Raw genomic sequence first — 233348 nt, 5'->3', positions numbered from 1 at the left:
GTTATTTTAAAGACAGTCTAGCAAGCTTGACACCTACAAAAGTCTTTGTAGCTCCTTGCAGTGCTCTCATTGCTGTGGGAAATGTGATCCCTGCCTTTTCCAAAACCTGACTTCCACTCTACCCAACATGGTGTCTGTGGTGACGGTAATAACGCATGTCCCTCTGTCTGCTGACGCTCAATCTAGCAAACCATTGTGAGCCAACAGCCCTGTAAAGCACCAACATGGAAGGCAAGTGGTCATGGGCAGATACCTACACCTTTGATGCAGATGACACGTTATGACTTAGGGTCCCTTGAGCATCTGCTCAGTTATCACCTGATTTAACATCCCATGACTGCAGACACGAGCGCAGAGCCACTGTTCAGCCTACTTCCCAAAGGCTTTTCCAGATTTCATGCCATCCCTGAAATGCCACTGTTGATGCACAAGCCTTTTCTCAGTCAGGGCTAACCAAAAGAAGAAGGGGTGCCCCCAGGCAATTAGGAGACAGGGGAATTTGTAATGATTCTTTCTGTCTATCATTTTGTTTAGCCACATTCCTATAATTTATGGAGTCAATATTATTAGCTCTTCCAGTGTACTTCCCTTCCAGGACTTAACATTCCGGAGTTGCTCACACAACTTTCTGTGACAGAGCTCTGTATTATTTTAATTTATAGATGTGCAAATGAGGAAGCAGAAGAGAACTCCCACAAGCCCATGGAGGTGGAAGGGAAAGCAGATGTTATGCTTTATCTTGTTTTCTGATGTGTGGCTCTATCGCACTCTCTCACAGCAGTTATGCAAGCACATTTATCAAGCACGGCATGCATACTCCACTATGTTTCTAGTTCAAAATACTGCATCCTCACACAGTACAATTGATCTAAGGCAACAATTTTCATCTCTTCAGTTCCCACTTTTCTAAAAACACTATTTTATTGATTATTTATTACTAAAGCAAGAGCAGCACCAAAGCACCTAAATCAAGGGTGATGGTCTGCTGTGTGCGATGCTGTAAGGAGTAATATTATTGATCATGAGTCTAAGAGAGTCATCGTCTAAGCTAGTGGTAGGCATTGGGCACACACCGACAAAACTGTATCCCAAAGAAGCACAGTTTGCACACAAAGCAGCAGTTTTGGCTTATTACCAGCTGTTGTCCATGGAAACTAGGTGAAAACACGGCAACTGCAAGGGGGAAACAAAATTCTCCTTATTTGAATAGGTAGCATTCACCCAGGTGCTTCTTCACTTCAGCGTGCAATAAACAGCATGTATGCCCCATGCTGTGTCCCCAAGACATGTGTGAATTTCATTCTCTTTAACAGGGCTAACGCACCAAAATCCTTACAAATGGGATTTTGAAAACTGTTCATAATATTAGAAATAGCAAAATAAAGTGACAGCCAGATTTGACCGTGCTGCCAATGCATCTTCTTTTATGCACAGCATATTGTGTTGTGTCCTGAAACACACTCAGAAAGCGGGGAGGACATCTGCAGTTCTTATCAATTCATATTTCTGCAGCATATCTACCTACACCACGCTGTGCATGTGCAAAATGGTCCAAAAAAACGAGTGTATACCAACAAATGATCTCTAATGATCTAATTCAGTCCAGACTGTTCTGCCCCTTCAGCCTTGCTGTGGCTCCTCACGTAGCTGCTGTCAGCTTTCACTCCCTTACCCTGGCTTGGGTGGCAGCAATGGGATCATGCCCTTTTGAGAAGGAGGAAACTCTAGGAAGTTGTCTCCCCTTCATCCCCCACATCATGCCGGGGAGATGGGAAATGGAGAACAAGACACCTGCGCTGGTTGGAGGAAAGCAGACCATGGGAGCAGCTCAGAAATGCTCGATTGTTTTTACAGCATGCACCCACCCGGTGATCCCATGCCTGGGATGTACCCTGCCCGCTGCCCACACCAAGCTTGGTGGGCTGCTCTGCCCCATCCTGGGAGGAGTTCCAGCACAGCATGGCGTGTAACAGCCTCTCTGGGTGTTCTCAGCCAGAACCTGGAATGCCATGAGCACAGGTCAGCCAGTCCCTGCTTCCAGCATAGTTGTGAACAGAGAAGTTTGGGGTCTCTTTTTTTTTTTTTTTTTTTTTTTTTTTGGTCACTAATCAAGGGACCTACTATAGATTCAGCCATTACAAAATTGTACATTTTTCACAGCTTGGAGAGGATCACTCAAATCTTGGACCCTGTCCCCAATGCCTGTGACAGGCCAGAGGAACTGGCTGGCACCTGTCAGTGGAGATTCCCGCTCCTTGGGGCAGGCTGAGGTGGTGGCACCGGGCTGGCGCTGCCGGAGTGAATCACCACCTCCCACAGGAGTGGTGCTCCCCACACAATGAGAGGCCTGGGAACTCTGTGCAGCCACTCCTTACGCTAGGCAAACTTTGAAAGGAAAAGCAAACTAAAAGCAGTTTAGTCAAATAAACTGCTTAACAAATTGGCACCTGTATCTTGGAGGAAGAAAGGGGGATTGGATTAACATGCCTGATAGTTTTGAGACAAAATGACTTTTACCACTTCAACAGACCTTCACGACCGTTTCGGGGCTCCCTCCAGGCAGCAAGCCCCCCTCTCCAGTCAGCCCTAAAGACAACTTCCACAACTGTCTGGAAGTGGGGTGCAGTCTTCTAGATAAACTTCAACCTTTGGCTTTGCTTTGTTTGAGGTGAGCGTGGACTTGCAGTGAAGTTCTCCTTTTTATCCTGTGCCCTGAACAGAGTTCTGCTTGGTGTCATTCCACCTTTATTGCTTCCTGAACCTCCATCCTCAGGTCTCAAGTTTTGATCCACCTATAGCCATGCTTGTCGAGGAACAGCCCTGGAGTGGTTCTCCTGGTTGGGCAAACCCAATCAGGCATAATACTGGGTCAGCTGCAGATAAATATCACAGCATAATGCAAATGCAAATGCCTCTCCTCTTGCCAAAAGTTAAGGAAAGTTTCATCACCTCCGTGGATATACGACCTTGCATTCATGCGGGTTTAATAATACCTCACTTCAGAGGTATCTGTTACACAAGCTGTAAGTGAAGGCAATGAATGAAGCTCACTAGCAGTTTGACACAGGCTAGATACGATGGCAGGCAAACAGCCACGGGGACAAAAGCGCATTTGAAGTAAATGACTACTAAACTCAGCATGCCAGGATGATGGGCGGGCCACCCTGGCCACGCTGGCGTTCTTGGTTGTTGCACGTTTGTTCCCTGCTGCTAAGCACGGCAAAGGAAAGGTTTCCCGTGTCTCTAGCTGACACTTCCTTAAAGCCTGCTCAGCCCCAGGTGCACAAAGCAACCTCTGCTCCCAGGCTGCCAGATGGCTAGCTGCAATCCAGTCACTCTTTAATTAACTTTGGGGTTTTTTTTTCCCTCTGTGGGTTGTGTCTGGGAGAAAGAGCGCTGACAGCATGTTTGTTTACATGAGGTTGATTTGGCCTGGCAGCTCCCCGGGTCTATACTAAGAAATCTGAAGTGTCTTTGGGTTTTGTTATCACCACAAGCGGAGCAGAAGCTAAGTATCCAAAGGGATTGCATCCAAAGAAGTTACGTAAGTATGCAGGTTTACTGCAAGTCATACGCAGATGGGCAACACACAGAACAAACTGATGGGGGCAAACTAATCTGAGGCCTTGGTTACTGTGCACAGTTGAGCTGCTGCGGTGTATAATTAACTTTAAATGCAACTACAACACACACTGACCTGTAAGCAGCAATTCTAAACCCAGTGGAGCTGCTTGTGTGCATAAAGTTACACAACACAGACAAAGCAACCATTGGATGGAAGGTTCAAGATGTATCTCTCTGCACAGAGGAAAATGCCAACCTGCAGTATCACCTAATCTAGATTAAAAAGGAGAAGAGCATAAAAGATTCTGCATTAGCAACTAAAATGCCCAGGTGTAAAACTAACTGGTAGAAAAATATTTAAGTAACAGATCAAAAGTAAGTTTAGCCTGCAATCCAGAGAGGTGAAACAGCTTTCACACTTGTTAACTAGCTGCCCCTGGCAATCAAGCTGTGGCAGCATTTATGTCGTACTCTATCAAGACCCCAGCTAAATGCCAAGCAGGCTAGCAGGTGCCAAGCTCCATCTTGCTGCAGAGGACAAAAGCATAATCTAGAAAAAAGCAAGTAGAAGGGAGGGTGGGGAACCTGTACCAGCTCACCATGTCTGAATATAGAGGGTAGGAAGAATTAGAGAGAAAGGAGGCAGGCAGATAACAAAGTAAAAAGGATCACGGAGTATTTTTTTCCTTTGGAAGTAGCAAGTCTGGAAGGCATAAAGTGCTGAAGGAAAGGAGATGCATGATAGAAGAGGTGAGGGAGAGTAAATTTTTGAGGATGGTCGCGCATTGCCCACATCCGTCACTGAAGGGAGATGTCTGTAGATGAAGAACTTTTAAAAAATTACTTTGAGGCTGTGTTGCTTCTGACATCAGAGCGTTTTGCAAAGAAAGGGACAAACAATGTACATCTTACAGGCTGTAATTTCACTGCAAAGACAAAGGCAGAGCTGCTGCAAAAGCGTGCCTGGGAAGTCACAGAGATGCACTCTGCTATTTGGCATGAGAGATTTTTTTTTTTTAATTATTTGTTGAATCATATCCCAAATGAACAAGCAGAGTCCTCCCCCTGGTGGCAAGTAAAAAAGAGACACAGCAATGATTTTTTATAGTCGTGTCAATCTGAGGTTATAAATGAAATAAGAAGCATCAGACAGGACCTAATTTTTATTAAGTCAAGTGATACAGCTGGGGAAAAAAAAGACAGTTTTGCAAAACACAAATCCTTTTTCAGGACTTACATAGAATTATTTCCTTTGAAGGCTGATACAACTTGAGAATAGTCGCCGAGTTCAATTTCATTGTTAATTTTGCAAGAGAAGCCGAGGATAAAACCTGTAGATAACATTTAGTAGCTGAGCAGGGTAATAGTAATGTGCAATAATTCCATTATTTCCACTGAGTCCTTGTCTTTTAGTGCCCAACTGAGTTTTGGTGTCAAAAATCCCGTAAAGGCAGACTGGTCTGGAAAGTAAAATTTATAATGCTATTGAACAGTAAAAACAGACTCAGTAGACAAGTTGGGTTTATTGCACACAACAATTTTCCCTACCTAATGTCCTCAGATAGCTCCTCAAAAATTATCTGTAGAAAATGATCTCTGTGTTGGTTATGGGAAGTTATGACAAGTGCCTTTGGACAGGATTTTTTTGCTTTAAATGACTAGTTTGGTGGACAAGGGGAGAGCAGTAGGTGATGTTTGTTTTGGCTTTACTAAGGCTTTCAACACTATCTCCCATAGCATCCTCATAGACAAACTGATGAAATACAACTTAAATAAATGGGCAGTGAGGTGGATGGAAAACTGACAGAACTGCTGGGCTGAAAAGGGCTCATCGCTAGTGGAGAACCCTTGGGGTTGATAATTCAACATCTTCATTAACAGCCTGGATGAACGGACAAGACTCCACCCTCAGCAAACTGGCAGATGATACAAAACTGGGGAGAGCAGATTATAACCAGACAGTTGTCCTGCCATTCAGAAGGACCTCAACAGGCTGGAGAAATGGGGAGAGAGGGTTGTCAGGAAGTTCAGGAAAGGGAAATGCAGAGTCTTTCACCTGGGGAGGAATAACCTGTGCACCCGTACAGGCTGGTGGCTGACAGTCTGGAAAGCAGCTTTGCAGAGGACAGTGTTGGAGTTTGTGGAGAACAAGTTGACCATGAACCAGCAATGCACCCTTGTGGCAAAGGCGCCAAACAGCTCCCTGGGCTGCATTAGGAAAAGCGTTTCCAGCAGGTCACAAGAGGTGATTTTTTTCCTCCTCTATTTTTCTTTTCAGTTCCAGTAGATAAACACTAGGTATTACCCTGCCCTCAACTGTATAGGTAGTATAAAAATGGCTGAATTTTAATTACAGGGAAAACCAGCTGTTGTCTTTTTAATTATAAAAAGGAGAAAAACCTTCTTCAGCTGTGACATTCAATATTAATAACCACTGCAACATAAACAAAAATATATTCCCCCCATCCTTAAGAATGGGAAGCTATGCCCTTTACCAAAAAACACTGTCTGCATGCTTATGTTTAAAAAGGTTTAATTTTTCACCCTGGTACAAAAATACAGTACAATGTGATGGCAAGGCATTCGCCAAAAAACATTCAAAGAATACAAGGGGAATCCCCGTAAAGCTTCAACATAACCCACCCTCACTTGATAAAACAATCAAAAGGTGAGTGCGTAAGGAAAAAGTTAAATTGCTGCCCAAAGGCAAATGAAGATGAATCACACACAGTTTTACACAAAAATATGTTTGCAGAGCTAATAATTTCACATGCTACTTGGACATTCATGAAATTTATCCTACTTGGCTTAGTGACTGAATTCATGGTTTGGGATGTCTAGAAAACACCTGGCCCAGGAACATGCCCCATTCATAGGAATCCCCAGTAAAAACAATGGGATCACATAATACTAGTGAGAAAAGAGGAATCCAACCCTGATTAAGCATCAAAATGTTGGCTACTTCTAGTTATTCCAATCACACTGTTTGTCCTCAAATGTTTTGCCCTACACACCTCCCTTTTAACACCAAATATTAGTGGTTGCTCAAACACACAGTGTGATGTGTTTTCACATTACCTAGTTGCAAATAACCATCACAGTACACACTGCCAGGCAGAGGAGGAGATAACACTAACTGATGCATGTGTGCGAACTCCAAACAGGGTTTAACCTAACATTGTTGACAGGACAATTATGTCCCCTCAGTGCATCTACATTCTCGGTCTGTTTAATCATTTCCTTTTAGAGTTTTGAAGTCATGGAAAAGCATCATTCAGTGTATTCATTATAGTTCGTCTCCCAGGTGCTTTTGTTTGAAAGCATCACCCGTTAGCTTCTCCTGGGCCTCCTTCATCCCTTGGACAACTGAAAGATTAGACAGAGAGATATCAAATATTAATCTTAAGATGAAAACATCATGATGAACTGGTGATGAAAGTGTTTTAAAACAATACAGTTACAGCATGTAGATCAACAAATTAACCTGTGGGGAAAAGAAACCAGTCCTGTACCCTTTTCCCAACTATCTGTAGCTGGATCATGCAAATTGCATGATTTTCCATGCCACAGCTGGAGACAAAGTTTAGGTCCTATAGACATTATAGTAGGTATTGAGGTGAATCATGATTCTGAATATGGTTCCTCAAGGCATAAAAGAACCTCTCACTCACATTGTATCTAACAGCCCTCAGTTATGCTGTAAAGTATCAGAGTTTCATCTCACTAAAAATGCACTTCAAACTACTTTGCATGTACCTTGATCAGCATTGGTATAGAAATACTTGTAGCTGGGGTTTCCCTTCTCATTTATGATTTCTGGGTGGACTTTTCCACTGGGGTCTACAAAACAAGAAAACAAATAGGATATTTAGGTGGCAACAACAGCAACACAGCCCTGTGAGTGAATACAACAGCTGTGGATCCCTTACCCATGAAAAGGATTCTGGGAATGTAACCTCCATCAGGACTAAAGGCTTCATCCTTTGGCTCTTCATCATCCTACCAAACCAAGGCAGAAGAGAGGGGACATACTAGCAAGATATCACAGCACTCGTTTTAAAGAAACAAGCTATTGCCTTTAGATTCCATTTACCCTGAGCAATTTACATCTTGAAGAGATGCTAGGTAATTGCAGCATCTTCCCCTCTCAAAGGAAAGAAAATTATTTTTACCTAAGCAAGCATCATTTGTGAAAATAACAGTATTTTTTTCTGTTCTGTCGATTTGCATTAAATGCTCCACTTTGGTGTAGGAATGTCTGATAAGTTATCAGAGCATGAATATAAATTCCTTTATTGTGGCAACAGAATGACACAAGGTACAAACTGTTAAAGAGACAATGGCAAAGAGCCAGGTTTATAAACACAATTAAAATAAACAGACTAAAGAAAATTCTTTTTAAAACAATCAGCTATATCAATCAATCCTGACTACCTATGCAGGAATGCAGGATTTCGGATGTACACAAAACAGGATGCAACCAGTTAAGTAAGACTCCAAATGTTTAATGGCTAGGCAGTAACATAGATACAAATCACAGGGCAGCCTACCTCCAGGTTGACCATAATGAAATTATGGGCAAGTTCAGAGATCTCCTTGGATTCAGCAAACTTCGGCTTTAAAGCTAAATAGGGGGGCGGGGAGAAAAAAAAGAGGTGTGTAAAGACAGTGGAAAAGATTTCAGGTTTTCAGGTCATCATCAAAATCTCAACTTCTTTCCTCCCTCTGGAGAGCTGGTACTTTTTGATAAGCAGTGAGTAAATGGAATATATGTACCAAACTGTTCAAGCCAAGCTCAGAACATTAAAGAACTGAAGCAATCCTTGCTGGGCAGCCATGATGAAGCCTGGCCAAGGCACATGCAGTCACATTTGAACAGAAGCAAAAAGCTTGCTGCAAACCACTGTTCTCACCCAAGTAACTCATCCTTGCAGCTTAACCCTTACCCCAGCTTGTTTGTTTGCAATACTGAAAGAGACAAAGCCTCACCTTCAAAGAACCACCAGCTGAAAGTAAGGCAATTTACACTTAATTCTCAAAGACCATTCATTCTGTTCCATGTTTTATAGCCAAGCATCACAGCTGTTATTTTGCCATCATTTAGGCATGGCTGGCTTTTGGCATGGTTACATGATTTGTATACAAAAGTTCATTAGAAATTTCAGCAAGCTCTAGTATTAAATACACTTACCTTTGCAAGCTCCACACCAAGACTTGTGGATGATAACCATAAGAGGCAAACCACTAAAAAGAGAAAGAAAATTGTCAAAGAAAGCTTACACTTCAGTCTCTAAACCTAGTTCTATCACATGTACGTTTTAACAGTCAAAACTTCTACAAAGGCTAAATGCAACAGCAAATGAGAGATGTAAAGAGATTCTGCTGTGTTCTAAGGTTGTCTTGCAAAAAGTTTTCCCGATTTTAAAATATGTATAATAATAATTTATTATAACTGTTTGTGTAGAAGATACTTTCTCTTTGGAAGATTTGCTCTCACTAGTTTAGATTTGCTCAGATACGCAACCGGTTATGTGCTTTTTTACTGGAAATGCTTAGAGACACCAGCTGCTTGAGAGATCTCAGGATGGATTTTTGTGGCTGCTACAGGCAATCCAGTGAATGACAATCATGTAACTGCCCCTCTCCCCATTACAGTCTGTACGCATCGGTCACCTCCTGTGATAAGACCCTCTACTGAGCAATAATCGAACACAGTACCCTAGCAAACCCTCTAGCTGCCCAGCTAGCTTCCTACACGTTGGTATGCTTGTACAGATCTGTGACAAATGGGACAAGTGCCAGGATGAAGAAGGAGCAGGGGGCCTGCGTGGAACTGTAGCCTAAATAAATGCAAAAGGACCAAATTTATTTTTTATTATTCTCTCTCTCTTCCCAAATAATTCACTTGACCTTTACTACCTACGCTACCCAAAGGTTGTTTCCATTGCCCTGATTTGTTTCATTTAACTCTGTTCTTCAAAAATCCCTTTAGCATTTCACCTTCTGACAAAGTCAAGCTTACCAGGTTCAGTAGCTCGACGTCTCTTTATAATCTATTCAGGCTGCACTATGCAACAAGACAAAGGGGCCTTGAAGACACTATAAATTTCATGTATTTCCTGTTGTTAGCGCTGCTGATGCAATTAATCCACCACTTCACTGCTCCTGACTTTTCCACCAATTTCACCTTTCTAACAAGAAAAGTGATACAACTACGGGTGAGTTTTGTTGCTATTGAGCAAACCCAGGTAGTACAATGCTTACCTCCACACTTCCCTCACCCCAAAGTCCTTACTAACACTTTCATTGTTTCTACCATCCAGCAGCTGAACTGGTGAATGCTGACTAAGGCAATAAACTAAGAAAAAGCAATCAGGAATCTCATCTCTTTTCTCTTCCTAATAAATAATATCCAAGGGAAGCTGGTAATAATGCTATAGCTTCCAGAACAGAAAGAACAGCCTCCAAGCAGGTGAAGGAAAGGAAGGAACCCAGAGAGAACATACTATATGGATACTTTTTTCAGGATATGCCAAGCAAAGCAAACCGTAAACTTTCTGCTATTGTATAAACTGTTACCATACTAGTGGTTAAAGTACAATTCTCACACACAGAAATTACAAACGCCTACGCACATAGCAGCAACTAAATCAATTACTAGCAGAACTGATGTACCGAGTTTTTCTTTAACTGTAGATAGATATGAAAGGAAATCTCTCCGTAGCAGCATTCAGTTATGGCCTTCAGAGCCAGGAAAGGGTGGAGAGGAAGCCATTAACAACATACAGTAGTTCTTAACCACTACCATCTTTACATAGGATTCTGTTTGCAGTGAGGAGGAAGAATACACATTTCCCTAGCAAAGCTTGTATTGCATCAGTGTCCTCTCCCTGATGATGAAAACACACTTTTTTTATATAGTTTCCATATGGTCCAACATGATTTTGCCTCTTTCTTGAGGAGAGGCTGATTTAAGGCTGGAAAATACATTGTTCCTATCATGAAGGGTCAGTGTTTCAGTCAGAAAAGTTCACATGTCTGGTAATGGATACTGCAATACAATTTTTTTTAAAGTTAAGATAAATTTTCAAAGCAGGTTTTAAATGGAAGCACTCAGAGACTTGAAATACCAACTCTTAGGGAGAACTCACAGAAGTTTAAGATACTGAATGTGTTTTCTCAGCTTTATTCTCTTCACTTTGACTGGCAAAGGAAACTTACTTACATCAAAACATTTTTGTAGTAATTTCTCAGTTCTGCAATGCGTAAGTCCACCTAGCAGCTGGTATGTCAGATGAACAGCCACCGTAACCGAAGTAACCCTTCCTGCCCCACTTCACCCGGGGGGCATGACACATACAAAAAGCCACCGTTTAGTAAAATGAGGGATGAAGAACCCACCAGAAAGTGAAAAGTTTATATAAGCTATACATGGGGTATAGCAAAGACTGAAATTCTTTGAAACTAAGCGCAAAACTAAGTTACCCTTCACAGCTGGTACAAACTTATGGGAGAGTTCCACCCAGAACAGACACTGTCATTTTAGCTCATTTTTCCTATGAGAACACTCATTCTTATACAATTGGTGGTTTTAAAGGTGTTTAATGATGAACTTGTAGAGAAAAGACATAGCAAATTATCTCAATAAAATAGTCCTGCAGGTAAGTTAAGACTTTACTCCATTTAAGGCACACACTTTATTATTAAACTTGAAACAGAGAAACTTAAGTTTGCTAAGCCAGCACCCTTCTTAGTACAGAGTTTGCAAATCTATCTCTTGGCTTCAGTTTGAGTTCCTGAAACGGTTGCATCCCAAAAATACAGCCTGTTCCAGTTCTGGACTTGAAGTCTCTTCTGCAGTTTGACATGATCTGGAGACAGCCTTGGAAAAAATCTTCTTGTTCGAGACATACACATGCCTTTTCCCTGCAGTCACCACCCTCTGGGCTTTCATGTTCAGACACCATTTGATTACTGGGAATTATGCCTCCATAGGAGGCTTGACTTGCTTGGGGATGCAACGGCAGCCTACTCCTTTCTGAAAGATGCAAGTGGGCAGAACGTTGGGGTGGGGAAACAGCATCACTACAGGCCCTCTTAGCACTGCAGCTCGCTCAGCTGCTGCAGGGACACGGCATCCATCTTCCCAGAGCTGCTGCTGCCACATGGTCCGACACGCAGGATGCCGGATGTCCACGCTGTGGCTGGAAGGGATGTCCTTGCTGGTGCGAGTACTTTGGTAGCGGACCAGGGCCACTGCTGTGCGTGGCACAGGTGACAGCTCACTGGATGCTGCGGCTCAGGTACTGCAGGAACATGCTGGCCAGCTGGGGCAAGTTTTCGTCGCTGGGCTGCATCTTGGTGTAGCTGATGAACTGCCTCCGCAGGCGGCTCAGCTCGGCCACGCTCACCGGCCGGCTCAGCACCAGCCCCTCGGTGACGCCGGGGACCCGGATCACCTCCCCGGGCTGCGCCCCGCTCCGCTGGGCGGCCACGACGGCGGCCAGCACCTCCTGGGTGGCTCGGTCGAGCTGGTGGAGGAAGCCGCTGGACTGGAGGGGCTGCGGGCGGGTGGCGCGGTGCGGCGGCGGCGGGGCGCTCTCGAACAGGGCGGCGCGGATGTCGGCCAGCGGCAGCGGCTCCTCCCCGTGCACCGTGAAGAGCGGCCGGTCCCAGCGGTTGCGCGGGTCGGGGGCCTCGAAGGGCGGCTGGCCGTGCCCGCCCGGGCCGCCGGCGCAGTGCAGCAGGCAGCGCGCCGTGCCCGCCTGCCGCGCCGCGCAGTACAGCTCGTAGCGGATGCTCCGCAGCTCGTTGCCCGCGTCCACGATCACCACGTCCCGCCGGCTCAGCCGCCGCTCTACCTCGGCCCGCAGCGCCGCCCGGCCGCCCTCCGCCTCGGCCACGACGTGCGCCGGCCGCTCCGGGCCGCCCAGCGCCGCCTGCAGCTCCGCGGCCCGCCGGCTCTTGCCGCTGCCCGGCCGCCCGCACAGCACCACCAGCGGCATCCTCCGGCCCGCCGCCGCCCTGACCCGGATGGGGACGGCGACTGCTTCCGCTCGGGTCACACAGACACACACACAGACACAGACAGACAGACGGAGACACACACACACACGGGGTCGCCGGGCAACCGCGGTCTGCGCCGGAGCCGCCGCGGGGCCGCGGGCTGGCGTGGGGAGCCCCTCGGTGATGCCAGAAAATATAGTGAAAAGCCTAAAACTGTGCAGGCAGGAGCTGCACCGAAAACGGGAACCATCAGCAGGCAGGAGCCGTGCTGCGAGAGATGGTCTGGGGCTCGGCCCACTGCCCTCCAAAAGGGACAATTAGCACAGATGCAGATGCGCTCCACAGGAATGTAAATCAGTAGCCTTCTGACTAGGACGTGCTAATTGCTAAAAGAAATACTACCGAAGTGATGAGATTCAAGGGCACTAGGATAAAATAATTGTGGTAATGGGAGATCACGACCTCCTACTCAAATAGCTCCCCCCCTCCCGAGAGTGAATCTCCCGCTCCGGGAGCATGCGCGTCGTCGGATCCCCACCGGGAACAGATGAACGAGGTGTCTCCAGCATCTCCCACACACCCAGGCTGTACAGAACAGAAACCTACATCTTAAGACTTCCCAGACCACTAGCTCTGATGCATCTCACTTGATGCAGAACCGCTCATTTTGTGCAATTTTTCATCTCCTGACCTCAGGTCAGACTTCGAACCAAAATTCACTTTAGGTTTAGCTTTCCTTCACTCCTGGCGGTTTCTCCTAATCCTTCAACTCAGTAATGCTCCAGTGAGTGCTGCCGAGCTCACAGCATGGAGCAGGTCTGTGCTTCCCGCAGGGAAAGGAGCAGGCACACGTGACGCCCAGCCTTGCTGCAGCGCCTTTCTGAGCAGAAGCACTCATCCTTGCCTAACCCCAGAGCTCGCCATCTAAAATACCCAGTTATGAAAACCTGGAAGACTTCTGAACTGTACCATCTGGGTTCATTCGGTGTCTACACCAGAGCACAGAACTCGCCAGATGGATCAGTCTGAGAGCAGAATTCAAACAGCAAACCTGGAAGGCATAATGAATTTCCACTCATGTCTGCATTGTCAGATCTAGGTTATAAATTTAAAAGTACAAGTAGAACTTACAAGCATATAATTTTCCTTCTGACATTTTAACAAGAAACAGAAGAAATTCTGAGGAAATAAATGTGTCCAAATGTAGTTTTTTCACCTTTTCATCGAGACAGCATTCTTAACCCAGAAAAGGTTCTACTAAACAACTTAGCAGTCCACCAGAGTTTGAAACTTTGACGCTTTTTCTGCAGAGGGTAACAAAATAACTCTCATCTCACACTGAGGCGTCATCTGAATTTTGATGGCACATTGAATTTTACCAAAGGTATTAGCACTGAGCTCAAGGGGATCAAGTACTCCTTAAACATGCATTTGTGGGTTTGAGAACCACATCTTTCTTTGCTGTGATAAATATTATTTTCTTCTCATTTCAAAGACGTGCTAGGACTTCAGTCATTTAATTAGACTGCAGTGGTGCCTCAGCAAAGTTAACAAAACACTGTTTTCTCTCCAATAAGCGACAGGGATCAACAGTCTCCTAAACCACCCTCATGTTTGTTAATAATTACTATTTTCTGTGGTGAAATTCAGGATTGATGCAGTTTTTGTGAACGTTTTTAAAGACGTTTTTCTGTATTTATAACTGGCTAACATACCTGGCTGCTGCCTCTTTCTTCCCATCTTCTAGCGTTCGCCAATGAATATGATCTCCAAAACCTGCCAGAGAGAAGGGTTTATAAACGCTGTGTGTTTTAACATGTCATTAACAGACGAGAACGGTCCAACCCTTAAGAATATTTTCAACTCATTTTATGTTCTTTTTTTAAAGCCAACTATAATCCCCAGTCCTGGAAAGACTTCTGCAAATACTTACAACCTACAGAGTCTTATGAGGAATCCCACTGAAATTAATTAACAAAAAACATACCACAATCATGAATATTTTACATATATGGTAATGACACCAAAATCCCCCAAGCAGAGATTAAAATTGATGGGCCTTCTGATTACTCCCTATTCTTTTTTAATCTGTGAACATTTACCAACAGATTAATGACCAACATGTCAGCATTTGGCTTCCTAAATCCCACTGTATGTGAACTGAAGTGAAACTTAAAAATTCCTAGGCCAACATACGATCATTAATTGCTCTACAACTATGATGCTAAGTATTACTGCTGATGATAATAACATCAAAGAGTGAGAAAGAATGCCACTACAGATTTCTGAATGTTACAGTGACTGAACAACAGAGGCAATATTTTATCCCACGTCCAGACAACAAGTCTTGTTATGTCAGTTGCGAGCATAGGTTTATCAGCTGCAAAGCAGGGGCTGCCAGGTTTTTTGACCCTGTGGCCAACACAGCACATGGCCGAAAGGCACACGGAGAGCTGAGACACAGGGGATCCAGGAATTGTTTGTAGGGGAGCACCCCTGCAAGAGCTCCTCAGAGGTCTCATGGCTCCAGTAACGCCGGGATGACCAAACAGCAGCCTCAGCTTGCCCCTTCCCATCACTGAGGGTTTGAATTAGTCAGCAACCCCCAGTACCCAGGGTGCTGAGGGGGGCAGATGTTGGGGGCTACACGGGGGTCAGGAGCCACAGATTTCCGACTGCTGACACAGGGGAAAGTGGACACTGTCCCCAGCAGACAGCTATGGCAAAGCAGCCAGAGAAAGCCAAAAAACATGGTCAGCAAAACCTTGTGGCATCTTAGACCAGCATCTGAGAGGTTTGAACAGTTGGCACAGTATTTTTATTACCTTATCTTCCGTCCTGATACTAACAACTGTGAACACAGACGATGTAATACATCAAATACTTAGTTGTGCTAGCGGTAAGATGGGAATGCCCCATCCATGTGCAATCTCACACACGTACCCGCTGCAGAGGCAGCGTCAGACAGGGCTGCGTGTGTACCGGCTGCATGTAGCAGAGCAAAAAAACAGTTGGGTTAGCATAAACCACGTTTACTCAGAATTATTGACAGGTCAGCTATTCCATTTGAAGCCCAACACGTTGAAACAGCTGTTCTAGCGAGGAAACACCTTCTGAAAGCTTGTTTTCAAACCGAAACCCACTTTGTGACAAGCTTCAGTTTTAAAAGCTTTACAGGATGCATTACGGAGTGTTTCCTTTGAATGAAAGTCATCTGAGGAACTAACTGTTAAGACAAAAGGGGGGTGACGGAGGTCCCCACCACGAAGCTTTGCTGTCATTGCCCGCACGGCGTTACCACCAGCCCTGCAGGGAGATGTCTCCCTAAGGCAGGCTACAGCCGCCCCCGGGGCCGGACCAGGATGCCAGGCACGGCATCACCCGGGGAGGCCCGGGCCAGCCCGGGAGAGCCGGGGAGCGGCGCTGAGGGAGCGGGAGGCCGAGGCGGGCGGGAAGGGGAGCGGGAAGCGCCATCCGCCGCCTGCCCGGGCTGCCCGGGCCCCGCAGCACCTGCCGGGCGGGGGGGCACCGAAGCGCTGCGCCCTCCCGCCCGGGCCTTCGCCACGTAAAGGCGGGGTCCCTCGCAAGGGGAACTCTCGGGGTTCGGCCGGGACGGCAAAGGCTGCTCACAGCCCCCTCGTCTTTACAGTCAGACGCAGCCGGCGGCCCCCCGAAGCGCGGCGGCAGGGCCCGGTCCCCCGCCCCGCGCCCCCCCGGCCCCACCGCGGCGGTGACCGAAGCCGAGAGGAGAAGCCCGAGGAAACGCTTTCCTGACCCTTTCCGAGCCCCTCGGCGGCGCAGGCGGCGCGGCCCGCCAGCACCAGGCACAGGCAGAAGACGGAGGCTGCCGCGGGCTGAGCCTTCATGGTGTCGGCGCGGGCAGCGGCGGCGCCCCGGCTGCGGCCCCCAAACCTCCGAGACGGGACCGGACCCGCTCCGGTGAGCTTTTTTTTTTTTTTTTTTTTTCCTTTCTTTCTTTTTCTTTTCCTTCTTTTTTTTTTTTTTTTAAAGCCCAGGAAGTGATGTGCGGCGGATGTGGGCGGTGCGCCGCCCTCGCCGCTCGGGTGCCGGGGGAGGGAGCGGGCTGCGGGGCCGCCCCGTGCCCCGCCGCGGGCCCCGCTCGTTCCCTCCCGGCCAGCGGAGCACAGTCACGGCGGGCCCCGGCACTCTGCGTACAGAGTCAGGGGTTACCCGGCCGGGAGCAGTGGGTTCCGGGCTTATTTTCTCCTCCCAAATAAATCCCTTTCGTCCTGCTGCCCTCAAGAGTTGTCCAGTGTGGGAGAGGAGGATAGAGAATGTCTGAAGAGAGATGTGTGAGAGGAGTACGGAGAGTGTCTGACCATTACTGATGGGAGATAAGAGGCAGGAGGATAGAGAATGTCTGAAGAGAGATACGAGAGGAGGATGGATCTCTGACCTGGAGGAGATGAGAGAACAGCTTGGGTATTGTGAAGGAGAGTAACATAAACATGGTTATCTAGTAGCAAATAGGTGTCTGCATGCTTGTAGTGATATGTAACTATGTAACTTCATGAATGGCTTCTGCCCTGAGCCTGGTGGTACATACAGATGGAATTTGTACCCGGCCTCAGAGATACAAATATGAGCTTCTCTGTACAATGAAGCATCTCTGGTTGCACCACAACCGGAGTGGGTGCCTTTGTATGCCACAGCCCAGCTGGTTGGGAAGGTAGAACCGACCGTAAGCACTCATGTATGAAGGAGGGCTCACCAAGTGGGACAGCGTGCCAAAGCGTGCGTAGTGACATGTTTGGAACCGCTGTGTCCCAGGTCTGGATTACCAGGCCCTGGCCCCTGACCGCCCTGGGGCACCAGTCCCTGCCCCGGGACAGCAGTCCCTGCCTGCCCTGGGGCACCGGTGCCTGCCCTGGGGTATCTGCCACTGCCCTGGGTCACCGGCCCTGGTCTGGGACATCGGTCCCTGCCACTGCCCTGGGGCACTGGCCCTTCCCTGGGACATCTGCCACTGCCCTGGGACGTCGGTCCCTGCGCGCCCTGGGGCACTGGCCCTTCCCTGGGACATCTGCCACTGCCCTGGGACATCGGTCCCTGCGCGCCCTGGGGCACTGGCCCTTCCCTGGGACATCTGCCACTGCCCTGGGACGTCGGTCCCTGCCACTGCCCTGGGGCACTGGCCCTTCCCTGGGACATCTGCCACTGCCCTGGGACATCGGTCCCTGCCCGCCCTGGGGCACTGGCCCTTCCCTGGGACATCTGCCACTGCCCTGGGACATCGGTCCCTGCCCGCCCTGGGGCACTGGCCCTTCCCTGGGACATCTGCCACTGCCCTGGGACATCGGTCCCTGCCAATCCCCGCAGACTACAGCTCCCGGGGGGCCTCGCGCGCCGCGCGCACGCCTCCCCGCGCCCCGCCCCTGCTGCTATGCTAATGTGCCCCCGCGGCGCCGCCAATCCACGGGCGGGCTGGCGCCGTCACGTGGCGCGAAGCTTCCTTTCTCTGTGCGCCTCTCTTTCCTTCCTTGGCCGCCATCTTGTTCTCACCGCGTGTTGGGCTGCGGAGGATCCGCCGGACGCAGGTGAGACTTTCCCCCGCCCGCCGGCACCGCTCCGCCGGCGCGGCCCTCCCTTCCCCTGCCGCCTACCGGCGCGGGGCGGGCGGGGCGCCGCGGCGGCTCGGACCCGTCCCGCCTCCGTCCGCCGCGCTGGGCCGTGGCGGGGCCGCGGGCGCCGGCCCTTCCCTGAGGAGAGGACGGGGGAGCGAGGCCTTGTGCCGAGGCGCGGGTGAGGCGGCGTCTGCCCTGGCTTGGCTGGCCCGTGACTCGGCCGCGGCCGGGCGGGGTTGCTCTGGCTCCCGGGGGATGGGACCTTGATTCCCTCCCGCTCCCCATGCTTTGAGGGCGGCCAGCGAGCCGCCCTGCCGGCTGAGCCCCTCGTCACGCCTCGCCGGCGGAGGCCCTGTTCGTGTGGCGACCCCCCGGCGGTGCCGGTGCCTCGCGGGCAGCCCCGTCTCCGCCTCGTCGCTTCCCCGGCACAATGCAAATGCCGAGGGGGTTCCCCGTTCATTCAGGGAATCACTAAAGACTCACTAGGGCAGAGGAGCGAAGTTCCTTCCTTGTGTTGGAAGGTTTGGGGTGTTCTTCCCTCCATTAGATTTTCAGGTCTTCCTTTAAAGCCCTTCCTTTAAAGGGCCCACCTGACCCGTCGGGGAGTCCAATTGACTTAATTTCCCAGTCATTCAATTGGATTAATAGCTGCCAGAGGCTCATATGAGAAATCTATCAAGATGTGAACCTCACTGAGTTCAGACCTGGCTTACTAGTTAAAAGTATCAGAGATTCGTTATTTGGCAGTAGTCTTCAAAGTAAGGTAGCCCTGAGTCTCTCCCTGGGCTCTCTTAAAGGTAATGGTGTTTTCCTAGAAGCAGTTAGTGCGGTACATGTACATTTGGGTCTGTTCTGAATCAGTAGCTCTGTCAAATGGTGCCAACGGTAAACTGGCATGCTTGGAAATTTGCAGTTAGTACCTCAGACGGATGCAAAATGCAATGTGCTTTTGATTAGCTTCTTCATGGTATGAGCGCTTCAGCTAAACAGGCTGCTACTGGACCATTTTGTGTTATTTAGGTGGTCTATCTGTAAAGCTTTTTGTTACATGTATTTGCTTGATGCGCTGTTTTTGTGAATTTACTGTAAGTTTAAAAAACCACTGCAATTTTAAGAGTACTTTTAAAATGGACTGAGAAATTTTTGTTGATATTTTGATGGTTAACTTGTGCTTGTGTCACATTCTTATTCTTTAGACGCAGCACTATGAACCAGGAAAAATTGGCCAAGCTTCAAGCGCAGGTCCGAATAGGAGGAAAGGTAAGAAAAGCATCAGAGATTTACTGTTTTCTGTGACTTGAAGGAGAAATATCTCTGAAATTTTTCAAAATTTAGGCTTTAGTTCATAGGAGGGGAAAAAAATACACTTCTGGGGCTTGAAATACACAGTTTTTGTGTGATTGGGATTGTAGTAGTGCTACCTGAAATGCAATTTTCTTTCAGTTCATAACTGCTAGATGAGCAGTTTCCAATGTGTAAGCTTTCTCTTTAATTCAGTGACTTGTTGCGACCTGTGAGAGCTCAAGCTAAGCTTACCTGTTGGTTGTTCCAGTTCTGCCTTTCTCTTCTCCCTGTTGGGAAGTTCCTCCCTTTGTGCCTGCTCCAGGGCTTACCTGACTCTGCACTGAGCTGTTTTCTTTTTTGTGAGCCAGCAGGTAGCTAATATGACCAAAAAAAAAAAAAAAGCCTGTAGTCTGTTCAGTACTGTGGGTGGGGTTGTGCAGAAGTTTGCAGAGTAGAAATTCCAATATTGCTGTCTGTGGAATAGTTTAAAAATGTTAATTACTTGGTTACAGAAGTGACCTTTTAAAATCACTGTATTTGTGCCTCATTTTGGGAAAATAAAGTTCTTGGTGGAAGTTTCTTATATATGGTTTAGAGTAAATAGTATTTTTATAATCTGGCTTGTAGGAAGGGAAAATACTGCTGCTGTTTTGTGTCCTTTTGGTCTTTTGCACTTAAGAAACTTAAAATTGAGACTGACAGCTAAAACTGTGAGGGGGAATAAGTTGAGAAGCATTTTCGACTACTGAGCTTTCTCATACTTTGAGAGATAGGTTGCTAAGAGCGCGATAGGACTTCCAAAATTACAGTGTTGTGAGATTTTGAGCTTAACTGACTGTTGTCTCTTGGTTCTTTTGTAGGGAACAGCTCGCAGAAAGAAGAAGGTAGTGCACAGAACAGCTACAGCTGATGACAAAAAACTTCAGAGTTCCCTCAAAAAACTGGCAGTAAATAACATTGCTGGCATTGAAGAGGTATAGTGATAAAGTGTTTCCTGTTTGAAAGTAAATTCACTGTATCCTTTTGTTGTCAGTGTAGGGTTTTTTTAACAACAGCTTTCCCTGCAAAAACTTTGGTCTGGGTACTGACTGGTAAAGTTATGTGATTATTGCCTCATTCACATTAATGCATACATACCTAAAGAAAGGAGAAAGTTCTGCTGGCCAGGCAGTGGTTACAGGAGCTAGTAAGCTGTTTGTCACATATGTGTCTTGCATTCATTGCAGAACAAAACTTGATTCTTGACTTTAGAGTAGGTCATTACGTTCATAAAGAGAACAGTGAACACACACATCAGTAAACAGGCATGTCTAAAGCAGAGTTGTGTGGTACATAATATAAAAAAACCCTTAAAAATACCTGGAGTAAGAACTTGCCAGTCTTACTGAAATTAGGTCCTTTCACTGCATGAAAATTGCCAGAATTGTTTGTGGTAGTCACAGGAGGTGACATTTCTTACAGCACAGCAAAAACTGTGCAGAACCAGCTTCTGTGTTAAGTAGGAATATAAAGGTTTCAGATGTTCCTTGATTACTTGTATTTGACATGGATGAAATACAAACTGATACACTTACGTTTTCCAGAACACTGTAGAGAGTGATGCTTGTGTGGGAGGAGGTGTTCCTTCATCATGAGCTTGATGTTACTGTAGTACTTGGTTAAAGAAGCACAGTATTTAATCTGTGATTAATTTACGCAGGGTTGCAGGGTGCCTTCAGAGGTCACTTGGTGCATACCTCTCTTGCAAAGGCAAATACAGCTTCGGTGTAGAAGCCTGGTTTGCCTCTTTAAGTTTTCATACCTCTGCTACAGAAACACTTCAGTTGCTCTGTTTTCTTAAGCTTGATATGTATACACTGAACTATATGAACTGAAAGGAAGACACGGTTCTTCTGGGTGGTTGGTTTGTTGTTTGTTTTTTTTTTTACACAAAGCATAAGATCTGTATTCAGACATGGTTCGTAAGGATTTTAAATGTTTTGATACAAAGCAAGATAATGTTACATGCTTCTGCCTTGATAGCTAGGTACATAATTGCAGTATGTTGCTGTATTCAGGTTGCCACAAGTTGACTTTGGTAAACTTTGTGTAGACAGAAGAGTCTGGGGAGGCTATTCATGCTGAGTCAAATATTAGTAACTCATCTGTGATTTTTAAGAGGTTTCTAAGAGGACAGCTGTGCTCGAAGCCTTCACCATTTCCCTGTGTGCATAGGATAGGACAGCCTTTAGTTTTGCAGGAAAGCAACACACTTGGTTTTGATCTCTGCTGCTGTGTGAAGATTGAGAATTTATGTGTGTTTGTATTTTATATTCTTCAGTTCCTAAATTCCTGTTTTCTCCCTGTAACTTCTACTAAAAATAATGCTTAGGAGTTTTGTCACATAAGTTTATTACTACTGTTTGGATGGGTAGAACAGTCTTCCTCTTCAGACAAAATTGTTTTCTGCATAACTGTAGTTTAGCCATGCTCAGAAGAAAAACCTTTTTAACTTTCCATTCTGTCTCACTTTAAGTTAAAAAAACATGATAAACCCGTACAAAAATGCCAGTATAAACTTTGACAGTAGGAGCAAAGCAGGCTGGTGTACTGGCTGTAAAACTTAATTCTTGGTGATTCAGAACACCAGGGAAGAGGAAGACAGCAGGATCACTCTGATGTCCTTAGTCTTAGAAGAGTCATCATTAAATTACTGGGAAGGCATAAAAGCCTGTTCTAGTGCAGCTGGTACATAAACCTCCAGTTCTGTGTGTATATGTATGTGCAGGAAGCATCCTTGCCTTGGGCAGCTTTGGCAAGTGGGCCAGATTGTAAATCTTGTGCCTTTGCCAATTCTGCTGCAGAAACAGAAACATTTTCCTGATCTTTCACATCTATCCGCATGAACTGTGATGTCTTAAACTGATGTGGCATGGCTTTTCTATTAGAGCTTTTAGTTTGTAAAGAGTTACCACAAAGCTGAGAGGTTTGGGTTTTGGCTTTGGTTTTTTTTTTTTCCCCCCTAGACATTCTTGACATTAACTCATTTCTGCCTTGCAGTCTAATAACCTATGTATGTTTTCTGGCTTTGTTAAAAATATACATGAACTGTAGAACATATAATCCTTGCACTTTTATTACTTAGCATTTAGATAAGGGTGTTTCGTGAAGCGCTACAGCTCTTAAATTCTACATTTTCATACACTATGTATGAAGCCGTATCTTATAATTAACTCACATTTTACTTCCAGTTTAGGTGGTGGTAGTTCCAGATGCTCTTACCATGGTTATATTATTCTCTAGGAGGAATGCTAGTTTTGTAATTTTAAAAATTTTAATATTCTAAATTAGATTTGAATTAATTTATCATGGTGGTTCAACAAGATGCTGCAACATTTTGGTAAATGTTATTAATATATTTAAACAGGTGAACATGATAAAAGATGATGGAACAGTTATTCACTTCAACAACCCCAAGGTTCAAGCTTCCCTCTCTGCTAACACTTTTGCAATTACTGGTCATGCAGAGGCTAAACCGATCACAGAAATGCTTCCAGGCATTTTAAGCCAGCTTGGTGCTGACAGCTTAACAAGTCTCCGGAAGTTAGCTGAACAATTCCCAAGACAAGGTAGGTCTTCTTGGAATCTTTCATTGCTGATTTAAGGATCATACGAAGTATAAAAAGTTTTAACCAGAGGTTAACAACAGGTGCGTTACTTAAAAAGTGACCAAAAGCATATGTACTTTTATTTATTGGCTGCTGCTGTGGAAATGGGAGCAAGGGAGGAGGAGCGCAGGACAACAGGTTTTTTTTGTTGTTCCAAGATTCTATATAGGGAGACCTGGATGGAAAAAAAAATTATCAGACATGCTGTGATTCCAGGTGCGTATGACAATATACTTAAAGTGAGTTGACATTCTTACTTGGAAAAATTCAACAGGTTCTTTTTGTCACAGAATTGATTCAGTTTTCTTCATACAAATCATATTTCTATTGTGGATATGGAGAAAGAAACCTGTTCTTTATCTTCTGTTCTATAATTCCCTTTGGAATTCAACAGTGACTACAATGACTTTAAAAAATGAACTCAAAATCAAGGATTTGATTCAAAATTTAAAAAAAACGGTTATTTTCTACTTAATATAAAACCATTGGAGCTTGGGGAGTGTGTATATATTTATGTGGTATAATACTGTAATTTTACAGTTAAAAGTTGAGTCTGGGGACAGTTCAGTTTAGACTTAGGGCCATTAAAACTACTGTAACTGGACATGTTGCCATTGTCTGTATTTGGAACTGAAAAATACATCACCTGTGATGTTTTCAACGAATAGTTATTCTTTCTAAATCAGTCATTTCAATTTCTTCTGTATTTCATGTTCAGAGTTTAATTGAAGGGGTTTTTTTCCTCCTTTACTAATACGTAAAATATCATTTAAAATTTACGGCGATGGATTGTCATCAGCATGTTTGTTTGACACAACCTTGGTACCAATAGATACTTACTGTGCTTTCTTTAGATAGTACAGGAAGTCTGGCCAATGAGAAGTACTCTCTTATTTTTTTTAAGTTCTTGTATTTCTCTAGATTACTTGTAGCATGTTCCATGACTTACAGAAGCCTAGGTTTGATGCAGGAGCCTTGATACAGAAGTACTTTTTCCTACGGTTGTGGCCTTTTGATAGTTGAGTTATATGATATGTTGGTCCCTGACTGGTACCACATTATTGTTGCATTGAAACACATGACTTCAGTTTGAAGATTTAGTCACACTGCATTTTTTCTGTATCATTTGGTCTCTTGCTAGCTCTGCATTAATACCTTGTAGCGTTTGAAAATGGCTGTGCTGGTACTTTGGTATAGGAATGTTCACAAGTAGGCCATGTGGTCAGGCTGCTTGCTTACTGTTGATATCCAATCATTTCTGTGTTTGTCACTGCTGGGGGTTGGGGAAATGAATTTCTTTCACCCGTCTGTTTTTTATTTTGTTGTGTGATTGTCCCTAATTCTGTATAATGAGAACTTTGCACCAAATTTATCTTTATAGTGTTGGATAGTAAAGCACCAAAATCTGAAGATATTGATGAAGAAGATGATGATGTCCCAGGTAGGCACATACACACTTATATTTAAATGCATGAATCTAAATGTTTAGCTCTTGATGTGATTATACTTCTCACGTGCTAAGGGAAGCTTCATATACTAGGCAGCATTAAAATACAATTTTGGATTCCAGCTTTTGAAAAAAAAATGTACTTTGTGCAAATTGCTTGATTCTTAGTTGAAAATAGATTAAAATACTCTCAGGGAGGTTGAACAGGTGAACTAAATATCCAGATAGGGTTTTAGGGCTGCAGAATGACATGATTGGCATAGTCATCAGGTTGACTTTGTCTTTAAATCAAGAGTCTGGAGTTGTGGTTTTTTTTTTTTTTATTTCTTTAGTAGAAGAAACAAGGCTTATGTAAGTGTCTGAAAGTTTCTCAATAAAAAATATTTCAAGTTCTTAATTTGTGAAACTAATAACCACCTTGTCGATCACCACATTCTACTATATCCATCAGTATGGTATATTAGCTAAAACAACAAACTGATGGACCCTGAGGTTCAATTCCTCGTGCTCTGGCATTGGTTTATTTCTTTGTGATATTGCAGAAAACTTCAGATCTCTAAAATTTGTTGTTTCCAGGAGTACAGCAGTTAATGGGTGCCTAACTTCAGGCATTCTTTAAAGAATGCTGGTGGCTCAAGACTGAACTGCAGCTAGTGTAGCACCTCTGAAAATCAGATCTTAATCACTTTGTGTTCGAACTTCTGCTCTTCTGAGTGTTCCTGCATTTCTGGTTCTTTGTGTATGTTCAAACAAACTGTATTTTCTAAAAGCCCTTCGAAATCTGCCCATAAGAAATGGTGTACGTGAATATAGTTAAGAACTACTTAACCTTTCCTATAATATATGCTTTTTCATTAAATTTACGAAGATAATGTTACTGGGCATTACTGTATTAACTATCTTAATCTCTTTCAGATCTCGTAGAAAACTTTGATGAAGCATCAAAGAATGAAGCTAACTAAAACATTAATAGTTCTGGAAGCTGGCATGGACTAGATTTAAGAAATCAGCTATGTGGTTCCAAAGTTTTAAAGAAACAGAGAACATCATCTGTTAATAGTTCAGTAATATAAATATTTTGTATTTTTATGATGCTGTTTGTTCAGCATTTTCTGTCAGTTGATTTTGCATTTTGCACTTACTCCCAGGATCTACTCTTTTGGTCAAAAGGAAATGTCAGTGCAGTTCAGAGGGGTGTGTGCATGTGCGTGTGTGTATGTGTGTGGGTGTACATATAGTGGAGAACAAATTGGAGAACACTTATTTAACCTTTTCCCCTTTTCCTTTGGAAGTAGAAATAAAATGAATCTTCAGCGTTGTTACTTTTGATTATCACCAAATAGTGCACAGAAGGTAGTTAAGATGAAAATTTTGTCCACATTTTGTGACCTGAAGGCATTACACCATTAAAACTTGGGTTTAATTTGCTGTTAACTATTGTATTTGCAGATGTGTTTCTCATCCCTGTTGAAATGTACACGTGATACTTGTTAATCAACCCTGTGTTGATCCCAGATGATACCATAGACAAGCTGTTGTGCCTGCTTGTTTTGGTACGTTAACTTTTTGAATAAGAAAACTTGGTCTCAGAAGAGTGTGCTTTTTTTTAACCTTTCTTAACTTTTTTTCTTTTTATTTTTTTTTTCTTCTTGTCTCTTAACCTTTTGAGACAAGCTGATGTTTGACTCCTTCCATGTAGGCTTAGCAGTATGTTCTCCTGTTAATTAAGTAGAGTATTTCCCATGTCAAAAGGAAAACAGACACCTTGGTTCTCTACCATCAGGTCACTTCCTGAACTTGGAGGTCTCATTGGTAACAGTCCAGTGCACCAGTTTTGCACAGTAACAGATTTTTGCTTGAATAACTTCAAGCTGTTCTCTTGGCATGACTGCATTTACAGGCAGCTGATGATCCGTTGTCATTCTTATGGCACTAGGAATTAAATGCACCGTGTGAGCAATGTTTAAGGTGGGAGGAGAGAGTTGTTGACACTTTGCCTTGCCTTCTGCGGGGCAGTTTGTGCAATGACTAGCTCTAAAGGGATAATTTTTTTTTTTGCCTGTAACTTACCTTTGCCTATAACCTACCTCTAGGTTTGGTGTCATCTATGTAGTAGCTTCTTAAAAACCACAAATGCGCCTTAGGCGTAAGGAGGATATTGGGAGGTACTGTTGGTACAGTGCAGTATTTATGACCTTTCTTTAAAATGCTTAATGTGAATCCATTTTCTCAGAGGCTTTTTAAAGGTTCTTGATGTAGTGTGCATTATGGTATAGCTAGACATCATTGCAACCTGTGTCAGGGGCAGCTGTGGCTTAAGAAAGCCATTTTTTCCTCTACATCTGTCACTTAACTATGGCTTAATTGGAACATATCAGCTTTTTATGTAGGTTCATATGCTAGAGAACTGTAGAAGTACAAGGTAAACAGTACATGAGTTCTGGTAACATCATAAAACCACGAAAGCAGAGCTGTAGTGGTTTGTCATCTGAGCTCAGTTTATTTTATAGGCTTTGTTCACTTTTTCCTGTTATATTTTATATACTACATGGATCTTACTACAAAAATAAAATAACAGTACAAAAGAGGAAATGCTCCCTCTTGTGTGTTGTCTCTCCTCCCACCAGCACTAGCTGGGGAACAACAGATGGATGCAGCAGCTGTTTGCAATGGCACTACGTCCTTGCTGACACTGAGGCAGATACAGGTAGCCCTAGCGAGGGTCCTGTTAGGGCTTTAGGATTTTACACTCCCGTATACACACAATCTTATTTTTCCCTGCAGTGAATGAGTGAGTTCCCTGCAGAATGAAACTTTGGTTTGTTATGTGGCTAATCTCAAGTTGGCTGCAGATGTGTTTGGTTTGGTTATAAGGAAGAGGTGTCTTCATTCATGTGCACACAGGTACACTGAACAGCCTTTTGCTGCCTCCGCGTGCTCAAAGAGCAAACGAAGGATACTAGGAAACAGGTATTTGCAGTGTTCTTCCGTTTGCTTAAGGGGCATGAATGAAGAACGTTTTGAAGTAGCAACTGTATTGAGTTTATGTATAGGACATCCCCTCCCCCTAAATACTAACCAGATACTGAAAATCTGTGCTCATGGATTTCTGATGTAGGAAGTACAGCAGAGGTATTACGTGAGAGATGAAGAGTAAGCATTGGAAACAATGATTCCGTGAGTTTATATAGCTGAACTTTCAGGTTCCTACAGAATACTTGTTTAATTTTTGCTCTTGGTCATGACAATTGACATGCTAAACTCAGTCTTTCCTATGTTTGACAACCAGTAAACTAACTATGCTAGCTTATGTAGTTATATTATCTTCAGTTTTTTCACTGTATCTGGAAACAGTCAACCACTTATCATTTGCTGCTGGAAATACTAGAGCTTATCAATCATTAAACTGATTTTAATTAAAAGTAACCCATCAAGGCTGTTGTGGGAAAAGCTCTTTTTCTTCGTATTTATTCATGATGCAACTGGAAACTGTTTGTACATGCTGATGGAATTGCAAAGTTACTAAAAGTAGTTTTGGGGAGCATTGGTACAATAAAAACTCCCCATGTAAAGGTGAATGTTAAAATGTTCTTTGCTTGGCTTGAAGCATGGTAACCACGGTACTTGTGAAGCCCTTGAGCTTATCACTTCGTGCTGAAACACTGTTGACATGTTAAAGAACTTGGCAGTGCTTTGCAAATTAGGAAGATAGAGCAGAAGGCGAATTGAAACATCTCTTGGGTTGTATGTGGGAGAATGAAAGCTGAATCAGTGAAGACCAAAGAATTGAGAACTTGGCAAATGTGGAAGACTGAAAATGCTAGCCTTCCTGCCTGGACTCCTGGGAGTTCTGTGTGGTTCCCATCCTAATGGATGGGAGCCTTGGGACTGGCTGGCTTCTCTCGGGCGAGAGCATCTGTGAAAACGTGCAGTTGTGGTGCGCTTGCTCTGTGGAAAAAAAACCAACCAAAAACCAACAAACCAACCTCATGTATGATGGGTGGCAGGGATTACAGTACAGTCAGTAACGCTGGAGGCTTGGTGCTGAGCCCCAGTAAGGGTACAGACCTGGAAAAAAAAATAGGGTTTAGGTGAATTTTTAACTTTATGTAGGAATATGGGAAGAGTGCATAAGGATAATAAGCGTGAATTTAGAACTGCTTCTGAAATTTTACTGAAATATGTTGATAATTCACTAGTATTTGTCAACTTCCCATAGGATCTAGGTGTTGCTATGAACTCCCTTCTGCCAGGATCACAAATGTTTTGGATTCGGTGTGTACAGGATGAGCACTGGAGGTCTTACAGGTGATTTAATTACTGAGCAGTGCATTGATTGACCAGTGTATTGCTGTTAACAGGAAGGAACTGAGGAAGTTAGAGCAGTAAATTTGTGCCATATATAAGAGATGAATTCATGCCTTCACTGAGGAATGCCCCAGGAAGGATCCTCATAAGTTTCCCTGGAATCAGACTGTGTTGCTCCAGACAGTGGGGACGTACAGAGGGGCTGAGCAAACTGCCCCAGCTGTGAAGGTGAGTGAGTGAATTCTTCCACCGGCACTTAAGATTAGTCTCCTTATTATTATTTGAAGACAATGCTTGTTTGTTTAACAAAGTGAACAGACAGATTGTTCTGGAGATCAAGATTAATTAAATGATCCATGTTTTGTACTTGATCAAATGAAGTGATGTGGAACATAAGCAAATCACAACAATAGCTGTAACAACTTGATAGAAGTGACAGCAGAAGTATAGGGAGTGGTTATTCATGTTCAACTGTTTGCTTTCCCGTCAAGTCATTTTTATTTTTTTTATCCCCTCGCTTTCAAAGACCGGTTTACAGGCACTGAAGAGCTTTGTGGATTTATTCAGAAACATGAGGGCTGCGGCGTCAATCAAGGAGTCGGGTAGCCAAGCAAGTGAAGAGACTAACTCAGAAATCAGTGGTCTCGGTATGTTTGTGTGCGAGCTTGGGTTGATATCGAGAGCAGTGTGTTGGGAACTGGGCTTTCATTTCAGACTCTCGCACTGTGTATTTGGCAAGAAAAACCAAACTCATACGTCTTCCAGTGCCTTGGTTTGCCTTTATTTCAGGAGTACTGCTTTAACTCTTGTGTGAAGTAAATTAATGAGCACAAAACCTGGATGCGTCTTGAGAGAAACGAGCTAAATCTGTGCAAGTGGTATAAAGAGCTACTTACTTCCACATGATAAATGCGTTCTGTTTGGTGGGCTGTCAGTACTATTAAACACCCTCTCACTAAACAACAGGCCCACAGCTTGCTCAGACTCGTTACTTTTGCTTGGCAACCTGAGATCTGTCAGATTCTCAAATACTAGGTGGCATTTCCTCGAGTTTTGCATTGCAGATGGATTTTCTAACTATGCTAAATTAGTTGTCTCCTTGGAGTAAAGGAGATTATCTGCTCGTTTTGGAGGAGTTTTTAATGTTTTTGATAAAAAGTATCAATGCTAAGGCAAACGTTGACCTTTCAGTGGGGATATCCCAGATAAGTTATGCAACCTCTTGCTCTTTCTTGCAACATCCTTGCAGCAGCTATAGTAACTGCTTGTGTTAAAAAGTAACATTAGAAAGTATTTAATGTATTTTTAGATTGTCTAATACAACTTAGCTGACAAAGAAGAGCCAGTGCCATGTCACCAGCTCTCTACAGACATAGGGAAATGTGGCACGAACTACATTTTGAGAACATCAGGTCTGATTTTGAGGCCATGAATTGTATGAAGCTGGAAACTTCTAAGTGAAGCAAGTTATTATCAGATGCAGGTAAGTGAAGACTTAAAATCTCAGCAGATTGTCATCAGGATACCAGACCTTTGCACACCAAGAGTGAAGTTCCCTGAAAGGCCTTCACTAATCTCAGGCTTCCCTGCCACAGAGAGAGAAAATCTTCCCCTTCTTTCGCTTTCCTAAGCACCAGCAGTAGTAGCTGATATCTGAGGTCAGCTGGATCAGCTTGCTCATCTGGTTGTAAATTATTTTTTGTGAAGTTAGTTTTCAGCTGGTTTTCAGCTCACCTTGCTGTTAAAGCTGCTGACCAGGCAGTTGGACTAAGAGCTCGACTGTTCCTCCTCCTGGTGCTTGCTTCAGATGGCTCAGCCAGCTTGTGAAACTGTATTCTGAGCTGTGATGGCAGTGTTTGAACCCTCAGGTACTGCAGGCATGAGCAGATGCCTGCAGAGAAAACGAGCTTCAGGGCCTGTCTTGGTTGGCTTTGCCTTGCCACCTGCTAGGTAGGTTTAAATATCTGTGAAATAAATGGTAACCTCCCTTTAAAAGGAGAGCGTTTGCACGCAGTCCTTTTGGGCAGGCTTGGTAGAGATGACCATCACACAAACCAGCTCCGCAGACTGGACTAGCCTTTTAACCCTGCTGCTTGTTTGCACTGCTTCAGAGGGCTGTCCTGGCACAACAGCGTGGGCGACCCTGCGGTGCTGCTGCCAGGGTCATACTGAGCTTGGGAAGAAGGGAAGGATTTGCCATATTGATGCCTTGGGAGACCAGTCTGATCAGATACTGGAACTTGCAGTTTGTTCTTAAACTTTTAATTGTGAAATAGCGGGTCGGTACGGTTCACTCTGCCTTGTGAGGGACAGGCATTGCCTGCACTGTGGGCTGATAAGCCGCAGCATGTGACCCCAGCGTGCTGTTACCGCAGCCACCCTCTGCCCCAGCCATCCCATGGCTCTCGAGCTGCATGGCACCTGAACGCAGCCCTCCCCTGTGAGCCCATCTCGCCTGTTGCTTTTTAGGTGAGCAGTGATATCTTGGAGGGCAAGCTGCTGAAGTTTTGATTCATGCTGTAGGTTTCTTGTTCACTGAAAAATTGCTTTTTATTTACTGGATCTTTAATAAGGCATTTCCCTTTTCGTGACAAGATCTGGTTTCGAATGGTTTCTGACACATGGTTTTCAATTGAAAATAGCTGTAACTTGCTTACAGCATTTTCACAGTCTCCAGGGAGTAATGATGCAACTAAAATTTCTGCTCTGTTCATTTTGAAACGCTTGCTCTGTTGCTGGAGACTGTGGTCTGCTTTGTGATTGGCAGTTATAATTAGTGATGGCTTGCACTTTTGCATGTTTATGAAAGAAAGCAAATAGGGCCTAAAATATTTTTACTTGAATAAGGATTTATTTCCCTGTCTGAAGTTTCTCACAGCCTGCTTCCTCAGCTTGACTGTGTCGTGGTTTAACCCCAGCTGGCAACCAAGCACCATGCAGCCAGTTGCTCACTCCCCCTCACTCAGAGGGATGGAGAGGAGAAGCAGAAAAGGAATGTATAAGTCAAGGGTTGAGATAAGAACAATGTAATAGTTTAAACAGAATAAAGAGGTAAGAACAACAATAATACTAACAATAATAATAATAGCAAATGGAAAGGTGGGGGGAAAAGGGTAAAGCAAAAGGTGCACACGCAAGCAAAGCAAAGAATTCATTCACTACTTCCTATGGGCAGGCAGGTGTTTGGCCATCCCCAGGACAGCAGGGCTCCATCACGCGTAAGGGTTACTCGGGAAGGCAAACGCCATAATGCAGGATGTCCCCACATTCCCTCTTCTTCCCCCAGTTCATATACTGAGCATGCCGTTCCATGGTATGGAATACCTCTTTGGCTAGCTTGGGTCAGCTGTCCTGGCTCTGTCCCCTCCCAGTTTCCTGTGCCCCTCCAGCCCTCTCGCTGGCTGGGCCCAAGAAACTGAAGAGTCCTTGATTTAGTATGAACATGGCCCAGCAACAATTAAAAACATCAGTGTCCTATCAACATTGTTCTCACATCATAGCCAAAAGACAGCACTGTACTAACCACTAAGAAGACCACTAACTCTGTCCCAGCTGAAACCAGGACAGACTGAAAGGCACCAGGTTTTCTCATAATCTCCTGCTGGATGTTTTGCTGAGCTTCCTATTTTGACACAAAAGTGATGTCAGTTTTCTGAAAAACAGGGAATGTGTTAATGTTTTCTAGTCTTTTTCTCTATCGCCTATCTCTCAGCTGCATGATTTATGTTGTAAACTATTAACTTTTGAGTACAAAGATATTATTACCTCTATCTCTTCTGCCCTTTGAGTTGCAGTTTCTTTTATTGGAGTGCACACTGAGAAATCACGCTGGCCACTTCCAGCCCTGAAAGCGTAGTAGTTTATCCCATTACACGGTGATTTTTCCACCTCAGTTCTCCTGAGAACCTTGAAATGGGTTTTCCGTAAAAATATTCCATTCGCTCTTTTTCTCTCAAAGACTGTAGTCAAATTTGAAGGGATAATCTAGCTATTGTTTTGTGTGTTCTGATGATTTTCTTGAATTATAGAGGATTTTTATAGTGCAGTCGGGGTCACTGAGAACTTGGTGGCTTCTTTAAACAAGATTGCTTGTTCTTTGAGAACAAGAAGACATACATCATTAGCATCTTAACTGATGGAAACCTGCATGAAAAATGCACATGCTTCTTATGGTTTTAATCTGCACAAGCACTCCGTGAGTTTGCAGTAAGCTGTAATAAAAGGTTTAGATGTCTTAAACCTGCGTTTCTTCCACAGCTCACAGTACTGTCACCTGGAATGTACGCTAAGTGCATTTTCCTTTGTGACTGCTAGTTTTGTCCTCTTCCTTTATAGCTGTTGAATTTGTCTGCCTGACATCACAGTATGCTAACGCTTCCAAACTGCCTGGGCCCTCAGGTTCACTATGGTTTGGGATGACCAGTATTTGTCAGGAAAGAACAAATGAACTGGTAACTCTTTGGAACGAGACCTCACTTGCACTGAATAAACATGGTGAGAAATTCTTTTTATTAGTTTCTCTGCTGAGACATTAATCTGTTTAGAATTTGTATGAGATGTACCTTGGTTCAATTTTTTCCATTCTGTGTGAACTCTTAGACAAGCCAAGATGAGAGAGAGGTGATTAAATACTTGTCTTCAATTAGTCTTACCCTCATGATCAGTCCCATAAAAAATTGCTGTGGGAGGTATTACATGCGTTGTCTACTTGCACAATAAAAACAAGCTTTAACAGTTGTTCCTACCACAGTTAAGTAATCCTGTTAAAGCAAAAATGTTTGCAAGTTTTATACTCCAAATAAATCTCTGATTTGGTAAAAGCAAGATAAAGGGCAGATGGCAAAGATGCTGAAAAGCTTCTTTCCCCCCCCCCCCCCCCAACCCCCAAAAGCAGTTTCCTACTGTAACGTACTATTATTTACTGTGCCCTGTTGTATTGGCTAACATTGTGCTTAATCCTGTATCATAGTAAAAAAAGTTTTGCAAGGGTTTTGGCAGTTGGAAATGGGGTATGTACCAACCTTTTTTAGCAAACTTAAAACATTCAGCTCACTGACTTCTGAGTTACAAACCTGAGCAACTTACAGACATCCCTCACTGAGGTGTTGAGGAAATAGCCAGACCGGGTTTCCCCAAGTGCTCTGACTCGCAGTACTCCACAAAATCTCAATCATGTGATTTAGCAAGACATAAATAAGCTGGGGGGTTTTATAGGCTTAATTACAGCCAGTGAAGCAATGCCCTTTGGCTTGAGCAGGGAGTTGCTACCCTGTTGTGAAGTCAAAACACTGCTAGGAGGACGGGAAGGTTCAAGCAGAGCCATCAAGTTCACAGGACGGGCAGAAAGTGTGTGTACTCATGACCTGTTATCTACGTGTGTACACCTCCATGGGCGTCTGGTGGTGGAATTTGGCTGTGACAGTAAGACTGAATGATTCCTTGTTTGCCATCACTGCTGACTTAACAAATTATGTGATCACGATGAGCATGTATCTCACTTCCCACCCCCCATGTACTAGTGAAAGAGAAACGAACTGATGGGGAAGAGGGCACAACGTGCCTGGACTAATTAGTGACTTGTATTCAGCAAGGAGATCTTTACAAAACACTAGTGATGATATTGCTCCTTTCACTCAACTTTTTTTGTGACTTAGTGTCGATATGCCAATGCCTGTGGGATTCCAGACTCATCCAGTCCAAGTTCAATGCCACGCCTGGCAAATGGGAATTTTAGGCATGTTTTCATGAATATCAGCACAGGCTGATATCCAAAGCATTTGCTGAGCCAGTGCAGCTGCAACAGAGGGGATATTTTTCACCATTAGTGTAAATGGGTGTATCCAGTGCCATTCCAGCAACTGTTGGGCTAATGCTTAGATCTCAAGAATTGTCTGTTAAACACTGAAGGTAAGCACTCGGGGGGAGAACACAGTGTGCAACTAATATTGCATAATCATACTGTTTAATGGGCCTTGTTGTATAATAAATTCTTGTTAGACTGTTTTCTGTAAAAACACAGAATAAAATATAACCCTTTTCCTTAAATGATAATCACCATAAGGATGGTCAAACTAATGACAACTGGGTTTCAGTAATTGTAAATGGCAGTAAAGTCCCTTTACAGGGCTCAGGGCTTCTTCCTTATGGAAATAGTGGTAGTGGCCTAGCACAAGAGGACTTGGATAACAGGATCCATCCAACACATACTCCCTTTGAAATAGACATAAAATTGTTGAACGATCACCATTTTATGAAAATTGCATGGAGGTATTTATCATCCTGGCAAAGTGAACTATTCTTGTTTATGTTTACTGGTCAGCTTTCACTTTCATAGCTGGCATTTTTACAAAGCTCAAATATTTTCTTTATCAAAATCTTTAGTAATAAAGAACACTTTGAACTCAGTTTAGAAAGTGCATTCACTTCATTCTAGTATTTGAAGTTTGCAATTTTGCCTATTGCATGAATTACAGGCCTAATGAACTCCCACACTTAAATTATGGTGATGTTCAGTCTGTCGTCTTCTCCAACCCCTAATTTGTTAATCACCCGGACACTGCCACAGTCAGGAAGCCATGAGATTCACAGTTCTGCTGAATTCTCAGATTACTTTCTTGTAGCCTTATCCCTTTTTTTATTCAAGCGCTCTCTTTGAGGTATATATTTCCATGTTGCCGTACCACATAAAGTTCTGGCTTATTTTTAGCTTGGTTCGTTTACTCAGCCAAGAGACAGGATTTTCTTCATTATTAAGGTGCTCAGCTTTTTGCAAACTGCAAACTATAGGGGGAGATGTTTGCTCATCAGGTTTTTTCTTTTTCCAGTGTGAAGCACTCATTTTCCTTGGGCGGGGGGCGGGAGAAGAACAGGGAAAACCCGAAAGCCAAACAAAACTTTATTTTTCCTTTCTGGCTGTCCAATGAAAGGATCACCTCATTAGCAAAGAGAAAATGAGGGAAGGGGACTGTACTGCTTTCATTTTGGTTTCAGGATGTTCAGCTTAATTCTGCATTTGGGCACTGTCCTTCGGTGGTTGGCTCAGGCATGAGTTTTCTATCCAGTCTGCTTTCCGCTGTGGTGGTCTTTTGCTTTGCTACAATACATATGACTGTTATCTTACGTCATTTATACAAAATTACTTATTTAAAAAGATGGTCCTATAAAGAGAATAAGGGATTTGGTGCCAGGTATAATAAATGGGTAAAACAATTCCATCATTTTTCAGGTTTATTCAAACACCATTCCCTCTACACAGAGTTTTCTCTAGTGTTGTATGTGTTACTTGAGAACTGGTGAAGGTGACTTCTTTTTTTTTTTTTTTTCTGAAGAAAAAAACCCCAAACCGCACCTTTCTTTTAAGCTTTTTCCCGCTTTACAGATGCGTGTATCGTAGCAGTCTGGAGGGACAGGGACAGTGCCTTGGGCATAGCTGACAGACCACAGTCACTTAGGGCTCCTGTTTTGTAACGCTTTCAAAATTATATACATTTCAGAAAAATAGTTTGAACACGAATTGTCAGGTGAATATGATCTTCAGAGAGCAAATTAAATGGTTACAACTTCCCCAGTGAATGTAGGGTGTGGGGAATTTCATGTCATTTCAGCTGACTGCCTCATTTTTCAAAGTGTTTCACTATGGGTTTTACACTTTCAGTTAAGCTGTTGCTATTTAAAAAGATGACTTCCATGTCATTTGCAAAGCATGTGGAAGCTGGAGGCATTTCACCATTTTGACACTCTTAATTAACTGACGGCCTGTCATGAAAGTAGGTTGTAATTAAATGATACGGTAATTTTGGCCATGCTGCTTCTTAAACTATTTTTATATCCCAGGATAGTAATTCAGGTGGTGACATCATGTCAGTACATGTGCTTCTCCTTCCTCAATATCTACTCAGGAATTGTTGCTCATGGTTCAAAATAGCTTTAAGAAAATAAATCCCAACCAGTTCTTGGTGAAAGAGGAAATAGAAATTTAAAAAATTTCCTGTCACAGACTGTGGCCTGTCATCCTGTTGGGGTCTGTGAAGATGACATGTAATATGTGACAACTTGCATGTCTTGGAAGAGATATTCACGTGTTTGGAGATCTGCAGGGTTTCTGGGGCAGTCCAGTTGGGTTTGTGAAAAATGACTGAAGAAAACAAAGATAACTTTGGTGGCTACAGAGCCTGTGCCATGTTTGCTCTGGGATATTGCTAATGACTTGAGTAAGATTGTATCTGGAGTTGGCCCAAAATATTTTTGATTAATGAAGATTATGCTGTCTTTAGCTAGAGGGGGTGGGTGTTGAAATGAGAGTGCTTTTACTGGATAAGCAAACATAGTTTTAGGGAGGTATTCTAGGATGGATGTGTCCCTAATGCAGCCTGACAGTGTTACTGTTCAGAAATAAGTGAAATTTGCCAGAAGCTGGTAATACCCGCTGCATTTTGAGCCAGGTTCTTTTGATGTCCGTTTTCTGATGTGCTGCCCTGGGGAAATCTGCCATCTATTCATCTCTTCAATCCTTTAATAACATCCCTTGTGCCAGGAACATCATAATGCTGAATGCCATGACTGAGACGTTACTATGAATATGCTGAAGATCCTTGCTTGGTGTGTGATGAAACGATCTTTGGGGAATAAGTGAAACAAAAGCGCGTGTAGGATATCCTTTAATTCAATGAAGAATGTGGGTGGAGAAGCAATTGAAATGAACAAGATGCTTTGGATTTTCATTAATGCCTTGAATACTTTAGGGTGTACTTAAACAAATCTTTGTGTGTGTGAACAAGAACTAATGAAAGCAGGGGGAGCCCATGGTTTTTAACAGTCTCCTTCTCTACCTGCCTTCCATCACACCTTTTCCCTGAGGTATGGGCACTGTATTCCCCGTGGTAGTTCTGTTAGGAAAGGAATAACCATACAAAGTGTAGACTTACATGTGGATGACTGACAAGCCACCTGCTGCTAACAGCTACCACACTGGCTGCCTTCCTTCTGCTGTGCCTTCAATAGTGGCAGTCATTTGCGACTTTCTCCTACAGCGGTCACCAGCTGTCTCTTTTAAGTGTGGTTGAACTTGAGCAACCTGAATTGTTTAAGGGGAAGGGAAGATGTATCTGTATCCGCCGCACAGATGTGTGAGCCTTTCTTCCGTAGAAGACTTAGCTTAGAAAAATTGTATGCACAAAGGATGGTGGTTTTGATGCCCGCCACACCCACTGTCAATTAAGGAGAAGTAGGGTGGGAAAGATCAGCATGCCAACAGCAGATAACCCAAGACTGTGTTGCTGAAGTGGTGCCTGCCAGATTCCATCAAGAATAAAATGCCTTTTGCTGGAGTTGGACTCTATCATGCATTGAATGATTTAATTGTAAAAAGTCAGGAAACAGAGCTTCAGTGTCATGTATGTCCATGCATAGCAGCTATTCATTTATCTCCAGCACAACAAAGAAGGGAAATGCTTAAGGTAACAATGAGCCAACTTATATCTACCACTTCCTTTCAAGTAAGTTTCAGTTCTTTCCCTTTCTAAAGAAAACCCAGTTCTTCCTTTGTATCCAGAAAGACCTAAAGGATAAATACATATATACATATTAGATCAAACGCTTCAAATAAACATTGAAAGAGGAAAAGATATTCTAGGTTAAGGTTTATACTTCTGTTTACTTACATCCTTAAAAAAAAGCCCCTCAAACAACAAAACCAACCGTACTGGAAACATGTAATACATGCTCATAGACATGTTCACAGCTCTACAATTGGACTGAAGGCTTCTTTGGAAGACAAGAAAAGTATTTCCTACTTCAAGCAGAAGCTATGAGCTTCATGCAAGATGTGTGCCCTCACTGCTCCTGCTGTCCCTTATTTTCTACCTTCCTGTGCCCCAGGACTCACTGGGCTTCTTCCCTCTGTGTCCTCCCCTCTCCTTCTGAGACCAGCAGCTTCCTCTCTTCTCCCTCAGGTTCACAGACCTGCAAATCTGGAGGAACTGGTGATGAAGGAAGGTACTGAGGAAAAAAATTACTGTAGCGCTCCCTCTCCAGGGCCCCAGTGCTCCACACTAAAGTCTGTAAGGCACGCGGAGATGGGGTGCATTGCTGTTTGCTGCTGCTCTTACACGTCTGCTATACAAGAAGTCAGAAGCAGTAGTTTCTGACCTTAATCTGTTTACTTTGTTTGTGTTCCCACCGTGGTCTTTGATTTATATTTAGATGCCTTTCACATAATCACAGAATGGTAGAGGTGGGAAGGGACCTCTGGAGGTCTCTAACCCTCTGCTCAAGCAGGGTGGCCACAGCCCTCAGCCTCTCAGTAAGGATATAACTGAGGATCTAAAAGCTGAAAATGGCACCATATAAAGATGCAGAGAAACTCATGATTTAAAGATAAATTGAAAGTGTCATCATTTTTGCAGAACACAGGTGAATCAGAAGGAACACGGTGGAAATAAACAGAATAGAAGATTATATAGAGAAAGTAAACCTGATTGTTCCTATATGAGGAAAAAAAGGGTATTTAGTTATATTGTGCAGCAGAGCATTTATATTTGATGGAAGAAAATACTTTTAAAGTACCACAACTAGTGTGTGGAACTCACTGTTACAAGACATCACAGATTAAAACAGTATTTTAAAAGGATTAGATATTTTTCTGTATAAAATGTGTCCATTTATATTAGGCAAGTACCACAATGAACTGATTTATTTAGTTTGTATACTGAATCTGTAAAAAAAATCTGACACCTTTTTTGGTCATAGAATATAGTTATGTTGGAAGAAACAAAAGAAAAGATTCTCACATCAAAAGATATCACATCGACATTCTTAATAGTGGGTTATTTAATAATACCTATGTTGAAATAATTTTTCAGTTTGAAATTATTTTTTACTTTATATAATTAAAATTGAGTTGTAGCGTTTTGATTTCTCTAAAATTGTTTTGTTCTTAGAATTTTCCTTGCATCTGAAGTGTCAATGCCCGAGGGAGTGGGTTCTGTTCATAAAAACTGTCATTCAAAAATCCTCCACAAAACATCCTCTGTCTTACTGTTAGCTGATGGAATTCCTTTCTGAAGTGTCTGATGTGGTTTGTTCTCAGCCAGCACATTGAGTAAGTCTTGCCTCTGTGAGCGAGTGCATCATGCACTGAGTACGTTCACTGAAGCCCACACAAATGCCACAAGATTATTTATGTAGACTTACTTTATGAGCTGGTGAGCTCTCTTGTAGGCCCATATCTGGTCTAGTTTTGGAGATTCTCAGTTTAAAAATCACCTGTTCTTCACCATTGTGTTTCCTGTTGGTCATGAAGTGTTGGTGGCATGCATGGAAAAGCACATACGGCTTTTTAGAAAGGGCTCTCAACAGCTCAGAAACTTCCTAGAAGCTGAGAGATATGCTGGTCCTTCCCTCCTTAAGGCAGATTTTTTAGGCCAGACTGGCATGAATTATGACTTCTATCCAAACAAGGAGAGTCTCGGTTCTCCTACCTTCCAGCATCCTCTGGCACAGCTCCAACATTATTCCTGGAGTACTATCATCTTTGAAAGATGGAAAGGTTTATATGATTGAGCAGATTAAATAATATCACAGCCAAGTGATAGCCCAATATACATGGGGTAGGATGTAAAACTGGGGGTCCTATGATTCTAATTCAAACTCTTAAATGCCTTTTTTGAGCGATACAGAGCAAGTTACTTAATCCTCACGGGGGGCTAACAGGTTTCAACTATTTGTAAAGTACTTTTAGATCTTCAGATGGAAAATGCATTATTTCTCAGCATTTTGGGAAGATGAAGTTCTGTAGATGGAGCTGATTTTTCATTCCTATTCATTTTTGAATCTCAAAGGTCTTTTGTTTCAGTGAACCAGAAAGCACATATTTAGGTGATGATTTCATATCTTCCAAATGATAGTTTTTCATGTAATCATCCTAATAACATTTTTCATAGGAGACTTTCAAAGTGGTTTGACAGACCTTCATAAGGTCTCATGCAACTTACTCATGCTGTAAATATAACTACTTCTACTGTACCTACAAGAAGAGAGGATCAGATGGGTTAAAATGTCACTCAGCAAGTCAGCTAAAGAGTTGAACAAGAACCTGTTTCTCCCGGTTCCAGATCCTGGGAGGTTTTTTGTTACTGAGCACAGACATGCTCATCTGGAACACCTTCACAAATACTCACACCCTGTGGCTATTCACTAAAGGCATTTCAAGCTTCTGGCCAGGCCAGGAACATAGTCAGAAAGGTACTTAAGCATTTCCAGGGCTTCCAAATACAGATGAATAGCAAAATAATGAGAACGAAACCATCCAAATGTTTATTGTTCTCTTGTTAACAGGGACTACTAAATCCTGTAATTTGACTCCCTGCTTAGCAGAGGCTTTCAAATTATCCAAGTATTACATCTCAGTCTCAAATACCAAGTCCCAATAACAACCCTTGAAAAGTTGTCCCACAAGTATTGGAAAAATAGCCCTTGTTTGCACATGGCTTTGTGTCTTCACCCTCTGATCTCTTCCTTGCCATAACCCTAGCCTCGCCACAACCGTGTTGACCCTCCTACCACAATGACCTCAGATTCCTCTGCAATGCTCGAGGGCCAAAACAGCGTCTGCTGGGAGTAACACGGTGATGCAGGTATACCGACTGCCTAAGTGCTGATTAGCAAACTGGCTGCTGCCACACTGAATATGTACCAGCTGAGCTGGATTTGCTTTGGCTTGCCTCCTCTGTGTCTGGCCATGGGTTGCCACAAAACTTGTAAGAACTTAATTTCCTTTGAGACTTACACTTTTTCAGCTGTGGCAGAAATTGGCCAAGAGATCCTAAAGATGTGGGAAGGAGGGAGGGGAAGAGAAAGACAAACAATTTAATTGCGTAAGTGTTGTTTCCTTATGAATCTTGAGCTAATAAGCTAAAATGGGTGCCAGAGGGAGAGAAAAAGAAAAAATCAAGATGTAATTAAAGTCCAAAGCCCTTGTTCAAGCTCACACAGAAATTTAGAACAGATACAGACACAGATCTTTTAGACCCTCTAGGCCAGTGTCTGGAATATGGGGAGAAATTGATGGATGTTTCAAGATTTAGCCAGCATAGACAGTAAAGAAGTTATGCCCCCTTTTAAATGCATAGTCTGTGTGAATTTACTGTTGGAAAGGATTAAAATACCATCTTTTTTTTTAGTCCTAATAGTACATAGCATGTTTAAAATTTAAACTGGACAAAATAAGAACAGGTATTCAGCACGGAATTACTCTGAATTGTCCCATGCAACAGGTGATCTAGCAGGTCTTTTTCTTTTCTAGAGATTAAGTCATATCTGGTGGAAAATGCATCATAGATTAATTAAGTGCCCATGTATTAGTGGCTTTATTGTATGACTCACTAATACTGAGTTAACCTTAACATAGGATTCTGAGGATGTTTAGCCAAGCGTTTTTATTGATTCAGATTGTTCTGGTGGAGGTAGCACTTGAGTATAATGGATGAGGCCTGCACAAAATTTAGAAAAATCAAAGATTCGAGGCTGATGAGGTGATAAAGATGTATTAAGACACGACACCCCAGGAACTGGACTAGTCGCTCAGCCACTAGAGGGCAAAATCACGATGTCTTAATCCTCATTGCTGGTCTCTTGGTGTCCTTCTAAGGGCATAATCAGCCGGTTGGTTTTTTACAACAGAAACTGGTTAAATGGTCACTAAGCATTCCACTAGCAGTGGTGGTAGTAATGAATATTTAGAGTATTGTTTCTGTCAGTGTGGTATGCAAGCACTATACTAGCAACTATATGGAAAAGCCCCAACATTTTATTCCATGGAACTGTGAATGAAAGCTTCAGTTCAGTCACCCAAGAGGTTTGGATGCTTAGGTTCACAGCACAGGTCTTTTCCACTCGAGATCTTGCATATCAGTAGAAGACTGAGTGTTTGTATGAGGAACTACACTGGGAAAGTAATTAACATTTTGCTGCAAGGTTTCTTAATTGTTTAATGATACCAGATCAGACCGGGAGGCTCCTGAATGTTTCTATCAAGGCCAGATTCTGGGGAGTCCAGAGCCTCACGTACAATCCCCTACCAGCCTTTGATCTCATGTTAAGTGTTCCTGTTCTTCTTTCCCCTGGTTCTTGCCCTCCTGCGCCTATGCCCATTTATTATCAAGACCTGTTCTCTGCTCCTGCTAAAACTCCCACTCCACTGTTCAGAGATCAGGGGTGAGTCAGCTTTGAGGTGGACCTGAGGGACTGCTTGGCATGAGAAAGGTCAGTATCCCAACTGTGACAGTGGCCAGAAGGAGAGGCCAGAGGAAGAGTTTAGTAGCAGGATAATCACATAGTTACACTTGCCAGAAGTAACCTCCCAGCTTCCAGCAATGCATGTCTCAAACTCTTGAGTGAGGAAAGTTATCTTTGTATGCAATATGCTTCAAAAGATTTGCCTTCTGTGAAGGAGTCCACCCATCCCTTCAACCAACACAAACATTCCACACGGCTGCTCCCGTCATGTGCTCAAGAACACATGATCTGTGTCAGATGATGTTGAAATGGATGACAAGTTGTTACTTCTTACTGCCCAAGGAAATCAACTTCTGCATAGACTAGTAACCAGAATCCACAGCTGTGGTCACATAGTTGTATTTCATGGGTAACAGACTTACAGCACTGAACTCCTGCTTGTGTTAAAATAGAGGTTTTAGAAGCACCTCATTTTTGGCACTTCCAGTGCTGGGAAATCTAACTTGTTCCTCCCAAAAGTGTCTCAGTGATTAATTACCATCACTGGTAGAAGACTTCATCAGGAAGCTGAATGCATCTGCCTTCAGCATACAGTCACTGAATTTTAGAAGTACTTAAAACCTGTGATAGAGTCACTCCTGCACCTTCTTTTTTGACACTGAAATAGGTTGAACATTTTCACTTTCAGTTTAAATCATTCTTATGGGTCTTCTCTGAACCATCGTCTTTTTCAGCTTCTGTTAGGAATTAGGGAATTTGGATACCAGGAGCAGTTGGACTAGTACCAGAAAAATAAATAAGGAAATCTTTCTATATACTCCTCTTTATAAAACCAAGGACTTCATCAGCTTGTTGGCCACAGCACCACACCACCTGCTCATTTTCTTCTCATTATATGTGATGACTCTCGAGGTTTTTGAGCATTAACTTCTTAGAGCACAAATTCTCTCATCCTATAATCCCTGTCTTAATTCTTCGGTGCATGTTTTTACATTTGGCTGTACAGAAATGCATATTACTTTTTACTGAGCTGTCTGGGATACTTTACATCATGACTTGTTATTTATGGCTCCCTATTGCTTACATCACTTGCAGACTTTGTGATGATTTTATGCTTCCCTTAGAGCCATTAATATCAATACAATATCATGTAGAACTAATTGCTACAGGACCCAGAAACACATTCCTTGATGATGACTTCTCATTTCCCCGTTTTGTAACTGTTAGCTAGAGTTTGAACAGTTTAATATGTGCTGTGATGAGTCTGTATCATTCTGGCTTCTTAATTAAAATGCTGCAAGTTACCAAAACAAATATTTTGCAGACCTACTTACCTTGATCAACTAAACTTGTACTGCTATTAAAAAATCAAATTATTTTGGCAAGATTTATTTTCCACATTGATTTGCATTTATTGTGTTTCTATCCTTTAATTCTTTTTTAATCAAGTAAAGTAGATAATGTCCCATTATATTACCCAGAATTCTTGTGAGGCTGGCAGGTCGTAATTACCCTGGTCACCTTGTTTACCCTTTCAAAATATTGGTACAACATTTCATCCAGTCCACTGGAACTTTAACAGTGTTCCAAGATTTATTGAAAATCAACATTAATGGTCTAAAGATACTCTGTGCCAATGCTTTTAAAACTTTTGGATGCAAGTTACCTAGACCTGCTGATGCCAAACTTTACTAGCTTCTGTTTAACATCCTCCTCAGTGCCTGTTGTAATGCAATGTATTTCATCATCATCATCATCATATGATTTTTGTATTTCATCTGGCTCTTCCCCAAATAAAGACCAGAAATAGTTACCAAGCTTTTCTGCCTTTCCTACATTATTGTTAACTGTTCTGCTATTTCCACCTAGAAACAGACTGAAGCCATTACTAAGCTTCCTCTTCCCCAAGTTTCTGCAGGTTTCCTGAAGTAGCTAAAAAATCCTCTTATTTGTCCTTAACTCTGTTGTTCATAGATTACTCTTGCATCATTTTGAACCCTGTATCAATTGCCTGTAACTCCTACGTGCTCTCCTTCATGCCTCTTCCTTGGTAGCTTCTCATAAAGACCTGGGGAAAGATGGTGAAAAACTTGGGAAAAGAGGTGGCAATCTCAATACCAAATGCCCGTGCTATCATGTGGTGTACTATGAGGCACAATTTCTTACCATGATCCTGTAGAGGCTCACTGACGTGAGGCTGATGTACATGGAAGAGCTGATGATATTTTTTGGAGAATTTGTAACTCCTGACGCTTGCACTGAATATGGCAAGTGGAAAGCCATAGTCTGTGTCTTACAGCCTTGCTGGGGCTTGGAATCAAAATTATTGATTGGTTTCTATATAGTTTCTGACCATCCGTACATTTCCTGTTTGGACACTAGCAGAGGGAGCACACTGAGAACAGGGGGTGGGCAATCTCCCTGCCTTAAGCACAGGTGTCTGGCACCACAACTGCCTGGCGCAGCAACCTGAGTTTTGCTGAGTTCCTGCTTCTCTAGATACATCTTCTTAGGGATATTCTTAGATACTTAGGGAACAAGTCATGCGGCACCCCAGATACATGCAGGTACTGAGAAGGGATGGGGCATGAGACCATGTCCCATCACTCGAACTCATAGGGATGTTTCCCATTGCTGCTAACTCGGTTTTTGCATGCTTTCATGAGATGCCCTTCTTGCAGAACAGCCAATTATGATATCCTTCAGGCAAAAACTCTCCAGTGTTTGGTAAGAAAACATTCCAATGAATGGCTGTGTGCAGAGGGATTAAAGTAGAACAAAATTATGGTAGCGATATGCCTCTGCAAGGCATTTGGCCATAGGGTATGAAGTGTTATCTTGCTCACCCTTTAATTTATTTCCTTTTTTGTTTGTCAGGCACGTTGTGTGTTTAGCAGTCTGAGGTGTTTCACAAGAATTGTTTTGAGGACAGTAGTTGTGTCTTGGACCAGCCTGAACTCCCCCTCTGTGCTTGACCAGCACGACACCACTAATTGCTAAAGAAACAGAAAGTCAGGCTTAACTGGGAACGCTTCATGGGAGAAAATAAATTCCATATCCATTACCATGCTACTACCGGCTATGATGGATTAGCGTTTTTTATCTCCTCAGCTCTTTGCCCATGGATTGATGACTCATGATTGGGAGTATCTTGTATTTTCCACTTGACAAGCACACAGTTCTACCAGAATCGATGAATAAGCATGAAGTGCTTCCCTTTCATTTCACCTGGGAAGGGCTGACGCTGGGCGGGAGAAGGCCTGGACTCACCGCCGGGGCTCGGCACGCCGTGTTCGCCGCCACACTAGCGGGGAAGCCTGACCCGCTGCAGGGCCACAGCTGCGGGTGCAAAGGCCCGAGGGGCGGGAACAGCAGCGCCGCTGCGAGCGCGGCGCCTCACCAGCCTTTCCCCCTCACCGGGGCGGCATGGCGCTCCGCGGCGGCGGGGCGAGGCCGGAGCACCGGCTGGAGCCGGCGGCCCTTGCCCCTTCCCCCGGCGGGGGCGAGCGTGTCCCCGGGGGCAGCCAAGGTGGGTCGTGCTGAGGCGCTCGCGCGCTCCCGAGGCGCGGGCTCCTGAGGCGAGGCGGAGCGCGGGAAGGGTGAGGCCGCCGGCGGGGCGAGGCGTGAGGCGGCGGCAAGGGGCTGCGCCGTACCCGGCGCTGGCCGCCCCCTCCCCACCGAAGAGCAAGTCACTGGCGGGACAGCGACGTTCGCGGCGTGCCCGGGTGCCGGCAGCCAGCCGGGATTGCCGTCCCGCTCCCGGCATGGGTGCCGCGGCCGCCCCTCAGACAGCGAACCGGTGAGGCGGCGGGCGCGTGGTTACGGTTCGGCGTAACGTGTTACTTTTCCATCGCAGTTCTGAGGCTGTTTCTGTGAGGAACAAGCGTGGTTTGGATTTTTTTTATCATCATCCCCCCCCCCCGTTTTTTTGCCATGTCGCCCCCCCCCCCCGCCCGCCCAGGAATCCTGCTTTGCTGAAGAGCTAGCGTGTCTTTGAGCAGGTGGCTCCGTGCCTGCGCACCCTCGCACCCCTCAGGGCAGCCGCGGCCGGGCGGCTGTGGGTGTCCCACGGGCGTTCCCCGTGCCCCTCTCCCATTCTGAAGGCACTCGGTACGAAATGGCGAAATAAACCAGGAACAGCTCCCCGCCGCGAATCCTTCTGCCTACAGCGCGTAGGTGCAGCCGCAGCGGGCGGCGGGGAGCGCCTCCCGGCCGAGGGCGCAGCCGTGCGGGGCGCGGGGAGCCCGCGGGCCGCGCCTCACGCAGCCCCTCTGCCTGCGGCTGGTCTGCCGCGCCCCGCCGGTGCCGCCCTCCGCGCCCGGGGGTGTGTGTGCGTGCGCGGGCGGGAGGCCCCGGCTGCGGGGCTGGCGGGCTCGGCGGGACCCCGCGGGGGGTGAGCGAGCCGGGCTCCCTCCGCGGCGCGGTGCGGCCCCCTGCGCCCGGTGACTCCTCCCGCTCCCCGCCCGTGACGCCCGGCGGTAGGCGGCCGGGCCGGAGGTGGCGGCGCGGCCCGCCCGGCCCCCCGCGCCGCGGGGCGGGAGTGCGGCAGGCTCCGCACTGCCTCCCCGGCGGTGCCGCAGTGCCGTGCGCTGCCGCTGGGGGCGGCCAGGGGGCGCTGGCAGCCGGTAGCTGCGGCGGCCTTGGCCGCGGAGCCAGCGAGCGAGCCCGGCTGGCAGGCGGCGAGGGCGGGCGCCGGCCTCTCCAGCGCTCGCGGGGTCTGCGGGGCCCGCCCGGGAGCGGACGGCGGCGGCGGAGCGCGGCCCCGGGGGATCCCCCTCGCCATGCAGACCCGGCGGCTCCTGCTGCCTCCCGAGGTGAGTGAGCGGCGCCCAGCCCTCCGCCCCCGGGCCCGGGAGGCCGGGGTATCCCGCTCCCCAGGCCCCCCGCCGCCCGGAGCGAGGCCCCGCGGGCGGGCGGGCGCGGAGGGCTCCGGCGCCTCAGCGGAGCCGCCGTATCGCCGACACAGCCCCAGCCCAGGGCCCGGGTGCCCCCTCACCCCGCCGCCCTTGTCCCCCTGCACGCCGCCAAGGGGAGAGGCGTCTCGGCGCCGAGGGGGATGGCGGCGATCCCCCCTCAGCCCTCACCGGCGGCGACGCTGGTCCTCCGAGCCCCCTCCCCGCCATTCCCCTCCGTTCCCGGGTGCCGCTCGCCGGGTGCCCGGGACTGGGTGACCCCCTCACCCGGCGCGGCCGGGGCACCTTTCTCCCCAGCCGGCGGTCCTGGAGGAGGGGAGGGAGCTCCTGCTGCCCTCCGCCATCGGGGCTCCCCCCGGCCCCCCCGTGTGCCGCCGGTGCCGGGCCAGGCGGGGCAGTTCCCGGGCCGCGCCGTGCGCAGGGCAGCCAGCGGGCAGGCTCGGCTGCCGGCCCGGCCAGGGGAGGATCCCTGCCGGCATCTCGTGCCCTTTCCATGGCCTGGTCTCCGCGCTCTCCCCGGGCAGGGAATGCGACTTGCTCATCGCGATGTGTAACAAGTCACTCCTGCAATGGTGGTAGTGGGGGAGGGGGAGGGGACGAGCGGGCGGGATGCGTTTTATAACATCTCTAATTACGTGAAACAGTGGTCATGTCTCGCGCTAAGAATAACTGGCACTCTTGGCATGTCAGACTTTCTGCAGAGGTGGGTTAGTTACTTGCTCATGAACGTTATGGTTAAGTAGGTACATATGATGGAGGGTGGCTGGAGAACTGTTTTTATCTCGTTAACCAGACTGAGAAACAAGTAGCAGATGGGAATTGAAAGACTTTATGTTTTCGTGTTAACTATTTTGTTTATTTATAGACTAGATATTGCTGATTATTTTGTGACAGAGGTTTTTCAGGGAGTTTAATTTTTATGCCTGTTTTCTTTCAGTTCAAATATTAGAAGTTGACTGAATTCCAGCAATCTTTTTATTAAGTATGGTTGTATCAGGTTAGAATTTCTGAGTAACACTGCCCTCAGTGTTTTGGTCCAGGCTTAATCCAAAACTGGAAGGAACCCTTTATAAACAAATATAATAATAATAACAACAAAAACAACAAAAAAAGAACTCTACTTGAATAAAAGCTTTTATTTTCTTTGGACAGCATTTTACTGACTCGGCAGCGTTGTAAAACATCGTAATTAACTTCTATTAGCAAATAGTTTTTGATTACATGGAACAAATCCAGATTTTACATACACCTTCAGTAGTAGAAACGACATCAAAATCCTTTGTTAGTTCCTGAACCCAGTAGTGAGCTTCTTTTTATAAAGTTATGGCATGTGATACAGAATAAGAAGAGCAGTCTCCTTGACCCAAGAGAGGCAAAATTAAAAATCTCTTCAGAGGTTTGGGGAATCAGAAATGGAAGCTGAAAAGGGGCCTAAAACCTGAAACAAGCCTCCCTCTATCTCAAGCCCTGATAAACACGTAACAAGTTAGCACATTGTGATCTATTCTTATTGCTTAATGGTGCCTTTTTTAGTGTGTGAAAAAGGAAGAAAACCACCCCAAAACTGCAGTGCTGAGCCCTGATACTGGGTGTTATTTTTGTGTGTTAGCTTTGAGTCAGTTATTAGGCTGGGGATTAAATACTTTCAAACGCACATTTCAGGATCTGAGGCCCGGGGCTAAGACTGAGTTGAAATACAGTTTTTTTTTTAGTTTGGCATAAAGTCTGACTGTGATTGTCTCAGGGAACAAAGGTAGAGACTGAACAAAGATGCAGTATTAAAACTTGTGGCCAAAGAATGATAAGCTTTTAATGTCTGTTGTTGCCTGTCCACTAGCTGTGCCAACTTTAGCAGAAAATAGCTTGCTATTTTTCAGGTTTACAGGCTGTCTAAAAAAAAATTACCTGGCAATTATTTTGCAAAAGGATTAGAGTGGAGTTTTGCTTTTGAATAAAAGCTGGCCAAAAAGAAAGAGATTTTGGGAAGAAGTGGTGTATTCATGTTTTGTTGGTCGGGAAAATCTTTTGATGCACTAAGCTGAGAATCTTCCAAATAAAAGTGAGTTCCTTGACAGAAAATCAGGTGAGGGATAATAGTTCCAGTGCACGGTTAGTCTGTGTGCTGATTAATTGGAGATCTTTTCCAGAACATTGTTAGAAGACAGCAGTATATTCGTAGACTACTTTGAAAGTTTTATATGAAGGCTAGTCTTTTTTATTTTTTTTGTGATTGGGATTAAAGTTTCTAAAGAAATTGAAAGGTGGCCTCTTCTAGAGCTCTATTTGTGATTCTTTATGAGACTTGAACTTTGAAATGAACAGAAATGCAAACTAAAATGCTCGGTTTTCCCTGCTGTTTATGTGAAGCATTAAAAAACATGTCTGTACAATGACACTTAAAAATTTACAAAGCTTTTTGTATTGATGAGAAATAGATCATCAAGAGTAAGTGGCTGAAAGTAAGAGAAAGTACTGAGGTTTAGGTGATAGAAACAGCTTTTACTTCTGTGTTGGCTACATCTTGCAACACTGGGAAAATTACATCAATTAATGTAAATGGATAGGAAGTTTTAAAAGATACATCAAGGATCCTTCATTGACACAGTAGTTTCTACTTAAATTAGAACTTTGGATACATATTTGTACAAATTTGGCTAGTGACTAGAGCAAAACACTATATACAGTTATCAAAAGAATAGCACACTGAAAAATCAGCATGATGCAAGTAATATAATACATACTATAGATATTACATGTAAATAATATATAGAATTAATATATAAATAAAAACCATTATTTATTTTATAGATGTAAATTATTCTATTTTTACAGACAAAGTACTTTCCTACTTATTGTTTGGTTGACTGGGTTTCACTTAATTGCAACTAAAGTGTAACATCATTATTTTTTTTTTAATCTAGCTGTTAAGGTTCTTTTTAAACATTGAACATTTGAAGATTTTAAGGTGCCCTGTTAAATTTTAATGAGTGTAATCCTCAGCTAGTGTTTATGGGAAGGAATGAATGTGAGTGTCATACCTAGGGTATTAAACTATGTCATTCCTTTAAATGTTATTTTCTAGAGAAAATGACAAGATGTTGCAGGTCCCAGGACCTTTTAATTGGGATTAATGGAATACTGCACTCAGTACTTTGGTCTTTGTCAGATATTTGTTTCCTGAATGTGCTTTATAATGACTTCTCCCTTTTGCACTGTATACACGTAGAGTTAGGAATATTTAGGAATGCTACTATTCAGATTGCCGTAGCAGGCAGGTGAAATAGGGAAAATACTTTAAAGGTGAATTTATATGTACTCTTTCACTGAATCTTTCCAGTATCGTTTATTACTGGAGTATTACAACGGTAGTTATATGACTGTTGTACTGCTAGAAGCGATAAGTAGAAATGTGTAACACTGATACCTGTTTTTCAGAAATAACAGCCCTCCAACTAGTACATCAGCATCGTATAGGGTGAAGGTGAATGGTAGAAGAGATCCGTAAAGGATCACTTAAACTATTTTAAAGGTTATTACTAAAGAAATCTAACTAATTTAAAAACATAGGTTAAAGACAAACAGTGCATGGCCAGGAACATATGGGTAACAACACTAGGTAAATTGTTCCCTTTGTATTCTTCCATCCTGATCTGCTTGAGTAGGAGTTGACTTAAAGAAGCAAGTCCAGACAGTTGACAAAAAAAGAAGGGGGGGGCAGGGAGGAGAAAGAAGAAAGATGATGAAAGTATGTGAAAAACAGGTGTGGAGTCACAATCTGTGGATTTTCAGTGTTTTGTAAAGTGTGGAGCTCCGAATAACCTGAGTGATGTCTTCAGTCCATGTATAAACTAAGGCAATGGTTGTCTTGGTTATGAAGGCCAGTGAGGAGAGAGCTTAAAGAAACTTTAATGTTGTTTTGCTTCCATGTAAAACTTGATGATTTGGAAATGTCAGTATGTGGCAGTCTGACCATATGTTATGTTTTGAGGGTTTGGTGTCCATATATTAAATGTTTCACATACTTTTTCCCCAGTGTCCACTGTATGTTGGGCAAATGAAAACATGGGCTTCAATCTTGGATTTCAGCTTGCGTTGTTGTTTGTTTTTTGTTTAGCAATTTAGCAAACCTTCATACTGAATTATTTGCAGATAACGCTAATGGCTGTACCTTCTTTCTTCAGTCTCTATGTTGTATATAGAATATCTTTGTCTTGTTTGTTATATTTGTTAATGTTACTTAGATCTCTGATATATTAATGGCAACTGAAGCTTCAACTCTACCTTATGAGTTGGTGGGGTCACCGTAGTATCAGTTCTTTAAGGCAAGAGTCTTCACTGAAGGTCCAGGAGCATTCTAGTATGCTCTGCTAGGATTGTCTAGGTTTTTCTGTCAGGAGTTGTATTGCAATGCTACTAGTGTATATTTTGCTTCTGTTTTCTATACTTCTCCCCCCTCCTTTTAATAACAATAGGGAGATTGATGAATTTTTAAAAAGAGATTAATTGCATAATGACATTGAGTAGGACTTTACAACTGGAAATGGTATTAACAGTTAATAAGTTTTCTTAAAATTGTTCTGTTGGATTTCTGTTACTGGTTTGGTTCCAACATTGTAATAAAGGTGGAAAGCCTTCTAGTGGAGGCTTGAGGCATCAACTGATACTTTAGATGCTGATGCTGTTTAGGGTATGGCTTTGTATATAAAATAATGCAGTAATGTGAATATTTTGAACCTTTGCTTGTGTTGAGTCCAGTTAAGAGTTAGAAAAGAAATGTTATCTACCAAATTATGACTATACTTACTGGTAATGTTTCATTGTGACCCTTACTGACTTCTTGTACTTCAGTTTGGCCAAAGAGCAGTTGTGGGCCTGCATAAAAAGGCAAAATAGTTAGTATATGTCTTTACTTCAGTGCCCTTTTTTTTTTAATTATTTTTTTTCCCCTTAGTGAAGTGGTAGCTGGGAGGAACCTGTCCTTCCCTCTTCCCAGCACACAAAGAACACAGAGGTCATTTCCTATCAGGTGATAATTTGAAATTAGGCCATACTTATGTCAGAAATTCATGTGTGCTCTATCAATTATGGAAGTGCCGTAGCTGTCCTAGTAACACCAGCCTTACTTCTGGATTCTTGCAATTTTAAAAATTACTATAATAGGAAAGTTTTTGTTTACTTATATGATATACTGAAGCCCTTTTCTATAAATAATAATAAATAAAACTCTTTATACACGTGCTCTGACTACAACATTTATATTTCAGTCTAAGTTTAATATTTTGCTTGGGGAAGTAATATGGGTGAAATGCATTAAAAAATTCATAGAAGATGATCAATGGAGAAACATGAATGGGTACTTTTTTAAAAAAAGTAGTATGATGAACTTAAAAGGAGTTGGTAATGTTCAGTGTACGAAGCAGATCAAAGAGCTTTCTAAATCGCATAATAGCTTCTTTATCTGTGAATGTCACTGACTATTAGAGGAGCTCTTCTATTTCCAGATCCAGTTTTGTAGTGTCAAAATTCTGCTTTGAACTCAGTGTACATGTTGACTTACCTGTTAGTACTCCAAGTGTGATCTAGAAAGTTGATTTAGGATCACTAACATAAAGGCCAAGCCATTTGAAACTGAATTTATCGTGTATATAGTTGTTATATATTCAAGAAGAATTGGCAAATCATGTGAATATGCATAAAGTTTATTGCTTGATCTGTTGGCCAGTCAGATTATTGGAAGTTTGGGAGATACTATAGGACAAAAATTACAGGTGTTTTCAGATCTGTGATTTTTTTGTTTCTTAGTTATTATTTACTGTATTTATCTTATATTTCTTTTAATACAGACAATGAAACTGTTCTGTCATCTTTTCCTTTTCTTCTTCAGCAGCTTTGATTCCTCCCCCATTTTTTTTAATTGTTGGATTTTAGGAGAAAGTTTTAAGAATGGTGTCATAAGCAGTAAAATATGGGGCCCAGTTTCTGGTGATCTAGATCCCTCTGGTCTGTGTTGTGCTCAGCCCTCATTCTGATCTTGGGTGTGCTGCACACCCAGTATCTCTGAGGTAGACTTTGGTGATCTGTGTGGGGGTGACATGGGTAATCCCTGCCCCAGTCATCTGCTGAAGATGCCAGGCAGAATTAAATTTGTATTCTGTCTTCAAGTTCTGCAGCTCTCAGCTTTGCATATCAATTCAAACAAAATCAAATTAGTTTTGTTTCTGCACTAGCTAGGGCAGTGCAGTGACTGAAAAGTAGCATTTGCTTTTTCTGCAGGTGTTGTAGAGAAGGAAAGGCAAGTGGGACTCAGTAATGTATTGTGGAAAAGGGGTGGCTGTCTGGTGCTGGTGATTTCTTAAATAAGCATGCTATGAAAGAGAAGAGCATGTATCTTGGATCTCCGTGTGTGTCACTTCTACTAACTGTTGAATAGGGATAATGCTTACCTGTCTTTTTAGGACATCACAGATCCAAGGAGCATGTTGCCTGATGTCATGCAAGACCGAGGACTGAGAACTGGGCTTGGTTAAGCTGATGTTTAAAAGAGCAGAGTGATTCTTGGATTGAGTCAGTGCAGTGCGCTGGTCCAGTGATAAAGGAGCTCCCATCATTCTAGTTCAAACAGTGGGAATCTAAATCCAGATTAATTTCTGATGGCTTGGATTTATTTTCCACCCATACTTCCTTAGAATTTGTGAAAGATTTTGTAAGTAGTGGGGAAAGACTTACAAGATCTGAAGATGAAGATAACTATGTTTTGTTTTGAATTAGAGGATGTGTTTGAATGCGTTTTGTAGTGTGAACAGAATCTGATGTTACATGTACCAAAGTCCTTTGAGATACCTTATTGGTAAGCATATTGTTCTACCATCAGTGGAATGAAAGAAACTTTTTTTTGGTGTAGACTTAAATACTTTTTGCTCCTTAGTGCCTCTTCCCTTCCTTCCCCCTCTGCAGTAACCCCAGCTTTCTCACATAACACCATAATTCTCTCTTTTTTCCAGAGCTGTGTGGGTATTGATTGCCCAGCAGATTGCTGCCAAAAATACATATAGCAGCTTGCTTTTCCCTCAGAAGACAGTCATTTGGATTTGGTTTTACTGTGCAGATACTAATTTTCAGGAACTATTTTTTTTTTTTTTTTTAAAGATGAGCATAAAGAATAGTAAGTGAACAATGTGATCCCATAATCTTCATTTCTGTAGGAAATTAGATTTAAGATACAACACTTGAATAGTGATAGTAACTGAACATTTACCAGTACACAAGTCCTCTTCTTATTTGTGTTACTGAGACTGTGAATACAGAGTTTTCTTGGTAGGGTAGAGGAGACGCAAAAGTTAAATGATTAAAATATATTCAGCAAACCAATCATGTCAATATAACTTTTTTTATTTCCTATCTGCACTGTAATACAGATAAATGAACATTTAGTATGAATTGGGATTGCATAAGAGGAATGTTCCCTTTTTGCCTATTTTTTATTTTTTTTCATTTATCTGGCAGCCTTTTTGAAATTGCGTGTCCTTCTACAATCCTGTAGAAACACATGCTATTGCTTGCTTCTGAGGGGTGTTTCAGAGGGGGAGGCACAGGTATCTGATTTACACCCTTTTGGGGGTTTATACTTCAGAACACGGCTACTGCTTCTGTTTGATGGATTAGCAGAGCATATTGGTTGTCATGATGTTACAAAGTTACATTGTGAGTGCTATATTGGTTAATTCAAAATGAGTATTTTAATGAGCTCTTATTTGGTGAAGCTGAAAGTATGTGCAAAGCCCACTTCTTAGGTTATATTATTAACAGATTGCTTTGAATAGAATATATATAGAAACAGCCTCTTAACTGAAACATCAAATTGCAATTGGCTGTGGGAATTTCATACTGTGTTTTTGTACAAATGATGAAGGCTGAATAAAACTCCAGGATACTTCATGTATTTCACAGTTCTTGTTTCTTTTATAAATACAGCTTTAAAAGGTCATTACTTTAAGCATTGGTCTACTTACATACTTTTGTGCTTTCAAGTAATTGTATTAGTATACTGGCCTAATAGCTTCTGTATTGTATATACCTTAGTTTTAGTTAACAAGTCACCTGTAAAATGCATTTTAACCTATCGTTGGAATTTGTACATAGATTTTTATTTTTTTCTATATTCCTGTAGAATGAACATGGGTTTTATTATGATGAGAATTAGAAATAACTTCTTGAGACTCCTGGGCAATAGATACATGTATATGTAGTGGTTTTGTTGCCTCATTCTTTTCCTATAATGCCCTTTGTGGTTATATTTTATCTTTTTTAAATATTTTTTTCTTATTATTGCCATTAACCTTAATTTCTGTACAGATGGCTTGTAGATGCAGTTGTACCTTCTACTTTGAGGAAATGTATAATAGTAGCTCCTCTGTAGTTAATAAAACTTCTCTTAACTAGAGGTGTGAAATACTTAGATGCCTGAGGAAAGAAGGTAGCTGTGCTGATCCTGGATGTTGAGTACCCAGTGTGGGTACATGTCAAAAATTTTATTTCACAAGCTAAAAGGTGAAGGGTTTAAATGAATTTGTGAAGGAGCCATGCTGACAGTAAATAACAATGAGGATAGAAGGCAGCTTTACAGTTACAATGTTGCCTTATGATTTGACTGTTATTTTGGCCACTACTCCTCCTGCCCCATAGCTGTTTTGTCTAAAGACTTTCATTTATGTTTGTGAAATGGATGCATCACCATTGCTATTGGGTTTGTTCCCACCATTCCTAGAAGTGAGGAATGATATCATGTGGTTAATAGGGTTATTTACAACTGGTTTATACCAGTAGATCTGAATAGTGATGTTGAAATGTGTCGGGTTTCTCTCTCTCTTTTTTTTTTTTTTCATTCTTTTATTTTATTGGTCAGAGAAGGAAGGAAACATGGGTAGGGAGAAAAAAAAAGGATGCAGGAAGAAGTGATTGACGAAGGAATGTGCGTATACTACAGTCTTAGAAGGAGCTGTAAAGCAGAAGTAGGGATTCATGGCTGAGCAGAATCAACTGCCATATCAGTGGACAAAAGAAGTGGCAGAGATTTCTGAGTTTTGGACTATCTGAGAAATGCATCTGAGCTTACGAGGATTTGGTGTTCCTAGAGCTTTGTAAGAGTTCTGAAAACTATATTTTGACTCAATAATAATGAATTATTTCAATTTTAGATGTTTTTTTTTTAATCTGTTAAGCCTTTATTTCCTGGGACTGCCAACAATGATACAGAACTATGGGCACTTAGTTTTATAATTAAAACTTCTCTGAGTCTTACATAAATTTTAAGTAAAAGTCATGATTGGTATATTGCACCACTGGAGCAATGAAATACAAAAAGCTTTACAGCGAATCTGAATGCAAGTTACTCACCATTTCTGTTGGTTATGCTTAGTCCCTTCAGCACTGTTAAAAGCATGTTAATGGACCTCAGCATAAATGAGAATGATACTCAAAAATAGCAGTTTCAGTACACACTGTTGCCATGGATGTATTGAGTTGTATTGAGTGAGTTACTAGTTACAGATGACTTGAGATGTAATGCACTGTGAGCATCAGCAATGTAGTTATTAGATCATGATCACAAATGTGGGAGTGAACTTTGCTACATTTGACAAGACAGCAATGTTTTATATTGTGTTAGTATCGTGTGCGCACGTGTATATATATGTTTGATCTTGGCATGATATGAATAGAAAGGTCAACACAAAATAGAAATTAGAAGTTCCTTTGAGGTAATTTCAGGTTGAAGGGAATATGAAAGAAAAAAAAAATCATTGATCTCTGAATTTATTTTCAGGGATGCACAGTAATCCAGCTCTACCTAACAGGATTTGAGAAATAGTAACTGTTTGCTGTCTATAATTGTATTTGTTTAAAATATGTATGTGGAAGATTTTAGAACACAGTAATGTTACATAGCTATCAAATGAGTAAAAATGACCACAGCAGTGTTGGAAGAAGGGTGTATCCATGTGTGTTGATAAAGGCAGCTTTGGGAGCTGATTGACTGCTCTTCAGTAGAGAGTGACTGTAGACTTTCAGACTTTTTTTCTGTACCGATTGTCAGATTGTCCTTTCTCTAAAGAGCAGCTGAGTGTATAAATTGTATCACTTCTAGCAGCTTCTTTCCCCAGTGGGTACAACACAGAATTGATGGGCTAGTAAATGGTAGCAAAGCAGTTTCCCTCTTTGCCTGTTGTCCTTTTCATCTGTCCCATTCTGGTTGTGTGTCAATTCTGGCTTTATGGTCAGGTACGGATTTTGCTCACAGTACCTGCAAGTGTTGGCCCCTCGTGGGTTTTATAAAAAGCACAGTTCCTTGGCAGTTGTAGGCATTATTTAGTGATTCTAGAGGACCTTAGTTTTTCCCTTATTTCCCAAATCTAAAAAAACATCTGAAACAATGATCAGTATATCTGGGATTCATTCTTGTTTCTACCCTACATTAGAAAGAAGAAAAACTTCTACTGAAGTATTAGAATACAGGGTTAATCCACTCTGAGATACATAGTGTGTGACTTCAAACAATTTTATTCTTCAAATCTGTTAAATGTTAACTTCTAATAGTCAAACCCTTGTTTCTTAAATAGAGAAACATAAAAAGTAATCTCATAAGCCCATTTATTCTATATGTTTTACTTCAGTTTGTATTTGAACAAAGTTATATAACAGTTTCAGTTTGGTATGTTAAAGGTATCATTTTTTTAAAAAACCACATTGTTACATTGGTGACATTACATGGAATCCATGCACAGATGCAGAAACATGATTTCATATTAAATTTATATTTAATACACTGCATTTTTTTAATGTGGTTTACAATATTTTGAACTTGGAAATTGTATCAAGCAAGTATTACAAAACATTAGATTTATAAAACACTAAATTTTGAAGTGAGCTCTATGAGCGTTTGAGTAAGCTCAGGAAAGGATTTTCTCTTTTTTTCCAACTGCGTTCCTCTGGAAAAACTTGCATGGAAGGCAGCACTGCAGTGTAAACCTATCTATTTGTTCTTCCATAGAGCTGGGGATGGATACTTTTCAAGGCAGTCGAAAATAGTTATGTAAGAAGGACGCATAGTTCCCGTCTCCAGGTGCTGAGGGTCCTGCCTCTGCAGTGTGCCGAGGGAAGTACCGGCTTTTTGGCAAGGCTGGGTTTTGAGTCAAGAAATAAATCAATTTCTTTCTCCTTGAAATAGTAAAAAGGGTAGGCAATGGAATTTATTTTCTACTGTAAACTGTTACAAAGCAGGTATCCTTTTCAGTTTGGCTGCTCACTCTTATTTACTGGAGGACAAAGGTTGATAACACTGCTATAATTTTTCTTGTCTCCCTGTTACTTTTGACTGTGATACTTTCTATGATGCTTCTTTGAAGTTGCTGCTCTTTTCACTGCTTTACTACTGCTCTGGCATGTGTGAATGTCTCCTTATGGAAACTTGGCTGGAGACAAAAGTGAAAATAATAGCTTTAAAATGGCATGGGGAAAAGTCAAGGGGAAAGATGCAAATATGAGCAGAATAATTCAGGAGACTGTCTTCTGCTTTAGATACTGTCCATCTCTGTTCAGTTGATTGGAAAAAAAGACAAACCAATGCAACACTGAAATAGTTCATCTTTTGTCAGCATTCATGGGTAGTGAGCTGGTACAAGTGTTGTATTACACAGAAATAGCCTGCCATGCCCCAGTCTACTCTTTGGTTAATTTACATTGATGAGTGGTAGGAACATCAGCAAATTATGGGAAATAAAACTGAAGGTTACTTGGTCATCTTGACCTTTTGGTGTAGGAAAAGGATTAGCAGCGGCTGTACCTTGTTTATATTTGTTACATTTAATCTCTTGCTGCTGTTTTTAGTATTTTGTATACTAAATGGATTTATGGTGAGTTTTAATGGGATTTTCTAATCCTGAACTGTTTCCTAGACAAGGTATTTTTGAAAAATCTGTTATTATTTGAGTCTCTAATAGATTAGAATTTTAAAATACTTTTTTTTTTTTCTGGTTGCATTGCATGGCTGCTAGTTTAATTTATTAATAGAGCAATTCATGTTAACAGGTTTAATTTGGGGCCTAATCCGAAGTCCTTGCTGTTGCAGGCATTTTCAAGCGTGTGACACAGACGTTGCTACTGCTGTGTCACAAAATTTTATAATGCCTGCCCTTCCTTTTATTTAGCACACACTAGGTAGAAAGAGCCGCATACTTTGTCTTTGGACAGAATGAATAGCTGTTTGAGAGTCAATGGAGTGCTCAGGAATGGAGAGTGAAGCCTGCTTTCGTTCAGTCAGTATGGACATACTCTGTCCATGTAGATTGCAGGTGCTGCTGTTAAAGTGTGTCCTGAGACAGGTCTGGAGGACTGCCTTTGTGGAAGGATTGTGCCAGTGCAGGATTTAGTCTTTTTACTTACATTAATTCTTAAAAAATAATACAAACACCTGTTAGTGTGAAACTTGACTGAAAGTTGCCGCTTAATTTGATTCGCCAAGGAGGAGCCATTACGAAGTGACAGAATTGTTGGGTGCCTGGTAAATTACCATTATTCCAAGCATTTAATTACTTGAGTGAAGAAACCCCACTCTTCTCCCTTGTGAATATTTAGCTGATCAGATAAGATAATTCATATTGTATAACTGATGTGTGTCCTGAAACTTTCTACCTGTTTCCCTTCTTGTTTAATTATACTGCTTCCTGTTACTGTAACGCCCTGCTGTAGTATTTTTTGTTGTAGTTTTTATTCTTGCCAAGTTGGGACCTGAATACATCCCCTGTCTGTAGTCTCTCTGAATCTCCCATCTGATAGTTCCAGAGTGTAGACAAGATAGGAAGTTAAGATACCAGCAGTGAAATCTGGGTTTGCATTGAAGATAATGCCTAGTTCAACTAATCTAGCAATAATAAAGTGCCTTAAAATGGCTGCAAATGTATTCCTGCCTACTCAAAGACATCTCGCTGGTAGCACATTATAGAGTATCTGTAGTGTAGTTAAGAGCTGGATCCTTGCCAGTAGATGGAAGCATTTTTTAACATCTCTTTATGCTTTGAGCTTTTTCCACATTTTTTTAACATAGTATCAAAATTGCTTCTTTTTCAGTCTCTTTCCTTTTATTATAGGCTATTCCAGTTTGTGCTAGTTCAGATTACTTCCATTTGATGTTGTAAACATTTTTACGTTCTTTTTAGTGGAAGATATTTCTAATTTTATATTTTTAGAGCTCTTTTCTTCTCTTCTTCATCCTCTCTTTATTCTGGGCACGTCTCTGCGTGTCAAATTTCTCTTCAACTTCTGTTTTACGTTTGCAGTAATTGGCAGTCGCCCTCTTGGAGCTCCTGAGGGAAACCATACACGTAGGGTATAACCAAAGCAGCACCTGAGTGATACCACTGTAGGGCAGGAGACGGAAGAGTTCAGCCAACCATCAGCAGAAGAGATAAGAAACTGTGAAATGCTCAAAGCAGGCAAGCTGGAACATCAGAGTCACTGGGCTGCCTTCATTTGTAGTGATCTTAGGTCTCAGTAGGCACATAATTTTTAGGTGGTAGTGTATGTGTTTTTTCAAGTGTGACAGAACCTTTTTTTAGCAGTGTGTATGATTTGTGGAAAACCTAATAATCACCATGTTATAGCTCATTGTGAATATTTTTGGGTCTCCTTTGTAGCTTTCTTTTTGTACCTGATTTTTATTTTAATATGGTTCTCTTACATTAGCTTCTTATTGGAAAAAGAATTTGACTCTGTTGTGAACCTGATAATTTTTTCAGGAAACCCAAACCTTATAATTTACTTTCTAAAATTGCTTTTTGTTTAATTATATTACTTCCATATCTTTAAGCATGCTTTGATTTTTACATTGGTCTTTGCGAGAGTAAATGTTGAACTGTAAACAGAAAGCTCTAGGACCTCCAGGTAATATCTCTTCAAAGCCTTCTTTAGAAACTGGTAGCAATTGATTGGATCTGTGTTCTTCTATGTTGAATGGTAACAGACAAAAAAGTTATTACCTGGGAGGAATGGAACAAGGAAGGTGGATCAGAATAAAAACAATGAATAATAAAGCTGTACTGTTGCCCTGAACACTTACCTAGAAGGTTTGTTGGCTTAGAGCACTGGTAACAGCACAGCACGTTTCAGCTGTAGGTTGCTAGGTCTGATCCATTTCTGATCAGTAAAGACTGAACTTTGTGGTTAATGTATGACTGACTGGTTTATGTGAAATGTGTTTGATGTTCATGATGCAGTTGTCAGGCCTTATCATAAATCACAAACAGAATTGTCATTGATTTATCTGTCTTTTCAAAGGGGTCATGAAAACTGAATCATTTTCCTCCACTTGCAGGCCAGGAGGGGACATGGTGGTGGTGTAGATAACCTTGCCCCACTGCCACGTGTACTTCACATCCTTTGAAAAAGCTTATCATTCTGATGCCTTCAGTGGAATTAAGTTTCCCTCACCTCCATTTCTGCATGCAAATGAAGCCTCTCTGAAAAACTTTGTAATGTAGTAATTTCTATTTCCCAAATATCCAAACCTTATCTTAGCTTATAGAGGTAGAAGTATCTTACTTGGATACAGGAACAGTTCTGTTGGCATACAAAGCTGTGGGGTTTTATTCTGACTTTGGAAATAGTACTACTAAGAGTGCTACTGTCCAGTTCATTAGTTTCCTGGAATTATTACTGTAGCTTATTTCTGAAAAGAATAATAAACAACCCTGGGAAAATTTTAGTATAACACTGCATATTGCTTTCATGCATGGAGAACTGTTTGGTGTTTTGATTTTTTGTTTTATGTTTTTTTGTTGTTGTTGTTGCGGGGGTTTTTTTGGCTCATAATTTTGCTGGAGTTTTAAGATATTTTTTTTTCCTAACATATGCTGCTGCTTCATCAGAGCACCAATAAATATTTCAACTATCTAACAGGTCAAATACTGGCACCAGCAAACCTTAAAACATGAATTTAACTTTTCTCACTCCCTGTTCTTGTTGCACTGTTTGTCATAAACTAGTCTCTTTCTTTTGCTCATGACTCTGGTGGATTTCTAAGCTATGTTGACTGTTAAGATGCAGCCTGTGAAAATGAGCGCCTGACCTGTAGAAATGCTGTTGTTGGGAGAACAAGACAGTTTCTTCTGAAGAGAGAGAGAGAAGATGCCTTTAGGAAGTGAAGGGAGCCTAAGACTATAGGGGGAATAATTTGAAGACAAAACCAGTTGTATAGTGGTAACAAGATCAGTGGGAAGCTGATGAATACAGTTTACAGAATTCAGAGGGCCATGAATTTTTGTTGAGTATCAAAGCTACTAGCTCTTTAATTGTAGTGTAATATAATTAACTTCAGAGGCTCGTTTTATAGATTAAGCATACAGTCAAGGTCATCAGGAATACAAGGACATTTGGACTTGCTGCATCACTTTGTGGGTTTACAGTTAGATGAAGAATAATAGTAGGTAGGTAGCAGTGTGGGGTTTATTAGCAGCTTTTTTCATGAAAATATTGGAGTGCAATAGTGGCATAGTGCATAGACCCCTGAATTTAAAGCTCTAAGTGTTACCCAAATAATTTGAAGGCTTGCAGCATTTGCCAAATGTGCCTGTGCTAGCTGCAGTCATACGTTGAAAAAACATGGTTTGTGGCAGAATTACCAATCATAAAATACATGTTTATTTTTTCTTTCTAGGATCAAGTAGAACACACTGATTCAGCAGAACTGGCTGGTTGTGCTGCAGTCATCATGAGTAGGCACAGGGTCATTCGTTTCTTAACATATGTATAAAAGGAAAAGGTAAGAGACAAGTTCTGTTTTAGAATATAATGATTCAGGGGTATGTACTTGTAATGCATGTATTTTATGGATGCTTATGGATATATATTTATATTCATATACCTCTATATAGAAGTGTATAGAGATATATATAGAAGATGATGGAGGATTTTTAGCATTTTGTTGTTTTGGTTTTTATTGAGAGTAATTGCCTTGTTTTAGAGCAAAGATGTGTCTTATTTTGTTTGGGGGAGTGTAGAAGCACGCAAAGTCTTTCTTCCTCAGTCTGTGCTGTAGGCAGAGCTCAGCAGTTAAAAACACAGCTATGGCTGAACTCTGAACAAGCTGTTCATTACAGCAAAGTTGCTTGACTTCTTCCGCCCAGGGGCAAATAATACAAAGATCATCAAAGGGAGCTGGAACAGTGTATGTGGACTTGACCATTGTTTCTCAGAGTTGAAGCAAGTCCTCAAAAGCGCTAGATCTAATAAATTAATTTGTCCAGTTGATATGTAATTAAATTTTGTCATGCTATGGGAAAATGACATATTCTGGACATCTGATTATCAGGATGAATGAGCAATGTTTCGTTTCAGTTTGATTGTGCCCCTTGTGACTTTCATCTTAGGAGGCTTTCATATATATTTTTGGTGAGGACTATAATAAACTACTTGAGTATTTTGTTTAGTAAGAGTTTACTGAAATGCATATGTTCAGGTTCATATTGAAAGTGTAGTCTACATGGGACAGCACGATATAAAGTCCTGGAATCTTATATTCTGGTTCTTTACATACTCTCTGATTTTTTAGGCATTTCCTATGAGGCTAGTTGTATGCTGGTATTATTTCCTTTGGTACATTTTTTATTATAGCTTTTTAATGTGATTGTGTGCTGGTCATCTACCGTTTGAGTCACGGATATTTGAAAGACTTAAGACTGTCGGTTCCAGTGGTGAAAAAATCTTGAGGTTAATTTAGGATGTGCAGTGCAGAAGATCATGGGTTACATAATTCCTTATTGTAGAGACCAAAACAAGTAAGAGGCTTGCTGCTTTGCAGGTATAATGCAAGGCCTATCTCTTTGTACAGTTCATTTCCCAAGAGGAAGCTGGCACGTGGGATATCTGAGCTGTCTTGAGAGGCAGTATCCAAGGTTCAGACTATCATCTAATTTTAAGGAAGGATTTTCTGTCCTCTACTTCTGTCTCCTTCCATCCTCACTAATCAGTTAAAGTTTGTCTTATGTCTAAATACTACGATGACTAGGATAGTAATTCTGGATACGTATGACACAGACATTCTGGTACATGCACCTTTATGTTTAGATGTTAGGGGAGAAAAGAGCACGTAAGCTTGGTAAAAAGTAAGTTCTTATGTTTTAGAGATGAAGATGTTGGTAAGTCCATGTTGTTGTAGAAGAAATTGATAAGTAAACCACAGAGTTTCTGAATTACGTGTGATTTGAGATCCAACAGGAGCTTGAAGATAATCCGATTGACAGGCAGCATATTTTTATTGGCTTTTTGCCATGAAACACAGAAGATGACTCTGCAATAGGTAACAAGTGACCTTGGGTTCTGGACTTCCTGTACCAGTGGATGGTAGCCATTGTATTCTTTTTGGGTTTGGATACAGAATTAAAACAAATAATAATTTTGCTATTTAATTATTTTGTCCCCCCTAAAATTAGTCTTTTCTGCCAAATCTTTGCATGGAGGACTGCATTTTTGAAAAAAAATCTTATGCTTTTCACTCACTGGTGATTCACATCTCCTTTTCCTTGCACTGCCACAATATCTTCTTTAGATTGTTCATCCTAATATATATACTGCTTTAGAAATTGTCTTCTTTTTGGCAGCATACAACTGGAATTGCCATTGAAATTTCTTCCTGATTTGCTCTTATTTTTATTCTCATTTTTCCAGATAAGTTGTGTGTTTGCTCGTCAGCTTCTCTGCATGCCATGGCTTAGAATAGTTGAGCAATACTAAAGAGTTTCACGACTATCAAGGATCCTTTAAAAATGTAATTTCAACCTTTATACTAGAAGGAAGTTTGGGACTAGAATAATTCTAAAGCTTTTATAGCGGTACCTGTGAGTTACAATCAAAGTTCCCAAAGACCTGTAAAGGAATATGTTTATTTTTATTTATGTTGGATATTTCATAGGAATATTCAGAACAAAATTAAATTTTAAACCATGGGGAAAACATACCTTATTATTATAGCATGCTGTAAGTTAGAGCATTTTGTGTTTCTGTTTTGATCTTGAGTTGCTGTCTGTGCAGAGTTGAGGTATTAGTTCTTCAAATGGCAAAAATACGAGTTGCTGACAATGTATTGGTCAAGAAGCATTGTGGGTATCTGTTAGGAACATGAGTTCTCATCCTTCTTTTCTGTCAGGAAGAAGGCAATAAGGACTTCTGTGGGTTTGGCAGAGTGTTTTGCCCTTGGACAGAAACTTCTGGAGAAGTTTGGGAGGGTTGTTGTGTTCTTTTATATTATAAAAATAATGAAAATAATGATTATTTTAGATACTGGGCCTGAAGATTTGCAGCTGACCTTTTCTGAGAAATACCTACTTGCATAGACAATGAGATCTCATTTAGAATGGCTGTCAGCTTAGCAATTGTGAGTTTAAAAATAAAAAATTCTCCATATATCCTGGTACATCAGTAAGTGAAATAACAATAATGATATAAAAGGTATTTTCTCTTTTCAGTTTGGACTATGAGCATCCATCAGTCTGGATTTTGGCCCATTGCACATTTGTGTGCCAGTACTTGAGCTTCAGAATTCATATGGTTACGTGTATTTGTATACACATAGTTCTCACTACTTAGAATTTTTAAAAATATAGAAAAAAAATCCCTGTCATATTAGGCCAAATTTAAACTTACAAATATTAGATATTCAATATTAGATAATACTGATGTTAATAAAGTAATATTTGCACAGAGACGATATGAAGTATTAACGACATAGGGATTGTAAGGGAGTGGGAACAAAATTCTAAGTCTTCTTTATATGACTTTGTTATTATTAAATTTGTGGTCTCCTAAGTCTGAATATTTGTCTTTTTCTACTGTTATAAAAGCACACTTAATACAAAATTTAAAAGCCAAACCCTGACTAAAGTCAATAAAAATGGTTGTATTTATTATGAATTTCTAACACTGCTTTCTTTGGTTAGGCATTTCTTGTTCCTGATTTGTATGACAATGAAAAGCTAGCTAATACAGGGCTACATTTAGGAAATGTTACAGGCAAATGTGACTTCTACTTACTCCAATGTCCATAACTTTGAGTTAGTTCTGAAGTAATTTTATCAGACTTTCAGTCGGGTTTTGAATTTTTATGAATGGTCAGGTCTGAATTTTTCTAAACATTTTTAAGTTACACAGAATTAAAATGCAGTCATCCAAAGAGTTACTTAAAAACATGTTTTCAGCAACTATATAATCAGCATAGTATTTCTTCCCCATCAACTTGCTTGTCAGTAATAATTATCTTCTCTAAAATAAGCAAAGCAAACAAAAATATCAGTGCTTGTAGCCTGTTTCTTTGGGGCCACCTGTATTGCGGAATTTGTGTCCATGTCCTAGTGAATGCCTTGACTGGGTGCCCTTTTTCACTGTGGTGGTGCATGGAAATCTGAGTCCGGCGGCTTCAGACAGCGTCACAGTTTAACTCCTGAACACAAAAATTTTGTATGCTACTTTTCAGTCTTGCAGTGCTTCACTGACAAATACTCTTTGCATCATTGACCTTAGTAGTAGGACTTTGCCTAGGAATAATTATTCACATCTTCATCAGTTGTTTGCTAGACTGGAACGTTACTATTATCATGTAAATTAAATACATTATAAATGGATGTGAAATAATATTATGGTATTTTGTACAAAAGAGTTTTCCTTTAGTGAGTTAATTTTGGTTGACGTTTAGAACTCTGAACAGAGGAAAAATTCAAGGGACATATTCATTGGGACAGATTCTAATTCACTTTTCAATATTTGATACTTACTGAGCTGGTAAAGATGTTTCCTATTAGGGAGTTGAAATGAGGTGAAGAGAACCTCCACACTCTCACAGTTTGGATGTAATTTGAATTTATTTAGTATTTGTATGCCTAAGGAGAAGAATCTGGTTTTTAAAACCATTTTGGTTTAACTGAAATGTGTGAACTAAATTTAGTTGTTTTGGTTAAAATGGTATGAAAGATTTTTAATACAGTGACTTGGTGGACAGATTGGATAAGTCAGGAAGACCTTACAGTAGGTATCTAAGGGATCAAAGCATATGGTCTGTCACAGTTAGAGGTCAGAACCTCACTTTTGGTAGAGAATGTAATGTACTGAGCTTTTTAGACTTCTGAAATGCAACCTTTGATCAACGTGGCCAGCTTTTCCATTGCTCGTGTTATGAACGGTGCATCTGTGTACAGTAAATGATATGGCCAGTCATCTGTTTTCCTTGCAGAAGGAGTTAACCTAAAATCCCAGAACAGAGGACAAATCTGGGAGTCTGTAAGGTGACAAGTCTAGTTTAATCTCTGGATTCCTTTGCAAAGTGGTCTTTTTTTTGGGTGACGCTTATTGAAATTTTGAAGTTGCTGTTACACTAATTTTCTTTTGTATCTATTTGGCTTTTGTACATATCTTTAAAACATGATTTAATCTGATTATATTTAATTGCAATGTATTTATTTGTAACATGATCATATTTTAAAAACACCACGTGTCAAATTTGAGGTCAACCTTAAAAACTTGGACATTTTATGGTATTTTAATGCACTGTCTTTTTGTACCAATAACCTAATTCTAGCTGTTGCTCACAATAAATACAAAACTGTATTTAATGTTGTAGTAATTGAAATAAAACTTGTTGATGTTTTCCTCAAATCTAGATACTATGTTGGTAATGTTAAAGTATATTTTTAAATTGGAAACTTCCTCTGATGTGTTTCTTGTGTCTGTTGTATCTCTAGTGTAAAAGAGCAGGTTTTTAATTGAGCTGGAGTCTGGCTGTCAGGTCTAACACTGTTTCTTACTGCAAAACAAGGTTCTCACTCTCTCCTCCTCCATTTCCTTATTTCACAACATTGAAAGCCAACTCTGAAGAGAACAAGGCTGTTCTGGATGATGTTCAGAGAACAGATCAAATCAAGGTCTCTCTTTATGGTATATAGGTTATGGCACACATTTCTCAGTGAAAATGTCTTCACTGGGAGTGAATGTTTTTAAAAAATTAATCAGGGTGTCTTGTTGATATAAGCCTTTGGTTGCAAGAAGACCATATTCCTACTGTTAGGGCAAAAATGTTATTTATTACGTGAAGTTGTAGCAAGTTATTTCATGACTTAGGGTTGTTTGTTGGGTTTGTTTTTTTTTAATTTCTCCCTTGTCACCTTCCTTGCTAGCCTGAAAGAACTATCTTTTGATGAGACTGTTTACTTCTGTGCGTTTTGCTAGAGTTTCAGTGCCTTCCTTGCAGTGAAACAAATAATAAAGCAGGCATTTTAAGGGCTAGCATAATTCAAGTAACGCCCATTAAGTCCTTTGACAACTTTTACAACTATGAATCTTTGAAGCACCTCTCGGAACCGAGGAGGGATACAGAATACTGCTAACCTAGTATACATTAAAAAAATCAGAACCACAGAGAGGTTAAACTACTTGTTCAAAGCCACATGCACTAACTGGTTGTAGCATGGAACTGAAATCTGGATCTTCAGAATGTTAGTTGGCTTTCTGGTTCTCTAGACTTTTATTTTCTGACTGGTGTTGGAACTGTTCTGCTCTTACCGTTGTGGTGATGCTGATGGTTAGACAGATTAATGTGGGACACTGGAGGTAATAAAATCCAAAACAAGTTTGGGGAGGTTGTTGATCTGAATTAAGCCAGTTTAAGCACACAAATAATTTTTATTCCTGGAAAATACTTTTTATTTACGCATGTAATGTATGTAAAATTTGATTTAAAAAGGACTTTTTTTGCCCATAAATAAGGGCAATATGTGGTGGAATACTGCTGACTGAAGGTTAAATATCTGATTGTAATTTGTTCTCTGGCAGGTTCAGACAGGAATCTGGTGGTCTTTCCCTGACAAATGGAGAACTATTTCCAAGCAGAGGCATATAACCTCGATAAGGTTTTAGATGAATTTGAGCAAAACGAAGGTGAGTTGTTTTGAACGAGATCGTAGATGCACATTAGATGTATTTTACAGAGAACAACACTGAAGAGGGAGAGATCTGTGATACCCTTTTTCGTTTTGAGTTGCAAATTAATCTCAGAAGCTGCAAAAACCATCTGCTAATTTTGCATGGTGTGCCTTCAGTATTTGTTAGTAGTATTCTCTTTTGTTTCCATTTCTCTTGTTTACTCTTTTCAAAAATTTCTCACTCTTTTAATAGCAAATCTTCTATACACTTTTTATAGAAAGGTTTTGTGAAGCTTAATCGCAGTGGCAGTATTGAAATTTATTTTAAACGAATCAGGCAAAACTTATTTTAAGCTTCTTTTGCAGTTTCAGGAGACTCAAGCATAGAAATGTTTTATTAGGCCACATAAATCATATAATGAAAGTTATATTTGAAGTATCAAGTTTTTTGTTTAATTGCTACTTCTGTGCTGTCAAGGAATTTCAACATTTATGGGAGTGGGATTCTTTTAGGCTTTTCTAGCTGTCTAAAGTATATTAATAGTTTAAAGTTGCATGTGCAAATTCAACCTGATACTAATTGGTGTAGCTCTAAATTTCTCGAGTTACAGAAACATTATGTAGCTACACTACTAATAGTTCATCAGGAATGTTAGTTATGGCAGATGTGTTTTACTGTTGTGCCCATATTTGAACATTTCTGCATTTATATTTGGGGCATTCTAATGCAACAGTTCATAGAACCTGTAGCTTTAATAGGACAGTAAGTTCTCTTACTTAAACACTTTTTCAGATGCCGCTGTTTCACCTACACTATTGGGTGCAAAGTGGAATCAGATTCTAGATCCACCTTCTCGTCGTCTGTCGTTTAACCCAACCGTGGCCAATGTGAATGAAGCTACAACTCCTAATGAATGTCAACAGAGATTAAAGTCTTTCTCCTTGACTCATTCAGTGACTACACCGACAGGAGGAGGGGATCACTGTGCTAATGGAAAGGATTTTAGCATAAGTCCAGAGACCCCAGTCATGTGGATTGATGATCAGGCAGCAGCAGACGATCAGTTGATTAAAAGAAATACTAATCGGGATGATCAGTGTAACACTGTGGAAACAGGAGAAAAGAAATGTGGAAATACACCTTGCTTGCCGGAGGAGAAAAATGTATTAGTGGTGGCAGTCATGCATAACTGTGACAGAAGAACACTACAAAGTAGCGATTTGCTGGATTGTAAGAACTACAACAGTCAGTCCCTAACGGACACTATTAGCTTTACACTGGATAATGAAAACCCACAGAGTGATCAGTTTAGTGTTACTGTAAATGGATCCACAGAAAAAGATACAGATACAGAAAAGCAAGTAAATAGGCTGTGCAGTGAAGAAGACTCTCTAAGTCATTTGATCAATGCTTCACCAGAAAGCCTGACGGTTGCGTGCCCCTCCTCTCGATTAAAGGATGATTTTAATATGAGTAAAGATTCACTGTTTTCAGAGGCTACAACTGCGGGGATTAATGAAGTGACTCTCTTACAGAGACCCGTTGATGGTACTGTTAAAATGCAAGAAAATTGTGTATCAGTTGAAAATTTTGCTAGTAAAGCCATTCCTCAGAGAACGGATCTAGATGCTAAAAACTTTTCTTCTGGTTCAAGTAATGGAAGCTTAATTGCAGAACAGGAAACAACCCAACAGTTACAGTCTAGGCTATCTGGGCTCACTGAAACTTGTCAACCTAATGTGGCTGGAAGTGGCAATTACAAGGAACGTGTTGCAGAACATTTTGCCCCTGAGGATGTTAGTGCCACTGAAAGCAAAGTCATTGAATGTGATAAAAATCTTGGCACAACAGAATTGCTCAGCATGGCAGAGTGTTACCCTGAATCTCAGGAGCTGACTAATTGGGAACTGACGAAGTTGAATGAGATGAATAATAAGCAAACTCTGGGAGAGAATGAAAGACTTTTGCAGACGAAACAGCCTGATGAGACATGTAGTAATAGTAAAGAAGGTGGAGATGGGATGATGGAGGCAGGTATAAACTTAAAAGGGACTGGTATAGATGAACTTGAAGGGTCCAGTCTCTCTGATGTGATGGCTACATCAGCGGCAAGCTCGCTGTCTAATGGTTGTGATTCCTATGGAATGCAGAACCCAGTTGTTACTCATGTTCCAAAGACTTTACCCTCCAAGGAAGACTCGGTAACAGAGGAAAAGGAGATAGAGGAGAGCAAGTCAGAATGTTATGCTAATGTTTATGAACAGAGAGGAAATGAGACCGCAGAAGGGAGTGGTCTTATTTTAAACAGCACTGGTGACCACATAAAGAAAAATTATTTACATAATCTTTGTAGTCAGGTTTCATCCATGCAAGGGCAAACTTCACCAAAACCAGTGACTAATTTGCAATCTATCAGTGTTCCTTTTGGTGGTGCAAGACCTAAACAACCTACAAATCTTAAACTGCAGATCCCGAAGCCATTATCGGACCACTTACAAAATGATCTTGTTCCCCCAAATTGTGGAGGTAATAGTAAAAACAAAAATGTCTTTGTTAAGACACAATTAGGGGACACAGCAGATGCGTTTCCTGGTGAAACATCTTCAAATGCCTCTGTTACTGATACTAATGGTGAACATTTGGAAGAGTATGAATCTGGAGTCTCTAGTAGTTCGTGCCTTGCAGTAGCCCCAGATAGTCCAGACAATGATCTCAGAGCTGGTCAGTTTGGAGCTCCAGCCAGAAAACCTTTTACGACTTTGGGTGAGGTGGCTCCAGTTTGGGTTCCAGATTCTCAAGCACCAAACTGTATGAAATGTGAGGCCAGATTTACATTCACCAAAAGAAGGCATCATTGCAGAGCTTGTGGGAAGGTAAGTTTGTGTTTTGTGAGTAAGCTCAAAGCAGCCTCTTTCTCCTGATACTGCGCAAAATCAAATTGGAGGACTTTCTAAGACACTGGCTGTAATTACCTGTGACATCTCTTCCTAAAAAGCCATGTTTGGTTTGTGAAGGAAACAAAGGAGTTTCTAAGCTCTAATCTATTTAGGGTTCTAAAACAAAATAATTAACGGTAACAATTTTTAGCCTGTATGAGCAGTGTATTTGTTGATTGCAACCATCAACATAATTGGATTCATGTCGAACTGCTATAAAACGGCTAAGTGCAGGAAACTAGTTTGCAGAAATTAGTGCATCAATAATGCCATTAAAGATACTGAAACATATTGATGTGAATTGGAAGTGTGCTGTTGAATTGCTGGCATTCCTGCTGGTTTAGATGGCTGAGCAGCTCTGTTCTCTTAAGTCTTCTTTACTAACTTCTCATGTTGCTTACATTATTTTAAAGAACATACGTTTGCTCCTGGAAAAAAATATAGTAAATTATCTGTAACCTGATCTTTGTACATGTGGTGAGAACTTTTATAGTGAAGACAACTAAAACATCATTTCTGTATCATTTTATGTTGTGTAAGAGGTATTTTATTGTTGGCTTTTTTTTTAACTTCTATGTATCTGTCATTTAGGTCAACACAAATTGTTATGTGGCAAGTTTACAGTAAATGATTGTTACTGAATGATTATCATCTTACTGAAATATGAGTCAGTGGCACATGGGAAGACTTAGGAAAAAATATGATAATTCAAAAGTGGTAAACACTTGTCAAGTAGATATTCATGAATATTTTTAAGATTAAAAGAAATGCTAAACTCTATTAAAACCTGGAGTAAAATTAACTTCATTTAGGGCCTATCCAAAGGTGTGTGAAATTGATTGAAAGACCTCCTGACTGCTATGGCTGATACCTTTTGCTACCAGAAGAGTGCAGGGAAGCAGAATGACCAGAACAAGGGACCTAAAAGAAGCAAACATATCTGGAAAGCTCAAATCCTTATGCCACCTGTTTCTGGAAGCAGCCTAGCAGAAAACCCAGGCAAGGTCCTCTGTAATGGACAACATGTGTGTCCCATTTGTCCCTTTAGTAAACCAAAATGCATAGCACTCAACCTCTTCACTACACCACCAGATAAGTAGATTTTATTCAAATTTGATTTTGAGACATGCTGAAAAATCTTTCCGGAGCCTTTTAAAAGTGAAGCAGGTGTTCGTTGTGCAGTGGTTCAGGACTTTCAGTTGCTTGCTTCTGCCCATCCTCTTGTTGGCTGGTTGCAGTGGAGGTCCTGATGTGAAGTTTGTAACCACAGGTGATCAATAAGCACCATATGAGGTGCATTCCTACTTTTTGTGTACCTTTTGGGTAATATCCGAAGGGTTCAAAAATTTTCTCATTGCAGCTAAGGAGAATCTGTAAGAGACGTAAGTTAAAGCAGTGTCCATAATTTTAGCTTTGCTGTATTAACTTACACTGTCAGTTATTTAGGTAATTCTTTGGGGATTTATGTTTAAGAAATATGACTACAATTTTCATTTACAGTAATGTTTTATACTTTTGTGTCTTAAAGAGGTTCATTGCTGGGGTTTAATTACTTCCCTGCAATGACTGAAACCCTAAAATGCACAAATGAGAAGCAGAAAATGAAAATATCTGTAAACAAAATAGATAAGACATGCACAGATAGAGCAAGGCCACAAAATGTAGGGTGTGTGTCTCCTTTTAGAGTACTGAGGACAAACATTGAGAAGAACAACCAGCGTTGTTTTAGATGATATGTGGGGAATGGATAAAATAAAAGATACCTCTGCTCTGGAGAAAAACTTGTTTCTCAGATGTGAAAAATACATCACGTATTAGTATTTGATATTCTCACAGTATTAGAATAGTCCTCAGAATGGCTTGTTTCTAGAAGCTTTTGTTAGCTAATATTGCCTGAGCCAAATTTGTACATGTGCAGTCAAAAACTGTGGCAGAAAATTCTGGTCTTTCATGCCTTTGTATGTTATTTTTCTCTAAAAAAAAAAAAAAAGTACTCATTAATAAATGCTAAGTCAAGTAATACTTAGCACTTACTGCAAATTGCTTTGTAACACTTAATTCCTGTAACGATTTCAGGTGGAAAGAAACCAAAAGCTTTGAAAGGCAAGCTCTGATGAATCTGTCTGTAGTGGCTTGAAACACAGCTAGTCTCAGCTGTCTGCTCTTGCTTTCTAGTTAAGATAACCATCCCCAGAGCAAGTCATGTTGACCATGTGCCTGTGGTGTAGGTAACTACAAATCACAGTGACACTTCCATTGTTTCTATTAAATGTATGAATCTCACCTAAAGAATTGGGGAGACAGTATCTTCAGTTTTTACAATTAATTTTTTCTAGGGGAAGTAATGTGACTAAATATTTTAGTACACAAACTTTAGCACAACAGTTTCTTTTTAAGGATTATTAGCATCATGACAAGTCATTGTAGGAGGGGTGATTGTATTGATTTCATTTGGAAATGAAAATTGCATTTAAAAATAGTTGAGTGGCACCTGGGAAGTCTGTCTCGGTTTTTAATTTCAGGATAATAATTGCAAAATTAATGGAAGATATGAACCTCTGGAGAGTGGTAGAAAGTAATACACTTTAGAGTAAATTTTGAATTAAGAACCTGGAGAATGTGTGTGAATGCATTCATAAACTTTACCTTGTGCATTTATGTATTTTTTTATTGTCAGATGAAACAGTTGTCCTTGATAGGAAAACCAGAAAATTTCTTGTCATCTTTTTACTGACAGCCAAAACTGTATTTTTCCACTAAAGTATAAAAGAATCACCAAACCCCCTAGCAACTAATGCTTTAACAACTCCCAGTGAACCTGAAAACCCTAGTAACATAAAAACTTGCTCTGACACTGCTATGTTATTTTTTTTTTATAGCATGATATACTGAGATAATGACTTGGTGATTGTTAATAACAAGACTGAATTGTCAGTTGTGCTGGATTGTGTTCTTCCTCTGCATTACTACTGTTGGAAGGCTGATGCAGCCAAAGAGAAGAGGTGTAGATGTTTTGTCATTGCTTCTATTTTTTCTTTTAATATTTAGATCGTTTCACTTGGGAGCTTTGCTGAATGCACAATGTGTTGTTTGAGAAAGGGTTCTAAATTAGATATTAATTTGTGTTGGTCCTTCATTTATGGTTGAAGACATTGATTTTTCCATGTTCAATACTGAACTTTTGACTGGAAGTTTCTCCCAGAGAATTGAAATTATGTCAAATGTCTCTAAAATATGCTGTGATGCTCTTATTTATATTCCCTAGAATGCTTGTAAATTGGGTTAAGGTGTAAATGCAGAAATCAGATTTTAAAAGTGCATAGTACCTTTGCCTTTTTTTATTTTTTAAAAAAAGAAAGTTTTCAGATATGCAAAAGGGTTGTTTTTATTTTTGCATGAAAAGGCCAGTGTATACACACTTATATTTTGCTTCTGAAATGTTTAAGTTGACATAATTAGGAAACAGTAAAACTGGTTGAAATGAGACAGGATGAACTGCTCTTTCTTTACATTTGATATTCAGCTCTCATGGTGAACTCAGGGCTTATTTCATATGTGCTTATTTTAAACGCTTGCCATTAAAAGAATGCAAAGGTAACGGGCTGCAAAGTGGTTGTAATTTGGTGCAATCTTTAACTTGATTGAAATTTAGTTAGGCTTACATATATTTATATATGAGGATCTTACGTGGTTTCTTGTCTGTATTACAGAAATACTGCAGTTGAAGTGATGATGGAATAATTGTTTGGGTTAAGAAAGCATTACATATCATTATTAATGTCACCTGAACAATAACCCTCAGGAAATACTATTTTTTAAAAAATAAAGAAAATAGTAGTATTTAGAACAAATAAGAAATCATTAGGGCATTGTTTTTCAGAATTTTGAGATTGCAATTGCTAGTGTAAGATCACACCTACATGCAAGTGTTTGTTTTAGTGCACAAGCCATGCTCATGTTTTGTGATTTTGCTTCTCTGGAGGAAGCCTCAAGACTGTCCTCCTGCCCAGGACCGAGGAATTGTTAGAGCTGGTGCAGGTGAGAAGCACTAGCAATGCAACTGCATCTCTGCAGCAGGTTGTCCTCCCAGGGGTTTTGCACCGAGTTCCCCCTCAGCAGCCAGCATCCATAAAATGCAGTTCCTGATTTCTCTCTAGTGTTGTGATGCTGGAGTTTGTAATCATGTAAATATGAGCTTTTATATATTTATATAAATGGAGCAAGATTTTCTTGTAGTACCAACATTATTCAGCTTTTTAAAATGTCTCGTTTGACATGTTGAATGCTTAAAACATTTTGATACATCACTGTTCACTTAAGTCTCAGCTGAGGAATAGCTTGTTATATATGATGAGATTAAATAACTGTAGTTGCTAATATAGAAGAATTGCCCTGGTGCAAATAAAGATGACCTGTTTGAATTAATATGTGCCGTAGCAATCTCTTACATGAAGAAAACTTGTGCATTTAAACACAGTTCATTCTAGAAAGTGCTCATGCTTTTTCTAAGACTGAATTTCCCAAATGGTTAATTCTAAAGAGGCAGGAATTTATTAACCCATTGTCATTTATGCCAAATATATTTTAAAACCACCACAGTATAGTATCAGGACAGCATACATTTGTGTCTTGTACATAATACTGCTTCATCAGGATTAGTAGGAAAGGCACCCTGGGCAAGTATTAGTCACTATGGCTTTAATGGGAAAATACTGATAATTTACCTCCTTATTTTGTATGTTTAGAGCTTTACAGATATTCTCTTGTCTGAATTCATCAGCTGATCACATATTTTTTTGAATAACTTTTAAGTTGTTTCCCCTTTGGTTTCAGGTTTTTTGCGCAGCATGCTGTAGCCTGAAGTGCAAGTTGCTGTACATGGATCGAAAGGAAGCTAGAGTATGTGTTATCTGCCATTCAGTACTAATGAATGGTAAGTGGAAAGAGAATCTGAGATGCAGTGCTTTACTGGCTTTCTGTTGACCTGCAGTGATGCTATTGAAAAAAAAAATCAAAATACTTTATTTGTATGGGTAAGTATTCTAAAAGAGCAAAGGCCCTTGGGAGATGAGTGGGGATTCCTAAACTAAATACGAGTACCAAAAGGCAAAAACTGGTAAGCTTGCAGTGAGTTTGAAAGCTTTCATTTGTGAGTGCCATACCAGGATTGCAGAAATGGTGATTTTTGGTGGGTGTTTTGTTTTTAATTCAGGAGCCTCCTCTCTGTCCTTTGATGCCTGACTAGATAACCTGTTGTATGTTATGTTGTATGTATGACTAGATGTATGTATGTATGTATGTATGACTAGATAACACTTTTGTATGGAGTGCCAAAGAGAAGAGTCATGAGTGCAGTTGTGCCTCTTCTGGATTATGCACTACAGGAAATCAAGAAAGTAATATTTATCCACAAATTAATCCAGCTCTTCTAACTCAACTCCTTGATGCTGGAATAGGAGGTCTAGTCGAAAAACCTGTCCACAAATCTGGACAGCTGAGTTTGGATTGTTGCTTTGGGCATGTTGCTGGAGTCTGCCAAACCCAGGATTGCGCTGTGACTAGAAGTCTGTTGTGAACATGGGATATGAGAGAGGTCACACGTAGTTAAGAGGTTAACAAGTAGAACAAACGAGAAGTTATATTACCTCTGCTTGGAGTAAGGAAAGACTGTGTTTTAACCGAAGGGCCATGGAATCTGTTTTGTATTTTGCCCCTTTAGAGTATTAACACTTTAGATATGTGTTATAAATATGGGCAAACAGACTATTCTTCCCTCTGCACCTTGAGGCCTCTGAAATTTCAAGAACATCCTGTGCTGGCAGTTACCTTTGGGTGATTATGCTGTCCAGTTGACTTATGTCCATGACACTGAGGCAGCTGTTGCTGAAAGACTCAATGTTCAGTTTTTATGTCTTGAATTAAGAAGGTAGAAAAATTGGATTATGTTGAGAGGGGATTCATGCGAGTGCTTAAATCATGAGAAAACCTGTCTCATCATGAGAAATTCCTGGCACTCTGGTTTATTAATGGAAAGATGAATAAGTGACTTGATTTCAGGGTGTAAATATGTATCTTGATAACTGAAACTTTATCACAGAAGTTACTTCAATTGTAGAGGAAGGTTTGACCAGTACACTCTAACATGTAGTAGGTAGAATGAGAAGTCAGTGTAAACTTTTAACTGTTAGGATAACTAACTGCCCTGATAATTACTCAACAGTTATCACGGAATCTCTGTTGCTGCAAATGTTTAGTCACACTTCGGAGACCTTAATAAAAGATTGCTGCTGTAGTTTTAAACAAGAATTAGTTAGGAAAATTCTGTTTTATGTCAGTGTTCAGATAAGGTAATTTTAATGGTATCTTTACATGTTACTGTATAGTAGGTTATTTGGACTGCTGTTTTCAGAAAGATCTGTTAATTTGTTCAGCATCTAACTAAACTTAGAAGCTCATAGCTTCATTTTTTCTCCAGGTAAGTTCAGTACTGTGCAGGTTCAGTTGAAAGTAACTGAGTGCTTAGTCTTGAGGTGAGCATCCAAAATTAGTAGACAGTTTCTGTTATTAAACAGGAATAATTTTTCTGTTTCAAAAATATTAAAGATTAATCAGTGTGCAGTGATAGGTTTTAATTATTAATGATTCTTTACTGTAGGCCAAATGTGTAAGGTGACAGGAAATTGTAGGTTGTAATGTTTAGAAATTAAAACAGAGTCCTGATGATGACGTTGAAGGGGTGCTAAAATCTTACATTTTGAGATGGAGAATTGCACACATTTCAAGGTGTACAAGAACAAGGAGTTACACATACACCTGGCAAAAGACAGCTGGCTCCTTTCGGTGGTGAGTAGGATTTGTTTCCATCTGGGGGAAGGGAAGAATCTGAAAATATTTCAGTGGAATCCAGAAGCGTTCTTGTAAAAAGGCAGAATAAAATTGATCATATTATAATGATTTCCTTTTAAAAGCCTTTCTGTCCTGTTGCCAGGACAGATACAGATTAATGGCAGTGAACAGTGACACCGCTGCTTGGTTTATTACAGGGAGAATGCTGTCTGCATACTTAGGTGTACTTGCCCTGGGCTACCTCTCTGTTTCTATCCCTGCTGCAGTGCTTTGTGATGATGCTTTTGGTTACTGGTTAGTTAACCTGTAGCCCGATTGTATCTGATCCCTCCTGATCCTTGCAGTTTCTTTGTCGGTACAGATTTGGGGTTTTTTCCACTCAGTGCAGCAGGTTAAGCATTAATCTTTGTACCATCTTGGAACCAGGGGTAGGAATTGCACTTACTTCATTTGCTTGCTTGCTCTCTGGTTTGTTTCATTGGGGTGTGGGGGGAGGGTTGTATGTTTTCTGGCACTTTTCCATGGTCAGGCTATGTGTTTAATAAGTTTCCAACACTATTTTTACTGTATTTTCAATTGGTAGGTATGCTGAGTTGGCACTTCGCTTGATTTAGAGAAGGCTTTAAAAATGTTCTTTTACCATGCTAAGACTTTTCTAATAAAGGGATCCTAGAGATGTAACTTTTCTTTGCGTGTTTTTCACACTTCCATCTTTCAGGACCTATACTCTAAAGGAATACAGAGTTGCTGTTAAAAATACTTCAATTTAATTAATCTTCTCAAATGGAAATGTCAATACTTTTTTCATTGGCAGGCATTTTACTCTATTGGTTTTACAGGTTGATGCGAGGAAGCAGAAGGGGTTTATGTTCGGCTGTGTTCTGTTTGAGTTCTTTTGGTCTTGTTATTTTTTTGCTTTGGTTTTCTGACAATTCATAGCCAAAGGAACCCAAAGATATGCATGATTTATTTAGGCTTTATAGCTGCTCTGAGAGCTTAGGTGACATGATATTTATGCTTGACTAGAGGAGTGCATTTATTTGTAACATACTAATATTGTTGAAGGTGCAAGCATACATATGAATTTTCTGGTACCTTTCATAGCTACAAGTCTTCCTTAGAGATGAAAAAGTAGTAGTACTTTAGGGTTGCAGTCTGTTTCACTAGCCGGAGGAGAGATTTCCCTGTGATGGATGTTGTTGACAAAGACATTATATGTGTGGTTGTTTGGGCAATTGAATTAAGGCTCAAGTCATGCCTTCAGAGTTAGTAGTATTAGGTTTTTTTTAATGGTTAAGGATATAAGTTGTTGATCTGTACTGGTCTGCCCTGGATATAAACAAAGGCAAGGTGCTTTTTCTCATATACAAAAGATGAATCTGTTCAAGTGTCCTGTGGATAGTAAAACTTGTAATAGGAATGTTCGTCTGTCCATACAGTGTGATAAATGTACATGGATATAAGAATTGAGTGTTACCAGTTAAATATTAGAAGATGAAACAAAATGAAGCATGAGGAACTAAGCAACATTCTGGTCCAAGTGTACTGTTGTAATTTTCAGAAAATATTTCTGTACAAACTGATATTTTTATTGCACAGAACCAGTGCTGTTTCGTTTCCTGCTATGGATTTTCTTGCTTAATTACAGTCTCCTGGGCTTTTAAATAAAGGAAGAGAGATGGTCTTTGGAAGGTGGCAGGGTCCATACCTACTGTAGCTGAGAACTTAACACAGTATTCTGGACTGTTCGATACCTTCCTCTGTGTTCATGTTTCTTGTTCTTTGTTTGCTTTAGCTCAAGCCTGGGAGAACATGATGAGTGCCTCAAGCCAGAGTCCTAACCCTAACAATCCCGCTGAATACTGTTCTACTATCCCTCCTTTGCAGCAGGCTCAGGCCTCGGGCGCCCTGAGCTCTCCGCCTCCCACTGTCATGGTACCTGTGGGAGTTCTAAAGCATCCTGGAGCAGAAGGTAAGAGTACTTCTTTTTCTTTAAGTTTACCTGTAGTAGGAATTTGGAAGTAATATCTGCACTTCATCCATTCCAAATACTCTAGCTAATGCCAATTGTGATATTTCTGCCCTCAGTAGGGACATCAGGATTTTAAGAACAAGTAAACTATTCTCAGCAGGTATGTTTAGACATGATGCTGCCTTAGGAAATGCACTAGATGATGTCTTAAGTCTCTTCCAGTCCATGTTTTGCTCTATTTTTTTTTTCATTTTGCTTTTCTGTACTCAAATTTTCCAGTCGATGTTGCTGTGAGATCTTAAATCCTATTTTGTAAAATGTTCTCTCTAGTGGCTCAACCTAGAGAGCAAAGGCGTGTTTGGTTTGCTGATGGGATATTACCCAATGGAGAAGTTGCCGATGCAACAAAACTGACAGTGGCTGGAACAACTTCTACAGGAACCTTAGCAGTGTCACATGATCCATCAAAGCCCGTGACCAACAACACTTCATCAGCAGAAGTAAGCAAGTGTTATCACTGCTCAAAATATCGTCTTTGCTTTGGTCATGAGTTGTATATTAGCTTCGATGGAGGTATCAGTAAGACTGATCCATGAAATCAGTTGAGGCTCATCTTAGTATGTTGTGTGGCAAGTGTCCTCATTTATTTTAATGTTTGCAGAATGCTGAAACAACCATGTATTTTGAACTGAAATCAACTATTACGAGGCAGAGCACTAAGCAATGTTTGAAGTCTGTGTGCTAGGGGGCTTCCAAGTGTTTGGCTTTAGAGCCTGTGTATGAAGGATATTTGTGTAATGCATGTTTTAAAAAAGCTGAGTGGTGATCAGTAAAGAGTTTGAAAGAATGTCATAGCATGAAGCATAAAAATACTTTGCTTGACACTTCTCATAAAATGAGGTATGCAGGAAAGCGCAGGCATAATCTAACAATGTTAAATCCACCGTTCTCCATGCGAGTGGAATTGAGGCTTTGCAAAAAGTTCAGATGGGCATAGGTAGATTTAGATTTTGTAAAGAAATGGGTATGTGTGGTGCTAAAGAAGGGAGGTGCAGTCTCTGTCTAAGCAGACTTTTTAGTAGTAGTTCATCTACAGGAGTTGTCACATGATCATCTGTTGTTAAAGAGCCAAATTACTTGGTACTTCTAGTTCTCCAGCAGACGCAGGCTCCTTCACCTACATGTAGTAATATAGTCAGTGAGTTCTTGTATTTTTATCATTATTACTTTTGTAATGTTGTCCTTTCTTCTTGTTTTCTTCTTGTAGACTGATAATGCTTCTGTATTCTCGGGAAATATAACTCAGGTTGGCAGTCCTGTTGGCAGTGCAATGAACCTAATTCCTGAAGATGGTCTTCCTCCAATTCTCATCTCCACTGGAGTAAAAGGAGGTGAGGGTATAATTTGGCAGCTAGCTTTTTGCTTACCAGTTACAATTAACGTAATAGTTACTGTGTATATTTTAAAAATAAGATGCTGGCAATATGCTGAGTGTTTGAAGAAATTCACAGTAAGTACTCGTGGCTAAATGTTGTGACACTCATTTGCACCATTGATCCTTATTAGCATCCAGGAAGGACCCCATCTTGCAATGAAATTACTATAAGAAGTGAAACACGAAGCAAAAAGAAAATTAACTTCAGTCCAGAAATATGTGCTAATTTCTTCACTAATCGGACTGTGGGGAATGTTTGACACAGAGATACATTTTAATTAGCCTTATGAATATTCATGCTTCCCTTCTCTGAAATTCTCTTGGAACATCCGCTCTGTCTGAGGCATCCCCAAGCACTGCATTCAACAGCACTATTGCACATCGTGGCCCACCATGAAGCTTTCAGTAATTGTGATGTCCCCTTCCAGAGTATCCAAATGGAGAAGGATTCAGAAAATTAAAAACTAATTTGTAAAAGATTAAAAAAATGTATATATTTGTTTATCTGACAATTGCTTTCCACAGTCTGATTCGTTACAACCTTTAATATGTTCCTGGGATTAATGTATGTTTTCATCTTTGATTTTTTTTTTTTAATTCCTATTAAAGGTTTTGCTGGTACAGTGCATTTCTGATGTTAAGCTGGAAGTAACGTTTTATTGCAGGATAGCGTCAAAACCAAAATGTGAGCAGCTTTTAATTTCAAAACAAGTCTGTTCCATCCTGTGTTAGCTGTTCATATGGGTGCCTGATTATTCAGTCTCCTCCACAAAAAAGGAGTGAAACAACAGTATACTTTTTCAGCTTCGATATAGATAACCTCACATAAATTGTTTTGTGTGCTAAGCTGATGTTGTTTCATATGTATGCTGTCACACACTGAATTTTCTTTGCAGCATTTTACTTCTGATATTCTTATTCTATTTAAAAAGATTCCAAAAACATTTTACACGTTAGAAAGCAAAATTACCTTTCTTTCTAGATTGATTTTAACTGGAAAGGTAATAGATTTCTTTCAAAATCTGTTTTCATCAGTGTAACTGTTTTTTGTTAAAGTTTAAATGCAGTGTAGGTTATAACCACATGGATGAAAAATTTTGATTTGCTAGTCATCTGAATCTAATCATAGAGGGACACTATAGATGCTTTTGAAGTTTCACGTTGGGATCCATTGTGCGCTGGATTTAGACCTTCTGTGTTTGTTTAAAAATGTTGCTTTACATAGTGTTACCCTCTTTGTTATCTTCTGGTAGCTAATGCACACAAAATGTTAAGTTATGTGACATAAAGATAGACCAGGTGTTGAGGTTTGTAGTCCAGGACCAGTGCTCTCTTCCTTTACTGTGATACAAAGAACAATCGTTAACTTCTTTGTCATTTGGGATTTCAGTTGACACATTTCTCAATTGGATTTCTATTTTCTCCTCCAGTTGATACTGAAAAAAATCTGATTTATGAAACAAGCTGCACTTTTCTAATGGCTATACCGCAGTTATGCACATAAACGCTATTGAAGTTTGAAAATACCAGCCTAGGAAACAATCAATCAAACCAGTGATACTTAAATAAGGTTTTTCTTAAAGGTCAAAAAAGCAAAAAGCATCAGAATTGGGGTTATCAGATTATAATGTAGAGTGCTGTACCAGTAAGTTAAGCACCTCATCGTGTGTTTACTTGTTTCTTTTGTAGACTATGCTGTAGAAGAGAGACCTTCTCAGATCTCTGTCATGCAGCAGCTGGAGGATGGTGGCCCTGACCCTCTTGTATTTGTTTTAAATGCTAATTTGCTGTCCATGGTAAAAATAGTAAATTGTAAGTTTTTATTATTAAATAAGGCTTGGGATATGAGAGGGAAAATGTTATATATATTATTAGTAAGAACAGCAGCGTTTTTATTTGGTGGGATAGTCTCTGAAAATGCACGTGTATTGAAAACTTTGTACTTAGTCATATTAAGTTAAATTACAAAAGGCTCTTTTCCAGTGGCTTAGACATCGATACAGATGATTTTGTGTAGAAAATACAAACTAGACTGGTAGAGCCTCCAGTCTCAGGACTGGAGATCAGTGTCTCCTGTCCAACTTGGTAGGGCAAAGTATTTTATCACTTATTCTTGCTTTGGTTGCTTAACTCATTTCCCTGTCATCCCATTCTGGAAAAGCAGATAGGATCCCATAGTAATTCACACGTTCCTTTCCACTCTGCCCCTCTTGTATCATTTTCTATACTCTGTGTGTGTGTACACATGCTGAGGAAGGGAGGAATGAATGGGGAGGTGTGCAGATGGCTTCTCGTGGTAGTACCTCAGGTGATCTCTGCTGGCTAAGAAAACATTTGAGAAACTGAGGAGGGTTTTGCAGTAAATTGTTTTGGTTCTATGAAAAGTTCATACAATAAATTAAGATGTTGTTTATAAACAGTTCAGCATCTGGTTAGATAGCAGTATAATTTTTTACATATAAAAATGTCATCAGTATGCATATATATACATATTAGATGAAAGATTTTATTTTGATAACTTGGTATTCTCAGCAAATTAATTGTGAAGTTATGTGAACATTCATGTGCAACAGAACAACACAGTGATGTCTTCTGAAAACATCTGACATCCAGCTATCTATCTTAAGAGAGACATATTACTGTCTAAAACTGGTTTAGCCGTCAGGATCGTGATATACACAGCCAACAGCCTGGCCTTTTCCCAGGTTCCTTCATTCCCATTTAAATCCTGTCCTTTAATTTGGATACAGAAACTGCTAAAAGTCTGCTTTGTGGTGTTAATCCCAAGATCTGACTGGGAGCTCTAATGCTCTTGCTTTTCCTTAGCTGTAAACTGGGAATTATTGAGCTTCTTTTGTTTTGGATGTGCTTGCTTGTGAAGTAACAGATATAGAACCTAATTTGTCTGTGGGACAGATATCACAACGAAGCATGCTGTAAAACTGATTCTTGAAAGAGTTATCTTCCTATAGTGAAATTTAGGCATATTTTATGGCAATCTGATCTTATGTTCTGATACATGTTTTCCTCTCTGCAGATGTGAACAGGAAGTGCTGGTGCTTCACTACAAAAGGCATGCATGCAGTGGGGCAGTCGGAGATAGTCATTCTCTTGCAGTGTTTGCCTGATGAGAAATGTTTGCCTAAGGATATCTTTAACCATTTTGTGCAACTTTACCGGGATGCCTTAGCAGGTAGGAATGCTCTCTGTTAAAAATGGTTTGAACAGATAATCGTACTGGGTCAGATACGCAGATTTTTGTCATTTGGCAAAAGGCTATTTTTGTATTAAAGAATATAAAAAGAGAATAAGGATCAAAGCTGATAGGGGGCTGAGTTCTTACTGGTTATTCATATCCAGTGTTATATTCTTCTCACCAAATAGAAGTATTAATGAGGTGCTGGTAACCTGGGGAGCTGCTCCAGAGATCTTCCAGCCTTCCTCTGGATGCCAGCAGAACAAAAAAGTTTGGGCTATAAACAGACATGTACAGCAGTGGAGCAGGAGGACTCAGCCTTTGCTGAGTGTCTGCTCTGGCTGCTTCTGTTAGGCACTGGGGTAGGAGTTTGAATACGGCTAATGTATCTGAAATTAGTGCTGTACTTCATTTAGCAGTAAGTGTAGTAGGATGCTCCGCAGGGCTCATGAGTACGCTAATGAAATTGCTGCTAATAATATTTTTTTTTCCCAGCTTGAAGTCAGGGTAGCTTTTTTAAAGATGCAGAAAGAAAACTTTGAGAATCCTTGTGGGATAGTATGTTAGATATCCCCAAAGCAGGTAGTTCAGAAATTTGATTTCCACAATGTATGTGCCTATTGCCACATTACGGAGATAGTATTTAGATTCAAAAGTAATACAAATATGTATGCATATGTGTGTCTGCAATGAATTGCAGGGCATTGCAGGAATTCTCCCTGAATTTTGAATTTTAGTATCTCAGTTGCAACATTGTATTATGTAAACCTTTACACATTTTACATTTGCTAAGTAAATGGGCTTCCACTTTTAGCTATTGTTGGACCCTAGAATTCAAAAATTATTGCATAAGGAAAAATGCAAGTATTTGGTTCCACTGATTAGGAAATAAAGCTAGTTTTCCAGAAGTGAAATTGGATCACATTAAAGTTATGTACTGAAAATACATTTACAAAGGGTTCTGCATATCATTTGCAATGCCTTTGGAGTGACTGAATCCAACGCTAATAAAATAATGAAAAAGATCTTCATTTCCTAAAATGTCTTGATACAACAAAGGTCAGCTTGTTCAGAGAGGTTGCCAGGTTCAGAATGCACTATTATTCCATGTCATAATGGATCTCATGTGCACTGCAAACAAATACCTTTCTGAATCTCACTTCCTTTGCAATGCTTTATCTTCTAATTATGATGTTATTCAGAGAGAGAGATATGAAAAATTGCATGTGTGTGTATATCTATGTATATTGCACATATAAATCCAGCTTGGTGTGTATATTGCAATGAAGTTCTGTATAATTACACTACAGAAATGCATAATTTATAACTCCTACATAATGTATTTGGAATTCTTTTTTTAGTGCTCTAGTGGTAGTAATTTGATATCCTACAATTGCACTGGTGCAAAGAGCTGCTTACTATCATACAATTCTTAATCAGAAACCAAATTTCACTGTGTCGTGGTTTAACCCCAGCCAGCAACTAAGTACCACACAGCCACTCGCTCACTCCCTGCCCCACCCTGGTGGGATGAGCAGAATGAGAAAAAATTAAAACCCATGTTTGAGATAATTGAAATAAAGTTAAAAAAATTAAATAATAACAGCAACAACAATAATAATTGTAATAAGGAGGAGAGGGAGAGAGAGGAATAAAACCCAAGGGAAAAAAACCCAAGTGATGCACAGTACAGTTGCTCACCACCTGCTGACCGATGCCCAGCCACCCCCTGAATAGTGATTGGCGGCTCCCAGCCAGCTCCCCCCCAGTTTATATACCGAGCGTGGTGTTCTATGATCTGGAATATCCCTTCGGCCAGTTGGGGTCAGCTGTGGCCCCTCCAGCCCTCTCACTGTCAGGGCACGAGAAGCTGAAAAGTCCTTGACTTAGTATAAACACTGCTTAGCAATAATGAACAACATCAGTATGTTATCAACATTATTCTCATACTAAATCAAAACCACAGCATTGTACCAGCTACTAGGAAGAAAATTAACTCTATCCCAGCCAAAACCAGGACACATTGTTTAAGCATTCAACTGTGTAATGTTCTTTTGGTAGGATTTGCTCTGTGTTGTGTATCAGACGTGTAGTAGAAGTAGATAGACACTTTGAGTTGCTACGTAATACCAAACCACATTGAAGTTTTTGTAGACCGTAGCACCTTGTTAAATTCCCATAGCATTTTGTAATGCTGTTTCTGAGTATCCATCCTTTTTTCTTTCCTAGTCATGTGTGTTTGAGAGGGAGAAGTATATATTAGCATATTTGCAACTCCGGCTGTTTTAAATGTTATTCAGCTAGAGAGACAGGATATGATGCTGTAGGGGTTTCAGTTTGGTGGTTCTAATCCCTTGGGAGTGTTAGCAGTTTGCATGCTGTTGTAGATGGAGCCATGCTTCCCAAGTTGTTCATTTCAGAGGTACTGCACCTCTCCTGGTGATTAGGTGATAGACATTGAGAGTGAACGAGAATTCGCATTGGAAGTTAGAGACTATTTAAAACCCTGCTTCACAGTTTTATTTTTCGTTATATAATATGTTGTTTTAAATGTATTTTGCCATCAGGAAACTGAAATAACTCTGTGGATGTTTTTATTTATCTCCTTTAGTAAATGTTTTCCTAAAAACAGTCATAAAATAAAAAGACACATATAGTATTTTTTATTGGAATGGAAACAAGAATTACTGTTAGTGTTGTTGATTTTGCTTTGGAGTGATTTCAGGTTTCTTGGTTTTGTTTTCAGCTGAAAAACGCAGCATTCCCCTTTTGTTTATTTAATTAAAGCCCATATCTACAGAAAATTGTTTTTTCATGAGTCACATTTATTTGCTAGCTTTTCTTGCTTAAGTTTGAATTCTGCATTCAAGCCTAGAAACACAAACTTGTATGTACTTGTACCTCTTCCCAGATGGTTCTGCTTTCTTCAGACTAACTTATTTCTTGGAGATGAGTCCTGCCCTCAGCGCTAGGTATTGCTGTCAGCCATTTGCAGAGTATGGTTCTAGCACGTGCAAGGCATGACAGCAGAGCCGAGGCCTCAGGCTTGCAGGTAGGAGCACTTAGTCCGTACACTCAAGGCTTTGCAGTTTGTCGTTCAGATTCATGTCCCATTTCAGCGTAGCTGTCAGTCTGGTACAGCAACGCCCCGAACCTTCATTAGTTTTGTTGCAGGAGGTCCTCAAGCTAGTCTGGTGTTAGGGCTTGATAATTGTGAAACAGTGGAGAGATTTTGAAGGAAAAATGGCATTTTTCACTATAAGTTTGTATGCATGTGAGTTATAATAAATTGTAAAGTTGTTAATGAAGGCAAGTATTAATTGCTGTTCAGTTTCCATCACTGTATTTTTCCTCTGGCCCTCCCGTCATCAAGCTCCCTGCTGCGCTGCTTTTCTTGTTTTGAAATTGGAAGCTAATGATTTCTGTTGTGGTTTTAGTAGTTGTACTCTTGTAGTAGTAATCCCATGATTATCCTTGTCTGTTGGCTACAAGCCTGGCAGGAGGTCTAGTGAATGGAAAAATGGGAACTTCTGTCTGTCTGAATGGGTATTTGAAGCAGTTGAATGTGTTAATACAGAGCTGCCAGATATGCCCTAGTGCATCAACTTTTTGGTGGAACACAATAAATGCTACTGTTACTTTTGCAGGGAAAATGCAAATCTGGCAACAGCTTGAAATGGCTTTGTGATCACCCTGGTTTTGGAGATACTCTGGGTGAGGGTGGATTTATCCCAGTCAGTTTTGTGTATTTCTTACCCAGCCTGGTTTTAGTTAAATAAGGTGGTAGCTAATACAGAGTAGATCTATGAAGAAGCCCATGTAGATGCTTTGAACAAAGAACAGGTTAACTAGGTGAATAATACACCTCTGCAACTGTAATGTGGTACGATGGGTACAAAATCAAACATCCTATAAGATGTGAGAGTGATCGTTTGGAAGACTGCCACAGACTAGTCTGGGGAAGTTTTGGGTGCTGGTAACTGCTACACTCACAGTGACAGTAAGTGAAGTGTTATGCCCCTTGCCAATATGAATAAGTTCTTTTCAGATTACTTGCTGATGTGTTTCAGTAAAAAAATGCTGAGTATGGTCAGAACTTTGAATGTTGAGTTTCATATGTTTTTTTCTCAGTGTTGGCATCTCTACAGATGTGTTGTGCCACCATGTTATATTCATGTTCTTGTCTCTTCTGTGGCTCTTTGTGGCTCTTGGTGTGGTAGTGACTGGGTTTGTATTGCTTTTCTGAAGACTGTGTGCTCATTTGCTCTTGAAGAAAATCCATCTGGCAAGATTGCTCCCAGCTGAATATTGCTTTGCATCTCTTGCAACAGAACCGAAATGCTTGGGTTTTCAGGATGCTGGCATGGGGTTGGGTACTTGGCAGTTCTTGGTTGTTAGCGATGGCAGTGGAATGAGGCTGGGCAGATGCAGCTAACTTCCCCAAGCCACGTATGTATGCCTTCCCTGAGACTGGGTGCTAATACCAGCTTCTTGCCCTGGGATTAACCAAAAGATATGAAGCATAAAATTAGGAATTTATCCTCACTGGTTTTGGCAAAAGCACCTAGCTGGCTTTGCCACATATTGAGGGCAATAAACAAATGTAGGAATCTTCCTTTTCTTTACTTTTCCTGGTATGAACTATTTTATTTAAGTCCAGAACAGATTACCAAACTGATACACAAAGTACATTGTTCATCAGAGGAAGATACTTAAGTGAAGAATTCAAAACAGCATGGATCATGACTGAAGAGAAATTCACGTCAGTGGATAAAAGGATTTTTTTAAAGGGCTTTATAGAGCTGTTTAGGATTTAAAGTCAAGGGTAAGCCAGCATAATTGAGAAGAAAATAAGTATTGACCTCCTGCAGAGCTGCTTTAGATGCATCATGCACACTTAAGGCACTTCCTAAATAATGTCAAATGTCTGATGGCAAGTGCAGGAAATTAGTATAAGGAAAGGCACCTTTTTGTTCGCTGTGAGACTACCTCTTTAAAAAGAAAGCTGTGATATTTTGTAAATTACATTACATGCTTTCTTTGGAAGGTTTTTCTGACAGCTAAACTTTCTCTATAGGCTTCTGAAACACAGTTCTATGCTTAAAATGTGTAATGGTGCAGTGGGTTGGGTTTGACTATGTCACGCTGGTAATAGCAACTTATGAGTGGGGCCTTGGCTTGGAACCTTCAAAGATGTGGCAGGAGGGGCTAACAACCCCTGATCAGTGCAGAAATGTTTGTGGGACAAGCCCAAAGCCCAGAGAGGCTTTTTAACTTCTGTTTGCTGGTTGAAAAAGGCACTGGAGAGGAGTGCAGGAAAACACATGCTTGATTCTCCTCATGCTCTCCACATAGCAGGCTCTTGCATGCTCTTATATGAATTGCGGCACAACTACCTAATCCCCCTAGTCTGTCCTCTTAACAGTGGTAACCTATTGGAGCTTGCACTGTGTGAGCTCTTGTGTCAGGAGGAGTGATTTATAATGCTGTGGTTTATGGTAGCAAAGTGCTGAAGAGCTGAGTTGCAGATTCCACTCTGAGGTTGGTTTTTTTCATGTTTCCGTTGGCTGAAAAAAATTCTTGTTAAGGCATCCCAAGTGTGTGAGTCTTGAAGCTCCATCTCCTGAAACGGAAAAAATAAGTAGTCGTCCCCTTCTGCTGCAGCGCTTGGCAACAGTCACAAGTGGAAATGTCTGATTGCTTTGTCATCCCAGTGGGCAGTACCACACGTCTCAGAACGGTACAGTATTGTACAGCTTCACTTTGCTAGCCTCTTTCACACAGAAAATACTTCAGAAAAGGGTGCAGAATTTAATTCAGTTTAGCAGTTCACATGCTTCATACATTTGAAGGTTAGAAAGGATTATTATGGTCATGTCTCTGGAACAGAGAACCTCACCAAGTAATTTTGCTGTCGGGCCTGTTTGGGTAAGAACAGATGGGAGGGGAGAAAGGAAGTGTAGATGAAGAAGAGGAGACTAGGGAGGGTAGGTGGGAATTGCAAAAGCAAGTGAACGGAGTTGAGATAGAAAGGTGGCAGCAGCTATTTTATGTAAGTGGAAATCTTTTTCATGAACACCAATTGATACATAGGTTTGCAGTCACCAGCAAGACCCCTGAGTTGGTGCATTAGCGGTGTATGCACTGCGCCGGCAATAGTGTTACAGCACAGGCTGACGGAGAAACGTGTTTGCACGTGGGCAGGATCAATGATTCTCAGCAGCTGACAACATTTGATGTGGCTCTATTAATCATGTTAGTCCTGCAGTTTGACCAGTAGCTACTTTTCATCAAGTACACTCAGCTAAGCATTGCATAAATTGTAGCCACTGTGGGAGTTCTGGAATTTGATCGGGGTGATGGTGTCAGCTCTGGCTTGTGTGTATCTGTAAAATTACAAATCAGCTTCGCAGGGTAGCGGCCAGCTATGAATGGACCGCACCCAGCCATGGGGTGCCTGGGCTGTTGAAGCCTGACGCTTTTTAACACAGAACTTGAACTTCGTTTGTGCCAGCACCTTTATGGGTACAGAAAAAAAAATAAATCTGCTAAGGTGCTCACAAATCTGAATAGCAAGGAAACCCCTGAACGTGGAGTATAAAAGGAGCCGTTTGTTTATAGACCTGCCAGTAGCTGTGTTTCAAGCTGGAGATCCAAAGGTCATGTGAAGGCAGCAAGCAGTAGGTGGTGATGGTTGTGCCAAGGTGGTCTGGAGGGACACAAAGTAGCATGGCCACATCTCTGGAGTGGGGGCAGGAATAGCTGTGTTACTTTCACGGTGGTGCTGGTTTTAGGGAGAGTTGGTGTGACTGGGGGCTTTCGTAGAGTAACTGACAGACTTGAAAGGACTCGTTGGTTAACTTTTCCTTTGCTGGCCAAAACTATACCTGCTGTATGTATTTTTCTCGCATTTGTAAATGCTTACGTGCAATTTTTAGGCTGTTTTGCAGTATAAAAATAGACAAGGCTGAACTTGAAGATCATACTTGTATTACTGAGGATGTCAAAGTTACACTTCTGTGACTCGTGTTTTTACTTACTTAAAACCCAATGTTTGTGTGTCCGTGTGTGTCTCCTGTGTGTAAAAGGGAAAACCCCTGCAGCTGCTGTGCAGTCGATGTGCATGTCTCCAACATGCACATCCCTGCCTTCAGTTCAAATATAAACACTCCATTCTGAGACGGTGGAGAAAGAGGAAAAACTCCTACTTAGCAGTCTCTGTCTGCAGGTGGGAAGGCCTGGGATTACTGCAGAAGCCCAGGAGGTCTGCATGAGTACCTTGAACCCCCATGGTTCCTCATGAGCAGTGTGATCAACCACACTGCGCTCTCTGAAATTACTGGTGGTTTTCTTTGAGAGCAAATCAGCACTATTAATATTCACATCTTCCTATGGAGAATTGTGATCATCTATTCTGTACGCTATTTGCATGCTGCTGTTGTCATTTGATAAAAGAAATAATGATAAAACCACATCATGGTTCTTTGCTTTAATATTAAATACTGTGTTGGATGCTATAATAATCTAATCAACATTCAGATTCATTCAGCCATTCCAGTGTAAACATTTTTGGAAATTAAGAGCATCAAAGAGTAGAACTGAGTAAAAATTAGTGATGGCTCTCCCTTGTGTCGTCTCTCGGTTGCATTTTACATGAAGTATACTAATTAAATAAACACTCTTTTGTATAATTCTTAAAATTACTCAGATCTTCAATATGGGTCTGAGCAGGCACCCCAGTGGTTTGCCCAAATGGAGGGACAACCAGTGGGCATTAATTGTTTGACCAGGTGCACATCCCTCCTTTAGTCGCAGCTGGATCTGTAAGTTTAGTTCAGTCGACAGCAGCTTCTGCAGTGGAACCCCCTTGAATATCTGGGAGACACTGAAAACAGCCTTTCTTTGGGTGCTTTTGTAGTGGTAGGGGGAGGTTGCAGGTACCACTTTAGCAGCAACGCTGGCCTGAGCTATCCTTCCTCTTCCCTGGCTATCCCTGGGATGCATCATCCCCTCCATTACGCTGTCTCTGCTACTTGAAACAGGCAGATCTTCACGAAACAGGCAGATCGCAGAAATGATTGAGGCTAGTCTCTCTCCCTGCTCCCCTGGGAGAGGTGGTAGGTCTTTGGTTGTACGTATTTTCCTGGTAACACTCTTGCAGGCATGGCTCAGTCAGTCAGGTACAGAAATGAAGGTATGCGTGCGTGTTCTTACAAAACTGACTTCCTACCAGGGATAGTCACTGAGTATGTGTCGCCAAAGGTGGATCAGCCAGAGATACCATGGCTTTGGTGGCTCTAGTCTACAGCAGTTACCCTGTAACATATTACCTGCTTTTGCACAGGAGGTAACCTGAGCCCCTGTGTGCAGCAAAGCATTGTTTCTTGTGTGATTAATAGACACAAATGCTTCAGGAAGCAAAGCGAGTTTAATATGGTTGTTCTTTTTTCCTTCTGAAAAACTTTTAAAATTCTTGGTATAATTCTCAATCCAGTGAAGTAACGAGCATTTTTGTTCATAGGTAACATTGTTGGCAACCTGGGACACTCCTTTTTCAGCCAGAGCTTCCTTGGAAGCAAAGAACATGGAGGGTTCTTGTACGTTGCAGCTACGTATCAGTCCCTGCAAGACCTGGTGCTCCCAACTCCACCATACTTGTTTGGCATCCTCATTCAGAAATGGGAGACTCCCTGGGCTAAAGTGTTCCCCATCCGGCTGATGCTGAGACTTGGAGCTGAATACAGACGTAAGTAACGTGCATTCTTTTAGCTGTGATTATTTCTGCAGGAGAATATGTTCTGGTTTAGAGCACACACACACGGAGCCCTACATTATTACCTGTCAAAGCCACACAAGCTTAAACGGGCAAGTAAAAATTGTGTTTCCTACCCACATTGCAGCCAGCTAACAGCACAGCAGTACTGAGGTTGTGATATGACCTACAGCATTTTTACAACTGTATTGGTTGATCAGAGAGATTTTTGTAGAGGCAAATCTAGTTCTGAGCAGCAGTCTGTAGTTCACTTAGTGACCTGAAAGAGAGTTATGTGCAGAAGAAGTCCTAACTACACCAGCTAAATCAGACAAGGGAAAGCTTTGAGATGCTAAAATAAAAGAATATTTTCTTTTAGGTTTTGAAGACCACGCTCGTTTTCCAGAGAATAACATTATGCATGTAGGGGCAGTTTGTTGCAAAAATTCTGTTGCAACTAGTAACAAATAGGCTGGAGAGTGTTTCAGCTGAACAAAATCTTAGCAGTTCACATGAAATTAGCAGAAAGTTAGACTAAAATCGCTTTCAAAAGACATTTGGCATCGCTAAAGCAAAGAGATTAGTGGAAGTCTGTCCACCGTGATAGGCCAAAAATTTGGTGTCTTGCTCATCTGCTGTTTTAATTGGCACATCTCATAAATCTGCATTACTATGGAAATTGTCTGCTGCTAATTTTTTTCCAAAAGTCTTCCAGAACTTTTTAACAAAACAAGTTTTAGAATATGCCTCATAGGGATTTGTAAATCTAATCTGTGATGTTTAGGGTGCATTGGGAAATTTTCATAAAATACCTTTGTTACCTGAGAGAAAAAAAGAAAATTTTCAAAATTTGCCTTCTGAGGATGAGGGAGGACATGAGGTTAAACTTATCCAAAGAAACAAGGTGTTAAAAGGTGTGCAAGTTTTCATGTGTCTCCATGAGATTTTTAAGTAGTGCATTTATTCCCATCAACATTTAGAAAAACAAAAATAGATGCTTGTATTTTGGATGTGGCATCTGTTTCTGAGCACAGAAACAAATGTTTTGATATTCACAAACACAAGTACCTGCTCTGAGTATGTTGGGAAGCTGGGGTTTGAATCATTCCTGTAGCTGTGGTCTGGATTTAGGCATATTCACTTGTGCTGTGACAGTTGTGACTGCAGGTCATTTCTTCAGGCCTCTCTTGGAAGGGGCTGCATTTGTGTCCCAGGTTTCCTTGGCTCCATCCTCTTTTCCGGTGGAGTTGTCAGATTTTGGCAATTTGTCCAGTACTGCTGGATGAGCAGCAGATCAGATGCCGGAGTCACTCGGGTTGCTAGATGTTCAGGAAACGTCTGCTGAGCATCTGCCGATCAGCCGTACAGCTCAAGCTCAGGGAATTCAGTGCATCTGGGATGTAGCTGCTGTACGTAGCCAGGGTGGCAGACGGGAAATTCAGCACTTCCTGGTGCCTCGGGGCACCGTGCACGAGCTGGGCGGCTGTATGGGGGTGTGTGGTGTGTAGGAGCTGTGATGCTTTCCAGATATCACATCAGTATGCAGAAGCTGGAGCTTATCAGGAGATCCTGGTGATGTTGTTCAAACCTGCTGAGCATTTTGCAGCCCCTCCTGACTACACTGGGAACTGTCAAGATGTGCGGCATTTTGGGAAATGGGGCAGAGTGTTTGCCTGAGGATAGTGAGGAACCTTCCTTCAAACATGCGTGTAGACAACCTTGGCATTGCACGTTACCGCATGAGTCATGTTTCAAGCACTGTTACAGCTTCTGCTGCAACATAATGTCACGCAGCCAGATCCATACACTACACTTGGAATTGCATCATAGATGTTTTACAAGTACGGCTAAGTCAGCCAAGGAATGCAGATATTTTGCATTGCTGACATACCATAAATGTCCTTCTAATTGTTTTTTTTACATAGTCCTGTAGAGAATCTGCCACATTCTTATGAAATCATGAAAACAGAAAATGAAATAATCTGTATTATCACTTGAATGTCACACTTGAATGTGCAGCCACAGTCAATGAATTTGAAATTAGCAGAATGAAATTAGCAGCCACAGAAGCTAAAGGCTTGTGATGCTATAGCGGAGAGCAGCAGGATGGTCATAAAAAAGGAAGCCATTTCCGAGAAGCAGCCTGAGAAAAACATTTAGAAAAGTTATCCTTGCAATCGGCATCCAGATCACTAGGTTCACTCTTGCAGTGTGGGACTTGTAAGCATTCCACATAATGCTTACCGTTTCTAGTGTGGCGGGCAAGGAGCCATGACACATGTGTAAGGTGCTTATAAAGTTAAACCCGTCTTCCTTTTGGCTTTTCAAACCCTGGTCGTCTTTATAGTCTCTTCTTTCGTGGCTGCTTACAATGCTCAACAGAGAAGATTGCATTTGAGTCTGTTTTTGCAGAAGCTCAGTATGTAAATTTCAATCTGATCTTTTCTGTTTTATTTTATCCTAGTTTATCCATGCCCACTTTTTAGCGTCAGATTTCGTAAGCCTTTGTTTGGAGAGACGGGACACACGATTATGAACCTTCTTGCAGTAAGTGCTGAGACTGCGTATGCATGTTCCATCGGTGTGAATGGATCAGTGTGGGGAGAGCTGTACTCCTGTTGCAGATAGTAGCTGGCAGGCTTAGAAGATGACAAGAGGAAACAGTGGGCATTTGGGTGAATTTGCCTGCTGTTACTGATAATGGATGTCAGCTTCCATCACCACAGGGAATTGTAACAAGGCACCCAAATCAGCGTCCAAAACCTGGCCGCCTGAGAACGTTTGGATCTTGAAACAAGGGTGTTAGTTGCTCTGATTCCTTTCTCAGAAGTGCTAGGTCATCAGTGTGCAGTCACAGCGCTCTGATTATAGAGTGCTTCAACTGAAGCAAAGTTATTAGCTCTTCCTACTTTGCTAATATTTTCAATATAGAAAATTCTCTTTGATGCATGATTTAATTTCACTGCTAGAAAAAGTAATAACTCTAGTAATGTAACAGAACACAGCAAATTTTCTTACATACAGTGATGACATTAAAGACTGGAGGATATTAATTTTGATGTAAGAAAATCGGTGAAATGACTGAAAGTCATAATGATGTTTTCTGATTTGTGTACTTCAATTATGCAGGTTACAAGCTGTGATGTCTCCATCCCTCCCTGCTTTTCAGTCCATCATTACAATTATTTTAATGGGCTAACTAGTAGTCACTCGGATAGTTATGAAACCTACGGTGTTAATGATGATCCTCATGCCTAACTTGAAAAAACTTGTTTTAATTACCAGGACTTCAGAAATTACCAGTACACACTGCCTGTGGTCCAAGGCTTAGTGGTTGATATGGAAGTCAGGAAAACCAGCATCAAAATTCCTAGCAACAGATACAATGAGGTAATGCTTGTAAGAGATACGTTTGTGTACAGTTTCTTTGTGATTGGATGACCTGGGATCTAAAGGGATTTAATTTTATTCGCTACCTCTAGGCAAAACTGCCTCAAAGGCAAATGATAAACGCATGATGCACACATCTTTTAGAAGTGAGTGAGGGTGGCTCCACAGGAAGAATACAATTCAGTTTAGTATTAATTAAACTCTTAAACTGTTTTTCTTCAGGTTTGTTAACTGTTTATGTATGAAGTGTAATACTGGTTTGACTTGAGCCAATAAGGTAACAAACATTACACTGGAGGTAAACCAGGAGGAAAAAGTGCATTAGTTTTTCTCATCTATGTTGTGTGTGCATACCCAAAGCATTTATTAGTATTTGTTGGATTGCTGCTTATTTTATGTAAAGTTTCTCTCAACATCTAAATTTTATACTTGACTTCCGGTGTGAGAAAATCAGTGAGCGTCTTTAGGTTTTAGTGCTCTTGAGAAAGCCGGGTGAGAAGGTATTTGATCAATAATGAAAGAGAACAGTGGAGACTGATTTTGTGTTCTGTCTGAAGAGGAGGGGTGTAACTTGGTGTTTTGAAACAGATTGGCAGTGGGGGTGAGAGCAAAGCTCCTGGGCAGAATAGTATTTGTAAAACTTCTTGTAATACCAGAGCAGAAATACAGCTTTACCTCAGGAGAGGATTTCCCTGTAAGAAGCATCTGAGTAAAATAACAGTGAGAATAAAGAAATAAATTGAAAAAAATGACAAAGTGAGGTTTAAACAAGATGAAACCGGTGAAGCAAGCAGATAAAGGATCTGTTAAAAGGTGTATTAGTTCTTGATGCAGCTGTGAGAATATGAAAAAGGTCAGTAAAATTTGCATGAATTAAATACGGGTTGGCACACGGGATGCAGTTCAGTAAGCGTTAGCTGGGCCTGGTGTTTGCAAGGGTGTCAGCTCCTCTTCTGTGTTAGACGCTGCACTAAGCTGCTTCGGTTCGCTTTCCAGCGTGAAGCAAGGATACGGCTTTTCAAATGGAGGAAGTGTTATTTATTTAACATTATTGCTTGCCATCCAGTTGAAAGGCTGAATTACTAGAAATTTTTCATGGGTTTAGTTTGAATTAAGATGAATTAAACCACAAGTTTTCTACTTTTTTTCCTCATGTAAAGCAGTATTTAATCAGAAAGAGCAACACTCAGGCTATCTAGAAAGTGAAAAGCTAATTTTAAACCTCATGCACAGAGTAACAAGTAAGTAACAAACACTAGTATATAGTTTTTCTGTTAAATACATACGTTTGTCTTTAAAATAATTTAAATTTTCTACAGCTTACAGTCATACTTAGTTGCTTGTTTAGGCCCTCCACAAAGGTGACTGGCATTTTTTAATCAGTTGCCATGTTACAAAGCACAGGTGCTATGTCCAGTTGTTTCTTGTTATGCTAAAGGCAACTGCTGGGCTCCATAAAGATGGCTGCTGCGGAGCTAAAATCCTGTTTCTGGAGCATGACATGATAAACTAGATAATGAAATACACTGTTGTCTGATGCAAAATCTTAATTAAGTTTCCTCCCCAAACATTACACCTGTGCACATTTGTCAATTGTGAGCATCGGCTAATGTTCCTGACACTATAATTAAGGTTTTATGTTAGACTGAGAGAGATAAATGTGTTGTGTGTAGCGTGCATGCTTATCAGCTACAGGAAGCGGAGGGTAGGATTATGAGAGCTATTACGAGATGTCAAATAATTCAGCATTTTCCTTCTCATCAGGGTTTTTACTGGGGGTGGGGTGTGTGCGTGTAATTATTTTGTCTTTTTATCTTTTAAGCAAACATATAATTTTTGGGTTTAAAACAAATTTCAGAGATAGATGACACCCTCAGTTTTCTTTTGGATTAAAAATCTCATAGTCTGAGCCTCCGTGAAGGGGAAGAGAAGGAAAGAAGCTGTATGATTTACAGGAGTGTTTTGTCAAGGCATGTAACTGAGTGTATGTTAGATGACAATTGGCAGAACTAAAGTGCAGATACATCACAAACATTTTTGGGTGCTTTTTGGAGGCCTTCTTTGCAAAGAATTAAAATTATTTCTGGATGTCTATGATTCAGATCTTTTTAAAAAAGTTTTCTGATTGGGAACATCGATCCCAATTTCACCAGTTCCTGCAGGTGAAGCACAGAGACACCGTGGCAGAACCAGGGTTAAATGCCACAGGTCTGAGTAGCACCGAGCTGCAGAGGCAGCATTTATGATTTATGGCATAAGCAACTGTATTTGTGTAAACAAGCCAGGTATTTCCTCCCAGTGTTTTTCTAATCCTTTTTTCCTGTGAATTTATTTTTTAAAAAGAGCTAGAGATAATAGCTTTTGCAACGATTTATCTTAATTACATAAAAGGTGGCACTTTAAAGCAGCTAGACAGTCCAAGACCTGAACTCTCTTTTCAAAAGCAGTTTGTGGTTCTGAGTGCTAAAATGTGACCTGAGAAGATGAGCAGTGTTGAGAAGCTCACTCTGTCCAATTAAACTGTTCCAAGAATCACCTATTTATGGTAGTGCTTGACAAACAGGTTAGAAATGGTAAACCTTTTTGTTTGCAGATGATGAAAGCCATGAACAAATCCAACGAGCATGTTCTAGCAGGGGGAGCGTGCTTCAATGAGAAAGCAGACTCACATCTGGTGTGTGTTCAGAACGATGACGGGAATTACCAGACGCAGGCCATCAGCATCCATAATCAGCCGAGGAAGGGTGAGAACATGGGTTCATGAGGAGGATGTTCCCTCCCGGCACTCTGCATGACTTCTGTGCCGTTTGTGTTACCGTTCCAGCGTGTGGCTTTGTGAATTGGTCAGAACTGGGTTTGCCTGCATTTAACCGAGTTTCTGTTAAGACATTCAGAGAAAATAATTCTGACTGCTGGTGTTCCTAAACAGGCAGCTTTGTGAGTTAGACATGCAACACAAGTAGTTAACATGTTGCTCTGTCTGCCCTTTACCCCTCTGGTGTTTTATTCCCTTTGTAGAATCCATGATCTCAGATGTCAGGTGGCATGCTGTACAGTTTGTGTCCTGTGTACAGTCCACATTGTGCTTCTCTTGGTCGATGGTGCTGTTCTGAATTTGTCTGAGAGTTGTTCTAGCGACTTCATAGATCAAGCAGACGTAAAATAAAGCACGTAACATCTTGCTTCCTTGTAAATATGGTAATACTGCTTGCACAATACAGCTCAGGACCTGCAGTGCTCTGGAGGTCATGGTGCTGTAAGTGACTTAGGCAACATCTCTGCATTAATAATGAGCGCTATTTGGCATTATTGGAGGCTACAGGTGAGGTTGTGGTTGCCTGTGCTTGACCTGTGCTATGGGAAAGGAGGAGGATTTGAGTTAGTATGAGATAAAGGTAAATAGGAATAACCAACAGCAGCAGCATTTTAATAATGCATCTTCAAGAAACTCCTCATGCTCACTTTAATTAGACCTCCTAATTTCCAGGCTTTATTTTTGTTAAAGTAGGCTGAAAGGCTGCAGCAGCGATGTGCTGAGAATTAAAATGTTGTAGTTTTGGGGAAAAATTCTGGCCAAAGACATTTATACAGTTGCCAAATAAGAACAAGCAAGACAGAGGCCAACTTCTGTTTTTGTTTTGCAAGTATCCCCAGTCAGTACTCCAGTGAGTATACTGGCATGGGATATCAGTCAGGACTGATGGTCTTATCCGACTTCTGTTCATTTTACATATGGGACAAGAAGAGGGATTTCCTGCAGGAATTTCATGATGCTTAGTGGTCATTTAAGAGGATTTTACTGTAAATAGGTGGCTTTGAGCAGTGGCCTTGCCAGTGGGTTGGTGATAGTGTGCTCCATAAACAGCTCGCTCACAATCTTCGCCAGCTGTGTGGGAACATTTAGAAGTTAATTATGTACATGGTTACCCTAAATTAGTAGTCCTGAAACTTAGAGGTGTATATGGGGAGAGTGAGAGTGAGCATTCGTTAAGGCTGACAAAACCTTTGTCCAGTTTAGAAAACGACTGGGTGATTTGCCCTTCCATATCCAAGGCGGTGATGTGCATTAAAGTCACCATAATTCTAAGCAGCATTTGTCCTGATTTAGATTAATCGCCTCTCTGGGTGACAGAGCTGTGATACCTGATTCCTGTGTAAGGTGTCGTTCTGATGAAAACCTCACTAAATCACCCCTGTTGTTGTTGTTGCAGTGACTGGTGCCAGCTTCTTTGTGTTCAGTGGAGCTTTAAAATCCTCTTCAGGCTACCTTGCCAAATCCAGTATAGTAGAAGGTAAGAACTGAACTGCTTGCTTAAAACGCACCGCTTCCCTCTTCAGACAGCTCACCTCTGTGCTTCTCAGGGCTCTGCGTTACACTTCGGGCATTTGAGTCATGCTGCTGCTTCAGTGTTACCCTATTTTTTAGCCACACACACACACACACACACACACCCCCCCGTTTCTTTTAATGAGGAGGAACTTGCACAGATGCTGTAGAACAGGGACAGAAGAAAATGAGGGTAAGATATGAAATACCTGGCTCGTGAGCCTGCTGTCTGTTTACTGGCTTGGGTTGAATGAGGAAAATGTGAGCCTAAGAAATATGGAATGGGTAATCCACTGACCAGGAGAGGAAACCCTGCTCAATTTCCTGTGTTCCCAAATAGCTCTGCATTATGCAAGATTATGGATGTGCATTGTTTATATGCTTGTATGTGGGCAGATGAGAACATGGCAAGTCGAGATTGTTGAGCTGGTACCTCTCTGATTTGGTTTGTTCTTCTTTTACCAGTTGTCATATCACAGAAATACATGCCGGCTGGAAGGCTGTGATGGCTTGTTAGCTCAGCTGCAGAACTCTGTAGTCCAACCTCACCGCAGAAGTGGCGGTGCAGACAGTACTGTTTTAAGTGTGCTCCTTGCATTTTGTGAGCGACGTACGCAAGAAGCCCACGCGTGCAGTCAGTTAGCACAGCTCCGCTGACAAGCAGGAACTCCTTAAGCTGCGCCAGCTTGAGAGCTTGCAGCTCTGTGCGCGTGCAGTCCGTGGGTGAGCGAGGGGTCACCCTGGGCTGAAAAGCAGCCGCCTCACTGTAAGTCTGTATGTGTGGGGCATTATACCATTTTCTGTGTCTAAAGTGGTGGTTTAGTCTAAGACAGAGGTACAGGTGGATTCAGGCCAGGCATCTGTACATTGGGGCTGTGCGTCATTCCGCAGTAATTCAGGCTGATGGAATTTAAACCCTGTACCTTTCGCCCCTGTCAGGCAAGCACCGACTTCCCAAAAACTGTCACCACTGGAGCGCTGCTTGCAGTGCCAACAGCGGTGATAGCTGAATGGAGGAGGGGCACGCAGGGCTTCTGCGGGTTGCCTAGAGCAGGTGTCAAGTTCTGAGGCAAACCGATGTGGCCACTGCTACAGCTGACTTCACCTGGCAGATGGACTTCACGTCACCCTTGTGCTTTCCCTTGTCACACTGCTCATCAGTGCTGCGTTTTAGGAATCCTGAGAGTTCAGAAATGGTCTTAGGTAGTGTTGCTCCCCTAGACACTTAAAAATAGCTGTTTAACCTTTCTGTTGCAAGAGGAAGGCTGTTGATTTCTTTTTCTATATAGGCTCTGTTCACTATTGCTTATCTTGGCCTACGAGGATTTCTTGTTTCCCCAGATGGAGTAATGGTCCAGATAACTGCTGAGAACATGGACTCGTTGAGGCAGGCCTTGAGAGAGATGAAAGACTTCACCATCACTTGTGGCAAAGTAGATGCTGAAGATCCTCAGGAACATGTTCATATTCAGTGGGTAGAAGATGATAAAAACTTTAGTAAGGGGTAAGTAGCAGAGCAATCACTTGACACTGAATGGTGACGGTTTGACTGTTTTTGCCAAAAATTTTAATTGATCTTGTAAGGTGCACCAGTCTTCAAATCAATAGGAATCACAAGTCTGTGCCTCTCTTTTGAGTGATAAGATGAAATTAAATGTAATGAAAATGGAATTCAGATACCAGAGCTTTGGGGCATCAATTTAGGAAGTTGTCAACGCTATGGATTTTTTGACATTGTGAATATGCAGTTATTGGAAACCACTGATCTGTCTCCAACACTCAGTGCTGAACCCTGCATATTGTGGCTACTTTGCTCTCTTGGTGTTTAGTTTGCATTAAGTAGTGCTGGAAATAAAATTGCTGAACATCGAGAGTATATTTGGACTCTTGATAGTTAAGCCAAAAGAAAGGTGTATATGGCAGCTTAAGTATTTATGGCAGTAAATCACTGTTGTGATAGGTAAAACATTTAAGGACTCAGCATGTAGAAAGGAGGATGTTTCTGTAGTTTCAGGCTTTCCAGGTCAGTCTTAGGTTCTGTAATTGAGTTCTGGGCTGTGTTTAGTAGTGTTTCAGGTACTGCTGGCCTACACTAAGGTTACCAATGAATAAAAATCCTATCTGGATAAACACCTCCTTGCTATGTTAGCACCTTACGAGATGTCAGCTCTGGTGCGAAGCTTTGTTGAAAACCTTCAGGAAGGTCCTTCCTGCACCTGGTTTGTGCCTGTTGACCAGGACAGGTGCCAGCGGTAGGGACAGCAGGGACGGTGCTGCCTCTCGGCTCTTCCACCCTGCTCAGCCTTGTAGGCCCGTTCCAGAAAGGCCGCTCTCTAGGAAGCTCCAGGCCCAGCACTGTCACCACACTTGGCAGCTGCATTCGACATCACCGGTTCCTTGGGCCACTTCTGGTCTGTGCCCCACGAAGCTGATGGGGTCCGTCGCTGTGTAGTCGCAGTTCAACTTGCAGAACGCTCGGTTATGAACAAACCTGCAGCAAGGCAGCTGGAGCGCTGAGGTGCAGTTCTCTCTGCAGCGGTCTCTGTTCATTCTTCTGCTAAGCTGGAACTTACCCCTCTCCCTCCCTTTGACAGTGTTGTAAGCCCTATTGATGGCAAATCGATGGAGTCTATAACAAGTGTGAAGATATTTCATGGCTCAGAGTACAAGGCAAACGGAAAGGTCATTCGGTGGACAGAGGTAAGTCAGCCAAATTATGCTGCACGTAAACCAGCACTTGGTGTTTTGGGATTGTAACTACAGCCTCGTCTTCCGTCGACCTGCTCTCCCTGCTCACCAAAATTAAAGCAGCAAATTCTCCAGAACAAACCTCTATTACCTTTCCTACTGGCAAGGAAAGGTTGGGTATGGTGTGTGCAGAATAAAACACCCCACCACTGATGGGCAGCTCTGGCCCCTACCACGACCAGCCTCTACAGCCTGCTCTGCATCAGCCACCTCTCTCACACACGGTTATTGGAAATACACTTGCTGCACTACCCCAGGGAACAGCTGGTTTCATCTGCATTTGTGTTAAACGCAGACAAATCCTAATAGTTACTTACTTTTAATGTTATTTTGAGCCACCTTTTCTAAAATGTCGTAAGTCAAAATGAAAGTGCTGTGGCATAAGTCACTCGCAGAAACTGCTTGCGTAGCTGCTGTTACCTGTGACTCTGCCAGCACGCAAAGGCATTAATATTAGGAAGATTTCTTCGTTTCACTTAGCCTGCCCAGGAGGAACCAGTTACTCGCTCTGCAGCTTGCCGCCTTCCCCTTCTTCCCCAGGTCAGCTGGCCTCAAGGGAGGCAAGTTCAGTGAGAACAGTACAAATCTTCAGGGATGGCTCCTACTAAAAATGTGAATTTTCTGAAATTAACATCTGTTTTCAAAGCAGGATTTTATTAAAAACTGTGTGCAATACATAGTGAACTTCCATAATGAGGCTTTTGACCAGAACTGAAAGGTTTTTGAGAACACGACTATTTAAATCTTTCCTTTGAAGCTGTTTCCCCCCACCCCGCAAGGTGGCTTGTCTTCAGGGGCTGTTGCTAGTCTTCCCTGAGCAGCTCGTCTTTAAATCTTCATTTGTAAGAGGCATTTAAACGGCATCTCTGTAACCGTGCCGTCTAGAAACGCCCAGTGTTACACCTTGCGTTAACTCTTTCCTTCAGGTGTTTTTCCTGGAAAACGATGAGCAACACAGTGGTCTGAGTGACCCAGCTGACCACAGCCGCCTGACTGAAAACGTGGCGAAGGCTTTCTGTTTGGCCCTCTGTCCTCACCTTAAATTGCTGAAAGAAGATGGAATGACTAAGCTTGGGCTGCGTGTTACACTCGACTCGGATCAAGTGAGTCTTGCATAGCTTTGGTTTCACTGCGGGGTGGGGCCCTTGCTCGTTCCCAGTAGAGGGAACGCAATGCTTCAGGCATTCTCTCGGTTAAAGAGGTACCGATACCAGGTGGTGCTGGCTGCTGTGCGCTGCTCCGGGCCATCTGTCAGGAGCAGGCAGCTTGTGCCTCGCCTGCATTAACACCAGGCTTGACCCCCACGTGCCGCTGCCAGCACCTGCTCTGTAGTCAGTGCGCAGCCCGGGGAGTTGCTGGCCTGCCACGCGCTCAGAGAAGGCACGAAATTGGCCTTTTCACCAGACATCAAAAGGCCGGAGCATGTTCAATGTATTCTTGGGTTAGCATAAAACACTGTTCGCAAGCGTGGCTGTTCTTAAAAGATCCCACTGAATCCAAGGCAGAAACAGATGGAAGGGCCCCTCGAGAGCGCTCTACGGCAAAAGCGACAAGCAGAGATAAGGGTCTCCGGGCAAGACAGCTGGCCTTGCCCTGGAGTGGACGTGTTCTTAGTACCAACCAGCTTTTAAATACCGCGTGACTTAATCTGATAACGCAGGGTGCGGTTCCTGCTGATCCAAATGATCTGCTTTGACAAAGCAGTAGAAAAAACGAGGCTAATTTTATCTAGGCAGCCCCCAGGAACATAAGAGAACAAAAACAAGCAGAAAAGCTGCTTTAGTGCCTGCTACATCTTGTTCAAGCGCCTGGCTTCCCCAGGCAGAGGCCACGGCCCCCCCTGCCGCTCATCCCCCTGCGCCTTCCCTTACTGCCCGCTGACTCGCAGCCTCGTGTCCTGTTCTCTGTAAAACCCGCTCTTACTTTGTATTTTTTAGGTTGGTTATCAAGCTGGGAGCAACGGACAGCCACTGCCCTCTCAATACATGAATGACCTGGACAGTGCCTTAGTTCCAGTGATTCATGGAGGGGCGTGTCAGTTGAGCGAGGGGCCAGTCATAATGGAGCTCATCTTTTATATTCTGGAAAACATCTCATAAGAGGACTTCATTTTCTGTTCAGACCTGTTCCAGCAGCAGTTGTATCTGAATCATTTGCACTTTAAAACTGGAAAATTAAGCTTTTGTTAACACTATTGGGGGTGGGTGGGCGGAGGGAGGGACAGTGGTTCCATAATTCTAAATCTTCTATGCATTGTCAACAAACGGAGGATCAGGGCAGCTTCTATATTACAACATGGCTATGCTATCCTTGCAGCTAATACACTTCTGTTATTGTTTAGAAAAATGCTCATGTTTAAAGACTTACGGTCATGTACTCTAAATGCTCAAACGGGTGCAAAGATCACTGGGGCGTAAATAAAAAGTGAAACTCCAATCTCGTACTGTTTGTAGATGGACATGTAAGAAACAACACTCGAGCCCTCCATGCTGACCTCATCATAATGCCGTTTGTGGTTATTCTGTAGACATTAAAAAGTAACGTTTACATTATTTTAACCAGATTATTGGCTGAAATATGTTTGGAGTGTAGCCCTTGAGAGAGATGGAAAGATTACCTAGCCATAACCTACATTTGTATATGTGTCCGAATGAGCGGAAGGGCAGGCAGCTCTGCAAGCGGTATTATGTAAACTGCAGTTGTGTGTGTGTGTAATAGGCTAGAGTTTACTTTTTTCCTGTATTTACTATAAAAACCCATCACCTCGGCAGATTTCTATAATCTAGAACAACTCTGCTATTCTGTACTTTGTTTACAAATCTGTCTGAAGCAGAAGAAATATTAGCCCTAAAGTGCAGTTATATCTCATTCCTCCTCCCCAGTAGGTCCTGCTTTTTAAAGACAAGTAACACCCGGGGCAGCTTTAAGTCTCCTCCTTGCTGTACGCTGTAGTGTACCGCTCGTGTCACGTAATACAAGATGGCTTGCACTTCATCTTAGCAGCACCATGTAAAAGCTTACCTGTGGTAACAGTATAGAGTGGCTCTTTTTGCATGTTCTGCTGAAAAAGGCTTTCTGGTCAGCTCTGAACACTTGCACCCGGCCCCATGCTCTTGGTCTCACCTGAGAGGGCTTTGGTAAGGAAAGCAGCTGCTCATGGCTGCCGCGCCGCTGAGAAGCTGGAAGTGAGACTCGGCCAGAGGAAATGTGGTTCCATGTTCTTATTGTCTCCGTGGAAAGCTGCTAACCAGTGGGAAGAGCTGAAAGCAGGAGAGGGAGTTTGGTTTGTTTAGCCATGGCCGCGCAAAGCAGCTCGTTCGAGTCCCTCGCAGGAAGAGGGGCAAAGGTTTCTCCTCCTGTCTACACAGAAAATTAACCTGGGAAGAGAGGTACTAACTGGAAGTGAACACAGTGTCTCAGGTGTTACATCGTCCCTACGTGCAGTCAGTTCTGGTGGATGCAGCCGGAATTATTTTGGCTTTGCCGTAACGCGGGCATCCTCTCAGATACAAAGGGAAGTGCACAGCTCCTCTGAGCCTGATGCTATATTTTTTAAATAAATATATACAGCATTAGCTGGGCAAAGGAAAAGGTAACTGTCCACGTAGCAAAGTATCTTATGGAAAGACAGCACAGTATATGTACAGAGTGCACTTGTGAATAAATGGCTAGTGCTTTTTTTTTTTTTTAAAAAAGCATCCCAAATGGCAAATTACAGCCGTCCCCACCCAAGCCCACCCTTGCAGAAGGCAGGCCTGAGCACTGGGGTCCAACCCGGCAGTACAAGCTGGCCGGCGCGAGGTAGCACACCCCTGCGCTTCACCGGTAAGTGTCACAGCAAAGTGAAACCTTACCTCTGGCCTTTGGGAACGGGGGCTGGCTTAGTGTTTCATGCTGGGCAACGCTGTTGCACACGCACTAACCTTCCTACGTAGGGGCGCAGCGGAGCAGGACGAAGGCTACTGTCAGATTCCCCTCTGCACGCTGCTTTCGCACACGTTGGGTCACAGCACAGCACTACGTGGTGTAGGCAAGATTGGGTATCTGGAAGAGTGTTCCATAAACTAATAATCTTCCTTCTAGCGCCTGCACTCCAGCTTGGCCACAGCAGCGGCTTTCCAGTTACTTTAGTTGCATTGTTATGCTTAATAATGCAGTAAAAAGAGGTGAAAAATCTTTATCTTCTCTTCCTTTGCCCCAAAAGTCTTTTAGGTTTGGATTATGTTTGTGCAAAACACTATCAACTGGTGACTGACATGTTTGCTTCAACCATAGCCTTTTAAATGACCTTAATTACCATGTTGTTAAGAAATGAGTACTTGTTTTAGAAAAAAAATTGTACTTTTAAAATTCAGTTAGTTAACACTGCAAAAAACTGCATATTATATTTTTATTTTCGACATGTAGTTTTGTATATTAAATTTATTGAAATTAAAAACTAAACACTGTATTGTCTTCATCTGCTCAGGAAGACAGAGGCAGTGCTGCCTTTCTTGTCTGGACTCTGTCTCTGAACTTGCCCTCCCTACGCAGCTGGTGCAGGTGCGCTCCGACTCCCCCGCGCCGCCACGTCCCCTCCCGTGAGATCAGCCGTCGCTGGTAGCTCGCAGAGATGTGAAAACACAAACATATTTGGTACCTTTTTTTTGTATGATGCTGATCAAAAGCGTTCCTGAAAATAGTCATCACCCAGTTTTCTACATGACAGAGTGGCCGTTTTCCCCATAACCTGGAACAACTGTAAAAGCCTATTTTTGTAAAAATACAAGGAACTTTCGGGAAGCAGCAGTCTAGTGTACTTTTTTCCCCTCCTTTTTTTAATTAAAAAAAAAAAAAAAGAAAAAGGATGAAGGCACAGTACCTGGGCTGTACTGAACGGGCAGTGCAGCAAGCATGGCAGACAACTGGTAGCCAGAACAAAAACGTAGATCTGTAAACACCTGCTGCTAACAAGTTTTGCATTCTTTTCTTCTTAAAGGCAACACCCCGTTGAAACTTCATGTTGCAATGGCATGTGCAGAGGAGGGCCAGGCTGCGGCCCCAGTTCTCTCTCCTCTATTTGAAAAAACAAAAAAACCTGCCCCAAACAGGCCTCGGTAAGAGGGAACAGAAAAAGCAGGAGCCGACTGTTCGCTGTACCACGGTGGCTGCTGGTACGCTTGCAAAAATGAATCCTAGTGAAGGTCTTACCTGTGACTTGACAGAAAAGTTTTTGCAGTGCCTCGGGGAATTGTTAAAGGGCTAAACTTTTCGCACACCACTATGCATAGTTAGTGCCACGTCGGTAGTCCCGCATTAAGGCAGTACTATTTTGTGTAGACTAGTAACAATCCCCTGCAGCAGCACATTTCCAGAGCCTTACATTTGCCTTGACGTTATTAATAAGCACTATGGCTGTGATCAAAATAGACGTTAGGTTCAGTAGTGCATTCGTTTAGCATCTTTGGTGCTTGCCGCTAGCAGCATCTTCCTACGTACGTTCACCCCACACCTTTTAACATTCCAATGGATCTGCGGGGGGGGGGAAAACAAAGAAAAAACAACAGAATTACTTGATGCAGTACTTCACAGATGGCCTCTTTGTACGTAAAATGCCGACATGAATTTTCTGGATAGTCAATTAGAAAAATCAATGAAGCAAAATTATTAAGCTCTAGTGGTTGAAAACACTTGGGTGTCCAGTGACGGCCTAGGGCCAAGCTGTTATCTCAGATACGGCCACCAAACGTGCCCCTCACAGCCCCAGTGTGAAGCTCACGGGCAGCTCACTGACCTCCCTGGCTGTGAGGAAGAAGCCACTCGACAAAACAATCCCTGTGGTGCCACAAGTACTGAAACAAGACCTCTCCGCCTGTAAAACCTCACACAATCTGGCAGCGAAGGTGTGGCACACAGGTGCTGCTGCTGGGGAGCTGGTGTTAGCTTAACCGCCATTTATAAACGCAAAGCAAAACGCTGTGCTAGGAGGAGGGAGCGCAGAGACTCCCGAGCTGAAGCAGAGGAAGATGGGTGACCTGTTGGAAAGTCTGTATTTATACATCATCTGTTTGCCATGAGGAAAGGCGAGGTCTGGTCCGTGCTGGTACAGCAAGGTCGGGGTCCAAGAGAGGGCTCTCTGTGCTCTTGCGCTGCAAGAGGCCCCGGCTCAGCAGGGACCACGGCGGTCACACCTGGCCAGTAACGTCCCAGGACCGCAGGCCGCCTGCACGCTGTGGCAGGAGCGAGGACCAAAGTTTCAGGATGCCTGTGACTGCATCCAGCTAAACTGAATTTCTTTCAAACACGAGACACACACATCAAAGTAGGCTGGACTGGAGATGCCCCAGGCAGACGACTGCTGGCACTTATCTTTCAGTAATTTTATGTAGAAAATCCCCTTTTCAAAAGACACCAGGATTGCTAGTGGTTTTTTAAGACGGGAGAATTTGTGGTACCTAAGAAGCAGAGTGTAAGAAAGCAAGACAAGCTCCAAACCCAAGCAGTTTCCGTAGCGGCTGGCAACAAGAGGAAGCCTGCCTCTTCTTCACCCTTCTAGTGCAGAGCCACTGCGGCAGCACACAGCTCCTCTTCCGCACTCGATGCGAGCACAGCGGGCACCTGGCACACTTCTCCAGGTAGCCTGTATTCAGCTGTACAGTTTCTCCCTGCTCAAGTACCAGAAGAAAGCCTACCTCCAATGGTTTCCCTTTCAGATAAAGTCAAGCAGACTCTCCTGGGACAAACGAATGCCCTTCTCTAGCTTCTGGTAGGGGAAGAAGGGTCCTCGCTAACTCTGAAAGGGTTTTGCTAACAATAAGGGTGGACAGAAGGCACCCTTCCTCCTAGAAAGGACTCATCAATCTCATTTTCTAAATATTACCCTAAGCGAAGGTGATGCTATAAGCTCTCCCCGTATTTCAAGTGACTGTGAAATAGCATTTTTGGTACACAAACTAATCGGAGCCTGTAACCTCATTTCTGAAATTATGTCAGCTCGCCACTACAAATACAAAGATAATACAAATATTAAAGCCAGAGCTGTGTAATTAGGTCAATGTCAACCAAAGACATCATTCCAGCAGAGTTTATCTGTAGCCCTGTCAAGTTCTGCCAGACCAGCTTTAGACACAGCGTTCATACCTCAGATAGAGCTAATGTTCAAGGACCAGCCAGTTTTCTGTAATTGTTTGAAGATCTTGACCGCTGAGGGGCTCCCTGAGTCTCACTTTCACCTCCAGTTTCCCTCCAGTGGGCTTTCTGCCATCAAAAATCTGAAAGAACCACAAAAAGAAGAGCAATTAGTGCACATACACATGATAATGTCAAAGTAGAAGATCTGGAACACGGATGGACTCCACAGGAAGCTCAGAGGACACTAAGGGCTGCGATGTCCCGAGCAGGTCTGTGATGCAGCCCCAGGGATTGTCTTTTCTTTTAAAGGTTCCACTTAGGTATCTCCTACTGGATCTTACAGCACCTCCCTATCCACTCTGGCAGTCTTCACTTAAACCTTTGATCTGTTAGCTACCAACGCAAATATTTTTGAGCATCACCTGAATTTCTGGTTCTGACAAAGAAAACTAGCTTGAGACAGAAAATTTGCAGAAGACAGTCTCCAGGAAGTTCCCAGTACCACAACGGCCACAGCTAAGAGAAGCTTCAAGAGACGACAAAACAAAGAACAGCCCGTTCCTTATCAAACTTGCCCAGTACAAAACAGTCAGCTGTATACAAGCACATTTATGCAACATGAGTCTTCATTTTCCCTTTCAAGTCAAAGGCTTAGTACTAACTACAACACACCTCACCCAGAAAACATACCTCGATGATCTCTCTGACTTCACATTCTGATTCCAGCTTGTCCAGTTTCAAGTGTGCTGTCCCCACTTGCTTGTCACTCCTGAAGAAGGACCTGTTTCAAAGAAACCTTCCTTAACTGAACGGGTAAGGTTTTTCAGAACATTAAAAGAGAAAGCAAGCTAAGAGCTCACCACTATTTGCACCATCGCCACATCCAGGAGGGCGAGTCAAGACATGCTGCTAGAACCCTCCAAACCAGGGTGCGAGAGGCAAACCCTTAGTCAACTAGACCACAAGGACAAGATACAGAAGTACCCAGTTTTGTAATTATTCTCTTGAAACCAAATATAAAGATGAGGACAGTAGTGAAGAAAAACAATCCACTAAACTAGCACTTGGAATGGCAACAGCTTTTGTCCCTGGAAAGGGTGACAAGGAAAAGTGGCTTAACAGCCAGGACAGGCAGCAATCTTCCACAGCAGGCTGGAAAACTTCCTAAGGAAATCGCATCTCTCATAAAAACAAACATTTCACAGGCACATGCTGGCTTTGGAAAACTACTTATTAGGAAAAAGTCACATGAATCATTCTGCCTCATTTTGGTAAATCAAAACAATTTCAACAAGTAAGAACAGTTCGTTTCAGCTGTTGTTTTGATTCACCTTCATACTGGTAGTTTTAACAGTCAAGAACAATCGTTTTAGAATTTCTAGTCTGCTGAAATCAAACACAGAGCATTTCTATCCTGCAAGGAAAACAGCTTTTCTCTGCTACAGTTACTTCTGTTTAACAGTTTTATCAGCAAGGCATCCACCTTTGCCTTAATAGAGACAGGCGGTGCAATCCTCATCCAAACTCCTTCAAAAGGCAACAGCTAAGACCGAAACATAATAATTCCATGGAAGTGGTCAGCTCAAAGCACTGGATTTCTCTGCCTGCATCCAAGCATTTCCCTGAATCAGTCTCCAAAAGGTTGATAAACAAGTAAAATCTACAAAATCTGGAGGTAGGAGGGCCAACGAGCTGTGCCTGTCATGTTCTAGACAGGAAGCCTGCCGGGAGTTCAGAAGCTTCCTTTTTCATGCCATTCTATTTAGGAGAAAAACAAGCAAGCAAACCAACGACCATACAAAAAAACCCCAACCCAACCCCAAACCATCCACCCTTCTTATCATCAGTAAGGGATATTAAGGTATTACCAAACAAGACTGGACACATGCAATGAAAACTGCGAAGTTCATTATATGGAGCCTCACGATGCCGCCGCCTGTGGCCACGGTAACCGATATATCCATGCACACAGACCCGATGCTGCCATCGGCGCCTACAGCCTCCGAGTGAACATCTGCAAACACAGCTGTCTCATATCTCTGACTGGAAAAGGAGTAAGGTTGTTTCTCACACCCACCAGTGCCATGACTGCTTCGTTCATATGAAGCAATTCTATTCTCCAAATAGCTCGTATCCGCTGTAGTATAAGGAACCTGTCACCCAGACTCTAACCTCATTTCTGGCTTGTGTGTTCAGGAACGGTGCCAGGAATGCTATGGCTCATATATGCACCCAAGCATCTATAGGTTAGGAGGACAACGGTCCTTTCGCCCAGGCTGCAGCAGGCTCACGGCAGGGAGCTCAGACAGTTCTAGATGGGATGAAGAGTGCAAGAGCACTACTTCTGAATGCACCGGAACGTGCAGCGAGTCACTGCTAGGAAGCACATCTCCTCCAAAAACCTGTTGCTGAAGGACTTGACAGACTCCAGCGCAGCTGTTCAGATTCCTTCTTATCGGTCAGTTTGCCCATCTCAACACAAATCGCTGCAGTAAAGAACGACAGTATCACCTCACGGGTGGATAGCGCTGCCTCCCAACATGGTGCCCATCGATGTTGTTGGCAGAAAGCCTTCCAAAGATGAGACTTGGTATTCTTCATCGATGAGACTACAGCAGACTCTCAAAATCACTTAGAAAACTGCAGAATTTCTTAGCTCGCATGCTAGAATACTTCCCTTACTTCACAAGCACCTTAAAACGAAGAAGGATTACATAATTGTACCGCAGTGTGTCTGACACGCTCATGAGCTTAAAAAGAGAATCGGCAATTCTTCTAGCTGAATTTTTTAAAGCACTTCTTCATTTCCAGAAACAATAAAGACCGATTCATCCCTGATCAGTTCTAGGGGGTTTGCAGTGAAGAATGTGAACTTGCCCTAGGCCATGGCTTCAGAAACAGCTCTGGGGAAACCTCCTTTTATCTTCAGAAGCTTTTAGGAGAGGTTTAAGGAGACTTTTCCTTCGGAAAAATGCATTGCTGGGTTTTTACTTGAAAGTGGCCTTTAAACTGAAGTTTAATATATGTGACCTGAAACAAGTCTCCTTTGCTCACTGAGAGAAAGTAATTCTTGGGAGATGGTCAAAGAGCTATCAGAGACCCTAAAACCACAACAGCTACAAGCACTTCTGAAGTATTATTCGTTTATAGTCTTAATGAAAGACAGGGAGCAGACAGTCCTTAGAAAAGAGCCTGCATCACTTAAATCTTCTCCTTTCTCCCGAGAAGAAGGGGAAGGTGATCTGTGGGCATTTCTTCTTTTTCTCCTTCCCCGTGGCTATTTACCCAGGGTAGACTGCCACCCTCTGCCCCAGTCCAGAAACGAGCACCTATTTAACTTGTTAGATTCCTGCTCTAAGAACAACAACAAAAAAACCTCCAAACCCTAAGAAGAGGCAACCAACCTGCACAGATTTTTTTTTGCTAATCTTTGAAAAGGCTTCAAAGGACAATCTGGAGCTGGCATACAACTCATGAATCACTGGGGAGTGTTTCCCAATGGGTGAACTTAAGCCTGAGCTCAGACCTTAAAAACAAGTACTGTTCCAGCTGGTAAGAGAACAGAATATGCCCCGTTTGCGCAACGGTATGCAAAAGACAAGGAAAACCAAGTGTTCTAAACAAATGTAAACACTTCACAGTTCTATGCAAGAGGCAGAATCTCTAACAAAATCTTGAATAACAGAGCCTTGGAGCAGTCAGGATTGACAGAGAAAGAGTAAGAAAATGAGCTTTTGCTTCAAGTGAGATGCAAATGGAAGACCTGGAGTAAAAACAATAGAACTTTAGCTCACAAATTAAAACATCTACAACTTGAAAACCATCTCAGAGAACCTATGGATCGTTTCTGCATGTCCCAGTAATAGAAACAAAGAATAGCACAAAGAGCCACCGAGACAAAACCAGGTTATCTAACTTCCCATTGAAGTCATGGACCACAACCAGCTCGGGGATTAGTGAATATAGGCCACTCCAATTTTGAACAAATCAGTAACGAGCCTAGGCGTAGGACCTGAACGTCACCCATGGTTAACATCCATCTCATCATCTTGATCTCCGAGATGAGTGGAGTCTCTCTCTCTCCCAAGACAGTCTTAACAGTTTGCTAGCAGTGTTTGGTAAATCTTGGAAGATTCTCACAATGAATCACAGAATGGTTTGGGTTGGCAGGAACCTTAAAGATCACCTAGTTGCAGCCCCCCTGCCACGGGCAGGGACACCTTCCCCCAGACCAGGTTGCTCCAAGCCCCATCCAGCCTGGCCTTGAACACTGCCAGGGATGGGGCATCCACAGCTGCTCTGGGCAACCTGTGCCAGTGGCTCACTGTCCTCGCAGTAAAGAATTTCTTCCTCATATCTAATCTAAATCTAACCTAAGGATCATGCTTCACAAATTTCGGCTACAACATCCTTTTCAACTTTTACCAGAGAAGCAACGAGGAGAGAGCAAACTGTGGACTTACCCTTTATGAAATACTTCAAATTTAATTCCTTTGGACCGAATGGCTCGTCGGAAACCTCTGTGATTTCGGTTGATGTTCAACTTAAACAACTGGTTATATTCTACAGTTAAGACACAGAAAAATGAAAGCAAGCTGTGAGTCAAAACTTACACACGCTCTGTTACACACACGTACCGAGACCTCTGTTTATCTCCCCTTTTATTGGCCCCTTTGTGAAAGACACTTCACACCCATCTGAACCTCTTCCTCAGGTTATTTCAGTCATTGACAAGGTCGTGTCCCTGTGCAGCAGTTCATCGGCCATCCTCACTTTACAGGCACAGAAACCAAACTGCCAAAACCCTAAGTCATTGTGAGGGGGTGACAGCAAGTTACTGGAGAGCCAAAACGGGAGAATCTAGGTCTTTCAGGAATTAAACAAGAGCGTCTGTGCTAAGAAAAAGGTAAAAATAGTAAGGAAAAAGCATAGGAAGGTGGGAATGGCTGGGAAGGGGTGTTTTGATAATGTAATTAATACTGTTTTAACACCAGTTTAATTAGTAAGTGTGACAAGAACTATGCCACAGGATACCTTTTTATCAGGTCTCACAACATCGTACCCCTAATGTTCAGACTTATCTGCTGTGCTGCCCAGGAACACTCAGCTCTGCTTGTCAGCCTGGGAACCCAAAACATTACAGCGAGGGACGCTCAGCAAGTGCAGATCAATTTATTGGAAGAGTTGGAACAGAGCCCTCAGTATCAGAGCTTCAGGACTTCCACTCTTAACAGAATATATATACATAAACTCAAATCTCTATACATATCTCTTCTGAGATAAATTCACAACTAGTAATTTGGATACTGAATTCAAAGTTGTTTTGAAACTAGATGGCTGCTTACTGCAAGAATTGAAAAAATAATATAGCAATAAATTAAATTCAGAGTGCAAGATGATTAATTCTAAAATGCATGATGAATCTAGCAGTATTCCATGGCTAGGTACAAAGGGGGTAATTTTCAAAAGGTACAAAAAGAATTTTAGTTGGTTTTGAGACACATTGTCTTAAAAAACCAAATTTACTTCTGCAATGATGCTTTGTCAGGTTTAGGAACGTTAGCTGATTTGGCAATTCTGTCATGATTTTTGTTGTCTCACGGGACACAAAATCTGACTGAAAAAGATCTGATCCATGGAGATACTAAAATTAATAATTTAACTTATTTAATAAAGAAAATTTATTTATCTGGCCCACCTCCCTGCAGGGCTGACAGCAACAGCTGTAGCATGACTGGTAACTCCATGATTTCATAACTTATTACACAATGACTACCACCAATATCAGGATGAGGGTGCAGAAATTGCCAGTGCAGCTGGGCTTCACCTTACAACAAGCCCTTTCGTAAGAAAGCAGAAAAAGGTGGTGGCAGGCCCTCTGGCCCAATTCGCAGTACGACACTAGGCTGTACTCTCCAGTGATTCCTAAAGGTGCAATGTTTTTCCCTCTGCCCCAGAACAAGTACTAACCTGGAGAATTGTTATTGTTAATTACAGGTGTTTTACTCTTTTGAGGTTGCTCCTATTAAAAGAGACACATATTACATAAAACCATCAGATACTGTTTCAAAATACAGCGTAGTAACCATTTTTATTACCAACTTTTTTTTATACCTATACAAGAAACATGAGGTTTGGGGGGGTTATCTGACTGATAAGAGTCATGGTACATTCAGAACTAAACTATTTGGATGTCATTGTGGTAATAAGTATAATACTAGATAAAGAATAAGCCAAACCATTACATTAAATGTAAGAGCCACAGATAAACTACATGGTCACACTCAATTCAATCCAATCATCATAAAGTTACTGACTGCGGCTGTTAAACTACACGATAAACTGCGCACGTTCCAGGACACAGCAATCCCGTTCCTTCTCCATTAGTTGGAATAATAACCTACACAAGGAATTCATCACAAATCATTCAGGGAATTGCCCTACTATTATTTTGCCTGACAATCAATCTGCCACCAAAATGAATTAACTTTTAACCTAAAGCGGAGTACAAACTCCATCTCTGGGGACTGAACAAGGGCAACGTGACCTAATTATTGCAGCTACTTCGCAAAACTGATTTCAGCTATGAAGGAGAAAGGTGGTGGATTTGACTGTTGGCGAAGCAGTTGAGATCTGGCTTTTTTTAAACAAAGAAAAATAGACTGAAAGCAACCCATGTTGATTCTTATTCCCCAGCAAATTCTTCATCCAGCCACCGTAACTGGGGGGACTCCTGCATTAAGGCCTCATGTAACTCAAACCTAAACACAAACCTCATCTGACCATCGCTGATTTCCCACAGGTAACTGAAATTATTTTAGTAATGTATTGGGTGGTAAAAATCTGGCCTCTGCACTCTCACAGGGCTAAGGATTAGTCCTGTAAGGGCAAAGGTTGGTCTTGCTCTACAGAGAAAGCAGCAGAAGCCCCAGCACCCCTACTGACAGCAAGACTAGGCAGCCCTCCTCAGAAGCCCTTCCAGCTCACTGGTTCCAGTATTTTTTAGAGCAGAAACTGCTTTTAAAGGCGAGGGGAACAGGATGACGCTGGGGAGTTTCAAGGAAAGATTATATATATATATATATACACACACACACACACATATTTTTAATATACATACATGTGTATATGCCCATCTATACATGCACATACACATAAGTATTAATTAGTAAGGTCAAGAAACTTGTATGGCCCAAGTCCTTTCTCCAGATACACACACATATGTTTGTGAATTAAATCACTAGGAGTCACGTGCATTTATTTGATGACAAAGATTAACCTTTTCAATCCATTTCTGTAATTAAAAGAGATGTCCAAAAGCAATCCCTTTAAAAGCTTGTTTCCTTAAAGCAATGGGACTTAAGAGGGAGGTCACATCTAAGGTGGCCCCTCTCCCCTAACGACAACTTTGCAGGCCCTTGTGTATGGTGGAAGGTACCGGTGCGTTTGCACCCTTGAAAGAAATAAACTTCTACCGATTTTGCAATCACTGGAAACGGTCTGCATGGCGCCTGCAGGGAGGAAGGGTGGGCACAGCCTAGCCCTGTGGGCGCTGCTTAGCAGTAAGCTGGTGGTCAGCCAGCCAGAGAACATGCAAGCCTGAAGCAGCCACCACCCCACTAAGTGCAAGGTGTGGAGAACATCAAGAGAAAGGTGCAGCAAAGCTCAAACGTGCAGAAACCAAATTCAGCAGTTCTAGTTCGCAGGAAAAGTTTCTGTTTCAAAAATAAACTCCGGCAGTATGCCTGGAAGCGCTTTCCCCTTCTAGAAGAAAACCTGCGCTCCCTCCTTGAAGCCCTCACAAGCTAATACAGTGGAAGGCATCACAGACCGAGGAACAGAAGAGCAATCACACACACTCACCGCACTTGGGTACTGAAATTCAAACTTCACAAATGCATCCAAATCTCTTGGTGACACACCTGAATAAGACAACAACCAGCCAATCCAAACAGTCAATACAGATATTTTAATTGCATCTGTAATGTCGAGCAGGATTTTCAAGAGCACCTCACTGATTTTCAGTAGGACTCATGAGCTGTCTCTCGACGACTGAAAACCCCATCCATCAAACCATAATCCATAGACAGCTGGCATCTCAAGGAAAACATCTACTTTTCTTAATGCTGCTGTCAGTCCTGAGACAGTCTAGCGCAGATGGTTTACAAACTCCCAGAAACAAGGGACTCAAAGCAGTAATGCTGGCAGAAGCAACTCCTGTCTACCGAAGGGTCAATACACATTAAGGTAGTGCAGAATTAAGCCAGGCACACGTAACAAAATAGGAGACAAATGTGAAACTTAAACTATGGCTCAGTTATGAGCAAACCCAGGACAATTTAAAGTTCTTCCCTCTGTCCGGATGGAACCCAGATTCTTTTTTTACTTTCCTGGGTTTTTTAAAATATGTTTAAAGGTTCTGGGAGGCTTGAGCCTGAAACCTGGTTATTTTGTTTTAATGAGTGCTGGCTACAAAAGTCTTACTCCTGAAGCGGTCCTTCAAGGTAGAAAAATCTCATTCCCCTCTACTTCCCTTACCTACTCAGAGGAAAAAGTTCACATGCCCTTTCGAGTACACACCTGGTGGAGCTGGTAGGTTTATCCCCCTGACAATAAGAAGGTGCATTTCTGTGCTGTTGAGCTCAGAAAATATCCTGTGAAAAAATAAAGACAAAAAACCACATTCAACCCAGCAGCCCACCACCACCTAATACACTGCCAGACCAGGATGCCACTGGTATTTGTCAGACCCTTTCCAACAGTGCACTCCTACACAGATCATCATCATAAATTACCAAAGAGCAACGAAAGAGCACAGAGATAAAAACATCTCTGAGGTACAGTGAAAAATGCCACAAAGAAAGCCTAAAGGCACAGGATTGAGGGAGGATTACAGAGGAAGGAACACTGGCTGAAGTAGCAGAACGTAAGTGATGAAGCTGGAGAGATTTTGAAATCTGAAGAACCCAGACAAGAAGTTAGAGAACAACTTCTTTGTATTTAAGCTGTTGAGAGCGTCCTTTCAGGAATGCTGCGCCTAACCCTAGGGGCCACCCGAGCTTGCTGAAGCCCACAATTCCCTAAACAAGGGCTAGAAACCAGAAAGCTCTTTCCAGCCTGCCTGAGAAATCCCTTCGTTTTTCCACACCTTATCATTTTAAAGGTTCTTTCCTCAAAGTGATGGCTTGGAGGATCCATTCCTTGTGCTCGTGCGAGCTGTAGGATGTCCATGTCTTTTTTGCAGCCTTGTGCCATTTTCTCAAACCTATAGAAAAGGCAAACAATCAACAGAAATGCTAAGCGCACACACAAGAACATCAAACAGAGCATTCTGCCAGACACAGGCCGCAGAGTAAGCCTCAGCCCAGGTCTGAGAGCAATCTGGAGATGCAGGCTTCGCAGTTACCGACACTTCCCCACACTGAGAAGCTTACCAACCTGAAACCCCATCATTTTTAGGGGCCTCAGATGGACCCAAACCTGAAATAACCACATTGTGGAGTGATTAACAGCCAGCCTTACCGAGTAGTTTCTGCTACGTTTCCCAGATGCATGAATTGCTTGGAATACTGTAAACACCTCTGTCAACAGAAACAAAACCAAACAAATACAGATGCACTCGGTGATCCTTACACACAGATTCATGACTGGCAGAGAGTTTTGAGGTTGATGAAAACCTAACTGAAGAAAAGCCAAGAGTTTTCCCAAGTCACCCAAAAACATCCACCCCCTGCCTCCACCCCCAGTCCTTACAGCCCAAAGCTGAGGCACAGCATTTGTTTGAGCTGTTCTGCCCTATTGCTTTTTAATCACTTAATTTTTAGATATGAGGTTCACCCAAGGGCTAGTCTTAATCATTCAGGTACTATTTTAAGCTTGAGTGCTCTTATTTAATAGTAATAATTTGAGTCCCAAGCCTCCAAGCACACCCTCTGACTTCAACTAGCAGAGAATCCAAGTCTTAAAATTTTCCACTCTAGAACACACAAAATCGAAAATATTTTAAACTGAAAACAAAGACTCCACAGAAACAATAATGGGATTATAATATCAATTAAACCCAGATAAATGTAAAAAAAATGTAAAAAAAAGCCAACAAAACATTTCTAAAAAAAGATAGAATGGTCACCTCATGTTGGTCTTTCAGCAATTTTATGAGCTGTGCATATACTTCATCTGCTTTCTGAGACAGTCTGACATCTTCATGGTGTATGAAGATAAAATCACCCTCATCATCTGTAGGGGGTGATGGCAGCTGCAACACAAGAACACCACGTTTCAGAGCCCTTATAAGAAAAAATGAAGTAGACAAGAAGTAGTCAGAATGTATGGAAAGGTCAGTGAAGGGAGATGGGGTGTTTTTCTTCTCAAGGCAATTCCAAACCAACCTCTACCCGAAAACTGCTGAAGTCATAAAACCCTGCAACATGTCTTACAGGCCTAGCTCCCTGATTATTCAGGTCAGGAGAGCTATAACGTTTTTGTTTCCCCATCTACCCAAATACTAAGTGAAACCAGGGCATCGCTGTGTAACATGCACCTGATCCTCATCCCAAACTGGAGTTAGGACACAGCTAAAATGCATTCACACCCTAAGGCCAGGGAACACTTCCAGGCTGCGTGGTTTAGGCATGCCATTGTAAACCAAGGAGAAAATGGTTCATGGAGACTAAATTTTTATCAAGATCTGGTAAGCTTGAGGAGCAGCAGAGGAAACCGAATGAAACAAAAACTAAAACAAAAATATAGGGGCAGTCCAGGGCTCAGTATCCAGGTTCATCACTGGAGCAAACTAACTTAATTTGTGGCAAGAAATATTTATTAAATCATTCACTGTTTGAAGTAAGCACTTAGATGTCAAGAATATGAAACTAAGCAGAATACCAACAGTCCTACTAACCTTGGAAATATCAACGGGTTTCCCACACCTTGCTTGCTCAATCTTTAGGTCAAAGCTCTTAGCTGTTCTGAGATATGTCTTCGCCTGCTCAAGGTTATTTTCCTTCTTTGCTTTGAGAGCTGCCTTCATGTATTGCTTCTTTCTGTTCTCCAGAAATTCCAGCTGTTCCCTAGCTGAAAAACAGTTGTATAACAACTCTCACTCAACTGACACTGCCATGTCCCTGAAACAGATTTATCATGTTCAGTTTATAGCCAGAAAAAGGTCAGCAGAAGCACAGATATCAAATAAGGACATCTCCTGACTGCACTGAATTGTTTCTTGGCCAGTTTCAATTTCAAGTATCAGAAAAAGAAACAAACTTCCTTCTATCATGGCACCTTTCACCAAAAAACCTCATAGCTCTTCACAAGCACCACAGTAGTAATTACACCCCTTATTTGCAGGCAGGAGACACACTCTGGTACACCTGACTGCCCAAAGCAGAAGCTGAATTCAAACTTTCAGCTTGACATGTTAACTTCTAAAAGACAGCGAACGTTACGAGCATCTTCTGTACTCATTTATTCCCTCTCCCATGATCTGTCAGAAAGAGACCAACAGATGAACCAACGTGCAGGCACCTTCAGACATATCACCTCTGCTTATTTGTAATTCCTTGCCATCTTAGTTTCTTATTAATTCTCGTATCTCCTCTTTTTTCCCCACAAACAGTAAGGACAACCATACAAGTCAGAAAAGATTGCTTTACACTGCACCAGGTCAGCGCATCCTGCCTCTTCCTACACCTCACTTAGGAAATGGTACAGCGTGAGCTGATTACAGCCATTTCCAGAGACACTCATAGTGTATTCACCACTGCACTCTACTCATGATTACACAAGCTAAACAACAGTTGCAAGAGGTGTCTGTCTCAGCAAGTAAATATACCAATGATTCTCACACTATGTTCACTGCTGTCAGATGATGACCAGTTTTATTCCCATCCTCACAAAATAGCCCGCTGTCCTGCTGCTGTAGGCAATTTGCCCCATCAGCCAAAACCAAACTGATTAGACAAGGCAGCTAGCCCAGATTCCACCGAGACAAAACCCACGGTGAGCTCTGCGAGGCTGAGACACAGAGCACAGGTGTTTTCAAAGAAAATCTGTGCAAAATGGACTGAGCAAAGCCATTAATCCAACTGATTTTGGCTCCCTGACTTTCCTGGTATAGGCCTTAAGTGCAACTGCTCCACCCCACTCCCAGACCTCCCTACGCTCTGCACTCTCCAAGAACAAAAAGACAAGATTTATCAGCTACGGGCAGCTGTAAGCTACACTTCGTAATTCTGGGGGGAAGGAGGTAACATTTGGATCACAGAGTGCACTTTGGCTAGTGAAATACAGCTTTACAATAGTGAAGTACTGATACTTTGTTGTGAAAATCATGTCAGCATGAATCTGTCCAGGTTCTTGTTGCACCTATTGGTCTTATTTTAAAATACTTGAAATACCCAGGAGAGATTACTGTGACACCAAAGACCAGGTATTATCAATTCCTTCACAGCATAAATCTAGGGCAACTTACTCAAGAGATTAATATGTCAGCTAAAATTGCAAACATCAAAACTCTTGAGGATTCATAGATTTTCAAAACCAAACTGGACAACTATTATGTTTTAGTGGTCTTAATGAGTCATGGAGTTTTCTAGAGAGAAGAGTTACGAGCTAATCCAAGTGGCACTACGAAATGCCTTTGCACTCTAGAAAAGAACTTGCACCAGCCAACTAGGCAGTTCTACTTTGTTCTGAGGGAACTACCGAGGGCAGAACGGACGGAGGATGGGATTACAGTCAAGGCACGACACCAGAACCAGTGAGAGCCCGAACATGGCCGGTATGTGCCCAAATCACACTGTGGGGTAGTGGCTGTCCCTCACTATCTGTACAATTAATCTTGTACAGAGAACAGTTCAGGGACCTCAGCAACAGCAGGGCTAGAGATTGATGAACCCATATGCAAGTTTGAGATCCTTGGACCATGCGATGCACTAGGCAGAAACCACTGTTTGATGTAGGAAGCTGCATTAGATCAATGAATAATTCACACTGGCAAGCCGTCCACTGTAATGAGAGTATACGTAGAGTTCAACTGTGAGCAGAGTTAAACATTATGAATCAATGCACTTGTTACATCAAAATTAATTAAAACCCCAATCACCCTTAGAATTACACATGCTGCCTCTGTGAAATAAAGCTGCATGGCTGTGGTCTGCATCTGCCCTCCAGCAGACATAGATTTCCTCTGAAGAAGCCTCAGTATATATGTCACATATTTACAGGCTCATATCAAATATAATGAAAAGAAGTCTTTACCAAGATATTAAAATAAACTAGTGTAAACAATCTGCACATGGATCATTGGGAATGACGAACCCTTCACCTTACCAGCTGGAGGGAGATGATCCATCGACTCTGCCTTGCCCAGGGTGGAGGGTGATGCAGCCCGTTTCACATGCTCAGGCGAGCTCTCCTCCTCAGCTAGAGCAGACGGCACTGTAATTGGCTTAACAACTTGAGTCGGCTTTCCAGGCAGCTGAGCAGGCTTCTTGGCAACTGGGGCCTGTGTCAGAGGTTCATTCTAGCATAAGAAAAAAATTTCGTATTAAATGCACAAAATCTATTTCAGAGTCGAGGACAGCATCTCAAGCATCAACAACCATGGTTATCACTGTATCGGCCTTCTGGTATCACTTCTGAGGGGGAACGTAACATTCCAGACAGCAAATTTTAACTTCTGGAGGTTTATGAGCCATGCCATGCCAGTAGGTAGTTGAGCTACGCAAATGTCAAACCTCCACTACAGAGGGGACAAAAGGAATTTTCAACAAGGCAGTGGTTTAAAAAAACCACAGATGCAGGCACAAAAAACATCACCCAGGAATTCTCTCCATTAAAAAGCACCTACTCCATTTGCAAGCACAAACTATCAGCAACCAAGAAAGAAATCAAACCGAAGTCTTAAGGCTGGTACCGCCTGACAAAAAGCAGTAAGTGTTGAACATCCTAGGAAAGCACAAACACAGGAGCTACTGGGATGCAGGACAAAAGTACAGATTTAAATAGTTTAGAACAATGTAAAGGGGTGGCCAGCATCTGAAGTGTTTGTATGTGGGTTTTATTTTCAAAGCAAGTTAAGAAAAGAGCTGAACTGAGGACTCATAGACTCTGTAGGTACTGTCTGTAATAACATATCACCTCTCTCCCTCTCCCCTACACTATAATGCAAACTGAAATTACCACCGAGATCCTGTACTCTTCAGGCATCTCGGAAATGTATTTCGTCTCAGTACCCTTGCTTGACTGGAAATCCAATGGACTCAACTCTGCACACTACAAGAGACAGCATTTACACTTTTACACATCCTACTAAGAAATACTAACCTCCTCCTCTTCATCATTCTCCTCCATGCTTGCCAGCTTGCTCGCACTTTCCAGAACAGCAGCTATAGTGGTGTCACCGTCCATTGCTGCAATGCCAGGAAGAGGGGGAAATCCTGCAAAGGAAAGGAATGCAGAAGCAGAGCTGCTTAAGACCTACATACTGTCTTCCATATTTCTTCTTGTCTGTAAAGCTATTTCTATCCAATTAATTATTATTTATTTCAGAATTCAGCATAACAAGACTGAGGCCAAGGCCACAAAGCCTTGCTAGATGAAGCCTGAGTGGTGGGCTTAAGATCAGATCTCTCACAGATATCCAGGCTTAAAGGGATGATGCTAAAACGATGCAATAACAGAACATAGTTTTCTAAGTTCAGCAACTGTTAACCAGCCAAGGAACCTCACGATCTCCAGACCTTGGTAACAGAGATGCCCCCAGAACCAGCAAAGAATTTAGTCTCTCTCCTTTGCACAAGAGGACAGTGGACTGTACAAAAAGCTGCTGGCTCTTTTTTCTCCCCTCACTGCTTTCTCACCTTAGTTGGCACACAGTCCAGCACAAAATCAGTGCTACCCCATAAAGTAATAAACAATATACCGCTGACATCTGGATAACACACCAAGCCTCTGCTGAAAGTCTACTGCAATGCAGAGGTTGGAAAGTAAGGCAAAATCAGAGTAGTTAAATGTGAAGTACATGAAGAACAATCCTTTTCATGATTTTATTATCCTTTTAAGGATATGAGGAAGGCTTGACAATGGAAAATAAACTCTCACTTCCACACCACCAGTTCAGCATCAGCTTCAAACAAGAGACCCAGAGCCATTACTATAAAACGTCTGTAAATAAGTTTTATCTCATTAATATGTAGCAAGCATTCTTGTCGCCAGTCTCATTAGAAGTGCCAAGAAATACTAAACTGCTTCTAAGCCTAGAGATGGCTGCTATGGGGACAGAACAAGTTTGAGGTACACAGGCAGGCAGAACGCAGAATCCTATGCTGCTGCTCCTGCCTGACGTTTGATCTATTACTCAGCGGCATTTCTGTCTCCAAGGAGGTCAAGGCTGGTACTTATCATCATCCAGATGCAATGAAATGCACTGCCGGTTCATTATAATCTCATTGCTGGTTTCAGTGACTGCCTGACGGACGTCTTCAACATAAATCATATGGCCTCTATGTGATGGCTGAAAAACATGAGGCTAACGTGTAAGGAAATAGAGGTAGAGGAGTTATCCATATTTTCAGGGGTGTAAATATGGAGTACCTCACCCTTACAGAAATTGGTATTTACCAAGAGATAGATTACATTCTAGAACAAGGGATGCTAAACTGCTTTTCTGGGACAGCTTCAAAGCAGGGAAACTTCAAAGCAGTACATGACCTGACAGAGCTGGCACTGCCTACTTTCCTACTACTACTACTACAGTGTTTGCCATTACCACATTTGACAGTAACAAAAAAGCCACGAGGTCCGTGTCCCTTTTCTAACTTAAAAATGTTTAGGTGCCACTTTGCAGTACTAAGTGTATCTTTTCAGAAGAACACATCAGGCACAAGTTAAACAGAATGATGCTTCCTAGGGGAAAACCAAGATCATGCAAACCAGAGGCAGACCATTCATAGATGCTGACCTTGCCCAAACTTTTACAAACATAGCACTATGCATTCTGAAGAAGATAAACAGGACACAGTGTCTCAAGAAGCAGGTTCAGTTTCTGTCTCTGTTACTGTCTCAGTGTGACCATGGGCATGATTTGATTTGTTTCTGTAGACTACTTTTACTAGCCATGAGAGCTGCAACAGTGATCTGACTTCTCAGGTATTGCAAGATGATTAATTAGATATCGAGTTCTGGGGCTCCTGCTGGGAATCAACAGAATGGAGGACACCAAGCAAATGTTTTCAGTTGCAAAAATCTTCCGGTAAACTAAGAAGCCAATATATCCCAAGTTTATTCTTTCCTCTAGGAGGGCTGGCACAGAGGACAGATGGGTAACATTTGCAGCACCTGCCCATGGTTAAGTTGTTTCACTTTTCAAATACTACCAGTTTTAAGTTCTGGTCCTGTCAAACAGGCAGTCAATAGTCAGGAATATTCATCAGTGAGAAAGTTTGGGAGCATGTTAACAAGCAGTTTCACAATAACCATCAAACAGCAAGGCCAGCCTACTCACTGAGAAAAAGGAGGAGCCGTTCCACAGAATGAGGTGGCAATTATCTGCACACCTCCTTCAGAGCACAGTAGACCTACAGAAGTCTCACTAAGACATTCTGTATTTGCACTTACCAGGAGGAACAGGTAGCTCAGAAAAATTCACTTTTCTCCCTGCTTTATGGGCTCTTATGGCATCCTGGTATTGCTGTAATCAAAGGCACTCAGTGAGACATAACATGGAGTTGACTATAAATTAGCAATCATTTGTATTTAACCAGCATAAGTATCGCAGAATACACAGTATTTTGCTGCAACATACGCATTGTCTCTATTCCTTCTTTCCTCCGAATGCTTTACAGCTTCCCTAATGGAGCTCTTTTCAAAGAGGACAATACACAAATGAAAAAATCTTCAGCTTGAATCAGAGAACTGATTCAGACGGCTTTGCTGGATGCAAGCAGCTTGCTACACTTTTGTTTTACCTTGGCTATCCTCTCGTGCATCCTGCCCTTCCGATCATCCCCACTCGCTTTAGCCTGTGCTGCTGCCGACTTGTACTTCTCAAGCCTTTGCTGCAATGCTTCCAGCACTGTTTTTGGCTGTTGTGGGGAAGCTTGAAACAAGACAAGACAATAAAATGCCATATGATTCAGATTTCAAAACATATGAGCTGCCTTTTTCCTCCCCTTCCTTACCTTCTGCAGAGACAGAAACATCACTGCAAAGTCTTATTATGAATACAATTATCCTAAAGAAAGTTTATTGATTTTTACTTCCATTACTGATCCAGACCAAAGTACAGACGGGATCAGCAGCAAACAATATTCAGGAACGTTAGATGGGTTTACTCAATCCTGCTGCAATTCAGTGGGATAGGGCAGACCTTAAAGTGCTTTCCAGCTGCGCTATTTTTATGGCTTGCTAGAGAAATCCAGAAGTCCTACCTGAAGCTTCTTGTGTCTGAGGTTCAGGCGTTGTAAGATCCCGGGAACTTCCCGGTGGGGCTGGTACCTTTTGCTTGAATGCCCCTTGTACATTTCCTAGGCTTTCAAGATCTGCAAAGCAAAGAAAGCAGGAAGTTTCACAGCATGTTCCATAAACAGCAAGTCAACCCGTGTTACTCAGAAAACCATCAATCTCATCACATCATCTTCCTGAAAGCTTTTTTCCTTCAGAACAGTATCTGTGTGGTTAGATAAGTCTAAAGTTCCCATTATTCAGAGAAAATGCTTTATAACAGAAAATCTCAAATATTTATTTAATTTAGGTTAATGCTCCTGGAGGGTAAAGAAAACAAAAAAAAAAAAGTAAAACCAGTTCAAGTATTCTAAGAATTTCTCAAAATACAACTTGGTATCTTGGCAGATGGAAAGAGTGAACAAGATTGCTAATTGACTAAAATATCCTAGTAACAAAAGATGTGCTGAAAAAAGGAAGCAACTAATGTCATGTATTCAGACACCCATTTCTGGCATTGTATAACAGTGGTTATTTCAGAAAATTACAAAAATATCTGCTGCAAAAACCCTGCACTTTTTAAGGCAAGATTATATCATGGGTGAAGTTTCTCTCTAATGCCATTTGGTGATCAGTTTATAACTTAAGGAGTCATAAATCTCATGATTTACTGAAATAAAATGATCTGTCATTTAGCTTCTTAGAATAAAATAATCTAAACTTTAAAACACTGAGTTGCACAGACCAAATATTAATTGTAGATACTAGACCTATTAAGAAAACAAACCTGTCTTACAAGGATGGAAGCACCATTAATACTGGTAACTTGCTTTAAGCTTTAGACTTGACTGCACTGCAATCTATCTGTTTATCTCTTAACCTGAATGTTAAGAAATTCAATTGAAAACATGTAACACCATCAAATACTACAGTAAACGCTAAGAATGTGCCATTATCCTTCTTTCTCTTCCATTTCAAATACTGGCTATTATCTAAAGTTATAAAGCCAGGAATATTAGACATCAATACTTACTTCAACTTGTAATTCACGGTGAGTAACTTCAATATAAATAATGATACCTCATTTTTCTTTGTTGGTAGAATCATAGAATCATTTAGGTTGGAAAAGAACTTTGAGATCATCAGCTCCAACCATTAACCCAGGACTGCCAAGTCCATAACTAAACCATGCCGCTAAGCACCACATCTACATGTTTTTTTTAAACACGTTCAGGGATGCTGATTCCACCACTTCCCTGGGCAGCCTGTTCCAATGCTTGACCACCCTTTCAGTGAAGAATTTTTTCCTAATATCCAGTCTAAACCTCCCCTGGTGTAACTTGAGGCTCTTTCCTCTTGTCCTGTCACTAGTCATCTGTGAGAAGAGACTGTTCCCCATCAGCCTACAACCTCCTTTCAGGGAGCTGTAGAGAGCAGTAAGATGCCCCCTCAAGTCTCCTCCTCTCCCAGACTAAACAAGCCCAGCTCCCTCATAAGACTTTTTCTCTAGACCCTTCACCAGTTTTGCTGCCCTTCTCTGGACACACTCTATATCCCTCTTGAAGCTGAGCGGTCTTGACTAGAATTTGAATATGCAGTAAGCCTCCAACCCAAGTGGTCTACAAACCTTCTTATAGTTTTGCAATCAAATGCAGAATCATTCCATTACAGCACAGAGAGACTTCTGTAACAAGAGCCTTACCCTGAGGAGATGGAGGCATATTCTGGAGGTCTATTGGCTGCCCACTGTCCAAAGCTTCCAAGACCACGTTGAATTTCTAATGCAGAAAAGAACAAAAACCAAGTTTTATTCTAGTATGTCCAAGACTTGCTAGCCGCCACGATAAATATTTGATACTCAATGCACGTGGTTACAGCATAGGGTATGTTTAGCACTCTGGATTTCTTGTGTGCACACCTTGCCTGCCTTCATATATTCCTTTGCTTTTTCCAGGTCCCCTTGCTGCTTGGCTTTTAGAGCTGCTAATTTATACTCCTTCTGCCTCATAAGTAGTATCGCTCGTGTGTTGCTGTTCTGGAGATCTGTAAGAATGAGATAATGCTGAGACTTACACAGAGCATGCAAGACATGCATCCCTTGCTACGCCCATCTACTGAAACCTGCATGAGTCCTCTTTTCGTTTGAATCACACAGCCATCTTACAAAAGTGCTTTTTCTTCCAGTCTCCTGCAGAAGTCCTACCTGACATAAAAATCCCACTCTTCCCAATTAAAAAAAATAAAAAAATAAAAAACAAAAAACAGAGTAGTCTTTTAGTCAGTATCTCAAAACTCTTTAAAGCTTGGAATTCCACATGTTGCAATACTGAAGGAGAAACCAAGGCATGGGAAAACTTAACATACCGATACAAAGCATGTAAAAACTCTATAACAATAATCAATTCCACTGCCAGAAATTCAGCATCCCACTGACAACTATATCTGAAACATTCAGCAGGGAATTTCCAACGTAAGCAGTACTTTGGTACACAACACCAGTACCAAGAAAGATTTTGCAATAGTGTTGTAGCTGCTTATCCTCTCAGATCATGATACCTGTTTCCATGGTAGGACTAGAAGCAGCATGACCCTGTAGAGACTCTGATTCCAGATGCTGCACCGCTTCATGAGAGCTCTTCTGCTCATCATCTGCAGCAGACTCAGCTTTCTTCTCTGGCAGGACACTGACCGCATCTCCCGGATTCTCTAACTCCACCCCTGTGGCTTGAGGTAAGTGAGAAGAACTCTTTCCTGTTGCAACAGGAGGTGGCATTTCTTCCTCATTGATTTTTTTGCCTTTCTTCGCTGCAGCCAGCATGGTTTCCAGTGTCTGGCAGAGATGGAACAGCAAAGTCAATAGGCATTTTCATCAAACATATTACAAGCATAAAGTCATTAAACCAGAAATTCATTCCCTTATACATGATGGGATCTGTTACGCACACCGTGACCAATGGCTGCCCTTTAGCACCCTATTCTTCTGTGAGGCCAACTTCAGCGCTAGTGAGAGGTGTCCATTTACCAGAGCAGCACAATGCAAAGGACTTGTTACCCAAAGCAGGTAGTTGCAAGTACCTTAACACCTAGAATTATCTGATAGCTGCTGTGGTCCACTCAGCTTGGTCACAGAAAGTCACCAAAGAAGCCATTTATACCAACCGTAGGTAGATTTTCTGTCTTTAAAACAAAATAAAATACACTACTCTGAAATGTCACTGCCTATGTGGATTCAGGGAAGGAAGCAGTCTGCATACCTACTTAATGGAACGAGAAAAGCTATTAAATACTAATAAAGGAAAGAAACCTAAGCTGCTGACCCATGGCAAGAAGCTCTCACCATCTGCAACACTGGGTAACTGATGCTCATTTTTTTAAAACCCTTCCTCCATCACAAATTCTACCTTCCTCAGTACTGCAGCTTTTTTTTTTTTAAATTTGTTTTTTGTTTAGTCAGGGTTTTTTTATATAAGGTTCAGACAAAAGACCACCACGCAGTTTAAGCCAAAACAAAAGTTTTACTTCTTTCATCTTCCACAGAAGCTGAAATGGAAGCACAGAAAAATGAAGACGACAACAACAAAATCTCATCAGTGCCAGAATCACTGCTATTTTTGGTTAGCCATGACATTGTTTGACCTATTAAGCAACAGTGGCATAGATGCTTCGGACTGACTGCATGTGAGATTGGGGTTCAGACCAGTGCAGCAACCCACACACAGCTCTCCCTTCTCCACGTGTGGGATGACAGACTGATGGGAAATGGAATTAAACACTGAGATTAAAGTTCACAGTTCCAAGAACTAAGTACAAGAGATAACTGTACACCATTTGTTGGCATGTCACTTTGCTAATTAAGGAACTGCGAGCTGTGAAGTGAGATCTGGTTTATTATCCTCAGTTACACTGCTTAGGCTTAGGCACAGGGAAATTCCCTGCTTTGAAAAATAAAGGAAGTAGCAAACAGCACATTAAGCTTCGTTATTGGATGAATTAGGCTGGTTTGCCTATTCCTCTTGCTCTCTGAACCTGAAAGGTCAGGTGGTTTCATGTACATTCCTTTCAGAGCTAGCAGGCAGTGGACACACACAGACATCTCCTTTTTGTGCATTTCCTCCCCTGGGCTTGGCCTCAAGTTATTCCCTTTGTACCCTAAGACACCTGGTAGCTAACGAGACTACATTCTTCCCCCGGTGGACAGTGCTGAGCTATAGAGCTTTGCTCAACAAGACAGAGCTGCCTGCTGTCTGCGTTGATGCAGGAGGCCAGATAAAAGCAAACAGGGAAATAAAAGCACTCTGCACAGCGGTAATCACCAAGCACTACCAACTAACTACAAGCACGCCACCTGGCTGAAAAGATGCAAAGCTGAAGGAACTGCTCCTCACTGCCATTTTTAATTGCCTTAATGAAAAATCCTGTTCTATTCATTTTGCAGCACAGCCAACACACTCAGAGAAAGGTATCATCTTCCTTTATCTCACAGAACTGGGTGTAAGGTTAGTATCTAAAGGAAGGCATCAGTGACTAAGTGGAAGGTATATGTGCTAGGAAAGCTTTAAGGTAACACTGAACAGTCCATCACAGGTCAAACTCAGATCAAGATGGGTGCGTTTAACGCAAACTCTGGTTCCAGCTCCCACTAGCCACATTCAACACAAAAAGAGCTGATGCACAAAAGCATCTGAAGTTCCACTTCATCTGTGTATTTGCTACATCAGATTGGTAGTAAGTAACATGAAATGTTTTTAAAATAACTCAAGGCAGCATATTAGAATTCTTCTCCCCTTTCAAGAAATTCACCCATCTGGAAAGACTCTGAACTACACTTTAGAGAACTGACTTCGCCTCCCCCTCATTCAGATGCCTGATGAACCCAACTTACCTTAAGGCCTCTTTCGTATCGGCGTATTTTGGCACTCTCACCTGACTCCTTTGCGTTAGAAATTGCTGTCCTATAGTTAGCAATTCTCTTCTCTATTGTCTGTTGTAGCTCACTGGTAACAGCAGGAAGTGAGGTGGTCTCAGAAAAAATAATAAAACAAATCAAGAAAACTTATTTCATCCAACTATATGAGTTTTCCCACAGCACTGAAAAACAAGTACTCCACTTCCACACACACTAGGGCAAGGATGAAACAGTCGCTAAAACAGAGGAGCACTTGTACTACGCTACCAGCCCCTGGATCCACCTCTGCTGGGCTTTTTCTCAAAGGCCTAATAGAGAAGAATGGGTGGAGACATTTAGAAAACTCACAGTCACAGGGTAATTGGAGCCATGTGGTTAGGGAGTTGGTGAAGAGAACAGTACAGTCTCTCAAACACCACACAACAGAGGGTGTGAAGAGGTATTTTGGCACAAATATTGACTTTTTCTTTTCTTATTTTTAAAACGTGCTAGTTTACTCCCTTCCAGGCTTCTTCAAGCTGGTTTTACTACAAGAGCTCTTTCTCTTCCTCCTACAGCCTGGAATTAGGTTCAGTGACAAAAGCAGCCTAAGTAAAGTTATGAGCAGCTACTTATAAACACTGCATAGCTACAGAGACTTTTCAGATGGCTACTGATGTAATTATTGCCCTTATCTCTACAGAAATGCTCTCAGACCCATTTATTAAAGGGCCTGGTGCCCTTTGTGCACCGGACTCTGCAGCACACAACAGAAACAGGGCATTAACTGAATAAAGGATTTGACTGCATGACAACTGACAAATTAAACTGAGAAAGCTAATGCTACAGTGTAAAATTCCACAAAGTTGTCAAAGATGCCGAGTTATAGGTCACACAATTTCAGCACACCACCCAATACTCTGAGGGGGAAGATACAAACTCTGGAAGCCTGAACGGCAGTCTCCACGCTCAAATGTATAACGAGGGACAAGATATGCTTGATTCCAACTGTTTGCCTCCTCAATTCTTTGTTAACATTAAAAATCAACCTTTGAACAAGGAAAAAAATCACTTATATCAATACAGCATTGCTTTACACAGAGAAGACTGCGATAGTGTTGGTTTTACTTCCTTAGAGGACCAGACAAACTCTAGATCCTTATTTGTGACCCTCATATAAGCTGCATGACAACAGTGGTTCAGCAAAAGTGTCAGGAACACGAAGCTCCTTCCTACCTGTGGTTGCAGTTCAGGTTGCTCATTTTCTGGTTCAGCTGTGGATGGCTCCATTGCTATCGTTTCATCCTCACAGCTTCCTGTCTCACTTTCCACCCCCAGAACTTCTTGCAATTCTGCCTGAAGTAAAAGTAAAAGCCAACAAAAGGCTTTTCCTCAAAATTTTCAATTTCCTCAAAAGACAAAATAAAATCAAGTCTCAAGCTCCAAAACCTTTGGATGGACCTTGAACCCAGAGAGTCTAAATATCTTATATTCCTGTATTTTTTTTTAATTTTTTTTTTATTTTTAAATGAAACTGGTTCCACTTGTATTCACAACAGAAAGCCAGATACTACTCAAAAGTCACACTGCAGCTCCAGGATCACCACACAAACTAGTGGTTAGAGATCTGAAGCTGAGGAATTTCGGAGAATTACTTCCACAAAGATCGCTCAAATCCAAATGTAAACGTTCCAAAAAACGAGCTATTAACAACAGTAGTCAAAAACATTGCTTGATACTCCTTCCCTAAACCCTGCCAGCTAGCTTGCTCACTGAATGACAAAGAATTCCTTGTGAGATATTCTTTCACATCAAGCGCCACTCAAAGCAGTAGCAAAATAGTGACAGGCATCACTTTAAGCAGAATGCCCCGGCTGCATTTCACCAGCTGACACAGAAAGGGATTCCCACTGTTCTCCCCACTTCTCTAAGGCCCTCACACAGATGAACATTAGATAGCAAACTCTCTTACTCTGGTGTGCAGGGGGTTGGATCCTGCAAAGCCTCAGATCTAAAGGAATGTTTTTGCAGTATTTCAGCTTGTCACCACAAAATTAACAGACACTGTTGTTAAATGCAGTTCTGTTAAAAAAAAAACAACACAAAGACATACTAAAACTTCCTGCTAACAAAGTTACGCATACCAACAGGTCTGTATCTTTCTCCAAGTCTTCGTCATCTGCTTCGTCCTCCTCATCTTCATTCAGGTCCTTCATACACTCTGCAGCCATCTTTTCAATATGATCCATGGGCAGAGGAGCTGTAAAAAGAAAACACAAGGAGCCATAAACCCTAAGTAACAGTTATGCGGTCACGGAATATAAAAAGAGAGCAGTGACTTTTCCTCTTGCTTCCCCTTTATCAGATAGCGTTGTAGGTAAGTGAGAGTATACTCATGGATAAAGGGCAAAAACTGGGGAAGTGAACATCCAGGCAAAAGCAATACTAGTGTTCCTGAGAGTGACAGTCGAGGCAGGCAGTAAGACAAGGAAAATTACTGCATCCAACCACCTAGCTCAGAAATTTGATCTCAGGGAGAAATAATGTCTGTTTACTAATACAAGGAGCTTGAAGAGCAAAACCATAAGCACCATCACACTTACTAAATCACTGGACTTTTGTATAGGGTCTACACTACAATTGAGACTCCAACAGTTGATCCATTTTCTCAATGTACAATCTTATGCACAAGAATGTCTCTCTCTGTCCGTCTCATGTTGAACTAGATACATATGTATCCTTTGAATCTGATGATGCACATAAACATCAACTGTAGAGACGTACTGAACCACACAAGTCTTAAGCCAAACTACTGGCTGTTAACATGACAAGCAAGGAGGCATAGCACACTATCCATACATTTGAAGACAGCAAGAAAGGAAGACAAGAAAATCCATCTTGAGAAACTACTTGTTTTATACATCAAACACCACTGCAAAGTCACACTTGGCGTACAAAAATAGAATGCTCCAAATCAAGGCATCATGCTTGTCCAGAGTGCAAAAGCAGCAGCAGAACACTGGCACGGAGAACTGCCAAGGAAATCAGAAGAAGTGTTATTTCTTCTGTCTCTCTGACTTCTGCATTTTCTCCATTGCTGTCTCATGCCCATCAGATTTTCCCTTTTCAAAGTCTTTCTTGGCTACTTAGTCTTGCAATTTCTCTTCAAGCTTCTGGTCTTCACCCTGAAAACTCTACTTAACTCCTCCTTGCTGAACTCTCATCTCTACTGCATGCTGTGCCAACCACATCTTCCTTAACTATCAGCTTCCTCCATACACTCTCAAAGGTGAAGTTATTTGCACACAAATGCCAACCGTCCACATAAATGTTTCCGATACTTCCCCATGCAGACATATGACTGTGACTCACCAGTGTCAGTCAATGTTGCATAAAATATACAACTTCAGGGACAGAGCTTTACAGTCAATTTAAACAGATCTAGAATAGATCCCATCAGTCCCTGCATTTTCTGAATCAACTGAAAATTAACCCAGGTACAAAGCCGTTTCTGTTCAAATAACCTAATTTACCATGTCAGTGCTTCAGTACCTGTATCAAACATGTTGCTCATGTATTTGAACATCAGCAAAACTCTGCAACTACGATAGCAGGCCATATGCAAAGGCAACTGGCTGTACTTCAAGGGTCAGAGCATTCCTTACATGAAACCACACTAGAGGCAAAAAAGCCAACTGAGCATCCTCGGATGGTTGGTTCAATGCTAATCCAGTATGGCAAGTTGAGGCTACCATTTCAAACATCCCAGTGGCTGACCAACTGCCATTTATCAGTCACAGACAGCAGAGATCTCTGTACTTAAGATGTTGCAACAGTACAGCTTTTGCTGCTTGCATCTTCAAGCTAGAGGGAGAGATGACTTCCCCTACCTCCCCCCACCCCCATCAGAGCTCTAGAACATAAATCCAGGAGTAAATTATTGTACCTTGTGCTCAGCCAAGAACCAAGCACTAGTAGCTGTTGTTACTGGGTCTCTTTTATTCTGTTCTTCTCCAGACAGGATCTGTCTCTCCCCTGTCCTTACGGTACCCTCCTCCTTTCCAGGCGCCAGCCTGCATCCTGCCCCCACCACACACCATGTCCCCACCACTACACTGTACCAGGTCTCATGAGTCCCAGTGCCAGCTGTCCAGTTGCTCATCTTCCACGAGCTTCTAATCTACATACTCCTAATTCTACCAGGAAACAGAAGAGCTGTAAATGATTTTAGAAAAATAGTTTTCTGAGCCCTAACACGTTTGCCTTTAGAAGGCATAGTAAATGTTAATTTTGCAGTATCTGAAGTTTCATTTCTTTCTTATTAATGAAGGGACTGAAAAAACACATGAGATGACATAATCAGGTCAAGAAGGAAGTCAGCACTTGAAAAGCTGACAATTCAGGAGCTACTGACACACAGATTCATCCTCAAAACACTATCCTGCATGTTTTGACAAGTAACCTATGTCCAATGGCAGAAGTTCTGCTATTGTGTTTACTAGCTTCTATTAGGGGTTTACTACAATCTTGAAATAGAGAGTGGAAATTATTTAGAAGTTAGTTCAGATACAAACACTTCCTCTGTCTCTCATCAAATACACTGTTTGGAGACAGTAACTTTTTCTAAATATTTTAAAATTCTTCATTTCCCTGCAGCTGTGTGTGAAGTCCCTTCAAATATTACAGGCAAATTACTGCAGAGCTGCAAATGAGGCTGCAGTAGCACTACCCCTTCTTTCCAGCATCTGCTCACACACCTGTACAAGGGAAGGTCCCATTCTCCTTGTCCCATCTCAACCACTTGCTGCCACCCCTCCCTTGCAGCCACAGGAGGATTCAAATAGGCAGGCAGCAAACGAGATCAAGGAACTGATTCAGCTGAAAACCTAGCCCAACAACGGATGTTTATTTTTATAGATGTGTTTCCTGATCCAGCTCACCCTGCAGCTCCAAAAATATGGATACCAGCTTAAAGGTAGAGCATGCTCACTGGAGACTGCCCCTCACAACAGCAGCCTTGATTTATAGTAGATCACAGCAATCCTGTAAAACACTGCATAGCTATACACAAATGCTATCAGACAAAACTAACAGATGCTTTAAATATTAAAACCAGTAATGATCCATTCCAAGAGACATGGATAACATCCTGCATAACACAAGCTACAGGATTCTCCCAGTAATTCCATCAGTTCCATGATCTGCCTGTTAAAAGGGTATTCAATTTTGGGTACAGACTCAAAGTAACTAATAATATAATGCTCATTCAGTAAATTCAGTCCTTAAACAAAAACAGAAGAACAGCCCAACAACAACCCAGCCTCCACAAGAAACAAATTTCCATTTTTAATTCAACTAGCGCCCACTACACCTTTTTATACTACTTATGCTAAACAAGCATGTCTTAATTTAGTCATTAAATTAGCTAGCCATCATGTATCTTTTTGCTACATCTACAAAAGCAGACAAAAAAAAGCTCTTGCCCTTTTTGTGAAGTAACAACTTAAACCTTTCAAAGGGGAGAGTAGCTACAATTTCAGCTTCTATCTATCAGTGATGAAAAAACATTTTAGATAAATCAGTTATTTATAAATAGGTATCTTCAATAAATTAATCAGATCGTCAATAAATAAAATCCAGATAATTTAACTTACTTTTTCCTTTTGGCTTTGATTTCCCTTCTTTCACCTTTGCTCCTGTGATAGCAGCCAGCTCTGCTTCTAGGTCCCCATCATCCCCACCTTCCTCTGCACCCAGCAGCATCTCTTCAGGGTCAAAATCTACGAACAGCCCCAGCTGGAGCCAAGGGAAAATAGAAATTAAAAAACAAACAAACACCACCACCAAACTGCAGTTAGAACAGAGATGACACTCAAAAACATCATACTGCATGGATTATTAAAACATTTTAATGCATTCCGAACTCTGTTTAGTTTTTCTAAAGCCCACTATCATACCACTTCTATTACCAAAACGATGGATAACAGGTACCCATGACTGACGTAAGGTTCATAAATCTTAGCAAGTCACAAATATTCCCGCTAAAACTCTATACAATCAACAATTTCTTAAAATCAAGCCTATCTAATAATATGACATAACAAAGCAAAATAAAATTGTATCTGTTATACTGAGCCTCATGAAGGAGATATCATCAGGGAAGTTCAGGGCTGTTCCTCTAACAGCTAAGCTAAAAAAAAAAAATATTCAATCGTTGTTCACACAATACAAGTCTGACATGCATACACTGCAGTGATTTCACCCTTATCTCTTGGAAGAAACTACATATACAGAACTGTTCTGTAGTTCTCGTTACCTCAGTTTGTAAATCATAAACACGTAAAGCGCATGCACAAAGAGAGAGAGAGACATAGGCATTACAAACCCAGCAACGCCTACGCTACACTGGAGAAAACAATCATCTGGAACAGATCATCAGCTAAGCAACAGCATCTCAGGTAAAGTTATTAATAACAGTAATCAGAATTTGACAAAGTAGTGCAGATATCACTCAACTGTAAAACATGCCAAAGCACATAATTATTAGAGAAACCTCCGAGGTCTTAGTCTAAAAGGTATTAAGATGCCATTTTATCAGGAGTTTTGTATTGCTGGTTGACACTGACTGACCCAGAAATAAAAGCATTTTTATTCAAAGTATGCTAAGGTTTTTTGTAAACATGAATTAACTGAATTAGATTCATGCTATGAGGTAGGTGGAGCCTTCCTCAGACTTTTTCAAAGCATAAGCCCCTGTTGACTTAATGATCTTCACATGGCCAAGTAGGCAGCAGTTCAATTTCTCTCAAGCAAAGGAATAAAAATCAGTTGTCATTATTACAAGGGTTACCAATCCCCTCCTGCCTCAGAGGATGTGAAGCACTGCCAGAAGCTGAAGCTGCCTATCAGTTTATAAACTAGTGTGAACAAGTAACAACAACTTCTTTTTAACCCTGTAGGAATTGAGGCGCTGGTGGCTACTGCCTTGAAATATTTTGTGTCTCTCTGAACCCTTTTATAATCCCAAAGGAGAATGTGAAACATAGCTGAAAAACACCAATTCCAAGGACGCAGAACAGGATTCAAAATCAACAGCTATTTGTTTACTAGCCCAGCTCCTGCCCTCGACACCCTGTAAGGCACCAGGCAGATCAGTTAGCCACCCTCTGCCTTGTCCACCTCCCTTCCGCAAAACAAAACTAAAACATTTGCAGTCTTGAACAGAACGGAAAGAAGGTCAGGGCAAGATTTAATCAGGTGATCTAAAGATTCGAGTTCTATGGAATATACATACAGCTTTGAACATACATACATACACACACACCCCCTTTATTAATGTGCAAAATGGACCAGGAGCACGTGATCTGTTCATTACTATACTGCAAGTGTAGGAAGCCAAACAAGTGTAAGTAATGAAGTTAAGAACAGAATCCAGCAGTTGTAGCTCTAAGTCTCTCAATCTGTTCAGTAAGGCACCTTTCCAATTAAATTAATAGCATTAAAGACATGTTTAATAAAACAGGAAAAAAAAGCGGTTATAAAAAATTTGCAGTTGATACACTACATAGCACAAAACCAGTTTAAATTCAGTAAATCTGCAAGTGAACAAGCCATTAGTGTATCTGTTTCAAGAAACAATCCTCCATGCTGTAAGACAGGCTGAATAAATAACTGTACTGAACTAGAAATTAGTAAAATATGTTAATCAGATCCTTTATTTACTCTTTACCTTTTTAGGGTGTGGTTTCTTTTTTCACCTTAGATCTTCTCCCTTGTTTAAACAAACTAAATTATATACTACCTCTCCAACTGAGAAATGCAAGCTTTCATACTAGAACAATGGTGACATCACAGATCTCTAAACCATTCTGCCTCCAGTATGAAAATACTGGTTTCTAAGAAATCACCAAAAGAGAACATCCTAGCTATTTTCTCTAATATCCTAAAACCATTCTCTTTTCATATTTCCCTATATTCTTACCAGTTATTCCTCCTCTGTATATTACTTGCTCCTATTCTACTTTCGAAGATTAGTTCTAAAGTTCCACTCTGGTTCTAACATATTCTTTACCTGTATTCTGTTTTTCTTCCAACTGTTCTACCCCGAATTTTGCCTTTGCTGTATTTCTATGACACTGTTGCCTGACTTCCTACAGCTGCCAACAGTGACTAACGTACAATTTTCTTCTCAAGGCTTCTGAAACTACATGCAAAGCTAAAGAGTCTGAAGAAAATCCAAACACATAGACACATCTAAGCTCATTTTTAGCTACAGGAGAGGGACACAGGCTCATCAGCCTATTTGTTGCAAGAAAAAGAAAACCGTACAAAGCAAAATTAAAATCAACTGTCTCAGGTATAGCACCTCAATGTTCTCCTATACGTGCCCCTGAATTTGTTATTTGATACTCTGGTCTCCTTATTTCAGTTTTCCTAAGAGATGCAAGACAAACCTCTATAGAGTTACTGAAGCTATTATTAAATATCAATATAGCTGAGGTAGGAAACTACTACCAGCGTGAGTCATGAGGTCTCCTGCAAAGATTTTAGCGTTAACACTGGGGCTTCCCGGCAAGACCTCCTCCACTGCTGCATATCAGATGTTTACTTTAAGAACGCGCTAAAGGAGGAAGCAGGAAAAAAGGCACCACACAATTTAAATTTTTTCACGGTCCTGCAATATCTTATTAACGCCTGGGAGATTCTAACAGAAAAACAGCAGCAAGAGCCCTGAGCGAAGCCACCCCGACGAGCAGCAGGATTAGGAGGTTTCCCTGCTTGCTTTGCAACCACATCTCCCTGGCCCTTTGCCTTCCTTACCTGCTTTGCAACTGCAGCTCCCTGGCCCTTTGCCTGAGGGCTTTTTTTAGGTCTCCTGCCAAGCATGCTGGTTCATGAATTCGAGAAGATCGTGTCTCTGAGGGACGGAGAGCACACGAAATTGACCGTCAGTGCCCGGCCCGGCAGCCCGGAGGAAGCAGGCTGCGCACACCCCCCAGGCCGTTACCGGCACCCACCCGCGGCACGGGGCACCCCCCACCCAAGGCGCTCCCCGGGGCCCAGGCCTGCCCCGCCGGGCGCCCGGCCCGGCCGCGCCCTCCCTCCGCCTGAGGGGACTCGCACCCGCCGCTACCGCGCTCCCCCCCGGCGCGGGCGGGCGGCAACGGCGGGACCCCCCGCCGGCCCCAGCGCCGCGGGAGGGCAGGGCAGCCCGGCCCGCCCCGTGCCCTGTGGAGCGCTCCCGGTCCCGCCGCAGGCGGCAGGCTGAGCGCCGGTCAGACAGCGGCCGCCGCCGCTCGCCTCAGCCCCCCGCCGCCGCTCGCCTCAGCCCGCCGCCGCCCGCGCAAAAGCGCCCGGCGACGCAGCGCCCGCCCGGCCCGGAGACGCCTCGGCCGCGGCTCCAAGGCGGCACGCGCCTGCGCGGGGCGGGCCGGGGGCGGGCGCGGGGCGGGGCAGCAGCCCGCGCCACGAGCCATCTCGGGAGCGCGCTCACAGCGACAGCTTTGAAAAAACAGCATTTTCGAACGGCCCGTGGCCAAATGACTAACGCCCTTTGGCGAGCAGTCTGACTGCGGCAGGGCTGCGCTACCCCAGAGCGATTCTTTCAGGCAAAAAAGCGGCAAAAAAGCGGCAAAAAAGCGGCAAAAAAGCGGCAAAAAAGCGGCAAAAAAGCGGCAAAAAAGCGGCAAAAAAGCGGCAAAAAAGCGGCAAAAAAGCGGCAAAAAAGCGGCAAAAAAGCGGCAAAAAAGCGGCAAAAAAGCGGCAAAAAAGCGGCAAAAAAGCGGCAAAAAAGCGGCAAAAAAGCGGCAAAAAAGCGGCAAAAAAGCGGCAAAAAAGCGGCAAAAAAGCGGCAAAAAAGCGGCAAAAAAGCGGCAAAAAAGCGGCAAAAAAGCGGCAAAAGTTGGTTATTTGAATGATAAATTTCTTCTGGTATTTTTACTTCCCTGGTAGCAGTCTCTCCAGCTCAAATAGTCAGCTCTTGATTGCTTAACTGAAAGATCCTTCACATTATCAGTAATGTAAATTTAAGCACATCGCTTTATGTCTTTAATACTCAACAAACGTCAATGGAGAAAAGCTGCACAAACTCCAATGCCACAAAGACACTACTAGTCTTAACAAAAAACAAAAAAAACCAACAAAACAAAACACAAAGCTCCTTAGCATGAGGAGTGATGCAAATAATCAATTTCAAGTCCATACACCTCAGCTGAAAGGAAACTAGTTACCAGCTCATAAAAATATCTCTTTATAAGTTTGCTTTAAAGTATTTTAGGTATATGAAATAAAATGCTTTATTATAACAACTGCTTTATACACCAAACATTTAAACTTAGTCTTAAAAAACCCACCAACATTCTGCTATTATCATTTCATTGACAATTAAAAAGTTGGCAACACTTAAAATATTTATACATATTAAAAATAATTAAAATCTCTATTCATCCTTGAGTGCATACATGATGTCGTCCTGGCTGATATTCAGTCGCACCCGCATATGAAGATACTTTTTACTCGACTCCAGCAGCAGCAGCCTGCAGGCTCCAAGTCTTGAACAAATTGCCATCACTCCTGACAGCGTGGGGCTTTGCCTGCCTTCCATTCTACACAGCGCTATGTGTTGACGATAGATCTGGGTTGTTTTTTTTTTTAAAAAAAAAAAAACAACACACAAAGAGAGGGTGGAGAGAGAAAGAGAGAAAAGGACTCTGGTCATGTTTATCTCCGGCTGCAATTGAGTATGATTGAGTATGCCAAGGTGAGAAAGCAAGCTTCCTTCTCTCGCAGTCTGTGGGAAGGGAGGAAAAACTAGCCCCACTCTATCCAGCTGAAATGCACACACACTGCTGGTTTAGCACAAACTGTTAGGACTTTCTCAAGGAAGCAACAATTCAAAGCTATAGCTTCCTTTTTTATATAGCCAAAAAGCAAAACAATGAGCAACCTACCTTGCCTGCAATTTCTTAACTAGATCGTTTTATTTGTTAATACACCTCTTCTCCCCTGGACTATGTGGACTAAACCTTACCCAGCTGATTAGGGCTGACACACAATTAATTATTGAGTGATTAGCAGTTCACTCAGATGTGATCTTCAGGCCCAGGAAACACGTCACACCAACTACACATATGAAAGATCGCGACTTAGAAAGGCATGCTACACCTTTAAGCACAGGAGAATGCACTTGTTACAAATCATGAATGTAACAAGAATCAGTTGAGGTCTTCTGCTTTTCTATTTAGAAAAAGCAGAAGAAAACCCTTTTGGTGTTAAGAGGAAAACTAAGGGAAAAGTGTAACAAAGCAGCCTAAAATATCCTTTGAAGTTCAAGAACCCCTGGCCCAGTGTATCTGTGCAGTCAACTGATACAGATGCTCAGGAGCCAGAAACGGATTATGCAATTAAAATGCTTGTTTACAAACCTGTAGAACCAGATGAACCTAGCAGGTTATCTTATATATAAATAATACATCATTATAAATGTTTTTATAACATTTAGCTTCCATACTATGAATCATGAAAGGGACTATGCGCACTCTTCACAGCTCTGGTGGTGCCAAGTGTTTTATGGGTCTACTAAAAAAATGCAGCTACTAGTGATACACCCGCCTCTGTGGAAACAGGCAGCGCTACAGAAGATGGAATCAGCTTTCAGTTTTCCTCCTTGAACTATGCTGCCTGATATTTTCAGGTTCTCTTTCATTTTTCCTGTTACAAAGCATGTTTACTGGAGGCATGTAATTTTTTCAGATGCATGCCAAAAAAAAAAAAGTTAACCACTCTGTGATCCAGATCACTTGTAACATTAATACAACAGCCAGTGTTTTCAATTGTATGTATTTGGTTCCATTGAAAAACTGGTGGTTGCATTCAATTAAGAATTTACACCTGGCCTGGACAGCCATGCCCCTGCCATCATATTGTCTTCCATCAAATTTTCAGAATAAAAATCCCAAGTATTTAAATACATACACTTTTGCCTGAATCTTGACAATGCCTCCCTCTATTTTAAGGAGGAAAAAACCAAAAAGTGCTCCAAAACATGAACATACCTCTTGAACTGTTGCCTCCTCAACTCCTGCCCTGCGAAACTCTGCCAAAACTGCTTTCAGAAATATTTGTTCATGCAACGAGGCATTCCTGAATATCAAAACAAAGCAGATAAAAATTAATCAGTGAGGTTCAGAAGTTACAAAACATGAGGATGAAGTCTGGAAGGGAAATTTCTTGGTAACCACATACTTAAATGCAGGTTATTTTTTACAGGGGCAGTTTATGTCAGCTAGCCCTTATATTACAGCCTGCAACTCTGGCACCACACTGCATTTCACCTCACCCCTCTGTCAACACATCCAAACACAACATCTCATTCCATACATCATACACGTTCTGGTTGTTATGGTCAACCTACATTTATGAATTAACAAATGAACATTGAAGTTTTCAGGCACAAGTAGCACAGCAAAAGCAGTACTTACATATCCAGCAAAATATCATTACTTGCACCCCTTAGTCTCCCCCCGCAACCCTTGATGAAACATTCTTTTTCCTTTGACCAGAAATCGGTGAAGCGCTTCACCAGTTACAGCCTGTGCAGACCACAGAAGGGTAACAGAATTCCTCACAGGCATTCCTTCAGGAAACCTTTTGGAAGTCCTAACAATCTATTGATGTTAAAGAAACCAAACAGGAAAGCCTTGCATTCTGCTCAGACACCTGTGGCTGCACATAAGCGAGGAAAGACAGTGAGTGGCGTAACACAAGCACGTATGGAGAGGGGAGGAGTTGACTCTTGAGGACCCAATGCCTAAACTACACGTATCAGACGGGTTTTTCCTTCAGCCCAGCTCCAGTATGCTGAATAACCAGTACTGTTTGTAGTTGCGGACTCCTGAGTGTACCCTCCAGATTTAGTTCCAGTGGAAGGAATTCAAATATATGTACGTGGAAACTGCTGTACAGCAAAATAAATGACAATCAGGAAATTTCAGCAGCGCCCCCTCCTCTTCTAGCTGTGCTGCAAGGTTTGTTTTGTATGATGCTTCAACAAAGCATGATGCATCAGAGATTCCCAAAGAGTGGCGAGGACAGATCCAATGTTTTTGAAAAAGTAGCCCAGTGGAAAAGAAAAGACACAAAAGCCAAGAAATTCCTCTGAGAAATGTTTTTACCTGATTACATTTATATATGGTGATGAAAACATTTCATCTATGGCTTCAGTAATGTGGGCCATCCTGACTATTTCCTGGGTTCTCTTTCGGCTAGCAAACTCACATATCTCAGTGGCCCTTCTGCAGATATCAAGGCAACGCCTTGCATCACCAGACAGTGCTGCAACCTGAAAGTAAACATTGACAGGTTTGTAGCAATATTTCCTGTAAGTTGAGGGGAAAAAAAACAAAACAAAATTAAAAGAGTTCAGCAAGAACCAACAGACAAAGAAAACCCCAAAACCCACCTGACCACAAAACAGGACAGCAATGCTACTGTGAATGATGCTACCAGAACCCCTGATTTTAAATAGCGATCTTATTGACCAAAACCAACACAAGCAACCATCCTATACTCCCATTCCAATGTTGTCATCACAAATTCAAGACTGAGCTTTTTTCTAGAACCACAGAAGTCAGAGGCTAAAAAAAAAAAACCCACCAAATTCAGGAAATCCAATGTGAGCACTTCAACTCCAAAAGTTTTCAGAAATAAAATACCCTATCACAATTCAGGTTCAGGTGGGGGGGAAGGGGGCAAAAAACTCTTCAGTTTTTCCGTAACTCAATAGAATGCTGACATTAAGAGCACACTAATATTTTTTACTAAGTCTCAAAGAAACGTCTGGGATTGTGAATTTACATTCACAAGTGCCCAAACATTTTTAGGTGTCTGAAATTTCTGTAACCAAGTATTTCTTGAAACCCCACTTGTGGTTCACAATTTTAATAAAGCTGTGAGCATTCACTAGATACAGTACTGGCCTAGTTTTCCCAGTAGGTGCTGGTAACACATGAAAACATTAGAACCCAGCTGGAGCCAAGAATGAGAAACTCTTTAGATAAATCTAATTGCAAGTTATTTTTCTATATTTTCTGAAGGAAAATACTGCAGATTATTCAGTCTGCAAAATTATCACTACTACTCTTACAAAAAGGTGGTTCCTTCATAACAAAACAAATGCTTATTTTTACACCTCTGACATTTAGGAGTACTCTTTTCTTTAATGCTACACTGATGCTTAGAAGAAGTTGTTTAAGCATATAGTGGTTGACAAATGTTCTAACAATTTAAATAGATTATTTTCATGTAGAATTGCTAACATAGGATACTAAGCAATGCATACATCTCAATTTGAGAAGCTACTGATTCCTAATGCATTATTTATTTTTTTCTGCAAGTGAGTATTAAGACTGGCATCAGAGTAAGTACTGTCTGTTATACCAAGGCTTTAAACACCTTGAGAAAGAAAATAGGGGTATTTCCACTGCCACTGGCATACCAGGGTTTTTTTCAAGATCATCCAACGACTCACATTGTGCCAAACACTGAGACATCTTATCATTATGCCTTATCATGACTCTTGTTGTCGTGCCTCCAGCTCCTGGAATATACTCCTGCCTTCTCGAAGTAGGTGGAAAAAGCAAAGACGCTGCTTTAGCAATGTTTCCTGAAAAAATACCCCGCTTACTTTAGAGAGAGCATAGTGTATGATCTCCTACTTGTGCCCCACTTGTCTCCAATACAGAACACAACCACAGAACCCGGTCTGACTACTGTTACAAAGCTTTCCCAACAGTGGTACACACCTCGCCCCCAGCCCCGGCCCCTTTACCTAGCACAACACAAATGACACACAGCTGTACTGTGCTTACCTTTCTGGAAACCAGCTGAATTGCATCCTCTTCAAATGCCTTCAAGTTGTTCAGCCTGGATGAAATAATTTGCTGTAACTGTTTGTAGGTGTAAGGCTGAAAGGACATTCTGGTGAGGCCCTATAGTAAATAATACAATACAGTTAAAAGCATCTGTAGTGCTTGAAAACTCTCAACTGCTCAAGCATAGCTGGTATTGTTGGTTTAATTTTCTCTGGTGGGAGCAATTCCTTCTCTCACATTCTTCCCCTCCAAGTGGTATGCTTTAATCTATTCTTCCACTTTGTATTTGTGAAATAAACATGCAAATCCACAAAACTGTGACTAAGTGAGGACCACTGATTGGACCTCCCCACTGAAAGGACTGAGGAGCAAGTGTGGCTACTATTAGAATTCAAATTCCTCTCACAAAATTTGTAAGCAAATTTAGAACCACCTGATATGAAAATCTTCTGGTTACAAGAGATTTTTTTCTGATTGTAATACAGTAACAGCAGAAGTTATGACAAAATATCCACCTGTCCTTCAGCAAATCTGTATACATGGATAAGAATCATACTACTGACTTCACATTAGCAATTAGCCAACAATTACAAATCCTCTTCTGCCTCAAGCTAACAGAAACTGCTTTAAGATGAGAAGAACGATCTACATTGTAGATGGTGCACAGCCTTTCATATTCCACAGGAGGCCCGAGTTTTGCATTTCTTATGCAAAATTCTTTTCTCTCATGACTATACAGACTCAGCTGATCTGCAGCTTTAGCAGGCGGGGGAAAGCAATTCACATGCTGTGGAACTATTTTTGAGTCAGAGGGATGGAGAGAGGCACAGAACACTTTTTGCAAATCACTTTTAGAGCAGTGATGAAGAGACGAGTTAGGAAAATGTATTCAACAGAGATGCAGAGGTGTAGAGTGCACCCAACTTTCTGTCCAATGGTATCCAACAAGGAAAATCTACCAGCTGATGATGGCAAATAGAGAGAAGTAACTAGGTGTCTGGAATGAAAGGGGAAAGAGGAAAGGAAACCAGAAGCGAATTCTTCTGAACTCTAGAGTAAGCAGCTTAACCATGAAGCATGGCATTTGATTACTCTTAATATGATTAAACTATGTTTAAAAAGACATCTGCACTCTTAATTCATTCTTACAAGAACATAGTGTACTTACACAGCATAAAATCTGATTAGCAAGCTGGCTCCACAACTTACTTTGCTAAGATTTATGTGTTCGTTATCAGCCCTCTGGAGAGGAAATTATAAAAGCATCGTTCAGCCTCTGATGTAATGACTCCTACTTTTCCCCTGGATTACTTCTGATTGCTTACAGTATTTAATCTATTATCATGTTATAGCATAGCAACAAAACTGTTAGGACATACCAGCCTGCTAGATACTCTGTTCATCATTATTCTCTCCGGCAAGTCCATGGTGTTAGCAATGGCCAAGATGATTAACTTTGAGTGCTTCCGAGTTGGCCAGTCAAATAAATTGTACATCACATTCTGCTTCCGGGTCCACAGAAGATCAAGCTGCAGAGACAGAAAGAGAATTAGACTGAAAAAGAACAGCCTTGTATTTACAAAACCTGATGGGGGTTTGAGAGAGCTACTAGCTCTGCCACAGAAGACTTCTTATGTGATTCTGCACAAACTGTCTCTGTTGTGTTTCCTTTATCCATTTACTAATAGGACTGCATTTTCTGAATTAGGGCTCTAATCTCTTTTGGAGAAGCACGGTCCTACTAGATGCTTTGAAAGTATTCATCACAGTAGAGTGATTAAACAGCTGGAGTTTTTAAACACTACTCAATACTATATCTAACAACATTCAAAGACCCTCCACGTGAAAAATTCAAGTAGCTTATAGCAAAAAAACAAGCATGCATTGGTTTATTAGTGAACATAACGCATTCAAGGAATTTCAAAACTGGACACGACTTATTTTCACTGTGTTTTCTCACTGGAAAAGCAGCAGCTTCCAGACAAAATCCAGTTGAATTATATGGTATTTAGGACTTGACAGAACAATTCATTCCATGACTTGGACCAAAACAAAACGTAAAACCAATGTGAAATCCAAGGCAGAGAACAATACGGCAACAGGACACTTACCCATTTAGATTCAGTTTTCTAATAAGGCTAAGAAGAGCTATTAGTTTGTCTTCTCTCCAAAGACTATTTCTCTTTTATATCACATATACATGGATCTATGTGTATATATATATATATATATAGTCTAAGCATGAACAATTTGTCTTTTTCCATCCTCAAAAAACTCATTTCTTACAACACTTCCAGGAAAGAAAAGGAAGAATTCTTTGTCTCACCTCATCCACTATCAGCACTGTGGTCTTCTTCTTTGGTCCGGGTGTACAGAACAGTTTTTCCAATAGTACTGCAGCATGGGTTGCTGTCACCTTCTGACCTGTCAGTAACTGGACAAAGATTAAACAACGTTGCAGGTTAATCACACCAATAGGAAGTTTAACTCTTAACTTTTCTCTACCAATCAACACCAAACATCTGAATGGTGGTGGGGTGGATGGAGTAACAAAATGAAAAAGTAGCTCATAATGCATTCAGATCTACTAGAACCTGTCCATAAAGGAGAACAGAAGCCAAAGGCACATCACTAAAAAGGAAGGCCAACACAATTTCCTGCAATTTGTCTGAAATACAGATGTGTTAAGAAATCCTGAACCCAGTCTCAGGACTCTAAACCTAGTACCTCAAGGGTGTCTCCCTCTGAATGCAAAACACCTATTGAAAACCTAAGTCAGTTGACAAGAATAGCCTGACTTCAGTAATCTTGGGACTCCTACTAAAATATTAATCATCAGCAGGATCTGGAACTAAGTAATTTATTCAACCCTAAGCTAAAAACCCATCTTCTACAAGAACTACTTCTACAATAACCTACGTGGGAAAACAGATGAGCTGACAGCTGACTGTACATTACCTCTTCCTTTGCAGGTCCAAAGATATACAGCAATTAAGGCATGGTATTTCAAAAGTACACTATATATGTTAAATCTATTGTTCAACATAGTTCAGAGTCAAGCTGTAAAGCAAAATAAACATTGTATTTGAAAATTGTATTTGCTTTCCAGAATACCCTGAAAACTAACCTGAGAATTCAATAATTATTAAACAAGCCAGAGCATGACAACAATGTATAATCTATACTTGCTTCATGTTTCCAATTCAGTCAGGACAGTGTGAATCAGTCATACAAAGCAGGTGGATCCCAGAGGATACTGATTTCACAGCTCTGTAACTGGGAATCCAATATACCACAGTTCAGCATGTTGCAGTGGAATTGTCACACTACTGCAACCCCAGTTAATCTTATCTCCTTCACCTGTCCAGCCATTCCTGTACCTGTTCCTTCTCTATAGAACTTTCCTATGAGAGTGAAGTAACTCCAGTAGTGAACACTCCATAATTTGCTTGTCATGCAAAGAAATATCAGCAAACTGGAGTTTCAGACTAACCCGCAGCAAGAGATAGGGCAATCAGAAAAGTAGCAGCAGCCTAGCTAGGGTACTTGGATAACAGCTGAAGCAGAAGGAATCGGAGAAATAAATCATTCATTTGACTACGTGCTCCCCTGAAGGATATTTAATTGGGCTAGCTTAAAGAGCTCAGGGTCTGTGGGGGGAACGGCAACAAATTTTACTGCCAAAGGCCTATTTTTCTTTAATTTTAAAATTTTATGCTGAACAGGATAGGAAGAAAGAGTATTAAAATACATTAACATTAGCATGAAATAAGGTAATTGTCATGAAACTTTTCACTATGCTAAAGAAACAGTCACCTGGCTACAACAAATCCCTCAGCAAGACACTGTCTATGCTGGTTTGAGGAAAGGGTGCAAATATGTAAACTTAGCTCCCAGCTATGAGGACAGGGGTATCAGAACAACGTACGCCACTTCCTGCTCAGATAGAAGATGTCAAATAGACTGAGTGGAAGGTTATAAGAAACTGGAATAGATGCTTCAGAAAATCATTTCATTTCCAGGTCACTGGCTTAAAGTTAGCCTAAACTGACAAAGCTCTTGAGCGATTACTGTCTAACACCTAATGGCTGATCTTAATCCAGGCCTCAGAAGGTTAATTCACACCTGTACAAAAGCAAGCACAGTCAGTAAGCTCAGACTAGTTTGTCATGAAAATCTGAAATGCAGTATTGTTGACAGAGATGGCCCCTCTTTAGCTGGATTGTTATTATGACAGACCAATTGATTGTATTGTAATTGACTGTACAATTGATTAGTAATTATTCTACTGCCACACTGACTTCCAGAGTTGTCATCTCAGTAACTTTTTAAGCATACATGTGCAGGAAAAGTTATAAAAGGGGAAATACAAGAAGAATCTGGTTTAGATTTTTTTTCAACCTGAGTGGACGTAATAAATCAGGCTACTCCCCACCCACTGCCCTTATGCAGCTGAAAGCAAAATAGTTCCAAGAAGTTGGCCATGGCCTTAAAGTTAATTATTTTTTAAACCTGCTCTAAGATAAAAGCATACAGTCTCTCAGAGGGACTACTTGGAAGTATTGATATGTTGAGTGCCTTGAATACTGTAGCACATTGAGGATCTGAATGGTAAAGCATAAGATCTCTTCTTTCAAACCAGAGAGCCACTGAAGAGGCTTTACTTACCTGTAGTATCTGCACATAAGCTTGGTGAGGGTCAGTCAGCTTCATGCCATTGATCTCTGCAAACTGGAATGATGGTATGTCATCATTTTCTGCAGCTTGCTGAAGACAGTGAATTACTTCATGAACAGTTGCAGTTTTACCTGTTCCAGGCACTCCAGATATGTACATGCACCTACAAAAAGAGAATGCCTTTTTAGCAGCCTGAGCAAAATATAATCCTCCTAGGATTAATGAGCTGGAATTCCTGTGCTCTGAGACCAACCCTGAATACTACTACCCTGTCACTCCAGGCAATTCCCTATATTTCAGTCTTCATTTGCAAACTGGGACACATAACATTGGAAAATCATGAGGATTTTTATTATTCCTGAAGCAATTAACAACTTAAAATACTTTATAAATGTAACTTCTTTTTTTTTTTAAAAAAAAAAAAAAAAAGTGTTTCCCAGACATCTAATATTGACTAGTTATATTTTGGTCTTTAATTTGAATCTGTACAACAAAGGAGGCTACATTATTTCTATGCACAACCCTTCCTAAGGAAGAAAAATACCAGGAAAATTCAACTAGGAACTGTGATTCAGCCAAACAATGATAACTTTTTAAATAAGTGTAGCATCGTCTGACTGCTGTTATGCCATAGATAGACATGATCTCAGTCTCATCAACAAACTCACCCTCCTGTACCATCAATAAGTTTACTTTCCACAAAGTTATAGATATCCTGGAATTCTTCCTCACGACAAGGCAGAGATTCTGGGATAGCAGAAACATGCAACCTTTTGATGAAAAAAAAAGAAAAAAAAAGAAAAAAATTAAATAGGAGATACAAGGTTTGCATTTTCGCAGTTCTACCTGAAGGGCCTACTGAGGAAAACAAATAGCCAGATGCTCCACCTTTCACAGTTGTCTGTAGTTTTTCAAATTTATCTTACATACTTACTTTTAATACAAATTACTCTTACATACAGTCTGAACACCAACGTCAGGTATCCCAAAAGAAATAGCCTAGTTTCTCTACATGTGCTTTCAAGTTTTAAGGTGGCTGAACAGTCATCTTTATAAACAAACGGCATGAATATGCAGCAGTAAAGACCTAGATGTTTTAATTCACAAAAAACGTGTAAGTCAACATAGAGGTCGGGTGAAAGAGGGGAGACCACTTATAGGAAACTGAAAAACCTAAAACTCAGTTTGAAAGATACAGACAGTCCTGAATGCCTTTTTTTCTTCCACTGTGAACATCTACCATACCTGTAAAGCTTTTTCACACCCCAAGATGAGACAGATATTGTGCCTTTACACTCTAAAGCTAATACAAGAGGATCTTTGTTTTCCTAATATTGCTCAGAATAGAGACAGATACCTAATTCTGAAGAACTTAGCATGGACTAATTATAGCAATTTGAAATTGTAAGAGTAGTATTGTAAATACCACTAGTATTTGTAAATCTAGTATCGTACAATCAAATCAAAACAATCGGCATTTTTACCAAATTTATTCAAAACTGTAAAGATGACGTTTCCCTATTTCAGCATAGCCTACTGCTATCTATGCATACCTGACTCAAAAAAAAGATTATTTTTTCCCCTAAGCAGACGTTACCTTAATCTGGCTTTTTCTAGTATAGTAACTGGTTTCTGTGCTTCACAGCTGCGCCTGGGAATTTCAGGAGTTGCATTCTGGGGTGTCTTGGGTGTTCCTGGTAAAGGCTGCAATGAAAAGTTACAGCTTCAAACAGATTTTCTACATACAGCTATTTCTGTTGGAGACTGATCATTCATTCAAGTTTCTCAAACATTACTTAGGCACAAAGACTATCCAGGGATGCCAGAGTACCAGATGAACAAAGAAACAGTCTTTACAAAGGAATTTACCAAATAAGCCTCATGGCCTTTTCTTCCTCAGGGAAAAAAGAAACTGGAAAGGCGGTAGTAACAAAGACAGTTACATCTTTTAACTGTCTGAAGTATTTCTAAATTGTTAATGCTTTTCTGAAATGCTGTGTTAAATTGATCCAGTTCTTAAGAAACAGCAAGCAACTAGAAATTGACCACCTGAATTTCATTGTCCAAACAAAAAAGCCACACAATAACTTTATTCTTCTTCTTTGCTGTGCTTACAAGTTACACTAGGTTTTCTGTGTTAGACATTTCATAAGTATAGAGTAAAAATTAGCCACTGACAGTATGTACCTGGCTATGGTGCCGAACACTGTCTTAATGAGTCAGGTCTAAGATTCACATAGTCCGGTATCTCATCTCCATCAGCGGCCACAACATTATGAGAAACTGCTGGACACACTTTGGTGCATCCATGAACACCACAGAGCAGCCCTTTAGCACTGGTAACCATCTGCACATTAGTAAGCTTTCAAGAATCAGGACAGCTCTACTGCCAAGAGCAAAGTTGGTCTTATGGCTTTCTGCTATATATATAGACTGCACTCTATGAAGACTAGAGAAACAGAACTTAAATGTCTCAGTGCACAGCTTACAATAAAAGTAAAAATGATGGCCATAAACAGATTCATCAGTTTGTTCCACTCCAGCCCAATTCAATATTTTCCCTGTTTAGGCCAGAGTTTTCTGATCAACATTGTCAGAGCATTCACAAAACACAAAGTGTTCTATACGTTTGCATAACCTACTCATACCAAAGATCATACGAATCCAGATGTTTCATTAAAAGCTAAGGGATTCAGATATTTAACTGTGGTACACAGGCATCAAGCATTCAAATAAGTGGCTCAGAAATAATAAGAACAGCAATTTTATATAGAACCTTAGTTTTTTCCAGAGTCTTAGCAGGAGTGTGAACTGAAGACTTCCTTGAAGATTTTGGGGTGCTGCATGTTCTGCTTAATTTGGTTTTCTTTTCTAGTGTACAGAGCACATCATTCTCCTCTTCCTCACTACTTGAAGAGTCAGAGCCATCTGAGCTAGTCAGAAAATCCTTTTTCTCTAGTTTATTTAATACGCTACGAGAAATAGAAATTACATGAGTTTTAAAAAATACATACGCTACACACTACAAAGAATCATTTGTACATTTCAGCTTTTTCTGTAGTTATCATAATCAGCAAGCCAATATTGTTGTCCACTTGAGCTGTTAATTTTCCATGGTTATTTAACAGACTGGTTTAAAGGAAGTCAGTTTGCTGATGAACACCATGAGTCAACTTAATGTTTCTGAACACAAGACAGTTTTTATTTACACTGTAATTAAGTTGTACTTCTAGAACCATTTGCATTTTAATATTAAGCTGGACAAACTCTCAAGGCTTCAAGCTACCAATAGAAATCTGAATCAAGTATCATGGATACAAAAGTTTACCTGATTTGCTCTGAAATACGAGCATATGTTTTCTGTGCACATATTCTACGAGAACGAGGGATCAGTAGAAGGTTCTGACAATTCTGTGCCAAATATTCAGTGAAACTGTAAAGAAAGAACACAAAGCTATTTGTATTTCCTCTTTGCATCACACTTACAAGGATGGAGAGGCCTTTCAAACTTCAGGCTCAATTGTTACGGCTGTCAATCCAGCAAGAATTCTTGCTTAGTTATTTACAGATTGGCTACGGCATGGATACTGGCAGCACAATTTCCTCTCTCCAATATATCTTTGCCAAGGAAAAAAAAAACCCAAAAACAACAAAACACCCACAAAATATTTACTATAGTTCATTCACGGTCTGTACTGTAAAGATTTTTATAGTAAAGCATGTTTCTATAAAGCTTTGTGAACCAGCTAAGCTGATAAGTCTAAAGAGAGACGCAGAGTCCATGCAAGTCAGAATTACTAGCTGCTCTGTGATGCTGTGACAATAGTGACTGCACTAGCATTAGTTCAAAACAGATGTCTCTGACTTGGGCCCTATCAACATCATACCAATTCGTTGTGCACCCTCAATCAAAACCAGCAATTTGTTTCATACTGACTAACAGCTGCTACATGTTAACAGCTTTCCCTCACTTCCCCAGTTAGACACACATACATCAGCGAAGTGCGCTGAATAGATGGTGATACAGTTGAATTAGCAGCCAAATTATTTTGCAAATGTAACACTGCCAAACTGAAGGGACAGGGCCTCGGAACAGTTGTGGTTTTGTTTGGTTGGGGGGGGGCGGTTGTCTGTTTGTTATTTAGGGGGTGGGTGGGCGGGTTGGGTTTTTAAGAGAAAGAGGAGACAAATAGGATTTTCTTTGGGCATCTCTGATCTGCCCTTTGGTATAGATTTTTCTATTTGTGTTTCAAGATTCTTTTGTTGTCTTCTTGAGCACTTCATCCGTACCACCGAAACTTTTTACTGTTAATACAGCTTTTCTACTAGTTCAAAGAACACAAAGAGATAAATTACAAACATGTTAAAAATTTGTTGATCGTTCTCAGAAAAGTCTTTAGCTCTAGAAATACCACTGAAATGCCATTATTTTATTGATGAAAAGTAAAATGTTTTTATGCTATACATGACAAAAACTTGAGTGCAGATGCCAAGTATTGCATCCATATCTTTACTTTTTGAAAGGAGGAAAATGACTGTGTTTTGGCTCCTTGCAACACTTTATACAAGAAAGTCTGATCCATTCTTCTCCTGCCCCAACTTAATGGAATTTTTAAAGACTGTGTGAATATATACCTGAATAATTATGCTTTTTGATTTCTTTTCTACATAAAAACTAGCATGGAAGTATATATACAATTATCATGACAACTCTCACGAGGTCAATCACACCCCTCTCTACAGTTATCTCAACAGTCACAAGTAGGGGATACTTCAGCCTGTATGACATAGGTACTGCAGGGAAACAGATTTTTTATCTATGTCACTGAGTACAAACCATAATAATTAACATTGTTTCAATTTCCTTTCATATTATCCTACCATTCCCATTTCTAACATCTTCTCTCTGTTCTTGTAACCATGCACTGTTGTTTGCATCCATCTTTGAAGTCGACTCCTCCTACAATCTCCCCAATCATGTGTTCACCTCCAAGTAAGATGCTTTCTAGAGCCTCACCACAGTGCACTCATGACTGTTTAGACCATCCCCTCTCCTCTCAGTGACCTCAACGGGCAAAACATGGTACACACCGAGATTTGACCTGCGTTTCTCTCCAAAAGTCTTTCATAAGTGTGCTGTAAAGAGAGCTACATACAAATAGAGATCCCATAGAAAAATAATTATAGAAAAGCTATCACTTACGCTATAGTACCATTTTTCACAGGAAGATCCCCGGCTTTCCCACTGGAGTATTTGACCTTAGCATAGGATGATAATTGTACTGTATCACTAAACCACCGCTCTTCAGTAGCAAAACCTGACTCTGACTTATCATCGGTGCGAGGCATTTTTGGTGGTGAGCCTAAACCGCCAGTGATTCTCACTTTTCTTTTAGCAGCTGATGGTTCTAACGGTGCTATAGCACCACAGTCGTCATCCAGAAGTTTCAAAATTTCACATCCCATGAGCCTGCTGTTAAGAGATTGTGTGGGACCTAGGAATCAAGAGCAAAATGAATTTTTGTCAGGCTTTAATATAGCTGGTTTGGTTAATGTTCAGAAGACATGAAACTACTGGTTCAGTGCCTGTCATTTAAATGAAAGGAGATGGCATTACACTCCAGGAACAAGGAACTGAATCACCAGAAGGCATGCACTTCCTCTAAAAAGATGACCAAGCAGAATACAATCCGTTTTTTTTAGTTTTTCTAACCTGCCTCCACCACTTACACTTAGGCTTCAGTTTGAAAATATGACATGTAATGTAGGATCAAATGTGCTTATTCAACCAGCCCAATGTAAACATTCTAGCACACCGTTAGTCAGAAGATTAAAGAAAGCGAGGCATTCTGACATCAAGTTAGGCTGACTGGTAGCATTTCAGCCAACAAGCACTTTAATTTAGACTTAGCGGTTACAAATAAAACATTTGCAACAGCAACTGGATATAAGCCGTACAGTTGCTTGAAATAACAGACATAAAAAAACTAATGAACCCAAAAGGCTTGGGCTAACCCCAAAGCCTGAATAAAGTAGCTGAAAATACTCACGTTGAATATTGAATGAATACCATTGTTTGAACTACCCAAAACAAACAGGTACAAAACATACTACATTCAAAACTACTGAATGGACAGATTACCATACACATACCGTTTAACTGTAACTTCTTCCTTGCTGTTAGAGTTCTGGTGCTATTAGCCACTCCTTGTGAACATCCCTTCTTCCTGATGGAGGACTTGGAATCGCCATGTTTTGATTGTACTTCCAACTCATCATTTTTTGTGGCACTCTGAACAACGCTCTCTGTCTCTTTTTTCAGGAGGGAAACGATGCCTGAAGGAGTAAATGAGCTTGAAGAGTTTGGGCTGTTACCTCCTTTCTTGCTAGCTTCTTTCAGCTTAAGGAATGTGTCAGAGGACAAAGTCTTAAAGCATTTTCCATCCCAAGACTGTTTTACACAGAAAGTTTGTTTCTTGTTTAGTGTAATAGGTAGTTCCTCTTCCAGATGTAGCGGTATTACCTGTAAAAACAGAAAATACCAAAACACACATATCTTAACATTTACTGTTAATTTAGCATTCAACTATTTTCTTAGCATTCAGCTATTTTCTATTCACATCTATCTTATTGTTGGAACTTCTGCAATCCTTCATTATAAAGGGCAACACATTCAACCTACATTTACACCAGTGTAAGTTTATTGCACTACAGGACTCCCATTCACACTACTACTTTCCATGCAAACCTCCAGATCAGCCGGCTGTCAAAAAACAACATCATTTTGGGATGAAAGACAGACAGAATATCAAGTTTTCAACTATCCTGCCCTACGATAAATGCATTAACGAATACTCATCATTAATTTGGTTTGGGAGGGAATAAAGTAGCTGCTATTCTATTATGCTTTTCAAATTGTTTCTGTTTCTTTGTTCGCTCTGTTTGTAGAGGGTTTGCAGTACGTACCGTGGTCCTTTTAATAATGGTCTCCACAGGTATATCAGTGTCATAGCCAGGAACTTTATCAAAAAAAACCTCTTGGGGAGACACCTTTCTTTTAAGCAGCCTCCGTTTATTCTGAGGTATCTCTGTAATATGAGAGAACCACTGCACAACTGCATGTTTATTCTGAGAACCTGTAACCACAAAAGAGAGTCACTGAACATTAAGAATTTTACTGGATCGCAAATAGCTGTTACGAGACCTCAATGACTTTAGCTGAAATGCCATCAAGAATAGAAATCCTCCCTGAACACAGATGAGAAAACATCTGATAAGAGATTACAATTCTCATTTTCTAAGCTAAATTGTTTGAGTTGAGACTTAAGGAATGAGATAACACCTACACAAGGTCTCAATCACAAAATGCCTGGAGACCAGCTCCAGACCACCATTTCACCATCACAAATAAAGACATTCTTTATTTGAATAGACATGATCTAAGCGAACCCCGCTAACCAAAAACGGTGACAAAAGGAGAACTAAGAAATTTCAGAACGTTATTTGCAATGTCAATGTTATTTCAGAAGCAAGCAAGAAACATTTACTTACTGCCTAACAAACTAGAGAATCCTGCTGTTGAAATAACTAGGAGAAAGTCTGAATAAACACTACAGATTACGTATGGAAAGAGTTAAAAGAAACAGTTGGAACATTTATAATTAACCATTTAATATTAAGTTACCCTCTACATTTTAAGGTGTCCATCTTTGAAAACAAAGCCACATATCTTTGACAAATTGTTAAAGATATATAACAAAAGGAAAATCTTGTTTTCAAGGAAGTTTCATGGGTTTCATTCCAGTAGGAAAAAAAGAGCTGAATGTTATGGTACAATAAGTGTGCATTAATAAATAAATAAGCTGGAGTGCTACATAAATACATTAAAAAAAAGTAAACTCTCAAACATTATTACATATTTCAAACTCTCAAAATATTATTACAATGGTCCAAAACAAAAATCAAAAGCTGTACAAAGAAATCAGACATAGCTAATGAGTAGCTCCTAATGCAGACTCAGACACAGTCTTTGTATCGCTCGCCTTCCATAATTTATCTTTTCATAATTATTTATAAACAAGTAGTTCTACAAAGGACAGAAGTAACCAGCCTCATTTACTCAGCCTCGAGGCTTATCACTAAATTACCTGGTATCTAATAAGATGCAAGCTCCAGGGCTGCAGTACTCTTGCTCCATTTAGCCTCTCCAAACACTAAATAAAGCATGAGCTCACACTGTCTTCCTCACAGACCATTTATTTTAAATTAGACACAAAGCAAAAAGATTGTAAGAATTCAATGTTTCTAAGTTCTCCATTTATCTATCAAATTTAGTTGAAATCAGTGATCAGCCCCAAATATTTGGGGAACATGTGAATACCGATGCAGTGATTACCAAAGCTTAATTTCACTAATAGATCAGGCCAGTGATATAGGGTTAATGCTACCTACATCCCCACGAAAGAGATAACTTTAAAACGTTTCATGATTTCTTAGATAGGAAGCAAATATTTATTTCTTTTACCATCTTCATATAAATTCAGGATTTGTGCCACAAAAGGTTGATCTGCATTCTCTCCTTCTACTAAAACGAAGTCACCAAGCTGTACACAGGTTTCTGTTCCACTGCTTTCTGATGTAATAAGGATTCCCCTAGAAAGCGATACACACATTGCGGATTAAAAATCAGGATTTCATATTCTTCATTAGTTCACATATCACTAAAGCTGACGGCCTGTCGGTTTTGTAGCTAGTTATGCCCCCTGTTGCAAATATGACAATTTAGTTTCCCCGATTAAACGCTTTTATATATATTTCAATTAAACAGTTCTTACTCACAGATTTGGTTAAATGCTTTTGCTTATACATTATACAATCTATAATTTAAGAGCTTCGTGACAACATTTTTCTTATACAGTGTCATGAGACAATGCTCAAAACCTCACTCATATCCTCACCGATTGCCACGCTAACCTGAACGATATCAGAAAGGTAAAGAAACCTTCATTGTTGAAGTTTCTCTGGGCAAGTTAGAAATAAATGTTATTTACTTGTACTGGGAAGTCCTGAGTTTCCTGTCTAAGCACATGGGTCTTCCACACCAGGAGTGGATAATTTTGCTTTGCTGCCGGGTGTTCATGATTCCCAAGGAAAAGCTAAAAGAAATAAACAAGTTATTTTTTTTATTATTTAAAAATAGAAGCCGGAAAAGGCTCAAGATGGCCCACTACAGAGACATGCCATCTATTCTTTCAGTGTGCATAGGCCTATTCAGGGAAGCCTGCCTTCCTCAAAGCCTGCAGGCGCCTCTCCCCCGAGGGAGCAGGAAAAGGGAAGATGTTTAGCTGTGGATTGGTGGATGCACTGCAATTCCTCGGCTAACACACCCGAGGGACCCGCCGCGATGGCCGGGGCACACCGCCGGCCGCTTTAAGACCCTCGTGCTGGTTTTCGTACACCATCGCAGCGACCAGGCGGATTCGAGTCAGAAACGTCTCGGTTATGCTCAGGTCTTCAGTTACTTTCTTTCAGTTTCTTTCCCTCTTAAGTAATTACCCCTCTGGAAACCAGCCGCAGGGCTCAAGAAAACGCCACACACCCGCAGCGCCCTTCCCCCTCACCGCCCCGCGCCAGCCCACCGGGGCAGGGCTCTCCTCAGGGAGCCGGCTGCCCGCCGCCCCGGTGGGGCCATGGCGTCGGAAGGGGCCAGCAGCGCGGCCGGGCCGGGCAGAGGGACCCCGGGGCGCCCCGCCACCCGCTCCCAGCGCCACGGGCCCGCCCCCCCCGGGCCGCGGGACTCACTCACCGCGGGGCCTCAGCCAACCTCGCGCGCGGCAGCGGCAGCGTGAGCTCCCGCCAGCACCGGGATAGAATCTCGCGCCAAAGCCCGGCCGGAGCCCCGCCCACCGCCCCGCGTGCGCACAGCGCGGAAGAGGCGGGGGGAGGCCGCGCGGGAACGGCGCCATGTTTGCGCCTGGCGGCCCGAAGTCGCGGGCGGGAGGGGCGTTATGGCCCGGAGATAAGATGGCGGCCGGCGGCGCGCGGCCCGGAAGCGGAAGCGGCGCCTCACAGACGGGGCGCGGGGCGGCCTGCCGCGGAGCTGTGTAGCGGCGGCCATGGCGAACCGGACGGTGAAGGACGCGCACAGCATCCACGGCACCAACCCGCAGTACCTGGTGGAGAAGATCATCCGCACCCGCATCTACGAGTCCAAGTACTGGAAGGAGGAGTGCTTCGGCCTGACGGGTATGGCGGGGCGGGCTGGGGCGGGAGCGGGCCCGGGCCCCGGCCCGGCGGGGAGCCGCGCTGACGGCCCGTCCCTCTCCCAGCCGAGCTGGTGGTGGACAAGGCCATGGAGCTGAAGTACGTGGGGGGCGTCTATGGCGGGAACATCAAGCCCACGCCCTTCCTGTGCTTGACGCTGAAGATGCTGCAGATTCAGCCCGAAAAGGACATCATCGTGGAGTTCATAAAAAACGAGGACTTCAAGTAAGTTAGTAGCTTGATTTTTCCTTTGTTTGGTTGTCGTATTTAACGAAACTGTCCAGAACAGCCAGGGAGACTTCAGTGCAGGTTTTAGCTTCCAGTAGGCTCTGATAAACTCTTCTTGCTAAAAAGCATATCTTTCCCTTTCAAGCCTACTCCCCTTGGCACTTGGGCTGCAGTGGCTTGCCTTTGTGGCATGCGCTGTCTGCAACAATATACCTTAGCCTGAAGTATTTAGAACGAGGTGCATTAAGGGAGCAATATTAATCTAATTTTCTTTCAGTCTTTCTTTCATGTTTGTGAGTGGTAATGCACCCTGTCTGTAGATTATGTATGTATACTTGACTATATAATTATTATTTTTTTACGTGTGTGTATATATACATATACACATAGAGTACATGAAGGAGAAAAGCTAAACAGTTGGGTATTTTATTTGTTTCAATGCACTGATTTTCCTCAGAAACTTATGGGAAAAGCTCTTCTTTTATCTCAGTTGCTAAGTACACAAAAACCTCAGATACATGACAAGGTTTATTTTCAGGTACGTCCGAATGCTTGGTGCATTGTACATGAGATTGACGGGCACTGCCATTGACTGCTACAAGTATCTTGAACCACTGTACAATGACTATCGAAAAATAAAAAGTCAAAACAGAAATGGGGGTAAGCACTCTTACTTTTTCTTGTTGTGGTTTCTTATTACCACATAGGTGAGCTTTTATTAAAAAAAAAAAAACCATCCCGCTAGATAAACATAAGTACTCTATTTAGCAATAAAGCTTAAAAAATTGTGGCATAACCATCTTCTTGAAACCTTGCTTTTACTTATTCATCTTTTGGATAGTCTGTTGCTGGTCTTGCCAAGTGGTACAAATGCGAACTGCCTTGCTGATTTTACTTACCCCAGGTGCTTGTGTTTTGTGTTGGGCACTGAAATGCAGTTCCATAAATACCAAAGAAACACCACTTGAGTGCTGGTTTAAGCGCTGTGAATCTGCTAATCCTAGCTGTGCAATAATTTCCTTTTTGCAAGACAGGCCTAATGATTTTCCTCATCTTTGAGAATTATTTTGGAACTGTTGTTTCTACAGTCCACTTGATGTAAATTGTCTGTGGTGTTTTATCTTTAATCTTCTTTGTCTTTCAAATGGTATTTCCCCTCCCCAGAATTTGAACTGATGCACGTGGATGAATTTATTGATGAACTACTACATGAGGAACGTGTATGCGATATCATTCTGCCTCGATTACAGGTTTGAGAAAGCAGATGGTTATGGAATTCTTAACTGCATCTGCTGCAGTAGTTTTATCAGCTACTGGCTTGTTGCATAAAGCTATGAGACAGGCCCTTCGGGCACACAAGATGCCTCTGTAGGTGTTCTTACTTGGGTTGCATCAGATAGAGTCTTAATTTCTCCTAGAAACGATATGTTTTGGAAGAAGCTGAGCAACTCGAGCCTCGTGTTAGTGCTTTGGAAGAAGACATGGATGATGTAGAATCTAGTGAGGAAGAGGAAGAGGAAGATGAAAAGGTTGGTGAACTGTTTTGGAAAGGGATTAGTTAAAGCTGGTGCTGAACCACCACCACAGAATGCTTTATGGCCTTTGAGAAATACTTGAGGGGAGCCACCAGGAGGCTGCTTGCAACTCTTACACGTCTCCGCTTAACATATTTTCATATAAGCTGCTTGTGAGAACTTGCTAGATTCTGAAGCAGTTCTGTAGTGGTTTGTGTTTGTTAGGTTTTTCTGCCTCCTGAAATTCACAAATCTGGACCTGTTCAGTGTTAAGCGTATTTCAGATAAATGGTTTTACATACATATGTAACGGAGAGAACTGAAGGTGATGATGAATGTTAAGTTAACCATCAGAGTAAATTCTGCTGTACTTCCTAAGAATCAACAGTATGGAGAGGTGGCCATAGTAATCTCCAGTTGGCAAGCTTTGGCAGTACCGCTGACTTCTGAGTATGAAATACTTGAGGATGGGGAACCTTGACTGCATGACTCTTGTCATTTATATTAATTGTTCAGAAATCTGTTCTGATAGATAAAAACCTTGATGAAACCTGACTTACAGAACCTTCTCCCTCCACCCTTGTTTCCAGCTGGAACGAGCACCATCTCCTGACCACCGCAGAAGAGGCTACAGAGACCTCGATAAACCTCGCAGATCTCCAGTTGTGCGATACAGGCGGAGCCGAAGCAGGTCTCCAAGAAGGTGACATAGCTCTCCTTGAGCAGTGTTTTTACCTGTCATACTGCAGATGGCTGCAGCGAGTGTAGAAGTGAAGATGACGATTTAGCCAGAATCTTTTACGTCTTCCAATTCCTTTAGCTGCTTTCTGAAGTAAGGAGTTGTGATGCACAGCCACAGTCAACCCATCTGCCTGTTTCTCTAGTCCTTCAGTAGTGCTTGAACTAGTTTTTACTGATAATTAGTCAGGAAACACTCCTCACTAACCTTATTTGCTCACTCTAGTAGCCAGTCCAGAAGCATGTACTGCCTCTTGTGCAGCAGGCCAAGCGCATGCTAACTGAAGGCATGGGGGAGTGTGAGAGAAGCCCTGGTGCTGGTGCTGGAGAATATGGGAAATTAAACAGCTGGTTCTGCTTGTGATTTTTACGACTTTTTCTTTTCTCCTCCAATTACAGGCGAAGCCGCTCTCCAAAGAGAAGAAGGTAGTCTTTTATTCTATCATTTAATCTTAGAACGCGTGTATCTTTAGTATGGCTGTCTTAAAAGCTTCCTTCCTCTCAGTCCATCTCCACGCCGGGAGAGGCATCGCAGCAAAAGCCCAAGACGACACAGGAGCAGATCCAGGGAGAGGCGCCACAGATCAAGATCTAAATCTCCAGGTATTTTTGTAACTTACAGATTAACTCTGGCAAGTTTTTATCAGCAGAACATCCACGCCAACAAAAATCTGTGTCACAGTATCAAGAAGGCAGCGTAGGTGCTTAATCTGGCTCATAAAACTGATAGCGATACTAAGCACAGCTGGAGAACTCCTTTAATACATGCAAAATTGTCTTTAGTATGTTTTTGAGGTATTTGCCAGGAGGTTAATTAGAGTGCCTAATTAAAACTAGCGTTGTTCTGGCATTATTATCTAGGACACTTGGTTACTAGAAGCAGATTGCATTAGCAAAACAAAAAAGAATTCCAGGGTCTATGGAAGTAACTTATGGTTTTTATCTCATAGGGCATCATCGTAGTCACAGACATAGAAGTCATTCCAAATCACCTGAAAGGTAAATTTCTTAAGAGTATTTCTTAAGAGTATCAGTACTGCTGTGGGAGCTCTTACTTGCCATTTAATCTTGGGGATCAAAGGTCTTACAATGTTGAATATGAAGTATTTCGTACAGTACCTCCCTCAGTGTTGTAATCAACTTATGCTGTCTGCAGTTGACCATAGAAAACACCACGGTACTTCTGTGAATCACCTTGGTCTTTCAAAACAATTCCTAGTAGTGTTGTACGGCTCCTCTTACTTTCTGTTTCAGATCTAAGAAAAGTCACAAGAAGAGTCGGCGAGGGAATGAATAACAAACTAAATCGACCACACAGTTTAAGGACCTTGAACTGCAGTCTAACACTGTCCTGTTTGCTTTATGGGACAGATGGATATGTACTGGCTGCTTTAGCAGCCCATTTCTTTAATCCTTCTCCTGTACAATTGTTGTTTGATTTATTGTGGTTTTTTAATTAAAAAGAAAGGTAAGGATAGTAGTTACTCATCCTCATGACAGAATTTGAGGATTGTTTTTAAATTTTTTCTCAAGGCCTGTAAAAACTAGTGAAACGCAATAAAAAAAAAAGGGGGGGTTGATCTTTAAAAGCTCCTTGCTGTTTCTTTCGTATTTTTTATAGAGTATTTTCATATTATTTTGCGAAGTTCATGAACAGAAAAGCAGGTGCACTCTTCCCTCAAATCAAGTATTTTACAAGAAAGATACATTGGCTGTCAACAGCACATGCATGACGCCAGCATGGGGCAGACCAGGTCTACTGAGTGTGTATGACCTGTTAAAGCTGCTAATCTTTTGGCTCTTCTTTAAGACAGCTAAACTAAAACAATTTCTATTATTCTGGTTTCCTAATAACAGTCAAATGTAAGCACACATACAAATAGGGAAGAGGAAAAAGTCTTACATCCTTTTTTTTGCAGTTTTATTTTTCTTTTAAAAAGTTTTTTTTTTGGCACTACATAGTTCTGTAAAGAATAGAAGTGACAAATTTTAAACACATGAAATCCCCTTCTAATTTTATTTTTTTTAGAACAATATAAAGTCTGAAGCAACCAAAGTATGAATACAGCTAATAGAAAATAAAGAACTTAATTTTAAAAATTCTCTCTCTTTACAGTTTATCAAGATAAAACAAAACACAATTCCCCTTAAAAATAGGGTAATAAAATAGATGAAATTTGTATCACTCAGTTCTGTGATACCAGTAAAAACTATAGTTATATCTATGTACAAATGATACAGTTTAAAAACAGTCTTAAATAATCTTGTATCTAAACATGTTGCATTAAGATTTTAAATCAGAACCTGAATTTTTTTCCTCCCCTCCCCCCACCCACCCCCCATCCCATGAAATTTCACTTTTTCTGTTGAATGTAATTCAGATTCAAGTGTGGGTGTCCTTGAGACAGAAGCGAGAACCGCTGGTTACTCTGCATCAGTGGACCAGCTAAAAGAAAATGGATTACAATTACTTCAGCAAATTAAATATATTTAACAGTGCTTGGCTATATTCAACGTCTTAATCTTACTTAGAAATAAAGCCATTTACTAGACTGACAAATGCTATCTCTATGACTAACCCATTTAATGGTACAATACAGCATTACTTTAATCCTATCTCCCAAATTCCCTCAGAATCATCAGTATGTCGTTTTGTTGCATTACTTTAGTTATTCAACAAAAATAGTTTCAGGATTTTAAAAGATGGGTCTCACTTGGAAACCTTGCTCCAGCCAACAGATTAGATGTGGGGAAAAAAAAGGATTTGGCCAGTATCTCATTTTATACTGCGTGACCCAGCAACGTGGTAATTGCAAAGCCTCCAAGTAAAATTTGGGCATAGCTTCTCTCTTAGTGGAGCCAAAGGCCTTCTTCCTACCCGCCTTTTCCAGTCCTGCTGAAACACCTTTACCGTTCACTAGCATCAGAAAGGGCTGTGATAAGTGTCAGTCGTTCAAAGTACCCTGAATAACTGAACCTGATCTAACTTTGGAAGCTGGTGCTGCTTTGGCTGTGGACGGGCTGGGCTAGGTCACCTCCGGAGGACCCCTCCAACCTGAATTACTCTATGGTCTTCCAAGATTTTATCTAAGTCATCCCACAAGGCAAGGTACAAAAGCTAAATAAAATTAATTGGGACAAAAATGTCTTTATATTCTTAACATGCTCATGGGCAAATCATCTTAACCTCTATTGAAGCAGAGGTGGCTTTACAGTGAGAGAGCAGCAGTGAAGGAGAGAGGCTAGAAGTGCAACAGACTGCAAATTGGCTCAGATTTCAGAATTTTATTTAACCCCTTCCCGCCCCCAAAGATTTTAATCCATCCATACAGGAAGCCGAAGCGTTGATTTGACTCTTGGATTCATTATGGTTCCAGGGAGCCTAGCAAGTGAAACATGATTCCTTGGCTTTTAAAGCCTTTGAGACAGTAAAGAGACATGTTGCATGAGCTGTTGATTCATATACTAGTTCTAGTACCTTGAGGGTAGAAAGGTTTGTTCGGTGGATAGCTGGCATTTCCCTGCTGCATGTAGTTCTGAGGCATATTGTAAGGCCACGCTCCTCGGAGGAGAGGAAAATGGGTAGGGGTCCCATGGTCCCAAGGGACAGAAGAAGGGTTCATTTTACCAAACTGTCCTTGGAAACCCTGATCTATTTTTCAATTGAAAGGGAAAAGCACATTGCAAGTTGAAATAATTAAACAGTAAGTCACAAATACAATTTACATCTTAAATAACAGTTTGCAGGGGACGTAATGCAATTAAGTCTGATGTGCTACTTTTTTTTTTTTTTTTTCTTTTTAACATACATAAAAAATACCACCTACATTCTTCATTATTCACTATAATAGATTTTTTTGGGGTGGAAGACAGAGGATGAATCAGTTATTAAAATCAAGACCTACAATTTCACTATTCCTATGTCATTCTCATGATGAAAAATACAAGGTCTGAACAATGTTACTAATCTCCGATCCCACACAGATATTCACTATCACTGACACAGCTGTGACATCAAAGCAATTATCCTACTGCACGAAATAACTCTCAGATGTACACCGGAATTCCACTAATAATTGTATGCTTAAGAAACTTGCTATCTAGATCACTGGACCAAATTAAAATTGATTTTTAGAGAGGAAAATAAAAACTTTTGAACTCAAATACACAAATTGTAAACTATTCCATTTACAAATCCAGGACTACTGCAGCATTAAGGATGAGAAATCAAGCATCCAAGGAGGCAGGAGACACAACAGTTGATGCCAAATGCTGTATTACTAATCCTCTTTTTGTTTGTAGCTCCCAATTTTATAAGACACAGAAATGCCTGCTAGTTTAAAAACTTGATCAACGTACATTTAAAAATAAATAACTATCCTCAGTATATCAGTTCCCCTTCAGGCTCATCATTAAAAAAAAAACCCTGCAGAGAGACTTTCATTAAATAACAGCTAGACATTTAAAAAGAACCGTAATTTTTCTAGAATAAAACATGCGGCATGGCTCTACAGTATGCATGAAAAAAGTCTAAAACTTCTAACGATCCCATTTCTGATCAACTGCTGAGAAGAAAGTCGCTCCTTCCAAGTCAAGGCTATGTGAGCCCGTTTCCACAAGCTTGTTGTTCTCAAACTGTCCTAAGCAAGTAAGAAAGCAGGCTTCAGGACAGCTGCTGTGCACCCACCCAGTAACCCCACTTTAAAGGCATCTAAGCCAGAAATGAAACTTTCAAATGACTATTAAAATACAAAGAGGAAAAATACTAGGACTGGGAACTAGGAAAAGGACTGTGATGAGATTGGAAACAGAAGTTGAGGAATGGAAAGAAAAAAAAATACTGCGACTGACAGTGCAAGAAAACTGGGAAACCTTCTATGGAGGCACAATCAGAGTGGAAGCAAGCAAAATGAGACAGAGCAAGAGGAGAAAGACTGCAGACAGGGACTGACTGACTACATGATGAGAAACAGGACTCCTTAAGGGAGAATGGAGGAGAAACTAGGATTTGGGGAGCTCAGGTGAAAGAAGGCAGCTACCTGGGTAAGAAGACTTGGATTGGAAGGAGCTGCTTGAGAAAAAGTCAGAGCTGGGGTGGACATGGAGGAGGGGACACTTGCGCCTGGACAGAGAATTAAGATCAGAAATGGAGAGGCAGGGACAAAGCACGCTGAAGGCACAGAAAACACACTGATAGCAGTTTCTGTATCTTCTAGAATATATTACCCACAAAGCTCTGAAAGGAAAAGCACGCATCTCCAGCATCTCAACAAACATCTGAAACTTATTGGTGAATTATACTTCATCCAACACTGCTGACTCAGCTGAAAATCTACCGTTGCCATCAACTGCCTTAGTAGTGCAGAGAAACGCTGTGCAGGAGATTCAAAATTTCCATCTAGTGATCAACAACTTCATCAGTATATTGTATGATGGATTTTGTTTTTTTTTTAACATAGGAAGAGTTACATAAATCTTAAGACCATTATCATGTTCTAAAGATCAGTTAAAATTTAGGTGCTGCCACAGTTTGTTACACAGAAACTGTATGGGCTTTAATTGCTATATACTGCTTTTCTCAGCTTCAGACATACAAATGTACTTGGCTTTTGTACAAGGCAAAAGACTGTTGCCCACTCATCACAGGAAAAATCTGTATGAATTATTTTCAGGAAATGATACCGAGATTATGGAAGTTAAATGTGGCAGGATAAACTATAAGAAAAAAGAATGCATAAGATCATGTTATATTGCACTAAATGCAAGGAGGCAATATTCAACTTGCACAACTGTAATTCTGCCAGTTTTTAAGTTCATAGTTTTAGTCTCAGCATTCATCTAATAAACTACGTAACAACATAAATGGGAACCGTATCTGTAAGCATATTCACAGAAATGTGCTTTAGACCCAGCAATTATCAGAACATCTCTCAGTTGAATGCATGATTTCTCACATGTTGCACAGCTGTTAATGGCAGATAGGACCAATGCCTAAAAGTTACAACGATCAAACTTGCCTGATTATTTTCCTATGAAAATGTTAAGACAGTGAAAATAACAACTTAGTTTCTTAAGCATCGTATTTTTAATATAAAACAAGTTGAAAGAGTTAGCTGTTCCTGTAACACTTAACACTTGTACACAAAGTGCGAGAGGTTTGATACAACAGAGAAGAGTTACCTGAATTCCCCACAGTGCCATTGTTCACCAGTGAGTTTGGAGTCACAGGATTGTGCCAGTGTCCCTCATGAGAAGTGCTGGGGATTCCCATGGGCCTGGCAGCAGGCTGTGCAAAGATGATACTGGGATCATTCAAGCTTACACTGCTCTGGTTATTTGTGGTGCTGCTGCTGCCAGATCTCATAGAAAATGGAACATTTGTAGAATGAGGAGGGTTACCCGGTGCAGAGTGAATAACGGGCCCATGAATAGGCCAAGAAGTGTTGGGAAGCTGAATTTGGTGGTGATGGTGCATCTGAAGTAGTCCCAGGTTATGCAAGGTGGAATACTGACCTGGGGGAGATTGGGGAAAGTTAAACAAAGGCAGCTGGACCTGATGGGGTGGCTGTGCACCCTGCTGTGGTTGCGGAACGTGCTTAGACTGGGATATTGGTTGTGGCTGAGTCTGGTTAATGGAGGCTGGCTGAGAGGAATTCTGTGTAAATTGCTGAGGTTGTGGAGAGTAAGATGACTGATGCGAGTCAGACTGGAGGGGAAAAAAAAGTATGTATTTCTGATTAGTTCACTAGCTATTTAATGGTGATTTCCTTTAATAAGTACCCACTGTATTAGACTATTCACAGAAAAGGCAAAGCTCTCCCCAGCAACACCCCAAATACTGTGCCCACATTCCTGCTGGTTTAAATTTAGTGCAGTTCGACTGACTGATTTTCACCCATCAGATAATCTGGTCTGCTCATGTGGCACATCCCACCATCAGAAACATCATTCTGAGCAAACATTAGCCCCAGGCTCTTCATTAGACTCCTCACATGTCTGATTCTGATTTTTAATAGGTGTCTTCCCCATCCTACTTATTTACAGCACAGAGTCTCATTAACTAATCATCTTACATCTAAATTGAGTGGGTTTTATTACTACAGACACTTTTTCAAGTAATTCCAAAGTAAGCTCCACATATTTCTTTCATTTTTGTTTAATCTGTTAAACAAGAAATTGATGGTCCAAAAACCCAGTTTCAACCTCCATATCCTGACGTTAGGCCATGGCTAAAGGCACAGAAACAGCAGTTATTACAGCCTTTGCAGAGCTCTTACAAAGCTTTCCCTTATACCAGCAACAGCAAAAGGCATAAACCTATTTCATCTGTTCGATATTGCAACTAAGCAGAGAAGCACTTCCAGAACTGGGGTGGGTGGCTGGGAAAAGTTTCCCAGTTCATCTGCCAAAATGTATTACCAACGTCTGCATTAACCTAATCTGGTTTTAAGCACTGAGACAAGAAGGTGATGGCATAAGATAGGTGCCTCCAAAGGGAAATCTGAATGACAGGCAGCTACCTAACCCAGAGATAATTACCTCAATCTCCCCCTTGGAGCTGCGTGTCTCCCTCCATAGACTATAGCAGATCGCTAAGCTCCAGGTACCTCAGCTGCTGTCAAACAACTGAAGTTAAAGGTCTCTGCAGCTTGTCACTATCCATGACTGCTCGCCTGTCTGTTTACATTGGCAGTCACTTTTCTTCAGTAACCAGAGGTCTGCAAGACTCCCACATGCCAGCATTTCAGAGCATTTCTTATAGCAGCATGCTGTGTGCCTTTGCCTGGGCAAAAGCTGAAGCTCAGAAGCTGGGATTTCTCCCTGCTGCTATTCCAACTGTTCCTGTGTGAGTGCCTCCTGTGCCTTTCTATCAAACCAGGAAGAGAAAGTAAAACCTGGGATTTGAAAGACAATGACTAGTTTAACAGTTTAAATGTTACAAAAATGGAGCACATGCACTAGCTACAGCCTTCCCGCAAACATTAAACCACCACAAGCACGCACTGGACATGACAGCAGCAGGAGAGGAGAAATGTTAAGCTCCAGCCTCTTGGTCTGCTTCCACACCCCTGGTTTCCCCTTTTCTCTCTCTCTTGCACTACTAATATTCCCCCTTTCCCTTCTCTTCAAACAACTCATGGACAGCACATATCGGCCAAGAAATCCTGGCCAAACGACAACCATGCAACACGCACACAGAGTCCATGACATCCAGATGACAGAAGAATGTGCACATGTAGTAAGTCACATGCGCACGGTGTGCCTGACTGTGTGTGCACCCACATGTCCAGCTTCAATTTCCCAAGCAGAAATACAAGGCTCCTAAAAGGATTCTTTTGTGTCATGTGATAGCATGGTGGCAGTTCAGCCCTTTACTTAGATTAGGGCTGTATCAGTCCCTCCTTAACAGCGTATTTTTATAGTAAAAATGATGTTACAAAGTCTCTGTTACTGGAGCAAACATTCCAATAAATGCTCTCTGATCAGATAGGAAATACTCTGTACCTAAAGTAGTCAATTGAAATGAACAAAGAGCATTAGTGACCAGCAGCCCTGTTTACTTGCCAGCTTCATTAGCAGGCACACATTTCTCAGACTAATAGCTTAAAATTCCTGAGTTTCTGCTGTATTTTGTACTCCAAATACATTAAATGCCAAGAGCTGTTATTTGCTCAAATACTCTCTGCTTCCAATCTCCACTTAGAAGCAAGTTAAACGTATTTTTCCTAGGAGACACCTGAAGAAATACTAAGAGAAAACTACCATAAATTTCCCCATTGTTCTGTTTGTGCTTCTAGTGTGCCCTGGCAAACTTTTGCCCTGTGTATCACATCTGAATTGGAATATGATTCATTCGTGCTCCTTGCCTGTATATGACAGCCCCTTAAAGACAGTTCTCTTAAACCACAGAGAATGATGACAGTCACAAAGCTAAGTCTCTACCATGTTAACAACGAGCTATGCCATACTTCCCTTACTAACTCCAGAACATTGGCAGAAGAACTAAGTTCAAGACTTCAAAAGGCATCCTAACTTAAATTTCAAAGATAGCTTGCAATCCTGAAAAGCCACCTTCACTAGCTCATATGAAATTTGGCTATGTAGTTTCCATACTGAAAGACCATAAACGCTCTCCAAGAGACACTACATTATAAATAGAAGTTTAATTAACTGGCAGAGTGCAATGTTGGTCATTATAAAGTCCAGAATCAGTTGAGAAAAAACTGCACAAACCTGTTCCTAACATGGCCCAGCTCAGAACCCTAGCTGGTTTGCTACAGCTTGCTTACTTCAATACTATAGCTAATTGGAACTTACACATTCTGATGACTGTCTAGTGCGCAAGGGTCGTTCCACCTGTTGCTGACTCACAGCCACTAGCTGTGAATTTACCATGCTTCGGACCAACTGGGTGCCTAATCAAGGAACAAAAATGTTAATAAATAACACAAGGTTATGGATTACAGCATAATGAACACAGAACTGGGAGTCAGAGATACCTTAAATCTCATGTGACACAGAGCAGGTAAATCACTTTAACCTCTCCTCTCCTTTAAGTGGAAAGCCCTTTGCTACAAAACTCACTTTGCTACCAGGTGGGACAGCTACTTTAAGTTTCCACCCTATTGCATGGAATGTGTAAGCATTGGGATTTAAAATAGCAATAGCAACAGCAGAAACTTTTAGGCAAAGGAAGTGGGAGACGGGGCAGGAGAGTGAGCAAGGGCTATGAGAATACAGAAAAGCATCAAGGTCTTGATCATCTCAAGCATCTTGAGTTCATTTATGATTGCTTTCTCTACTTGTTTTACTAACAGTAATTTGAAAGCTAGATCTAGCTTCCTAATGCATCTGTATCCTTTTGGAACTATTACTTTAATACCCCTGATTTTTGGTGAAATTACATTTACGTACCTCTCACAGATGATGGAGGGTTAGCTAACATTTGAGAAACATTTGGAAAAGGAAATGCATTAAATTATTACTATTATTATTACTCCTAAATGCAACCATTGTGAGTGGAAGACAAATAATGCAATACCCTGAAGTACACTATACTTACTCCTGAGTACATTTTTACCACCCATGCAAAGACCATACTTCAGGAGGCATTACTCCCCTTGAAGAAAAGCAACATTTAGACTAAAAGCTGTATTTGCAATAACTAAAATTAGCAGTTGCAGTAATTTTTTAAGGTAATTACCAGGTCTGTATAGGGATCTCAGAACTCTCACATTATATTAACACCACATAAACTAACTTACCTGGCACGCTATTATTTCTCTGACGGGTTTGTTTGAATTCGGGACAATCTCTTCTAACATGACCCACATCCCCACAGATGAAACACCTTTTCTCTCTTGTTTCTCTATCATCTTCTTTCACTTCTTTTTCATCATCTTTCTCATTCTCCTTCTTCTTCAATCTGAATAATAGTTTTTGTTAGCAGTATCACAAAACCACATAAAATATAAACTCTGTAGAGTTGTTATACTGGTATGTTCAAAGGAAATGGTTACATAAGCAACACCTGTACCAGAATACAAATATCTGAGCAATCCCAGAAAAACACTTTCAGAATCTGGGCCAGTTAACAACCTGTTGGCATAAACTTAGTTAATGAACTTAAAAGCTCCCCAGAATTATCCAGAAGCTATCTGACTGTATTGCACAGAACTATACCTACAGTTAAGTAGGGTTAGGAAACTGCCAGTTAGTTTGGAGGTAGTTCTATGCAACAATCCCACTGAGTCAGAATATACACAAAATACATTAGCTGTATCTTGTAGATATAACCTCCCCCTGACTGCAGATGTCATATTTCTCTATATTAGCATCCTGAGCCTAGGCCAGATGTGAAAGAGAACACTGGGGCTCTTCCAAACACTCAGCACTAGGTACAACAAGGAGGAGAAGAACTAGTGATCAGGAACCATCACAAGAAGTAAAGGTCTTTTTCCTCATGATATCTGTAGGATTGTTGAGTATTAATACTATTGTGTGAGTTGCATATACAATTTAACAGAGATTCTCCCTGGCTGTAGTAGCAGTTTGTGTGAAGAGCAGATCACAACTTCTTTTCCTGAGGTGTATGTAGGGAAAGAGGTGATGGAATTCAATGTGCTAGTGCTTGTGCACAGTAGTTAAAGGAGTGGCTGAAAGAAACCGTCAACCTGTGACCTTAGGGTTCCAGTCCCGTTTCATGTATCTTGAACTCTGCTGACTGAACAAACGGCTGTAAACAAGGACTTTGTAGCAGGAAGAAACCAAGAATCTTTTGAAGAATTAAGGTGCACACAAACTGACCATAAGAAGTAAATGAAAAAGCCCAGACTTTAATCTGCATTCTAAGGGCTTCAACAGGTTTTAGGAGGAGCTAGACAACCTACACTGAATGGGTCATTAAAAATCCAAAGATGTAAAAAAGCAAGGAGTGCACATTCTCTGTCAATTCCTGCTGAACTCTCTTTGGAGACACTGATCTGCATGTACTAGGGACTCCTTCTGCAGGAGCACTGGATGCAAAACTTGTAAGTGCACTTAACGTACAAGTGCAAGATCACTAAGTGACTGACACTAGTATGATGTTACAGAAATGCACCTTAACTACGTAATTTTAACTACTCCTAGATTTTAATAAATGAACTTTTACCTGCCTTGCAGAGGTATGTTATCAGATCTATAGTACAGCTCAAATTCAGCACTGTTTTCCAAACATGATCACTATGGCAAATATATTTTCACACATTACAAATTGTGAAGCCAGACAATATAGTCTCCAATATGAATGTTTACACTACAAAGAGATAATTTAGTAATCTAAATTTTAAGGTAAGCTGTAACTACAGATAGATCATAAAGCTAACATATTATATACGTTGACTTTACTCTGTGTGTGCTTGCATAAACATTCTAAGATTTAAAGAGATGATCATAAATAGTCCTAAGCAAAAACAGGATGGGAAGTTGAGGATCAGATATGAGGCTTTGATTTTTGTCTGCAATTTAGTGTATTCTTCTTTTCCATTAAAATTTCAAATATCAAATCTCTCTTGATTTCATCTCAGAGATTTTACATTAGCTTTGTATATCACTTACCTCCTCCTCTTTGGACAGTCTTTCATGTAGTGACCAATTTTTCCACAGACACGACAACATCTGTCATTGGGTGCCAATTCCCCATCAGTCAGCACTTTTGAGTCAAAAAAGTATTCCTATCAAAACACATCAGACAGATATATTACATAAACCATTCACTTACAAGACTGAGAAATGAAAGCAAAATGGACAGCTTTCATCTCCTATTTTTCCCTAAATTTTACTACTTCATTATACCTAGTCCTTTTCCTCCCCTAGATAATGGCAGCTTTTTCAGAGAGGCGAATCAGTTTGGGCTTAAGACCCCTTTAGACTTAGGGCCAGAGGCTAAGTTTGCAGAACAGCTATCCAGACTCCAGCCTGCTACCTACCTTCTCCTTCCCCAAAGGCTTCTTCAGACAGCAATTTTTTGAATATGATCTATTTTAGTATCTGAGTCACTGCTTGTATCCTTTCTGAAGCAGTCTATGTCCCTTCCCAAATGACATGATTATATCGCCCATTTTATGCAGGCGATCTGTAATTACATATATTGTGCATACCAAATTGATAAATATATGGTATTTTTTATATATATATACACATACACATACATGAGACTTGCTTTGGATGCACCCGTTCAGTGGATGAAAAGTGAAAAGCACAGTAAAAACTATGAAAACTTACAGCTTCTCTTCCAACAGTTGGGTAGAATGGGGTACCAAATAATTTTCTCCCATTGATAAATGCCTTCATTATGAAATTGGTCACTATTGAAGAAAGAAAAAGTTATTGGAGAAAAAAACAGTAAAGGCACAACACTAGGAATTACTGAACATTAATCATTAGTAGACATTAATAGCTTACTTTTCCTAGAGACTCCAGCACCGAGATTATGATTCAAGTCAAAAGGATCTGTATAAAGAAGGGAGAAAAACCAATCAAGAGCTGGAAAAAATGTGTTGCAACAAAAAAAAATATTTCAACACAGAGAATTCCATTTTAAATGCACTCACAAAGCAGGTGAGAGCAAAGCAATGCTGAGTGTTCTAAAAATATGAGACTAACCATAATAAACTAAAAGCAATTTATTGACGTATACTAAAAGTTACAAGTCTAATCTCATTTTGTAAGCTGTAGGACTTGCAAACAATGCTTTTTTAAAACATTGATGGTAGTTTCCTCACATAAAGGTACTGTGCAATAAGAAGAGATCCTCAAACAACAGCATTCATCACTCCCTCCTTAACAGAATAAAAATTAAGCAGACAAGTACCTTCAATGGCAATACATTTGGATGTCCACTGTTTCTCAAATGTAGTTAACAGCTTCTTCTGCCGAATGCTGATCACATACTCCTTGAAATCAAATTCTTCAGTGTAGAATCGCAGCAACCCTAGCCAGAGTTCTCCAAGTGATTCAGTGTTCTTTCCAAGAGAAGGCAGACGCTTCTTCTGCATGCCATAGAAGACACAATTTCTTCAGCTACAGTTACTGAAGCATTCCTCCTCTTCCTGAACTACCTCTCTAACTATGAGTTTGTCTACCATGAACAGTTTTCACTTGGTTAAAGTAAGATTAAACCACCACAGTTAACACTACCCTCAAATCCTAGACTGTTATCAAGAGTAAAAGTATTTTTCGTTATTTATGTTATTTAGAAATTATTTTAAATGTACCAAGAAAAAGCAGACACTGATTTCAGCAAAACATGACTCATTTGGGAAGTTATAACAATACGGACTTGGAAGTTTAACTACTGTTCTGTATGTTGCACTGCTAGCACTGTATTACTTTCCCATAAGAACAAGCTTTAAGTTTTAATGACTCTTCTGGAATAAGAATATTACCAGTTCTTCCATATCATCAAAGAAAAAAGCATTCCATCCATCCACCATTCTTTGTGGTATCTGTTTTCCATCAAATATCTGCCGACACAGAGAAGGACACAGTTACCACTCTAATTCAAAGTCATCATAAAAAAACTTGCAGTTCTGCTGGTAAGAAATAATACAACAATATAAATCTGTTAATTTTAACAATTACTTCTTATACAGGCAGCCTGTCCCATTGGTAAAAAGTTTCAAAGTCTTTTTGTATTATTACTATACCTCTCTCAAATTACTTGGATATTTTATTTTTACTTGTTCTTTGCAACTAAGAAAACACGACTGAATTACCTCATCAAGATTCCAACTTCCCTTCTGCCCACAAAATCTCTAAGGAGACTTTGTATGACTCCTATTACATTCTGACTTTAGCAAAGCCAAGGGGAAATTCCACTGTTATTTAAATGCACTCTCAGGGTAGCAATAAAATAACAACCCCCAACCACTACTAAAGTATCAGCAACAAAATCTGAATCTCAACTGCAGTGCTTAAGCCAATTTTCTTCTTGCACGCAGACAAGAAGGAAGTCAGGAAGGGGTAATTTCAGAAGTGCTTGGGAGCCCCAGAGTGTATCCAGGAAGAGGGAGGTAGCCGACTAATAATATTCTCCCTACCCATGCAATGGAGAAACAGAATGTTATTTTTTTAATAAAGATTCCTGGCTCATGTAAAGTACCTTTAAAGTTGCACCAAAGCATTAGTTATCTTTTCTTCCCCCTCATCAAATCATAAAATCAACTTTTTCTCTTATAGCTATGGTGTTAAGCAATAAATAATGCTTCTGACAATAACTGATGGAAGAGCTGGACTCACATCTCAAGAGCATCTGGCACACTCTCATAATTACAATTCCCTTCTCTCCATACCACCTGTCAATTTTCTTTCTATCCTGTTTAGCATATAAGCATCATCATAAGACCAAAATCCCAAAGTAAATTTAACAGCAGAACTTAGGTTCAACAGATTCCTGATTTTGTTGTGATTTTTAAGTTTTACCCACTAAAGCCAAGTAGGAGTTAGGAACCTGCTAATGCAGAAGGTCCTATTTCATCCATCCCCCTGATCCTAAAAGCCCAGACTTCTCATATTCAGTTTGAAGAAACACTGCACCTATTTTCATAGCCTCTTCTTCTGAAAACCTACCTCTTGAAGAACTGGAATAACTGGTGGATTTCTCTGCTGTAGAAAGTACAAAACCATAAGAATATAGGCATACGAAGACAGACTACCACGGGATGCATCACCAATATCGCAGCGCTGAAAAAAACCACATTTTAAACAAAACACTGAATTTACATTTTATTATTCAAGACCAACAACTATGTCAAGAGAGTGAGCAGAAATCCCACCAGTAAGTAACAGAAAATACATTCATCTCATAACTAAAAATTGTTTCATGAAGCCTGAAAAATAAATGTCCCTAGAGTCAAGTGCCATCTGGCAAACCCACAGCATAATTTGACTAACATAAAAACAGAAAAGCTTCTTACAGCCAAAAAATTTTTTTTTAAGTTTATGATGTGCCAAATTGAAAAAAACCCAACAAAATCAACCTCCAAAACAGAAACCCCAACAAACCTCCACACCCGATGTCCATGTTTCAATACTGTAAAATCTAATTTTCCTAAACTCATGTTACTAGATCTAATTCTATGACTCCTTATTGTTTCACTTTCCCTCCCTTTTTTTAATAATTAATTAATAGGCAAGGATTTCCATGTTGTGGAACTGGCAACTTAGGCAATAGCTGGCATTTTGTTAGCATACATACACATACCTAATTAAACCATGATCCAGCCTGCACAACACAGCGTAAAACAATCAGTTATTTCCTTATTATAGTTGAAAAAATCTTATTACAGTGTAACCTTTCTACAGCACCTGCTTCTAAGCTACCCTTTGCTTCAAGCATGTGTCATAACAAACAACACATTTTTAACCTCCTAGGTCTGGAAAAAACACAGATTCACAAATTACTTTCACATTAGCAGAAGCAGTGACAGCTGTTCCTGGTTTTTTAGCCAATGCAAACAGGGGAGGAAGGATTTTGCTTAAACACAGTGTACCTGCATAGCTATGAAGTCACCTCCATACATACACATTCAAAAGTACATCCCACAATTTGGAAAGTTGGTCTTTACCGTAAGACTTTTAGAATGTATACAACAGTATGCAATACTACAAAAAATACGTTTCATCATTATCTACACAAGGCAGTTTTAATCTGGACATAGAGACATGGCAATATTCTGCACTGCTGTGACCACACCAAAAGAGAATTATTACTAGTCTGTAATGGTATGAGTAAGTACATTCCATTTTATTCATCTTGATGCATTTTATTACATTAACACCTCACAGCATGACACACTCTCCATACATAACCCATTTTTTATTTCCTTGTTTCACTAAGCTTTCTTTGGATGTGTTTGGGGAGTGTATTTAATAGTGCAGCTTGAATAAAAAGACACACCATGTATCAAAGGCTGTATAGTCTAGCACTTTGTTAGAATATCATAAGGAGAGAAAAAAAAAAAAAAAAAAAAAAAAAAAAAAGGAGATTTGGCGTTTGGTATTCCCAAACTCTTAAAGTCAAGTGTATGTCCTAGGCGTATCAATAGAGACATAGGCATTCATTCATTCATCAACCCGTACCTACTCCTGACTTTCATAGTAAGTAAAACAAGACAAGTAGGCCAGAAGAAAGCTGCAGTAATCTCTGGGCTGGTCATAGCTATGGCAACTTGGAAATTCCATGCATAGCCACAAGCCTTACAACTTACAGTTACCATTTTTTCCAGTTTTGCTTTTCTGGGGTTTATTTTTGCATCACAGCTAGCTGGAAACTGAAAAAAATGAGTTTCCCTTTCATCAGCTTTCCCTTAAATTGAAATTTTTCAACAGATGGCAGAAGATACCAGGACAAAAGAACTTGATTCTGACACAATCAGATGGAGCATAGTCAGCTTAAGAAAGCGCTCTTCGTATTAACAGCATTCTACTGTCTCCTTTTCAGTTGGTATTAGCAAAAGGTGAACTCAGTGACTGTATGAGAAAACACTGTATTGTATTTCTCATGTATACCTCATCATGTATGAATCATAGAATCATTTAGGTTGGAAAAAACCTTTAAGATCATCAAGTCCAACCATTTTAAGTACCTTCTTTTTATATTACCTTTGCAAAAACTTTCATTGTATAGCCCAGATATTGCACTCTAGGATCAATAGCTGCATATGTAGCCAGCATTCTGGTGTTATGCTGTGCCTGGGAAAAGGGAGAGGAAGAAAAAAAGGAAAATCAAACAGGTGTTTCATGGTAATTTCTGGTTAATTACAATATAGTCTGCAATTCAAGCACATGAGATGCATAATACATTTGGAGGGCAAAAAATCACAACAATATCCTGTGAAATTCATCCAATGTTTCCTGCACAAGCATAACTGAAAGGTGTAATCAGGACAGTATTAATGCAGTAACAACAGTAAGAACCTTGGAAAACACCAACAAAAAAGCAAGTCCGTAAGATGACACACACTGGAACACATTCTACAAATTGCATCTTCTTCACAGGTGAATGTGAGCCCATTACATAAGAAACAACACAATTTCATTGTGCTAGATGTAAGCTGGGATGAGATGTATTATTCATGACGGCAGAAAGGCCATGGCGAATCTGGCACAAACAGCTTTTCAGAAGCATTCACAAAAATGCTTTGTGTGCCACGATGCTGCTCTGCCATCAGGTTATACAGTTACTTAGGTTGGGCTGAGGGTGCGAGCCACTGAATTTAAATAATGTAGGGGGGGAAAAATCCCCAAGCACATAAAAGCATTTTAATTCTGGTTTCAAAATTACTCCCTCAAATGATTATTTGGATGAGTTACAATCAATCAAAAAGCTTTCTTTAAACACAAAACCAAACACAAACAGATGCTCACCAGCGTATTGTATAAACTGATATCTCCTTCTAAGCCACTTCGTCTGTGTTCAAATTTTACTATAGGCACTTTGGCTGTTGTTATAGGCAAGATGTTTCTCAAACCTGGGGAAGCAACACTTTAGTACATAAAACATTTCCATTAACTACATATATAGTAAATGTAAATACAAAACAAATAATACTTTAAAACACCTACCTGGATGCTTCTTAAGAACTTTTGCCAAACCTTCTATTATTTCTTTACAGTTTAGTTTCTAGGAAAAACAAATATCACAGCTTCAGATGTTAAAACATGATCCTATCCCAACAAGCACATTTACTATCAAACATTTATTTCATAGAGGAAAACCCTATGCACAAAAAGAAGTAAGCAAGAAGCCAGCACATGAATTTAGGTAAACTGGTGACTCCTATTCTCTATCTGGACATCTACAGTACACTAAATGTGTGTCTATAGAGCATTAAAAGTAAAACATAGGCTACATCTTGCTTCAATTGTACAGGGTGCAACAAGCCAACATGCTACTAGCAAAATCCTGCCTTTTCTGTGTACAGAAATCTTAACTGAATTTAAAAAAACTTAAAGAACTCTTGAATTTAAAATAGTAAATTTTATCAATTTTAAAACTCTTACCTCTGCATTTTCATGACCTTCCAATGTCATGCAGATATCTAGATCACTGTCCCGAAATCCAAATCCATTCTTTGAAGAGCCAAACAAGCAAAGCCTGGCTTTGTCTGATCAAAAGAGTAGATAAAAAAAAAAAAGATAAATTCTTTTACAGTTGAATGGTTAAGTGCTTACTATGGAATACTGCTTAACTGAGATGTGCAGATGCCCATAAAAAATGAGCTTTAAGACAGAGCTTACAACGTCACCTCTAAGACTTCACCTTTGATAAGAGAGGAACATTAATACTTTAAAAATTATTTATAGAAAATAAGACCCATACACTTTTTATGAGCGAGGTATGTTACAGAGTTACTATAACCATTAAATGGCATCTCTAAACGTGGCACGATATTTTGTGGTATGCAACTGCACTTTCCTGTTTTAATTAAATCTAAATTAGCACAGCTGAAGTACTTTGATGCCAATGCCCAAAGCATGGCCAACAAACAGGAGGAGCTGGAAGCCGTCATGCAGCGGCAAGATCATGACATAATCACCACCACAGAAACATGGTGGGATAACTCACATGACTGGAGTACTGCAACGGAGGGTTACAAACACTGCAGAAGGGACAGGCAAGGAAGGAGACACAGTGGGGTAGTAGCTCTGTATGTCAGGGAGTGCTTCGACTGCCTAGACCTGAATGATGGCGACAGTAGTGTTGAGTGTTTATGGGTAAGAATCAGTGGGAGGGCCAACACGGCAGATATCCTGGTGGGAGTCTGTTACAAACCACCCAACCAGGATGAAGAGACAGATGAAATATTCTACAAGCAACTGGGAGGAGTATCAAGATTGCTAGCCCTTGTTCTCATGGGGGACTTCAACCTAGCAGATGTCTGCTGGAAATACTACACAGAGCATAGGAAACAGTCTAGGAGGTTCCTGGAGTGTGTGGAAGAGAATTTCCTTACACAGCTGGTCAGTAAGCCAACCAGGGCAGATGCCCGATGGACCTGCTGTTTACAAACAGGGAAGGACCGGTGGGTGATGTGGTGGTCGGAGGACATCTTGGGCATTGTGATCATGAGATGACAGCTTTCGATTCTCAGAGAAATAAGGAGGGGGTCAGCAGAACCACTGCCTTGGACTCCTTGAGGGCCAACTTTGGCCTGTTTAAAAGCTTGGCTGACAGAGTCCTGTGGAAGATAGTTCTGAAGGGCTAAGGGGTCCAGGAAGGCTGAAAGGCTACTTTCTTGAAATAGCCTTAAAGGCACAGAAGCAGGCTGTCCCCATGTGCCAAAAGACAAGCCAGCAGGGGAGAAGACCAGCCTGGCTGAAGAGAGAGCTTTGGCTGGAGCTCAGGGAAAAAAGGAGAGTTTACGACCTCTGGAAGAAGAGGGAAGCAACTCTGGAGGACTTTAAGGGTGTTGTGAGGTTATGCAGGGCGAAGGTTAGAGAGGCAAAAGCCCAGCTAGAATGCAGGCTGGCCGCTGCTGTAAAAGATAACAAAAAATATTTTTACAAATATATTAGAAACAGAAGGAGAGCCAAGGATAATCTTCATCCTTTATCAGATGTGGCGGGGATGATGAAAAGGCTGAGGTACTTAATGCCACCTTTGCCTCAGTCTTTAATAGCAAGACCAGTTACCCTCAGGGTACTCAGCCCCCTGAGCTGGAGGACAGGATGAGGAGCAGAATGAAGTCCCCACAGTCCAGGAAGAAATGGTTAGTGACCTGCTGCTCCACCCAGATGTGCACAAGTCTATGGGACTGGATGGGATCCAATCGAGGGAGCTGGCAGAATTACTCATCAAGCCACTTTCCATCATTAATCAACAGTCCAGGAAAACTGGAGAGGTCCCAGAAGACTGGAGGTAAGCCCATGTGACACCCACCTACAAGAAAGGCAGGAAGGAGAATCCGGGGAACTACAGGCCTGTCAGCCTGACCTCGGTGCTGGGGAAGGTTGTGGAGCAGACCGCCTGAGTGCAATCAGGTGGCACATGCAGGACAATCAGGGCATCAGGCTCAGCCTGCATGGGTTTATGAAAGGCGGGTCCTGCTTGGCCAGCGTGATATCCTTCTATGACAAGGTGACCCACCTAGTGGATGAGGGAAAGGCTGTGGATGTTGTCTGCCTGGACCTCAGTAAAGCTTTTGACACTGCCTCCCACAGCATTCTCCTGGAGAAACTGGCTGCTCATGGCTTGGGCCGGGTGTATGCTATGCTGGGTTAAAAGCTGGCCAGACGGCCGAGCCCTAAGAGTGGTAGTAGGTGGAGTTACATCCAGCTGCTGGCCTGTGATAAGTGGTGTTCCCCAAGGCTCAATATCGGAGACAGTTCTGTTTAGTATCTTTACAGACGATTGGGACAAGGGGATCAAATGTCCCCTCAGTCAGTTTGCAGACAACACCCAGCTGGGGGGGAGTGTTGATCCACTTGAGGGCAGGAAGGCTCTGCCGAGGGATCTGGGCAGGCTGGATTGATGGGCCAAGGCCAGCTGTATGAGGTTCAAGAAGTGCTGGGTCCTGCACTGGGGTCACACCAGCCCCACACAGTGCTACACAGGCTCGGGGCAGAGCAGCTGGGAAACTGCCTGGTGGGAAAGGGCCTGGGGGTGCCAATCAACAGCTGGCTGAACGTGAGCCAGCAGTGTGCCCAGGTGGCCAAGAAGGCCAATGGCATCCTGGCTTGTATCCAAAACATGTTGTGTGGCCAGCAGGAGCAGGGCAGTGATCATACGTACCCCTGTACTCAGCACTGGTGAGGCTGCACCTTGAATACTGTGTTTGATTTTGGGCCCCTCACTTACAAGAGGGACACTGAGGTGCAGAAGCGTGTCCAGAGAAGGGCAACAGCTGGTGAAGGGTCTAGAGAAAAAGTCTTACAAGGAGCAGCTGAGGGAACTGGAGGTGTTTAGTCTGGAGAAAAGGAGGCTTGGAGGGACCTTACTGCTCTCTACAGCTGCCTGACAGGAGGCTGTAGGCAGGTGGGGGTCGGTCTCTTCTCCCAGATAACTAATGACAGGGCAAGAGGAAATGGCCTCAAGATAAGCCAGGGGAAGTTTAGACTGGATATTAGGAAAAACTTCTTCACAGAAAGGGTGGTCAAGCATTGGAACAGGCTGCCCATGGAAGTGGTTGAGTCACCATCCCCAGAAGTGTTTAAAAAACACATATTCGCAGAGCTTAGCAACATGGTTCAGTGTTGGACTTGGCAGTCCTGTTTTAACAGTTGGACTTGATGACCTCAAAGGTCTTTTCCAACCTAAATGATTCTATGATTTTATAAATAATGTGCAAACCCAGTCACCAGTAGCTTTACTCCACAGGTAAGACAGAGCTACTCTTAATGTAGTCTAAGCAATATTTCTTGGTTTCACTCATACTTTATCTAGGTTGCATATTTTTCCAGTGACTAGGTAAATTTGGTCAATCAGTAGGTTTCTGTAACCATAACATACTGTTCAAGAAGATACAAGCAATAAGATTAATATACTTTATGGAACATTCTTTCCCAAATGTTTTGTTTATATTTTTGTTTGAAAGGCAGTAATGGAATCTATTTTCATTCTTGTAAAGCAAAGCAAAATTATCTAACTGAGAGGAAGAAACTTTTCCCTAATTGAAAAGAATAGATTTATCTGTTCAACTGAAATCAATGCCACGAAAATGTATGTAACACATATTCACAGATTTTTCCTAACCTTTAATAGTCAGAAATCTTCAGTGTTTCAAAGTTCTGTAACAGGTCTAAATGCACAGCTGCTGCCAGTAACTGGAGAGTGCAGCAAGTGCAATTCACAGTTCCTTGATCACAGGCCAGCTACAGCAGAACGGATGGCCTTCTGTGTAAAGCAATGGACTGGAATTCAGGAGACCTGGGTTTGGTACCTGGCTCTAGCACTGTTTTACAACACCAGCAAAAAAATCACTTTGCATCTCTGTGCCTTGACTTCCATCACTGCAGTAAGGTATTTTTGTCTATTTTATAAAAGGCATGTGAAGATAAACTCATTAAAATTTCTAAGCTACTTAAAAGACTGCTTACTAGGCAACAAAATTACTTGGCCCACAACTAGATAGACTTCCTGGCCAGGGCCTATTAAAACTTTCTTTTTGTCCTGACTGCAATAGTCCTGTATCTGTATTATTACTCTTGCAGCTCTTCCTCCACTCTAAGAAGGAATTTCTAAGGACATTTCCATGGAACAGCACTGAGGGATGTTCACTTTAGAAGTTCTGCAAGATAGCTTTAAATACAGAAGGAAAAAGAGATGACACTGCTTTAAGCAAGGAAAATGAGCAATAATGAGACAAATTACATCTTCGTGCTCTGGACAACATGAATGAAGAAAACATTATGAAGAATCACTACCTACTGTTACATACCATTATACTCTTTTCGAATAAATCTTTCCAAACTTGCCAGAATTTGTTCTCTGTTTTGTTGCTCAGATAAAGGAGGAGATAACTCATCTAAAGTAAAAAGTTAAAACACAGTCAGATGTGACATTCAGCTACCTCAAAATATTTTTCAGCTAATTAAAAGTATTGGATACCTTTTTCCTTATTTTGTTACATTTACTTCCCTTGAATATGTGTTTTTCCGTTTTATGATACCATTAGAGTTGTTAGGATTTTATTTCAGATGTCTGATTTTTCTGCAATTCAAACACACATTGGCTTAGTGGGCAGCTGGCATCCAGCCAAGGTTAACCACAGCACCCAGAAGGAGCCACAGAATTTGATATAGACAAAACGTAGTTTTGCCCAGAGACTAATTTCTGAGAACATTACTAAATTTTACAAGCCCAGTGAAAAATCCTGCATAGCATCAGTTTCTCAAATCTGTTTTAAGAATTTGATATCATAATCGTGGTTTATATGAAAATAAGAACACTGATCAATTTATAGCCTAGGGTAACCTGGAAGAGCTTCTTCCCACTGAACTTACTGGAATACGTAATTTAACCCTACAGGTTTTATTTTTTTCCAGATTACAGATCACAGTTTACAGTGGAATACAAACACTTTTCCAACTTACCAAAACATCTTTTACACACTATATCAAGTATTTCCCGAAATCTGTCAGTCATTGGTGGTAGTGGTTTTAGATCAATTTTCTTGAAATCCTCTGGGCAGTCATTTTTGGAATGTCCATCCCGTTTGCAGATGCTGCATACTATAGTTGGTGGCTTTAGGGGGAAGTGCACAAATGCAATTTTACTTACAAGGTAGTTCAACAGACCTAACATTTCCATGTAAAGCATGCAAGCAAGAACATTTAACATATGACCAGCAACTGAGCCTCTAAAAAGAACAGAAGAACATGGCTCAATAGGCTGCATTTAGTTCTCACAGTGCATAAAAGCAACTGGAAATTCTACAAGAAAGTAGGACAGGAAGGGGACAGGGGCAGGGGAAACACAAAAGAACAAAAAAACAGAACCTAGGATTTGTTTGGTTGGTTGTTTTGTTTTTTGTAGAAATCAGAAAGCTTTGCGTCAGATGGGGACAACAGCCCCTCTGATCCAAATGACTTACAGGTTTGGTGTTTTCCAGTCTTAAGTAACAGGTACTCTAAAAAGGCTGGAGCTACCATTCCTAACAGAGACTGAAACAATCACTGGGAGAATCCCATCATCCATCCACCCTTAGTTTAGTGATTTAGAAGTAAAAGCCCACTAATATATGACCAGCACTGCTTAAATACACAGCTTACCTTTCCTGAAGTAAAAATAAACTTATCAAACGCATAATGCATTTCTTCTGTAGAGAGTCTGCCTTCATCTTTGAGATCATGAGCTTCCACTGTTGCTTTGCAGTTGGGCGAGGTAGCTGGTGTGCCAGTGCACTTACTCTTCTGAGAAGACTCTGTTACCAAACTCTGTCTACTTTCAGCATCAGAAAATTCGTTACTAGAATTTGTGTCATAGGGCTGATGTTCACTACAGTTACAATGGTGGCTTAACTCATCTTCTGTTATACAAACTGAAATTTCTAAATCATCCCTCTCTTTTAGTGATTTTTGCTTTAATTCACAGCATTCATTAGAGACAAGGGATAAAGCTTCTTCTTTGTCTTCATCATAACTAGAGTCCAACGTTGAAAGTAGCAAAGGGTCTATGTTCTTGGAAGTACATCTTTTGGCTACAGCTTCTACCACTTCATTACATTCAAGTTCGTTCTCTGGTACGTTACATCCACTTGCTATATTTTGTTTACCTACACCTTTTTCCCCTTGTGGAAGGCAACAGTTGGCTACAGGCTCTTCAGATCTTGTGGATTTCTTATTATTCATTTTCCCTTTTTCTTTTTTCTTAGTATCTGGCTTGGATTTAATCCTATCTTTACTTTGTGGACATGCAAAATATTTATATGCTGTCCTAAAACGCTCCAGGATGTACTCAAATACCATCTGGCTATTTAGACTTCGTGCAACATTCCTCTTTAGTGCAAAAGGATCTAGGAAAAAAAAAAGAACAATTTAACTAGTAATCTTTAATTTCTACATTTCAGTAAAGCAGCTGAAATACCTAAGTTATAATACAGCAGTTAAAAAGAGATTCTTATAATATAATCCAGAATTGTATTTGGATATACTTAGAGAATGTAGGGCCCACAAGGTTTTTTTGGACTTCTTCCATACAAAACACAACACGTGTGGCCATGAATGGCTGGCTATCATAAACAACTCTAAATAGCGTTATTTTAAAAGAAAACCACAGGTATATTGTACCATTATATTACTGTCAATTTCTAAGCTAGAAATGAAAATTAACATACAAAAGTAAAATAAACATAGCTCTGCCTGAACTTTTTTCCTTCACTGAAGGAGGATTTGCATTTTCCTCAAGAAATTAATTTCTCTAAGCATAACATTAGTATTATAAGGATTATATGAACCAATCTCACCAGGTTTCATTCTTAGTCCTTCCTAGCGATTTCTAGACCAAACATGTTTTCCAAGTAAAAAGAGCACTTGCATAGTTGCTATAAGTTTGCCTGGGAAGATAGTATCAAACTGAGATTCTGTTACTTCACAATTTCAGTTACAAACTTAACATTAAAAAAACCCACCAAAACCAAAAGCAAAAATGAACAACGAACATAAAACAAACAAACAAAAACAACACAAAAAGACCAATAATAGCAGGTATCAGAACCAGAATAAAATCTGCTTTTTAAAATTATTTCCTGTTTCTTCCTCAATAATTTGCCCTTTTGTCTTACGGTTTTCATTTCCCACATACTGAATAAATGTTACTGTAGTTTTAAAACTCTCTAACTAAAAGTGATTGAAGGAAAGAATTGTGAGAGGAAATTAAAGCCACAGCAGTGATCTCAAAATGTACTACTCAACATGTGCCTCACCAATTCATTGCTTGTTTTCTTCCTTTCTACTTCTTGCACCTTACTGACTTGCCCTTCAATATACCTTTCTCTGTATATATACTCGTACTGTCTTTATGATTCTCTGACCTATTTCTCCTTGTCCTCTCCATCACCTCATGTGTGTTCCAGAAAAGCTAGTTCATCAACATCTCTAGAAAGTGTTCAAAAGTTATCTATGCATTTATAAAAATACCACCTTAAATGGTTTCTTAATCTTCCTCAAATACCCAGTTTCTCTATTCTTAAGGCCAATTCAGACTGCCATGCACCGCTCTGTGACTTTCCTTGTGAAGTATTGTTTACTTATTTTTCCGTGTTGAGGAACAGAAATAAAGACGTTTTCCAGTTATAAAGAAGTAATAGACAAAATTTTCTTTCTTTCTCTCCCCAACACACATAACGCAGGCTATATGTTCATCACCAAATTCATACGGTCTCACTCCCTGAAGAAAACAATTCCCTTCGCAGGATATGCAGGCCCTGAAGGATTGCCTATGACATGACATTCAGTTTCACAGTGTGGAAAAACTACCAACAGGGAAAGGGACAAGGAAGGGTGCTGGGGGCGTGGGTATTACTTTGATGGATTTGCTCCAGTTCACTGATCAGAGGTAACCTCTCTGCATTACGAGTCAGAGGAAACAAACTGATAGCTGGTAAGACTCAAAATACATTGCGGTTTTTGGAAACGCAGCTACAGGTGCTGAAAATTCATAATATCAGAATTATTAGAAAGGAATGAATAGTGGTTTCTAGAAAGAATGAAACATATAGAGATAAGAACAGAATGTAAGAAACAAACAAAATTACACTTTGTATTTCAAGGACCAGACTTGCAAAAAGTAGTACTAAACAGAAAATCTGTCTTTAAACAGACTAAATGCTGACAAAATCGAAAAAAATATTTTACTTTCTCCTCCAATTATTGATATTATTTATTTTCTAGACTTCTTGTGACAAATCTGGAAGTATTAGGTAAATAAAGATAATAATGCAGGACAACTACAGAACCAGAAAAGGGTATTATCCTACCTTCAATGGCTATTCGCCTTTTAGGCCAGTTTTTATTCTCTCTGGTTAAGAGTTCTTGTACCCGTATGCTGATGACATATTCCTCCAAAGCAAATTCCAGTGTGTAAAACTTCAACAGTTCTAACCACAGTTGCCCCAGTGAAACTTGGTGAGGAGTTTTGAATGCTAAGAGAGACTGAAAGACATGAACAAGAATGCAGTAAGAAATTAAAAGTTCCGTATTTTTTTTCCCTGGTTCCACGTTTGGAGATTAAAACAGGGATAAGAGATAGAATATGGTTTTAAGTGAAATAAAACCATGACTTACATTGCCATGTTTCTCCTTCGCATTACTTTGGTTGTCCACTTCTGAGCTTGTTACCTTCTTGCCACCACCTTTTTGTTGTTCAACTTTAGTTTTACTTTCTGCTCCAGCTGAGTTTTTTGCTGCACCATTTGTTGGTGGTTTGTACTCCCACCGTACAAACTCCTCTTCTATACCTTTCAGCTGGTGGTCATCTGGCCTCTTTGAATCAAAGCCTTCAATCTAACAAGAATTAAAAGTATCTCTGAAACATGACTGTATGTAATTAGACAACCAAAAGTTTTCAACAAAAGGTAACACTGACAATTGTGCTATTTATCCTTCCCAAGAATAACTGATGTCAGAGAAATAAATTCAGAAAATTAAGAGAAGAAAATGTTGGCCTCTTCTCCAAAATACAGCATGACACAATTGCACAGGCTATAGCAGCTGCCTTTTCATCAGGAATCAACTGTGTGAGGGTTAAGTCCCAGTGTTTTATTTACAAATTTCTTAGGCCCTTAAAGTTGCACATTTTATGACCTTGTAGAACACAAAAATAATGTCAGCAATGTAACAGTAAGGTTACTATATCACCAAGTCACTTACCCAGTTGCCCAAATAGGATGGCAAAATCCGTGGTTTCCTTTGTTGAAGAAAAAATATCACCATTAAGGCAAAGGAATATGAGGGAATCCCACCTTCAGCCTGACAGTCAATGTGACAGAGCTGTAAGAGAATAAATCATTAATTTTCTGACGTAACAGAAGCACTTTAATTTAAAATGTATTACAAAAGGACAAGTATTAAAGAAATGTGAAATACATGCTAGACTGAAACAAAAAATCCTTTATCTCAGAAACTGCAAATGTCATGCCTATCCACATACAGAAAAATGCAAATTACTGTAATTTGTACAGTGCCCTAAATTATACTATTATGTGTTATTCTCTTCGCTTTCATGACATTTTGTGATTGTGAGACACATTTATGTTCCTATCTAAAATTTCAGTCAACTATCAGGTATTTGTTACTATGTAATAGTTCATGTATGGAGATGGGGATTCTATGCATCTGGTTGTAATCTGACACTCATCTCTTCTATGGAAACTCGAGATACGTGATCCACATATTAGACTTTGAGCAGTTCTTTGTAGTTTCTACTGCTCCTACTTAAATATTGTACAACAGGATTTTTTGTAAAAACACCTTGCTAAATCAAGTAGCAATAACAACAACCATGCAATAAAGCCAGGACATTTTAAGTCAAGTATGGCCTGGCAGAAATTTCAGGACTGAATTACAAGACAGTTAAACACTGGCTGTGAACATTATAACTTGGTTCCCGTGATCACTGTTGACATCCATATGAAGTACAGCAGGGTATGACAACAGACCCTTTTTAGTGCAAGTTAACTTTTTTCAATGTAACCTCAGCAACAGGAAGTTTGCAAGACCCAACTGCTGTGAGGCTGGTTTTCAAGGATCAGTTAACTAGTTTTAAGTAACTAGTGTAATAACTTGCTAACAGAATAGTGGAAGCTTCATACATATTTACAGTTTCACATCAAAATCTTCGGTCTCATTCTGGCCTGTTAAGGTAAGAGGTGAATTATGACATGAAGTTCTTTTCTACAAACATGTTCATGGTATATTATACATTACATTGTATGTAGTGCTTAAAAAGAGGAAATAAACATAATTATCCTCAATATTTATAAACTTACTCTAGCCCAGTAGCGGAAAGCCAAAACCAAGGGAATAAGGACAGGCTCCAGTTTACCAAGTGCAGCCAGCAGGTCAGTTGTAAGGCAAGCCACATCATTTCTAGCACTTACTTTACATGTCAAACCACTGTAATTACAAATGTAAAACAGATAAAAAGAGTTATCACCTTGTGTATACAGATGATGCTTGGGGTGGGGGGAAGGTGGGTCATCATATCCACCATACTAAAAACATGCATCAGTGTCTCCCTATGTAAGAACCTGAACTTTTAAAACAAAAGCTACAGAATATAATCACATTTTCTTTACTCTTAACTCATCAGTTGGATCTATAACTTACCGAAGTTCAATTCAGCTAAAAACACAAAACAGCATTATGAATTTGCTCTAAGTTCTACCATTACTTAATTGTGCAGTCTTACACAACTCAAACTCCATGTATCTTCCACATACCAATTAAATAAACAAACACTTCAGGCCTCCTGCATATTAAGACTTGGTAAGTCTACAAAACGGCTTCCCTAAAAACTTCTGTTTTGCTTCTCAAATAATTATATCTATTGTCTTAGTACTTACTAGGCATTTGAATAATCTACAAACACAGGAAAAGATACACCCACCCTTGTCACATTTACTATTCTGGAGTTTCAAGCACATACTTCTAGCCAGTCAAAGCAACCTGGCCATCACACAGCAATCATGTTCCATTTTGGAGGTTGCCACTTCTTAGGAATGCACTGAAACTGTCAGGTGATCTGTCCTTTCTGGCAATGTGTATTATGTAAAATGTTTTTAAAGTCTTGGATTAAACTGCTCGCAGAAATTTTAAGTATCAACTGAAACCCATCCCACTCTGCCCCTACTTAACTTAAAGTAGAACTGGTATTTTCAGACTCCTACAACTAACAAGCTCTATGAAGTACAAAACCAAAGCTAAGCTTTTTTTCTAGATGGTATTTTTCTGTATGAGCAATTCCATTTTTACATGGATGTTAGCTAAATGTTACAGTAATGCTTCTTGTCAGGAGTGCAGGCAAGCAGCTGTTATGAACAAGCACAGCAGAAATAGGTATCTCATTAAAAATCCTTTTCAGTGACATGTACCTTTTAACATCTTTGCAGAAGACAACAGGAACTTTTGCATGGAAATCTGACTCCACATCTGAGTAGACAGCTAAGCAAGGAGAAAAAAAACCATGCTGTACAAAAGTCTTTTACAGTTTTCCCAACTGTGTCTTTAAAGCTATTACATTTATACCACGCTTTTAAGAACAACTCAAATTAAGTGCTGCATAGTATGCATACAGTATGCAGTATTTTCTGGTTACTTTTGATGGTCACCACAAGTATCACACAGCCAGAAAGAAGAAAAAAAAGAAAAGCCTCCGTCAGGAAACTGAGCTGGTATCTCTTCTAGAACCTTTCTGTCTTTACAACATTTGAAAGACACAAGGTTGAATCTCTGACAAACCATTGGGATAGTTTGAAAACCCCTTATGGAGCTGACCTATCAAAATTTCCCGAAGGATCAAAAATGCTATGCTACTTGTGTCACTTGGTTCAAGATGTGCAGGTCACAAGGTTAGGTTACTTCCTGACAGAATAAGGAGGCAACAAGTTTCACAAGTTTTGTAATAGTTCTCACTGACACTCAAATGGACATGGAAACTGGCTTTCACATTTACTGCTTATAATTCCTCCTTCAAAGTTAAATATTTTTTGATCTGGCATCCAACACTATTACCATAAATTCTGGCAATCTGAACTAGACTGCCTGGGCTGCCACTCTCCTGCTGCAGGTTCTCATCTCTCACACAAGCACTGGTATTCATTAAAACAGCTCAGATACAAAAATGGATTAGTTTTCAACTGGAGTAAGTTTACAGACAAATTAAGTGTAAATACAACTGAAAAGCAGTTGGAATGTTAATTAAACAGAAATGAGATGCAACTGAAACTCACCACTGTTCTTCAAGATTTCAAGTACCTGTATCAGAACATCTGGTTGACTCATCTAAAATGAAAAAAATAGAGGTTACATTATTCAGACTAACCTATTTTATTTTGTTTAAAACTACTTAAGACTGCACAACTAGTAACACTCTGTTCTTTCACAAAATGAAATAATTTGTCAGTATTAATTAAAAAGTTAACAGTATCTGTCTGCACCATGAAAACAGGTAAACGCATTAGCCAGCTTTCTTTAAGCCTACAGCCTTTTTAGTTAATACTTCTGTTCTAGTTCCATATTAACAGACTCCATAAAGTTAAAACAAAATACTTGCCACATATTCAACAATTTCAATGTCAACATATGCCACTAGACATGCACAACAGTAAGAATTTAACATCAGTACCTTCCTAAGGGTTTTAAAAGGTTATAATTTCTAAATGTGTTTTCTTTCCTCCCCAGAAACCAACTTAAGTGTTTCAAAGATAAGATGTTAATAGTTCTAAGAAAAGCTAAAAATCAGCAACCCTTTGAGCCTTTGTGAAAAAGTGACAATTGTTTTAAAAAGGGCTCTGTTCTGCTTTCTAACTGCCATATCATTTCAAAGTGCTATGTGTAAGCATCTGCCTGAAACACATATCTTGAATTCCACCATAACACATACAGTCAAAAAAAAGAGCAAGTTCAGCAGTTGTGCCTGTAACAACGTGTGGCTAATATCACACACTAAATGTGAACCAACAACTTCAATGTTTAAAAGCAAGTTACACTGCTCTGCAGGAATTTTGCACCCCAGTAAACTGTGAACTGGGATGTGACATTTACTTGCAAGTAACTGAAACACAAAAAGGAAGATTGTCACTTTTAGCCCCACCTTTAAAAGGGTGGGTTGGGGGTGGGAGGGGGAATGAAGACCTACAAGTTTTACAGTCTGAATCACTAGCACATAAAAGCACACTTATCCAGAGTCAATTATCTTCATATTGCTTCAATGCTTACTCAGAAAATTTTTCAAAAAGGTTACCATGTTTGTCCAAAAAAACAGAACTGAAATTATCTACCAAGCAATAAAAACTATCCACTTGATTCAAAGCACATCTGACACCAAATCAAAGATTATATGCTTTGTGTTATTCTAACACCATAGGCCAAACAGAAGATGAAGGCAACGGCCTTGATTCAATAAACAGTCTTAGTTAATAAAAAATAATATCTACACACCTTAGGCGGGAATTTGATATCAATATTAACATCACTGGTCTTAAAAGCGAATCTAGTTAAACAGGAACCATACATCCTCAGTGAACAGTCTGGAAGAGAAAGAACAATTATTTACAAGCTAGTAAATAAATTATTCTTTAATGGACGATGCACACCTTGCTTTACATACCGTACCTCCCAAATGGTACTCCAAAATTAATTAATATTGAACCACTTTCTCACTCCCGTGAAGGCTAGTCATTTCCATAACACAGCAGCACAGAAGACATATAATTCAAATAGTGTAATTACCAAATATCCAAAACTTTTCAAGCTGTTTTAAAATATTTCTGCAATACAGCTTTAGTTTTGTTCGTTCTTAATATAAAATGAAATATAAAATAGTAACTGTCACCATCTCAGTGCAGGATTTTATTTAACAGCTTTTGTTAACTACAGCTTATTTCGCTTCAGCAGTTAGCCAATTATAAAATTCCTTGTTGGCTCATACACTTTTGTCAAAATTTTTTTTATATGTGCTACAATCTGCTAATTTCAATAGCAAGTTCCAATGCACAATTCATTACGAAACATGCATATAAAACATAACTTCAATATAATCCAAGACACAAAGTACAGTATCCATGTAGTGGTTTTGTACTTAATATTGTTCCTTACTGCAAAGATGTACAACCCATCTAAACTAATCAGAAAGTAACTATTCAGTAATAATATCATGAGAAATGTCATTCCACTCCATAAAGAGTAATTTATCCCACTTCCTGACATAAATTTTTAGATGAAAACTTTTCTGTAATATATATTAGGACTCTGACATATTTATGTCAGCTGAAAATCAAGACTATGCTCAGTCCCTTCCAAATCCAACACTCAAGTAATAATTTGCTTTGCTTTGTCTTATGCTAATATACCATCAGTGGAAAACTCAACAGTGTGTCAGAAAAGAAGTTTGCACTAGGAGCCACATATGGCAATACTAAAGAGCAAACAGATTAGCAAACCTCCACCCTACAAAGCCCTATTCTGTTCAGCACCTTATGTTGAAGCATACATTTAATGTAGCTCCTAAAACTAAAGCTACTCATCCTGCAGCAAACAAAATCTTTCTTACTACTGTATTCTCATAGACCAAAGAGAAAAAAGAAGTTATGTCTAAAATAAAAGGACCGTTTAGAATATCAACCCAGTTTCAATATTAAGTTTCATTCAATTAATCAAATTCAAGATTAAGTAAAAAGTTTGAAAACGTAGTTTTTGTCAATGAGATTAGTATCTCCTTCTGTTCAGATTCATTGAAAAACAAACCACTGCATAAAGTCAAAATTACCATGGCTCCAAAAGTCAGCTCTCAATCTCCCAGTGTATTAACTATAGGAGATGATGAGAAATCAGTGTAAAGATGCAAATATCAAATATTATTGTATTGTTGTATTACTTACATTATTTTATTTTCCAGTATCAGTATAAACTGGATTTGAATGTTTAATGTTCTATTGAAGTAACACACTGTACTTCTGAAGGGGGAGGAGGGGAAAGACTATAATTCATCTTATCTAGACAATTTTTACAAACTCTATTAATGCACTGAACTTTAATTGACCCACTGAAGCAGAGAAAAGGGACTAAGCATTTAACCTACTCAGACTTTTTTTTTTTTTTTTAATCAACATAAAGCACTCAAGGAAAAGGCAGATAAGGTATGATATTTATACGTAGTTAAGTAAATGTAGTATTTTGACCTATTTAAGACAGTTCAAGGGACTCTGGGAAGCTATAGTTGATCTCAAAGTACACCTCTCCTCACTTTAGGACCCATTAACCATAAATACACATGAGAAGAAATACCTGTCAAACAACAACCCTTGTTGATTTTAATGACTTGTTTTAATGAACAGTTACTGATTAGTACCTGCAGACATTTTAGATCACAATTAAGCACTGAAAATGTCGTATATTACCTGCAGATATTTCAGATCACAATTAAGTACGGAAAATGTCTCATACGCTTGCCAAAATCACTCATAGCAGAGGTCCAATTTTTTTTCCCCTCAAACTATGCTTAAGAAAAATTGCCTTATGCAACTTTTACCTGCCCTGAAAGATGTTATAAACAACTGAAGGACTATCAGGAAAAAAACACATTTTAAACTCCTCATTTCCCCTTCCTGCTACATTTGTATTAGTATGATTAAGTGCACTTGGGGAAAAAAGTAATCTCTACTTTAGCAGCCACAGATATTCAGTAATTCTAGGTAAGGTATAGGTGGAAGGGTTTGTAGGACTAGAGCCTGAAGAAAATGCACAGTGGCTGAGGCTTCAAACACGACCAGGAAGGAAACATTTCATGCCATGGAAATTTCCAATCTTCATCAGAAATCACCACTTTAAAGAGGACCAATAGCTTCAATAAACATACGCCAAAAAGAAGCACAATTATATTTTCCTCTTTTTGGAGGTCTCTTAGGTCCTTTTAAATCAACCACCAGTCTGTACTAAAATGCCTGTATATATTAATATTGTATAATACAAAGATATATTAATCCCAAATGCATTAATTCACCATTATGGAAGGTATCAAAATCTGTGTAAAAATTAAGACAAAGGAAAAATTTTCACCTAAAGAAAATGGAGAATACTGTGAATACCTGGTAAGGGTTGTTGAATAATTTTCTCCATCTCATTTACAATTTCCTGACGAATTCTGAAGTCATCATCTGATATGCCTTGTTCATTTGCTGCCTCGATGAGTGCAAAACTCAGAGCAGCCAACTGTGCAGAAGAGGGGGGTGGGAGTGCACGCAGCTCATTTTCTTCTTGTTTCTCCTGAATAATTGTTGGGTAATAAAAGTTAAAACCAGTATTTTAAGAGAAAAAAGTTATCTCATACTACTGCATGTTTGCTGTTTGTGTTCTTCTATTGACATGGTGTCCGGACCAAACACTTTCAAAGGTAGGAACCCTGCCTGCCTAACTGGCAAATGTAGTTAGCTTACAGAAATGACAGTAGATGCTCAGTGTTTAAGAGAGTATGTTGTTTCACAGCTGGCAACCAGAGAGGAAATCTGCTGTGTTACATTCCTGAACCAAATTTTCTGACAGTTCTGAAACAGATTTCATCGAAGGAAATGAAAAGCTGTAATTGTTCGTACATAATAAAAGTAACTGAGCTGAGAACGTTTTTCTAGAGTCACACACATTTTTTCCAGAGCGGATTTACTTGAAGAAGATATCACAGGCAGAGAAAGTATTCCTAGTTCCAAGAAATTTTGAGTCCCACTGCTGCCTTAACAGCTGGTGCCGGAAAGTGCTATTTTTAGTGCATCAAATTATAATCAATTTAATCCAACAGCAAGAAATACGTCAGATGCATCGTCATTTAGGAGTAAGTACAACAATCACTTGTTTTACAAATTCATCAACTACATGAAATACGTGACTGATAACAGAAATAAATAATAAACAGAAAATAATTATACACTAAGAAAACACAATCCAGTATGAGATCGCTTGGTTAGTTCTGGCTGCATCTCTCAACTCTTCTGTTCTTATCTGAACAAATTTAGTATAAGAAAGAATATGTGCATTTCTAACGGGCTGTGGTTTTTTCAGTGTCACTGCTTTCAGGTTTTTCTTGAGTAGGGAAGCCACCGCTGCTACCAAGCTTATTTGGCAGTCATGTGTCTCATAGTTAGAGCTGTAAATAGGTATATTTCATGAAGTAACATTTACACAGTTACATACCTCTTATCACTGTAATGTGACACACTACATAAAGCTATTTGAAAACAAGAGTTAAAAACTGAAACAGCTCCCTGTCCTCTAGTATTTCCAGTCGGTGGTAAAGAAACCTCATTCCTCAATTCTTATCTCCATGCAGATGAAAAGCATGGTACAATATCAAACATGGCGCGGGTTCGTTGCCATTTTATTGATTTTTTTTCCCATGATGCAATTTAGCAGACAGCAAGAGAACCAGAATCCTTTACCAATAGTAACTGAACATAATACAAAAACATTACTTTCTGAGACGTAATGGATTTATGGCATTCAGGGTCTTCTAAGTGATGGCTTGCATATATGTAATTAATGTTCTAATTCTATCAAACAGAAGTATGGTAAGAAATACATGGGAACAGGAATAAATCATTGATTGAATTCTGGGGAATGGTTGTACGAAAAGTAATTTTAACCATCTGAATCACAAAGCCCTACATACTGGGGAATTTGTAGCTATTCATCAGCATTTACAAAAATGGGTTGGCAAGAAAATCTGTGTGCCTTTTATTGGATTTCATGCATGTAGCAGCTCTTCAAAGCAAAGCAAACAGTAACACCATGGTATCTGATAAAGAAACTGTTTTTCTCTTTGAATTCCTTAGAACTGTTTTTCATATTAAACACATGCATAAACCCAGGCAGATGATGAGTGACTCAGGAACCGCATCCCTCCCTACTCTAACTCTCTTTTTGTAGTCTATACATACTATTCACTCCGCCCACCCATCACAGAAAGGATGTAGATAAAAACTTGAAGTCAGACAAAAGAGAACAGGAAAAAACCAACATCCCCAACCCCACCTCCAGTCCCTGGAGGTCTTGCTACCAATGATACTATTTTGGGGCGAAACAGAAAAACTAAGTGTGTTTCTCACCTAAGTTACTTTGCATTCTGTTACTATAAGTATGATGAACTGTCCACTACTCAGAGACAGATCATCAAGCCATTCTTTGCAAACAGAAAACAAGAAACAGAAATTTGTGGATCTCTGCTCAGCACATAAACTTTCACCTAAATGAAGATGACCAAAGAAAACATACCACATATGATATTTTTTCTTTAAAACAAAACAAAACAAAAACAAAAACAGAAGGAAGAAAAAGAACAAAAAAATCAGTCAGAATTTTATTAACTTACCATTATATTTTTCTTATGACGTTTTTCTTTAATATGCTTGTGAGCTCCCTGGATATTTTCAATGTGAACTAAGCAGAGCTTGCATAGATACTGACAGTTGGTGTATTCTGGGGAGCGCTGAGGAAAAATGGCCATAGATTAAAAGAAAATGTTTCTGCTAATAGTGTCTGAAAAACTCAATTCTTTGAATAATAAAATGTATTTAACAATTATGTAACACTTGCAATATCAAGGCGCTTTGCAAACATTAAGTAATCTTCAAAAAATACAGCAGAAATGGATTTTTACCCATATGACAAGTGGGGAAAGCACGGAAAGGAAGTGAGATGACTTGAATATTATACCTCTCAGTAAATTTTAGTGAGGCAATATTAAGACTGAAGACTTTATGCCTCTTTAGGCTGACCTAAAGGCCAGTAAGCCATTCCCTTGTCAGCTCAAGCTTTTAATAACTATGGATTTATTAAAACTCGGCACCTATCCTCTCTTCTCTGATGAGAAAATGGGAAGTATTCATCATATTATCTACTATACATATTATGACAGATGGTGTTGCCGTTTGGCTAGCATATACACAGCGTCCTGTGCAAGTACCGCATTTTTTGTTCTATTAAAAAGGGCATGGCTGGCCAGCAAGGAAGAACATACCAATGACTGTACACTGGGTAAGGTGGGATCCTCTGACAAGGTTAAGATTATTCCATTTTGATGAATAATTTGGGATGCTCTGAATTGAAGAAACATGCAGGGCAAGAATCGCTTTCTACAGACAAGGCTGGGAGAGACAGAGTACACAAATGGAGAGCTGCCACCTGGGAGACCCCTGAGAGTCTGCAAGAAGCCAAGCCTCAGGAGATGATGTGAGGGGCACTATTTTCCTAGGGCCCAAGAGGAGATGCTGTGGAGTTTATTCAACCAGAAAACCACCACGAACTACTAGACCAAAAGGCAGAACAGACCACCTCTGCAAAGGTGAGGGGCTGCTTGCAAAATACTCCACTTTATCTGTCTCATCCTGCAGTTGTATTTTCTCGCTCAAATAAAACATAGCTAGATTGGAAGCCTTTTGATATGCTCACTGCAAAGACAAAAGGGCCCCAACAAAAAGCCCTAGTTTTCCTCCAGACTTTATTTTTCCAATAACTGCTATCAGTTACCACTGGGAAAGAAAAAACCCTACTTAACATTTTCATCTTAATTCTAATAGGTCTGTATTTACTAAAATCGAAAAGTGTGCTGAAAACAGTGACATAACAATGAATGAACAGAGAACATTTTAAGACACTAAGGTAGACTATACATGACTTTAAAAAAATTGACTTGCTATGTGGAAATCTAAACCACTGCTAAATTTGGGGTTTTCCACCTACTGAGTTCGATCTTTGCTTTTGGGGAAAAAATGTCTGATATTCTCCAACTGCAGAGTAAATTTAAATTTAAAATAAAATAGTCATTATGCTTTTAATACTAAATCTTGTCATACTTATTTTCTAAGAGACAGAAACCTAGTAAGATGAAATTAAACATCCATTTGGAAAACAACTTATAGGTAGTTACACTCTAGCTCAGAAGATTCAAGTATATGATACCTGATGAATGAAGATTAAAAATATTTTACCACTCCTCTAAACCGGAATGAATATCAGCAATAACAGTATTTTTTAAAATTGGGTATACTTTACAATACTGATCTGCAGTATTATGTCAACAGATGTTGCCAGAAAGGTTGAATCATGTAAATCTTTTATTTTGCCTTCATTGTAAAGCCTTTTTTAATCATCTAGTTACGCTTCACACCAATGAAAGGGGCAAGAACTCAAAACAGCAAGACAAAAAAAAGCTATGGACTACTCCTTGAGTAAGATAAGATGCATAGTTTGGATGTTTGGCTTGTTTGAAGCCAAGCCTCGTAAAATCCCTGAATATCTGTGCTTGGATATTCAGGGAGCTAATCCATCTCAGAGCCATTTGTATTTTAAAGAACTCAGAGAATGGAAATGTTCCAGATCACTAGGAAAGAAAAATTTAAGAATATCTTTAAAAGGCTAAAGAGGATGAGCCAAGGAATTAAGAGACCAGTCAGAACTAGCATCCAGAAAAATGCTGCAATAATTAAGTTATTAATAAGCACATAAGGAAAAAAAACAGGTCATAGGTGACAAACTGATCTGCTATGAACAAATTGCACTAAACCAATTTTAGGGTTGCTTTTTAAAAATAAAATCACAGGGCTTGAAGAAGCAGCAGCAGATGTTGTATCTTGAATTTTACAAAGTTTTTGTCACTTGTCATAGTATCAGTCTCAAAAGGAGACCCTAAATACTATCTAAATAAAGAACAGTAAGGTGGGAACAAAACTGCTCAGAAAACTCTCCTCTGAGCTCACATACCTAGACTGGTTCACCACCAGACTAAAAGTATCTGCCAAGTATTTTTCAACAGGAGTTCTTCTGTGGTCAGAAACATTCATATTTCTGTTGAAGACTTAGGAACTACGATAGAGGTTGTGCTGACTACAAATGTGAATGATACCAAGTTGGGAGAGGTTACAGAAGATGTAAACTACAACAGAATTTCAGTGATCACAACAAATTAGAGAAATTAAATAAATCAGATGCAATTAAATAATACCAAAGCAAAGTATCATTCCTCCTTAGCTATTATCAACTGCAGACAATACAGGGCTGGGAACATCTGACTAAACATTTCTTATGAAAAGGATATGGGGATGATTGCTGGTCAAACTACAAACCAACATCCTATTGCTGCTGAAGAGATCCTAAACATAAATACTGTATTGCGGGCAGATGAAGTCAGTTTTCCTCTTTATATGTAAGGCCTCAGCTGAAATCACATGTCCAATTTTGGATACCATTTACACAGTGGATGACTACAGAAAAGCAACAAGAATGAGCCACTAACTAAAAAACCCCTAAGAACAAAGAACAAAGAGTAAGTCTAAAGAAGGAAAGACTGCAGGAACAGCAATGATCTTTAGATGTGTAGAAAGTTGCAGAAAAATGTAATAAACCTGGGTTTATTTTCCTAGGACAACATATAAGGGATTAAAATGATAAAAAGAGACACTTACATTAGACAATAAGAAAAACTCCTGGGTTATCTGTACTGACTTTGAAAATTGTTTCACTGGAGGTAAGAACAGTTTAGACAAACATTTTTAAGGAGTCATCTTCAATATAGGTGAGTCAGACTGATGGAAGGCTAATATACTGAAGATACCACAAGGTTCCTTTTGATCCTGTATTCTGAGTTTCCAGATAACTAGACTGTCTAGAAAATCTTAGATAAGTAATGGAACTGCAGACATTTAGGTCTGCAGAATCAAAAAATACTGTTCTACAAAGGCCACACGTGCCACAAAAGGAACACTTAAGTTTCCAATCCATATCATCTGCCACAATGAATGACTAGTCAACTACTAGGGCTAATACCTTAGATCGCTGAAGTGATTCATTACAAAGAAGAAAGAAACAGAGGTAACAGGCTCTAGTAGAAATACCACCCAACCAGAAGTATGGTGATGATAATGAAAGAAGACACCCATTTTCTTTTTTATCTAATAAATAACTCAACCTACTTTTTCAAGTCGGGAGATATAATCTCTTTCCAGACGTTCTTCAGCTTGTTTCAATCCTAGCTGCTGTTCAGATGTCAGATTAGATTCATCAATAACAGCGGTGTTTTCTAAATAATCAGCTTCCAAAGCATGTTCTTTAGTTGATTCAGAATTCTTTACTTTATCTAGAGAAAAAAATAGTTACTTTCTTCAGAGTAACTCAAGGAGAGGAAAAGTGAAAATTAAGAGTACAGAGCAGTTAAGAGTCTCTCGCTAAGGAGCTAGCCATAAATTAGAGCTAAAAAAAATTTCTGTTTTTGTCCAAAGGCTAGTCAAAATCACCTTAGACGTTAGAATCTTTCCAGTATGTTAAACAGTATTTTGGAGAGACTTCAGAGACTAGTCTGCTACTAAGAGTGAACAGAGAATGTGACATCCTGATGCTCTACTATAACAGAAATAAGAACTTAAAAAAAAAATTATTTTTTTTTTTTACACAATACAATTTTTACTCAACATGTTTAATGAAACAGTCATAGAACTGCTTTAAAGACACTCGCCCAAATGATCTTACAGAGCCAGTCATCAGGCATTTCAAGCCTTCTATTTAGAAGGCTTCTGGAGTTACACCTGACCATACTGCGACACCTTGCCACCCACGGCTAGCAACCAGTGAGTTCTGCAACACTGCTACTCACAAACAGGCAGGTCAGTTCCGAAAGGCCAGTTCCTCCAGATGCCTATGAATTGTTCATAGTCCACTAATCTGTACAAACATCTACATCTTAAATTATTCCAGCAGTTTTTACATCAGCAAAAACAAGGGTTTATTTGTGGTTTGTTTTTTTTTTTTCCTTTTTCCTTTCCTTTCAAATGAGGTCTGTGCCCCAAGACTAGGCTAGGGATCAAAACTGAAAAAGTTTTCAAGTCCTGGTTTCTCAGTGACAGATGGTCCCTACAGTATAATGATGGTGGTCTACAAAGAGCTGACTGATCACAGGATGCTGACATTTCAACTTGTTTTTCCTGTTGAGTTTTATTAAGATAGATAAAAAAATATGCACTTTAATATTTTCATAGTATTTCCATACAAGCAACTGCTGTAGCTGTTGCAGTAGTGGGAAATACTTCAAATCTGCACTATCACATAACCTTACAACAGCATTTTTATTTAAAAAAACCCTTAATTCTGAAAAAATGTGACAAATCCTGAACTGAGTTAACCTGAAGTGAGGGCAAAGCCTGATCCATATATTTAATTCTAAAATTGAAAAATATGTATAAGAATTGAACACTTCTAAGAGTAATCACTGATGGTTGGTACATACTCCAGAATTCCCTAAATCAAAAAGCCATCTGCTAAAACGTATTTTAAACACTTTCAGTAACAAAAGGAGCACAACAATCACAGGGAAAAATGGTAAATATTTTCCCCCTATGTGTATAAAAAAAATTTTTCTTGCTGATTTTTCCACTGATCTTTCTGAAAAGCAGTAAGAGCTGGCATTTCCACAACTGGCAATGATATTATGAATGGTTCCCCCCTTCCAAGACACTATACTCACAAAATTGCCTGAAACCCACACATAGTATCTTGCAAAGATGTTCAGGTCTTAGGCATGAGAAGAAAGGACAGCTATTACCATAATCTCTTCCTCTCTAAGTAAGATGCTTGTATGAGAGCATATGTTCTCTCTAAACGCAATCAACAACGTATTTATGTGAAAAAAAAATATGTAAACACAACCATTTCAAAGCCCATTTCAGATTGCTAACGATTTTACCACAAGAAAACGGACTAAACCAGTGTTGAATAATACTCACTGAAGTCATCAGGCTTATGCTCCATTTTTCTTTGATCTGAAGCAGTCTTACCAGAATCACTGGTTTGATCAACATTAGTCTTCAAAGTATGAACTCCCAGTGGATTTTCCAGCATCAGTTTCCCTTTGTGTGTAGCTGTTAAGCTTTCTGCACTGACTCCATTCCCTGAAACATGGGAGCCTGGAAAGTTTTCTCCCACTGGTTGAGCTTTTGTCTGTTTCAGGTTTTCCACTGTGGCTGATAAGTTAGAAAATTTTTTTGCTTTTCCGTGACTTCGATCCTGAACGTTTGACCCCATATCTTTAGTTCCAGGAATACAACTATTTACTTTGCCTGATTTATTTTCTCCTTGTTTTTCAGAACAAGCATCATTTTGTTTACTTTTTTTGCTGCTATTCCCACTTGGAGAACTTCTCCCAACATCCTTTACAGATTTGTCATTTCTATTATGTTTATAATTCTGATTATTTGTAACTTTGACTGCTTTGCCTTCCTCACAGACAAGACGGACAGACTTCCTTGGGTCATGATTTCCATTCTTTGAGCTCCTGGCCTCTTCCATTATAGTGAAGACCTGCTTCCCCTGTCTCTTGAGACCACTTGAAGTGCAATTCTTCAGCAATTTGCGGTTGATTTTAAATCCACTGTGCAGGCAAGGATCGTAGCTGATTGTCTACTGAAGAAATAATGATAGACATTTTTAAACTGAAGGAAAAATATCAAAGCTCTGTGCAGACAATGCATTAAAATAAGCCTCTCTAAAGAAAAGCATAACTACAAATTATTATAGGAAGCATATTCCCCCCACAGGCAAAAGTGAATTTTCGTAATACATTCTGTATTAAAGTAAAACTCATGAAAATTTTTATCATCTTGACTTCTAGTTAAAAGAAGAGGGGATAGGAAGAGTTGAAAAATGGCAGAACATGGTAAAAAACACTCAGTGATAAACCTGCCAACAGCTTGCCTTTTTCTTTTCTTCCTATTTTTGGCCTTACGAAAAAAAAACCAAGAACCAAGATGTCTGCAACTACACTGGGGAAAAAAAAGAAAAAAAAAAATCTAACACATCTAAAAATACCACTCAATAAACATACAGCTCAAATTAGCCACTAGAGAAAACTAATTCAGTTTCCAGCAAGCAAGCTACATTTCATTAACTGATTAAAAAAAAATTTAGAGATATAGCTCAAAGAATAATAAACCTGACAATCACCTGTATCCACAGACATTTCAGCAAATTTCTGACACATACAATTCTCATATAAGTTAACTGCCATCAATTAAATAAGATTTTGCTTAGCCAAAAGAAACAAGAAATAGTAAATACTTTGTTTAGTTGCGGATTAACTTATCTAAACCTCAGTCTTTCAGATGGTATATCATCTGAGCTTTATGTTGGAGACAACTCAAAGATTGTTCTTCCAACAGGAAGCAAAGCATGAATAAGTCTGTAACTAATTATTCTTACTTATATAGAAAATGAAGGGGGAATTTGAAAAAAGAACTTGATTTTTTTTTAATTACCTTGAGATAGCAATAAAAAATTATGAGAATGAAGTATTAGACATAGAAGAAAATACATTTTATAAAACAAGAGCAAGATATGGCATTCAGAGTTTCTCTCTTTCCTGTCCAGCTACGTATTTGGTAGGTAAAAACATGATACACGGAAATTTCTGCATTTTAGAGAACCCATAAAAATAAGTAGCTTATAATTTAGCGAAGAAAAGGAATAATAGAAAAGTAAATGGATTACAACTATTAGAAATATAACAACGTACTTTTGTACTTACATATTAAGAACCAGAAGGAAGGATCAGATTAAAATGGCTGGTTAAAAAAACCCTTCTGAATATTATCAGTATAAAGGACAGTAATTTTTTTCTCAAGCTATATAATGTAGTTACTATCTCTCTCACTTTGAAAAGACACAAATCGGAAAATACTTCAGGACACAAAGCACATTAAAACTGGTTATGTTAAGCCTCTATTGACATAATTGAAAATACATATTATCTTTCAAAAATGAAAATCAAACAAAGAAACAAAGCCCACAAGAATTTTCATGAAGTTAATATTAGCATCATAGTCTTCAGTAAAATATAAAACTTAAAAAAAAAGGATAACCTGTATTTCTAAATTAATTCCATCAGCTAGTATTTTCTCTCACAAATACATTTAATTACTATTACAACTATTTTCTATTAAATAGTGATTACACCTGGCTCTTACTTCTAGACCAAATATCAAAGACCAAAAATTGAAAAGACTAAAAGTGCCTTTGGATTGTAGTCCGTCTTTCCCATAGCAGATCTCACTGGCTCAGCAGCAGGCACTACTGCCCACCTGTACCCGTGCTGCCCAAGTCTCAGTGTGGCAAGAAGAAGCCAGGGTCCCCACAGGTTGGCTAAATTATTCTAGTCTCTGACCATCAATATCAAACACTGCTCGATAGACTGATGCAATGTTACAGGTATGTACAGGATGTCGCTATCTTTAAACTGTGCTCTACCGTGATTTTTTTTTAATATAAAACCAGAAGAGAGAGTGAGATTTTTCAAATTCTAAACTATTCCTTATGTTATAGTTGCTCAACCTGAAGGGGTGGGGGTGGAAACCAAAAATAGAGAAAAAAAAAGCCCACACACATCAATTCCACTTTCATTTCTGGTTCATTTCTGACATCCACATCATCCTTCAACTCTGGACTGGAGTACACCAAAGCCACACTTCCTCATTCACTGAATAGTAGCGTAGGTCAGCACCAAGTGACAGGAGCAGTAACACCCTTTCTCCAACCCCGGCTACTTACTCCCAGTCCTCGGGCTGCTCCCTCCCTTGTGTAGTACTGCAGCGAACAAAACCAGAAAACCAATCCAGCTTAACATAAAGCTGGCACAAGGGAGGAGGAGGAGCACGAGCTGGTAATAACAAACAACTAGTAGGGTGGGGACAACTTCTCTTGGCACCACTTCCAGCTTCAAGCTACCATGAAACTCCAGCGTTGGAGGAAAAATGGGGCTTCATATTGCTTTGCTTTTTTTAAGTGTCATATTGTTAGATTCATATTTTGCAAGAAGGTTTAAAAAAAACCAACACAAAAATTCTACTGTAGGCTCAAATGATTTGATCTCATCCATTCGATAAAATACAGTTATATTTTCAAAAGGAATTCATAAGCTTTAATCAAATATATAAATGTGATGGGGAAAAAAGGTAACTGTTCATAAAAGCTGTAACGCAGGTAACTGCATACTGTGATAACATTACATACTAAGAAAGTGAGTGTAATCAAATGCAAGTATTTAAGGTTAAAAAGCACAGATAGTCTTTGTTCCTACAAAGTATGAAGATAGGTCATGAAATTTCATAAAACAAGAATATTTCATACAAAAACAACTTACTTCACAATGAAATTCAGAATCTGAAATGCAAGTGCAATAATGTTATTGTACTTTGGGATTTTTTTGCGTTTTTCTTTTGTTCTTTAATACTGAAATGATTTAACAAACAAAAAATCATCTAAACTTTTTTAACATACTCAATAGTAACCACAGTACCATCTCACAAAGAACTGCAATGTAAACCAACTAGTGAAACTTAACAAGAAAAACCAAAAAAACAAAGAAAGAAACAAAAAAGACCACCACTGAACCCCAGACGGTCTCAAAAAGATCCTTCCTCCTCTGTCAGATATTGGTCATCTACATATGACAGAGGGGAGGAGGGAAGGGAGTGCCTCCAAAAAGAGTAACACAGTTGGAAACAAAACACTAGGGTGGGGTGAATCAGTGCTGAGGTGGCATCTTTCTAGAAACCTGGATGGCACGTCTTATGCACAAGCTCAGGCTCATGCCAAATTGCCAGACCTTAAATCAAAGAATTTTCTCCCAGGCAGACTGGCAAGAGTTTTTACCTGCATCTGCAAAGTGGGATATGATTCACATGTTGAAATCATTTCAGTGTATTTAATTTATTAAATATTCTGGTGTTACGGGGGACTCTGTTGCCCCTGCTTTCTGAACGTACAGTGCCCGTCTCTCCTCTGAAATCAGCTCTTTGTAGAAAACTAATCTGGCTGAAACACAACAGCTTGAAGTCAGACAAGATACCATCCAACCTATTAGGCCTATACATACCTACAACAACCAAATTAAAAATGGTTAAAATCAGCTTCACCTTCACCACTGCAGAATGCATTTTAGATTCACTAAAGGAAGGAACGACACTGTTTCACTTTCACTTCTGTCAGTTTCTTTTGTTGCCTCCTTCTCGCAGACTAGCATTAGAAAATTCTGCATTTGAATTGCAAAAACCTCAGGGTAAGGCTTACTTCCAAACAGGAAACAAAACCAACAACAACACAAAACCCACCACACTTTCAAGATATTTCTACCCACTGCCCTTCCACTCCTTCCTCTCCAGTTGTTCAACTGCATTTAACTCCTTCAAAAGCATACATCTTGGGTCAGACTACCATTAACAGGGCCTCTTCAAAGATGAAGGCTAAGCTAAACTGTGAGCTCTTGCATTCTGAGTCGCTCTTCTGCAAAGCATTTCTTTTTTCAATCATTTCATTACCAGCAGAACTGAATGGACCAGGTTTCCTACACATCCCATTTTGTACTCCTCTCTCACTCTCCCAATCGCAGTCCATTGGGCAAGCAGGGGATAAATATATACTGCAGCTGAAGGAACATACACACTGACCGATTTCTTGGCTACTCCCTAAGAGGAACCGTAACTTCCTCCTGCTTTCCCCTCAGCAGACCCCTCCTCTGCTGAGGTATGATTCTTCCAGAAAACCTACAGAAACTAAACAATCTTTTGACGTTACTTCAAATAGGTTCTAAAATTTGGTCAAACTGGCTGAAATGTCCAAAACTAACGACAAGAGTGTAGAAGAGCAGCTAAAGGAAGAGAACAGTCTCATAGGTTTCGTTTCCCCAGGGAGTACTAGATTAACTATAAACAGCTAAAGTACTACAAACATAATTATTATCAACCTGTTTCTATAAAACACTCCCTCCTTGAGATAGAGAGACTTGTATTTTATCTGAGACCTGCTTTTATCTGTCCCATTATGATTGTCCCTTAAGCTCAAATCTCCCCAGCCAGCCTTCCAACAGTAAGTGGGGCGATTAACCTCATTCCCCCCACCCCCTCACCTGATTACCAATATAGCCCAGCTGAACTTCCTCAACAAAAATACAAGGAAATTCAGCAAACAAAGGTTACAGCCACAGACTGGAACAAAAAGAAAGGTCATCTTCTGCACTCTGCTCAGATTGCAGCACAGGTAATGTCTACAGACAGCCTTATGTGTGGTGCGGTGGTGGTGGTGTCTCTATTCTGTTTACAGCATTAGGCCTATTTTTGTGTCTTAAGGGCTTCTACAAATCATTCAGGCTTCTCCCATATTCTATGCCAATAGTTTAGGAAAAGTTATCACACGTTTATGTTTGTTTTATGATGAACTAGACATAACTTAGTACAAACTATTATCAATCCTGGATGTTTTTCCACACTTAAAACTATCAGAGATTACTGGCCACTAAAGCGCCTCAAGCTCCACCAGCAATAAATCCACCAGTATTCTTAGCAACTAACTTAAGTGCTATGTAGCCTTTCAGGCCTTCCTGTTCCTACAGGCTACAGAATATAGGCTAGTAAGCATAATACTACCAAAATCTATCTAGAAGGAAGCCAGTGCAGTACACACAAAATTTAACACACAAAACAGGGATGCAATAAAACTAGCACTCTGGGTTTACTAAAAATACATAACTCAGTAGGAAGCTCTGCTGTTGTATTTGCAACATGGAGGACTGAAAACTTGCAAAGAGTAGTAACCAGATAAATAAGCTTGTGTGTGTGAGTGTATATATATAAACTGTAACAAGATCATATCTGAATTACAAAAGTACTGCTGAGTAACTGAAGTAACAGGAAAGGCTTTGCTCAACACAAAACTGAGTAACATCTAGGTGCAAATATCTTAAATTATGAAATGAGCAGAATATGCTGGATAGGAGATCCACACAAGATGAGCTTGTTAAAGATTATTCTCTCTTTGCATTGACACCTGCTGTCTTTTCTGCAACACAGTATGACTCACTGAGAAGGTAAGAAAGGCACGCCACCAGACGCCAAGAACTACCACTTTCTGAAGATACTACTGCTGATGACTCTTGTTCCTAACTCCGGAAAGCCATTCTCTCTGTCACACCAGCTGTATAATTAAGTTACAATGGCTTCCCTTACCTCTGTATTTCATATAAAGATTCCTAATGCTTTAATATGTTTTGGTTCTGATCTAGGTTTTACTGTAATAGTCCTTTAAATGTTTCACAATCAACCTAAGCAAGCACTGAAGCCAGAAGAGGGGTACCACCTGCCTCAAATGTGGCTGTATGCTCTAAAATACATGCTGCTGTAACCAGATCAGGAACCTAATCCAAAGTAGTTCTAACTTCAAAAACAAACACAGACAGCATTTGTACCAATACAGGTGAGGAGGCTGGAAAACCCCGGTACAGCGTGGCATAGGCTTAAAAGTCTTCTCAGAGGCCTGAACCGATCATGAAACTGGTTTATATGACTGCTATACATTTTAACTCCATCTACCCATCTTATTCTTAAACGTTCATTTATACTTCGCGCTTATCCTAAATAAAAATACTGCAGTCTGTATCTGTGGCATAGTTTATCTGGATCTTGTAATTAAGCAATAGAGATCCTTTCACCCAAACGCTCATCCCTGAGGAAGGGACAGCCTTTGAGCTACTTCCTATCAGCCACAAAGTAGTTCACAAACTACAGCTAAAGCAAATGGATCTTCCAGCAGCATCCTTAAGCCTCCTTTACCAGGATCCAGCACTTTCACTACTGAAAGAAACGTGCTGAAAACCACTACTTCAGAAAAGTTGCCAAGAATATATCCATACAGTTGGCACACACTGACTCACAACAGTTTGTAACTCAAAACTGATTTCAGACTCCCAAGTCAAGCTTTGCTGACACCAAAACCTAAAACCTGAAAATTACTGCTTGCTGGAAATAGTATTTCCTACACCAACAGAAATAAAAAGTAAAATCTAAGGACATCTGATAAATTGTTTTTTTTCCCAAAGATTTGCTAAAACATTAGAATCAGAATTATGAACCAAGGATACACAGTATGAGTACATACACATGTATGCGTGCATTACTGGTTAAAAAAGAAAGTAAAATTTAGAATAATGTGTGTTGTTACAAAATTTAAGTAATAGGTTTTCAGTACTTCTAAGTTAAAAGTTACTGAGCTATCATTTATGTGCAATTAAACAATTTATCAAACAACATACAATATAGTCTTAATATGCCAAAAGCATCAGAAATGTTGACTTTTCCTGGGTGGCTTCCATTCTGCAAATTAATCTGCTAAGCAAACTGCAGGATCCTTCTATGAGTTCTCAGTACGAGTCAGTGCCAGTATTACATTATTTCACTAAGACAGGGACACAAATAAAGTTGATTTAGTAGAAATGCTTTGTAAAATTTAAAAAGCAAGCACTTTTGACTACAAAACAGAATATACTCTCAGCTGGGCAAAATTTTGAACAGCTTTAGAGTACCAATATGAATACATAATCCAAAACCTTTACCCTGACAAGCAGATCCACAAGACGTTTAAGAGGCGCTCCCCAGGGATATCTTGATTTTAAGTAGGACACAGGGAAATCCTGCTCCCCTTTCTCTTTTTCCCAGTAGCAGCAATTCCCTTCAGAGGGAGAACCAGGTTAGGTGCCCCACTGCATCCAGCAGCTGCTTTTCCTCTGCTAGTTGAGATATGAGAGGAAAAGTCCCAGTTGTTTTCTGTGCAAGAACAGAAGACAGAAGGAACTTTCTGATCCCTCTGTACACATATTCTGGGAACATATGTCAATGCATATATTCTGGGAAATTATAATTAAGCCCAAAATTAATTTTATGAAGGTATTTTCACTAGAACAAGAAAATTATTTTAAAAGCTCACTACAAAACTGATGTTTGTAAAGAAGACCTCTCGCTCCTAATAGAGCCTTCTGCCAGATACTGTAATTAAGTGATATTTCCATGGCTGGTTTACTCTTCTAATTTATGAAAACAATTATGTCATAACCATCTGGGGTCATCTACCCAAAAAACACCTACTGAAACTGTAAGCACAAGTCAAACAAAACCAGAAACAACGTGTGTCCTCTATTTTCAGGAAATGCAGTGACTCTCGAATGCACAGCACAGCGCTCAGGAATCGGTGAGACAGAGGTGGCACAAAGACATAAAAATTTATTAGATCCGTACATAGATATAATTATCTTTTTAACGTACTAATCCCTACCTTACCCTAAATCTGATTAGATTGTTCCTCTGCGTGTTATGAGGTCATCCTCTTTTGATATACTCAGAGACAACCTTAAAAGCAACAAGGCCTCAGGTGATATGACACATTCAGCCAACTGGCAAATTGCAACATATTGCAAAAGCAGAAAAGTCGTTCAGCTATTATTTGTATACAAGATAAGCCAACAAAAGAGCACAAACAGAGGCAAAGGGATGCCTGTGTGTCATTTCAGGCACATCATAACCCATAGAAAGGAGAACCTCTCACTTGGGCACGGCACAGTGGAGGGGGCACGGCTCGCCAGGCCGGCCCAGGACAGAGGGGCATTTCCCCGGGGGGGCCGCACCGATTGCAATGGTCTCTCCTCCCGCCCAGTATTTAATTCTACAGGGCGTGAGAACAACAAGCCGAACGCAGCTCCTGCCCGGCGGGCACTGCCCTCCGGCCGCCCGCCCCCCGGGATGCGGCCCTGGGGCCGGCCCCGGCTCCCCGCTGACCTTGGGGCCGCCAACACCCCCCCGGCCGAGCCCGGGGCCCCCGGCCGGGCGTGCGGGGCAGCCGCAGCGCCGCCACCCCGCCCGGGCGCGGGGCAGGAAGGCCGCTACGGGCCGGCAAGGCGGGGCGCGGGCAGGAGGGCCGGGGCAGGGCGGAGCCGGTGCGCCGCAGGCTGAGGCGGGGGGCGCCGGCGCGGACAGCCCCCCACCCCCCCGAGCCCGCCTCCCCCCGCCCCGCTCGGGGGGAGAGAGCGGAGCGCGCCCAGCCACCCCCACCCCTCGGGGGAGGCCCAGGAAGCTGGGCGGAGCCCCCCCGGCCCCTGGAGCCCGGTACCTGGCTGCGGCGCTAGGGGTGCCGGGGCTGCGCCCCCGCCATGCCCGGCTCCAGCTGCTGGAGGCCCCGACGCCAGCGGCTCAGTCCGGCCCGGCCGCCATGTCAGCCGCGCCGCGCGATGCATTGTGGGGCGAGGGCGGGAGGGAGAGCCTCGAGGGCGGGCGGCGCTGCCGGGCGGGCGTGGGGCGGCTGTCGGTGCCCCAGCCCCTGCCCTGCCCTGCCCGGCGCGGCCCGGCTTCCAGGGCGCCCCCCTCCCATCTCCCTCGGGGCCTCCTGCCCCCAGTGCCGCAGGGGAAGCAGGGCCGGCAGAGGACGCAGCCCAGTTCTTTCCTTACGCACCCCCCCAGCCGCCCTGTTCTCTCCCATTTTCCCCCCGTATTTCAGGCCAGGCCTCTCTTCGCGCACGCCGGGCCCCAGGCCCAGCGGAGCAGGGTTAGGGCCCGCTGGGAGGCTCTGCCGCAGCCTGGGCCTTGTTTCCCCCTTCCCCAGGGCTTTCCCCCCCCCCCCCCCATTCCCCTGCTCCCGCCGCCGCTGGGGAGCGGGGCGGGTGTTCTGAGCACAGAGCAGCCTGCGGCAAGCAGAGGCACGGGGGGGGGGGGGAGGGAAATGGCTGCCGGGCCCCTGACCTTGGCTGCGGCGCTGGCCCCGGCAGCCGCTAGGGACCGCGCCTTGGCCGGCACTTCTGGCAGTTCGGCAGGTCTCGGGGGAGAAGGGCCGGCCCGCCTGGCCCTTGGCAGTGCTTAGGGTGACCTGAAGAAATTGGCAAGTGCTGTGTAAGGCAAATCTCGCTGTGATCCAATACAGTGATACCTCCTTCTTGGCAGTGAAATGTCATGTTGGCACTTCCTAGCCCAGGCTAAGGAGGCCTTTCCAGAAACACAAGGCGTGTAAAAGATTAATGTTGGACTACTAAAACGGTTCCAAGGACAGTATTAATAATGTGACTAGTAGTGCTGGAAACACTTCTTCAGAGCATCTGTGTATGTAAACAAAAGTTGCAAAATCTGTAATACTGGGTTCCATAAAATACTGGCAAGACATACTTCTGAATATATTGTGACCTTAGTGCGATCTTTAGGGCTAGTCTGCTTTTTTGTGGTTCACTTCAAGTTCACCCTTTACTAAATTAGGATTGGAGAGCTCAGGGTATTGCTAATGGGATGTGCAGAGCTTTCACCTTTAGGAACAAGAGCCAGTCCAGGTCTGGTCAGCAGTGACAGGAATTGCAGTGCTTCGATGCTGTTCGCAGGACAGCTGAGGTTAGCTGCATGGTGGCTTCAGTCCAGTCCTATTTGACAAAGATTTTTCTTAGATTTAGTAGGCGAAAAGTAAATTGCAAAAGTAACTAAATGACACTTGCTACTGGATACAGTCCTCCTAGATCAACATTTAGACATGCTAGCGAGCAAACGCACACCAGTTTGCAAACCTGACTGGCATTTTTCCTGCAAGCTGAAATTTATTAGACTGTATCAGATTTAGTTCAAATAGTTGGATCAACTTTAATATGAAATGTTAATGTAGTTTGGCTCTGAAAACTTGAGTCATTATAAAGCCAACAGTCTTTGACATAGTCCCTCTCTGACTGTATTCAGGAAAAAGTCTTTCTTCTTTGCTGATGTTAAAGAATGCTGTATTGCATGAAACATGGCAGTAAAAGAGGAAGCTGAATTCTACTGCCAGCCGGCCATTATTTAAAGAATTCCCAATTCAGTGCCAGTGATCAAAAAATTTCGGATTCTGGGCTCAGTTTGTGGGAGAAAATAGAATTCTGAAAGCCACTAAATTTCATCTAGGAATCGGAGACAATAATCATAAAGCTGCAGGAAGCATAAAGTCCCTTTCCAGACCAAAACCTTGCTTGTCTCATGTTGCAGTACGATGCCTCATTTTTAGTCCCATACTCAAACTACAACATTATCCCTCAAAAAAATGTAAAAATATATTGTAGATTTATTTTTAATTTTCTGGCAAAAAATGTTTATGTTGAATTATTTTTCTTGTTGGAATAATTTTTAAAATTATTTTTAGACATTAGTAGGGTTCTTAATTTATTTAAATATATATACTCTATTGAAGGCCTTATTCTCTGTCTCCAGCTGTGTCTGAAGAAACTCTAAAGTTTTTTATATAATTTATTTATAAAATGAGGAAATCATATTTGACTGTCATCTAAAGGAAAGGTTCTTGGTCAGTACTACAGCCAGGAAAGTATATGTAAAGATGAGAACTTCAGATGGTTGGCACAGGGTATCTTCCCCGTAGACAGCAGAGTAGAAGATTTTCCATCTATATATTCTTGTAGCATATTGCATTATTTCTTGATGCTGTATGTGTACTTAAGCTGGAGTACATAAAAAATTACAAATCTGAGATGTTTAAAAACTAAAATTAAATTTTAGAACTAGTTATACACGGCTTCTCCACTTTCAGTAATACCACTTATGCTTGATTTTCCTAACCAAATTTAATCAGGATGTCAAAGACCTACCAAAACTCAGTTAAAAAAAATATCACAGAATGAGATTACAAAATGCAATTTGCTTTTCAAAATATACATTTCCAATATGCCTTGGCTGTGCTACTTAAATGTTTTCTGTAAATCACTACATTTTGCTATTCTTTGCCAAGAATTATCAGAATTATAGGCATGGAGGACCAGTTTCTCCATCCAAGAAGAAATCGATGACCATCAAATGCTTTCTATTGTTGTTACTTTGTATATGCAAATCCTTTTCTTCCAGCAGACATAGTAGCAAATTGTACAAATGGCTATTTTTTTTCTTGCAGAAAAAAGCAAGAAAAAAAAGTTGCACTGAAGCACTGGTTTGGCTCTGTATATCTGAAAGCTTTGGTACCAAATTCAGTTCCTGATGCCTAATACTGCTTTCTTGTGGTATTCTCTTTGGTAACATGGTTTCTCCCAGATCACACTGTGAAGACCAGTGGTCTGGCCACTGCCCGCGACCCAGGCGCATGCAGAGATTAATTTCCTGAAGGCTTGGCTAATGGTGCTCCATTTCACAGGATATCGTGCATGGCATGTTTGTAATTCTGTTACTGCTGACTGTATGCTGTGACTCGTTCAGAACACTTGCATCAGTAACCACTAGCAACCATGCCACTGGTATCCTTTGACATTACACTAGATGCTATAGTTAGTATACTGAAAAAAGGCACTTGCGAATCCATCAAAAATCACAGTAACTCTGTCCCTTATTTTCCTAGGGCATAGTTAAAGCAGATCTGTAAATCTGACTGGTATACCACGGACTGGTATTACTGTTGGTGAGCCAACTAGCACTTTCGTTCGTCTGGTACCCACCCATAAATAGCCTGAATACAGTACTACCACCATGAAATACTCCATTTTAGAATTTCTGTATCCTCCATAAATACATGCTTCTGAGGTCTGGTACAGACGCAGCTTCTAAGCCTTTGCAGACGCCAGACTGTTGCAAAAGCTCCGTTTGCAGCAGTCCTTTCTTTGCGGCAGCGCTTTCCTATCGTGGCAAGTGTCTGCAGCACGGACGTGCAGCATGCTAGATCCTGAGGGCAGTGTGGAGCACAAGCCTTCCTCTTCCTTCCCTAAAGTTTTCCTCATCCCTCTAGCCATGCTCCTTGCAATTGCAGCGCTCCTGCTCTTAGTGTTTTCCGCTACGCAGCAGAAAGAGCCTGATTTTTACACTTTCAAAGTTGTAAACATCAGGGGCAAACTAGTCTCTCTGGAGAAATACAGGGGCTCGGTAAGTCTGCACGGAGATGGGCGGCTCTTGCCCAGGCTCACTAACCAGCCAGTCTGCATGTCTGCACAAACCAAGTGGGGGTGGAGAGATTGTACATTAACTTGGTGCACACATGCAAATAGATGTGACTTTACGACTGGTGTGTTTTTTTGGTTTTTTGGTTTTTTGGTTTGTTTTTTTTTTTTTTTTTTTTTTTAACTGATCTGGAGTGTTGCCTGCATGCTTCCTTTGGTACCGCTCCATAGGTCTTTGCACTCTTTAAATAAAACGTCTGCAGCCTAACCTCTGTGCGTGTCCGCGTCTTCCCCTTGTGCAGGCAGCTGCCTGTAGACGTGGCAGGCAGGGAATGCCTGCCTGCCTGCCATGCAGCCGGATGAGTTGCACTGGATTGTGGCTATTAACATTGAAGCGCAGGAAGTTTGTACCTTTGTTTAACTTACTTTTGGAGCTCATTTCTGCCTTTTAACTGCATGACTTTTACTAAATTATTTTTATGTAAATCCCATTCCTTGTCAATGTTCTACATTTAAAAAAAGGGGGTGTGTGTTTAATCGGTGGCTAATGGAGCTGACAAATTTCACTATAATTAGCAAAAAAGCAAGAGACATGATAAAGTAAATATTTTAATACTGGCGTATGGTGAAATTGTAGCCACATCACACTATTCCCTGTGTTGCTTTTCAGTGTGACAAAGCAACATGAAGAAGGGCATGTAGCCACAAATCTACTTTTATGACTTTTTTAAAATGTTGCTTGTGTATTACGTTAAGGAGCTCTAGGCAGACCTTTCCTACCTGTTTTAAGAACAGTTTCCCTGAATGTAAACTGATTTTATTTTATGGGGGTTTAGTGGCTTGATCATACAGGAAAGATGCTCAGTACCTATGGAAGAGTGAAAAGGGAACATAGCACATGGGGGGCATAATACTATAAGCTGTGACAGCCACATTCACAAATTAGAGAAGCTAAAATCAACATGAAGTGCACAGCTGCCACCCTTAGTGCTCAAGTGACACATCTGTGGTGCTGCCAAGCAGGCCAATAGCTTAGCTGCTGCCCAGAAAGGCAGGCACCACTTTTCACTTTCACCCTTATTCTCCAGCTTTGTGTTTCCACCTGCCTTCCCCCTCTTCTCAAATACTTCACATACTTCACTGAGGTGTCTGAGCTCACTAGTCCATAGTAGCAGGTCACTAAAACATTGGCCAGAAGACAGAGAAGGTATATGGGAGGACATGTATATTTTCCTGAGCTTGGTAGAGAGGGGTGCTGGTCAATTTGGAAAAAATGAGAGGTCTGCATCTTACCTGGTCAAAGTCCTCCCACTCCATTCACAATTCAGATAGAGCAAAACTGGTCCCATGCCTACTCAAATATCTATATTGGAAAATACAAGGAAGCTATTTGATTTTAAGCAATATTTGCTTTTTTTTTTTTTTTTTTTTTTTAGGAGTTCCTTCCAAAGGCTCTGTCAATAAATCCTGTTACTGGGGCATTTTTTGTTTGTGGGTCATCTGCAGATCTGTCTGAATAAGCAAATACCACCTGTACTTTCTCAACCTCAGGGCCAGAATCCACACAGAAAGGAGTAAAGGGGGAACTCTGAGAAATTCCCTACAGCCACCCTGCAGAGAGCTGTGGGTGTTCATCTCCCCTGGAACAAGCTGCAGAGCCTGGTCTGGAACCTCACGAGTACACCACGTTAGGGGTGTGTGTCTGTACCTCCAGTGGTGCTGTGATACCAGGCCATCCTCGAGGTGTGACTGGTTTTTTGAGGGAGAGCTCTAGAGCCGTACCTTGGAAAAGGTGACGCCATTGGCGAATGGTCCTCCTTGATCTCTGCTAGGGCATGCAGAATAGTTTATTCCAAAAAAGTGATGATGACCAGTTTCTGTATGGAACAAAAAAATTTGCATTCCGAGAGCCTATTAATGTTCAGGCTAGCTGCTGTTTGATAATGCATGTGCATAATTTTAAAGAAAATTAATTACAGCAATAAAACACATCCCTTTCTGTCATTATGTTGTCAGAACTTAGTATCAAGGTAGAGAAAGGTTAATTAAAACTCCCATTTATTTCTTAAAATAAACCTCCTTAAATCTGCAGTTAGATAAGTACTGTTAAGATGTAGGTTTATCATAATATTTTAAAGCTATTAAAAGAAAGTAAATAATATGTAAGTACTATGTATGTGCTGCTGGTGTTTTAAAGAAAGTGAGTCATTAGTTAGCCCCTGGAACAATAATCTGCTAATTGCTAAACCAGCTTTTAACAGCCTTAAGCTTTCTGGCAGATGCAGAGAAGACATTTTCTTCAATTTACTCACTCAACTAATTCAGTTAAATAACTACTTAATTGGTAGTCAAGAAACTAACTGGGAATTGAAAAAATCAAAACCTTCCCCAGTATAAAGAAAAATAATGAAGTCTGCTAAGTCTAAAAACACAAGAGCCATGCTAAGTATAAACAATCAGTGCAATTCATTACTTGCAGAGTCTTTCTTCAATAACTCATTATTAATACAAATTATTTTGTATTCAGATCATTGAAACAATTTTTCTTGGTAAGAAAAAAATAAAACTGATATTAATTCAATTTCCATTCAAGTGCATGTTGATACAAATCGCAAGTACCCTCTTTTTATAGTAAGAAATGTACTAACAATTCTGAAATAATGAAAATTAAAAAAATTAAGGAACAGATTTTTTTTCCTGAAATAAATATGCACAGGCATAACCTATTCTCCACTTCAATAAAAACACAGAAAATAAGTGAGAGAGTACTCCCTTTTTATGGGGGCATAACAAATTATATTACCAGAATGCTAAATACTTGGCATACATGCTACGGAATCGGGTATCATAATACATTTACCTGAAAGCAAAGAAAGGGAGGTGTATTACAACTGGGGAAAAAAAAAGTACCACAAGTGAAGTAGATCAAAAAACTGTCTGCTGCACAAGAAGGCCATCCTCCTGTGTTTTTTCCAGGCTACCATACTGATGTTGACACATCTATATTAAAAATGAAGGGCAGTGATGTATGGTTGGAAAGGAATCAACAGGATTCAAATAAGATTAGTTTTTTATCTATCTACCTATCTAATTCAAGAAACCTTATTATGATCTCTATCAAATATGCTGTAAGAGGCACTATTCTTACCAAAAATAGTATCTATTTGGGAGTCAGAACTCCCAAGCATCAGCTGTTCCCTGCTGTGTTTATACCTGTCTAGATATAATAGTACCTACCTACCTGCCTTCCTGCTGACCTACCACACAGCTAACAGCGTACTGAGGTGTAATTAAGCAGTGTTAGTGCACTGCTTTGGAAATCTTGAACCAAATGTAATACAGTAATGTAAAATCATTAGGCATTCTAACAACCCAAAGTATTAGTTTACTATTGAAAGTAATGCTAGGCACTTTGCATCACAGCTCTCTGCAATCTGAGACTGTAATACTACTGAAGGTGTATAAATACAGAGTATAGCTACTTAATTACTGTACAGAGTATTGCTATTTTTTCCATGAAGGTAACAAGGTCTGTAAGTCAGTGAAATCTGACAGTTGTGGCTGATTCTTCCATCAGTCAGACAGAGCCATTTAAGAGTCTCCAGGTCTAAAACCCTACGTATCTACTGTTTCTACTAAAAGATCCACAAAAGGTTACTCAAAGCTGATAGATTGATAAATCTGTCCAGGGATCTTTTTCTCAAGGAGGTACACTGGTGTAAACATTAAGTAAACGAAGACATGTTTTTGCAGTGTTGAATGAGTTCACTACTGGAATGCATAGGTTTTCTAAGTGAAGGCAAGGAATTTATAGTATTAAGAGGTCAGACGACTAACAGAATTCAGCTTAAATACTTTTTGTAAGGTCCAGGATGAATTGTTTGCACTGCACACTAGGTGGTGTACTTGACTTTCAGAGCCTGAAGCCAGTCAAGAGGCATAATTAACTTAATTTAAATCATTAATAGTTGTAAGAAATCAAAGCACAGCCCCTTCATGACAACATAAAGAGTGATATTTATTAAAAATAAAACATAGACAAAAAATATCAGCAGATTTAATCACTCCTGGTACCAGACACTCGAAAGATAACTTGGTAACAATTTTTAAACAATCATTTTAAGCATTCCTTATGAAATACTAATAAATAAATCCTGAAATTTTTTTATTATATGTGTTAGTTATACTTTTAGGAGGTTTCCACTATTAAGTTGTGGAGTTTAGTAAAGGCATGCACGTATCTAAGGAAAAAAGAGAAGCATAATGTGCCTGCCAGTCTAAGAAATGCTGCATGTATCTCCTATTTTGTGGGAGAACGTTTAGAAGTTTGCACTGTTGGCAGTGTGAGCTCTCATGCCTTTCACCACCATGCCAACTAATCACTGGTTTTAAACAGCTGTAAATTAAAATAGTCGTTTCTTTTAGAGTTAATTTTTTCAAGCTGTCCTAATTTCAAAATCAAGTCAAAGTTATAAAAGCTTGATTGTTTTCATTGGCAAGTGATCTCTCATGTCTGTTATAATATGAACATAATACCTACACAACCTTATTTCTCCCAGCCCTCCAATGATAAATTCTTACATTGCCATTGTATTTGAGATAAAGTACCAATAGATGTGAATAGTAAGGTATATGAATACTTCCGCATCATGAGAATGCTTAGTCTTAAACTATATTTTAAAATGCTTCTAGACTGTCATATGAAAGGACTAGAGGTGATGTCAACTCTTGGTGGTACAATTTATCTTCAGTCATACCAAACTACAGTTATCACTATGCTTCATAAATACACATTATTTGAAAAGAACAGAACTGCCAATAGTTATTTTTTATGTCCAATACATAAGTTCAGTTTGGAATGCTGACAGTCTACAACAGGAATGCATCATAAAATTATTACCTCTCCTCTGGGGAAAAAAAAATAAATGCCATATCTTTGGATGTTTTAGGAGACTGAATTTAAAATTTCAGGTAGAGCTTATAAATGTTGTCTGAATGAATGTGATGCTTTGGAAGTTAGCTAGATGGCTCCAGATCATATTTCATATACAAGCATACAGGGATTGACTAGATTGTATTCTGTTCACACACTATACCACAAAGAAGGTTACATCAACCTGTGCTTTATAAGATTACCTGTCTTCCAGGGAAAACAGTGCTGCTCTGAAACCACTTCACGTATAGCCATATACCTATACAAGGTACAAAATACACAAATGAAGTGTTAATGTTTAATGTAAGAAATTATAAACACCCTTAACTTTTTCTTTACTTATTCCTACCCCTTCTGGACATTTAATCTTATGAGCCCATACTTTACCCAGATGATGGGCTTTTATATGCCAGTTTGTTTACTGGCCTAAAGAACACTATACCCATGTAGTCATTTATTTTTCATACATTTTAATTTATCTGATGCAGTCTATTCCTGTTTCCTATATACTTTTATATTTTGTGTAAAAACATACACGTAGAAATATGTGTTACAACAGTAACACAAGAATCCAAAGTTTAAATTGAGCAAAGGCAGTGGGCACAGACACAGGAGTATGAGACCTGGACAGGATTTTTCACTTCCTTTTCTTGCCCTGCAGCTACTTGCTGTGTAATTTGGTAAGGTCAATTAATGTATCCAAGCTTCAGGCTTTCCTCTTCCAGTACTGGGCCCTTCAACACAGCTGTCTCACAATGACAATAATGAAACCAACGTGCCAGCTTCTATGAAACTTCCAAACTCTTGTAGAAAGGTCCAATGTAAATAGCTACTGTTGTTGTACTAGCACTGGGGAATGTGTTGGCTACTTTGATTGAACTAAAACTTTTTTTGCAATTTGAGAATGAAGGATGAGCTTCTGGGCCCATGTATAATCTGTAGAAACCTACAAGATTCAGCGTAAGCCTGGTAGAATTTCAATTCCTAAATCATGATACTTTTTCTACGCTATGCCTGATTTTAATCTAGGTGGGTAGAAACATTTTTAGTATTATAATATTTATATTTCCTTATGACTCTTACAAATTGGTCTGAAAAAAGGAATAGAATGTAGTTACATGTAAAGAAACATCACTATAAAGTGCATAATGCTGGTTTTATTAATAAAATGATATTGTATCTAAAAGACCTATGACATTCAGCATTAATCTGCTCTCAAGAAAATATTAGAATGGACTTCATTTATGTAGAATGAGTGACAACTCACACTTGGAAAATTTGTAAGAATAATAAAATCTATAAAAATAAATTCTAGACGTTATTTAAGGATAACATATCTCAAAAAACAATGGAAAGCTCTTCAGGGCCTTGAGAAACTGTAATATGTATCAGCTCAGGGTTAGGTCACTTAACTTCCCCAACAACTTCTTGCCAGTATCTGTTCCACCATGTATTCTCCTTATACATGCTGCTGTTTTCCTGTAGTCCTCATCTGTGTTTGGCATCTTCCTCTGCTAGATCTGCACAGGCACATACATGCCTGGTGGTAATGTCTGAATGACACAATGTGTACAACATCAAAGATGATCAGATATAGGAATGACTTTAAAGGACAGTGGGTACAGTCTTCACTTCTTGGAATCTCTAATTGAGGCAGTAAAAGTTTATGCAAAAATCTGTTGTCATTTTGTCACAACTAAGTAGATTTATTTTAGAAATGGTGGGAAACTTTACAGTCCATACTGCACAGACCAAGCCAAAATCCTGTAACTGCTTCTATTAACTTCCAGGTCATCTGCATTAGCAATGATAAATGGATCAGCCAGTTCTGTATGAGTACTAAATTCTGTACAAGGGAAGATGCTGCAGAACAAATGCTTCACAACAGATAAATAAATTACCAAAAATACATTCATTTGCAAGTTTCTTTCATGCAACTTGTTTATCTTAGCTGGATGGTCATTTCTTAAATATGCTTAGAAACTATACAGAAGGCAGAATGGAGAAATGTAGATTCTCTGTAAACTAAGAATTAAGATTGCTTAGTAGTTTATTGATTATCTTCATGGTTGCCAAATGGGAATACATAAAAGCAATATTAAATCCTCCTATCATGAACAGAACTTGATATAGTTCCAAACATTTTCAGTCACAGTTCTCTAGACATTTTAATTTTTTGAAAATAGTCTGCATCCCAGCCTACCTGTTGAAAAATTGACACGTGCAACACAGTTTTTAATCTCTGTTTTTCTTCAGGTGTCGCTAGTGGTCAACGTTGCAAGTGAGTGTGGGTATACAGATAGCCACTACAAGGCCTTACAACAGTTACAGAGAGACCTTGGCCCATATCATTTCAATGTGCTGGCATTCCCATGCAATCAGTTTGGGCAGCAAGAACCAGACACTAACAAAGAAATTGAGAGTTTTGCACGAAAGACTTATGGTGCCTCCTTTCCTATGTTCAGCAAAATAGCAGTCAGCGGAGCCGGTGCAATTCCTGCCTTCAAGTACTTAATTGGTGAGTAATCTGGAACATTAGAGGGTTGTTTCCCAAGTTTAGAATTCCTCTGACACAAAACACCATCTGACAGAAAAAACATGTCTGTCACTGTGTTCACAGACTCATAGTGCAGAATTGACAGGCTCAAAGGGGTCAGAAGTCATGTAGTCCATCCTCCTGCACAAGGTGGGGTTTCTCTCTCTGTCCCTCCAAACAGCTTTGTCTAACCTTCTTAAAAGATCTCCAGGGATAAAGACACTATGATAACAGATGCCCTGTAAAAGCTAGTCTAATGAACTTTTACAGGGAATACAGGTCTTGAAATATTGTCCTGTATGCATACTACACCTGATCTTCCTTTTTCCACATTGCGGCCTCCTAAGTGCTTCTCCTGTGACACAACTGCTATAGGTTGGATTTATAAGATGCATCTCAAGAGCTGCAGGATAAGTGGAAGCAAAGCATCTATATAATTCACCTCAGCAATCAAAAAGAGAAACCAGGCGCTAAGAGATGTCCTTGAATACTCCCTTCCTCACTCCTTGCAAAGCACTGGAATAGCCATACGGTTTAGTTCTTCCAGTTCCAATCTGCATTACAGCTAGCACTGAGGCCTGAAGAGGTTTTGCTGGTTTTTAGCAGACAGCTGACAAAATGCACTGCAAAGCAGGATACCCTCTATCAAGGCATTGCTTTCTCTATCAAGGCGCTACTTTTCTTGCACTGTATGAGTGCTCTGAACACCATTTAAATGCTAAACTGAAATGTCAGCCTTTACTGGATGTGAAGGAAATGTCTTCCAGTAGTGATGTATAATAAAGCCCAATATGACACAGTATTACCTGAGCTGCATTCTGCAAGGACCACTTTGCTGGTGCTTCTCTCCAGCACCACAGTGTTTTCCCACGTACCACTGCCTTTAAAGGAGTGTTGGCAGTATTTTTGACTACCCCAAGCACATCTTCCAGGTCTGTAATGGATCTTTTCACTAGCCAGACTTCCCTTTAATCTTCTTCACATCCTTTCATTTCTGTTTTGCCCAGTGGGATTGTTACTTGCAGACATGTCACATAAAACTTGCCAGTCTTGTTTCCCTGTTGGTCCACACGTAAAGTGAGGCTGCTGGAGGCAGGATATTTGTGCAGCATAATGACAAGATTGTCAACAGTGTAGGACTGGCTGTGTCTTGGCAATACTTTGCAATATCTTCCAATTCCATATGAGATTTTGCCCAACGTATAATCAATGGAAAAGATGGTAATTTGTCTGTAGTGTTTGTAGGTGGGCCATTAGTGGGTTGGGACTCCTGGTCTGATTGAAAATCCTGAATATTTTGTTAGTCATGTAGCAGAATAGTAAAGGGTAAGAATGTGATTCATGTAAAAGGAGTATGTGGTCATGGGGGGAAAACTGTAGTAGGTGAGGATTAGGAGGAAACCTCCTGGAAGAATTTACTTTGTTATTTCTTCAGGTACCATTTGTTGAAACATACTTCTGAAGCACATGATACTGGGTGCTTTTGGAGGAAAAATCCTGGATAAGCAAGCAAATAATCAGTCCTGGTAGCTATAGTGTTATGCCAAATTAGATTTTCCTATCAATGTTCAACTGTTTCAAGATTTATCTATGTAGCACAAACACACACACACGTATGCACACTCACGCTTTAAAACCAATTAAAGTGCTCCTGTCTCAAGCTTGACTGTTTCCATTAGTCTCCAGGGGGGTACTGTCTAGTTAAAGCTTCCTGTCTGTTAGAAAATTAATCTTATTATTCAGTCTGAACTCACTCTTAATTTTACATTCCTTCATCCTCTGAGAGGGTAATCATCAAATTGACATAAACATATGTCAGGAATTGGCTAATGTGGTTTTCTTTTGTAAGTTTCCACTTTTTTTTTTTGCCTGTAGATTCTACAGGAGAAGAACCAACCTGGAACTTCTGGAAATACCTGGTGGACCCCAATGGGAAAGTCGTAAAGGCCTGGGACTCTACTGTCTCTGTTGAAGAAATAAGACCTTATGTTACAGAACTTGTAAGGAAAATCATCCTGAAGAAGAAAGATGAATTATGATTTTCGAAAGTCCCAGCATGCCAATTACATCTTTATTGAGAATTAAGGCTGGACTTTGTCTTTTCACATTCCAAAAGAGAGTATATGGGGAAGGGAAGTTATGACCAGTGGAATCTATATTCACCATCTTAAGAATGTAGAAAACAGCAAGTTTGCATGGTCAAAGTAACTTAATTTTTTTCTCCAATTGATTTGAGTTTGACCTTCCTGGGAAAGAGGAGCTCATCAGCAATTGTTTCTTTCCCAATTCAAATTATTATTTGTTGATAACACTATAGGAATTCAGTTCATGTACCTGTAGGAAGAAGGCTCAGAATAATGATTTCCTGATTGGGATTTCATTGATATCTGTAATTCTGTTGTCATATTTTTATCACGAACTGAATGAAAAAATAAAAAGCGTGTGATTGACTTAAGGCATGTTTTAGGAAGAGGTCCCAAACAGTTACCTTCAAAGGAGGCAGGTTTACATAGATACATGTCTTGCTAGTTACCAAGGCCAAAAATATTTCATCTGTCTAGAAAGGCAGTTAAGAAGAGCATGGGGAAAATACACCTATAAAACTTAAAGTAGTATGAAGACAAAGCCTCTTTAATAATTCTCCAAAACCTATGAGAAGAATTTCTACATTTTTTTCACCCAGTAAAGAACAGCAGATGTTATTTAAATAGCCATTTGAACATCTGTAGGATGACAGCCTATATGAAAAGGCTATTTCTTTCCTCTATTACTATTTTGCCTTAGAATTACTCTTGCATCATACAACTGATATTAAATTTATTTTTCAATTTATAACACCATCCAATTTTGCTGCATGTACAGACAAACATTAAAGAATCAACATTTTTCTATGGAAATTCTACATTTAATTGTTGCATATCGTTACATCATTTAATACCACGTTCATGTTACAAATGTTTAATGGGACCTTTTTAGAATATAGCATTCAGGCATCTGCTCAGACTTCAGACTGCAGAACTTCTTAGCTCATACTGAAATAATAACACTAACAATTACAGCCTCATTGTTCTTTGACAGAAACCCTTTGAAAATCTTGTCAGCAAGAACTGTTATCTCAACAAAAACACAATGTACAGGTCCCCTGCTCTTAACCCCGGGATGCTTTAAGAAGAATCCAGTCTTGTCCAATTGCAGTATT

The 233348-nt window shown here is 40.8% G+C and overlaps 9 protein-coding genes across 19 annotated transcripts; 4 read left to right on the top strand and 5 right to left on the bottom strand.

Annotated features, from left to right (window-relative positions):
• Positions 1–4709: 4709 nt before the first annotated feature.
• On the bottom strand, positions 4710–16571 carry TXNDC12 (thioredoxin domain containing 12). The gene is made up of 7 exons (XM_037403593.1): positions 16346–16571; positions 14286–14346; positions 8756–8808; positions 8115–8188; positions 7494–7563; positions 7321–7404; positions 4710–6930 (listed from the first exon to the last, which is right to left on the bottom strand). Exons 1-7 carry the CDS (start codon positions 16434–16436, stop codon positions 6851–6853), a joined length of 513 nt encoding a protein of 170 aa, XP_037259490.1. The 5' UTR covers positions 16437–16571; the 3' UTR covers positions 4710–6850.
• KTI12 (KTI12 chromatin associated homolog) lies at positions 11151–21252 on the bottom strand. Its single transcript, XM_037403592.1, has 2 exons — positions 21241–21252; positions 11151–12783 (listed from the first exon to the last, which is right to left on the bottom strand). Exon 2 carries the CDS (start codon positions 12567–12569, stop codon positions 11847–11849), a length of 723 nt encoding a protein of 240 aa, XP_037259489.1. The 5' UTR covers positions 12570–12783; positions 21241–21252; the 3' UTR covers positions 11151–11846.
• BTF3L4 (basic transcription factor 3 like 4) lies at positions 17998–27959 on the top strand. Its single transcript, XM_037403594.1, has 6 exons — positions 17998–18128; positions 19352–19415; positions 20300–20413; positions 22846–23047; positions 24468–24527; positions 25449–27959. Exons 2-6 carry the CDS (start codon positions 19362–19364, stop codon positions 25493–25495), a joined length of 477 nt encoding a protein of 158 aa, XP_037259491.1. The 5' UTR covers positions 17998–18128; positions 19352–19361; the 3' UTR covers positions 25496–27959.
• Positions 27960–46497: 18538 nt separating this feature from the next.
• On the top strand, positions 46498–109224 carry ZFYVE9 (zinc finger FYVE-type containing 9). Of its 2 annotated transcripts, none has more exons than XM_037404914.1 (19): positions 46498–46602; positions 63690–63794; positions 69848–69952; positions 70730–72810; positions 77707–77806; positions 81515–81691; positions 82022–82191; positions 82959–83082; positions 84816–84938; positions 86164–86319; positions 94844–95068; positions 97539–97621; positions 98360–98464; positions 101058–101208; positions 102676–102756; positions 104133–104295; positions 105386–105491; positions 106466–106642; positions 107477–109224. In XM_037404914.1, the coding sequence occupies exons 3-19, from the start codon at positions 69883–69885 to the stop codon at positions 107636–107638; spliced, it is 4254 nt and encodes a 1417-aa protein (XP_037260811.1). In that variant the 5' UTR covers positions 46498–46602; positions 63690–63794; positions 69848–69882; the 3' UTR covers positions 107639–109224. The 2 variants fall into 2 exon arrangements, with proteins under 2 accessions (XP_037260811.1, XP_037260810.1); XM_037404913.1 differs by lacking the exon at positions 46498–46602 and adding an exon at positions 47664–47887.
• Positions 109225–109915: 691 nt separating this feature from the next.
• On the bottom strand, positions 109916–144392 carry CC2D1B (coiled-coil and C2 domain containing 1B). Of its 8 annotated transcripts, XM_037404918.1 has the most exons (26): positions 144300–144322; positions 143830–143893; positions 143755–143787; positions 140631–140772; positions 137121–137236; positions 136213–136332; positions 134974–135111; positions 132648–132921; positions 132010–132134; positions 131794–131869; positions 130079–130189; positions 129617–129747; positions 129267–129339; positions 126975–127087; positions 125979–126171; positions 123550–123722; positions 122779–122904; positions 122172–122230; positions 121798–121914; positions 121230–121303; positions 120513–120571; positions 118620–118671; positions 117113–117212; positions 113340–113430; positions 112659–112789; positions 109916–111050 (listed from the first exon to the last, which is right to left on the bottom strand). In XM_037404918.1, exons 2-25 carry the CDS (start codon positions 143860–143862, stop codon positions 112670–112672), a joined length of 2649 nt encoding a protein of 882 aa, XP_037260815.1. In that variant the 5' UTR covers positions 143863–143893; positions 144300–144322; the 3' UTR covers positions 109916–111050; positions 112659–112669. The 8 variants fall into 8 exon arrangements, 7 of the variants coding, with proteins under 7 accessions (XP_037260815.1, XP_037260812.1, XP_037260817.1 ...); XM_037404915.1 differs by lacking the exons at positions 143755–143787; positions 144300–144322 and having other exon boundaries at positions 143797–143862; XM_037404917.1 differs by lacking the exons at positions 109916–111050; positions 143755–143787; positions 144300–144322 and adding an exon at positions 144349–144392 and having other exon boundaries at positions 112670–112789; positions 143797–143893.
• Positions 144393–144991: 599 nt separating this feature from the next.
• Positions 144992–164474, bottom strand: ORC1 (origin recognition complex subunit 1). Its single transcript, XM_037404831.1, has 17 exons — positions 164329–164474; positions 163574–163678; positions 163048–163175; positions 161490–161659; positions 160677–161046; positions 159727–160018; positions 157852–157956; positions 157300–157495; positions 156121–156227; positions 155192–155293; positions 154515–154686; positions 152173–152280; positions 151226–151375; positions 149844–149963; positions 148149–148315; positions 147030–147117; positions 144992–145609 (listed from the first exon to the last, which is right to left on the bottom strand). The coding sequence occupies exons 2-17, from the start codon at positions 163660–163662 to the stop codon at positions 145415–145417; spliced, it is 2559 nt and encodes an 852-aa protein (XP_037260728.1). The 5' UTR covers positions 163663–163678; positions 164329–164474; the 3' UTR covers positions 144992–145414.
• A 104-nt stretch (positions 164475–164578) lies between these two features.
• On the top strand, positions 164579–168858 carry PRPF38A (pre-mRNA processing factor 38A). Its single transcript, XM_037404833.1, has 10 exons — positions 164579–164768; positions 164852–165011; positions 165553–165674; positions 166179–166264; positions 166433–166543; positions 167119–167231; positions 167666–167692; positions 167772–167869; positions 168217–168265; positions 168521–168858. Exons 1-10 carry the CDS (start codon positions 164639–164641, stop codon positions 168561–168563), a joined length of 939 nt encoding a protein of 312 aa, XP_037260730.1. The 5' UTR covers positions 164579–164638; the 3' UTR covers positions 168564–168858.
• A 293-nt stretch (positions 168859–169151) lies between these two features.
• On the bottom strand, positions 169152–219032 carry TUT4 (terminal uridylyl transferase 4). Of its 3 annotated transcripts, none has more exons than XM_037404828.1 (30): positions 218921–219032; positions 209725–210400; positions 207922–208085; positions 204324–204440; positions 202054–202231; positions 199409–199497; positions 198199–198250; positions 197341–197410; positions 196237–196363; positions 195119–195238; positions 194534–194752; positions 194227–194401; positions 191522–192264; positions 190844–190994; positions 190189–190275; positions 185813–185916; positions 185375–185432; positions 185177–185280; positions 184412–184501; positions 182378–182491; positions 181195–181272; positions 180621–180798; positions 180212–180259; positions 180032–180114; positions 179366–179481; positions 177532–177692; positions 176585–176682; positions 173447–173972; positions 170745–170918; positions 169152–169712 (listed from the first exon to the last, which is right to left on the bottom strand). In XM_037404828.1, exons 2-30 carry the CDS (start codon positions 210284–210286, stop codon positions 169621–169623), a joined length of 4878 nt encoding a protein of 1625 aa, XP_037260725.1. In that variant the 5' UTR covers positions 210287–210400; positions 218921–219032; the 3' UTR covers positions 169152–169620. The 3 variants fall into 3 exon arrangements, with proteins under 3 accessions (XP_037260725.1, XP_037260726.1, XP_037260727.1); XM_037404829.1 differs by having other exon boundaries at positions 209725–210397; XM_037404830.1 differs by lacking the exon at positions 170745–170918.
• A 3405-nt stretch (positions 219033–222437) lies between these two features.
• On the top strand, positions 222438–233046 carry GPX7 (glutathione peroxidase 7). Its single transcript, XM_037404734.1, has 3 exons — positions 222438–222666; positions 229870–230131; positions 232025–233046. The coding sequence occupies exons 1-3, from the start codon at positions 222460–222462 to the stop codon at positions 232186–232188; spliced, it is 633 nt and encodes a 210-aa protein (XP_037260631.1). The 5' UTR covers positions 222438–222459; the 3' UTR covers positions 232189–233046.
• Positions 233047–233348: the final 302 nt, after the last annotated feature.

Source organism: Falco rusticolus, chromosome 11, assembly GCF_015220075.1.
Source record: "Falco rusticolus isolate bFalRus1 chromosome 11, bFalRus1.pri, whole genome shotgun sequence".
Classification (NCBI taxonomy): Eukaryota; Metazoa; Chordata; class Aves; order Falconiformes; family Falconidae; genus Falco; species Falco rusticolus.
This window is presented reverse-complemented; position numbering and strand designations above follow the sequence as displayed.

Excerpts from the sequence above, each read along its gene's own strand:
- KTI12 (XM_037403592.1), bottom strand. The coding sequence starts at position 12,569 with ATGCCGCTGGTGGTGCTGTGCGGGCGGCCGGGCAGCGGCAAGAGCCGG.
- TXNDC12 (XM_037403593.1), bottom strand. The coding sequence starts at position 16,436 with ATGAAGGCTCAGCCCGCGGCAGCCTCCGTCTTCTGCCTGTGCCTGGTG. Across the intron at positions 14,347-16,345 it reads CGCCGAGGGGCTCGGAAAGG|GTTTTGGAGATCATATTCAT; the intron begins GTCAGGAAAGCG and ends TCTCTCTGGCAG. Across the intron at positions 6,931-7,320 it reads CTATACCAATGCTGATCAAG|TTGTCCAAGGGATGAAGGAG; the intron begins GTACATGCAAAG and ends CTAATCTTTCAG.
- BTF3L4 (XM_037403594.1), top strand. The coding sequence starts at position 19,362 with ATGAACCAGGAAAAATTGGCCAAGCTTCAAGCGCAGGTCCGAATAGGA. Across the intron at positions 23,048-24,467 it reads TGAACAATTCCCAAGACAAG|TGTTGGATAGTAAAGCACCA; the intron begins GTAGGTCTTCTT and ends TTATCTTTATAG. Across the intron at positions 24,528-25,448 it reads AGAAGATGATGATGTCCCAG|ATCTCGTAGAAAACTTTGAT; the intron begins GTAGGCACATAC and ends AATCTCTTTCAG.
- ZFYVE9 (XM_037404914.1), top strand. The coding sequence starts at position 69,883 with ATGGAGAACTATTTCCAAGCAGAGGCATATAACCTCGATAAGGTTTTA. Across the intron at positions 104,296-105,385 it reads GATAAAAACTTTAGTAAGGG|TGTTGTAAGCCCTATTGATG; the intron begins GTAAGTAGCAGA and ends TCCCTTTGACAG. Across the intron at positions 106,643-107,476 it reads TTACACTCGACTCGGATCAA|GTTGGTTATCAAGCTGGGAG; the intron begins GTGAGTCTTGCA and ends TGTATTTTTTAG.
- CC2D1B (XM_037404917.1), bottom strand. The coding sequence starts at position 143,862 with ATGCTTGGCAGGAGACCTAAAAAAAGCCCTCAGGCAAAGGGCCAGGGA. Across the intron at positions 136,333-137,120 it reads AGAAAGATACAGACCTGTTG|GCAGAATTGCAAGAAGTTCT; the intron begins GTATGCGTAACT and ends CTTTTACTTCAG. Across the intron at positions 129,340-129,616 it reads TGCACGAGAGGATAGCCAAG|CAATACCAGGATGCCATAAG; the intron begins GTAAAACAAAAG and ends CTTTGATTACAG.
- ORC1 (XM_037404831.1), bottom strand. The coding sequence starts at position 163,662 with ATGAACACCCGGCAGCAAAGCAAAATTATCCACTCCTGGTGTGGAAGA. Across the intron at positions 155,294-156,120 it reads CTAGAAAAAGCCAGATTAAG|GTTGCATGTTTCTGCTATCC; the intron begins GTAACGTCTGCT and ends TTTCATCAAAAG. Across the intron at positions 151,376-152,172 it reads CAGTGCTGATAGTGGATGAG|CTTGATCTTCTGTGGACCCG; the intron begins GTGAGACAAAGA and ends CTGTCTCTGCAG.
- PRPF38A (XM_037404833.1), top strand. The coding sequence starts at position 164,639 with ATGGCGAACCGGACGGTGAAGGACGCGCACAGCATCCACGGCACCAAC. Across the intron at positions 165,675-166,178 it reads AAGTCAAAACAGAAATGGGG|AATTTGAACTGATGCACGTG; the intron begins GTAAGCACTCTT and ends TCCCCTCCCCAG. Across the intron at positions 166,544-167,118 it reads AGGAAGAGGAAGATGAAAAG|CTGGAACGAGCACCATCTCC; the intron begins GTTGGTGAACTG and ends CCTTGTTTCCAG.
- TUT4 (XM_037404828.1), bottom strand. The coding sequence starts at position 210,286 with ATGGAAGAGGCCAGGAGCTCAAAGAATGGAAATCATGACCCAAGGAAG. Across the intron at positions 204,441-207,921 it reads ATATCTCCCGACTTGAAAAA|CGCTCCCCAGAATACACCAA; the intron begins GTAGGTTGAGTT and ends ATTTTTCCTCAG. Across the intron at positions 169,713-170,744 it reads CAAACCTTTCTACCCTCAAG|CTGGTCCACTGATGCAGAGT; the intron begins GTACTAGAACTA and ends ATTTTCTTTTAG.
- GPX7 (XM_037404734.1), top strand. The coding sequence starts at position 222,460 with ATGCTAGATCCTGAGGGCAGTGTGGAGCACAAGCCTTCCTCTTCCTTC. Across the intron at positions 222,667-229,869 it reads TGGAGAAATACAGGGGCTCG|GTGTCGCTAGTGGTCAACGT; the intron begins GTAAGTCTGCAC and ends GTTTTTCTTCAG. Across the intron at positions 230,132-232,024 it reads TGCCTTCAAGTACTTAATTG|ATTCTACAGGAGAAGAACCA; the intron begins GTGAGTAATCTG and ends TTTTGCCTGTAG.